Source organism: Cheilinus undulatus, linkage group 9, assembly GCF_018320785.1.
Source record: "Cheilinus undulatus linkage group 9, ASM1832078v1, whole genome shotgun sequence".
Taxonomy (NCBI): Eukaryota; Metazoa; Chordata; class Actinopteri; order Labriformes; family Labridae; genus Cheilinus; species Cheilinus undulatus.
In genome coordinates, this window is record NC_054873.1 from 43,474,157 (window position 1) to 43,754,481 (window position 280,325).

Below are 280,325 nucleotides of genomic sequence, written 5' to 3' on the forward strand. Positions count from 1 at the left end.
AGATTGTGTGGCATTGTTGTATTGGTTGACAGCAAAGATCCATGTAGAGTATAGATGAATTCTTCAGATCTGTTGGCTCTGCAATCTTTCAGGGGCTGCCCTAAGTGGTATCTCAACATCTGCTAATGTTTGTCTACTGTGTAAGTGGCACGGCTGCAACACATCTCATACATCTGTGAACATGAGGTGAAAAGCTGCATAATATTTATAATCTTCTCTCCGTCTGCTCAGTTGTGACACTCTGCTTCATGTGCTACAGGTGCCATAAATAATGGGATTATATCTCTACCTGTTGTATAAAGTATTCAATTACAGTAATTCCACATTAAATCAAGCCATCAAGCCAAGTTTGGGTTTCAGAGAATTCTAAAAATGTAGAAAAAACAGTTTCTAGAAATGAAAAAGGGGCAGGAAAAACAGTTATAGGCTAAAGGTTGAATATGCAGACATACTTGCACTGCCCCTGCACAAGTTTTACTAAAAGCTGAATCATGCGATTACACCTGTTAGTATCAAAAATCCTTAAAACTATCATTCAATGTAGGAAAACAGACTACAAAGACAAGGGGCATGTTTACCGAAATGAATATCACTATGTTTATTATGGTTAAACCTCTGTTTTATAATAGAAATAATATTGAAATGCTCATCAGACCAAAACAAAACATTCAGGGTTTTTTTTTAAATAAAAATAAAACATACAAACTGGAGCTTCCTCCTCCATGCTTGTTAGAAATGAACACTGCTGGACATCAAAAAAAAAAATCCTCCACAGCAAAGTTTTCAGCTATCATCTAATGACAATATCCATATACATAATATAAAAACAAACACACAGAACAGTATTTAAAAATATCAACAAATCAGAGGAAAATGTTCACAAGTTTTCAAGAAAGATTGCTCTCTGCTTCTTTTGAATCATTTTCAGATTTGTAATCTGTGATGACTTCAGCATCTTCTCAGTGTGATATTGAAAATATTCATTTAAACAATCCAAGACCAGAGCAACCAACACAACAACACAGGCTGTGAGGTGTGGAGTTCAGTGGACTGCTGCCTTATTTGTGCAGAACAAATGCCACATTAAGAACTGCAAGTGACAATAAACAACTACACCAGGATATCACACAGCTCTGTCAATAAGTATAAAAAACAAACAACAGCATGTAGCCAGAAAAAGTACAGTGCAGACTCTAAACGATCATTTTATTAGGTACAGTTGTTCATGGTATGGCATGGCAGAAACCAAGGCATTTTTAGTCATGCCAACAATTGCTGATGTTCCACCAAGCATAAGAGGGGAAAAAGGGTATTTACATAAAGTGACTTTTATTGGCCATGGTTGTTGGGTGGTCTTGCAGGCTTTAATGTTATTTACATACCCCTACCATTTAAATGTTGCACTGAGTCTCATTAAACAATGTTTTGCCAGTCTTTTGCTGTCCAATTTTTTTGTGAGTGAGCTGTAGCCTCAGTTTCTTGCTCCTAGGTGACAGGAGCAGCACCCAGTGTGCTCTTCTCCCGCTGTAGCCAATCTGCTTTAATGTTTGATGTGTTGTGCGTTCATAGATGCTCTACTATTGTTGTGTTGTTGTCTTTTTATCAGCTTGAAGCAGTCAGTGTGGGCCTGGTGACAAAACAATGACTAAAAATGTTCAGCAACTACCATTTCCACAAGGAAGACTAGACTATGACTAGCTTAAAAACAGATCTTTGATGGTTAAAACTCTGACAAAAATGTAGTTTTTTCATCAAGGACACTGTAATGAGACTGCAATGCCTGTACTGTTTAACTGTTAGAAAATTCTAAATCCATGACTTTACTCCACTGGAGATAGAGGGGATGTCAGTATTTTCATCAGTTTAAATCAGTTTAAGTGTTGGTGGTTCATTAATGTGACTGTTTTGCATGTATATTATTCTTAATATGACCACTTAGATTAGTTAAAAGAAAAAAATGCAACTTGACTAAATTATAAAGAGTATAAATGACTAAAATGTGACTGAAGCTATGAGGTTTTTTGATCTAAGGACTAATGCCCTATTTGCACTGGATTAGTATTATCTAGGGGCCTTTGGTAATTTATAATAATTGCACAGGACGTCTGTGTTATTCATCCTGTTAATCAACAATGTCTGTAATTTGCAGAGTAAAAATCCATCCATTTTCTATGTGGCTTATCCTGTTCGGGGTCGGGGTCAGGGTCGGGGTGGGGGGGGCTGGAGCCTATCCCAGCTGTCATTGGGTGAGAGGCGGGGTACACCCTAGACTGGTCGCCAGTCAATCCCAGGGTTGACATCTAAAGACAGACTACCAGGCACACTCACACCTACGGCCGATTTTAGAGCCACCAATTAACCTAATGAGCATGTTTTTGGTGGTGGGAGGAAGCTGAAGCATAGTCTTGTATCAGTATTATTTAGCCATACATCTCATGCATAACACAATTGAAATGTGTCGCTCAGCATTCAGTGGTTAGGCTACAACAACGGATCTGTGTGAGGAGGGTTGTAGTGGATGTGCAATGATCCCAAATTTACAGAGCACAGAATAACATCAACACCAACTATATCAAACTGCTAAAAAATGACAGGAGAGATTCAAATTTAACATTAGATGTCTCCCTTTCTCATACATGATTAACAGGAAAGATGCTTGACTTTCGCTTCCTCTTTCTGATCAGCTGCAGATGCACACAGGTGGCTTATGACCTCAATGCAAAAAGGGAAGAGAAAAAAAAAAAAGACTAAAGCGCACGTTGTCTTAAAACTCTGGTTAACAGTCTGTAAAGGACAGGTGCAGGAAACGTCACCTGCAGAACGGGATGTGCACAACACTGTGGGTTTTTTTTTTTGTATGAACTATAGAAATAAAATTTGCTGTGCATTTTCATTGCTGCAGCCATGCAGCACCCTTATGATTTCCTTCAGAGATGTCTGTAAATTTGAGTACATTACATACTCTGCTTATTCAGTGCAAATGCACCACACCATACACTGAGGTCAGGAGGTTATTCATAAATTATCAGAGGTCCAAAGGTAATACTAGTCAAGTGTGATAGGAATTAAGACTACATTTCAAATAGCTGCCAAAATTATAATGGGAACCAGTCTGGTCACCCCCCACTGACCTCTACTGTCAAAAAGCATTTCTGCATAAGACATTTCCTCTTTTTCAAACCTCTCTCTGTAAACTCTGCAGATGGTTATGTGTGAAAAACCCAAATCATAAGCATTCTGAGAATTACTCAGACCAGCTTGTCCAACACCAGCAACTATGGCACATTCAAAGTCACTTAAATCCTCTTTCTTCCCTATTCTGACACTTTGTTTAAACTTCAGCACATTGTGTTCACTATGTCTGCATGTCTAAATGCATTGATTGCTGCCATTTTATTAGCTGAATAGATATTTGTGTTAATGAACAGCTGAAAAGGTGTACCTAATAAAGTGATCAGTGAGTGCATGTAGGGGATTTATGATTTTCTTTCCAGACTCATGGCACCTACTTTTATCAACATGTTGTCTACACTCAATCTAAAGCCTTAGTAACTTCTCATGAAAACTTTAGCACCATCTTGTCAAAATATAGAGGATCGTCGTGTCACGGTCACCACGCCAATTTCCTCGGGGTTAGTATCACTGTAGATTTAGAAAATATGAACAAGTTCGACAGAGGGATACTGGAAAAAGAGAAACTTACTATCAGTCATTCCATTACTCCATAAAATCCTCTACTAATCCATCCACAAAAGACTGATAATAACTAGCTTTTTCTAAAATTGTTTTCATCTGACTGAGAGTGGTTTTGCAACTTAAAAAAAAGGTCCCATCAGCCATTCAACACAGAGGCTTATAGTCGTCTGTTCTTGAGTCAGGTGTTATCTTCCATCAGTACAGGTCTATAGAGCCTGCATGTGTTTCAGCGTGTGCTTAGAGTGTGTGGATGTCTCTGTTTCTCAATGACGGGAGCTCGGCCGTGGAAGAGGGAGAGGGAGAGGAGGACCTGACATGAGGGAGAGAAAACAATGTAACACAGTTAGGTGAAACTGAATCTGTTTTTAGATAATACTTAGCATTAGATTGTAAAACCTCAATTCCAAAAAAGTTGGGGAACTGTGTAAAATGTAAATAAAAACAAAGAAATGATTTGCAAATTTAATAAACTCATTGTATTCACAATAGAACATAAACAACATATCAGATGTTGAAGCTGAGAAGCCACATGGCACTAAAATCCAGAAACACCACCGTCTTCTCTGGTTCAAAACTCCTTTAAAATCAACTGAAACAAAATGAAAAACTGTTCTGTGGTCACATAAATCAAAAATTGAAAACCACGTACGCAATATCCTGTGGGCTCAAAAGGAGACTCCCCATCCTGTTTGTTGCCAGTAGACAGTTCAAAAGCCTGAACCTCTTATGTAATGGGGTTGCATTAGTGCCTTAAGCGTGTGCAGCTTACACATCTGGAAAGGTACTATCAAAGCTGAAAAGTAGATAGAGGGTTTAGAGCATCATATGCTCCATCCAGGGAACGTCCATCAGGGAAGGCCTTGCATATTTCAGCAAGACATCACTAAACCACACACTACATCCATCATAACAGCACGGCTTCACAGTAGAAGAGTCTGGGTCCTGATCCAGCCCCCCCCTGCAGTCCAGGCCTTTCACCCAGAAAACATTTGTCGCATCATAAAACTAAAAATCTGGCAAAGAACACCCAAGACTATTTTTTGCAGCTAGAATCATTAATCAGGCAAGACTGGAATAACATTCCTCTCCTAAGACTCCAGCAACAGGTCCCCTTATTTCCCAGGAGAGGAGATGCTTCACAAGGGTAAACATGGCCCTGTCCCTACTTTTTGATATGTGTAGGTGCCATCAAATTCAAAATTAGTGTATATTTTTTCTGAAATGGTTAAACGTTCCCGTTTCTACAGCTGATATGTTGGTAATGTTCTACTGTGAATTAAATATGGGTTCATGAGATTTGCAAATCATTGAATTCTTTTTTTATTTACATCTATGGAGCAACCAAACTATTTTTAATTTTAGTTGTATATTACTTCAAAAGAGTCTAGGCACCCCACCTGGTGAAGCAAGCAGTGGCGGGCGGGAAGACTTTAAAGTAGGTGGGCCCCCTCTAATCCCATGAGGGCCCCTGATCCCTGGATGAAATGGAGGACCATGGGGGAGTAGAGGGCCACGAGAACAGGGGGGGCCACCAAAGGGACCATGCGAAGGCAGAAGGCCTCGTGAACCTGGGGCACCTAATGGGGGACAGGGTGGTCCATGTAACGACAGCAGAGGAGGAGGTTTAGTTTTGGGATAAGAACCTGAAATGAGAGACAGAAAACAGTCGATGTCAAGACAGCAGAGAAAACGTTGAAAATCTGTGTTTGTGTTTGTTATGTGTACAATCATGTACAGTTGTGTTCAAAATAATAGCAGTCCCACATCACTAGCAAGATAAATCACTGTTTTTGTTAGAATTTCAACTTCTACACTGCAAGTAAGTTTCTAGAAGGTTTAGTAAAGGTATAGAAAACCAACAGACCCAACAGGCATGACGTGCATGCTGCTGATTCTGTGAAACTGAATCATTTACTGAAAGGGGCATGTTCAAAAAAATAGCAGTGCCGAGTTCAATTAGTGAGGTCATTGATATGTGAAAAAAATAGGTGTTAAACAGGTGGCCCTTATTTAAGGATCATGGCAACTGATGCTGCATATGCTGGCTGTGCATTTGTCCTTGAAAAACAGAGTAAAATGGGTCGTTCAAGACACTGTTCAGAAGAAGAGCGTTCTTTGATTAAGAAATTAATAAAAGAGGGGAAAACCTATAAAGAAGTGCAGAAAATGATAGGCTGTTCAGCTAAAATGATATCAAACACTTTAAAATGGCAGCCAAAACCAGAAAGGCGAGGAAGAAAAAGAAAAACGACTACTCGAATGGATCGGAGAATAACCAAAATGGCAAAGGCTCAGCCAATGATCAGCTCCAGGAGGATCAAAGAAGATCTAAGATTGCCTATGAGTACTGTAACAATCAGACGACGTCTATGTGAAGCCAAGCTACCAGCAAGAAGCCCACGCAAAGTCCCATTGTTAAAAAAATACATGTGCTGAAGCGGTTACAATTTGCCAAAGAACACATTGACTGGCCTAAAAAGAAATGGCGTAATATTTTGTGGACTGATGAGAGTAAGATTGTTCTTTTTGGGTCTAAGGGCCACAGACAGTTTGTCAGACGTCCTGCAAACACTGAATTCAAGCCACAGTACACAGTGAAGACGGTGAAGCATGGTGGTGCAAGCATCATGATATGGGGATGTTTCTCGTACTATGGTGTTGGTCCTATTTATCGCATACCAGGGATCATGGATTAGTCTGAGTACATCAGAATACTGGAAGAAGTCATGTTGCCGTATGCTGAAGAGGAAATGCCCTTGAAATGGGTGTTTCAACAAGACAATGACCCCAAACACACCAGCAAGCAAGCAAAACCATGGTTCCAGACAAACAGAATTCAAGTAATGGAGTGGCCAGCACAATCCCCGGACCTTAATCCCATAGAAAACTTGTGGGCTGACATAAAAAATGCTTTTCATGAGGCAAAACCAAGAAATACAGAGGAATTGTGAAACATAGTACAATTGTCCTGAGCTGCAATACCTGTTGACTGGTGCCAGAAGTTGGTCGACTCCATGTAACACAGATGTGAAGCAGTTATCAGAAACCGTGGTTATGCAACTAAATATTAGTTTATGATTCTCAGGAAAGTTGAGTCTTCAAGCATTTCTTAGTTTATACAGTACATTTTTGAGTTTGTAAAGAAAGATGTCAACACTGCTATTTTTTTAACATTATATTTCTTGACTTTCTGTCAAATATTATCAAATTCAATTACTTTTTCCAATTTTCTTGCTTTGAAATAGAATGTGCAGTGTCCCCAATGCATTTGTATTCATTAAAATACAATTTATTTGAAGAATTTTGAGGTTTACTCACCTTTTTAAACACACTGCTTTTATTATGAACATAACTGTAAATTATATTAATGAGACAGAATAGAAGAAGCATTGCAGTCCTTTCAAAATATACAGAGTACATAACTGCTGAATTTAACCAGTTCACAATCAGACATTTTAACCTCTCAATATTTAGTGCGTGACTTTTGTTGTATGCAGTAATACTTCAGTATAGTCAACATATAATGGTAGACTTGACATCTTCATCAAGGTTCTATTGAATGATTGATGCCGATACATTTATTCATAGAATTAACGCATCCATCATTTAGACAAAGTTCATTAGCCTATAATTCATTTTGAGAAAACAGCGCAAGGACAGAAAACTAGCATTTGCAGATTAAACAAATAGACATACCAATTTAATTTGGGTTACTTAGAGAAAAGAGAATGTTTACAACTGTAGTTTAAACAAATGCATTACAATAATTAGAAACTGCTATATGCATGGTTTAGTTGTGTATGACAAAAAATAGGAATACTGGGATCAAATAGTGCATTTTCAGAAATAAAACACTTTATTGTAGCGCATAAAAGTTGAAGTGGCTGCCATTTAAAGACGGCAGGACTGACAGTTGCCCCAAGAAAGTTTGAGTTTGAGTTTGAGATCCTTGTAGGGCTGCAAGAAACAATGATTTCACTCATCGATTAACAGATGATTATTTTCTCCATACATCAAAGAATCGGAAAAATTTTAGAGTTTAAATGTTTTTTTCTTAAAACTAAAAGAAAACTACATTTTTATGAGCTCTGTTATATTAAATAACTTGAATACATCAAGGAATAAACCCCCCAAAAAATGATTTCAAAAAAAGAAAATGATATTTTTTATGTTTTTTACCTTGCCTTCCTCCTTACAAACATACATGAACACTTAAAGATCATACTAATGACAACAGCCTGGGGATATGATTTGAATTAAAGACTCTTAGAGTGGGATTCTGCATTTATTATGTCCTCTTGCAATTATTTTATCCCAGAGGAGCCACAAGTAAGCTTCAAACTCTTAAAGTTATTGATATTATGATAACTTATAAACATTTGTCACTCACTTATTCAACAAGCTAATGTTAGTTCTTTAATGCCTGTTGTCAGACTAACCTGCACTCACGGACGGACACACAAACTCCTCTCCTCTCTGTCACACACACACACACACCCAACTGCTCCTCTCGCCCTGTGACTGCAGCTCATGCTTTTCCTTCTTCTCTCGTGTTTAAATTTAAGTAGACATTTAGAACACAAATTGAGGTAATTATCATGGGTTACATGAACGCCTGACACTCCATATTATTTTTATCCAGTCTGGTATCATAACAGAAACGAAACAAAAGGAGGGAGAGTAGAGAGGGGTTCAAATTATATTCATCACTGACTGCATGTAGGCTGCAATGCATTCATCAGGTGCTCCTGTAACAGCATCACTTTCCTACATCACTGCAACTATAAAATTACACTAAATGTTCTAAGCTTATTACATCTAATTACATCTGAGGACCTTCACAGTGTGGTGAACACTTTCACAAAAACACATGTGACAAGTCAGCGCTGTTTTTTAGCTGAGTTGGGACATTTATCTCCAAACTTTCAACAGATCCCCTTCACCCTAAAAAAACGCTGCACTGTAACTTTTACTTTGATCACTAAAATTTGAAGTCCCCGTGTTTCCCTCATTCCTGAACGCTGGTACATTAGCACGTGCTTAGGCTTTTGTTGTCTGTGAAGAAAAATGAATCGCTGTGAAAGATGTTTCAAAAGAACATTTAAACCTCACGTGAGTCCCAAACCATTGAATTGAGACAAGCACAAGCTTCTATATTACAAAGGCGTGACATTTGTTGATTTAAGAACCCATATGTGAACAATTCAGCAGCTTAAGAACAGCTTCGTGATTTTTTTTTTGATCTTCTTAAGAACAACTTCACCAAAAACGTGGGAAAAAAACAGATGAATGAGGCCCACTGTTTCTTGGAAAAAGGTTTACAGGTCTATGAAAACCACAGTTTTATAGGTAAATCCCATAAACTCTGCAGTCTTACCTGGTGAGGGCAGCAGAGGTGATGGTGAAGGGTGGTCCAACAGTCCCCCTCCTGTTCCTCCTAGTTGGGGTGGAGGTGGTCCTGGTGGGGTAGGGAGCAAAGGTGGTGGTTTTCCCAGTCCTGGAGGTAACATGCTTCCCCTTTGCCCCTCAGTGTCGCTGGCTGGACAGAGATAAAAAAGAAATTTATTTTATAAGTACGATAAAAAAGACAGATGAGGAATTCTTACACAGTCCTTCTTGGTACAACAGTAAGATCAGTGTCCCACCTTGTATGTGCTCCAGTCTGCACCTCACATACTCTGAGATGGTTTCCAGCTCCTCAGGGTAGAGATGCACTCCCTCAGCTAATAGCATGAGGAGAGGACGTGTTTCAGAGGGAACAGTGTGGCGCTCAATCTTTTCTCTTTCAAGATAGTCATCCAGCAGCTGTGACGCCTGTGCTGCAAGGTCTGCAGGATCCTTCTTTGGGCGCTCTTTGGCCAGTCCGCGGTTGTACTCCGACACGACAAAGTCCAAGCCCTGCTCTTTGGGCATGTTACGATGGACTGGGAGAGAAATATGAATGTTAATGCTGAGTAGTCAGGGAATTTGACTAGAGGAGGTGAAAAGAGGACAACTAAAATCCAGGAAATAGGAGCAAATCCATTGCTTTGATACTATTTACTGACTACAGTTTTCTGCCGATGTGACATTAGGGTCTGGCAAATTTGGCTGATAATTTGATTCTTCCATGTGCAGGTCTTTTAAATAGTACTCTTGATAAGTAAGTGGTTTGTTAAATAGGTCATGTAACTTGTGTTGTGAATGCATGTATCAGCCATGTTAATGTGTACTAAATTTCTGAAAATAGTAGAAAGTAGAATTAATAAGTCTTATACACTTGTGCATTTAATTTGGTGGTGTGTAGAAAATGTATTCCTTACATTTACATAACAAGACCTGTAAGTTACAGACTTGCATTTTTATTTTAATCTTTATTGTGTAGAACAGCCTTTAAGAGGCATTAACAGTTCAAAAGTGAAGTTGTTGAGAGGTACACAGAGAAGCACAATTTTTTAAAAGTTTGATTACATTTGCATTTTGTGTTGAACATATTGATTGATGTGCTGTGTACTCAGTCATAGTATCAGTGTTTGTGGGACAATCAAATGGCACGCGATGTGATGTTTTTTTTTCTAAAGAATGTTGTAAACAAATTATAGAGAAGTAATTGTTGTGTCAATGTTTAGTTATCAGTTTATGCAGATGGTTCTACAGATACAACCTGAATTGAATGAAAGTGTCTTTCTAAATTAGCTTTAAAGGAATAGTTTCACATTTGGGAAGTGGCTTTCTCTTCAGCCCACTCTCATATCCATCAGTCACTTTGAGCTATGGCGACCAACAATGAGCCTGGCTTTGTGGGAAGATCAAAAACAAACTTCCCTTCTTCACAAACTCCCAAGATGATGGCGTTATCAGAGGAGACAAATATTATTTTCTTTTCCTTCATTTTGTGCTGATCGTCATTACATTTTTGTTCCAATCATTTCGCTTTTTCTTTAAACATGCACAATTATGACCCGAGATAAAAAAGATGGCAAAAAGTGTCCCCTCCCCCTTAGGTCTGGTAAGTGTTACTGTGTTTCACAGCATGTTGTGAGCAGTGAACTGCTTGCAATACACATTGTATAGAAGCTTGTCGTCAATGTTCTTGTCAGGTTGCCAACAACAATCTCAGCACTTTATACTGGTATACTGGTCACATCAGTATGCAGGACAAATATTTTTTTAAAGGTATAAAAAAGTGTGTCTAATGGGGCAGATGGCTTAGTGGTTATGTCGTGCCCCATGTACGCAGACAGCCTGTGCCAAGTCCGGCCCGTGGCTCCTTTCCCACGTGTCTCTCCTACTCTCTCTCTTCCCTCTTTCTAATTCTATCATGCTCCTCCTCTATCAATATAGGTGCAAAGATTTGTGCTATAGCACCATATTTTGGGGTAATTTAAGTGTCAATAGGTTCTATGCACAGCAGCATGTGAAGTATTCCCGGTGGAAAACAAGGCTGCTATACAACTTCTGCCCAACGATATGTGCTAAGCCAAAACGGAATCTAACCTGTCCTATACTGTGTTTATTCGTCTATTTTTTTGTTTGTTTGTTTTGATTGTTGTTTGTGTGTATTCTTTATCGTAATGGCATCCAAATGTGCTGAAATGATGTTTTAAAAATGGTTACGAGTACTTCTGGACATCATTGCTGAGTGCTACAATGTACATCTTCAGCTAAATTTAACTCGTCATTGACAGTCAGCTTGGGTAACTCACGCAAACCGTGAGTAAACTGCAAGGAATCTGCCATCATAACCCAGTCTCTTCTGCATTCAATCTCCCGACGGGAAGTTTGGAAGCCGCCTAAGGCCCAATGTGGAAGGGATTCGTACATAGAGCCCATTCTTAAGCTTTGATAGTGTCATATTTATCGGGACAAAATGAGAATTTTGTGTGTATTCTTGGCAAACTCTGAGGCTTGAAAACCACAGCAAATGGTGGAACTATTCCTTTTCATATTATTTATTTGCCGCTTTGGGGCTCAGTTAAGTTTGTTAAGGTTATTAGCCTGTATAATGTCAGAGTGTGTTGTGACATCATTCTTTGTGTATTATTAGTAAAATTTAATTTTGGCAAGTTGCTTTAGAAAAAAGAATCAGTAAAAAATTACGTAATATCTGTTGAGTGTTTGCTATCAGATGTGAAGTACAGTATGTGTTAAATTGATATTGTGTACATTTGATGGTTTCTTTCAAAGATTTCCAAATGTTTTAAAGAGCTGAGTGTAGATCTGTAGTGAAAGTGTTTTCATGGAAATGTTTTTCTTAAACATATATGTATATGGCTAAGCACCCAGTTGTTTTGGGTTTAAATTTCATGGATGAGGTTGAATGCTCATGTGTCTATGAATTGCATTAAGCTGTCATGTTGAAAAACTGAAGGTTGTAACTGAGTATGTTGGGCTAAGTTTGAAGGAGTGAGGGGTAGGGACTTACTTTTGAGGGATTCTGAGAATATGATAACAGTGCAGGAGGACAGAGCTATGTTTTTCTGCTCCACAAGAATACATAACGGGGTGCCCTCTGCTCGGACATCCTGCAGGGCCCGGGTCAGGCCTGATTCCGCCTGAAGGTAGAGCATTTCCACTGACAGGCCGCGCTCCTGCAAACACTGGCTTAGCGATTTGGGGTAATCCCTTTGAGAGGAAGAAAAACACTTTGTTAAGTTGGTATTTCTTTATTAAGTGGCTCAGCTGTGGGGACCAGAGGGTTATTTCCTGATTTATAGTGAAAGATACACACAAGTTATCATTCTTTTTGTGTGGTGTATAATGCGCATATGAAAGTTTGAATACTGTATGTGTGGACCATATAGAGATCTACTTTGGGCAGTAAAACTGAATTTGATGCATGAAGTGTTGCAGCACTGTGTTAAAGCAATACTGTGGGTAGAAAAGAGTGTCTATTTCCTATGTGGGATGTTAGTGGATTTATTATATATATCTGCCGTGATGTGGTCAATGTTACAAAGTGCAGTTGCAAGTTTTATCAATAAAACAGGCAGCTTTATAAATGTATTCCCAAGGCAGTGTTGTTTTGCAGACCAGACTGATGTGTTATATGAGTATTGTAATCAGTGTTTTACTTACTGCTCAACTGATTACAATATGCAGTTCAATATAGTTCAATATTCACTCAAGCTTCCTATAGTTGCCAATGGCACATCTTTAACCAACAATGGATGTGTGTTGAAGCAGCATTTTATTGCATTTTTTCTTAACTCCTAAAAAATAGGTTCAAAGGTTTCATTAAAACTTGCAGTTATTAAACTTTTGTGGTAGTGGACAATGTTTCCTAGTCAGCAATTCAATTTGGGGCAGTCATGCCTGAAACAAATATGACCTATAATATATCCATCTGTAGCACTTCTACATTTTGCATTTTAATCACAGGAAGCATTGTTAATGATCCAGTGAGTATAGGTCATGGACATAACTGTATTTATATAAAGCAAATGTTGATCTCTGCACAGCATGCACACACTGTCTCGCTTTAGCAAATACCTCAGATCACTTTGTTTTGGTCTAACAGACCTACATTAGGTCAAACAGGTTATCAGGTCTTTAAGATTGATCAAGCAAAAAGATGAGCTCAAGTGAGACAGTGTGTGGGAGCTTTTTCTTACTGTATATGAGGCAACTTATAACTTTGAACATTTTTCTAATTCAGGCAATCAATGCAGGACAGCCTGCTGATGCCCGCAAATCAGACTTTAATCAATAAATCAAATATTAGCAGAAGAGCTGTGTTTGTTTAGATAGGACTTCCAGGTAAGTTGAATGAGCTAAAACTATCAGTACTATTCATGCAAACAATACTGTAATTTATGACAAACTAAGAGTCATTATTTGTGTTTGGCACCAGTTGTGTGAATCAGTTTTTGTGTTGTATTGTGATATAACTTTAAACAGAATATCAGTTTGATGTTTTTATTTGTGAGCACGGTAAAGTATTTACTGCTAAAGCCTTGTTATGACACATTATTGATCTTTTGTCCCTCTGCATTTGCATGCGTGTTGTAAAGTTCTGCAGAAAACTGAGTGTTTGTTAAATATAGTCTGTTTTATGTCAATTTTGACTGAGTCCTGCAGAGTGTATACATGTCATTTTATGGCATTTAGATCACCTGAACATTTTGGTTGAAGGGTGGTTTTATGTGATACTGATAAACACATCAGTTTGTACAGGTGCACTAAAATGGTAACAGTTGCATCAGCTCACTGAAAAAAGTTAATCTGTTTGTAATGACAAGTCAGTTACTGTTAAAGTATGCATGAAGTGGTTCTGGTATTTGAGGAACTGGTTTTTATCAGTCACCCTTTGTTTACTGCCAAAAGGCTCATGAGGACACCTAAGGAGTATACTGCAAAGCCTGACATACCAAGACTTTCTCTACTGGTTCAACAAAGCGTGGAGCCTCAGTTCCAGATAAGGGGTATGACAAATGTAAACTAAAATCTTTCTCTCTGAACTGGTTCATCTCCTGTTTCAGGCTTATGACGTTTAAACCTGGAAAACCTGGAAAATTAATGACAATTAAGATCGGTGTTACAGTTAAAAAGGTGGCTGAGTTAACTGGTGACTTTCAGCCAAGTGCGCATCCATGACTGAATGTATTCGTTTTGTTTTTCAGTAAGTACATATCTGATGAGGGTATGTTTGATACAATAACCAAAGGACTCTTGTTTTCATCACCTGATGTAACAATATCTACAAACGCAATCGGATGAAAGTCTTCAGTTAACATGGCCAGTAATTAAACCAATAAAACAGATGTGTTATAAGGAAAATGTTTGGAAAACAGTGCAGGTCTGACCACCAATCTTAAGTCTGAACTGATCTTTTGTTGCTATTGATTATTTAGGTTTATAAAGTTAGTTCTGGGCTCAGAACTATCACCAATATCAGCTGTCTCCATGTTTGTAGTTTACATCCTACACATGAGGTAGTTGTATATAGCCTGTTTTCTCCTAAGTATATTTAAAGCAAGAATATTTAAAGGGATGCTCATGAAACAACCAAACACATACAGTACATGAACACAAGGTGAAGCAGCAAGTATGTCACCAGCCTTTGCAGGATGCCTGAGTCATGGGCACTGAAAACTCAGTCTTAAGGTTCAACAGACCTAGCTTATCCTCTAATGTTAGTTTGTGGTACATTCTCCCAGAGAAGAGAGATGTGTGAAGAAAACAAACACATCTGAGGAAAGTGACATAAGTCAGTGGGACCAAAACAAGGAGGTTCCTGTCAGAGATCACACATCAATCTCAATTTAACAGGCATAACCGTTACATACAACAATAGAAAACCTACTGACCATGTTGACCATTTAAAGGAAAATTTAGGATATTTGCTTGTTTTTTTCATGGAAAGTGAGAGGTTTTACGACCTCCCTATAAAAATTAACATACCAAAAGAACACTAGAAGCACTGTTGTAAAATATGCAGACAAAGAGAAACACACATATCGTTAGCAACCTGTTGCTTGTAAGATCTACTTTAAGATAAACTACAATTTCTTCACATAAGTAATAAAAGATCTTGTTAACATACCCAATGCTTATAATTCTTTCATGTTAAACAAACTTAGCACAAAAAGTAAGAATATATATGTTTGGTAGGTTAATTCTTTTTTGTAACAATGCTTCATGGCAATCTTAAGCCTGTTTTTATTTCCATTTTAAATGGAGCCACATAAGGAACATGTATTTGTGGGATGAGCAGCAGAGCTGAGTATGTGGGTTGCGGCCATAAAAAACGTACCAAATCTTCTCTGCTAATGCTAAACAGCTTATTCTACTTTTACTACTATTGATTCTTTTGTTGAGCTTGAGATTGTCGGCACCTGTGAGCATGGGCCCTGCTACAGTGGTCAGTAGGTGTCTGCTCCAAAACTGGCATGCCACTTTTGAATGATCTGGATAGGGCCCTTGCGATAGGGCACTAAAGCTATGTACTGCAAAACCACGTTGTGGCATTGTTTGGAGTGAGCCCTAGTACCATCTCCAAACTGACCAAACTTCATATGATGGGTGATGTCAGACAGAGGCCACAAAGCAGGAGTCCCAACAAGATGACACCCCAAAAAGGCTGTTCCCTCACAATGTCAGCACTTCTGAATCATAGGCTGTCCTCTAAAGATTTGCAGTCACGTTGGCTGACTTGCGACAAATGCTGGTTGAAGAATGAGATGCAATCCTGCAGTAGTGTGTGAACAGGCTGGTGACCAGCATGAGGAGGAGGTGCCAGGCTGTTGTGGCTGTGTATGGTTCTTTGACACGCTAATGAGGCTCCTGTTTGTTAAATGAATAAACTGTTAAATTGCCATTATGTCTGGTTTCTTCAGACTGAAATAATCCAATCCACAAACAAGAGTCGATGGCAGAATCAGCTGTCTGGCACTGGTAGAGAAGATTTGGCACATTCCTCATGGGTGCAACCCACATATTCAGCTCTGCTGCTCATCCCAAAAATGCATGACAGAATGTTTAAAAAAAAAAACTACAATTAAGAATGCTTACATCCTGCTTTAGATATAATGTAGGACATTCAACACAAAAAATAAGTGAACAAATTAAGGATCAGATTTACCTGAAAATATCAGTTGAACACTGGTAACCAGTGAGCAAAGCTAAGTAAACCAGTGAGCAAAGCTAAGTAAATAAAAAGTACTTTGTTGCTAGGTGAGGCAAGATAACTTAGTTTAGCTGGCCACTAACTGGTCTTCCTTGGAGCTGTCAAAACAGGAAGAACCTGTACCAGTAAATGGTGTGACATTTACACAATAGCTTGTTTGATAACATTGAACAGATGCATGCAAAGATGGTTTGATTACACCTGTTCATTGTTATTACTAGAATGGAGGATGGGCCTTAGTGTGTGTAGATGCCATCAACACAAGCCTTATGAGCAGATGACATCTGGCTGTGTTGTAATGGTAGAAACAATAACATATGTTGCACTGCTTAAATCCAGCAATAACAGCAGTAAAATATGAGGATCAGGGTAAGCTAATGCAGACGGCAGACTGCATGTTATAAGAATGGTTATAACCTAATCAGACAGTTGTACGGTTCCACAATCAATCAGATTATCCAACGTAGTGTGTCAAACTGAAAAGACAACCACAGCAACATCTGGGACGCAAGATGCTTTCTGTCTTCTATGTTTTCTTCTGTCACACAAATTGAGAGCACAGCCAGAGTGCAGAGTGCTCTGCGCATGCAAAAGTCAAAAGCATAAACCAACCAAACGGCAAAGAAAAAGTTGAATGATTAAGTTTGTGCTGTGAAATGGAACTATGAGACACAACATCCCCACCTTACTGATGCGTCATGCAGCAGTGGTTCTCAACTGGTCAACACTCAGGACCCACCATCAACTCCTCAATGTGAAACTGCAACCCAAATTTCAATTTTTTGAACAATTGGATTTATTAAATGGAAAATAGTACAGTTTGGACCTCAAAGATGTGACAGACAGAACATTCTTCCAATCACACTCCAAGTTTTTTTCAAAGGCTCTGCCCTTTCCCAAACACTGTGTATGAGTGGTTTAACAGATAGATGTGTGAAACAAATCCATCTGGCGTACCAGGTTAGTGACTATTATGACTGACTGAAAAATTAGAATTTTTGACCAGAAGACCTTTGGATAGACAGGCAAATACAGCCTAGCCCCGCTCATTCCTGTATCATCATGTCAGTCAAGACGATTGGCTGGGAACCACTATGTAGTCAGTCATGTCTTTGTCATGTCACGTCATGAATTTATGGTTCTGTGACTGCTTAGCCTGACACAGTGACTGACCATTGTAACAGACAAAAGAAGGTGTAGTCTGACTTTGAAATTTGTCTTAAAAGAACGGATCCTGGCATAACTGATTGAACCTTATTAATAAGGGGGCTAAATGTTCTTAGCTGGTCTGCAACAAAAATCACATAAAAATGAATTTAACAATCAACTTCCCTCAGGGTTGTCTCACTGAAGGACATGTAAAATGGGCCCAAATAGCTGCTTCAAACTCTTCTGGTTTCATTATTTTAAAACATACAGGCATTTTAATAAAATACTCACAGACACTGGTTGGTCACAGAGAGGACCACGCAATCAGGCGGCTTCCTCTCCTCCTGGACCTGTCTGTAGAACTTCTGATACAACGCTTTACGTCTGTCGGCTGGAGTGCAGCTCTCTGACTTGGCTAAGAGTGTCAGGATGAAAAAAGAGAAGGGGAATGAAGTAAAAGGAGAATGAAGACAGCAGAGTGTAAAGAGAGAAGAATATTTGCAGGAGGGAAAATGAGGACAGATTTTCAATACACAATCCATAGAAAAGTTTTGACCTCAAACATTTGGTGTCAGTTGAATAATAAGCTAACCATAATGTAACTATGTTATTCAAAAGCATACAGCGGTCATACATTAACGATTGCAGTGACAAATGTAAAAAATGTAGATCTTAATACTGAGAATTGTTGCATGAAGCTTAAAAAAATAAATGTTATCTTGGTGTAGAAGGTTTCAGGGTGTCTCATTTTACACATTTAAAAAAAAACATTTTTAATTTTACATCTTTGAGAAGATTAGTGACAAGCTTAAAGCAAAAGCCTTACCAGCTGGCTGATGCTTGTAGCTCTCATACTTCACATTTGCACTGTAGTTTTGTATCTGATCGAGTTCTTCATAGCTGAAAAAAAGAGAAGTAAAACAGAAAATATACCAATTTCGTGAGGGAAGAATACCTTCCAACTGTTAAACTGGATATCAAACATGATAACTTCATGTGACCGATGGTTTTGTAAGGACTGAAAACAAAGATCTGTGATTCTAATTTAAAAGAAGACCTTCAATAGGGATTTCTGGCATATTTGAGTAAGTTATGTTGACCTCATGGAGGTATCACCTGTTACATCATTTGCCCAACAATACCTGTTTGTGTAAGACTGGGCTGAAGCTAGGACTCAAAGAGTAAACATTCTGTTCTTTGACAAGAGCACATGTAGAATATCAATAATGGATCTCAATATTTAGTGCCACAGGATAAAAAAAATCTGAAAAACAGTATGAAATAGTAAGATAAGAATCCTGCAATTACATTAGAATAATATTTTGTTTATATGATGCAGAAATATGACTGATGTGATACAAAACAGAAAATAATTGGCCCTTAGATTATATTTTAAAGTATTATTTTTTTTATAATCAAAATAAGAATACAATTTTGAGCTACAACGAGAACATAAAACTCCAAAATTAAGACAACCAAACAAAAAACTACAGCAAGGTCATGCGACTAACCTTAGAAATACAATAGTTCTGCATTTTATTTGCATTTCTTTTTCACTTTTTGTTTGCAGTTTCAGTTGAGTTGATATTAGTTTTCAAATGCAGCTTTGTCAGTTTAGTTATGTTGCAAAAATGCCTTGTTTTAGTTTAGCTTTTACGTTTAATGTTAGATTTGTCATTAATATGACATATTTGTTAGGGATGAGACCTAAAACAGCCAGAAAAATAATCATTATACCATTCCATAAATGCATTAAAATAAGCTACTTTTCATTTTTTATTTTATTTAGCAAATGTGTTGTTTGTATAAAACTCAAGACCTTAAAATTACCTTTGAGTGAAGTCTTTGCATATAAAATTTGGCCTTTTACACTCCAGGGCTGCAGTGGACATGTCAGTAAGTATTCCGCTGTCAAAGACTAAAACTAAGGATGTTTCATCTCTCTTTTTTTAGTTTGTAAGTTTGTTCTGTAAGTACACAATACAGTTATAAGCTTTAATATAAATCCTCATTTATATTTTACTTTCAGTTAAATAAAAAGATCTATACATTTCAGTTTAAGCTTTTTTGTTTAGTTTTATTTAACAACAGCAAATTGCTGGAAACAAAAACCTAATATCATTCATTGTCCATACTGGGGCGGCACCCAACATAGTTTTTGCCTTGCTCCTTTGAAATGTATAAAAAGTTTAAGTTTTAACAATTCAATTGTGATTGTAGTCTATGCATACTATTAACCTCAGCCAGGTATAACTGGTTATAAGAGCTTTTCCCCTTCTGTGTAAGTAAATGTGCTTTTAATGCTGTCAAAGACAGCACACACAAATACAGATACAAGACAAAATTATTAAAACACATGTACATATACACAGACAACAAATATCAAACTTTAAAAAAGAAGTCTGCATATATAAACATGCACACATAAAAAACAAATCATTCAAATCATCACAAGTGTTTATCAAATTATCTTTCCTTTAAATTTTATTCTGATTATAACTTTAGTCTTTGGTGTAAACCTAATTCTATCTACATCAATACTTATGAAGCAAAGTGAGCAGAATTTGAGATTGTGAATAAAAACATGGGCCTCTAGATTTATGCAGTGATACAGGAATGTTACTTACAATTTGTTGTCCAGTTTTCTGCGCCATATGTATGAAACTAGGTACCAACAAGGCCTTTCTGAGTCACCAGTGAATTTTAATTGTGTGTAATTAAGTCAGACATGGTACCTTTCCAGGGCATCTTTGAGCTCTTCGGTTCTGTCGTCTCTGCTGGGGTAAGGCGCTGCTCTCCGAAACAGGCGCAGTTGTGAAGCACTGCAACATATAAATGAGTTTTTAACTAACTCTGATATCTTTTAAATTCCCTTATGTTATTTGGCAGTGATGGAGCGTTCATATTCAACTCCCACTGTTTGCTTTCTGCTAAACCTAGCTAACATGTTAGCATTTAGATGCTATACTCCATACAGACAACCTAAAGGCTTACCTTCCGTTGGGGTTAGCCGCCTGTCGCCGGGCAGTGACCGCTGATTTAGCCCAAGACGACATGTCATCCGCACCGTCACGTTGCCAGAATACACCGCTGATTGTAACCACGGTAAAGGGAAAAATGTGTGTAAATGCAAGTCCACTTGTGTTTTGAGGATTCAACAACTCCTGCTGAGGAAAGGAAGAGGAGGAGGAATCAGAAGGGTTCTTCTTCTCCCCTCGACTAACCGGTTAACATGTGTTCTACCGCCATCTACTGGACCACAATGGGGGCGGGGGTTAAATCGGAAAGAGTCCTATGAACCGTCCTCACAATATCATACTTTGGTCCTTTCTTTATGATATTTTTTCTAACAGCCCTTATTCTATTACATGACATTATCACCCACCCCAGTCTGTCCTAATAAATACATAGAAATAAAAATGAAAAAAAAAAAAAACTACTTACATAATCTTTGATCCCATTATGTGTTCATGACTAAAGCTGTGATCACACTGCAAACTTTAATGCAATTTAATGACATCTTGGCCTGGACTAGACTCAGCCTTATAACCCCAACAATATCCATATATAGTAGTTTTTACACAGTAAACTTTTCAGGAGCTTTTTTCTGTTCTTTACTGACAATGTGACAGCACAAGCACAGCAACCAACATAACATAAAATTAATTATACAGATCACTTGTGTATATACACTGACAAGTCATATATATATGAACTTAAATACACATGGGGTATCACAATAATTTGTATGTCAGCTTTCACAAATATCCAACTTTTTCTTCTTTTGTCTTTCAGTCCATTAAGACAAATAATATTGAATTTCTATCTTTTGCCATTTTCTTTGCGAGGGTGGGAGAGGGGGCTGAGAAATTCTAAGTAAAATTTGGTTGGAAAATTCACCTGTTAGTGTTTACACATGCAGCTCACCCAGAAAAAAATTTTGTACATGTGTGAATGGGGCCAGGAATAGTGCATACCTGGGACTCTGCATGGGGACACTTGCTGCATACAGAAGGTATATGTCGTTATGATGTGTGGAGGAAATTGGACCATTTTGCTTTGTCTTTAGAATTACTGGTTATAGGCGTACTGAATGCATTCCATGTTATCCTGTACACACAGCAGTGGTGTCTGCTTTATGGAGCCTTTGTGATGCAGCCTGGTAGCTATGTTAGGTGTAAAAACAAAACAGACTGCAGTACCATTCCAAAAAGAAGACAATGGAAATACATTATGGGCCCATTAAACACAGCAGCCTAATTTCTTTAGTTTTAGTTTATCATTACTAAAATATGCAATGTACTTTCAGTATATGAATAGGGTCTGTAATGAAAAGGGATTATTTTTACCACCAACACCACTTTTTGATATCATGGCCACTCAAAAGTAAGCCTATACTTTGCTGTAAGAATACGGATTGTGTATGAATGTTGATTTATTTGTCCTTCTTCCCTAACCTTGTGACATTAAGAATTACCCTTTTCACATTGGAATGTGTAGTGACAAAAAGCTCCTTATTCCATTTTATTCACTGGCTGAACAGCAGCCTGCACAAACCCAGGTGTCTACCAGCGAGCACCTTGCGTTTGTGTCGCGCGGATCAGCTCACGCACTCATCTCGAACCGTGAGCGCGCTGTGGTGGTGACAGTCGCCATTTTATTTTGAAAATCAAACTGAACTGCAGGCATAGCGACTCTTCCATTTCATCAAGTTTGTTGTCAGAAACGAGAAGGGATGAACATCTGAATTACTTTCTTCGGAGCACGGTGAGATTTAAATAGTATTTGTTAAACAGCCATTAACAGGTTAAAGGAAATACCACGAGTAACGATATTTATGGGGGAGCTGGCCGTTAGCTTCCAGCTTGGGGTGGTCTATTTGCTGGAAAGCAGCTGTCATAATATCCATACCATTAAATAACAGTTCATCTATTCCGAAACGTGAGAGTTTAATTCTAACTATGCAATTTAAAGTGTGAATGGACACAGAATTGGCATTAGGTGCAATTTATGTTGACTCGTCTTTACAAAAAGGGTTGCGATTGCAACTAGCTTTCATGTTAGCGGTTCCATAGATTACCCGGACCCCGTAAAATGAGCAAACGTTAACAAGGTTAATGCTAACGTTAGCTGACACGATCGCGAAAATAGTCTGCAACACTTACGGCCTACAAGCTCAAGATCGTTGTATTATTGACAATTCTGAAGCCCCGAGAATAGGCAAGGTACATAGTGTTTATATCCTGGGTACTAAATTACCTTATAAAAACGCAATATGACCTAGCTTGTTGATTAATATACACCAGCTTGAGACGGGCTCATGTTGCTAATGTTAGCTTCGCATACATGCTAATATAATAGCATTAGCTCGTAGCCAACAGTGGGATGGTAAGATTTCAGAAAGTGAATGTTATATGTTTGTTACAGGCAGTTAATGGCAATTTAAAGGGCTCTTTGTGTAACGTAACACTACGAGATGTGGATAAGAATTGTATACGCCGTTTATTACTCGCTTAAAATGATAACCAACGATGTCTAAACTTCACCCGAGCAAGTGTACATCAGCGTCACGGTGATACTTAGCTAACGTGGCTAGATTGTTTCAGTAGTCACACGAGCATGGACACAAAATTGGTGTGAAGTAAAACCTTTCTTTGTTTCACATCGTTACTATTTATGATAACAATATCCCGCTAACATTGAGCTGCACGAAGACAGCTTGCGAAAAACACTCAATAGTTGCTAACTCATATTAGCTTGTCTTTGTTTTACAGGGTGTCTCTAAATATCCCTACCCATTAAATTTAATAATACTCGCCCCCAACACTAGTTTATTTGTTGATAAAGTTGTCTAAATTTATATATTGTTGTAAACGTTGTTGTTGATTATGCCAGTGAACAACACGAAAATGTTAGCTGTTAAACGGTGTGCCACCTATTAGGGTACAGTTGAGGCCTAGTACAAACTACTGGCACGCCAAGTTTATATAACTGTACCATGCCTCTGTTAAGATAGGGCACTACAGTGCGTATCCTAAACTACACTCCTCATATGAAGTGTAGTTTAGGATCTTTTAGCATATACAAGCATCGAATTATGAATATTATTTCGTGGCATCTCTTCAACTGCTATTCTTGTAGGCCATGAGCCTGCAAGAATAACAAACTGAAATCTAAACTGACATAACTCAACCTCTAATACATTTAATGAGATAAAAATGTGGGTTAATTCATTTAAAAATGTTCATTGAAATTGTTACTTTACACAAGTATCTTGTTTTTATTGAAATATGTGCTTGGTGTGTCAATAATAATTCTGAATTTTTTTATTTTTTTCATTACAGATGCTGAACTTAAACTAAAGGACCCTATTTAGTACTGGTAGCCCTTGATTGGAAAACTCATTTGGAAGCCAACATATTTCACACCTTTTGGGGGGGGGGAGCAGAAGTAACCTATCACTGAAGTGACTAAAGGGGAATAATGGTGATTTTGCGCCGTGCTCGGCCGCCTGCTTCCGCCCCAACCAGCAATGAATCTTGACTCGCTCTCGCTGGCTTTGTCTCAAATCAGCTATCTGGTGGACAATTTAACAAAGAAAAATTACCGAGCCAGCCAGCAAGAAATACAGCATGTAAGTGTTTGCATAGGCATCAGAAAATACATGTTTGACACCTTATTTCAAATTATGCTACTAGTTTGAAAAATGTCTCCTTTGGTCCATGTCTTCTGATGGTCTCTGTGTGTTCTCCCAGATTGTAAATCGTCACGGTCCTGAGGCAGACAGGCATCTACTACGCTGTCTCTTCTCCCATGTGGATTTCAGTGGCGATGGTAAAAGCAGTGGCAAGGACTTTCACCAGGTAATTTTTGATCCAAAAGATCTTTTGTCCGACTGATTGTGATATGCGACCGTTCTTTCTCTCATTGGGGAAAGTGTTTTCATGTTTGGGTTTATTTAAATTGGTTGTCATAGTCTGAACAACAGCTGAACCAAATTTAGCCTTTTTGTCCTATGAATCAATTCATTGAGCATTTTACCAGTCTTCATCTTATCAAGGACAGGGCTTAGCCCGGCAGCAGAAAACTCATAATATTCAAGCATATTGAAATAAAAGACCTTTTGCTGGAAAACTGCAGTTTATCTCAGTTTGTATACTGGCATTGGGCGATTTTCTGTACAGTCAACAAACTTTTAATCACATTCCCAGTATTAGCAGACGGTTGCAACTGTAGTTATGAGCTATCCAAGTCCAGAAAGAAAACATTCAATATGGGAAAAATCTGCCAAACTAAGACAGGAAGAGTAGCTATTTTTACACGGACCACTTGTTATCGGAACAAATGCCTGATCTGAATAAAAATGCTTCATATAAACACTTCTTTCACAATAAAATCCTCAGATTTGGCTCATTCGGAGAGAAATTTCATTCCTATCAAGAGGGTTAGTTTATGCTTATAGTTGTTCGAATCAGCGTCCATAAAAACAATCAATCTGATCACAGGGAGAGCCCTGTATGGGTTGATTTGTGTCTTACTGCGGGTATCTGTCCCATGGACAGAAACATGGCAGAAGCAAAACAAAAACTGATCTGTTGCCAAGACAACTTTTCCAACTTAAAACTTTCAAAGAGCTCAGAATTGATGATCAGATAGTATAAGGTACAGACATGGAATAGTAGAACAGTCCACCATTTTGCGTGAGCAGGAGTTAAAATGAAAGAACTAGCAAGTGCCTGTGGCTTATTTAAAACAAAGGCGAAACAGAATTCCCTCTTCGATGGAAATTTCTGGTAAAGTTGACCGGTGGGATGATACTGTGCATGCCAGAGCAGTCACATTCAGATCAAATATATGATGCATGAACATGCATACCTCAATCTGATTGCATCTTTTAGCATCCATGGTAACAGAGAAGTTTAAATGTCCAATCAGAATAAATTCAATCGGACTGTGAAAAAGATGCTTGTGTAACCGCAGCTGGTGAGTCAGTTCTTTTGAGTTATGAGGTGTGCTATCATGTTCCAAATCCAAATGTGGGTAAAATCTTACTTCAAATCAATAGCCCTCGTTAAAAATCTCATCAGTTGGTATGTAAAGATATATATACAAAATGGGCGATCTATTAAAAAAGATCCAGAATATGCTCTGTTTTTAAACTAGATTCTTACAAAGAATTTTAAACTTCAAACTGATGCAGGTGCAGTTCAGAAACCAAACTATAACAAGTATTTGTTCGAAACATGTTAGTCATTTAGTCCATTAAGAACTGTGTTACAGTACATCAGTTGTGGTAGTTTCATGTCTCTGTTCGCAAATGTGATTGTTCACTCGGAAAGCCCAAATTTTTTTCAAACACTTTTGTCAAAGGGGTTTTATGATTTCCTCATCATTATTTCTTTGTTTTTGTTCTTCCAACAATTATGCTGTGAAATATCATTATTTTTGACAAAAATATGTAATTGAATCATATAGTTCTAATTTATTACTAAAATAGTAAGATTATCAAAGACCATGAGCAGCCAAGCACGTACTGTATGTACAAGAAGAGTCCTCCTTCGCTACCGATTCTGGTATTTAGCCAAAGTGCAGTTACGCCAAAGTCAAAAATTTCCTCAATGCTAGTTGATACTGAAAAATTAAGAGTGTAGCAAAAAACATCAACACATGCATTCAAGTAAACTTCAACTTCAAATGATGAGCAGCTTGAAGCTTCTTTCACTGAAAACTTGACTAAAGCCAGGGGCTCAGGGTCCAAAACTAACCTTTTCACTCACCAGCCAGGCAGGCTGGTAAGTGAATTTTTTTTTTTACCAGCCAGGCAGATTTTTTACCAGCCAACCAAATAAAAATTGCTTTTAAGTGTTGTAATTTGCTATCAGTATTATTTAACATGTCATTTGGGTCTTGTATGCGATTCTCAATCAATATTTTAATGGTATGCACTAATACTAGCAATAATGTATGCTAAAAGAGACAAAAAGTGAGTTAAAGACCCTTATTATGTGAAGAACAACAAATGAACTTGCTTCTGTCGATTCTTGTTTTTATAACGTCACAATTCCAACCCTCCTTTTTCTGGGCTAGGTAAAATGACTCAAGAGATACTCTGGCAGAATTACTGTAAATTTTATTTTTGGTTTATTATTTATCATTCTATTTTTCTTAGAAGTTTAGTTTTCTTACGTTTAGTTTTAAACCTTATCTTCCACTTAAGAGCCTACAACAAATACATTTGTTTTTTCTTTTTGTATACAGTCTTCATTAACAATCTAAATGGACCAAAAACAGACAATAGAAAAAACTGTCTAGGCGCCTTCACAGCGCGGTTAATCTGTAGTCTGGACATGGAGCCGTGAGCAGCTCCTGCTCTAACTGCAGCTAAGGGGGACTGCTGCGCGAGGAGTGGGCTGCCTTTCAGTGCTTTGGGACGGGGAGGGGCTACCGCTGCTCAAGAGGCGCTACAACGATAAGTGCTTTCATGTCAGTCTTCAAAAGTCTCCAGCAACACCAGAAAAAGTAGCTAGATTTGTTGCTAGTCGCTTTTTTGAAAAAGAGTCGCTAGAGGGGTCTGAAAACTCGCTAATATAGCGAGTAAGTCACTAAGTTGGCAACACTGCTAGGAGGTACGGCTACAGTAACAACCAGCTATCCACCTCGGCACGCTGTGAATGACGTCATGACTGACGCACTTACGAGACCAAAGATCATCTTGACCTGAAATACACATTACTCTGTCAGGAAACCAGCTGATACCAGTATTGTTCTCGAGTAATCAAAAAAATAGATTTTTTTTGCTGGTAAAAAAAATGACTCGCCAGAGAGGCGAGTGGTCTTAAAAATTTACCAGCCAGGGACAAAATCTACCCATAATTGGCGAGTGGCGAGTGTTAGTTTTGGACCCTGCATGGGCTAAAAAGTGTTTTTCTTCCAGCAGCTGCTTATCTCCATCTTTTAAAGTAAAAAAATGTAATGCAAGGGATGATGTTTTTGTACTAGCTCAGGTATTCATGGTGGATGAAATTTGCCATTAAATTTGTTTATGGAAACTAGGTATATGCCATAGAGTTTCTCTACCAGTGTCTGAATCAAATGTAAAGTTGACTCATTTCTCTATTAATAAACAGGTTAACAGTTTTCCTGCCATTTTTTGTGATATATGGTAACTCTAACCAAGTACAATTAAGTCTTTAGTTTTTAATTAATTTACTATTGTGGCTTGAGGGCTGATTACAGAGCTTTTAGAGTTTCTGCTTTTCTCATTTACATAAATGCAGTTGAGTTTAAAGGAGAAAATAAACATTAGTATAGTTGGGCTGTTGTACAGAAAAACATTACATCCAGGCCAGCTGATTTAATTCTTTGGAGGTTGTCTTGTGTATTGAGCAGCATTTGACAACTTAACAGCTGGGCTTATCAGGCAGGCTTTGCTTTCTGACACAGTGTGTATACTGAATGGAGAGTCTTTCTAAACCAAATGGTGCATTCAGCTATGTCTGTGCTCTGCACTGCATGTACTACTTGGGATATTCATCCATTTGTGTTATCACAATAATATTTGGCACAATTTATTAGATGCCAATTCATCAAGTCTTATCTAAGTTCTCGTTCATACCAACTGTTTGTGCCTCTTGGGAATTTTTCTGAGAATGGAAATCATTAGAAACTTGTATTTTCTAACTGTCCTTCTTAATTTTGTGTACCTACTCAATAAAACATTTTAGTCAAATAATTAAATGAGAAGAGGACAGTTACATTTTTAAAACATTGTTTGACAAAGTAAAAGTTGGGTACAAAAATTTGGGAACCATCTCCAGTTATTACTCTTTAAGTCCTCAGTTGGTAACTTTCAGACTTTGTAAAAGCTTCCTGTGGCCAGCTAATGGTCTTTCAAGTCTTCTTTTAGGATTTCAGTCCTCCTGGCAGAGCAGTCTAGCTTAGAATAAGTCTGGGAAAACAAAGTCCAGGGACTGGTGGCTATTCCAAAACCTTCCCCCATCTTTCGTTGTGGTACTTTGAGGTTGATGTTGAAGTATGAGTGGGTTCATTATTATTCACCCAAAAAGCTCTACTGGTTGAGGTGGTAGAAAACACTTTTCTATCACTCTGCCATATTAGTTTTTATTTTGAATGTTATAATTTTAGTACTGCAGGATATTTTCTCAGAGCTTTCTTCTGCTAATAAAGTGATGTATCTATGTACTTTCATATCCACTTAGATGGATCTGTGGTCATTAACACCTGAAAACGTTTTTGATGACAAATGCAAGAATAATGTATAAGAGGCCAAACTCATGCTCTGAGTTTTCTTCATTTTTTGTTTCAGTATTTGCTTGTGTGTGATATGTAAATTTCCCCGCGTAGAGGTAGTGTTGGCCAATCAATCGAGGTGGAGGGTCATGTAAGCTTCAAAAGCACTATAGGCGTCAAAAGTTTGCGCCATTCCCCCACTTCATAGATAGTGGTTGCAGATGCTCACCATGTGCTTTTCTTGATAATGGTACTGTTTTTATGTAGTAATGGTAGTCATGTTAGAGTATTGACATTGTTTATATTTTCACGTATTACACTTTTTGCACTCTTTGCCTTATTTTGTTCTTCACCTGCCTCTGTTCTCTTGTCTCTTTCTTTTCCTCGGTACGTTTTGCTTGCCAACTTGCCGAAGACACAGTTTCTGATCCAGGAGTGTGTGTCGCTGATATCAAAGCCAAACTTTATCTCTACTCTTTGCTACGCTATTGACAACCCTCTGCATTATCAGAAGGTAAGGAGTAGATGCTACAATTTCTGAATTAGTAGACTGAATGTATGGCAGTCAGTTTGACAGAGGAAGTCATCAGTTGCAATAAGACAAATAAATAATTTTTTTTCTTTGTCCTTTACCTAATATACTGTCAAAATGCAAAGGTTTTCTGTAGGCCTATCAAGCACGACTGACTCGAAGGCCCTAGTTTGTACAGACATTCTGAAGGTTATGTGAACAGAAAAAAATACTTTCTATTTATGAGGGTGGCTCTTTGTCTTTCAGAGTTTGAAGCCATCGGCCCATCTTTTCACTCAACTGAGTAAAGTTCTAAAACTTAGCAAGGTCCAAGAGGTAAGCCTGATATACAATGCATGTAAGGTATGAATAATCACAAAAAGACCATTTACGGGATTTACAAATTGAAGTAAGAAAAAAACTTCAGTCATTACAACTTGCGCTTAACCTAAAGAGTTCTACCCAGTGAATCGAGAAACACTTGAAAATTTATGGTAATTGTTACTGTTTTTAATCTTTTTTTTTACAGGTGATTTTTGGCCTTGCCTTGCTCAATTCCAGTAACACAGACCTTCGGGGTTTTGGTAAGTTCTAGCTCTATGTTGCTGTCAAATATATTTATATGAATCAAAACTTTTTCCTATTTAATTTTATATAAGCACTCATGCCAACAAAATTGCACAGATCATCAAGCACTTTTATGTGATGCGGATTTGAAATCAAATAAGGCTGGCCTTACACCAGGACTTTGCTAAAACTCTTAAAAGACTCTTAAAAGATTAACATCTTAGACCCTCTCACATCTAAAGAAAATTTGTTGGCAAACCGTTGAGTTTTTAGTCTCAGACTAAAGCTACATTCACACTGCAGCCAAAAGTGACCTGAATCTTTTTTTTTTTTTTTCCTGACAGTGTGAACAGCGCAAGTCGCATTTAATCTGACTTTTTCAAATCAGATGTGGGCCACTTTCATATGTGGTTCTAAATCAGATACATATCGGAATCTTTTGGAAGTCGACTGCAGTGTGAACAGCCAGACACAAAAATCACATCTGAGAAAAGATCAAAATTGTGCATTAAGGCCTGCAGTGTGAACGTAGCCTAAGATTTTGCAAAGACTGTGGGTCACTAACTGCAGGACTAGAATATGATTCCTTTTGAGATTATTTCCCATCATCTATCTGGTGGAAATTCACAACAATTTTTTGAGCAGAAAACAAGATGTAGAAGGAGATGGAGATTGCATTTGAGTCTATTTCTTATAATCAGATTTTTAAAAATCATTTACATCGAGTAGAAACAAAAGGAAAGTTAAACACAGAAGCAACTTTGCATGTTACTGCAACAACCAAGGAACTATTCCAGAAACATTTCATAATGGAAGTACCGTATGAAAACGTTAGTTGTCTCACAGAAATGAACTGATCAGGCTTTTACTTTGAAAATCCAGGCTGACATGTCCTGTCATATCAGCCCGGAATGAATTGACAGATAAGGCACACAGACACACAGGTGCAGAGATCTGACTGCAGGTCTGAGCAGAAAAGTTTTCCAATCTCGAGTTATGAGCAAAAACTCAGCGGCTCTGGAATGATTTACGCTAACATTTACATTTTGAAGAATGAGGTGAATTAATGTGCTCAGGCAAAACACCAGCTCCCTTTGGACGGGGACGACGGTCACGTCACTGAGAAACACAATTTGCATATGACCAGATTTATATATATGCCAAGACTACAAAGACTAAAAAAAAAAAAAAAAAACGACCACCTTAAAACTGCTAAAATTGAGCCTTATGACTAGCGTACACCTAATGATTGAGACCACGGAGTGAGCCAAGACTTCCATGATTTTACTCTGACTTTGGAATTTTGTCTGCAACTTTGAAATTAGAGGAAAAGTCGTTAAGTGTAATGCTGCCATAAGGGTGTCCAGGTTATTAGAAGCTGTGTACCAAAGTACAGCATACACAAACAACTGACATACGTTTTTCCCCTTTTCCCTTGAAATGAATATAAGTATCTTGACAAGTGGTCAGTTCTGATATTTCAATCAACTAAGCAAGAATTCAACCGACTTATGTAAAATCAGACATTAAACCAAATGATAACAGGCTGTCATCCTTAACAAATGGAGATGTTTGGGGGTCTGTTTTTTGTTTGTTTTTTGCTGCATTAGTCAGAAATAAAGAGAGCTGGTGTTTTACATAAGGATTAAAAATATGCACTGACATTAAGTCATACCAGAAATAGGTCAAACTATTAAGTACACCATGGTCTGTGGCTAAACTTCTGTTCCTAATGTTGATCAGACTGAATGAAACCACATCAAACGGAGCAGGCAGGAATGCTTCTAAAGTTGCAGGGGATCAGGAGACTGTCAGACTGATTTTGTCATTGTTAGCGTTGCCTTTTGGTTCTGGCAAACTTTCTGCAGCTTCCAATGCCTGCTGAATCAGCACTCTGCCTGGTTATAACCTTTGGCTTGGTCCTAATGCCTGCAGCTATCAGCGTCTGCCGCTTTGTTTTAGTGTCGTTAGGATGATGACTTTTAAGTGACATGTAAGATGTGTTGTGTTAAAATTTGAGAACTGTTTTCCACTCTTCGGGATCTTTGCGGGGTACATTTTGCAAGCACTGTGTTGTTATCCTCCCTGTAAATACGTAATACCTCTGCCAGTACTGCCGTGTTATTAACCTCTATTAGCCTCTTAGCACCAAGGCTGCTTCCTCTTCTTCTCTGGTGCTTAATAGCGGGTCCACGGCGCCACCTACTGATTTAGAATGTGCAGTCTCATGAAAAGGACAACAAACACCTTTATTATTGGTGTATTTTATCGGTTAATTTTTATAATCTGGATAATACAGATATGTAAAATATATGCAATATCGGCCGATAGTTGATCGGTACCAATAATTATCGTGCATCCCTAAATTAAACTATGGAAGTGCTGAACATATGTATGTGGAAAAGCAAAACTATTCAGCTCATGACCATCACAGATTCATCAATACAGACCCCCACAATTCTGTATTTCTGCATTCAAAATTCAAACACCAAATGTGAAACTGTTTGAGGAATAAACTGAAATTTACAGGGCAGATATTTAATTATTGAATGAATGTGTTGTGGACAGAGAGTCTCCTATGTTGCGCCGTGCAAAGCAATATTTGGCTCTTGCATGCTGTCAGGACATGTTGTATATTCCAAAAACAAAAATTCCCTCAAGTAAACCCTTTTGGCTTCCTACCCGATTCTGACACTGAACTAAGGATTTAATATCAACTGCTACCCTCTGCACTTGTTCACATAAGAATCCTGAGCATATATTGGACATGTTTCAACAACTTTTAGAGTCTGTGATTCCTGAGAATTTGTATATAGATTTGATTTAAAATCCACTATATGGAAATAGATTTCCACGGCTCTTTTAACTCCTGGATTTTTGTCAAAGGAAATGAAAAACATTTAAATCAGAAAGTCATGTCTGTATAAATCTTAACACCCCCCTCCCCCTTGTTTAGCGGCACAGTTCATCAAACAGAAACTCCCAGACCTCCTGCGGTCATACGTTGACGCAGATCTTGGAGGAAACCAAGAAGGTGGCTTCCAAGACATTGCCATAGAGGTCTTGCACCTACTGCTCTCCCATCTACTGTTTGGCCAGAAGGGAGCCAGTGGGGTCGGCCAAGAGCAGATTGACGCCTTCCTCAAGACACTTTGCCGAGGTAGGGGATTCAACACAAATCTGCTGAAACCATCTGGCTACTCTCAAAGCATATACCTAAAAAAACAGCAGTAGATAGCTTTGTCGGGCTTAATAAAGATTTAGTATTGTCACCTCAATTATTGTAATGTTTCTTTGCCACAATTTCATAATGTGACTGCATTCTGTTTCAGATTTCCCCCAGGAGCGCTGCCCTGTGGTGCTCGCACCACTGCTGTACCCTGAAAAACGGGACATTCTCATGGACAGGATTCTGCCAGACTCGGGGGAGCTAGCTAAGACCATGATGGAGAGTTCTCTTGCAGAATTCATGCAAGAAGTTGGCTATGGCTTTTGTGCAAAGTGAGTCATTTCTTTAATATTTAAGTTAAAAGCAAAGTATTTCTATTTATTTCATTGTTTGAGCATACTTCTTGTGAGCCACACTTATCTGTTTGTCTTGTTTATCTCTTTAGTCTGGATGAGTGCAGGAACATAATCATCCAGTATGGGGTAAGGGAGGTGACAGCCAGCCAGGTAGCCAGGGTTCTTGGCATGATGGCACGTACACACTCTGGCCTGACTGATGGTATTCCACTACAGGTGAGTTTCTTTCCAATTCTTTAATAGAATAATTAAAATCATTCATGACCAGTTTAAAAAAAAAAAAAAAAAAAACAGTTTTCTTTCTATTCACATGATGTAATCTGTCAAAAAGTTCTGATTTGTTATGTGGTCCAGGTAATACTTGATTTTACAGAAAAAAACATTGTAAAATAATTTGTACTGACTCTTATATCAAACGGATCAGCTGGTTGTTTGTTTTCATTTTTTTCTCACATACCTGGGAGTTTTTGTCAGGGTTCAGTGAGTTAATCAGAGCATTTTTGAATTGGTGTGTCACAATTGTGAGACTGACAGGGGCAGATTAAGCAACACTGTAAATGTGTTGGTTTTAAAATCATGAAAATTGCTAAAAATGGTGATGGTGCTTTGTAAAGTCAGTAAAACAGTAGATGCAAAATTTACAGAGGAAGGCCTCCAAAAAAATTCTCTTTAAAATCAGTGGATGTAGCGTGACTGTTAAAAGCTGTTGGAAAAACTGCGGTTCATCTCCAGGCTGGTGGGTGCATTTACCCTTCATTATTACAACGATTTACAAAACTACTGATTATAAGTATTATACATGCATTGCTTCAAAGTTATATTTGTGATTCCTACCATTTCAAGATTTAACCATTACAGGCACCAAAATTTTCTGCCAGGCCACTGGCAAACAATTTAAGCCATTTAACTTACCATTTAAAGCTCTACTGGCACCTTCTGATCTTAATACTTCCAACAAAGTTGGTCCTGCTGTATCATAAAGGGTCCCCAAGATCTAAATCTAGTGAAAGATTTAACCCAAACATGTTACATCCATTAATATCCACAGATTGCTTTTTATCTACAAACACTAGAAACTTTTTAATATATTGCCAGTCTTCACTCTAGCAGTAACTAAGTATACTTCAAACAGTGTTTCACTATAAAAGTCCCTGGGGCAGAGACAGCATTTTTGGGTGATATTCATTAAGCTCTGTAAAGTATAGGATGTAGTATGCTCTTGTTCTTGTTAGAGCAGTGTTTGGATCCTTCTCTCTGGGGTTAACAAATACTGTTGGTAAGCCCAGTATGTGTTTGTTCAAAAGGACTTAAACTGAAACTGGATTTAACAGAAGTTAAAGTTTTTGATCATCATTTTCAAATTAACACATGAGAAACAGTAATTACAAAATTAAAGCTGATAATCAACAATTAACTGATTAACGAATTAGTTCCCACCTCTGAATTAAAGTTACTTAAAATGTGAATCTTACAAACGATATTTTTATATTAAGCAATGGTCAAGCTTGTTTAAGTTTGCCTGTTTTATATTTCTCTTCTTCTGTGTTTTCTCTTACAGTCCATCTCTGCTCCAGGAAGTGGTATCTGGAGCGATGGTAAGGATAAGAACGATGGTTCACAGGCACACACCTGGAATGTTGAGGTTCTCATCGACGTTGTGAAAGAAGTGGTGAGTGAACCTTTAAAGCTTAAGAGTTAACCCCTCAGCCTCGATACCCATCAATATAAAAATTATAAAGGCCTATATTTTCCGTCTTATACTAGCACTCTGATTTTGTCAGATCCTACATTTGTATGCCGTGTAATAAAGTTCAGAGTATTTTGATAATCTGACAATGAAAGAGGCAGAATATTTTTTATCCTCAAGATTAATTTTTAAAAGCTTTCTTCTTTTTTTAATCGGTGCCCTAGAATCCCAACCTTAACTTTAAAGAGGTGACCTACGAACTTGACCATCCAGGCTTTGTAATCCGGGACAGTAAAGGCCTGCACATAGTGGTGTACGGCATTCAGAGGGGCTTAGGCATGGAGGTTTTCCCTGTCGATCTCATCTATCGGCCATGGAAGCATGCCGAAGGACAGGTAATGACTCACATCCATTTACACGCCATACCTAAAGGCTAAGCCACATATTTCCATTTTAAATACATAAATGTTGAATGTGTTTTTGCTTTCAGTTGTCCTTCATTCAGCACTCCCTGATGAGTCCAGAAGTGTTCTGCTTTGCTGACTACCCTTGCCACACTGTGGCTATTGACATCCTTAAGGCCCCACCAGAGGATGACAATAGGGAGATTGCAACCTGGTATGGATCTTATTTTATCTTGGCAGCTTTGAAAAAGGGGGAATAGCAGTAGCTTTTTTTCCTTTTTCTTGTTAATCCTCAAACATGAACTGGTTAGAAAATCAGGGCAGATGTTGGTGTTAAAATAACAGTTTAGCCAGTGGCTGATACTGATGTTTTGTCATCACTTATTAGAGTGCAAGTCTCCAGTGATAGCAAGATTTTCTCTCACGTTTGACCACAAAAAGAGACGAGCTTGACCAAAAGGTCTCCATTCTGCCTGACAACAACAACAACAGCTGTTTGGTGTGACAGATGCCAACATTAAATTAGATAAACAGCTGCTACTGACATGCCACATATTTTTCAGTGAGCCTGCATCCATCCAAAATGTCATTATATATGGATGTTAAACAGATGCATTGGTGCACCCTTTTTCAATTTTTCTAAATATGATTAAGGACATCTTTTTTAAAGTATACACAACCACTGCTTTTTCTCAGCCTTTCTGGTTTATAATATGGCAGTTCTCTTCTTGGAGGAGTAGGATAGTGGCATTAAGTTTGGTATGAAAAATGTTCTGTTTTGCATTTGTAGTCTTGGAATCATTTCTAGCTTTTCATCCAACCTGTTCTCTCTGATCCCATAGGCCATCCAATTTTTGGCAACAAAATGCAGCAGCAGTGACTTTTAGTCGAGCAATATTTATGCATCAAACCAGTTTTGTTCATGAATTCTGTGGTGTAAAAAAGAGAGTTAAGTCTATATAGCTAAGCCATACATCAGATAGGGAGTTGTTATTTGAAAGTAATAACCATCAAAAGTTAGGGACTAAGAATAAAGCAGTTTCCTACCGCCTATTATAGTCTACTCTGACATACTGGATTTGGTTCATTGAAGATTTACTGAAGAGATTAAAGCTTTACACAGTTTGTCTGAGCGACTGTCCCAAACTCTTACAGGAAAAGTCTGGACCTGGTGGAGAGCCTGCTCAGGCTGTCTGAAGTGGGTCAGTATGAGCAGGTGAAGCAGCTTTTTGGTTTCCCAATCAAGCACTGTCCAGACATGTTGGTGCTAGCGTTGCTGCAGATCTCCACCTCCTGGCACACACTGCGCCATGAACTCATCTCAACCCTAATGCCCATCTTTCTGGGCAACCATCCCAACTCGGCCATCATTCTGCACTATGCCTGGCATGGACAGGTAGGTGTTCCAAACTGGTACTTTAAATGCTGTTGGATTTTTCCCTTGTGCTGATAAAGTTTTGTGTTTTTGTCTTCATGAAATTGAGTTTTTTGAAACAAAATCTTTGGTTTTATTACCAGGGACAGTCTCCTTCCATCCGTCAGTTAATTATGCATTCAATGGCTGAGTGGTACATGAGAGGGGAGCAGTATGACCAGGCAAAACTTTCTCGCATCCTGGATGTGGCCCAGGATCTGAAGGTTTGTCAAAATACTCTTATGATTTTCTCTAAATATTATAGCATCAAGCTTAGCAGCATAATGAAGCCATAGTGTTGATTCACGCAAGAATTAAGTTAACTAGTGTATATTTAAATGTTGTTTTTAAAGAATCATGAAAGAAGATTTGGTTTAATCAAGTAATTTGGAGTATGTAGAACCAGTATCACGTCTATCACAAATGAAGATGTTAATTTCATTACATTAACATGCCAGGATCTCTTTTTTTCTCTCAGTCTCTATCGATGCTGCTGAATGGTACTCCATTTGCCTTTGTTATTGACCTTGCTGCACTTGCCTCTCGCCGTGAATACCTCAAACTTGACAAATGGCTGAATGACAAAATCAGAGAGCATGGAGTAAGTCCTGAATCTGATTTTCATTTGGTAATTTTCTTTCATTTATGATAATTCATCTTAGACATGAAACCATATGCTTAATTTCACCATAATTTTTGTGTTGTGTCAGGAACCTTTTATCCAGGCGTGTGTGACATTCCTGAAGAGGCGCTGCCCATCTATTATGGGGGGTCTGGCCCCAGACAAGGACCAGCCTAAAAGTGCCCAGCTTCCTCCAGAGACCTTAGCCACCATGCTAGTCTGCCTGCAGTCCCATGCTGGGTGAGAAGTTTAACCCTGGTCACTTTATTATTTGTCATGCCCCTCCTCCTTCTCCTCTTTTTCCTCAGCTATCTTACTAATGAAGGCTACAAAAGCCTAAGAAATAGCCCATAAAGACTGTTGGCAGATTTGCTCGTTATGATTCATAGCAGCGTTTTTTACATTGAAGACTGTCATCACTTTCACCATTCTACATTGTTTTGCCTTCTTCTAAACATAAGATTTATTAACTTCCTTTAGGAGTGTATCCCAGGAGGTGTCGGAGACGATCTTGACCATGGTTGCTAACTGCAGCAATGTAATGAATAAAGCCCGGCAGCCACCACCTGGGGTAATGCCAAAAGGTCGTGCCCCCAGCACCAGCAGCCTAGATGCCATCTCTCCTGTACAGGTAATTACACATAAAGGCCATGTCATGTCTTTGCAGACTAACTTTTTAGTTTTTAAATTCATGTCTAGTTTCAAACCAATTCCTGACTTGCTAATGAAATACTTTTGAAAAAAAAAGTCAATTTTGGTTTATATTTTTTTCTTATTTTTCTTACCTCTTCATCAGCATCACTGATGTGTTGCTAGAGTATGTCTGACATTTGTAGCACTGACTCTCTAATGGTTTTTGTTGCTGTCTCTCTCTTGCTCTCCTCTAGATGGACCCTCTTTCAGGCATGGGTTCTTTAAACCTAGGGGGTACTGCCACTTCCCACACCCAAAGCATGCAGGGTTTCCCAACCTCTCTAAGTTCAGCTTTTAGTAATCCCCAGTCCCCAGCAAAGGCTTTCCCACCACTTTCCAACCCTAACCCCAGCACACCATTTGGGGGCATAGGCAGCCTGTCCTCGCAGCTTCCTGGTATGGACTCTGGTACTATGAAATTTCATTATTTTTTTCATTAATTAGATATTACTAGATTAGCAAGTCAGACTTAATAACAAAGTTTTTGCTTGGTCCTTTTGGACTTAGTTTGAAATCAGCTTCAGCATTTTTATGGTGACTTTATTGCGTAAAATAAATGATAAACAAACAGTGAACAGAAGAAAATGTGCATGTCTTCAGTTGGATATTTAGTTGTATATCATGGAGGATTCAGAGTAATGCCCTCAAATTAATATTTTGTCAGAACAAAATTTCCAGCCCAGTTGCTTGTTTGAAGGATATAGTGTCATAGTAATGCAGGCTGATAAAGGCTCAGATTGGAATGACTGAAGTTTTGTTACTTTTCAGGTCCCTTGGGCTCAGGCATCGGTTCTGGTCTGGGGATACCACCAGTGAATACTGATCCTTTTGGCACCAGGAAGATGAGCACACCGGGCCTGAACCCACCTACCTTTCAGCAGAGTAAGATGAAGGCCTGTAAGTGGTGGTGGTATTGGTGTGACTGAGAGCCCCGCCCTGCGCTGCTCAGCACTGTATTTCCTCTGCAAAAGTAGTAATATTGTCATGACTGAGAAATTTATTTAAAATGCACCTTTATTTGCCTCACAAATGCTTTAATTTTCACAAGTTATGCTTGTCCTTAAAGTGTTTGAAATATTTGGTGCCTTTGTTACCATGTGTAAACATGCTGGCATGTTACTCTGTACTTTCTTTGGAACTAAGTGTTGTACAGTTGATTAAAAAATAGTGTATAAAAATAGAGGAAATACAGATCAGTCTTCCATTCCTTGTCTGCTTATGCTGACAGCCCCACTTTAGTGTCATTTGTACTTCTAAGCTTCAAAAAGAGGTCTAAACTGACATGATCAGTTAGAATGCTTTTTGATGTCCTATTGCTTGATAACGCATCAAGTTTCACATTTTTTAAATTAAATTTTGAATTATGATAAAGTTATAGTTACTATTATGTTGTTTTTCTTCTTGTTTTCCAGCTGACCTTTCTCAGGTGTGGCCAGAGGCAAACCAGCACTTTAGTAAGGAGATAGATGATGAAGCAAACAGTTATTTTCAGCGCATCTACAACCACCCACCTCACCCAACCATGTCTGTGGATGAAGTATGTAGTGGCCTTCTTTATTACCTTTGCACGCAAACACAAAATCACAAACTAATCTTATGAAAACTTGTACTTTGCTGTCTATTATTACATTGTTTAAACCCTATTTTGACATACTCCTGCTATGTACTCATGTGTGGTAATGTTGCTCTCTGAATTAAATGGTCTCATACTGATCTGTCCTGCCAGGTACTGGAGATGCTGCAGAGGTTCAAGGATTCAACCATCAAGCGGGAGCGAGAGGTGTTCAACTGCATGCTGCGCAACTTATTTGAGGAGTACAGATTCTTTCCCCAGTACCCAGACAAGGAGCTGCACATCACTGCCTGCCTTTTTGGTGGCATTATAGAGAAGGGTCTTGTGACCTACATGGCACTGGGTTTGGCCCTCCGATATGTTCTTGAAGCCTTAAGAAAACCCTATGGGTCCAAAATGTATTATTTTGGAATCGCCGCCCTTGATAGGTTTAAAAACAGGTATTGAAATGATTTCCTTAGGTAAATGAGTGATTGTTGAACTGGAGTTTGTTTCTGACATGTTGTTTATATCACTAGACTAAAGGACTACCCTCAGTATTGCCAACATCTGGCTTCAATTGCTCACTTCTTGCAATTCCCCCACCATTTACAAGAGGTAACAAGGTTTCCTTAATTTATGATCATTCATTTTTATCTTTTTTTATCTTGATCAACTGTAGAAGAATCCTTTATACGGAGTAAAAAGTTAAATCTCTCGCTCTGTGCCATTCAATATCCTGTGTGTGCAGTATATCGAGTATGGCCAACAGTCACGGGACCCTCCGGTGAAGATGCAAGGCTCCATCACCACCCCTGGCAGTCTGGCACTGGCACATGTACAAGCTCAGTCACAACCTGGTGGACCTAAAGCCCCGCAGCCAGGTCAACCCAGCACCCTCGTCACCACCACCACAACTACAACCACAGTGGCAAAGACCACCACCATCACAAGACCAACACCCAGCAGCTTCAAGAAGGATGTACCTGTGAGTTTGCCTTTTTGATACCCTAACATCCTTGCATGTGCATTGTCAGTGTTGGAATTTGTTCTGTGATGCAGCATGAAAGTGTCTTCAATATTTAAAGGCTGTTTTCAAAGGTCACTGTTGTCGTCCCTACTTGCAGCCCTCCATCAACACAACCAACATCGACACCCTGCTGGTAGCCACTGACCAAACAGAAAGGATTGTAGAGCCTCCAGAGAATGTCCAGGAGAAGATTGCCTTTATCTTCAACAACCTCTCTCAGTCTAACATGACACAGAAGGTAAAGGAAAACAAATTTCTGCATCCTGATTGGTCAACAAGTCTTTGTTGGTGTAATGCCAAATCAAAACAAGTGTTATCTGAGTACACTGAACAAAATGAGCAGGTCCAGTCTGTAGTCTTTGTCATATTATAGTCTGTAGAGAGCAGGTCCAGTGTTATATTATAAAGACCCAACATTAATCTAGCATAGTGTTTCAGCACTTTGCAGCACTGGGCAGACTAGTGTAGAACAGCCATCTTCTAAAGCTGCGTTCAGGGTTTGAGAGGATGCAGAGACAAACTTATCTTTTTCTATATGGTTTCTCTTACACAGTAATAATAGGAACTTTCTGTGTAGTATTAGCAGTAATAACTTGGTATGATGGTAGACCAATGCTAACATCCTAATATTAGCATTAGCAGCTAATATAAAAATGGTCTGGAGAGGGTGGATTCAAACTTGTACTTTGTCTTTTACAGGTTGAGGAGTTGAAAGAGACAGTGAAGGAAGAATTTATGCCATGGGTGTCTCAGTACCTTGTCATGAAGCGTGTCAGCATTGAGCCGAACTTCCACAGTCTCTACTCTAACTTTCTGGATACTCTGAAGAACCCTGAATTTGTCAAAATGGTCCTCAATGAGACATACAGAAATATCAAGGTAAAATAAATCCTCAAACATATCCCGTTCTACATGTTTTTCCCTGCATACAAGTACCTTCCACTGCTGCTGAAAATTAGCTATAGCATGTGTATTTACACAACAGCACCATAACATAACACTGCTGTAGTTGCACCTTAAATGCTGATTCTTCTTAACACTTGTTAATACTGCTAATTCGCATTGTGTTGATGCACACACAGACATGCTTACACACTCCCTCCCTGCTAGCCTCGCTGATTCCATCCCCCATCTGTTACTATCTCTGAAGCAGACACAGAGGGATCACTTCCTTCCTCCCTTGCACATCCATGGCATTAAAACTGAGGGTGAAACAGCACAGGGGTGTGTATGTAATGGCTTGAAATGGTAAACACCTCCCCTTCCATTGTTTTATTCTTTCAGGTTCTGTTGACCTCTGACAAGGCAGCTGCCAATTTCTCTGATCGCTCCCTGCTGAAGAACCTGGGCCACTGGTTGGGGATGATAACACTGGCCAAAAACAAGCCCATTCTTTATACAGTAAGAAACTTTAACACGTTTTTTGGTTATCTTTTTCCACATTATGGCAACTTCATTGTAAACTGGTGTTGCTAACGCTTTTTTTTTTGTTTCCAGGATCTTGAAGTGAAATCTCTACTTTTGGAAGCATATGTGAAAGGTCAGCAGGAGCTGCTGTATGTAGTTCCCTTTGTTGCTAAGGTTTTGGAATCCAGTCTCCGCAGCATGGTGAGAATCATGGGTGTAATATGAGCTCAATATTACAGTTCCTTAAAGTAAACAAAACTATCTTAATATTGCCTGGTTGCATTGTTGGGTGTTCTTTTATAGTTTTTAACTGCGAATTTGATTCATGAATGTGTCTGATGCTGCAGGTTTTCAGGCCCCAGAACCCCTGGACCATGGCCATCATGAATGTTCTTGCTGAACTTCATCAGGAGCATGACCTTAAGGTAAGCCTCAATTATTCATTTATAGCTACTTACACAAGCTCATGGAACTGCAGTCTGATTAAGAGAAATAGAAAAGGTGTAATAAAAACGGAGCAAATTATGATGCAAAAAGGAAATGTTTTTGCATCATAAAAATTTTCAGCCGACGTGCCATATCGTGATGTTTTTTCCCAGGACTCTGTGGCTGTTCCTCATTTCCTCAAATAATGCTCTATGATGACTAACCATTGTTGTAAACTTTTAGCCCCACCTTGATGTTATGACCTCCTGCAATTATACGCAAGCAATATAGAACTTGTTTCCTTGTTTACACAGCTGAACCTAAAGTTTGAGATTGAAGTTCTTTGTAAGAACTTGTCTCTGGACATCAATGACCTCAAGCCAGGAAACTTGCTCAAAGACAAGGACAAGCTGAAGAGTCTGGAAGAGCAGTTGTCTGCACCAAAGAAGGAGACGAAGCCTCCAGAAGAGATGCTGCCAGTTTCTACCACAGGTAAATGCCTCTTTTTGCTTAGTTATCTGCTGCTTTTTTATTTTCTGTTTGTCAAATTGCTGTGAAAAATGAGCTATGTTGGGCTTTTTATCTTTTTTTCTCCCACAATTCATGGTATGAAATACCGTCTGGTGAAAAAAAAAGAGAATTAAGGACTTTTCCTCCAATAACGACTTAAGAAACAAATTATTTGCCATTTTTTGTCAGTTGGGCAAGTCTTAACTATTCAAGCTTGTGTACTTAATTTTATGACTATTGTTGATTTTAAAATCACACCTGAAAAGATTATGCTAACATGACAATATCTGATCATGCTGAAATAATAAAGATATTCACCATCTGCTCTCATGCTTCACATATTCCTTTTTCAGTTTTAATGCTAGGCATAGTTCTACTCATTTTTGTTGTTTGTATGCTTGCTTGAATTTTTAATTCAGGGAAGCTAAGATTTGCTTGCTTTTGTTGCTGTTGTGCATGCTTTTTGTTCATTTTGCTTTTTTCGTGTGATTTTAATCAAATTAGCATTTTGTGACCAACAGGAGACTTTGTTCCATTTGCAGCTCCTCCATCAACCCCTGCTGCCACCACCACAACTTGCACAACCACGGGGCCCCCCACCCCACAGTTCAGCTACCACGACATCAATGTGTATGCCCTGGCAGGTCTCGCTCCACACATCAATATAAATGTCAATGTAAGTTCAAGGGGGCTGAAAATCTCACTGAAATGTGGGTTAAACTCCCAGGACATATGTGCTGTATCTTTAAATTTTTATTTTTTTAATTTTTTTTTTACAAATGTATTTGATTTTTTAGTTTTGTTTTTTCTCTTATGCTTCCCCATCTTCAGATCCCTCTACTGCAGGCCCACCCTCAGTTAAAGCAGTGTGTACGGCAGTCAGTAGAGCGAGCTGTCCAGGAACTGGTGCACCCTGTGGTTGATCGCTCTATCAAAATTGCTATGACAACCTGTGAGCAGATCATCAGGAAGGACTTTGCTCTGGACTCTGAGGAGTCCCGCATGCGTGTGGCTGCCCACCATATGATGAGGAACCTGACTGCAGGCATGGCCATGATCACCTGCCGAGAGCCCCTGCTGATGAGCATTGCCACCAACCTCAAAAACAGCTTTGCTGCTGCACTTAGGGTGAGTTTAACTCTTCTTCTGATCACATCTTGGCTCGGTATTCAGAGATCATGCATCGTGTGACCTTTTCCCCTTTCCACACTTGCACAGTTCCTGCTTCTTTAACTCAAAGCGTTTGTTCCTTTAGGCACCAACGCCCCAGCAGAGGGAAATGATGGAAGAGGCTGCAGCCAGGATTGCCCAAGACAACTGTGAACTGGCGTGCTGCTTTATTCAGAAAACAGCAGTGGAGAAGGCTGGTCCTGAAATGGACAAGAGACTTGCCACGGTAAGACTTTGGGGGAGAACAAAAAACAAAACAGTGTGACCACATATTAAATGCAAGTAATAGCCATCACTAAATGAAACTAAATGAAATTAATTGGTCTTGTGATTATAGATAAGAGTGGCAAACCACTTAGCCAGTAAATATGATTATCACTTTCACTTGCACAGTTCCTTATGTGGTGGTTTTATGAATTTTAACCTGTATTATTTAGAAGCAAAAGTGTCAATTTCTTGATTTTTTTTTTTTTTTTTTTAAGGAGTTTGAGCTGAGGAAGCATGCACGCCAAGAGGGACGGCGTTATTGTGATCCTGTTGTTCTGACTTACCAGGCAGAGCGTATGCCTGAACAGATCAGGCTCAAGGTAAGAACATCACTGTACAACCCAGTTATGTTTAATATTAGAAGAAAAGGTAAAGAGGCTTTTTTCATCTTATGCTATTGGCAGCTTAACATGTGCATTGTCATAATGTGCTGTTCCATTCATCTTTGAATCTAGAACAATGCAATGCTATTTTACTCTTTGTGAAGTAAACAATTGGTTAAGAAAAGGTGTATGTTGATGTGTTTTTGTGATGTAGGTGGGAGGAGTGGACCCCAAACAGCTGGCTGTATATGAGGAGTTTGCAAGGAATGTTCCAGGTTTCTTACCCAGCAATGATCTCTCTCAGCCCACTGGCTTCTTGGCTCAGCCCATGAAGGTAAGGCTTTTTTTAACCATACTTTTAACTTAATGGTTAGAATTACCTGGAAGGCTTGAATGTTTGTGCTTTGTTTTTCAAAAAGTATTTTGTTTTCCTAGTTTTGGCAAGTTTAACCAAAACAAAGAGATTAAAACATTTTGTTGGTCTCATGATTTAGTGCATGAGAAGTTAAAAGAGATCAAACTTTTCCAAGTAACTCGTTAAACTTAGGGAATTGTTAAACTCTGTTTTTCTTTCTCTCCGTTTACAGCAACAGGCCTGGGCCACAGATGACGTAGCTCAGATCTATGATAAGTGCATGGCAGATTTAGAGCAGCATCTTCATGCCATCCCTCCAGCACTTGCCATGAACCCTCTGACTCAGGCTCTGCGCAGTCTGCTGGAAGCTGTGGTCTTGGCTAGAAACTCCAGAGATGGCATTGCTGCTCTTGGCCTTCTGCAGAAGGTAGGGCACTTACTTCTGTAGATGAAGTTAAATCTAAAGAGGAAAAAGATTTATCCGATGCATTGTTGAGAATCACCCTATACTGACCTCAGCTGGTTTCCTTCTATCACAGGCTGTTGAAGGTCTTCTTGATGCTACTAGTGGGGCTGATGCCGACTTGCTGCTTCGCTATAGGGAGTGCCACCTGCTGGTGCTTAAAGCTCTACAGGATGGACGTGCCTATGGACCACAGTGGTGCAATAAGCAGATCACCAGGTGAGGATATGTGGATATCAAACCATTCGTGTGGTGCATAACAGTTCTTCATAAAAACAATGTTTCGTAATGATATGCAAACATGTTTGCAGGTGTCTGATCGAATGCCGTGATGAGTACAAATACAACGTAGAGGCAGTTGAGCTTCTGATTAGGAACCACCTTGTGAATATGCAGCAGTATGACCTGCACCTGGCACAGGTACACTTTCCCTCTTGCAGACATTTGCAATTTTGTTTGTGTTGCATAGTTTGTCGTGCGGTGTGGAAACTTAATGATTCAGTAATATATTTTCCTTCTTAATTTTGATTTTTGTCCTTACATATCTTTACTCTGGCCTTGCAATTGAATGTGCAGTTGAGTTTTTATGTTTGTTAAACCATTTTAAACCTGGGCACAGAAGATATGTTTAAAGATATGGTGGTGTAGAGATGCTAAATATTCAGTGCCGTTAAAAGCTAAAGGATGTTTTTATTTTTTTCTCTCTAGTCGATGGAAAATGGACTGCACTACATGGCAGTTGCTTTTGCCATGCAGTTGGTGAAGCTGCTGCTGGTGGATGAACGAAGTGTGAGCCATGTTACAGAAGCTGACCTCTTCCACACAATTGAGACCTTAATGAGAACCTGTGCACACTCCAGAGCAAACGCACCTGAGGGGTAAACAAATACAACATTGAAACTACCTTTTTTCAATTTTCTTTTTCTTTTTTTCAATAGAACAAAATAACTGCTAGAAACTGCCAAATTATGGGGCGCAGGTGGCCTAGTGGTTTAAGGCGCGCCCAATAAATCTTAAAAAACAAAAAAAAAAACAAAAGAAATTGCCAAATTATTTGAAAGTCATTATGACAAATGAGCTTTCAAGATTAATAGTTGGGCTTGATAACAGAGCAACAACTTGGAAAAAAATTGTGTTGTTAGATTGTCATCATGTACAAACTTGTGTGATTTGGGTGTAGAATTTGCCAACATTCATTAGACTTTTATCCTAAAGACAGTGTTCAAAAGAATTATGATTTTGAGTTGAGATTGGTAAAAGTAACGCTTTGTCCTTCTCCTTAGGCTTCCCCAGCTGATGGATGTTGTTCGCTCCAACTATGAGGCCATGATTGACCGGGCCCACGGTGGACCTAACTTCATGATGCACTCTGGGATTTCCCAGGCTTCAGAGTATGATGATCCTCCAGGCCTGAGGGAGAAAGCAGAGTACCTCCTCAGAGAGTGGGTCAACCTGTATCACTCAGCTGCAGCTGGCAGGGACAGCACTAAAGCTTTCTCAGCATTTGTTGGCCAGGTACATTTACCTCTCAGTCAAATCCAGATGATCCAGAAATCTATTGGAACCCCTGTTTCTAAGTTTTTCTTTTGTCTCTCTTTCTTTGTTCTCTAGATGCACCAGCAGGGAATCCTGAAGACGGATGACCTGATCACAAGGTTCTTCCGGCTGTGCACAGAGATGTGTGTGGAGATCAGCTATCGGGCACAAGCTGAGCAGCAGCACAACCCAGCAGCCAGTGCAGCAATCATCAGAGCCAAGTGTTACCACAACCTGGATGCCTTTGTAAGGCTGATAGCTCTGCTAGTCAAACACTCTGGAGAGGCCACAAACACGGTGACTAAAATCAACCTCCTCAACAAGGTACAGTTACATAACAATGTGGTGCAGTTTTCCTGATGCAGACAGGGAATAAAAACAAAATCTTATTTAAAATGAGTGGATAAACATACTAAAGGATGACTAGTTAACTCAAATTAATGATTTGCTTTGTGGACATTTCAAACCTTTTGACTGTGGCAGACAATAGAAATGCTAATCATCTCAGTTTACATTTAGCTCATAACCTTTGATTGTCTGCTAAACTCAGTTTATTGCCTTTACCTTGTAGGTGCTGGGAATCGTAGTTGGGGTGTTGATCCAGGACCATGACGTCCGTCAGACAGAATTCCAACAGCTACCATACCATCGCATTTTCATCATGCTGCTGCTGGAGCTCAACGCTCCAGAACATGTCCTGGAGACCATCAACTTCCAGACTCTTACAGCTTTCTGGTAAGATCTCAGAGCTCCACCAACTAGAGGAGCATGTTAAATAGAAGCACTTGGTTCTAATGTTATGTTATTTAATTTGTTTAAAATGGTTCTGGTCTGTACTCATTTTCACTTTTTATCTGCAGCAATACTTTCCACATTCTGAGACCCACCAAAGCACCCGGTTTTGTGTACGCCTGGCTGGAGCTCATCTCCCATCGAATCTTCATTGCCAGGATGCTAGCACACACACCCCAGCAGAAGGTATTAGACAGTAAAACAAGACTTTCTCATTTGAATGCAGTAAAATACCTCATCCTGTCATGTTAGTTACAAATTATGCTGTCTTTATTGTACTTTGGGTTTTTGGAGTTCTGTCTGATTGCTGCATATTGTCTTCTTGAAGGGTTGGCCTATGTATGCACAGCTGCTGATTGATCTCTTCAAGTACCTGGCCCCGTTCTTGAGGAATGTAGAGCTCAACAAACCTATGCAAATCCTCTACAAGGTGCTGTCTCATTTTACTAAATTTACTTATGGAAGAATGGATGCCTGTATGATCTGTGTTCTCTCACAGGCTATGGACATTTTGGTTGTCTTCTTCTACAGTCATTAAATTATGCTAATATGTGATTATCCAAATTACAACAGTGTAATAAATCTTGTACTGTGTTTACAGACAGAGCTGCTTGTTCTGCTTCAGATCTTCTCTTGTTAGCTTTGTATGAACTGTCCCTTTACTGGGTGATGTATTTTTTTCCAATTTTTTATTTATGAAATTATTAAAAAAAAAAAACATATTATTCATCTTGGCTGTTTAGGGCACACTGCGAGTGCTCCTGGTCCTGCTGCATGACTTCCCAGAATTCCTGTGCGACTATCATTATGGTTTCTGTGATGTTATCCCACCCAACTGCATCCAGCTCCGCAACCTCATCCTCAGTGCCTTCCCACGCAACATGAGGCTCCCAGACCCCTTCACACCCAATCTAAAGGTAAAAATACATGAAGATTCACAAGCTTGAACACAGTTTGAATGCGAGTGAGACTTGATAAACCACACAGAAGTATTATTTGAACTTTGTCTCTGAGACATCCATTGATGTCATTAACCTATTTTAAACCTCGGCTGCAGGTGGACATGCTGAGTGAGATCAACATTGCTCCCCGTATTCTCACAAACTTCACAGGCGTCATGCCTTCGCAGTTCAAGAAAGACCTGGACTCGTATCTGAAGACCCGTTCACCAGTCACTTTCTTGTCTGAACTGCGCAGCAACCTGCAGGTAGAAGCAAAATCCATTTTTGATCATGAACAAGTGGTTGAGATATGTTGAATATATGACATTTGAATCGGGTTTCCCTCATTTTTCTTCAGGTGTCTAATGAGCCAGGAAACCGTTACAACATCCAGCTGATCAATGCTCTAGTGTTGTATGTAGGCACACAGGCGATCGCTCACATCCACAACAAGGGCAGCACTCCCTCCATGAGCACCATCACCCACTCTGCTCACATGGACATCTTCCAGAACCTGGCTGTGGACCTGGACACTGAAGGTAAGCAGACAACCCAAAGATTTCTCATTTATTTGTGGGGAAGTAATTTCCGGCTGGGAAATTTTAAACTTTCAGCCAAAAATATAAAACTGAATGAATAAAGGGGAAGAAATTAACTTCAATACACCCATTGCATTGGGTATGCACATTAAATTGTAATGTTATTGTTGACGCATGAGGTTCACATCAGTCACATAAATGTAAGTCTGCATTTATCACAATAAATAATTCTGTGCAAAACCAAAATGCGTTCTAACCCAGCATGTGTACATATTTCACACTATAGACCTGTTTCCATGCAGTTAGATTAAGCTCAAGCTAGCTGTCAGCTTACCTCAGAGAAATGGTGTCAAGTTTAGAGACTAAAAAATTCATCATTTATTTTGAATCGAGAGACATGTTGAAGATATCTGTAGATGAAGATAATACTGATTCTTTGATCAGTTTCAGAATCTGCTCTTCACTTCATATCATTATCTCAATATGGAAACTAGTATTTTGTGTCATATTCTGTAGGTCTAACATTAAATACTCTTAAATTCCAAAATGATAGAATTATGATTGTAAGACTCACAAAAATAGATGCTTTTTCCCTCACATTGCAATAAATATTCCGGAGAGAAAAGATAAGGCAGTGTCACTTTTCACCAGCATTGTTCTTCCTAGGTGGAGGTACATTTATAAGAAAAGCTTTTGGAAAACTCTGTTCTATACAATTTGGTGTTTCTCATCTTTAAGTCAGTAATTTACCATATACATAAAACTTGAATGTTTAATGAAAACTTAGTTCTGATCACACTCATGTCCTGTCTCCTCAGGTCGTTACCTCTTCCTGAACGCGATTGCCAATCAGCTGCGCTACCCCAACAGTCACACTCACTACTTCAGCTGCACCATGCTCTATCTGTTCGCTGAGGCCAACACTGAGGCCATCCAGGAGCAGATCACCAGGTGAGACTGAGTCTGGTTTAAGGACATTTATTTCTCAAGGAGTAAGTCTAATCCTTCCCAGATTTGAGGCACTGTTGGTTAAAAGCTTTCTGTTCTTCCTCCAGGGTTCTGCTGGAGAGGCTGATTGTGAACAGGCCTCACCCATGGGGTCTCCTCATCACCTTTATCGAGCTGATTAAAAATCCTGCCTTCAAGTTCTGGAGTCATGACTTTGTGCACTGTGCCCCTGAGATTGAAAAGTAGGTTTGAAAAGCAGCTATTACTTTTAAGTAGGGCTAGGTGGCATAGACCAAAAATTGCATCATAATACTTCTTAGCTGAATGCCGATGCAGTTTTTATCTTTAATATTTCATTTTGTAATGTAATAACAGATGGTTGTCACAGTACCTGAATAATAAACTCTGATATGAGTCAAAATCCAACAATTTTGAAAACACAGCAACAAAATCAAATCCCCATATTGGACATTTTCTGTTTTTCACTATATATTTTCAAAAATAAAAACATTGGCGGTGCTTCGGTACATTTAGATTGTTGGGTTTTTATAATGTACACCTTTAAATACTGCATTTTAAAATAAGATGTCCATTATTGAAATAATGAAAATGTACAGAAACTCCACGATCTCCAGTCTTATTTTTAACTAAGAGAAAGAGAAAGAACTGTGCAATTTACAAAAATGCATCGACAACATTTGGAAATCCCTTCTCTCTGCCAATTTTACTCTGTTTCCAAATGTTGCTAACATACTGGTGAAATTTTGTAGAACACAGAAGTTTTCCTGCAATTTCTAATCCTGTAAAATCTGGAATACAATGCCCCAATTCATACGTTTCTTGGAGTTTCCCAAAGGGAAAAGTTGTTTTAACTGTTGGTACGTGACTAATTCTGTTTCGTTCAGCAAAGTCCACAACATGCAGCTTTCTGTGCTGTTTTGATCTTTCAGCAAAATCTGTTAGGAATTGCACCTCTGCTAGCTACATCATGGTAATGTATCCTTTAGCCTGAGGCGGTTCTGATGCAAACACATATCCCACATCTCTGTGTCTCTGCCCTCTGCCAGTTACTTGTTGTCCCTGACTGAGGAATCTTTCGGTCTAACAGGCACACTACAACGTTTATCTACTTGACCATTTACTTAGAGTTTCCTACAAACATATGACATTTACCTAATTAGGGAGAAAAGCAGTTAAGAAGTGGAGCAACAGTCTGCCACTGTTGTTGGCAGAGTTGTGTATTCCGCTACGGTGACTGGGATGAATTTTCAATTGTGTTGGGTCTCTTGCGGTATGAGACAGTGGCAGCTGCAAATTAGGGCCGGGCAATTAATTGCAAATTAGATTAAATTATTCTTAAAACCCAAGAATAATCCCATATTAAATTGCAATATTTGGGGGGGGGTCGCAATTCGATTATTTTTGCAAATCGTTCAGGCCTACTGCAAATCACGTCTCAGTATTTTATATAAAGGATGCAACCAACTTTTTAGAAGAAAAGTAGGCATTAAAAGTGCATCTTATACACTGGATTTCATGGAAGTTAAAAGCAATAGATTGGCCAAGATTTGGTAGTGGACTTCTTTTTTGTTGCTGTGGTATCAAACAGGTTTCAGTATCATTTGATTTTTACTGATAATATAAATATCACTAAATCACATTTAAAAAACTGTGATTTTTTCCCCAAATAGACTGAATTTTAAATAGGTTATCTTTATGATTAATTTTTTGTTTTGTTTTTTTGCAAATAAATAAAATAGGTTATCTTGTGGTCAGTAAGTATGTTACTGTGTTGTATTTGTATTATCTTATTACTGAGCATTAGGCCTGGCACCTTTTTTTTCACAGAATCTTCAACATAGATTTATTGATAGAAATGATATTGTATAATCCTGTGTCTTTTTATAAAGTATTTTTTTTATCTCTTAAAAACTAATAAATATTTTGCCCAGCCCCAGAGTACTACGGACTACTTTCAGGCAGAATAAAAGTAGCTGTATGCTGTCTTTATCCTGTCTTATCTTGAAATAAACTTCATAGTAACATGTGAATGTGACACCTGTCCTTCCTTCTCCTCAGGCTGTTCCAGTCAGTGGCTCAGTGCTGCATGGGACAGAAGCAGGCCCAGCAGGTGATGGAGGGCACCGGTGCCAGCTAGCCTGTGTACCAGCCAGCTTGTAGCCCTCGGGAGAGATGCCGCGGCCTTGACCCACTCCCCCCACCTCTCACACACATACACACCTCTCCCACTGAACTGTTGGCACTGGATAAACTGGCACCCACAGTCATTTGAGATGTGGATCAAAGGACTACTGCTCACAGATCTGAGGAGTTAGATTTTTGTTGTTCCCTTTGGGACTGAATTGAAATGGAGAGAATGGATTGAGACATGCTGTTTAATATACTTTTTTTGATGCTTTGATGTAAATATTGGAAAAAAGGGAGAACGGGAGCATAGATCAGGGGAGAGCATTGCACATGTCAAATAAAATGTATTATGACATGTACAGACATCGAAACACATTTTCACTCACTACCAAAGTCCTTGGTTTGCTTCCCTCCCACACGAATCCTGTTTTTTTCTGAGTTTATTTTTTGCTTTCAGAGGCTGAATGGTAGATGATTGAAGAAAAAAGCTGCCTGCTACTTTCATTTGATTCCTTTTTATCCCTGAGTGGGACAGGAAGATGGAGTTCAGTCTCCCAGGTGGGGTGGGCGTCTGCTCCTGGCGTGTTGGTGGAGACAGTTTGCTGACAGTTTGTGGATTTTGAAGTTGGCTCTGGAAGTCTCTCCGTGGCACTTGTAAATTGTTCAAAGTGATGGTTACATCGTATCTTGACAATTTGTACAAAGATCCAAATTGAAGAACAACAATAGAAGGACCAATACAGCCCATTTTGTAACATTTTGAATGTTTTGTAAATGTATTGGTCCATGTGTTGTATTTTGTAGTCCTTTCTAGTTTGCCTTTAGTTCTTGCTACTTAACTGCAGTATGCGTACATACAGGAAATAAAGCATTCAAACTGCAACGCATCTGTACTCATTTACACTTACAAAAAAGATTAAATACTGCTGATATCAACACATTTCAATAACAGGTATGCAGGTATAACAATTCAGACACTAAACCACAAAATGTATCTTCCTGAGTTGTGTTACAGTTTTAGTTTTTAAATGTTCATTAGTTTGTATTTGTCTTGTACCGTTAGCTGTCAATTTTTTTTATTACAAACACTGTTTACCTTTGAAACAATTTTATTATTGTCATGTGTTGTATTCAGTTCTACAGATCAGGAAAATGTTAAATGGCATGTTAAATGTCTGACAATCCTACAGTTAGGCAGTTTCAGGTTATCCACTGTGAACAAAATCTCCACAGGGGTGAACTTTTGGTACTGGTTACAAAACAGGTCCTCTCTTCTCTGTGTCTTTCAAATGCAGTTTAATAAGGACATGTGCATCTCAAAAAATCTGAATATAGTGAAAAAGTATGTTCAAACATAATTTAATTCAAGGTAAAGTTTTTGTAGTTACTTAAAAAACCAGGGATGCACCATATTGGATTTAGCAGATATTGAATTTACCAACATTAACGGATTCTTTTGAAATGTACTAATCTTGATACTGATATGTAAATATGATTTTCAGTCTTTAAAATACACTTTGAAGTTCAAGGATGAGTTTAGAAACAAACTTCAGGCATTTGAACACACTTTGAAGTTTAAGGAGTAAGTCAAAACTTCAGCTGACATAGGTTTGTTTGTCCTGCCTAAAATTCAAACTTAATTGTACAAATGGCTAATATTTACAGGCATCATGCTGTCCTCTATAGCCGATATATTGGTTATAAATATTGTCAGAAATTTTCAAATCAGCAGATATAGATTATTCACTTTTTTTTAGCTAATATCTGCTGATCCTGATGTAAGACTGATATTAACGAAAAAGTATAGTTTAATTATCCATGTCATTACAGCTCTTTGCAACACAACACATTACACTGAATAGATACAGTGCAGAACAAATCGATGGCCAGTATCTATCTATCAAATTCTATGACAGGGCATTTCACTGAAATCTAGTTCAGGGTCCAAGTTGATCAACAGCCGGTCACCAAGAGCACAATAAAAAAATAGATTAAAGATAAACCATATCATATGATATCATATGATCAGTGCACTAGGGCTACCATAGCTCTCTACCCTTCTAGAAATGATTAAAAAAAACAGAACACTGGACAGACTAGAAAGCCACACCTGCAAACTTGATCTGATAATAGATCCCATGGATTTGGCTATTGTATATTTCGCTTGTAATTAGGAATATACGGTCATTTTTATCTGCCTAGCTTAGTTGACAGTTTACATTAGGGATGCAGGATATTAGCAACACAACAGATATTAGTTCAAAAAGTTAAATATTGATATTGGCAGATATGAAGATGTCTGCTGACATATCTGCCTTGAGTATCAGTAAAATATACTATATAGTTGTTTGCCTAAGGTGCAACACATACAAAGAGGCTCATCATGTGCCATGAACAAAATGACTTCTCTGCTCCTCTCTCAGCTCTGCTTGACTCATCCTGTTTTTGCACAGGGGACACTCATTGTGTGTATATATTGGTATTGGCTAAAATGAGTTTGGAAATATCACCATGTCTAATATCGGCAAAAATGCAATATCCTGGATCCCTGGTTTGCGTGACAAATCCCTAGGAATCCCTGTGGGCATAATGCTAGCTTACATCTGTGACATGTGAAAGTGTGTCCGAGACTTCCTTCTAGAAAATCTGGATGTTAAGGCAGCCCCAGAGGCAGTGAAACAATTCGTCTTTCACTCCATATTAGGCACAAATATCAGGGATATTGGGGTAAAATGTATTTGATAGGATTGGTGTTATGTATGCCAATTGAATAGTTGTGCAGTAATGGATTATTTGATCTTTCAAGATCTGCCATTCCTAAACTGTGAACACTGTTTAAATCACTGCTCCATTTCCAGTTCATTACTTGCTGAGGAAGCTTAACAGCAGACCATAATTATCCCATAAGAGTGAGCGATAAGGCCGCTCTTAGAGTGGTGCTTTACTGTGAATTCTCCCCAAGAGATCAGAGTATGTAGGGATAAAGACCAGTAAGTCCTACATGTAAAGCTTCTAATCTGTCGCTTCTTTGTACTCAAAATTCATCAAAGTGAATTAATGCAAGCCTCTTTTTTGCTGCAATATTCATGGTTACGGCTAGCAGATCATGAAAATAAAAAATCCAGTATCTTTGAAATTATTAGAATTTGCATGAGACAAATAAATGAAAAAAGAATTTGTTGCAGAAATGTTTCTGAGATACAGGTGTATCTTAAAGTTTGAATACCTTTTCCTCTAAATAAACTTTAGAAAGTTATATTTCCAAATATTTTAGATTAACCTCATACAAAGTGAAATATTCCAAGCCTTTTTATGCTGATAATTACAGCTTATAGCTCATTAAAAATCCACACCTCAAACTATTAGAATATTAAAAAGCAAAAATCAAAAAATGATTTATGATACAGAAATACTGACCTGGAAAATTATGCTAATTTATGTACTTAGTAATTGGTTGCACCCTCCTTTGCACAACAACTGCATCTATGCAGCATTGCATAGAGCCAATCAGTCTGTGGCACTGCTGGTGTGTTATGAATCCCAGGTTGCTCTAATAGCAGCCTTCAGCTCATCTGTATTGTTGAGTTTGATGTCTCTCATCTTACTCTTCACATTTCCACAGAGAGATTCTTTATAGGGTTCAGGTCAGGCCAGTTTGCTGGCCTATTAAACACAGTAATATCATGGTCAGCAAACCAGTTCCCGCTAGTTTTGGCTTCACTGTGGGTAGGTGCCAAGTCCTGTTGGAAAAGGAAACCAGTAACTCCATAAAGCTTCTAAGCAAATGGAAGTATGAAATGCTCTAAACTCGTGCTAGATGGCTGACAGCGTTGACTCTTGACTAGATAAACCGCAGTGGAACAACACCAGCAGATGACATGGCACCTAAAACCATCACTGACTGTGGAAACTGAAAACACTGGACTTAAAGCACCTTGGATTCTGTTCCTCTCTGATCTTCCTCCAGACTCTGGGGCCTTGATTTCTAAATAAAAGTCAAAATTTAAATTCATCTGAAAACAAGACTTTGGACCACTGAACAACAGTCCAGTTCTTCCCCTCCTTAGTCCAGGTGAGACTCTTATGACGTCTGTGGTTCAGGATTGGCTCCATACTAGAAATGCGACACTTATCCATTTCCTGGACACGTCTGTGTGGTGGCTCTTGATCCACTGACTCCAGCCTCAGTCATCTTTCTGTGAAGCTCTCCTAAATTCTTAAATCTGCTTTGTTCAACAATCCTCTGAAGTCTGAGCTCATCCCTGCTGCTTGTGCTCCTTTTTCTACCACACTTCTAGTCAACTTTCCATGAATATGTTTTGAAACAACCCCTGAGAAAAGTGTCCTTTCAGCAGTGACCTTCTGTAGCTTACCCTCCTTGTGAGGAGTGTCAATGATTGTCCTCTGGACATTTGTAAAGTCAGCAGTCTCCCCCATGATTGTGGCTGTGTGTACTGAACCAGAGTGAGAGAATGAAAGCTAAGAAAACCTTTGCATAGACTTTTCCACAATATTCTAATACAAAAGAAGCTCCAGCTATTGATTGTGCATTAATGAGCATAGTTTTCCAGGTCAACATTTCTGTATTATAAATCCTTTTCTTATTTTTGCTTTTTAATTTTCTGATATTTTTAGATAGTGGACTTTTGATTTTCATGAGCTGTAAACCTTAATGATCAAATTAACTTTTAGAAGATATTTATATTTTCTGAGATGCACCTGTATATGTTTGTTTATACACAAAGTATTCGGTCATGGACTCACTAAATTGGTACAAATTGATCTGAGGGTAGCAGATATGTAGTGACAGCTTGATCTGACTTCATAATAGCAGAAAAAAATTGCAAAAAATAATACAAATGCGTGATGATTATACCAAGGCATCATCTAAAGAGGTAAAAAAAATGTGCTGTTGCCTCTTTATGTAAAATTATTTTTCTTATGATAAATTTAGATCTTTTGTTTTGTATGATCATATCACAATAAATTACCACTTATACAGAATGAAGGGTGCAGATCTGTCTTTCACAAAGCTTGTTAGTCATTATTTCATGTGCAGACAAAAGTCAAACACCTGACTTCAACAATGATCGGCTTTGCTGTTTACAGGGATGCACACTAACGGCTGTTGAAATTCAACAGGAAGAAGACGAGCTATATTTTCAGAGACATGTTTTATTTTCCCTCTTAAAATGATAAAACAAGCTTCTGTGGTCTGTGGTCTGGCCTGCCGCTGCAGGACTCAAGACTTGGTGAGCTCCATCAGTCTGTACAGGATGCTCTTTTGCCCCCAGCGTACTTGCAGAGCTCTCTGCTGCCTGCTGCTCAGTCCTGCAAAAGCTGCCTGGTCCTCTATCAGCACCTGGTCTCTGTCGTTGTCTCCAACCATTTTCTCCGTCTCTTCACTGTAGGACCTGACAGTCAGACAGGCTGTTTCATGAATCAAGTGTTTCCATGATGCCTTTAATCCAGGGAGACCGTCGTTTGAGAAAGCAAGGGAAATCTTCTCATCATCCTCTTCATCTTCCTCCCATCCTTCATTGTCTTTGAACTCTGTAAACTCATCCTCTGACATGCACAGGACCTGATGATACAAAGGAAGACAAAATAAATCTCCAACAAAGTGGTCTCCATGTTTCAAGGATTATGCAGTCTACAAGCAAACTGGAGTGGTTTAAAAATCTGCAGTACATTTACATGCACAGTAAAGTACTTTGGTTAACTGGCTGATAAGAAAATGTAACTGGACCACTGGCATCCCAGTTCATGACCACATTGACAGCATTTATTGACATGAGCATGTCTGCCTCCTGCTGTTTGCCCTACATCACAACTGTGTGCCTTAAGAAAAATAGTGGCAAAAAGGTTATGTACCTTAACTAGGGGAAATCAAGCCCATATATCTTAACTCCATTTTGCTGTAACAGTGGATAAATTTAGGTCATTTTCTTATATCTTGAGATGCACTGATCTACACTACTTTTGGCACAAATACAGTACATGCTAACCCTATAGCCTAGAGTGACATCTAAAGGTAGATAATGATGCAACTTCTTCTATGCCTCACATTTATTATGCTTGTTTTAGCATGGCTTCAAAGAACTCAGTTTAGTGACTTGACTTCCTCATCCTGCATGTAAAGATACTGACTTTTGTAAACCCTCTCCTTTACCTTGAGTGCAGTGTGTAGTTCTGTGTCTGTAAGGCAGCCCTGTTTGCCAAAGACGAAGGCTGCTCTTTCCTGCATCATCTGACACAGCAACTCCCACTTCTCATCCACCAGCTGCCTGTCCAAGTCAGACTGAATACCTACAAGAGTGAAAGAAAGTGGAAGATTTTTCACTGTTATCTTTCATTTCATAAAAAGTCAATATTTGAGACCAATAATAACAAACTTTATTCTTTATTTAAAGCACTGTTCAAAACAGATGTTACAAAGTGCTTCACAGAAGACATGCACAACAGAGCAAATTAAAATCAGAAAATTCCATAGGAACAGTTTTGTTTATGCACCAACTAGGTGCATAAACCCAATTAGATACAAAGTGTAGGAAAAGCAGATTCTTAAAAACCCCTACATAAAGTCAGGAAAAGCCCACCAGTAAAAATATGTTTTTAAAAGTGACTTAAAGGAAAGCACAGTCAGCCGACCTGATTTCCTCAGATAGGTTGTTCTAGAGCATTGGTGCCCGGACTGAAAATGCTCTGTCCCCCTTAGTTTTCAGTCAAGCTTCTGGCTCAAATAAAAGACCTTTGCCAGAGGATCTGATCAAATCATTGAAATATTTCTGAGGTGATAAAAGCATGACTGTACGAGTTTGGTGGTATGCTGCTCAAAATTCAAAATGCTGTCAAATCAAATGCCAAGATTCCTTGCAGATATCTTCTCTAAAGACTAAGAGAAGATATCTTAAAATGAGGTGGTACTGATAGCAACTAAAAACAGCTGACTGAAGAAGAGACTATGTCAGAGAGGAATGATTAAGAAAAGATCATGTCTTTCCCACAATCTCAAAAATAGAGCAGAGCGGGACTCTTCCTCTACTGAAGGGTAGAGGTGTTTATGTGCTGTCTGCTATAAGCACTGGAGAACATTATTCTGTCAAAGATTGTTGATTTTTCAGATGCTTTTAACTTGCTGCAGTATGGGTCTTGCAAAAAGTAAGTGCACAATAAATTTAATAGAAACATGAAAAACAAAATAACTATTTTCAGAATGCGTCACAAACATGGTCTGACACATCACTTAGACCAGAGTACAATGTTCAACTTTCACCTGATTCACGTAAGAATTTTCAGTCACACAACTCACTAGGAAGACGTGATGACTTTCAGTCTGACTGAGCATAGTCTAAGTCATACACAACGACTGACCATGACTACCCCAAGATGGCACAAACTCCAACGATGAAAGTAGAGTCCTGGGCAGAATTCTCGACTTGGGGGCATTTTTCCTTTGTAAACTGTTAGACAGTAGGGGTGTAACGGTACAGAAAAATTTTGGTTAGGTACGTAACTCGGTTTTGAAGTCACGGTTTGATACGTTTTCAGTACGGTAATTGAAGCAAATTTTTCTATATATATATATATATATATATAGTTTTTTATTAAACTGTATTAAAATACATAGGCTGTCTAAATTACATTTAAATTATTAACAATGCAGCAACCTCCTTCCAAAAGTTCTTCAATTATTAAAAATATTAATAAATAAATATATTTTTGATTTACTAGGTTTTTAAAATTGACATATTGACATATTTATACCCATTCTTTAAACCCTAAAATTTCCCAGCCAACTTGAACGCATCATTATACAACCGTTCGTTAGCTTGTTAAATATGTATAAATGAGCATCTTTCCTGCCGATTTCAACACAGACTTCAGCACTGGATTACTTTTTAACTAATGGGACCTACTACAAATTTCTGGAGAACTTTTCACAGCCTATCTTGGCGGATAAAGACGTTAGAGCCTTGTGAAATCTGGGGATAACTTTACCTATGACACAGCTGCAGACATGAAGGAGTCTCCTCTCCCCCCTACTCCGAGGCTGATAGCTGAAGGTAAAGTTAATTTGATTCACAGAGCACAACTGTCATAAAAAAACGACCCTAAAGAATAGAAAATTCATAACTGACTGGTGAGACTTTTTGTTGTTCCTCCTCCTAACAGTGGCGTTCTTGAGTGGAGCGTTTTCAAATGCTTTGATTGGTCCGCTGGACGACGTGCTTTTAGCGACACAGCTGCTGAAAAATGTCAGCGCTAATGTTGTATTTGTCCACTGCTGTATTTTACTGGGCAACAAAGTGTTCCTAAACAGGACACTTTTACCTGGGAACACTCAGGCTTCTGCTGGCGTTTGCTGTGGTTGTGTGGTTGCCAGGACAGTGTGAGTTGCCCTCTGCTTTTCTGTCTGTATGTGAGCTTGGCTCCACATGTATTCGTTCGGTACACGCCTGTACCGTACCGAGAGGCCCGTACCGAATCGGTCCAGTACGAATATACGTAACTTTACACCCCTATTAGACAGCGTCTTTAATCACCATGAAAACAGCAGGAATGCCTTTGTAATGCCCATCATCAGAAAGGAAATAAACCAGCTGGAAATAAGCGTACCTGTGGACCTCCAACTGACACAGATGGCAATGCCGTTTGTGTGTGTGTACAGTGTTTGAGCACATAAGTCATACACGATGGTTGTGCATCTTTAGCTGCACAGTGTAAGCCAACGTTCCTGATTTCACAATTACTTGTGCCTTTTTTTTTCTTGAACACCTTTTTTGGACCGTCAATATTCACCTTGTGTGACCACTTTGTAGAGGTTGGTGATGGGAATGTCTGCAGTGTCGCTGCTGTTGCTCTGATATGGCTCTGTGAAGCCATACATGTGAAGGAGCTGCCAGTTAGCCATCTGTCCATAGGTGTTAAAAACCTCCTCGCCTTTGTGGGCGGGGCGCACACAGACCATCTTTAAACTATCCTGAAAAAGAGTGTGCATAGAAGGCTGTGAAGTCATGTTTTCTGTCTGTTTTTTTTTTTTTTAAATACAAGACTTTCCAGGCATATGTTCCACTGATCAGAAGCTTAAGAACATTGTTTTGCATCCAAACATTTGAACTTTGAAATGCAACATGACTACAGAGTAGACATATCCCCTCACTGGTGTAAACTCCAGATTAGCGTTGTGATTGGACACATGGTTAAGCATGTCAGCCATGGGGACCATCATTGGTGGGTTGGGGGCCTTTCCATCCTCCTCCTCCTCCTCATCATCATCGTCATCCTCTTCCTCCTGTGGCTCTTGGAAACTAGAGAGCAGTTGATAAAAAAGGAGGGGTGAATTCAGAGCATAAAAGTGGACAAAAATCTGTTTCTGACAGTGGTGGCTGGTTACAAGAGGGGCCTCCGTTCCACAGAAGGAGAATGACAGACATCCAAGTTAAAAAAAATGTATTGTTAATTTGTTTATCTTGTAAATTGCATTTTCGTTTTTGTGTTAGCAGAGAGCAAACAGTCCATCTATGAGAAATTGCAGCCCCTACGCGCTAACAATGAATCACGCATCAATGGCCATTGGTTTCAGATAATTCAGGAACATATTTTTATCTCGTCTCCAGCTCACTGACCTGTAGGCCATGACAAAAGCCACCAGCTGTGTGTAGAGCTCCAGTGTGTGAGTGTTTGGGCTCCAGAAGTCAGGATGCTTATTAATGAAGGGAAGGACGAAATCTGTGTATTCTTTCTTGATGTTAACCAAATCTCTGTCCACGGCCTCTGGGATACCCGTCCCCCTCAAGAGCCTTTCCCTCTCCTCTTTAGACCTAAACACATGAGTCATGATTTATTGTTGGATTATTTTACAATGAAATCTTCATCTATAAATATTAAAAATAAAGAGCCACTTCAGATTCAAGCACACCAGTAGAAAAGCAGTGGGTGTAGACAGTAATATAAAAAAAGGGACTGTTACCAGAACATGGGATGGTCCAGTGTCTCAAAGTTGGTCCAGAGTGAGAGGTAGGGACTCCAGTGGGACTGTGGAGATGTATACTCATACAGCAGAGACAGCAGGAGGGGAACCCAGCCAGATGAGCTCTCCAGAGACGACCTCTCTGTGAGGGGTTCAATGAGAAACGAGGTTATAGAGACATAAATGATGCAGCCATGGGAATAATATTATATTTATTATCACTGTTACCTTTCTCCAGCAAGACAGAGACTTTGGTTGTTCCCTGATGGAGAAGAGCTGATCTGGGAATTGTGAACAAAACCTCTCCTTCCTCTATGTCATCCGTCGCCAGCATGCCATACTCTGCCACGGTTCCTTCTTTACTCACACAAACCTACCGAGAGTGTAAGATAAATCCAGTCTTAAAAACCTAGATAATACACGGGATCAATTCAACCAAATAAAAAAGGGCTGCACAATAAATCACACCGCTAGTGTTATTACAGTTTAGGGTTCACAGTAAACACATCATATAAATATGCATTAAAAATAATTATTTTATCATTCAATGAAGCAGATCTCTACATTTTACTTGTTGGATAGAGACAGGGGCACAATGGCCATATTTTCTCTCTGTGCTGATGCAGTTGGATAAAGCTGGAGCAAACAATTTGCAACCGTCAGATGAACTGGTTTTGTCGTTTATGGTGAAGTTTTTATAGTTATATTTTGGACACAAAATACAACACTATTATCCCAATCAAATTTATATATTAATAATGCCACATATTATTATAACATATCTAGTTTTATTTTACTAATTTCTTTTCATTTGTTGTTTTTTCATGTTTTCAGAATGTTCAAACAGAAGATCATTAAATGTGTAAAATGCATTTGATGCAAATGAAAAAAAAAATCAATGAGTAACCGTGTTTAGCAATGAAATTTTCAATTAAAAAATGTGATTATTCCCTTTTGCAATTGATGAGCTTACCTAATATTTCACAGAAAGGGAATTTATCCCATTTTGAGATTGCCAAATTGCCAGTCTCATGCAGCCCTTGTTAGCCCTGAGAGAATGTCAATAAACATCTTCGTTACTTACCTTTTTGCTGAGCACCAATCCCACGCTTTGGCACCACTGTAGAAAGTTCTGCAGAGGACTGAGCTCTGAACCATCATCTACCTGTCAGCACAGACATAAACACTAAAAACATCACCAAACACGTGGTTTGCTTTGATTTGCTGTGGCAGTCCCTGCAATTTGGACTTAAGACAGGCACTGCCAAAACAGATGTGCATTACCACTAAAACTATAAAAGAGACACACTTGTCACGCAAAGATCCGACAGCTACAGACCATATTACAGTGAATGGACAAAGTAAATAGCTTGTAAATAACTTTTAAAGTCACACTATGATACACACAGAAAACAGAACCTGAGTACACAACGACAGATTAGACACAAACAGCTGTAATAAAGTCATCTATTTAATGTAAAAACGGACTGATTCGTCACCTTTTGACGTTTCGCCTCTGTTGCCATCCTGTGAGTCCAGATCCACACCTAGGCACTGACAAGGAGGAACTAGCTGAATGCTAACCCGAGCATGCGGACATGCCGACTGAGAATTTCAATGGGTGAAGTTTGTCCCAAGTGAGGACCTGTAGGCAGATCACGATTTTCACATTTTAACGGCTTATAAATCTCCTGGGAAGAAATCAGCCACAAATAGGTCATTTTGGGCACTGTTCACAACGTACCTCCGTCAGGGTTAAATTCAGTACACGTTTGTCTTGTTTGAAATGCCTTACAGGAGCTGCTTTGTCTGGCACTCACGCTCGTTCGATTGTTGGCATGTTGGGCTGTCATTCTCCCGATGACCGCTAGAGGGAGATGTTTAGGCAGCTGTAATGTGAAACTCCATCCTGCCACATCACCAGTTTGACAGGTTTACTACAAAATCAGGAATGTCAAGGATGTAAATCAGTTGGCTCGTTGGTCTAGGGGTATGATTCTCGCTTTGGGTGCGAGAGGTCCCGGGTTCAAATCCCGGACGAGCCCAATGTTTTCACTGTCGCCAGCCTAAAGGTCACCATGATGACATAACACATGATAGTGTCAACACGTTCCCTGTGTAGGTCACTCAGGTGATTATCATGCATGACTGTTCACACCTGATGTTAATGTACCCCTTCGCTCATCCCTGATCCTTCCTTGGGTGAATAACCAAGTAACACCTATTACCTTCATTAGCCTTCACAAACTGACAGAAATCATAAAGAGCTGCACAGATTAGAGCATCTTCATGGAGTGAAAGAGAGAGAGAAAGCTGGTGAGTGCTGCTATCAGTAACAACATGGTCTGAATCTGTCTTTAATCACAAAGCCTCATGCTCCTCAGTAGTTGTTTGGTTTGTCAGTAAAATGTATCAACTCCTCTGCAGACCAAAATTGACAAATTATCCAGTGTTTTGCTTGTTCATCCTTTATTCCAGGTGTTCATCTTATCTTCCAGATGCAGCCTTCTCCACGTTCCACATTTGTACTGTAACCTCTGTAACCTCTTGTATTAAAAATGTTATGCTCTATCCTAAATGACTGAAAACACTAATTTGTGGGCTCTCAAACGGCGCCATTTCCAGCCAATCTAGACACGAATTTTGAATTTCATTGCTCACTTGGATGGCAGGCCAACTTTCATCCTGATTGTGTGGCATTTGTCATACAGGTGGACACAACTGCCCACCATGGCCCAATCAGCTGCTGCTGGTTCGTGGATTTCTGGCATGTCTGATATTATAGTCATACGACTGCACACGCTCCCACGGTGAGAGCTAAAATTCCCAACTTGGGGGAAAGTTTTCTTTTGTAAACTGCTGGACAGCAAGCATCTTAAATCCCCCTGAAGACAGCAGGCATTCCTGATGGAAGTGCTTTCTAAGATTATAATAAAATAAATTAACAAGCAAGAAATGGGCCTATGAGCAGCCCTCCAGCTAACAGTGATGGTGTGTCATTTGTGAATTTAGTGATTCGAAGAGCCAGCTCTGCTATGTGCACTATTAGAGACATTTTCCTTTAATCCACAGTCCATTATTATTGAATAAACCTCAGAATAAAGGGATGATCATTATTCCACTCTGTTCAGCCACAGGTGGCATTGTTAATATACCATACCCTGTGTAAAGCATTCTTGTTCTGGAAGATCTATGGTTTGGTTTGATTATTTTCTGTGAAACCAATGCATTTATGTCAGTCATAGGCCACCCCATTTATACATATATCTTTTAAAAGTGAAAATAGTGGGGCATAAATGGCCTAGTGGTTAGGTCATGCCTTGTCATGCCCCAATTTGCATGTCTCTCATTCCTGTTTCTGACTCTATCTGCTGCCCTCCTCTATATAAAAAGCCCAAATACACTCCTGATCAAAATGTAAGACCAGTTGAAATTGCAGACCTCAGACTGATAGGCCAGTTGTAACAGAAATATGAGATCATCTTGCAAGATGGATTTAACTGTTCCATGGGCCAGATTTGGTGCCCGGGCCTTGAGTTTGACACCCCTGGTCTAAGCCCTTTAAGATGAAACTTGATTGACATTTATCACAGCCTATGGCAAACTCACTCGTACAGTGTGAGAACTCGGATCATAGCTGACCATCGGGCTGTACAGTGTATGAGCTGGCATTCCAGCACAAGTGTTATAGAGGCTGCTTAAAAATCACACAGTGTATGCCTGTTTCTTATTGGTATGAAAGCATTTATGCAGCAGAGGGCGCTCTTTTGCAACATCAGGCATCAGTCTTATAGCTGCCACATCATCAGTGAGGAGTCAAACTGTAGGTCCAGGAGAACCAGGAGACAGTTTCAAACCCTCTTTTTTTCCTTCTGAAATATGGCTCGTTGGTCTAGGGGTATGATTCTCGCTTAGGGTGCGAGAGGTCCCGGGTTCAAATCCCGGACGAGCCCTCCCTTTTCACCCCCAGGATGCACAGGAGCAGCAAAATGTTTCATTGCACAGTTATTATTGGAACTTTCTTTGACAAAAATAGTAAAGATGACAAACTTTTTGTAGAAACTGAACTTTTTCCACCCAGATAAGCAAAGGAAAGAGGCTGATGGGTGTTCAGGACATTAATAGATACTGACCATAATCTGTATCAGTTTCCTTTTAGTGAAATACTTTTTAAATACTGTTTTCCCCTTATGTCATTATCAATGAGGTCAAGGATCAGTGTTGAATATTATGTTCTGTAAGATTTACATATTTTTTTGTTTGACATGACAAAATGTTAGGCCCCTAACTGCCTTCAAATGGTTCAGTTTGAAAAGTTTGATAATGAGCTCAAAAGAAGTAAAGCTGGAAAGAATACAAATAAAATACAAGAAAAACATTGGTGCACTATGTGGCAGGGTATCCAGAACATCACTGACTGTTCAGAAACTCACAGCACCCATACCTCCATCAACACCTAGAACCTCAGACCCACCAAAACACAATTGTCTTGCTTTAAGATGCCTCCAACAAAGGATCAGCCATAATCACCACCTCATCAGAGCGAGACCAGCCACTAATCCTCTGATTAGGCTCTGCCTGTTGAACTTACACTCCCGTATGTACGTATATGTAACTGTTTTTAAAGAAAAATGCAGCAAAACTCAAAAGAACAACTGTTTTTATTTCAGCATGCATTGATATTGCCAAAACAAAGCAACATTTACTATCATCTAAATAGATTTTGGAGGGGATGCAAGCCATTCTCAGTTATGTGCTTAAAAAGATTGACATGAAATCCAACCTTTCTCAAAGAGAAAACAAAGATAATTTAGTCTTTGTCTTTAGGTGACTTTTCATGCTGTTTTCTATCTGAAGCTGGATGATTTTAGTCACATGTTCAATCGCTTCAATTTTTTTCACAACGTAGCATCCACTTTTCTACCTTAAACTCTCTCTTTGACTTTCATATGATTTGCTCCACTAGTCTTATACTTGAGACAAAGCTTGCTTGTCTCTGAGTCTCTTAATGTCAGTGACTGTCTCACAACTGCTTTTCTTGTGAATTTGTGCTTGCAGATGATGGACATGATCCAACAAATACACTCATCCAAAACCAAGATGACAGCTTAACTGTACAGCTGAGCTTGTTGGTTTGCGAGATTTCTGGGGTTTAGCAAAATCTAAACAGCTGCTTGAGGTAATCATGAGGCAAAAGCACAATTCTACAACCAGTGAGTTAAAATTCCCATGAATTCACAGCTATTTCCTGAATAAATGTTCAACAAAAGCAAGAGTTTTCAGAACCTGAAGAGATCATAGGTCCTGTACTTTACTTACCAGCTTTTAGGTGAGCTGTGTTGATCTTCTACGTGTTCTGGCTCATCTTTACTACAAAATCTCAAAAGCTTATCTGAAAGACTAAAAAAAAAAAAAAAAAAAAAAGTTTAATTGCTATGTAAAATAGAGTTAACTGACGTGTTGCTTGAACAGTTTCTGTAACAGACCATCTGAATCAAACTGCTTACGCCTTTGCACTAAAAGTTTTTAAGTCATTCTGCAAGATATGTGATGAGATCTTACTATAATGACAGTCCCTGTAAGTTCTGGATGCAGCTTTTATCCATCCAATTCGTAGTTTATTTCTCTAAATTTAAGTCACATGCATATTAAACTCTGTTTAAAGGTATTACATGTTTACCCCAGCCTGTCTGAGTTGAAAAAGCACAATAATACTAGGTCTTAACAGGCATTAACCCTACAGCATATATTTCAAACCTTGTAAAACCTCACAAATATGCAAAAATAAGCCGAAAATTTCATGTAGCTGAGTCTTGAGCTGCTGTTGATTGATGATTTCATGTGGTGAAATGCATCACCTCACAATTTGATGAGTTATCAAACCAAAGGAGTGTGGACCTACTACAAGTTTCCATAAAATGTGCTGATTTGAAAACACTCAGTTTAAGCTTATGGGAAAGCTTGTGGGAAAAAAATCAGAGGGAGATTAAATGAAATCATTAAATAAGAGTTTTATCACCCTTAAACTTTTCTTTAATCACTTTGAATTAACTCTGATGAACGCTCACTTTACAGCTAACTACAAAAATCTAGATGAAAACAAAGAGACTCAAAGTGATTAAATACATCTAAATAATATTAAAACGTTTAAAGGAAGGCAATGTTCTCTTGTTGTTTAACGTAATGTGTCTACAATCTGATGTTAGCATTTATTAGCCAAATAGTTGACAAAAACTTTTTAAAATCTTACTTTGCTAACTTGAAATATTCAGGAATTTAAAGATACAAGACACAGATCTTGGTCATGCAAAGGAAGGAACGCAAACTTCAATCAATTATGACTTAGGTCTAGTAGAAAATTGACCCAAAACAAATCTCAAAATCATCAGCAAAACTGTAATGTCCACAGATCTAAGGGGAACGTCCCCAGATGCAGTTATAAGGGCAAAAAGTTTGAATAAATTAATGTATTTGTGTCAGTAACTTCAATAATAAAATAAAGATATACCTCTTGTTCGTAGATTTGAATTCGTAGAAGTCGTATGCCACCACCAAGGCTAACGCTACTCACTTTTTCATGTGCACCATCACAACAGTAATTTGTAGCAACCTATGGCTTCAGATTGTTAAACTTAAAGTAAACAGTAAACTGTAAAGTGTAGCCATAGCCTAATGTTGCATTTCATTATTTGGACTGGAGTCTTGCCCCATTTTAAGTTATGCAACAAGTTAACTTACAATAAGGACCTACTGGTACTCTGCTAACTGACCTAGCATAGCCAGCCCAGCTTATTTGCGTAAAACTTTTACGGTCGAGCCGACTTTAGCCAAAGTCATGTAAGAACTATATTAGTTTTCAATGTAGCGGTGCACATAAGTTTAAATACCATTCATTTTTATGGCCCAAATCTCCTATCATAACCGAATCAAATCAAATATGAGAAAACGGTGGGCAGTGACACTTTTTAAAATCACATATGCTCTTCAAAGATTTTCTCTTGTCTTAAAAAAAAAGGCTCCATAGCAAAGGAATTGTCATTTGCTGCTTTGATTTGGTTATTTAAAAGATATCCTACAAGTACCACAACCCCAAATGAACACTACTGAAAGACTGGGTATTTTTCTTGCTTTAGGGGCGTTTTACGTTCAAACTATAATGAAAAAAAAAAGTTAGATAAAATGTGTTTTTAAACCAGCCTCTCCAGGTAATGTGTTGACTGTTTAGTAATGCAAATGTGTAAAAGTGTCATTTTTTCCTTAAAAGAGGAGCCAGAACACATTACACTCTTGAAATTATGAGAGGTCAAAATTTTGAGTCGAAAAGGCAAATTCATTAGATAAAATGTTAAAATCATGAAATTATGAGATAGTAAGCTGAAATTATGAGATAAGTCAAAATGAAATAAAATGTCTTGAATATGCGGTGGAAAACTCAACATATGAGATGGTAAGTCACTAGGAGATAAAAAAAAAAGTCGAAATAATGAGATGAAAAGTCAAAATAATGAGATATTAAGTCAGTAATGAGATCAAAAAGGTGAAATTTTAGATAAAAAGTCGAAACTATACTATGAAATAAAAAAATCTAAATTATTACATGTGTTTCTACTTTTATCATATCATTATGACTTACTATCTCATAATTTAAATTGAGTTTGCCGAAGTACTATTATATCGTATTTTATTTTTTCAAGTGGCGGAAATAGATTTCCACACATAGCACCCTTTCACAGAAAATTTTATTTTGAAAACCGCAGCAGGAAGCGGTTGATGAAAGGTAATCTTCTGTCACATCTTTCGTCTCATCACGTTACCGTGATATGTAGCGAGTTTAGTAGCTGTTTTACTCATTGTTTAGTCAATCCAACAATCGCGCTGAATACGTGATCAGGTAAGAGTACTTGGTACAGTTACTGAAAGTGATTTTATGGATATTATGGTAGTATAGATGTAGTTGTTCCTGCAACTCTTAAAGCAGCAACGTCCACTTTAGCTAGTTATGCTAATACATGGAAATTCTGGCAAATATACGAACATTTCCCATGTTTAGAAGGATGTACGCTGTAAATATACATTGATGCAGTGCTGACGCTAAGAGCGATACATAATGTATTTTTGTTGCAAGTTTGGATTGATGGTAACGGAAACGACTGGGAGATTAGCCAAATGAAAGCTTTAGCTTCCTGCTGTTGTTGCCAGGCAACATGACACGCCACTCTGTGTGTGGTAAAGCCTGTAATGACATTAGTGTTACAAAACCACTCATTGTCACTCGGTTACGGACACGGTAACCTGAATTTGTGACCTAAGGATTTAGTATAAAAAAAGATCGGCACCAATAATGACCTCCCTTTGTCTGTTGTCTTTTTTCTGCCCGTCTTTTCTCGCCTCTTTCTGATCAGGATCAGACAGCAGGCACCATGTTGGTTCCTATATTCACACTGAAGCTGAACCACAAGATCAACCCGCGTATGGTGACTGTTGGGAAATTTGATGGAGTTCATCCTTGTCTAACTGCAGCCACGCAGGCGGGAAAGGTGAGGTGCATCAACAAGTTAACTGCTCTGATATCACTAAAAACTGACAGAACAGCATGGTTGTCAGAACTCCAACACTTGATGTTATTCCTCAATTGTTTTTTTTGTTTTTTTGTTTGTTTGTTTTTTTTACAATTCCCATTAAAAACACAATTTTCCATTTAAGGATAATTTTGTCACTGATGTTTACTTTACCCCAGACTTTAAACATGTTTTTTCATTGCCTATCTTTTGCTCCTATTTCTCGTTTAAAAGGTTTTTATTCACAACCCTCATGCTCGTGATCAGAGACCTGCAGCTCACCGACTGAGTCAGAGCACCCAGGACTCAGACATCTCTCTGCTCAACATCAACCAGGCAGTCACTTGTCTAACAGCAGGAATACTGGGACCAGACACCACTGGGGACACTCTGTTGGTGGGATCTCAGACCAACCTGCTGGCTTATAATGTCCATGATAATGCTGATATATTCTACCGAGAGGTGAGAGGAGCTGAGGAATAAGGGGATGTAGGAATTTGATGTAGAGGAAGCCATTAATTGAAATGCAATATAACACAAATTAATCACAATCTAACTATGCACCATGAAAGTTTTACTTTACAAATTTGGTGTATGAAATTTTTCTTAACCCTATTATGTATACCTTGGGTTTTCAGTGGTGTTGGACTTTAAGAATGGAACAGAATCATGCCACTCTGGCATCTTGGTTTCAGGGTTTATCTTTGACATTGTTTGGTTTTAAATGACTATAGCACCCAAAATAAGTCTAACCAGCTTAATTGAAGAAAATATTGATAATATTTTGTGCCTTTGGATTGTATCTTCTTTTAAATCATTTTTTATTAGTATTCCTTAAACTTCCTGATAATCCAACTTTGTGTCTGCTTCCTCTCTGAATGTGGTTGTAGGTTTCAGATGGGGCCAATGCTATTGTGCTGGGGAAACTTGGGGACATCCTGAATCCTCTTGCCATCATTGGAGGAAACTGTGCCTTACAAGGCTTTGACTACGAGGGCAATGACCATTTCTGGACAGTAAGAACTAAGAAAATGTTATAAGAATACATCAAGTCTCACATTCAAGAGGTGCTTTTTATAAAGTAGCAATTTTTCATGAGAACTAACTAAGGCTGGGCAGTTAATCGAAATTTACCTTACATCGCAATATGTCATACTGCAATTTCAGAACACAGATGCTGTATTGTTTTATCAACATGAAATAAGTGTGAAAATACCAGTTTCATACTATTTTTTTGCAGCAGAGATTTTATGCTAAACACATCATGCAAACACCCAGGCAAGTTTTTTTCTGAAATAGTTTGCAAAAATCCTGCTTTCCCTATGTTTCTATATGTTTATTTCATTAAAGATAAGAATGACATAAAATTCAATTCCATTCAGTACAACAGTTCACATTGCTTTTGCAATATGAGTCAAAAAATTTGCAGCAAGATACTTTTTCAAAATTTTTTTGCCTTAGTTGTGGTGATGATTGCTCACATGGTTGCAAGTAAAACAAATCAGCCAATTGCTTGTGTGACTGAAGTGGATAAATAAGATAGATGAAAGTACGTCATACATTTAGATCCCTGCATCATCTAGTTTCATCTAAACATATAGGCCTGGCCTAAAGGAAAGAACAGTTTATGTTTAGTATATCTAATATTGTGTTGGTTGTAATATAGAAAGATTTATTGCTTGTGTTTGTTGAAAGATACACAAAATAAGGAACTTAAAAAATTAATCACATGTTGAATTGCAATCACAGTATTGAGGTAAAAAAATTACTTTCCCAAAGCCCTAAAACTAACAAGCTGTGACTGTTAGATATACCTCTAAATTCAGTTGGTATCATAGAGAAACATTAGTGAAATGAAACAGTGATCTGTTACACAACAAACCTAAATACAGATCTATTTTCACTTAACAGGGTCTTTAAATATATCAGGATAAACCATTAATATAAATATCTTACCCTTATCTTTTTTTAAGGTAACTGGAGATAATGTCAGATCTCTGGTGCTCTGTGACTTCACTGGGGACGGTAAAAATGAGGTGGGTCCTGATTGCCAGACATGCTTGGACATATTATTTTATTAATAGGCTATGTTTTGTTGTTGATTTGTTCATTATAAGCAGCTACTTATTTTGTGTCTACAGCTTCTTGTCGGATCTGAGGACTTTGACATCCGAGTGTTTAAGGAGGATGAACTTGTGTCTGAGATGACAGAAAATGAGGTACATGTTTTCAGTGTTTTTCACTGTTGACTCTAAATGCAACCCTCAAAACTCCACATTATTTAACCATGTAATTCTACAACAGCAACATTTGAAATTGTCAGTGCATTGTTGCTGCTTAATTCATTTTGTATTTATTATGAATACAGTTGATGTTACATGGATTGAAATTATAATTTCCCACAGCCTGCACTGCTGTGTACGCACAGATTTTAGACCTTGTGACCAGCCTTGTGGAGTTGCCTGGTGTGAGACAATATGACATTTGCTGTAGATAAGATGAATGCAACTTTACATAGTTTCAGTTAATCCAACATTCACTGTACATTCACAGTGTTTGGATAAGGTGAGCATATTGTTTAAGTTAGCTGTAATGGAATGCTGACTACAGGCCTGTTTGGATTTTGGATGACATTGTACAAGCTTGTCGTCCTGCTGGATATCATGCAGCCACAGTGGTCTCCTACTCAGCTCTTTAGTTAGGAAAATAGTTAGGAAAATACAAAACTAAAACATGAAAGATTCAGATTCTAAAGTTTATTTGTGGTGCATAAGGCCAACAGCAGCACCTCAGTGTTGGGGTTAGCGGTTTGATAGTGCATAGTGGATGTGATATTTTCTGTACTTTCTTTTGACACTAACTGTATCTATCTGTTTTGTGCTTTATTTAGTCAGAGCTATATTTATGATGAGACAAGTTTATCCTCTGTACTTCTCTATACAGACAGTAACGTCACTGTGTCACATGCATGGCAGCAGGTTTGGCTACGCTCTGGCCAATGGAACTGTGGGAGTTTATGATCGCACTGCCCGTTACTGGAGGATTAAGGTATTCCAATTATCCATGATAATGCTGTTATGAAAAGAGGAGTTTTCCTTATGATTAAACCATAAGAGTAGGCTTTAAATATTCTGTATTTCTGTATTTTTTTTATCAAACTTAGTTTTGAGGTTATTCTACATTTCTGTAGCCCTCATTTGCATGGCATATAAATCATGTACTCCCTAGTATTCAGCAGATGTAAATGCCACTTTACAAAGATCCATAACTTGAAATCATTCATCTCTCCATATCAATTAGTCCAAGAATCACGCAATGAGTATACATGCCTTTGATCTGAATGCTGATGGTGTGGTGGAGCTTATCACTGGCTGGTCTAATGGAAAGGTCAGCTCACAACATCTCATTCATTAATTTGGTACTTCAAGCTGGTCAGAAAATAGTTTATTCTCATTCTCTTTTTGTTTCAGATTGATGCTCGCAGTGATCGCACAGGCGAGGTTATTTTCAAAGACAACTTCTCCTCGTCTGTAGCTGGAGTGGTGGAGGGCGATTATAGGTTGGATGGACAGAAACAACTTATCTGCACCTCCATAGATGGAGAGGGTAGGTTGTTTGGGTGTACCTGTTGCATGTTTACTGTGAATAAGCTTATAAGAGGCGATTATTGGCTCTGGTTGGGGGTTGCATGGATCAGTAGGTTTATTATTGCTGGAATGCTTTAGCCTTTTTTGTCTTTTTATGTATTGTCCAATTTTTACATTATTAATATTAGGATATCTCATGATTATTAACATGTTTTGAGGTTTAAGGGAAAGAAGTTTGTGGCTATGCACGTGTTTCTGTATATTTCCTCATAAATGCATAAACCTTATACGGTGAATTTGCCAAAAGAAGAGAAAAATATGTAACTAGAAAAGCACTTGGAGAGCGCAGACCTCCGCCATTAGCCCTATCTCCAAATTGTTAAGAATCCTTTAAAAAATTCCTGGATCCAGACGGTGATCCGGCTCACTCCCAAAATCTAATTAGTTCTTCCTTATGCCATTTGTGACATTTCCTGAAAATTTCATCAAAATCTGTCTATAACTTTTTGAGTTATGTTGCTAACAAACAAACAAACAAACAAACCCCGCCGATCACGTAACCTCCTTGGCGGAGGTAACTATACTTGTCCCAGCAGACTCGTTCTAACAGCAGAGCACAATGGAAATTTAATTATTTGATATGATTTGATGTTTATGTGTTATTATCTGATCTTGTACGGGATCCAAATTCTGCTTTCTAAATGATTGCGGTGATGGCACGACAGCATAAAAAAGGGCAGAACTCCTCTTAGCTCAACTGTTACTTGAGCTTACAGGGGACATATTATGCAAAAATCACTTTTTCAATAAGCTGACATGCCAGATAGATTTGTTTCGCACATCCATCTGGAAAACCTTCAATACTAAGGGTTTGGGAAAGGGCAGAGGCTTTGAAAAAAACCTCAGAGGGTGATTGGATGAACGTTCTATCTGTCACATCTTTAAGGGCCAATCCAAGCAACAAAACACGTGACGTTGCCGCTTCTGAGGAGTAAATCCATAGAGAACTGCATAACACGAACCATGGCAACTGTACACATCAGTACATGACTTTTGTTGTTTTTGAAAAGAAAAAGACTCAATGCTGTTCTTTGTTCTTCTTTTAACAAAGAAATGTCATCAAGTTCTGATGAAACTGGCTCTTTAGCAGCATCCACACTAATGTCTTCCGCCATATCTGCACCGGCTTCTTGTTGCTGCTTTCTTACGTCACTACTATGTCGCGCCTGAAAGTACTGCCCCTTGTCGCTGATTGGTATATTCACTTTCTAACCCGGCCTGAATGGTTCAGACAGGAGCTGTAAGATGGATTGTGAGAAACACGGAAACGGTCATATCTGTCTGCTTTTCAAGGATACTTTTTTATGCTTTTCTAACAGAAATGCTAGCCTCTGGCCCCTCAAGTACCACAAAAATCCATTCCCTCACCCCCTCTCTTTCTCCACCTTTCAGAAAATGTGTGCTGAAACAAGCCATTCTCAGATTTTACCCTCATGATGTCACATGGGGAGTAAGCACCGCCCCCAGGTTCAGTTGGCCCTACTGCTTGAAAGAAAGTTCCACTCTCCTTCCCCAATCCTCCTCTCAACTGACAGCAGAGAGCCATGACCATTAAGCCACATCCATTTCCTGAGAGGGGTGGTGTCAGGGGTGGAGTTGACAGCTCAGTGACATGTAAAGCCACAGACACAGAAACAGCTCGTTTTTAGTGGGCCTGAAACAGAGGGGTTTTAGACATGTAAAAATCCAATACCGGAGTGTTTTTTCAGCAACAAACTTCACAGGCATGTTTCTGGGACCTCTGAGAACAATATAAACTTGTCTTAAAGGGGTAAAGTATGTACCCTTTAACCCAGACACAGCTGTTAAACCTACTAAACTTAATTTATTAGAACAGACCCTTTTAGCTCATTTCAGAATGTCATTTATTTTGTAAATGTGTTTATCATGCAGTTCGTGGTTACCTGCCAGCCAGCAAGGATCTTCAAGGGAATCTCATGGACTCCAGTTCTGAACAGGACCTCATTAGGGAACTCAGCCAACGCAGACAAAATCTGTTACTGGAGCTACGCAACTATGATGAGAATGCTAAGGTACGTGTATGTTTATTAAGGCTTTTTTTTATTTATCATATCCACTTTATAAAGTAATTCAGCAAATACAACTGAGGCATTGTACTTGGTTAATTAGATGTGTGGATAATTCAAGAGGGATAGATGTCTTGAGGATCTGTTTAAAAAATTATGACCACATTGACTTCTTTTCCCATATCTTTTGTGCCACATTGAAGCCCAGATTTCTTAAAGAGACACAAAATCATCCTGTTTGCTGAGCCAAATCACCCAAAAGCTATTTTAACATTGCTAAACACTAGTTAAATTTTCTCTACCGCAGGGAAACTACTTTTTAATTGTGTGTCATTTCTTCAGCTGAATTCCTCATGATTGCACATGAAGCAATGTCACATAATTATCCTCAGTTTGATTCTTTGTCTAATGTGTTTTTTTTTTTTTTTTTTGGTTATGTTTGTATGTTTTTGTTGCGCAACTTTTGGCGATTCCTTTGTTTTATAGAATACTGTCTTCTGTATAATCTAGATATGTTTTAATGAGTCTTTTTTCCCTTTCAGTTGGTTATGTATTGTTCATATTTACCATATTGGCATATTTGGCCATGTGTCTGTTTGTTAAGGGGATAGCAAAGTTCTCTTCAGCTTTTGCAATCAAATAAATCACAAAAGAAATAATAAAAACAAAATCCGTCCATGGAAGACAATCCTTAACAACAGGATTCTGACTTGAAATGTTTCTGTATTTAATTCACACACTAAAATTCATAGAAGCTGTACGTTTGTTTCAGGGTGTGTCAGAGACTAACAGTGTCATCCCAGCCAACACTCAGCTCCAGACGACACTGTCAGTGAGACCTGCTACAGAGGACCAAAAGGCTCATGTAGAGCTCAGCATTTCAACACCCAATGGTAGTGTTTTACCACACTAGCTAAGAATTCCACACATGTTACAGACTGAGTAAATATTGTACCAATAAGTCCCTTTATTTCTTTGTTTCCCCTCCAGAAACCATCATTCGTGCAGTGCTCATCTTTGCAGAAGGGATCTTTGAGGGGGAAAGCCACGTTGTCCATCCCAGTGCCCAGAACCTGTCAGGCTGCATCCGAGTCCCCATTGTCCCCCCCAAGGATATACCAGTAGATCTGCACATTAAAGCCTTTGTTGGAGGGAAAACTAGGTAAGATGTGTGCAATAAGGCAAGTATGTGTTATGTCATATGATTAGTTCTTTCCTGAAACACTCCACTTTTGATTTTCTGTCACCTTCAGCACCCAGTTCCACGTGTTTGAAATCACACGTCAGCTGCCTCGATTCTCCATGTATGACGTCACAGACTCCTCAGATACTCCAGCCACCGGCAGGGTCACCTTCAGCATCAATGACCGACCGCAGAGGGTAGGCTGTCAGAGGCTTTTACACACTGCAGTACCCAAACAGCATCAAAACCCAGCTCTGCTGTCTTTATTTAGTCTTTGTACTGATATGTTAAAATTGAAAGGGTGTAATATTGATGTCCCAGTGTGTGATATCCCATTTTCCTTGGTAGGTACGCAATTGTGAAATGCGGAGGCACAGCGTGTGAAAAATCAACAGGGGCTCCACACTCTGAGATATGCATACACGCACACAGCACTGTTCTGCTCTGCCAGCACTGATGTTAGACATTTAAACTTTTTTGGCCCTGTTATATCTCTGTTACTACTTCTGATGTCAGGTCAGGCAGGGAAATGGCTTTGCTCTGACATTTTACCTTTGTGTGTTACACATAACAGACAAGGTGAAAGAAAGGCACACCTTCAGCTGCCTATTGTTAAGGAGGTAGCCAGCATATAGTGTGTGATTAACTGTGATTCTTACAAGTCTTGTCATAAATTCAAGGCTATAACATGAACATACTATATCTCTTTTAGTTTTAACTTGATCTTTAGGGGTCCATTTATTCATCATTTGCATGTACATTTGTGTCTACAGGTGGTGATGTGGCTGAATCAGAACTTCTTGCTCCCAGAAGGAGTGGACAGTCCCGACATCACTTTTAATTCACTAAGAGGAGGGGGACTGCTTTCTATCAGCATGGCCAGCAATGGACAGGTACCAGCACGAAAGTACAAAGGCATCAGCATTGTTTGTCTACAACCCTGATAAAGCCTTGTGGATTACACACAGTTTTAACATTAAATTTTATTTCATTTCATTTTTATTAATTCTAGTTATGGTAAGTTCACAATTTTTCACAAAGAAATGTTCAACTTCATTACATTCCATGGCAAGAAAGGAGCAGGGAAAAGGAAAAAAAATTCTCATTCTTAAATTTACAACAGAAGCAATTTAATTTAGCCGTTTATCTCAAAACAAGAACATTTAGAAGGGAGGCAGTTTTCACAGACAAAATACAATGAAATCAATAGACTTCTCTTTAAGTCCCTTTATCATCTCATTAGTGTAGCAGAATGTGCATAACAGGGATTGTCTATGATCATCAGGATTATTTCATGAGTATTTAATAAAATGTTTATTCCAGTTATGAGTGCAATCCATCCGGGTACTTTTCCCAAATGATGCCAGCCTTGCTCCTTTCTTTGGGAAAACATTCCATCTAATTGACTCACAATAAACAGGAAAGACTGGATCGTTAGGGATTTAAATGGTTAAAATAAGACAACTGTACAGTTTAATGGTTAAAAAGAGCTCAAATCATATGGTAAGAAAAAAACATAAACATAATGACTTTTCTGAACATTATAACATGATAAAATAAAGAGAGTAATGGGCTTATACTCCTACAAAGTGGGCAAACAACCCCATCTTGTTACCAGAGATGTCAAAAACTGGCATCTTATAATTATGTGTATGTTAAACATGTTACCTGAGTTGAATCTTAACTTGAACATATTATTGGGCATGGCAGTATGTATTCAAAGAATCTTTTGACATGCAGGTAGATTGAAGCTCCTGCGGTCACAGGGTGACTGCTGGCTGAATGCCATCTGAATCCAAGTAGAGGAGCAAACACAAGCAACAGGTTACTTCTTTGCACTGCGTTGTCCTGTGACAACAGAAAATATATTTTAAATGTAATCTTTGAATAGGTTGGAGCATAACATGCTATGCAATGATTTGAAATTGTGTTTCTCTCACTGCTTGTGAATTTACCGATAATACATTCTCAGGGTCCGTTTTCATCCAAATGGGGGAGTTGTCACACTGGAGAGCAGGAATTTACGTTTTATAGCTCTCATCAATTAAAAGTCCTTGAACAATGGAAAATGTGATGAAATCAGTGGACTGGTTAGTTAAGATTGATATAGTTTTATTTTTGCCCAATTAGAGAAAGAACACAATTTAGATAGAAATTATAGAATCAATAGGGGGTGTGGTCAACCAAAGAAGAACTTTGCTGTCTGAGATAACACCCTCTTATCAACCAGTTAATTGAATGCTGGAAAAATAATACATTTTAAACAAACAGTTTAGTCATTGCACCCTAGTTGCTTGTCTAATTGAACTTTAAAATCAACGGAAATGCTACAGTTATGCTAATATTATGCTACAAAAACTTTTTGTAGCATAATACATTATTTTTAACCTTATTATGTTGGACTGAAATAACAACTGACTCAGAGCTAACTAGTGTCCAACTGCCTACATTCATACGGTTTCTGAAAATAAAACTATAAACTGGTTATCATAGCACAATAACTAATAAGAATCATATACAAAACAACTCCAGATAAACTGTTTCGTAACAATGATATTTGACAGGACCCACTCGTTCACACTGTGAGGTTTCTGAACACAGAGCTGTCTTTCTCCTTAATCTAACTCCCACAGACATTAACATTAACATGTTTTTTTTAATGAGATGATAAAGGGACTTAAAGAGAAGTCTTTGCTGACTTCTGAGTAAAACAGGTGGAGGCTTTGACAGGGTGGAGCTGAGACAAACAGCATGCAGAAAGGAGTGTGACTGACTTCAGCAGCACACAAATAAAAACCTGCACAAAAACATTTTATATCAGTTTCATTTTAACTACCAGAACGTACTCTATCTACTTGATTACCTATCTCTGCTTCCTCCCTCTCTCCAACCCTCTCTGTGATTGAGAGATTTTGGTTGGTACCAAATCTTGTAGACCAAATAGCTTGGGGGTGTCCTAAAAATGACATTTTTCAAAGACTTCAGAGTAATTCTTTTGGTTTCTAATATGTTATTATTTTTTACCCATAACGGAAAATTGGATTGTGATATCAAGGGCTATATTTACTTAACCTTACCAAGAGCAAAACATAACATTTTTGTAAGATGCAATGACTGCTGGCATTTCCAATGTAATAGAAAAAAAAGCTGGTGAATTAATGTCCTATTTTTCCTTCTAGATCACTCTGAGAACAGATGACATCGACCTGGCAGGAGATCTGGTCCAGTCACTGGCATCCTTCCTGGGCATAGAGGACTTGTCAGCAGAAGCAGACTTCCCAGGATACTTCGAAGAGCTACGTACAACTCTTACCGAGGTTCATATGTTTATAGAAGAAAACTTCTGCTGCTCTTTATGCTTTGAAAGACCAACACAAAATACCTTCTGTCAGTTGTTATGCATTCCTTTTTGTGTCAGGAGAGGAAATGTTGTGACTCCAGTTTTTTATTATTAAAACATAATCATGGAGTAGTTACAATTACAATTACAGTTCAAACTCTAACATCATTTTACAGAATAATAGACGTTACCACATGCTGGTTTAATTTAAATTCTTAAACATCTGTGTGCCAGGTGGATGAGTTCCACTCCGTCCATCAGAAACTGACTGCAGCAATGGCTGACCACTCCAACTACATCAGGAACATGCTGGTGCAGGCAGAGGATGCTCGCCTTTTGGGTGACATGTGAGTAACAATTAAAATTAATAGAAATTGATAATAGTCTATGGTAGACGATGGCAAAAAATAATATTTTAATAGTATCTATCATAGGCTATTTTCAGCAGACATATTTCACATGTTAGTTTAATTATTAACAGTTTTGTTGGCTCTGTGCCCTCACTGTCTGCTACTTAAATAGCCATAATATCACATGTGCTTGTTTTGAAGGCGTGAAAATAATAAGAGCCACGTTTTCCTTCTGCTTTGCCAAATCTCTTGTTAAGAGCGTCTGTTATATTTACTTTTGAAACAAAGAACAGTTGCACTTGTTTGTCATTTAATTTGACTCATTGGCTTAAACTAATAAATACTGCAGCAGCAATGCTGTTCATATGATGTCTGTTGTAATGGTTGTTGAGCATATATTTCAGAGTAAAGGTAAAGACCAGATTAAAGGTATTTTCTACCACAGGACCAAGCTCACTGTATGTCTTTCTTTCCTTTTTTTTCTCTTATTTCTCTCTTTTCCTCTTTAGGACAACTATGAAGAAACGTTACAGGGAGCTGTACGATCTAAACAGGGATCTGATCAACGAGTATAAAATCCGTTCTAACAACCATAATGCACTACTGGCCTGCCTAAAGTCTGTCAACCAGGCCATTCAGCGGGCTGGAAGACTCCGAGGTAGGCTTTTTTTGGTTGTACAATGTGTGTGACAAACAGAATTTCTTAATAGAAGTGTTGTTTGTGGGTTTATTGGCTTGGAGTCAAGCCTTTGTGTAGCAGAATGCACATAGCAGGGATTGTCTGTGACCATCTGGATTATTTCACAAGAGTATTTCATAAAATGTTGTCCAGTAGTGAGTGCAATCTAACCTTGCAAAGCAGATGGATACACCCATTTCCTTGTTTCTCACTGGTGAGTCCATCTTGCAAAGTTACCGTCTGTTTAGAAAGTGACAGGACCAATCAGCGACGGGGGGGCAGTACTTTCAGCGTAAGACATTAGCGTGGATGCTGCTCAAGCACCAGTTTTATCAGAACTTGATGACATTTCTTCATTAAAAGAAGAACAGAGGACAGCAGTGAGTTGTTTTCTTTTCAAAAATGACAAAAGTCATGTACTGACATGTCTACAGTTGCCATGGTTTGTGTTATGCAGATCTATATGGAGTTTATTCCTTGGTAGGTACGCACCTGCACCTCGATAGCGAAGACGTCACACATTTTGTTGCTCTGATTGGCACGTAAAGATGTGACAAACAGAACGTTCATCCAATCAACCTATGAGTTTTTTTTTCAAAGGCTCTGCCCTTTCCCAAACGCTGTATATTGAAGATTTTCCAGATGGATGTGTGAAACAAATCCACAACAAAGGGAAAGTTAAACAAACTGGTTGACAGTAAAAAAGGAAAGATGGGGTCTTTGGGGATTTAAATGATTAGAATAAGACAACCGTATAGTTTAATGGTTATAAGGAGCTCTAATCATATGGCAAGAAAGAAAACATAAAAAAATGACTTCTCTAAACATCATAAAATAAAAAAAGATGCAGGTTTATATGAGTGTGTGTTCAGATTCTCCTACAAAATGGAAAAACAACCCCATCTTGTGACCAGAGATGTTGGAAATTGGCATATTAGAGTTATGTGTGTAACTTGAGTTGAATCTTAACTTTTAAAATGTTACCATATGAATGTGTGAGGACTCTGTTGACAGGCAAGCAGACTGAAGCTCCTGCTGACACAGGGTGACTTTTGTTGTGAACTGTCAAAGTTTTGCCATTATGGACTATGAATCCAGTTTTAAAGGCAGCACTATTAAATGCTTTGTGTTCATGTCAGTTTAAAGCATTGACTTCAAGAATGACTGAGCTAACCAATAAAGCAGCCTCTTCATCTGTCTCATCAGCTTATTTTGATGCCATACATAATTTAATGAAGACAAATTTGAGAAGACAAGCTTAGCAGAGACTTGAGGCTCTCCACAGCTTGCTTTGAACTGTAGCTGCCAGAATTATGATTAAAATTATTTGCTTTTCAAACATTAATGCCATCCATTGTCGCTCAAATGTCTGCATTTACACAAAACAAATTTAGCATTTTAGACACATTCAGTTATATATTTTCTCCAGAGCAGCAATATGCGTAATCACAAAGGCACCCTTATTTAGGTGGCTCCTACAATGGGAGAAACAGTTCTAACACATTTCAGTACTATTTAAGCCTTCTGCAGTAATTTGTCCAACTTGTATGTGTATCAACATATAGCCATCTTGTCTCCTGAATTTCTCTGTTGCTCTCACTCTCCTCAGTGGGTAAGCCAAAGAACCAAGTCATCTCTGCCTGTCGAGACGCCATCAAGAACAACAATGTCAACGCGCTCTTCAGGATCATGAGAGCTGGTACTGCTTCCTCCTGAGGCTGGAAGAAGGAGGGAATCTGGTAATGGACTAAAAGATTTTTAAAAAAGGGATGGACATAATCACAGCCAACCGGCACTGTACTGTATGGAATGAGAGTGGACGTTTCAGCGCAATGATGGGACCATAACCAAACATGGACGCGGGGTTCACTTAGGCAGTTGGACTGGGTCAGGGTAGTAGCATTTAGTCATCCTATTTCATTGTTTCAGTCTAAACAGGCCAGGCAGCAAAATTTAGCCCCAGGTTTCTTGTGTGGCCTCTTGCACCAGCTGTGTTTATTTTCTGTCTGGACTTTGGGTGTAAAATTCACATTAAACCCTATGGTAAAACTAGGTATATGACCATTGTTTGGTTGCACCACAGAGATATAACTTTATCTTAAGTAGCAGAGCATCATTTCACAACTAGCCATAATACTGCTACAGAAATAACATTTTAAACTCCTGCTACTCCCTGCTAATCAGTAAAAAGCTTTTGTCTCAGTGCAGATCACTTAAGCCTACACCCTAATCCTAGGGCTAGTGTGATAAAACCATGGAGACACTAAGTAATGACATTGTCAACACTATGAGGTCACTTAATGGTGCTCTGTTTTTGGATGGATGAGAATACTTACTCTCCCAAAACAAGATCTAGAGTACAAATATAAGTCATGATACATATATCTCAATGGATTCTTTCTCACAGGGCTGAAGCATAAGTGAGTCCTGCTGTAAAAGTCATGATTCCTTCTGAGGGATGTAATCTATCACATAGAACGCACTGCAGACACCAAACAACTGATAAAACACCCTGTTCCTCATCATCCAACAAGTTATCCCCCTCTCAAAAAGATACCATATGACAGACATTTGTAATAGAGCACTTGACATCCACTAGGAGCTAGGTGTTATGTTTAAGTTGTAACTTCTGCATAGATTGGAACTATCTCAGCTGATGCAACCACTGAAATATTACTAGTGTGTAAACTGTCCTAAATTAGAACTCACATTCTAACTAATCTATGTTTGAACTGATTCATAGCTGGTACAACCAAGTACTGTACATTAAAATCTGAATCCTGCAAGCTCGTTCTTTTAAAATGCTTACAACCACATACTGCTATCCATCTCAGTCTCAGTCAGTAGCTGTGTGGAAGTGTGTGATTTAGTTACATTACAGTTTAGCTAAATGACTGTTAGGGCATGTGTAGGAGTCATTTGGCAGATGCGACTGTTAAAAGAGTTCAGCTGGACCAGAATTGTGTTGGACAGCTTCCCTTAACTCTTTCTGAAAAGCAAGGGAAGAAAAAGACAGTCTGAGTACAATGATACTTTAGAGAAAATTGTTTAATAGCGTTAATCTGAGTGGTTATAGAGTTTGCTGCAGTCTTAAAATCAGAAAGACAACATTTTTAAGTACCTTGCATTGGGGTTGGAGAATGTATTGAGTTTTTAAGATATCTCAATATATTTTCAATTATACACAGGGCAAGAAGATATTGTTCATATTGATACAGCTCAGGTTGATTTGAAAGAGAAGTAATGCCAGGGCTAACGCTCAGTAAAAAGATTGTTTACAGGACGACCAACGAACAGTTACAGTAGGGCTGGGCACTTTTGAAGCGTAACATGTACATACAATACAATCAATCAATCGGTCATATACTTACTGGCCACAAGATAATCTGTTCTAAAGTTTTAGTCTGAATAGGCATCATCATTTAATTAATTTGACTTAATTTAGGAGTTTTTTTGGTTAAAATCAAATGATATTGTCATATGTTGAATATCTTTGCATCAAATGTAGAAGACCTTAGTATTTTAATGTTTTTAGATAACAACATTTGCAGGAAAATTCCTGCACATTGTCTAAACCAGTGATTTTCAACAGGTCTGGCATCAAGACTCAACACCACCTTCTTAACAAAAAACTGGGGCACAAATTTGGTATATTTTTCACTCATGACCGAATGTCTTCAGTAAAATTTGGGACAGTTTGGGCTTGAGAAAGAGCAAAAAATGTGGCGAACCAAAGGGATGGTGACATGTCCACAATGGCTTTGTGATCTTCTTTTGGGGCCCAACCCACCAGTTGAGAAACAAGGGTCTAAACTAGTGGTTTCCAACCTTTTTTCCTTAGGATTCTCCCTATTCATATCTTTAAAAAAGCTAAGCACCCCCAGGACACACTCCTTACAAGTTGCCAACATATTTGTACATTTATCTAACTCTCTTCTGGATATAGATATGACTGAAGATCATCACTATTAATTCCACCCATGATAAAATAATATCACTTTTTCAGTCCGAAACACTTGGTGTTTTAAGAGTAAAGAACATTTGAATAACTTCAATTTAAGGAACTGTTGCCATAACCTTTGTGCAATTTAGACAGTGTGTAGGAGTGTCTGCAATTTTTGATCATAAAAACAGAGCATAACCTAATTAAACAACTTTTAATATCATTTGATTTTTGCTAGAATCATATCAACACTTATAATTTCAATATTGTGACAACCATTTGTTATTTCTTTATAGAAAAAATATCAAGTTGTATATCTTGTATTGCTGCTCGGCTAAAATATGCTGAGATATGATTTTTGGTCCATGTCACTCAGCCCTACCTTGCATAAACTGTTTATTGTCAGTAGGTAAGAGTTAAGCCAAATGTCCTTTGAATGTTCTAGAAATGTTCCAGATAACATTGCAAACTTGTCAGAAACTTTTCAAACTTTGCAGAACTGATCCAGTCTTTCTGTTTTCCACAAAGACATGAAAGTTAGGGAAAATCTTGGTCTTCTGCATGAGCACTCTGAATGTTTAAATCAGCAGTGATGTTTAGAGAAACTACAGCTGGAGCAGGACTGAGAGCAGCTTTTTCTCCAAAAGAGAGCCATGCCATTGAAATCAAGGGTGGTCCCGATACGTCGCTGCCCCTGGCTGTTGTGTGTTTGTGTGGTGTTTTTAGCCAAAGAGAACTATTTTAATTAACCAATGCCACAGAGGACCAATGCTGTTTCACTTGTTTACCTTTTTGTAGACTGTATGTGGATATTGTGAATGTATATTTGTGTTTGTGGCAGAAATGTATAATAAATTAACTTATGTTTTAAAGAAGATTGATTTTGTTGCAGTATCACACAGGAGTGATATTCTCAGAAATCTAAGCATTCCTCTGTTTGGATTTAAATATAGAGGTAAATAAGCAGTGAATACAAGCAGTGAGGCAGCAGTCCGTTCAGTTTTCTTTTTTCATACTGCATATCTGTGTTGTCTGCTGGTCTGAATGCATCTGTCAGTCTGTAGAACAGATGTTTAGCACACTCACAGCCAAGTCTCCCCAAGGCCAACAAGTCATGTATGCTAATATTTGATCCGTGTGTTTATTAGGGGATCTAACTCACCACTCACAGCTGCTTTTTATCAGCTGCCACTAAGCACCTGAGCTGCAGCAGTTGGGTTTTAGGAGACTGCATGGAAATAACTCTTTGAAAGACTATGTTTTATAAGGAATGACACAACAGATAGTTCCTATTGGACGAAGGCATTTCATGATTGCTTGTAAAGAGAACAACATTACGGGAACTATTTACAATGTGTATCACTCCACCTCAGTCAGGAGTTCTGATTGCTTTTAATTAATATTTACAGCTGCTAACAATTTAATACCTCAGAATGCCACAATACATTACACACTAGCTTTAGTAATTTTATGATAAGATTAACTCCTTTTAACATACAAATACAGGTGCATCTCAAAAAATTAGAATATCATCAAAACATTGATTTATTGCAGTACTTCAAAAAAGTGAAACTCATAAAGATTCATTACACACAGGCTGATATATTTCAAGTGTTTTATTTCTTTTAATTTTGATGATTATGGCTTACAGCTAATGAAAACTCAAAATTCAGTATCTTAGAAGTTTAGAATATTACTTAACCTATAAAAAGGGATTTTTAACACAGAAATGTTGGACTACTAAAAGTCTGAGCATGTAAAGTACTCAATACTTGGTTAGGGATCCTTTTTCATGAATTACTGCAGCAATGTGATATGGCATGGAGGCAATCCGTCTGGGGCACTGCTGAGGTGTTATGAAGCCCAGGTTGCTCTGATAATGGTTTTCATCTCTTCTGCATAGTGGAGTCTGGTATCTCCCTCTTCACAATCCACCATAGACTCTCTGTGGGGTTTAGATCAGGCCAGTTTACTGGCCAATCAAGCTCAGGGATACCATTATCTTTAAACCAGGTGTTGGTAGCTTTGGCAGTGTGGGCAGGTGCCAAGTCCTGCTTGAAATAAAATTGGAAAAATGAAATCTCCATAAAGCTTGTAAACAGAAGGAAGCATGAAGTGCTCTAAAACTTCCTGGTAGATGGCTGCGTTGACCCTGGACCTGATAAAACATAGTGAACTAACACCAGCAGATGACATGGCTCCCCAAACCATCACTGTGGAAACTTTACACTGGACCTCAAGCAACTTGGATTCTGTACCTCTCCTGTCTTCCTCCAGACTCTGGGACCTTGATTTACAAATAAAATGAAAATTTACTTTCATCTGAAAGAGGACTTTGGACCACTGAGCAACAGTCCTGTCCTTTATTTCCTTCACCCAGGTAAGATACCTCTGATGTTGTCTCTGGTTCAAGAGTGGCTTGACACCAGGAATGTCCTGGATCCGTCTGTGCGTGGTGGCTCTTGGAAGCGCTGACTCAAGCTGCAGTCCACGCCTTGTGAAGCTCCCCTAGATTCTTGAACAGGCTTCATTTCATAATTCTCCCATGGCTGCAGTTACTACTTTTGCTTGTACACCTTTTTTTAACCACATTTGTCCTCCATTCAACTTTTGTGTAGGCTACTGATCCAGACTGAGAGACAATTTAAAGGCTCAGGAAACCTTTTCAGGTGCTTCGAGTTAATTTGCTGATTAGAGTGAGACATCTAGAGTTTTCAATATTGAACTTTTTCACAATATTCTAATTTTCTGAGAAACTGAATTTTGGATTTTCGTTAGCTCTAAGCCATAATCATCAATATTAAAAGAAATAAACACTTGAATATATCAGTCTATGCTCAATGAATCTATACAATATATTAGCTTCACTTTTTTAACTGATCTACTGAAATAAATAAAGTTTTTCACAATATACTAATCTATCAGGATGTACCTGTAAATACTCACAATACCAAGCTTGGACCCTGGACACAAAGTAGAAGGCCGGCATAATAATACTCACATTTGCCCATATTGCATTATGAGCTTATAAAATAATGGCGTTTCTTATGTCTGAATTTATTGCATTTTATGCAAATGAGCAATGCTCTCTCTCTCAACGTGTAGATTTTACACACATATTTTTCATGCAAAACAAAAGCTTAAGCTTGTGATTAGCTGTTGTCAGAGTAATCATTGCAAATTAACCCTTTTATCGTATGAATTTTCTATTTTGAGAAAAAAAAATTTGATATGGTTTGTCTACTGAGCCTGCAGCTTTGTGCCAATGACTCAATTATAGCAGTGCTGATATTCAGTACAACATCACTCCCTCTTGTGTGATATTGCTCACTTATAGTTAGTTCTGACTGAGGAACAGGCTTCCCATGAGTGCTGATATAGAGTAATAGAATCACACTGATATACCTCAGAACACGCAGTAGAACCATTTTAACTCACTGCATTATAAATCTAAGCATACAAGAAAAATAAAAAAGGACAAGGTCAAAAGTAATAACAGACCAAACAGTAGTAGAGTGCACAAGAATGTTAATGTTGTTTTGCAACAGGTAAGTTTCTGTGAAGATGTGGAACTAGTTGAAGTGATCAATATTATCTGTTTATTAAACTGTTCATTTATTTGGTCAGTGAAGTGTAGTCCAGTATAACATCCCTCCCTTGTGTGATATTGCTAAATAAGGGAAGATCTCAAAAGTATCTGGTGCTCTCAGGGTTAAATTTCCACCACAGTGAAAGGCACTTTAACAAAGATAGCAGCAAATGAAAGTCAAAAGGCATTTGATTCCAGTTTGCATTTTAAATGTTTCTTTTTACAGTTAAGGTAGGGGAAAAGCAAAAAGCATTTTTGTGCACCATTTTATAAATATTTCAGACTGCAAAAGGGTGAGGACATTTTTTGGTATAGTTTGGAAACTCTTTTTTAAATTTCATATAAAAACAATTATACAAAAATAATAGTTGAGAAAAGTTAAGGTGATCACAACATGTGACTTCCAATTTTGAACATATTTGCCATCCAGGCCAAGGATATTATAGTTAACTCAGACTAACTTAAAAACCCAAAGGAATGAAATCATTTTAGTTATTGTTAAGTTTAGTTATTGAAAAATATGAAAACTTAAGAGCCATTTTGGTTCTAATCCTGTGTTTCACATTGCCAAAAAAGCTCAAACTCAAACTATTAACAACTAAATTAATACAAAGCATTTTTCCAAAATAAAAAGTAACAAACCAGCAATAAAAATTAATTAAAACTAAAACTGAGAAGTTAAACAAAAATTAACTGGGTAACTGAATAAAAATTAAAACTGATGCAAAATCTAAAACTATTATAAACTTAGTCCAGACAAACGTCTATCATCTGTGTGTTTTGTCAGTTCAGCAGCTCTACACCCAATAACCCGGCAGGATGAAAGAAAAGAAATGTTCCTTATAGTTGTGATTGGAAACACACATGTTGGTCCGTTCTATAGCTGCAGCTACATATGGTTCAGTAAAGACTCTGTGATCATAAATCAACATTACTGCTGCTGCTCTGTGTCAGCGTCTGTGCGCTCACGTGCGGCTGGTTTTCCCAATCTGGAGAAAAAAAACAATTCAACAGAAAGATCTTTTTAAATGAGGTTTAATTCTGAAAGTATCTGAGCTCTTGATTTTTTTCTTTCTACAGCTCAAACAGCACAGGAAACATGCTCCAGAGACTGTCAGCGGTACTCTTAGTCTTAATCTCTCGCTCTTTTGTAGAGACAGACATTCAAAGAAATAAATCATAATTAAAACTTGAACTTTTTACCCTGACACTGTATTTATGCCCCTCATTCTTCTTTTTCTTCCTCCCTCCTCTGTTGCTGTGTTGGCGTCTGGACTGGAGTAGCTCCACTTTATGTCACGTGCTCGATTTTAGGCTGTAGATGGTGCGTTTAGGTGCTCATGGTGACTATTTTCATTGGCTACATTTGTAGGCTGTAAAATTTTCTGTTTGAGTCACTTTATTATGAATATGCTTTTAAATTAATGGAAAAATACGTAGTCGAAGATTCTGTTGTGCCACTGACCCTTCTACACCACCGTGTTAGGCCTATTTATTTAAAATATGCTCAGTTATATGAGACATTTTTAACGCTGGTCCTAGTATTAAAGATATCAAGCTAACCCATTTCCTTATAAAGAGATACTCATACAAGGTCAGTATTTTTGCAAAGATTGAAGCTCTTGTACTCAAGAAAAGTGTTGTTACTTTGGTTAAATATTAAGTAGAAGTGAAAGCAGTCTATAAATCTACTCAAGCAAAATAAAAACTTTCCTCAGTGTGCAATAACAGGAGAATATGAATCTCCAACCGGGTTGTTTATTATTATGAACTGTGACTTAACCTAAAGTAAAATGCAGCTGCTATTTAGGGATGAAATGTGGGGACAATATGTGCTATTGAACGCCACGTGTTTTGAAAGTCAATCTACTTACCATTTTCTTTTGGCTGAAAGCTCGGACCTCATAGTTTTGGCTTTCAGATGAAATTCTTTCACTCTGTAGGCTACTTGATACTTTTTAAAATGTAGTGAAGCATAATAGCCTACTCCCCCCACAATATAATTAAGTAACAGTTATCACAGCTACACAGTGAAAACAGGACTGTTGATATTTTAGGGTTAAACATTTCTTAATCGAGTTTATCTCCAAAACTGCAATTTCAACCCCATTCTAAGAGAAATGTAGTGATGGGTTGTTCGTGAACGAACCGGCTCTTTTCTGTGAGCAAGGAGAGCTGGCTCCCGTTTGAGAGCCGTTTCATGTGATTGATTAGCAGGAATGATATTTTCTACAGACACATTCACAGGCATATCTGCCTTTAGGGACACAAGCTTGATGGTATAACAGTAATGTTTTATATCAGGTGTTTCATACAGCCCAACCAGTGAGCAGGAAAAGCATACCAGCACACATATTAATCATAGGTCATGACATTGCCAAATCTGGCAGGTCAAATGAACAGAACTGAAACCCTAATAAAGAGTCGTTTGGGAGCTTCTTGCTGAGCTGAACCAAATGATCTGGATCACCGAAAAGAGACAAAATTCCCATCACTAGTGAAATGGTCTTCAGAGTTGGAGGTTGTTTTTTTAAGCAGTGTTGATCTGACAGTGTTAACTCTGTAAAGAATCAACTGATTTAAGCTCCGCCCACTGCTTTTATAAATCTGGGGGATGTGTGGGTGGCGTCTCCTGTCATGCCCTTTGGCAGAGTATTTAGTTGTGTTTAGATGTTGCCTGTTGTACAGTAATCCCTGCAGGGGTTCTTTTGCTCATGTTTCCAGTGGATTGTTATTGTTTTTAATGTGAGACACATTTGCACCATGGCCGAAGTTAAGCACTGAGTTAGGGTTCCTGTGACTTTAGGTGTTTAAAAGTCAAACGTTTTGTTTAATTATAAGTAGTGTGGAACAATATAAACATTTAAAGGGTTGTATTCAACTCTTCATGAGTTTAATTAACACTGTCAGTTTTGCTGTGTATTTAACTTTGTTAGAGGCTTGACTCTACCTGAACAAAGTGGTTGGCGATCTATTTGCTTGTTTTGCTTGCCAATAAGGAAAGATCATATAAACTGTGCGACTCCTTAGTAGCGACTCTGTACTTAAAGTAACTTCAAATTTTAAAGTTGAGTAGATTTTAGACCAGTACTTTTTTTGCCAGTGATTGTCTTTTGTCACTTTTATTTTCGCTGTCTTCCCACTCTTGAACAGACTTCAAACTTAAGATAAGACAAGCAGTGTGTCTCACTGCTGAATAGCTGTTTGTTCAAGTCAAATAATCATCCATGTTCAACTTTTCTTCGTCCTTTCAAGACAACAGACAGTGAACGCAACACTTGGGCTTAGCGCCAGGTAACGGAAACCTACAGAGAGGCTGTTGTATGTATTTTTTTTTTCTTTTGTCCATTCTCGCCGTCACACCCCCATGAATACAGCATGCTCTCTCCTCTGCTCTCATTGGGTATTTTCACTGCAAACTTGGGAAGTAACTTTGCTCAGACTGAAGCCTGCGTTGCGGTTGAAGACATCCACGACGCAGATGTTTCCAGTCTGACCTCCTCCTCCATCCCGTCTGGTGAGTTTGAATGGCATTTAGCTGTAAAGACATTTCATAGGTTCTGAACTGCATTATGTCGTGCATTAGGCCTGATAGTTTGTTTAAACGGAGAAATATTCCTAGTTTGTTCTTAGAGAACAAAAGTCTTTCCGTGTAAGCTGTGGAAGAAGTTTGCGACACTGTGAAGTCACGCTTTGGGTTATTTCAGAGATAGTCCTTTCATGTATTTAAAGAATATGGTTAGCTTTTACACTATGTCATTGTTTTTAGAGTTTTCATCTAATGACATGAATGTTAGGACACAGTGTTCTTTGAAATTGTTGGTACCCTCATGCTCACTTACATAAGAGACAGACACTCCCCCTTCTTGATTCGGGGTACAAATCGATGGGACATTTAGCACACGGAACGAGGGAAAAGCAGTTTGCTTCACTTTAAATTGATTTTATTGTCCGTTCTGGCAATGTGCTTTAACATAATGTTCGGTAAGTCTTAACTGTGCTTAATATCCCTCTGAATTTTGCAGCTTTTTTTTTTTTTTTTTAAATTGAGGACCCAAAGCATACTACAAATCATGGAGTCAAATGAAGATGATTCTCTGTGATGATTTGGTGTCTTCTGCCTCAAACGGATTTTATTTCTGAAGGACCATATTTCACTAAGAATTTGCTGACTTGCTTTATGACTCACTGGGTCATCATTTTGTTGCAGCTGGCATGGTAAGAATGGTTTAAGTTTGTGCCTCTTCCTTGGGAAGCAAAATAACCAGGGAATGTCTTGTGGCTTTGATTCGCACGCCAATTTCTTTCTCTTTTGTGCTAGTCAAGTTGACCTGTTCGGATTTTTTTTAATGATTTCAGGATGTTACAAAGCCTAAAAAGATGATGAGGATGGAGACAGACATTGTGGATATGCATCTAGAGAAATTACCAAATCACACGAAGGGCTTCACTCCCTGAGCAACTATTCCCTATGCCTGATCAGCTGGTTTGAGTATCTTGTGCCATGCAGCAGAGAGGAAGGACATCTCTGCAGCTCTCCCTACATTTGCAGAAAAACCTGCAAACCCCAACATCTCCAACCTCACATTTGAAGTCTGGACTTTTGCCTGAAAGCAATTCAAACTGCAGCGTCCTCTCACCGATGTGTTCCTGTTCAACCATTAATTGACGGCATTGTCTTCAGAAGATGCTGAGGAAGATGGTGTTAGTAAGGAGGCTCTTCCATGTAAAGGGGGATGTGATGTGCACCCTTCTGCTGCTCGTGCTATTCTGCCTGCTGCTCTACACCCGCCAGGTAAGGATGGGATCAATCACAGCATAGAAGAAATTAGAGATGCATGCTACAGGATATCTAACACATAGGTGGAGCCAGGGGGTAGGTTACGGGGCTTAAGCCTTCAAATGTTTTCTCAAAAGCCCCAAAACTTTCAGGCTGCCAAAAGTGTTTTTTCTGCTATGTTATGCTAGTGTTATGACCGAGAAATGTAAAAAGAAATTATCTGTACAAATGGACATGGAATTGTAATTTCTGTTGCCAAACTGAATAGAATACTTCATTTATCTTTTAAGAGCTGAGGCTACAGTATAAATTATACATTTAACATTGTAAGATAGTAACATTTTCTGTGTTTTTGAAAATGTATCTAAATCTAGAACCCCAAATTCAGCGTTTTATGCTTTTTTTTTAATGAGAAGTGCCAATTGTAAAGTTTTACACTAAATGCCCTATCTATGTTATGTTTGCAAAAAAAAAAAAAAAAAAACGAAAAATCAGACAGTTTCTGCAAATTTTTAGATAGACAAAGTTAAAATGATTGATCTTAAATACAGGGCATCATGGTTTTACAATGATTGGCACACTTTCAGAACCATAGCATTTAAAATAAATGCTGTTGGCTGTATAGGATGCCTTTTAAGATGGAATTGCATTACATCAGATGATGTAGAAATTTGTGTTTTTTTCATCTAAATTTGTAAAATGTATAATTTCTATGTTCGTAACTGCCTGATGAGCAAAATTTTATTGGGAAAGCATGCCCCTGGGCCCTTCTAAGTTTGGGCTAAGCCCTGGATGTCAAACACTTTTGCCTTCACCCCTGAACAAATATATAGATATGTGATATGCCGATATTTGCAAACCCATTTCAGCCATTATCAATACTGATATAAAGTATATATTAAAAAATAATAACATAAAGAACTTAAGGTCTGCCCTGGTTTTACCTGCTACTTTTAAGGCTCTTTTATGCATTACGTTTAAAATGAATTAAAAAAAATATACATACAGACATGTGTGTCTATTTTTCTGCACAGTCTGTCTTTTTCAGATACAGATGAATCAATGCAACACCACCAGTATTCTGGGGTCAGTGTTGCACAAAGTAGCCAACAGTTCATACCAGAGCAGCAAACCACAAAAATAAGAATAATAGAAAGATGGCAAAACTTTACTCAAACTCTATAAAGGAAATAGTGCAGAATATTTTCTCCCTTGTTAGAAACTGCAAACATATACATGATGTTAATTTTCATAACACCTTTCATAACACATGTTGATCATAAAGTTTAAAAGCTGTTACTTGCTGTTACCGCTGCCATGCTGATAACATCGTGCAAAATCCCTTCCCATAAACCATCAAATCCCACTCATATTTCCAGGTCATACTTTCCTCTGAGTGGGACAGACCTGAGTTGAAGCTGGAAATCCATGGCTCTACAAGCTCCAGCAGGACACTGCTGGGTGCCAGTAGGGCCAGAGTTAGTCAGGAGTCTCCAGAGGTATGATGTAATGTTTTATGCTATTAATGCCAGTGCATGCTTGCATTCCATTACTGACATTATCATACAGGGTGATAAAAATCAAGACTGCTTAGAAGTACAATAGCATGGTTGGAAAGATCACTTTTTATTACTCTGGTGGCAGCTCAGCTGCATGTGTGCAGCAGGACACATTTTCTGAAGAGAAAGTCCTATCCCATCCTATCCTATACTATCCCATCCCATCCTATCCTATCCTATCCTATCCTATACTATCCCATCCTATCCTATCCTAGCCTATCCTATACTATCCCATCCCATCCTATCCTATCCTATCCTATCCTATCCTATCCTATCCTATCCCATCATATCCTATCCTATCCTATCCTATCCCATCCTATCCTTAACTATCCCATCCTATCCTATCCTATCCTACCCCATCATATCCTATCCTATCCTATCCCATCCTATCCTATACTATCCCATCCTATTCTTTCCTATCCTATCCTATCCTATCCTATCCTATACTGTACTAACCCAATCCTATCCTATCCTATCCCATCCTCTCATATCCTATCCTATCCTATCCTATCCTATCCTATCCTATGCCATCCTATCCTATACTGTACTAACCCAATCCTATCCTATCCTATCCTATCCTATCCTATTCTATCCTATCCTATCCCATCCCATCCTATCCTATCCTATCCTATCCTATCCTATCCTATCCTATCCCATCCTATTCTATCATATCCTATATTGTACTAACCCAATCCTATCCTATCCTATCCCATCCTATCCTATCCTATCCTATCCCATCATATCCTATTCTATTCTATACTATCTCATCCTATCCTATACTATCCCATCCCATCCTATCCTTTCCTATCCCATCCCATTCCATCCCATCCCATCTCATCCCATCCCATCCCATCCCATCCTATCCTATCCTATCCTATCCTATCCTATCCTATCCTATCGTGTCCCTCATGTTAAAAAATTAAAAGAGACAATCCCCACTGCAGTACCAAATGATTTACAAAACATTTTGGTACCTTTCTGTGTTTGCAACTTTAATGTTATGTGTGATTCAAAGTCATAGCATTTTGCTGTTTTTGGGAAACCGCTTTGAAAAAATAGCAGTACTCCAGTAGTTTCTTTGTAATCGTTATCTGTAGTCCCCCCAACAAGCAGAAGATAAAAATTACCTTTATGTAAAAGAGAGCATTTGATAGCTAAAATGAAGGATTTTGCCTAAATTGTGTCAAGGCTAGGGAATTGAATAAATGGTTCAGGAAGCAAAGTATGTTTTGATGAATTCATTCTGAAGTCAAAAGCACCTTATGGTGGTGAAAAAGTAAGACAATTTTAAGAGCTCATGAAGGTGGGGACTAAAAATATGATTATGTTTGAGGAATCCCACATCCTTACGAAATTAATGAAAAAAAACCTTTTAAAAACCACAGATGTGGATTGACAAAAGCTGTGGACAATATATATGAGAAATTAGATATTTAAAGCAAACAGTACTTTCAATTTACAGCAGCTGTAAGGATACATCCCCATGACATAATGTTTTTGCAAGTGGATCATCTAATCTTGATCTGGTCCCAATTTAAATGATACTTTTCAGATCTGCAGTAAATGTTGGATTTTCTTTGAGCTTATTGAGAGACTGCATTAACAGGAAGTAACAAGCAGTACAGTATGTGTTGTAAATATATTCATGCTGCATATGCAGAGTTCATAAATGCATGGGCACACAGTATGTCTTGTTTATGCTCACATATTTTCCGTCGGCTGATTCACAGATGGTACATCATATTGTATAATGAACCATGAAGAGAAAAATGAGAAGCAGCATCAACGGAAAGGATGATGCTATTTCAGTGTCACTGAGCTAGTAGCTCCATATTAATGCCATGTTCTGAGAATTGTCTTCTGACTTTTGTGTCATTAAATTTCTCCTAATCAGCAGTTCCCATCCAGGCCATCAGAGCCAGCCCTTCCTGCCTGTAAGCCCCAAGTGAAGTCCAAACCTCCGCAGCCAAAGCCCAAACCTCAGGTCAAATCCAAGGGGAAATCCAAGTCTCGACGGAAAAATGTTGCTCCAACTAAGGCGGCCAAAAAGCCCCTGCCCACGTTGCCACCATTTGACTTTGAGAGATATCTGAGAGAAAAGGACAACAGAGACTTCAATCTGCTCATCGACCAGCCAGAGAAATGTCACGTCAGAGGAGAAAAGCAGGACGAAGGAAGAGCGAAAGATGAGTTTACTGCTCCATACATGCTGATCGCAGTGAAATCTGTGGCTGCAGATTTTGATAAACGTCAGGTAAATGGGTCAAGATGTTGGTTTAGTTTGTTGGCATTTTAGATTAAAAAAATCTGTCCTTCTGCTCTATTATTTAAGGTTGACATCAGATTTACCAGCTGTAGCCAGCGGCTGTGTATTATGGAAAAAGCTCAAATTAACCCAGTAGACTCAACTTGCCAGGTATAGGGGCAAAGTTAGCGGACAGCTTGTGAAACTAGTGAACCAGTTAGTAGCTGGCATAGACATAGTCCATAAAACATGGATGTAGTTTGAAGTGATGCCAACCATTGGTTTCTGAGTGGATGTATGAAATATTAGAAATGCTGTTTTAAACTTTTGGTCAAGCTTGTAACAGGGATAAATATGAGACACGTTTCACATATCCATGGCATGGGATATATTTCACATTCATCAGTGCAACGTTCAATAGATGGTGTCTGGAATTGCAGAACCATTAAAAAAATGTATAAGGTGATTAGATGAACGACTCGTCAGTCACATTCATTGAGCCAATCATAGCATCAAGTAATATGATGTAGTAGAAATGTGGGGAGTAAACTGTGTAACTTGCTTCACAGGCAAGCACTGTCATTGTTACTGTAAGTGGGGTCAGTAAATTAGGCCCTGTCCACATGGAAACCAATACAGGAGTATACACAAAAGTTTTTTGTCGTATCGGCGTTTCATCCGAACAGAATCGGCGTTTTGGGAGGCCGTAAATGCTACTTTTTGAAACCGGGTCCCAGAGTGAATGAATTTGTAAACTCTTACCATTTTGTCTCCATGTGGACAGCCAGCTGCATCTTTCTGGAAACGTTTACATCATACATAGTATAGCCCACTTACGCCACATGCGGGAATCACACCAAAACAACAATGGCGGATACAGGGTTGTGTTGGTGAAGCTACTGAGCTTATTATGGCTTTTACAGCAAAATCTGATGCTCTTTTACCACCACAATGAGCAACATACACCAGATGTTCTTAAATCCACTGCGGAGAACAACCAGAAGGGCAACCTGGAGAACGTTTGTGGCAGTTTTCAGTGATCTTCTCTCTTTTGTTGCATTTCCATGGCAGCAATACAGCGCCACGTCCAGGCTTGGCATATATACTACAGAATTTCCAGTCATTTTCAGTGGCTCTGTGCTTACGCTGAAAATGCCTGAAACAATCCCGTATTTTTGGGAAAGTTTTTCAAAACAAAACTGAAATATAACATTTTCGTCTCCATGTAGACAAGGCCTTAAACTCTTGCCAAAGCTTGTTGGGAGGAGAGTGAAAAAAAAAATCCACCAAGGAAAACTCTAGTTCTGATAAAACAGCTGTTCTCTTCATCAGCCATTGCCCACACAGGATTGCAGTTATTTCAACTAAAGCAGGCCTGTAGCTACTGCCTCTTTCTCTGACCAAATTGGCCTGGTCATTCTCTTACTAGGCACAAATATTTCAGACTGAAGCTTTGTGAGATGGATATGTCTAAAGACAGACGGGATTTGCCAATCCATCTGCTTTGAAAGGCTGTAAATTATCAGGCAACGTCCTTGTTTGAAAAATCAAGCCAATAGAAAGGTGCAAAAAAAACTGCCGTTCCTAGAGTGTCTATGCAATGCTGGCTGCAGAAGTGTTAAAAATTATATTCAAGGTGGAAATAAACATTTATCGCCTGCTTCAAAAAAATTACATGATAATGCAGAATTAGTGTCATGGCGGATTTGACTACAAGCCAGTGTGTAATTTGTCAGGAGGCCTAAGGCGTGACCCAGCTCTTCATTTTTTTCTGTATCTTGGTTGAACAAAATTGAAATGGTAAATAGACTTGAGCTTGTATAGCGCTTTTCTTGTTGTCTGACTACTCAAAGCACTTTTACACCTACCCATTTCATTCCACATTCATCCTGATGACAGAGGCTGCTATTGGCCATCAGTATTAGCTAATCCCATTCATATGCATTCATACCCATTTATATGCAGCCATATTAGCTGACATCTCTCAGACTTTTCAAAGCATTTTACAGTCAATGAGAAAACCCAAACCAGAGCATAGGACAGTAAAAAAAATGGACCTGCTGCCCCCTATTGACAAGAAGTTAGTTGAGCATTGTTTAATGTAATGAACAGTGTTTGTTTTTTTAACACAATAAATCTCATCTTTGCTCTAAATTATTTTTAGGTGGTACGTCGAACCTGGGGCAAAGAGGGTATTTTTCAAAATGGAGTGTCTATCCGTACTGTTTTCCTGCTGGGGGTTCCCAGGAACCGGACTGCTCTGCCTCTGTGGGACCGGCTCTTAACCTACGAGAGTCAAACCTTCAGGGACATCCTGCTCTGGGACTTTGACGACACCTTCTTTAACCTGACGCTGAAAGAAACGCATTTTCTGAAATGGATTAACAGCAGCTGTCCTCATGTCAAGTCAGTGTTTTTAAACGAAATCCCGACATTTTATAATTCTTAGGCTTTTTTCTCACCTGATGCTTATACTTTGTCTTTTGTTGTGTAGGTTCATCTTCAAAGGTGATGCTGATGTGTATGTAAACATTGAGAATATACTGGAGATGCTACATGGTCAAAAGCCTGATGAAGATCTGTTTGTTGGAGACATCATTATCAATGCTAAACCCATTCGCCGGCGGAGTTCCAAATACTATGTACCAGAGTTTGTTTATGGAGGCGGTTTGTACCCGAACTACGCTGGTGGAGGAGGGTTTGTCATGTCAGGACTCACAGCTCTGAAACTAAGCTCCTCTTGTCAAAAGGTACATCAAAGTTTGGATGCTTTAGCTACTTGACTATGTGCTTAAGGTTCTTTTTTTCAGGATCTTTCTCTTTCACTCATAGGTGGAGCTGTTCCCCATTGATGATGTCTTTCTGGGGATGTGCCTCCAGCTGATTGGTGTCAAACCATCACGCCACCAAGGCTTTAGGACCTTTGGGATTCCTAGACCATCTGCAGCGCCCCACCTCCAAACATTTGACCCCTGTTTTTATAGGGAGCTCATGGTTGTCCACAGCCTCAGCGTCCCACAAATCTGGCTCATGTGGAACCTCCTGCACGACCCCAATCTGAGCTGCCACAACAGGACCAGCCCAACATCCTGGCCTTTTAAGTGGAGAGACAAGATTGGAGAAACAGAGGTACAAGAGACGGATTACGGTGAGAAGCAGGTGTTTGTCACGCATTAGGAACTCTCTGCAGGGATCTGCATGAGCTCCAGTGAGTACAAAGTCATTTTAAACAGGATCTACGGCTAAATTGAAAAGCTTGAGATGTGTTCAAAAGCCCAGCTGAGTCATATGAGACTTTATCCAAGCTGGCAGATTGTATTTGGGGAAATGAACTGGCAAGGCCAAATGTGCACCAGATTTCAGGGAGGAAACCCGAAGAGAATTTAGGATTTAGCCATCTGTGTGATCAGATGGTTTTTGTGAATAACATGCAGCAGGTCTTTGATTTGTGAAGATTATTGAATAATGATTTGACTGTCACTGGGATCTTGAATGTGTGATCTTAAGAATGTATTTTGGACTTTGTTTACACAGACAGAAAAAAACGCTGAAGGAAGTAATAAAACACTGTTAACTGGTTTAACTCCGTCCATACATGAATGTAACTGTGTTTAAGACCACATCCTTGGCAATAATCAGACTTACAATGGACTGTGTGGACACAACAACCTTGTGTAATGATGAGTGGAAAGACTGTATGGACATTCTGTCCTCATTGTGAATCACTTGCAGATTTACCTCCCGCTGTTGTGTTGGGTAAAGGCACAAATGGACTGTTGTATTATCCATTCCCTGGAGGAATAGTGATAGAAGTCTGAATGGAAACCAGCCGCACAGTGGGAACCAGCTGGGACCACAACACACAGATACTCACAAACAAAACATCTGCTGAATGTTTGTGGAAAAGCCTGGAATATGAGGTGTCAGGCATGTGTGCTTTCATGTGAGCAATTCAGCTTGACTTCAACTTTAGTAACATGACTTGTTTTAAATAACGTCTAAAACTTTTACTTTTGTTCAGATGTTCATTGTAAAAAATGTTACAGGTTTGACCTGTGCTGATGAAATATTTATATCCAGCTGCTTTTTATGGTGTCACAGTTGTCGACGGATGTAGACCACCGTGCCTACATGAAGCCACACAAAGTATTAAAGAAGGCCTCCAGTTATAACCCATACAGTTAGTTTGATTACACTAGATCAGGGGTGTCCAAACTATGGCCCGGGGGCCAAATGTGGCCCGTGGTCCAATTTTGATGGGCCAGCAGCAGGCTCTAGAAATAACATGAAACATGGCCCACATTTGAACATGAAGCTTGTGCAAACTGTGCTGTTCTTGAGTCTTAGCACAAGGAGGCACAACCATGCTAATTCTGTAAACAAACATCTGGACAAGAAGAATTTATTGATGTGTTTGTGATTAAATTGAAACAACACTGTGGTAAACATATTGGCAACCAAAAAATACCAATATCTTGCCAGTAGCAGCAGTAACATTCCAGAGGCGGAGCCAGTGGTAGCTAGAGCCAAACAGGGCCCCCTGAGATCTGACTGGCATACCCACAAGCCTGGAAATGATCGTCTAGTTGCCAGTTGGTTTGCTCTGAGCATGTTATTTGCTCTCATGCTGCCTTATTTAAACTGCTTCAGCCTGGCCACTCTTTGTCGCTCCCTGTGCTACCCTCCTAAACCCCAGCTCCTCCTTTATTCTGCTTGTGACTTAATCAGTGCTGTTTAGTTGTCATTGTACCTTCTCTGGGGTTTCTAATGCTGCTCTCCCTACATTAGGCTTTCGTTATCGGCATAGGAGGAACAGGATGCTTGATGCTTTCCATGTAGGTAATTAGAGCTATAATAAATGCTGTTAAAGAAATATTTATAGCTGCAAATCATGTGTTTCCTAACTGACCTAACCATTTAGGCATAATCAGTCACGAAGCGTATCTTAACCTACATTGTATTAGTTTTACGTACTTTCATATACTGCACCTCGTGGATATTAAAGTGGCCCCAAAATCCTTATATATTTCTGTATGTGGCCCTCAGTAGGAAAAGTTTGGACACCCCTGCACTAGATCGATCTGTGCTGAGGGAATTTTAAATACATTGTCTCAGCTTTGGCTACAAGTTTGGACTTCCACATCACCCTAAGGTATTTATTGGTATGTTAGCCATCTAGTTAACACGATGTCTGAGATGCTTCATTAAGCAAAGGAAGATGTTACACTCTCAGTGTGAGCCTGAGGCTTGCATGTGAGAGTCTGTTGTATAAATGCACAGTGAAGTTCGTGAATGTGTGTAATTAAGAGTTTCAGCTCCAGGGCACAGGATCTATTAATTGAAAAATTTATCTTTGTTTGAAAGTCCTCCCTAAAAGCCACATTTAAACATGAAACATTTCCTTGAATAAAAAGAGGTCTGGATTTACTGATTGTTATTACTCTATACACGACTTGTTTCTGAAGCTGTTCTCACACAAACATTCATGAAACTTTTGTTCACATTGGTCCCACAAAGCAGGAAGTTCCCCTGTTAAAATCTGGGATATTTTTAAACCTTCTCAATATGTGGGAAACACATAAAAGTTGGTGGGAGTTGTGGATGTAAAAGCTTGAAACTGATGTTTTGTTCTCCCATGTTTGGTTATTATTTAACAGGATATCAGTAAAATGAACTGAACAGAGCTGATAGACTGTTTATATATCCATGAAATGCAATACAGTCATGGACCAAAGTATTGGCACCCTGGGAATTTTTTCAGAAAACACACCATTTCTCTCAGAACTTGTTGCAATTACACATGTTTATGGTATACACATGTTTATTTCATTTATGTGCATTGGAACAACACACAAAAAAAAAAAACAGGAGAAAAAAGCTAAATTTTTGGCACCCTTTTAAAACTGTGGGTAAATCATTTTATTTCAAGCATGTGATGCTCATTTAAACTCACCTGTGGTAAGTAACAAGTGCTGGCAATCTAGAAATCACACCTGAAGCCAGTTAGAATGTCTAAAAGTTGACTCAACCTTTGTGTTGTGTGCCTGTGTGTGTCACACCAAGCTTGGAGAAGAGAAAGAAGAGCCCAGAACTGTCTGAAGACTTAAAAAGCAAAATTGTGGAAAAATATGAACAATCTCAAGGTTACAAGACCATCTCCAGAGATCTTGAGATTCCTTTGTCCACTGTGCGTAATATAATCAAGAAGTTTATAACCCATGAAAATGTGGCTAATCTCCCTAGACGTGGATGGAAGAGAAAAATTAACAGAAGAACGCAACGCAGGATAGTTTGAATAGTGGATAAGCATCCTCAGTCAACTTCCACACACATTTAGGCTGTCCTGCAGACTCAGGGTGCAAAAGTGTCAGCTCAGCCATCTCAATGAGATGAAGCGCTATGGCAGGAGACCGAGGAGAACCCCACTGCTGACAAAGAGACATAAAAAAGCCAACCTGGAGTCTGCAAAAATGTACTTGAGTAAGCTTCAATCCTTCTGGGAGAATATTTTGTGGACAGGTGAGACTAAGGTAGAGCTTTTTGGAAAAGCGCATCATTCTACTGTTTAGAGAAAACAGAATGAGGCCTACAAAGAAAAGAACACAGTACCTACAGTCAAACATGATGGAGGTTCACAGATTTTTTGGGGTTGTTTTGCTGCCTCTGGCCCTGGGTGCTGACTGTGTGCAAGGAATCATGAAATCTGGAGACTATCAAAAGATTTTGGGCTGCAATGTAGGGCCTAGTGTCAGAAAGCTGGGTCTGCGTCAGAGGTCATGGGTGTTCCAGCAGGACAATGACCCCAAACATGACCTCAAAAAGCACCAAGAATTGGTTGGAGACAAAGCGCTGGAGAGTTCTGAAATGGCCAGCAATGAGTCCGGATCTAAATCCCATTGAACACCAGTGGAGAGATCTCAAAATTGCGATTGCAAGAAGGCACCCTTCAAATCTGAGAGACCAGTTTACAAAAGAAGAGTGGTCCAGAATTCCAGTTGAGAGGTGTAAGAAGCTTTTTGATGTTTAAAGGAACCATTGGTTTCAGTTATTTTTTCCCCAACGGTGTGCAACCAAATACTAAGTTTTGTCAGGCCCATTTTTTGAGTTTTGTGTAAAATGATGTTAATTTTGGCTTTGTTCATCTGCTTTTTTTGTGTTGTTCCAGTGCACCTAAAGAAAATAAACGTGTATAACCAAAACATTTGTAATTGCAACAATTTCTGGGAGAAATGGTGTATTTTCTGGAAAATCAGGGGTGCCAATGCCAATGACTGTACACACTGTAAGGACAAAAGTATTTGGCCAAACCTTTATTATTGAATTCAGGTGTTTCAATCTAACCCGCTGCCACAGGTGAATAAAATCAAACACCTTGTCATGCAGTCTCCATTTGTAAACCTTTGTGATACAAAATGGGCTGTTCTGAAAAGCTTAGTGACTTCAAGTGTAATGCAGTGATGGATGCCACCTTTGCAATAAGACTATTCTTGAAATTTCATCCCTGCTGGATATTCCACAGCCATGAAGCAGAAGACCATGTAAAATCACAGAGTGAGGTCAACGACTGCCAAGGTGCATGGTGTGTAAAAGTTGCCAATGTTCTGCTGATTCCATCGCTGAAGAGTTCTGAACTTCCTCTAGCATTAATGTAAATAGAAAAACTGTAGCAGGAGCTTCATGGAATGAGTTTCCATGTTTGAGCAGCTGCATGCAAACCCCACACAACCAAGTCCAATGCCAAGAGTTGGAACACTGACACTGGACTGTGGAGCAGTTGAAATGTGTTCTGTGGATTGACAAATCAAGCCTCTTTGTTTGGCAGTCAGGCGGCATGTCTGGGTTTTGGGGAATACCGGGAGAACGTTGCATTGTGACTGCATTGTGCCAGCTGTAAAGTTTGGTGGAGGAGGGATAATGGGGCTGTTTTTCAGGGTTCTGGCTAGGCCCCTTATCTCTAGTAAAGACCACTTGCTACAACAAACCAAGACATTTTGGACAATGCTATACTTCCAACTTTGTGGCAACAGTTAGAGGAAAGTCCTTTTCTATTCCAACATGACTGTACCCCAGTGCACAAAACAAGGACTGCAAAGACATGGTTTGATGACTTAGGTGTGGAAGAACTTGACTAGCCCACAAAGAGCCCTGACCTGAACCCCACTGGGCAGCTTTGGGGTTGAACAGGAATGGAGAGTGCAAGCTAGGCCATGTCTAACACCAGTGCCTGGTCCAAAAAAAGCTGTACAGAATGAACCCTGAAATGACAAACTTCCACAAAAATGCATCCCACTTTTGTGGAAAGTAAAAGTATTTGAATGCAATGCCATTACAGTCCCTATTGGTGTCATGGTCAGGTAGCCAAATACTTTTATAGTGTATATCATATCTATCTGAGCAGCTGTCCAGAGATTGTTTGGGAAGGAAGAACTTTTAAAAAACATTAATTACAGGTCAAAAAGTTATAGAAAAACAGAAACAAATTAGAAGTAATTGTAGGTGTGTGCTGAACAGGCAGCAATTATCTTTGTTCACTATCAGTGGAGCCAGTAGTTTTTTAAAATAAAAGATATATTTTTTGGCTTTTTATGCCTTTATTGATAGAGGAGAACACAGTGGACAGAGTTGGAAATATGGATGAGAGAGTGGGAGAGCCATGTGGGAAAGAGGTCGCTGAACACGGGTCGACTGCATACATGGGGCGCGTCCTAACTGCCTGGCCATCTGCAATCCGTGAAGTCAGTTGTTAAATTAAACAGTGTCATTCTTTGCTCTTCTTTGAATAACAAAATGTCCAGGTCAGTTAAAAGCTGCCACTATCACTACATCTGAGCTGATCTCTTCATCGCTATCTTTACAGGCTTATAGTACAACTAACCACGCCTGTTGCTACCACCTCAGTCTGTTAAAATGACACTGATGGGTCTGATCAGCTTGAACCCCTGCAAAAGGATCCACCTGATGATAGACATGGAACATGGCCAGTACATTGGCTTTGTAGGTTAAAGTCAAACTGTTGTTACCGATTAGTAAATGTTACAATGAGCCAAAGGTCAGCTGCACTTTGTTTTAAAATGACCCATGAATCAGAAAACATTTGATTTTACTCGAATTAAAGTCAGGATCACTAAGGATAGAATACATTCAGGGGCAGATTTCCTACGTTCTAAGTCTAAGTCTGTCTGTGTTTTTGTGACTAATGAAAGAACAATTCTGCCAGGCTTAAACACAAAACAGATGCTGAGGTTTAGCTCAAGTCAAAAGTCAGAATTGCAACATTGTGTCTGAGTTTTGAGGTCAAGTAAACTAAGAAATAAAATGTCCCAATCTTTTTCACATCCACATTTTTATTGTTTTTTTTTTATATCCTGGTTGCACACACAAAAAATGGACTGTCAATGAACAGTGAGCACTTGATGTCATGAACGTCCAAATGTTGCATTGGAGTTGTTAGAGATTGCACAGCAGAAGCTCATCGCATCTCCCCTCATCAAACACAGTTAAAAATATGATTTTCTGGAGCAAAGCTTTCAGTCATCCTTCTCTTTGCACTACATGGTATTGTTATTGCCTGTTTTTTCCGTGGACATGCTGAATAAATCTACTTTTTTTGTCATACACAAAGTTACAGTATTCAAAATATAAAACGCCACATTCCAATGAAGTTCACAAGTTTTAATTAAGTTTAACTGTCCCATTTCCAGAAATGGGCTTCAAATGTCCACAAAAAAAAATATTTGAAGGAGAAGAAGCGAGATGGGCAACAGAACATATGATACCAATAACAGACAATACAAAGCCTTAATATGAGATTATCAATACACTGAACTGAAGCTGTCCATTATAAATTACAACAATCAGCTTATGACAATCATTCATTCCTGCATTCAACAAAATAATACAAAAATGAAAAAGTGGAAGTTAAAAGCCACTCAGACCTCCTGGTTTCGCTCATTCTTCTCACTTAAATTTTTTTAGAAAAACAAGTATGTGATATGTCCACCTGAGTTTGGGTGAGATTAACTACCCAAGCACCCTAAAGCTCCTCTCTCTGTCTCTCAGTAACAAAGCATCCTCACAGCTCTGACCGTCTATGGCGGCAGGTCGGGTTTACCAAAACAGGGGTCATGGGTACCATGTTTCTTATTCTGCACATCAATTAATTTATTTATGGTTTCATTATGTTGCTGAGGGGTCATGGCCAGGTTGGTTTTTATGTTTATATTGACCAACTGACATCCACTAAAGCACAGCCCAACTTGGCTTTTGACCTTGAGGACTTTCACTGTTTTTAAACGTAGTTTGAAAGGGGACAAGCAATCATCTCTCTTCAGTCTTTAATGACAACTCAGCAGTATCCCTCTATTTTTATTGTGCTTTCGACACTAAGTGTAAGTTTTTAAGGGAAGTTAACACTTGCAAACTCTTCTTGGTGTTTGTTATGGCTCTGTAAACACAAAGCACATTACTGAAGAATCTTGCAGTTACATGAGAAAAATCCCATTTTGCCATGTTTTTCTGAGATTATGACACAATTACAAAAATATTTTCATGTTTTCTCTGTTTTTCCTAAGTTAATCCTTTTCTCTTTTTTAGCTCCTGCAGCATTTACATTTTTGGATTCTGAAATCTTGCAGTGATATGCATTATGCCAGGGCCTACAGAAAACCCTCTTGGATCCAAATTGCCAAACAAACAGGAAGTGTTTGGAATTTTTGTTAAATAAGATCGGTTAAAATTGGACATTTTCAGGCCTCGTTCTGGGATTAACTACTCCTCCAAAAAGCACCTAAATCCATGTTAAATGTGCAGAGCTCAGAAAGACCTTTTAGAAAAAAAGTAATGCAACAAAACTTAAGGGGTGCGACTTTGGCAGCTTAAAGTTTGACGTCTCGCCATGTAACAGGAAGTTCCTGTTATTCAAACATAGATGGTGAAAACTGCCTCAAACTGTATGTGTGGTCAAAGACCACTTTTTAACTTAACATGCCAGCAATTAGTGCCACAGCACCACATATTGTTAAGATCCATCAGGAATTGCATTACACAATTCAGTTTGTTACTGATGTTTATACTGTGCTCCGACTGTTTAAACTTTGTCTGTTGGCACCACTGCATCAGCACATTTTGTGGCTATAACATGACCCAGACATGCAGTGCTGCATGCAGCCATAGTTTTTCTTACCTAGTCTTTCAGTTTTCTTAGTTAATGACAGGCTTATGTAAGTATCTCAGAAAAATTACACTCAGAAAAATGGCGAAATAAATTTTTAATGATGCTTTGTTGTAATTTTGAGATAATGATGTCTCAGAAAACTGAAAGAAGGGAAAATATGATCCTCTCATGTGAATGCAATATGCTCCTGTACCAGATGAAAGAAAACAGGAACATAAAAAAAAAATAATAATGTTGGTGCGAATTCATCCTTGTTTTAGGAAACCCGGACCCAACCTACCATTCTCTACAACAGTGGTTCCCAACTGGTCCAGCCTCAGGACCCACCAGCACCTCCTTAGAGATATATCCAGGACCAATCAAATTATATTATACAAATGTTAAAGTTTGGACTGAAGATGGGGTGAAGCATATGGCCCACCAAAAAGACAGGACAAAACAAACATGTTTAGAAGCGCATCATTACAGAAGCCCTATAAGGACATGCATACATACATTTTATTTGACTCATATCCTACGATAACAGGTAAATTTAAGTTTTTTTCAGAGATCTTGAGAAATTAAATCACTACCATTGCAAAACAGGCTGTTATCTTGAGAACAAGAGTTAAGTCCAGATGTTGAGAAAACCTTCAAAATTTACCCATTATCATGGGGAAATGGTGTAAAATAAAATGTAAGGGATGTATATTCAAAACTCATTTTCCAGACATACATTTGCAATCAGCAAAAAGCTCCACAATACATTTTTGGGTCCAGATACACCAGTTGAGAACCACAGCTCTACAGCTAACAGAAAAACTAAAACAGCTGAGACGGCCAAATTCATGTTAGCTTGTTTCTAATGCTCAGTGACACGCACACATACTGTATGTACTGTACAGCGATGCAGTTCAAATGCAATCTCAAATCGTATTTACAAGGAGATTCCTTTTTACAGAGGAGATAGAGACAGAAGTCAAAGACAGGCTCGGTGGGAGATGAGGCACAATGTTCAACAGTTTTGTGTATTTTTTTCATCTTTGCAGAGAAGCATGTTTCAGGAAAAAAATTTTAATATAGCTTTCACGTTTTATTACATACATTTCCCCTTCAAACACAAAGCAGATAGAGCAGAGGAATAGGGAACTTTGAAGTTTCAAATTCATTAGACATGCTGGACAGCCATCGCATTTCAACATCTTAAAGCTGGAAGCCTGGTGAGAAAATTAGTTCACTGAAATTCATCTTTCATAGTTATTTTACTCGACCTCTCCTGCTTCTACAAAACAGCAATTTACTTTGTTTGACTGCTAAAAATGCTGCCAAATATTTATTTTTCTTGTGCAAACAAGAGGCATAAAATCCAGCAACATGCCAGCACTGGACTCCCAGTCGGATTCCGGCCAATCTGCATCACAGCCATCTGTCAGAAGAAACATCAAGACAGACCATCTTCTCTGTCTGCTTCTATAGAGCTTTTTTATTTTATGGCATTTCTGGGTTTTAAAAAAATGAACAGGTCAAGCAGAGCTGAAGCAGGGCTAACTACTGGCACCCAACACTTTTGTGTACTATCAGCCTTAGCATTGCAGGAGAGTATATTTCAATAGAGTGGTCCAGAGTTTAAGGGAGAAAAACTTCCAGTGATTGTTTTTGAGTCATGTGTGAGCTGATGCCTCCTCCTGAGTTGTAGGTGTGATCAGAACCATGGAGGACTATAAAGATACTCAGCCATCGCCTGAGTCAGTTGTGTCTGTGCCGTTAAAGATCATGTTAATAAAAGGACACTAGAATATCAGCGCACAACTATTTACAGCATGTACATCAACATCAACTCCAAGCATCAGGGCTGCACATATTGGATGTCATCTGCCTGGAACTTTCTTGTAAAATAAATTTATCTGAACAGTTCTGCAAAGAGCCGAGTTGTGATAGAGAATGGTACTGAGAAAAAAACTAATTTGAGTAAAACTAATAAGTATTCCTGTCACAGGTTTTTAGTAAATCAAAGTGTGAACATTAATATAAACACTCACTGATCACATTATTAGGGACACCTAAACAACTGGCTCAATAACATGAATTTCTAATCCGCCAATCACATGGCAGCAACCAGTGCATTAAGGCATGTAGACATAAAATCAGTGCGAAGTTTCAAACAAAGCCTCACAACTAGGAAGAAAAAGTGACTTTGAGCATGCCATGGTTGTTGGTGCCAGACGAGCTAATCTGAGTATTTCAAAAAAATGCCGATCCACTGGTTCACATACTCAACCACTTCTGGAGTGTAAAGAGCACAGTCCAGAAAAGATAACATATCCTGTGAGTGGCAATATTCTGGACCAATATGCCTTGTTGAAGTCAGAGCTGACTGTACTGGTAAAAGCTGATAGAAAGGCTTGTTAAAACAAAGCTATACAGTATTTACACCACAGGTCACACTTTCACCCATTCACTCCACATCCAGCAAAGGCTGCTATGTAGAGAACACATTCATATGAGTCCATACACATTCATACACCAGTGGTGCAGCAGTTGGAGGAAATTGGGGTTAAATGTCTCACCAGGACACATCAACATGTGACAGTAGGAGCAAGGAATTGAACCCATTACCCTCTGGTTTTGAGGTCTACCTTCTAATCCATGATGGGCTACAACAGCAGGTAACCGCATCGGGTGTCACTCCTGTCAGCTAAGGACAGGAAACTGAGGCTACAGTTCACATGGTCTCACCAAAATGGGGCAACAGAAGATTGGAAAATGTTGCCTGGCCTGATGAGTCTCAGTTTCTGTTGGAATAACTGACAGGTAAGGTCAGAATTTGGGTAAATAAAATGAATACCAACAAAGGCACATTCAAAGTCACTTCATTCATCTTTCCTCCACCTTCTGGAGCTCGGTCATCTTCACCATGTTCATCCATCCATCCATTTTCTTCAGCTTATCCGGGGCTGGGTTGTGGTGGCAGCAGGCTAAGCACGTCCACCCAGACATCCCTCTCCCCAACAACATTTTCCAACTCTTTCTGGGGGATTTCCAAGGTGGTCCCAGGCCAGATGAGACATATAATCCCTCCAGCAAGTCCTGGGTCTACCCCAGCGTCTCCCTCCCTTATTTTGACTGCTTGACCTGCAATCTTATTTTTTTGGTCATTACCCAGACTTCATGACCATAGATGAGGGTTAAATTGAAGGTTTTTGCCTTTTGGCTAAGCTCCCTCTTCACCATGATGGTACAGTACAATATCCGCAATGCTGCACCAATCCGCCTGTCATCCTCACGGTCCATTCTACCCTCACTTGTGAACAAGACCCCAAGATACCTGAATCCCTTCACTTGGGACAAAGACACCCTCCCCACCTGGAGGGTGCAATCCACAATTTTCCAGCAGCCTCAAAATTGGAGGTGCATGGTCAAGACTAGATCATAAACATGCCTGCATTCTTAATTGCACTGATGCTACCATGTGGCTGCTTAGCACTTGCATAAACAAGCAGCTGAACAGATTTATCCAATGAAGTGATTGGTGGGTGTGTCTTCTGAAAATGTGATGGAGTAAAGCTTCTATATTGTTTTTGACACTGAGCAACAGTCTGTTGACTGGTGATTGTAGAAGCTGATGGTGCGAGCTAATCATTACCTGGTGGCATTTTGTATAGGTCAAGCTCAAAAATGAGTCAATTTTAGTCTGTTAAGAATTGTTAGACAATGCACAAAGAGAAAAGAAACATGTAGAAAGTAGGGAATTTGTAAATAGCTTTGCTTGAAAAAGTACAGGGGAGAAAATCTCTGATGATGAAAAAAATATATATATATATTTTCGCAGATTACCTGTAGCGGCCTAACAAGTGTTTCATTTTCTTCATTTAGCCCTGTTTATTTTCAGCATTTTGTCATGTTAACATACCCTTACTTTAACCCTGATGCCTTCACACATGATGATAAAAACAATCAAAATTCAGCAATACACAAACATAAAAAATAGCATTTGCATCCCAGGACAATAAAGAGAAAATGTGTATTAAAATTAATACACAATTTATTCAAATGCTTATGATTTTAAAAAAGCAAGGATTAGGAGAAGGATTCAAACAAATGTTATGATGATGGAATGCCTGATGTTCTGTCCCATTTAATAAATGGGTTCATATGTACCAATTCCTCAGAAAAAGGTAGTAAAATCTTTAAATTAAAGCACTCTGGCAACAGTAACCACTGAACAAGAGACAACCAGAGGAGAGAAGACAGAGGATGGTACTTTTGTTCACGTCTGAAGCAGAAACCAGATGAAAAACATGCAGATTGTTTTCAAACCTCTCATATTAGTCAGCTTTTGTCATCTTGTGCAATTATCGTCAGCAGTTACAGAAACCGGGAGCTGGATTTGAAGGCTTTACCAAGATAATGACTCTTTGACATGTAGGCGGGAATCAAAATGTGCAAATGAAAGGAGCCACTCTCTCCACGGGGCAGGTTTAGACAGAAGATTACTGATAATATCAGCAGATCAAATGAAATCATCCTGAAACGTCTTTGGCTATAGCATTTGGCAATTCAACAAAGAAATAAATGCAAACATTGCAGAGGGATGAATAGTATCAGTCAGATGTGGAGATGAAGAAAGCATAGAGGGAAACAAGAGTAACACAGAGGACATCAGCAAAGGTGCATCCAATATGCACCTTTGCTGTGTAAATACTCGTGGATAAAAACAAACACGCATTCACTCACACCACTACATCTCCAAACGTCTCCACAAATTCAACTCAGAGGACCGAACATAAGAACCAATCAAGTAAAAAGGTGTGTTTTAGTGCAAATGTTAAAATGGTTGTTTTCAAAAAGAATACAATAAAAATGGTCATGGTGTGCGTGAGTGAAGGAGGGCAGCGAAATCAAAACAAATTGTATGCCAGGACAATGCCCCTCACAGCATGCAGCATCAAATAAAGCCAACAGGTTGCCAGTTTGTGCTTGTAATTATTCTCACCTTTTCAAAATGTCGGCCAAGTTCATGCAAATTCTTGTGTCATGCCTGCACGTCTCCAGCGTCTCAAAGGCTAAAAAGACAAACCAGCTCTCATGTATTAGAAATACATGCGAGTATAGAGGGGAAGGGACTGAAATGCTGTGTGTGCTTGAATTAAAGTCTGTCAAAGTGTCCGTTTGAAAACCAGCGGCTAATCACATGCAGATGCTCATTTATGAGAGTACGCAAAGACATAGACACAAACGTCTGGAGCGTCAAACAGCTGTGAGATAAAGTTCTTACTGCTGTGTGCTTGAGTGTGTGTGTGTGTGTGTGGGCACCACTGGAGAAAGTTGTAAGGGAGTAAAGAGGAAGGTGGAGGAGGGAGACGATCTTCGACAGAGATCATATTTGGGTTGTTTGGCTTTGTTGGGCTTCTGATCGAATTACTCTGCCTCTCAGATTGCATTATGGGTCACTTGTTGCTCCAAACCCTGAGTGTGTTTGGTTCCCCTCTTGTCCGACAATATCTGGATACTCATGTTTCTCTGCTTTTCGGAAACAATCCTCTGCAGCTCCTTCATGGCTCTAGTTTGGTTCCTCTGGTTTGGATGTGTCTGGGTTTTGAAGACAGTTGGGTCTGGTTCTGAGGTTGTGGCAGGAAGACAGGCAGTACTGCCTGGTTGGGCTGGCAGTGTGATTGGTTGATGTGTAATCAGTGGGTCAAGCCAGAATGTGATTCAAGACTTTGGCTGCAGCAGTTTTCGTACACGGTGATAGAACTCCACAACTCTATGTTTTATGTTTAACACTTAGATTGTTGCAGATGATTTTTTAAATGCTGATCAGACTCCACCACAATGTTATGGAGATTATTGTCATACACAGACTGCTATCACATCTTATTGGATCAACCGTGCCATCCAACAACAGACTGGACTAACTCTTCTTCTCTGGTTCTGGATACGTGCAGTCACTGCATGGCAACTGGAACACAGACTTCTTCACCATGTCAGCGTGCAGCATCACCATGATATCCATCATTTCATTTCATAGCATCATGCCAGATCCTGGGTCCTGGGATTGTCCAGGTTGGGTTTATTGTGCAGACTGAAGGAATAGGTCTCAGGAACCATCAAGAACAGTTGATAAATTCCAGGTCTGATTTGGTTGTTTGTGAATTCTTGTTTTGTGTTCGGTTTTATGAGAAGCATCCGAGCTTAGCATGTTGTTCTGGTTTAGATCTGCTTGGTTAAGAATCTGGCTCTGGGTTAGAGGTTCAGTCAGTAGAGGTACTAGATTCAGGACAGGCCAAATGAGATATGGTTCTGGTTACTTGTTCAGTGGGAACTACTACTGGACCCGGGTCTGGCTTGACTGGTGGTCCGTGGAGCTCCATAGAGGGTCACTGATGCTATGTGGTTATTCTGCATCACCTGCAGAAGGCACAAACATACAGTCTGAGTTAGAATGCATTAGAGAACATATAACTAGTGCTGACAAAATCACAACAACTGATCTAAAGCAAAATTTCTCAAGGCTTTTCAAGGCTGTCGATGTCTAAATGTCTAGTGTGAACTGAGGTTGAAACATCTTATTTAAGACAGAAACAGGTTTAGGTGACAAGTTCAATCTTACTTTCATCTTAAACAGGCATGACAGTAGTAATCATGAGGTAACAAAGTACAAATACAAAGTAAACGAAAAGCACCAAAAATATGAGGGTGCACTCATACCAGGCAATTGGTACCATGCTCAAGCACTAGGGATGCATGATATTGTATTTTTGCCAATTACAGATATTCTGATATTTCAAATTAATTTTAGCCAATACCAAATACATATATTTACAGATCCATCCATCCATTTTCCAAAAGACATTCTTCCATTGTCCAGAAAACAATTACTGACACACTTCACATGGAGGGTAAGCCACAGAGGATCACTGAAAGTAGGGGTGGGCGATATATCGAGTATACTCGCTGTATCGTGGCTTTTGCTATGCATGGTGTATATAATGACTATATTGCGAACATCCAAGTATAAATCATGTAGAGGTTTTGAGTCGTCAGCATGCATTTCTCGCTGGAGTTTCGCTTCTTCCATTGTCTTTGAACATATCTCTCACAGCAGAGAGCTCACTCCCCCGCCCATCCAGAAAACCCTCCTACACACATGCGCGTTTTTGTATCAGTGCAAGAGAGAGGAGGTAAACACTACGGGTTAACAGAGCAGCGGGCTGAGTTAGCGGCTAGTTATCTGCATTCAGAGACGGACAATGAGAAACAGCACTGGGTCTGTCATCTGCCAGGGGTTAAGCTTTAAAAAGGAAGAGGTCAAACTCATGCGGCAATTGTTAAAATACTCCGCAAGATGACTCAGAGATAACGGCAGCAGTAACTCAACACATCGCTAAAGACATGAGCCCAGTGTTGATGAAAAGCCAGGGTTGGGTTAAAATTTCATAAAGACACTTAACCCAGACTATAAGCTCTGCCTGGGCATGAGCATTGTGCTGAAAACTCCCTGCCAGAGTCGAACATGTCAGAGAGAAGACGGCAAATGTGATCTACTTCTCTACATCTACAGAGCCTAATCTCAGCCTAACAGCTCAAAACACCGACAACGGGGAGTTAAAATGTTCCTGCCTCCAAACAAGCCTTTCTCCCCATGATCACACAGGAGAGCTTCTTAAATAAGCTCTAAAGATGCTTCCATGTTATGAACTTGTCACAAAATGGTCCAGCCTTCATCAGCACAGATAACAGAACTAATATAATCACAGGTGTGAGCCTGAATGTGGAGGAGACTGCAGGGTTTTAGCCATCGGCTGCATGCAGGATTGATAAGCTTTGTGAAGGTTTGCTTCACCCTTAATGAGGAAAATAATCATTTTATAATCAGCAATGGCAAACATAACACAGAAAACATTTCAGGACTGTCCATACACTATAAAAGACAGAATATTTCATGATTTAAGTATGTTTGATTTATTGGTAAAAGTTTGAATGAAGTCCTTTTCAAAATAAAACAGTGTTAAATTTGACTTTATATTGATTTTTACCCTTTCTGCATACAATTTTATTAAAAATCCAACAGAACAGTCTATTTTTATCACCAAACTAGTGTCATTTGGAGCTGAATTAAACATTATACAGCCACTTATAGGAAATTTCAAAGTATCACAATATATATATCATGTACCTGGATATAGCAAAAATATATCGGGATATCAATTTTAGACCGTATTGCCCCACTAGTTTAGAAAGCTGCGTTGAGTTGCCTAAGAACATGTTGGCTCATTTAAGATCTTAAGATTCATTCAGTGTATACACCACATAATTTAGGAAACTCAATATAATGTGTTGTATCAACTGGCTCATATATCAATAGTGTACCCAATACTTTAAAATGTGTTCACTCAAAATTAATTGGGTTCAATTTTTTACAGTGCATTTACAGAAAAAGTAGTTTCTGCAATTTAATGACTGAAAGGTTTCTATATTTAATAAAAGACACAATTTATTTTAACAGAAAGAACAAAGACAAGCATTTCACTACAGTACTTATTTGTTTTTTTAAATTGTCTAATTACTAAAAGATTAGGGGCCCTGATTATCTTTAAAGTAGGAAAATAATATGAATATTAGTAGTAAAACATGCTGAATTTATAACAGCAAACAGTTAAAATACCAAACATTTTTATTTCCTTATGCCCTCAGATCTGGGGGGATTTCAAAATAAAAGCATAGCTTCAAGGTGACTGTGTAGATCAAAGTTTTGACTTTCTATCCATCTAATTGGATAAATGGATAGTTACACCCCTATCCAGAAGGCCTGCAGGACTGAAAAAAATTGTGATATTGATTGCCTCAATGCCAGGCAAGTCTGTTATGCTTTGGGAAAAAGTCAGTTTTGTTAAGTGCAGGGATCATATTCAGTGTATGCAGACAAAGATTACATTAGTTAACTAAAACTAACTAAATAACTAAAACTATATGATAAAAATCATTTTAGTAAACTGAAACTTCATAAAAGTTAAGCTTAAAAAACAAGCAAAAACTAACTAAAACTAAATTTGGTGGAAAAAAAATAAAAATAAAATAAGATTAAAGACAAAGCATCCTTAGTTTAAGTCTTTGACAGCAGCAGACTGACTGACATACATGCCCAAGCCTGGAAAGAGTAAAATGCCCTGATTTGATTGGAGAAGACTTTACACAATGGTCACTTTTGGTCTTAAGTTGTACACAAACATCAAAACTGAATAAATGAAATAAAAAGTGATGAGTTTGTTTGGGTCTCCCCGCCTCTGACAGGTTTCTGAAGGAAGCATTTTTGCAAAAATAAGAAGGAAACTAAACCAGAAACCCAGTTGGAAAAACTCATTATAACTCCAAAGGTAAACACAAAACATTATCTGATGATAATTGTAGAGTACAGCTCCTGCTAACTTTACTACGTTCCTATTCATTCCTAAGGCTGTCCGTGACTCCCTGTCTCCCAGTGGACATCCAGGATTGCACATAACCTATCTGAACATTTTTGCTATTTTCTGCATTTTAATTTGAAATAAACATGGATACTTCTTGTCTTCCTGTATTTTCTGCATTTTACTTTGATACTTCCTGTCTGGCGGAATGTTGGGCACATCTTCTGTTTTTGGAATGTTGGGGAAATTCCCTGTTCTTCGATTCCATTGATGACTGATTGCTTATGACATCATCCTCAGAACCCCTTAAATAGGCTGCCAAACAGCAGTCCTGGTTAGTTCTGTTAGTGACGCTAGTCTGACAGCACGTGTTCTTATCCAGCTATCACAGCTAGATATTCAACCATTTCAACGGTTTTTTGGAGTGAATTTATAACAATGCATAGAAGGGCACAAACAACTGAAAATTTGGACGGATCAGACGTGGTGAAAAACGCCAAACAGACTTTTTCAGCAGCAAAGATGCCTGCAACCGTGGTGTCACAGACACCTGCAGAAAACCATGAGGAATCGTGGTCCAATGATGAAAACGAGTCATTTGTTTTGAGTATTAACAACCCAGAGCCCAAGAAAAAGAAGAAGAAGAAAAAGAAGAAGAAGAACAACTATGGGGAGGAGGAAGACAACCCCTTCAATCAGATCCAGTGCAGCTTTGGGTATCCTGCAGGCCTGGAAACTGAAGTCGATTGTGAAGACCCCCAAGATCCGGGATTCAAGTTTTCACTAAGACGTACAGTAATGCTGCAGCTCGGGGAGTCTGTGCCGGCTCAGCAAGTTACCAGAGAAGAACCTGTAGAGAAACCAGCGACTGAAGAGACTCCTGAGGAGATTCAGTCTGCGGCTGCGGTCCACAGGTTTCAGGAGACCGACCAGGCCCCAGTTCAACTCCCTGAGCGCGAGCAGCAGCCAGAGGGTCAGGCAACCAAAGTCTCCTCGGACACGCTTCTGCTCCATGCTGAGGTCCCCACTAAACAGGCCAAATCATGGGCAGCAGTGGTGAAGGAGGGGACAGAGGACTGCTTTGCCAAGCTCAGAAAGGAGAAGCTTGAACTGCAGGGTGCACTGTCCCGGGCTAACATGGCCCTACAGAGCCAAAGGCAGAGGTCGGAGCGCAACAAGACGAGGCTGGTGGGAAAAATAGAAGCACTGAAGGCTGAAAACCACCAGGCAAACGCCGAGCACGAGGACCTGAAGAGACAGTGGGCGGAGGAAAAGTCCCGACTTCTGGCTGGGTCCATCGTATCCCCTCCAAAACAGGACGACCAGGTGAAGAATGCAAATTTGGAAAATGAGAGGTTGAGCAACGAAAACTGCGTCCTGAAGAATCAGCTAAAGCAGGCCCTTGGTGACCTGGAGAAAATGAGGAGAGAATTAGAGGAGGAGAGGTCCTGTCGGATGGAGAAATCTGTGGAAAACTCCAAACTGAAGGTGGAGCTCAGCCAGGCCAAAGAAGACCTGGCACAACAGGAAAAATTGCATCTCCTGGCAGACATCAACACGGCTGCTCCAAAGCAAGAACGCCTGAGGGAGGAAGAGGTCTCCAAAGAAACCAACACACTAAAGGCGGCCCTCAGCCAGGCCAAAGAAGACCTGGTGAAGAAGAGCCGCCAATGGGAGGAGGAGACCTCCAGGATTAAGGCCTCCATGGAGCAGGCCAAAGCAGACCAGAGGAAGCAACGTCAGGTGTGGAAGGAAGAACGATCCCGCCTCATCACGAGCCACCAGGAAGCTACCTCCAGGTTGGAGAGGGAACTCAAAGATGCCCGAAATGAGCTCAAGAACAGCGAGAGCTCATGGGAGAAAGAACGCTTTGAGCTCCTTGTCTCTCAGATGGACGAAAGGGCCAAAGCTAAAGCAGCCATGAACCTGGTCCAAGAAGAGTTAGAGATCCTAAGAAGCCAGTATGACGAGGAACAATCCCGTCTCCTGGCAGAACATGAGGAGGACTCTTTAAGGATGAAGGCTGCTCTGTGTAAGGCCAAGGAGGACCAGGCAAGAGTGGGACGACAGTGGGAGGAAGAAACGCCAAGGCTCCTGGACGAACAGAGAAAGAAAACAACAAAGTTGGAGGAGGAATTGGCAAAAGCCACGAAGGACCTGGTCAACCAGAAATCCAAGTGGGAGGAGGAAAGATCAGGACTCCTCAGAGAAAGTGCCTGCCTGAAAGACTCTCTGCAGCAGATGGAGACAGAGAAACTGGACTGGCTGAGAGAAAAAGCCTCTCTTCTGGAGTCTGTGACCTTCCTCACGCAGACTCTGGAGGAGAAGGAAGATGAGAGAGCCAGGATGTCAGAAAGTCTGCAGCAGAGGATGGACCGACTGGAGCTCCAGCTGGAGGAGGAGAAGAAGAAAAAAGAGAGGAAGAGGGGGGGGTTTCTGAGTTGTTTTAGAAGACGCTCTGGAGCCTCAACCTCTGACTCCTGACCCCAAACCCTCCTTCCTGTCACCTGTTAACTGTCATGATACTAGAACAAAAGAAGGGCTGCATGGTGGGATGGTGGTGAACGCCTCATAGGGGGAAGGTTTCTGGTTCGACTCCCTGTTGGACAGGAGCCTTTCTCTGTGGAGTTACCATCGTCTACCGTGCATGTGTGGGTTCTCTCCGGGTGCTCCGGCTTCCTCCCACAGACCAAAAACATGACAGCAGCTTAACAGGTGACTAAATATGATTCAAAAATAAAAAATAAAAAATAAAAATCAGCTTCAAAGCATGATTCTTCAAACATCATAGTGAGAAAAAAAATGACATTTAGTTATTGATGCTATGCAAACTCATTTTATTGATTTATCTTCACATGTTGATAGATTTGTTGTAGAAGTGCACACAGATGTCTGTGCCATGTGTTTAGTTGCTCAATAATGACTTCTCTAAACATAAATCTGAGTTTAAATTTGCATACAAATATTGAGAAGAGTGTGCTGTTTTCAGAAATGTTGGGATAAAAATGTCAGACATCTTTTATTAAGAATGGTCCATTTTAAAATGCAGCACTGTGCAGAACTTTTGGGCATGTTTGGGTCAAAAACCTGAGGCTGGAGTAGGGCGTAGATGTGGCAGGTAAACCCACCTGAGAGTATCATCAGGCAAGACCAGCACATCAGGAGGGATAAAGGGGAGAGCTTTCTGGAGCCCTGCTAAACGGGGGGCCCATGGAGGTCATAAAAATCATGTTATAAAGTCAAGCTATGTTAACCTCAGTTTATTTTAAATAACAATCACTCAGAGCAACAAAATTATTAGTACAGTGTAGTGTAATGAAACCATTTTAAAATGTAAACCCCTTACTTAAAGAGGATGACCCTTTTTATACAAATTGAACTAAATTAAACCATTTTGGAAGGAATGCAAAAAAAAAAAAAAACAAAGTAGAAGAAACTGTAACATCTTTAGTGGAAAAATAATCAAATATTTGCAAAATGATGCAAAAATGGGTGACAAGTGACGATAATGAGTTCAAGTGGTAAAAAAGAAGGGAAACTTGGTTTGGAGTAGCAAAAGAAGTTGTGAAATTACTTAAATGGGTTAAAAGTTGCAGCAAAAAGAAGACAAATGTAACAAAAAGATGTTTATAGTCACCAAAAAATGGCAAAAAGGGGCATTTAGTGGCATAACTGCAGAAAAAAGGGGTGTCAAATTGCAAAATTGGTGAAAAATATATTCAAAGTGGCAGAGTAACAAAAACAGGTAAAAAAAAAAAGTGGCAACAAGTGGTAAAAACTGATTCAAAATGGCAGAAAATGGGGAAAAAGTTTTAAAGATGCAGTGCCACATAAAATATGTATCAAAAAGTGTTCAAAAAAGTGTCAGAGAGGGGTCAAAATGGATTTGAGAGTGGCAAAATTGGTGGTGGTTAGAAAAGTGTGAAAGGATTGAGTTTAGTCACTACAAATGTCAAGATGGGATAATAGTGTCAGGAAAAAAGTAGTAAAAATGGGTTTAGATGTATATAATGACTATATCGCGAACATCTGAGTATAAATTATGTAGAGGTTTTGAGCCATCAGCGTGCATTTCTCGCTGGAGTTTCACTTCTTCCATTGTCCCTGAACACATCTCTCACAGCAGAGAGCCCCCCCCCCACACACACACATGCGCGTTTTTGTATCAGCGTAAGAGAGAGGAGGTAAACACTATGGGTTAACAGAGCAGCGGGCTGAGTTAGCGGCTAGTTATCTGCATCTGCATTCAGAGATGGACAATGAGAAACAGCACTGGGTCTGTCATCTGCCAGGGGTTCAGCTTTAAAAAGGAAGAGGTCAAACTCACGTGGTAATCGTTAAAATACTCAGCAAGATGACTCAGAGATAACGGCAGCAGTAACTCAACACACTGCTAAAGACATGAGCCCAGTGTTGTTGAAAAGCCAGGGTTGGGTTAAAATTTCATAAAGACACTTAACCAAGAATACAAGATTTGTCTGGGCATGAGCTTTGTGCTGAAAACTCCCTCCCAGAGTCGAACATGTCAGAAAAAAGACGGCAAATATGATCCACTTCTCCACATCTACGGAGCCTTATCTCAGCCTAACAGCTCAAAACACCGACAATGGGGAGTTAAAATGTTCCTGCCTCCAATCAAGCCTTTCTCCCCATGATCACACAGGAGAGCTTCTTAAATAAGCTCTAAAGATGCTCCCATGTTATGAACTTGTCACAAAATGGTCCAGCCTTCATCAGCACAGATAACAGAACTAATATAATCACAGCTGTGAGCCTGAATGGTGGACAAGACTGCAGGGTTTTAGCCATCGGCTGCATGCAGGATTGATAAGCTTTGTGAAGATTTGCTTCACCCTTAATGAGGAAAATAAGCATTTTATAATCAGCAATGGCAAACATAACACAGAAAACATTTCAGGACTGTCCATACACTATAAAAGACAGAGTATTTCACAATTTAAGTATGTTTGATTTATTAGTAAAAGTTTGAATGAAGTCTTTTTCAAAATAAAACAGTGGGTTAAATATGACTTTAAATTGATTTTGGACTGACAATTTGTGATATTTTAATATTTTTGATTTCCATGAGCTGTAAGCTGTAATCATCAACTTTAAGACAAAAAAGTCTTGAAATGTTTCCCTTTGTACGAGATGAGTCTAGACTATATGGAATTTCATTTCTTGAAGTAAATTACAGGAAGAAAAAAAAAACTTTGGACCTGTAAATATTGTACAGACCTAATGTACACCTAATTGGATGGATATTTGTATCTCTCATATTTATATTAAACTAAAAACTCACCAGATTTCTGCGTTTTGATCAAATTTGAGCTTATTAACTCAACGGGAGACTGCCATGTTTTGGTCCGTGCTGGTAGTGATAGTGTACAATACAATACAATACAATACAATACAATGCAAGAACTTTATTTATCCCCGAAGGGAAATTCAATCGTCTGGGAGTCTCATCTGCTTACTTTAGAATTATACAGTCTAATTGCCGATGGTTAAGATTCAAGCTCAGATTTACACAAAATGCAGATATCTAGTGAGTTTTCCTGTTTAGTATACATATGAGAAATACAAATGTTTATGTAATTAGGTGAAATTGTCTGATCATGTAGAGGATCATTTAACATAAAACACTTTAAAGTGTAAGGATTCAGGACTACCTAGAAAAGTCTACAAAAGGTCCATTGGTCCAGCTTAAAACTCCTTAAAATATTTACAGTCGATAAATACAATATCAGCAGAAATTTACTTCTCAATACAAATATTTAACTTTTTCACTAATACCTGCCAACACCAATATCATGCAGATATTCTAAATTAAGATTTTGATGAAACCTATGCTATCCACAGACATGGACACTTTACATTCTAGCAGATTTCACCTCCTTTTTGGAAAAAAATGGATTTTCCACTGATTGGCCAACAGTGTGCATTCGTGTTGCAATAACAAGGCTAAAATTACAGCTGAAGAAAACCTCCTGACAAGTGTAGCATGGTTGCACTGAACAAATAAACACTGATGTGGCTTTTGTAAGAGATCTCTTACATTAGCCCATTCCACAACCAAGGCTCTCACGTCTACAGTTATACACACACTTAACAAATACTATTGCTAGACTTAGCTGCAGAAATGTGTGGTCTTACCTCAAAGATCATCCTCTGCAGTCCAAAGCAGAAGGTTGAGCCAAAAGGGTTGGTGTTATTGGCCGAAGAGGACCTGTCAAGGAAAAATACATGTGATAATGTCAGGGAGGGCACCAATGACAGAAATTCTGCATGAGTAAAGAACATAAAACAACTATATAACAATATAACTGTTTATTATGAAATGCTTTGCTAAAAGATATGGACCAAAACTTTTATCTTAATACTTTAAAACTAAATGGTGATGCACATTATAAAACTTAATAATCTCTCCCCCAAAACAGTGACTCCTGAGCCACAAGGGCCAAATGTTACACAAATTTTCATTACCAGCCAGCTGCACAATGTCAACATGTGCATGGAAAAAGTTCATAAAAATAAACTACCTGTTTGTGAAACATATAACTAAATAAAAAAATGTTCCTTCTAGATTATTGAATTAATTAAATGATAATTTCCTATTTAGACAAAATATTTCTTAACACATTATCTTGTGGCTAATAAACACATTGCTGTTAATTGATTTTACTGTAAACAATATGATCCTGAGAATTAAGCCTGGCATTTAAAAAAAAAAAAATCAGTATCAACATTAACTTTATGGATATAAATTATATTGTGTCAGCCTAAATCTCACTCGCAAGCACATCAATATATTTTAAAACTTTATCCAGCCGTGGATTGCAGAATTCATCGTCATTATGTCTGTGAAAAGCATGCATCTATACCTGTGAAGCACAACAGGTTTTTCCATAGGATGACCTAGCAGCTCCTGAATCTGATCCCACTGACAAAGAGACAAAAAGTAATCAATAAATAACAGTAATTATATCACATATCAGCACTGATTTGATAGTAATGAGATCTGCAAAAATATTGATCAATATCAAGGTCATGATTTTAACCCTTCAGGTTGTACAGCTCTGTAATGATCAAATTTTGCATCCTGTTTTAGTAAAACTGAGTCAAACTGTTGGATATTTTTAGGGGATAAAAGTGATATCCCAAGATATTTATCTCCTCTGGTAAAATCAGAGGACAACTGTAGTATAATACAGATGTCATATCATCCTATTTTGGCTTCAAGCAAAAGGTTTACAAATTATGTGGAATCCAAATATGAGAAGAAGTAAAGGCAGAGAGAGAGCACAGTGAGAAGTGAACTAAGACTTGCAGAGTCAGAAATTAAAATCCTGAACTCATGAACAAAGACATGCCCTTCTGAAGTGTCCCCATTCAATTTCAGCAAGAGGAGAGCTGCAATTACCAATCAAAGACTGATTAAAACACTCACAGCTCTGCACAACCATGAGGTAGTTGGCATAATTAGTCTGAGGTCAATTCAAGCTAATACTCACACTGCCTCTCTCACCTCTGATTTATGTGTTAGTGAGTAGCACAGCTCTGCTCTTGGTGTATCAAGACAAAGATGCACAGCTCATACACTGAAGGCTACTTCAATGACACCAACAAAATAACAAACTGTTCCTTTAGTGTAAAATGACAAGTTTCAGAATGCTCTGGCAGTAAATTGACAGTAGTTGCACGTTCTAACTCGTCTCAATCAGTGATCTGAACTGGCCATCACAGTCCAATATTCATTTTCTCTAACTGACCTTGCTGTAGGTGGTTAAGATGCAGTCCTCTGTCTGAGAATCAGCTCCTTCTAAAAGGCAGGGACACAAAAAGGACAAAGAACAGACATTGGATGAATTCATGAATGCTGAGAGGCAGTTGTCTTACCTTGAACGAAACATGACTGAAAGTTGCCTTACCTTTCTTGATGACCAGTGGAATCTTAAAGTCACATCGATGGTATCTGAAGAGAGCAAAAGCAATCACTCACATTAACAAAACTAAAGGCATAAGTTTATTACAAGTTTAATAGCATGATAGCTCTTGATGTGGATAATTAAACATGTAAAAAAAAAAAGATTAATAAAGTGGTGCAAAAGAATCATAAGCCAAGCAAGAATGCTAATAAAAAAGTATTTACATATTGAAGTTATAATGTCCAGGGAAATTGGTATGAAGGACAAACTTCTTTACAAGGTGTGTTGTTGAGTCAAACAGGATATCCTGAAAAATAAGAGATCACAATTTTTGTTGTTATAATTTTTTAGCAAAATATCCGAACAGAGCAGCCCACTTCTACTGCCAGCAGAGGAGTGAGTTCATATAGATATGAGCAGAACTGAACCCAACTTCATTTGTTACCAGCCAGAAACAGCAGCTGGCCAATAAGATGAGATACAGAGTCCTATAACGAGGTCTAAGAGACTGACATAGGGACCCAAAAAAGCTGTTTACATAAAAAGAATCAGCTGGTTGAATCTGGAAAAGGTCTGGGGTAAAACAAACAAACACACAAAAAAAACATAGTTAAAGATCTGCCTGAGCAATATAATCGTGACTGCACAGACAGCAGACTCTACAGCTGCATGTATGCTTTTTAGCATTGGTTGCTAACTGGTTGCATAATGCAAACATCACTAGCAGCTCCAACTTGCCAACAGTGAACTTTCCTGAATGTTCCTGATACATGCACACTTGGCTCCCCCCAGTTTCATGTGGAAAGTTTACCAGGGCAGTGGTCCCAACCCTTTTTGCTTTGAGCCCCCCATTTGTACCTTAAAACATTTGAGACCCCCAGGACCGACACTCAAAAAGGTGATACATTGCATTTAAACTGACATCAATTTAAATTCTTTTTATTGTTTAAATCCAAACAAAACAGCCCAAAAAACAAATGTTCTTATCCAAAGACCTTTGTATGAACTATTCATTAGCGTTTTAGCATGGTTTTAGTTAGTCTGTGCTTTTAGAACTTAAGACTTAAGAGCAGGCAGAGCGTTGCCCCCCAAATAATTGGGTCCCAGACCCCAGGTTGTGTTTTCAACCACATACAAACATCACATATTTGTTTTGTAATATTGACTTTACCAAACCCTACTTTTGCTTAAGTACACAATGCTACAACATTCACATCCTTTGCTAATACAAACTTACCATATCACTAATTTCAGAAAGTCAAAAAAGAAAAGTACACTTGCACCCTGTAGAGACGTTTTTGGAGAAATATTTCTCACTAGCTAGCAGGCTTTCTGAAGTTGGCTCTCTGGCTTCACCTAAACTATCAGTCGTAAAATTTTATTTTCTACAACCCTTTTTACCATCAGAATTCCCCAAAACTACAATACAATGAAAAGTTGTCTGTTCAGTGACAAATGCAGTTATGAAGTATTACAAGTGAGTCTAAATTTCCCCCAAATTACTTCAAAAAAGCAAAACACCAAGTGCATTAAGTCTCAGTGTTTTAAATGTACCATCAAGATTTCACAAACTAAAACTAGAACGGCTGTATGAGGTGGCAGACCCACGCCTAAGCAGCGCCACCGAGGAACTCATGCTCCCATTGATTACTATGGTGTAATTTCAAAGCCCGAGAAAAAAACGAACGGGTGCGTGGATCATCACCAAAATCTAATCGATTCGTCCCTGTCACTATTCCAATATTCCCTGAAAGTTTGGTGAAGATCCGACGGAGTTATCTTGTACATATACAAACAAACAAGCGAACAAACAAAGAAACAAAGAAAGATACAGAACCCTTTACATAACCCCCTGCCGATTTAATCGGCGTGGGTAATAACTAATTAGCATACAAACTTACAGACTGAATCTTACGTCTAAGCTGGGTTACATACCACTCCGAGGGTGAAGTAGTTGAAGAAGTAGTCGTTACATTTAGAAGGGACCTGCTTATGAGGCGATGGAGAGTGGATCTTCATCTAGAAATAAAACAAAAGAAGACAAAAATGACAATAAACATCTCAGTTTTAATTCTAAATGAACTGTTTTCAGGTTCTGTAGCCATGGAGGTACTTCCTCGTTTATTTGAAGACACATTTTTGGCCACACAATAAGCTAAATAAATTACTTACTCTCCTTCTGCTCTTTTAAAGCTTCCTGTGAAGAAAACTTTCCTTTCATCTTTATATAATAACGTTTTGTCTGTGTCTTGTGCTGGCAACGTGGGGTAGGTTTATCAGAGCTGTTTTGCCAATTGTTTCTGGAAAGGGTTACATTAACCAAAAGAACATGCAGGCTTATATGAGATCTTAGAAAGCTTTGCAGGGAATTAGAGTTTTGACAGTTAGAAATTTGATATTATGTTGTAAAACATGACTTGAAAAAGCAGAGAGAAACATTGCAGCCCAACTTGTAAGCACCTGTAGCTTAATAATTCATATGGCTACCAGTTTAATTTAAAAGAATCTCTTCTGATCCTAGGTGGAAAATAGAGCCACGGCACCACACAAGAGATTTCAAGAACAAAAGCAGCATCAACAAGTACACTCTGAAGCTGACATTTTCCTACCTTGTCCTCAGACTTGTAAAAGACTTTGTGTGGCGAGCCCAGAGCTCCCAAAACATCCTGACAGGAGTCTCCAAAGTAAATGTTTCTTTCTATGGACCTCACTTTAGCATCAGCCATCACACCGGGCCCACAACCTGCAATCACATATTTGAAAAAGAAAGAAAATGCTGATTACACAAGAATATCCACTATAAAAATTGATGAGCTCTGTTATGGGGCTGATACAGAATCTGTAAACTAAGGACAAATATGGATCCATGCTTGGTGATATGACTGTCTGACTTAAAAAATGAGACATAAATTTATTGCATTCTTTATGACATATATTTATATAAATATCCAGAAGAGTAAGAGAAATGAAGAAAAGAAAATACTAGTGAAAAATGCTAAAAATCAGGCATTAAAAAAAAAATCTCCAATTCATCTGACAGAATTTTAGAGGCAATGTAAGAGAAACACTTCCGTAACATGCTGTCTTGTAAATTCTGAGTTCTCAGGCCTCAGGGAGAATGTTACCTGCAGTGAGAAGGCGAAGTTTAAGTCCAAGAGGTCCTGCCTGGTCTCTCAGGACATCCACGCTGTCTGCGTATATGTTACCCAGGAAACAAGCCAATGGCATCACTGGAGCTCTGAAGAAAGGGGGGAACAAAGTGCATTTGTCTGAGCGTTTCCCCTGTTTATCATTTTTAAATGCAGTCAGAAAAACTGTAATTATTGTGTCATCCTGAATAAAACTGGACTTCTGTAGTGCATAAAATGTTAGTCCAAATGGAGTTATTTTTTTATCAAATTTCTGGAAGTCAGACAAACACACCTACATAATGCATTTGGAGGTTGATTGATTTTCTCTTGCATGTATACGCCTTAATCAAACCCAAACTGGACTAGGTGTTTTGCACATTCTCCACAGCTTCTGCACCAGGCTTCGACTCCGAAACCCAACAACATAAATGTTATCACAGAAGTCACACTGGCGTCTGTATTTGGAGAATACCATCAGCTATAGACATACAGTATTCTGCATTTTTACCAAAAGTAAAGCTCAGGGCATGTATGAGGTATGGCTCTCTAATAATGAGACAGTTCTTATGAGGATAAAACCACGTGGTTCACAGTCACAGCGAGTGTTATATATTAAAGGTTGGGTATTCATGCACAACTGCTGTACGTTTCCAATAAGTGCTGTTTTTAGTTCACTGCTACCTGCTGACTGAAGTGCACGTGTTTTTGCTAAGGCCTCGGAAACTGATTACCTTTTAAGTTAAGCAATGCATTAACTTGGAATTTTTGTTGAGATTGAACTAAACAGCAGCTGAATCATTTGTACGTGTATGAGGAACACTGCATGTCACATTCACGTGTGTTTGAAGATTTAGTGAAGGCAGAGACCATGAACGTTGTGGGCACCCAGCACATCAAAAACTTCAACAATTTCAGCAAATCATTCTAAATAATTGATGAACCAGCATAAGAATGACAGCAGAAATGTTCTAAAGATGAAGAGACAGTTTCAATTTTGCTTGAAAATTTGAAAATGAAAAGTGTGTCAAAAGCAAAAATGCAAGCTAATTTGTGATGTTTTGGAACTTAAAATTTTAGATCATGTTGAATAATAGAAAACAAACATTTTGCCCCCTTGGGTAGAGGTAGTGTTTCTGTATCTTCATGTGAGTGGGTGCATATGTTACCTGGTTTCTTGCAGGTTGTTGCCAGTGTAGATGTGCATCCTCTTGACCATTGCCCCATGTGGAATCTGCAGGGAGGCCAAACCCATGGCAAAGTTAGGCTGCCAAGGCAAAACAACTGGGAGTAGTACAAGATTGGGATAAGCCGTGTCTGTATGAGCACATTCATAACTTTATACCATAAGAGTTCACTGCAATGATTCTCAAGCACTGAAAGATGTGGTCAACTGTGATCAAGTGCTGTAAAGTAAAACACCTCTCAACACGGACTGACCTAAATACCTCTGCTCCAGAGGGGAAAACTCAAACACTGTGTTTCCATTTATTGGTAATGCTACATTTTAATCCAAGTTGGATCTCTGTTCGGTAAAAAATTTAATCTGATAGAGGTCCAGTACCCAAACACAATCCACTATGACTCAGCAGAGTTTTCCTCTGTATTTATTTTTCAAGTTTTTCCAAATTTACTCATCAGCCCAGACAACAGAAAAGCAAGATGGCTGCAGACGAGTCATTGTGACAATAAATATACTTTAAGTAAACAGTGCAGTCTCAGTGTTTCTGTCTTTTCTCATTTTACCTTTAAACCTTTATCATTATTTTACATTATGCATAAAACCTTCAGATGCAGCTCAGTATTAAGTTTTAGACAAGAAATAAACATCTAAAAACAAAAGGTAATTAACCTCATCAACCTGAAAAGCTGCAGATAACCAGCTAAATCAATTTTTTTTCCCTTCGTACAAAGCCATTTATGAGACTAAACATGCAGCTCAGAGTGGATTTAAAAGTTTGAAGCTTAATCAATGCCAAAGCAGACAAATAGCCTAACCAAAAAGAAGTCATCAGCTGCCAAACTCTAATCAGTGGGCTCAGAAATCAGCTGTTGGAGCAGTACAAACATCAGCATGTGATATGTGCACTAACAGTAGCAAGAAGCAGAAGGCAGAGCAGCTGGTTACTCACATGCATCAGCCTCGATATTTAAAACTGTATATAACAAAGAGTAAAACCAAGCCACAAAGGCAAAAATGCAGCGCTATTTATACTGATATTGTATGTAGAAACAAACAGATTGCTGTTTGTATGTTGGATAATACTGTGTTTTGTTGCCCTGAAAATCTGCAGTGTATTGTGCTGGAGTCTGTTTTGTTTAGGAGAATTTAATCATGAACTCATGCCGCCTGTGCTAACAAAAGTCCCTCAACTCCCTGCTGCAGTCTGATTTTTACTGCTTACATAACACTGCAATGAGTCTTAGACATCCCAATAGAAAAACAAATGTAATTTTGACTCGAAACATTTAAAGATTTGTCAGAAATATGAGAAAGGCGTCTTTTGTTTCCAGGATTAAAGAAGCAGGAGCATAATCTCATTCTCAGCATGCATTCGGTTTCTTTATTCGGTCACTGATGATTTATTATTAGGATGCACAAACACTTAGAGGGATTTAAGAACATGCTTTAAGGGCTCGACCTCAGACTGTCCACATGAAGGGTAATCACTTTGTTCACAAGGCTGCCCCGATTCCCTCAGGATGTGAAGAAACAACCACTCAGCTCTCCTTTAAACAGCTGACAAGCCAAACCGGAGGAAACATTCTCACCTCGTATTTCGGAGCTTCGTTCCATGAGTCCAGTTGGAAGGAGAAGGACAGGCCTCGAAAGTTGAGATGGAACAGCTGCTCTGCAGCATTGTAAACTGGACAGAAGGAGAGAGGAGGAAAATGTTTATGATATATGATGCTAGTGAGATTGAATGTTGGCTTAAATGAGACACCAAATGTTTTGTGTTTGTGAGTTGTTAAGTACCTCCAGGGTGCGTAGCTCCAAATGACTGATCTATTTGCTCTATTGTGGGTGCAATGGCCTGAGAGTTGAAATGGACTCCACTGAAACATAACAAACATTTAGGAGTCAGTGATACATCGATCAACATTCATAGAGATTTTTGTATTAGATGAGGAACTATTTCCCGTGGTGTGGAATGAATTTCACTGATGATCAGTAACACTAAAGTTTAAGGAATGCTTCAAAACATGCAGATCCCATTACTTAGACATCTATCAATAAACAGCTAACCAAAGGTGTTTTCATAGTGCAATTCCATGACAGCACTGGAATGAAGCTCCAATGTCTTCATGCTTTGAGACATTCATACTGATACCAAAACGTGATATTACATGTTCCTGTCTGTCAATTTACAATGCCTCTAAGCACTGTGGGAAAGTGGGTAAGCAAAGCATAGTGCAGTGGTTCCCAAAGTGCACCGTGTGGCCCGCAGTGTCATTGGGGGGGGCAGGCTAAGCATCACCAGCTGATGACTTCAACACTGGAGAAGCAGTTCATTGATGTCCTCTCAGATTCAGTGATGTGGTTGCAGTTCAAGTCCAAGACACTGTCTGCATTTTGGACGGGAGTGGAAAAGGAGTACCAGGTGCTAGGTAGAAAAGCACTGGCCACACTACTCCATTTTGCAATGTCATACTAGTGTAAGAAAGGTTGTTCTAATGTTGCCTCAATCAGGACAAAATACTGCACAAAACCAGACTGAGAGTGACAGTCTCACAAACTGCACCAAGGACCCGAGAAGATCCGTAGCACTAAACAAGCAGACAGTTGTCATTGAAAGTACTGCAGGACTGGAAGCATAAATGTTTGAAAATGTTCCCTAAGGTTTTATTTTCAGGGAACTGATCATCTTCAGAAAGTCAGATTTTTAAAACTTGTTGTTACCTCAAAATTTTGGGGTTTGATGATGAGGTTTGTTGCAGTATTGCAATATTAAATTAGAAATTTTCAGCAAGTGGCAAGCAGCAGATTTTTGCATGTTGACATGTACAGGAGGGGTAGGGGAGGCCTGAAACTATATTGTGTGTAAAAGGGGGGGCCGAAAGAAAGTCTGGGAACCACTGGCATAGCAGGAACTTCACATACACACAGTCATGCACACACACAGTGCAGCACTTCTCTGCTGGCTCCACTGATCCTGTTTTCGACTCTGTAATATTTCCTTTCCTACCTATGAAGCAAGCACATTTGTAGTGAAGGAAAAAGCTAAGGGGGCATAACTATCACAGTTGTAAACTGCACTGTGAATTGAGCTAATCTATGGCAGAGACAGTATCTGTGGTAACATAAAATGTTTAGTATACACAGTGGCCATTGAAGAGATCTGTTGTAGATAAAGGCACATCACAGCTGAAAGTCCTATATGGTCTTCTTTCACCGTACATCAGCAGGTACATATTTGTACTCACCAGTATTTCAACTTTACTTTGCTCAGGTCATACACTTCAATAACCTGTTATTCAGAGAAATGACAAAAGTCAGGGTGCAAACAGTGAGTCAAATGTCAGAAACAAGGAAGGAGTTGCTCAATATCTTTGCCACAACAAACACACAAACATATAGTAATACAAATAAACAGTTCACCTTGAGTCTCTGATTTGTGGCATCGAACAGCAGTTTAATTCCATCCTGAGTCAAATTCAGTATGAGGTCATGGCTGAGTGGCGTCTGCAGGGGAAACAAAAAAACTGTAAACAAAAGTGCAGGTACAGGATGATGTGACCTCATGAACAGATATATCTTCTGCTTAAGCAAACACACCTTTTGTAAAGTTAAGATAAGCAAGGTGCAAACATCTAAAACATCCCACAAGCTGTTTCATGTGACAGTTTAATTTAATGTCATTCATTTGAATGAATCTTAAATCCAGGATTCAAAGCATTAAAAAGCTCACTGACTTTATTTTTGGTATCAAACATTTGGGAAGAGTCTAAAAATAACTTTACTGATATCAGATATTTCAGGCTATTTTTTTTGTACTAACATCTATAATCACGCTTATCAACATATAATACCTGTTTATATTGCAGTGAGATAAATAAGATATTTTATTTTATACTTTTTTTAAGAGTTTAGCTAAGAACTGAGGTAAGAGGGAGGTTTTGTCCACAAAAATAAAGCCTTCAGTGCTCTCTGCTGGACACAGTATGTAATGGTAACAGTATGGCTTCATATGTTTTATGGTGAGATTTTCTTTGTCTTCCCACCCTCCACATACAGCAACATCACATGTGTAGCATATGCACCACATGGACTTAAAAGTTACATAAAAATAAACAAATAAGAGGGACTTAAAAGGACTTGCTTTACTGCTACCCAATAAGGAGGCCTTTTACAAATGCAAAATTGTAATAAAGCCTAGAAATAGATTTTTGTTCATGAGAGAGTCTACTTTGCACACGGACCTTCAGCCCAGAGATGCACTGATTGTAAAAATCAGGGCCATTTGAATGTTCAAAATAACATTTTAGCTGATTGCTGCTGTTTTTAGCACTACCTCTTTTGGTGAAGCATTACCATAATGCCAATTCATCTCATGCTTGTCCACAAAAAAGATGAGATAATGTCCCTTCTATCTGATAATAAACCTCCTCTCTAAATCTGCAGTCTGGTGTACTAGATTACAGCATCAAACTGATACTACAAGAGATCAAAATCTGCTCCTGACATCTATTCATTCTTTGCCCATGTCTGTTAACAGGGCCAATACCAACAATAATGATGCTAAACCAGTGCACTTGTGAATCCCTACTCAGGCCATCTTACCTGTTCACTGTATAGCACCTGGACATTTTTGATGATGCGGCAGTGTTTTTGAAGAATAGAGATGGCCTGGGCCAATGGCATCCCTGAAAATATGGTACATATACATCAAAAACTCAGAAATGAATAAATGCACAATGATTTCTTATAAAGCTATTAATAGTTTACAAGCATGTGTACACATGCTTAAATGTTGCCCCAGGGTTTAATAAATAGATTTTAGTCTCTTCCTCTTCAATGTCAGCGTTAGCTGTGGTTTCTTTAAAACTCACCTAAGGCGAATTCCCATTGCTCATTTCCTAGTGATCTCTCAGGCACCACCTCCAGATCCAGCATTGGCAAGTAGTAGGGGGCAGCTCAGCTCACCTCAATACACAATGGGACCCTCTGAGGGACCCTTTCTTTTTGTCCGTCTCTCCCTGATCTCAACACTGTCTAACAAAAGCTTCAGACAGCTGCTTTAATACAGAAATCCATCTACCTACTTTTACAGATCTACCAAATTCATCAGTGTGAACATGAAATAGCTTCTGACTATAGATTACAGTAAAAAATCGCCACTTTATCACATGTCATATGTCACTGAAATTAACAATGTATGTGAGGAGAATGATTAAATATGGTAAATCTTTAAAATGACATCTGAGTGGAGAAATGACAGCTGGGTACCAAAGGCCAACACAGATGAATGCGTTTTAAATAACAGATCAACTGTTACACTGCAAAGACTGACAGCTTGCTCACAAACAAATTACGCAACCTGTCAGCCCGACACGTACAAGGCCAGCTATTAGCTACTTAAAATCGATACGGATTTAAAAACACACGAACTCTCTCGATTCGACGTCAGAAATGACAGAGAAACCCCACTTATTTAACGGACTACAACGTCTCAAACGTCAAAGAGGAAAGGACCAGTTGTTCAGCTGTAGTATTCAATATCACAACAGTTCAACAAAACACTTTATCAACTGACAGAGCGAGAAAAAACACATAGGCACGAAAATAGCGTCTTCAGCCTGACTTCTCCTACTGTTAGCTCCTGTTATCTGTCTTTGTCGGGCGGTTACGAAAGCATCAGAGCTTGACAACAACACTGTTTCTTTGCGCTATTGGCTAACGTTAGCTCACGAGCTAGCTGCTCTCCGTGTTATGATAATAAAGTATAAATATAAATAATGTATGCGCAGAAAAAAATACAAATCCGGGATAAAGAAAATCAATCCCGCGGTTGAGACTGGCACGACATAAACAAAGAAAACACGTCAAGCCGTCGGCTGTTTTTGCTGTCTTTCTTCTTTTCACCGAAGGTCCAAGCTTAGAGGCTAGCTCTCCTGTCGATACTGCGTTAATTTGAAGTCTTCGCTGAGAAACCTTTCCCTTGTTACTCATTAGCGGTTCAGTCAGTAAATGCCCACAGTGTCTCTCTCTCGGGTTTAATGTCTCTTCAATGTCAGGAGAAGATAAGAGAGCAACACAGTGTCCAAACAACAGCAACTTCGGGCATCAACAACAGCCAGCAGGATCAGCTGATAATTCAACTTCCTGTGTTCAACAAACGTTCTCGCTGTACGTCACGACGTCACGGCCAGCTGACTCACTGGCGCTTCCAGCGGGATCTCTTGAAATTCATGGGGCAGGAATGTCCAAACTTTTTCCACTGAGGGCCACTAACAGAAATATGTAAGAATGGTGGGGCCACTTTATAAATCTACCTTGAGGATATTAACGTTATTAAATCCAGTCTTAATAGGTTAAGATATTCTTAGTAGTTGAGTGTGATCACACGGCTAGTTGGATTTTCGTCAGATTTCAGGGGACCCTGATGAAGGCTACCAGCGGAAACACGTCGGTCTAATAAAGTTGTTCTCTAAACCAGTGGTTCTCAACCTTGGGGTCGGGACACCCTTGGGGGTCACGAGACACTGAGAGGGTCTCCAGATCCCTAAAAACCTAAGAATATCTTTTAAATGACACCGTTGCCACTTTACACCAGTTTTGTCAAATTTTGACCCGTGTTCATGATTTTTTTCCCCACCAATTTTAAGAAATGTTTATCACTTCACATCTTTTTTTGTCATGTTTAAATTCTTTCCACCACTTTTTTCTGCCTGATTTTGCCCCTTCTAAACCAGTTATTTTCATTTAATCTGAATGTTGCCTCTGTTGACCCATGATTGCTACCATTAACCCCTTTTCACTGCTTTTTATGCCCATTTTCCCATTTTAACCACATTTGACCATTTGATATGCCCATTTTTGTTAGTTCAACCAATTTCTGCCAATATCTGCCTATTTTTTCTTTCTCAGTTAAACTTTTTTTGCCAGTTTTTAAAATCAATTTTCATCCCATTTCACCACATTTCCAACCATATTTGCCAATTTAAAGCCATTCAGCCACTATTTAACTCCCTCTAGCCTCTTTTTATGCCCATTTTTGCCACTTCAACCCATTTTGATAGCTTTTTGCAAAAACAAAAAAGGGATTTACATTTTTGGCTGACTGCTGAGGTCAGCCCTACACATGGCTCTGTCCGTATGCTGACTGACTGACTCACTGACTGAGTCACTGACTGAGTAAGTGATGCTTGGTATGAGCCATAAAATACAGAGTTGTGTTTGCTTATACTGAATGCTCACACTAATGGCTGCCTTCACTTTGGTATCTAGAGCCATACATACAGAGTTGCTCTATGGGCGGGGTTTACTTGTGCTGAAAGCCCTCCAATATCTGCCTCCACTGCTCTAAATACAGTTGAAACCAGAAGTTTACATACACTATATAAAAAGGCACAAACTTTTTTTGCTCACCATCTACCATTAAATCAGATTAAACTTTTCCTGTTTTTGGTCAGTTAGGATTACCAAAATTATTTCTATTTGCTAAATGCCAGAATAATGAGAAAAGGATTTTTTTAGACAATTTTTATTACTTTCTTCAAAGTCAGAAGTTTACATACACTAAGATTACTATGCCTTTAAAGAATTTGGGAAGGCCCAGATGATGATGTCATGTCTTTGGAAGCCTCTGATAGGTTTATTGACAACATTTGAGTTAGAGGCACACATGTGGATGTATTTGAAGGCACACCTGAAACACACTGCTTCTTTGTGTAACATCATGGGAAAATCAAAAGAAATCAGCCAAGATATCAGGAAGAGAATTGTGGACTTGCACAAGTCTGGTTCATCCTTGGGTGCTATTTCCAGATGCCTGAAGGTGCAACATTCATCTGTTCAAACAATTATACCTAAGTATAAACACCATGGGAATGTCCAGCCATCATACCGCTCAGGAAGGAGACGGGTTCTGTGTCCCAGAGATGAACTTGCTTTGGTCCGAAAAGTGCATCTCAACCCAAGAACAAAAGCAAAAGACCTTGTGAAGATGCTGGCTGAAGCTAGTAAGAGTGTGTCATTATCAACAGTCAAACGAGTCCTGTACCGACATGGGCTGAAAGGCCACTCTCCCAGGAAGAAGCCATTACTCCAAAAGAAACATAAAAAAGCCAGATTACAGTTTGTAAATGCACACAGGGACAAAGACCTTAATTTTTGGAGACATGTTCTGTGGTCTGATGAAACTAAAATTGAACTTTTTGGCCATAATGACCATCGTTACGTTTGGAGAAAAAAGGGGGAAGCTTGCAAGCCTGAGAACACCATCCCAACTGTGAAACATGGGGGTGGCAGCATCATGTTGTAGGGTTGTTTTGCTGCAGGAGGGACTGGTGCACTTCACAAAATAGATGGCATCATGAGGAAAGAACATTATGTGGAAATACACATCTCAAGACATCAGCCAGGAAGTTAAAGCTTGGGCGCAAATGGGTTTTCCAAATGGACAATGACCCTAAGCATACTGCCAAACTGGTTACAAAGTGGCTTAAGGATAATAAAGTCATTGTTTTGGAGTGGCCATCACAAAGCCCTGATCTCAATCCCATTAAAAATTTATGGGCAGAGCTGAAAAGGCATGTGCGAGCAAGGCGGCCTACAAACTTGGCTGAGTTACATCAGTTCTGCCAGGAGGAATGGGCCAAAATTCCTGCAAACTATTGTGAGAAGCTTGTAGAAGCATATCCAAAACGTTTGACCCAAGTCATACAGTTTAAAAGCAATGCTACCAAATACTAATGAAATGTATGTAAACTTCTGACTCTCAAGAAAATAATAAAAAAATGTCTAAAAAAAGATCTCCCTCATTATTCTGGCATTTAGCAAATAGAAATAATTTTGGTAATCCTAATTGACCAAAAACAGGAAAAGTTTAATCTGATTTAATGTTACACGGTGAGAAAAAAAAGTTCTGGTTTCAACTGTACCTCAGATATAGCTTGATAAAGATGTTTTTTACTCCTCTATTGACCTGCTTTGGTATGACTATATAATTGTTGAGGTGGAAAAGGTAACGTCTTGTGTCAATACTTGTGTACAACGGCTGCTCGTGTAGTGATTAGCTCTGACTAAGTCACAGCAGCACATAGTCAAAACTGGACATTTCTTTATTAAAATTACTGAAGACAGCAACACTAAAACCTTTCTGTAACAGAAAAGGTGTTTTTGCTCATCTGCCAGTGTGAGCCTGAGTGTGTGATAGTTAAAAGTGGAAAGGCTTACTTGTACTTGTATACAACGGCCGAACGTTAGCACGGCCTTAGCCAGACTAACACATTTCTTCATCACAGTTAGTGCTGAGAGCAACACAGAAAGCGACAGAATAAACAGTTCATTAACAGTTGGTGTTTTATTGTTAGTATAAACTTACTACCATTAAAGACTTATATCGGACAAAAAATTAATCTCCAGTGACACTGTCTGTCTCTATCAGTGAAGTATGACACATGTCTCTGTAGAGTTTCATATGTACACAGAGAAGAGTTTTATTAAGAGGAGAGACAGAGAGAGAGAGGACAGCATGTAGCTACTGTATGTACATTTAAGAAGCCACAGTAAATTTGGCTCAAAAAATAACAATGATGACAAAATCATTCTGCCAGTCAGGCATTTCAACAGGCATCCCAGATAGTTGCGGTCAACCGCAACTATCTGGGTTTTTACCCAGTCTTGTTTAAATCATTAATGCCATTACAATTACTGAGAGATCAAATCACACGTTTCTCGTTACTTTTTACAGCTGACAACTTGTTGATGAAGGTTAGAAAACATCCGGTTCGATTGACGGTGTGATGGGACTGTAAGCACATCAGCATCCTGTGACAGAGAATAGCCTCTGCAGAAACACACAAACAAACACAGGCACTGAAGCGCGCACACACATCATAGTTGAGCACTTGAGTGTGAGCTTTCTGTCTTGGAAACACAAACATTACTTTTCCCTCCTTGGGATAAAGGACGAGAAAGAACAGGGAAGTAAACTTGTCCACCACCAGGAACAGTTAACCCATTTAAGCCATTTCACAACTTTTTTGCTACTGCAAACCAAGTTTCCCTCCTTTTTTTTTTTTTTTTTTTTTTTTTACCACTTTAGCTCATTATCGCCACTTGTCACCCATTTTTGCATCATTTTGCAAATATTCTACTATCCTTCCACTAAGCATGTCATAGTTTCTTTTACTTTGTTTTCTTGCATCCTGATGTCTGCATTACTTCCCAAATGGTTTAATGATTTAGTTCAATGTATGTAAAAAAGGGTCATTCTCTTTTAAGTAAGGGGTTTACTTTTACAAACTAAAGCATTGATATAAATTAATTTTGTTGCTCTGAGTGATTATTATTTAAAATAAACTAAGGTTAACATAGCTTGACTTTATAACATGATTTTTATGACCTCCATGGGCCCCCCCGTTTAGCAGGGCTCCAGAAAGCTCTCCCCTTTATCCCTCCTGATGTGCTGGTCTTGCCTGATGATACTCTCAGGTGGGTTTACCTGCCACATCTACGCCCTACTCCAGCCTCAGTTTTTGACCCAAACATGCCCAAAAGATCTGCACAGTGCTGCATTTTAAAATGGACCATTCTTAATAAAAGATGTCTGAAATTTTTTTCACCCCACATTTCTGAAAACAGCACACTCTTCTCAATATTTGTATGCAAATTTAAACTCAGATTTATGTTTAGAGAAGTCATTATTGAGCAACTAAACACATGGCACAGACATCTGTGTGCACTTCTACAACAAATCTATCAACATGTGAAGATAAATCAATAAAATGAGTTTGCGTAGCATCAATAACTAAATGTAATTTTTTTTCTCACTATGATGTTTGAAGAATCATGCTTTGAAGCTGATTTTTATTTTTTATTTTTTATTTTTGAATCATATTTAGTCACCTGTTAAGCTGCTGTCATGTTTTTGGTCTGTGGGAGGAAGCCGGAGCACCCGGAGAGAACCCACACATGCACGGTAGACGATGGTAACTCCACAGAGAAAGGCTCCTGTCCAACAGGGAGTCGAACCAGAAACCTTCCCCCTATGAGGCGTTCACCACCATCCCACCATGCAGCCCTTCTTTTGTTCTAGTATCATGACAGTTAACAGGTGACAGGAAGGAGGGTTTGGGGTCAGGAGTCAGAGGTTGAGGCTCCAGAGCGTCTTCTAAAACAACTCAGAAACCCCCCCCTCTTCCTCTCTTTTTTCTTCTTCTCCTCCTCCAGCTGGAGCTCCAGTCGGTCCATCCTCTGCTGCAGACTTTCTGACATCCTGGCTCTCTCATCTTCCTTCTCCTCCAGAGTCTGCGTGAGGAAGGTCACAGACTCCAGAAGAGAGGCTTTTTCTCTCAGCCAGTCCAGTTTCTCTGTCTCCATCTGCTGCAGAGAGTCTTTCAGGCAGGCACTTTCTCTGAGGAGTCCTGATCTTTCCTCCTCCCACTTGGATTTCTGGTTGACCAGGTCCTTCGTGGCTTTTGCCAATTCCTCCTCCAACTTTGTTGTTTTCTTTCTCTGTTCGTCCAGGAGCCTTGGCGTTTCTTCCTCCCACTGTCGTCCCACTCTTGCCTGGTCCTCCTTGGCCTTACACAGAGCAGCCTTCATCCTTAAAGAGTCCTCCTCATGTTCTGCCAGGAGACGGGATTGTTCCTCGTCATACTGGCTTCTTAGGATCTCTAACTCTTCTTGGACCAGGTTCATGGCTGCTTTAGCTTTGGCCCTTTCGTCCATCTGAGAGACAAGGAGCTCAAAGCGTTCTTTCTCCCATGAGCTCTCGCTGTTCTTGAGCTCATTTCGGGCATCTTTGAGTTCCCTCTCCAACCTGGAGGTAGCTTCCTGGTGGCTCGTGATGAGGCGGGATCGTTCTTCCTTCCACACCTGACGTTGCTTCCTCTGGTCTGCTTTGGCCTGCTCCATGGAGGCCTTAATCCTGGAGGTCTCCTCCTCCCATTGGCGGCTCTTCTTCACCAGGTCTTCTTTGGCCTGGCTGAGGGCCGCCTTTAGTGTGTTGGTTTCTTTGGAGACCTCTTCCTCCCTCAGGCGTTCTTGCTTTGGAGCAGCCGTGTTGATGTCTGCCAGGAGATGCAATTTTTCCTGTTGTGCCAGGTCTTCTTTGGCCTGGCTGAGCTCCACCTTCAGTTTGGAGTTTTCCACAGATTTCTTCAGTTTTGATGTTTGTGTACAACTTAAGACCAAAAGTGACCATTGTGTGAAGTCTTCTCCAATCAAATCAGGGCATTTTACTCATGTTTTTGTGTTTTGTCTTTAATCTTATTTAAGTTTTCTAAGCACCAAATTTAATTTTTGTTAGTTTTAAAAAGCTTAATTTTTACTTAGTTTCAGTTAACTAAAATGATTTTTAAATTTTAGTTATTTAGTTAGTTTTAGTTAACTATAATAACCTTGGTCTAAATACACTGAATACGATCCTGCACTTTACAAAACTGTAATTTTTTTTCAAAGCATAACAGATTTATCTGGCATTGAGGCAATCAATATCACAATTTATTCAGTCCTGCAGACCTCCTGGTTAAGGGTGTAACTATCCAGTTATCCATTAGATCGATAGAAAGTCAAAACATTGATCAGCGATACTCAACGCGTGGCTCTAGGGCCACATGGGGCTTTTTTGTGATGATTTGTGGCTTTTTATGTCTAATTTGAATATTATCCCCCAGAAAACAAAAAAATGGAAACTTTGGCCTCAGAAATGAGCCATTCAAAGTCACATTAATCAGTTTTTTTCCCCACAAACATACAGTAAGCTTTTATTGTCAAACTTAATTGTCAGCCTTTACTTCTTTGTTTTTGTCTGTATAATTCCAGTGCCCTTATTTGCAATTTTGCCACTTTTAAACAATTTTTGCTGCTTTTTGTCCATTTTGGCACATATACCACTTAGACTGTGGCTCTTTCAAAGGTACTTTTTCATCCATTTGGCTCTTTGGTTGAGCGAGGTTGAGCAACACTGTATTAAACAGTGTAAAAATGCTTTGACACTGTCAAAAGTTGAGAAACATTTCTACCGAGTTCTATTATTTCACCACTTTCCAACATAATAATAGTGGCTACAATGTTATATGACAATAGTTATTTCCTCTCAAACTGCCACAATAACACAAATGAATGTGATGTGTACAATAATGAGAACTGAAGCAAAAAAAGTAATGCCTGAGTTACTTTTCAAAGTAACTAGTTACTTTGACAAAGCAGTAATTCAGTTACTAACTCAGTTACTTTTTGCAGGAGTAACTAGTAACTGTAACTAGTTACTATTTTCAGTAACTTTCCCAACACTGCTCATGATCCCTAATGGGATAAGCAGTATAGAAAATGGATGGATGGAATATGCAAAACAGAAAGAAAGAAAAAAAGAAATTGGGGGCACATACTTTTTCACAGTAATGTATGTGTTAATATAAAATACGCTAGGACTTAAAATAATTCTTTAAACCAATAAAATTGCTTCCATGTCTAAACAAAACATTTCAAATACCCTAGGTTAGGCTACCTTGTGGTCAATAGGCTTATTACTTGGTGCTTGAGAGCTTCCTGTTTGTTTTTTCCTTTTAAATCAATTAATTTAACATTGCACTCACTAATGGCCACATGAAGTTGCATGCAGTTAGGCTGTTATTTTAAAAAAGCTTGGATGTAAGAGATACTGTCTTACCCCTTATCTCATTTGTAAATACAGTGCTAAACATTTTTATTAGACCACCACCCAAAGTAAGGTTCATGCCACAGCTGCCCTAAATTAACAGCATTGGTAAAAATTGGTAAAACCAAAATCATTTTTTATGTTTCTGCAATGGTTAATACACCAATGTGTAGAAGCTCTTTAACCAAAATATTTTAATGCTAAAATACAATTATTATTGTTATCCATGAATTTTCAAATTTAGCCCACTGATTTACTAAAAAACCTGAAAAAATAGTAAGGCACATTTTTATTTCTTGATTAATATGTCAAATTATAGTTATTTACTTGCATTCCTGAAGAGAAAAATGAGTTTTAGTGGTTGAATGTTATGCTTGTGCACCTCTAACACATATATAGGATGAGACCAGTAAAAAGATGAGGCACTTCACCAGACCCAACACCTCAATGCCAGGCCTGTCCTGTACACTTCAGGACACGATTTCATGACTTCTCTCTGTACCTGGCACTATACATTCTGGTTTTCTTGTCCTTTTTTAAGAAAATAACACCAATTAGTACTTCTACACTAGTTTCTTACCTAAATGTCGCAAAACTTAAGAAAATAAACTTCAGACAGTTTCTGGCTTATTTTAAGAGGCAGACATATCCATTGTTCATTAGTTTCCTTTATGGTTAATTAAAATGACTTAAAAACTCATATTCAGGTCAGGTATGGGAGTATAATCCAGTTCAACACTTCCCCACATCAACCTTAGTCCTGTACTGCTCTGGCCTCCTGATGGCCAGACGGTCGCCAACAATGATGGCAAATTTAAAATCGCTCTTGGGAAATGTTTCTTTAGGGAAAACTATCATTTTTCCTCGTGTACTGTAGTTTGGAGTTTTAAATCTTTGGGAAATTTTTGCAAATGCTGTTGAAACACTGCATATCACTGCCTTGGATAAAATTGCAAGGGGAGCATGCTCCCAGATCCTCTTTGGTTTGGGCTCAGCCCCAGAAATTTGCCCTTTTCTGGCCATGCTGCTGTAAAACGAGTGCATCTGCACACACAAGGAATCTGGAAAAGGATTGTACCCCTCATACTGTACTTCAGATTTTCAGTCGAGACTGCTTTTTCAGTTTACTTTCACTGTAGTTTCATAGCTGAGAAATAAATACAAATAATACCTATGTTAGGATTAATAATGAGTTGAATTTGCTTTAGTTCTTAGTCATGGTGTTGTGCTATGCATCTTTGCTTTCATTATGCGTTGTGAAAACAGGCTCCAATATTTTTACTCTGTTGTGTTTGGCACATTACAAATGGTTTGACTGCTACTGATTAAAAAAAGAGGGAAGTGTTGTTCTCAGAACATTGTGATACCAGCAAAATACCAGTAAGGAGAAAGAAACACATTTAAAGGAAGATTGTATTTGTCTGACTGGTTTGAGATGTGAAGGGATTTATTTAAGTGGAGTGCCAGTTTGAGCACAAAGAACAGAAGCAAATACAAGAATTCATACATGTTTATTATGAAAAACATCCAACATTTTGAAATGAAGATCGTAAATGTCAGAATACTCCAAGAGGTGAAGCTCAGACCTAAAGCAGAGGGAAAGATGGACCAAACATGGTGGAAGGAGAAACCTGGGGGAGTGTGTACAAGCTACTAAATATCACAAAGTTTCATCTTTGGATCTTAAAATCAAACCAAAGTATAAATAACTTAAAACAAAAAAAAGAAAGATAACAGTTAAGGTTACAAAAAGAAAATGTATATGGTTGATTGTTTTGCCTTAATGCCTGCATTAAGAAACCAAAGGATGGAGAGCTGAAGGTGTGCTCATGGGGGTGGCACTGTGGTCATGTGACATGTTTTCTTTTACTATTCAGGCCACGCTTCTACTTCAATTAAACATTTGATAAACAGAGAGATGGATTTGGGGTTTGCACAGAGGATTTGGCATATAGAATTTGTTTTATTAGGGAAACGACTAGATATGCTGTATTACAGTTATAGGACATTACATTTCAGACTTACAAGCCTGGCTTCATCTTAAAACTTCTACTTCCCCTCACATTCATCTACTTCTCATCTCTTACTGGATAGGCTCATACCCAATGCTCTGTCAGCTTTCTGAACTACTCTCATCTTAACTTGCACTCGTAGCTCACATTCCCATCTACACTGCAGGAGTCAAAGATTACTTTCTCACGTATAAATCCATCTTTTGTCAACATGGCTCAAGACTTTCCTTGGATTAATCCCAGTTTTTCTTCAACAGTTTAATGCCTTTCTTACTCATTCAAAGACTTTAGTCCTACTTCCCCGCTTTGCCCCATCTTCTGGGATTCTTTTAAACATGGCATTATCAAACTTTCTCATTAAAATCCACCACTGACCACACTGGAGGCTCCCACAGACAGGAAGTATGTTTCCAAATTCTGGATCTGACTAAGTTTTGTAGCACATTTATAAAAATGTGAAAAGTTAAACTTAATCTTCTATTCATCTTTGGTTACCCATACCAAGTCCACTTTAAATTGAAAGGTGCATTTCAAGTACCAGGGACCTTTTAGTTCCAGGAACTTCTCCTCAAGAAACTACATGGTTCCTGTGGGCCATTGTGGTCTGTGTTTCCACTGTAGCCTTAGGCCAGTGGCATACAGTGAAAAACAAACAGCTGATTCGCAGCTACAGTTTTTTAAACATGGCAGATAAAATAAATCAATGCACGTACTCGACCAATCAGAAACATTCAGAGCTGCAGGGTCTGCCCCAAAAATTCCTGTTTTTTTTTTTTTGGAAAGTACTATGTCTGAGCAGGGACTTTTCAAAGGTTAGATCAGTCAACCAAGTGACTACATTTAGACCCTGGTTCCTGCGATCCAAGCACAGAGTTCCTAAAAAGGTTCCTGGTTCTTTCTTACTGTCAAGAAGCCTGGACTTTTGCATTTATGACATTTCAAAAACCAAATTATTACCATGCCATCATGACTGAACAGCTTCTTAAGGTTTTTGATATTTTATCTGTCAAACTCGGGGGGCCTGTAATCATTTTTAGAGCAACATTTTTTACTCCCAAACTTCCTGTAAATGAAGCAAAGAAAATGACAAAAGAACCCCAAAACATTAAAATATCACCACTCCTCTTAGCTTGTATAAAGCTCAATTAACTTTTAATTGTTGGACTGAGGAAAAAATAACAAGAATAAACAAAAGAGATTTCTTGAATAAAACAAAAATAATAATATTAGAACCGTTGAGTGCAGCAAACTTAAAACACACTGGAAAATGAAATGAGCTACTCGTTGCGCAATACAAAAACATTTCTATTGCGTAATAACAGGACTTAAGTCAATCCACATTCAATGCTTTAACCCAGGAAGTGGATTTCCTTTCAAAACAAAACAAATAATAAGAATAACATTAATAAAAGAAAGACAGGAAACAATGAAAAACAAATCCAACAAAAAAGTTCTTAAAACTCCCAAAGATCTGGAGACATTTTCATCTAAACTATACAGAAATAGCCTACACTAGTTCATAATAAAGCTGATAGATGAACAAAATAGATACAAATACAGAGGTGAGAAGGAATATAAAAAGTAAACATCCTGACTTTCACACAAACAAAACAATAAGAAAAATAACATTTGATTTCACTAGTGCTGTAACAGGACAGGGAATAGTTTCAGACTGCTTGAAGGCTTTCACAGTCCTTTAATGATGAGGAATATCAGAGTGATTGGTCTTTTGATGGATCTTTAATTGAACTGGTACCTTGGGCTAAACAGTCTCATATCTGAGCTGGTCAATTATTCATGTACATTGCAAAGCAATGACTCTACAGCAGAAGTAACAGTGGAGAGATATGTGTCTGTGGATGGATGTTATGTGTTTTAGAACAGTGTGGAGCTTGTGTTTCACCTGATGCTTGGAACAAGCTATGGCAGCATGCTTTCCATCATTGCTGGCCACTTAAATCCATGAAAACCTGAATAATGTGATCATGTATTAACAGATCTTAATTCTAATTATAAACCTAAAATGTGAAATTTGGAGATGCATGGTTTTCATTCCAGTTGGGATGACTCCAAAGCTCTGATGGAGCATTATGTTTAATTCTAATTTCAGTGGTGTGCATGAATGGAGGCCAAAAACAGAGTGGTACATCCACATGGTTCATCTGTGTTTGATGGTAACACCAAAGTAAATATGAGTGGATTGTTCCTTTAAATGCCTCATTAGAAAACAAGCATACCCTGGTTAAAAAAGATTGCTTTGCACTTTATTACATGTGCTATAGTTGCTGCATCATAGAATGTATGAAGAGTGGACAGCGGGATACCTCACCTCAAGTGAAGCCAAGGGTGAAGTTACAGACCCTGCCCTCTAAATGCTTAACAAAAAGATAGGTCATAAACTCTGCCTTCTCCATGTTGACATGAGCGACGTGGGTCTAAAATCAAAATAATCATCAAAAATCTATCATCAAACTGTATCCTGTCTTTATAGTTAGCTTTATCATGTTGATTTGTGTTGAGGATATCTTAATAGAAAAAGCACAACTTTCCTCAGTTATTTGTTGCCACTAAAGGCATTAAATGTCATGATTGGCAGCCCTGCAGACAGAGTGACTCCTGTAAGGCTTTAATCTGTAAACTCAATGTGTGTTTTGGTTTCCAGAAAATGTGTGACATCAAAACTGTGATACTGCACAACTCTTGCCCCAAATGATGACTCGGGCTAATGTCGGCTCCTGTGACAGCAGGCTTCATTTTTGTACTACAGAGAACGGTGAAGCCACATTGTCCATTCTTTTTACAGCCTATGCTCCACTGTATGAGCACACTTGATTCTCCATCACAAAGGCTTAATCACTGAGTTATTCCTCATAAAAGCACTGAAAGAAAGTGCTCTCTTGATAAACAGGCTGCACAGGGCACGATAAAAATACATAGGTAGGCCTGTGTTTGGTTTCATGCAGAGAAAAAATCCATGTGGGGAACAAGACTGATTTTATCACATAGTGCATAACCCCTCAGAACACAAACGACATTTGTATTTACCCTCATCTCCCTCCTAAAGCCAAAGTTAGCAGAGCTTGTAACAGTTTTCTTAGAAAATGTCCTGACTTTGAGGCTGTTGCTTCATAACCTGTGATTCTGGTCAGGGCATGTCATCATAGCGATGTTTTAAAGAGATCACAAATATCATATTACAGCAAATACCTGGCACAATTCTCTCTGGTTGCTCTCCAACCTGCCCATGTTTTAATGCAACCCAGTTTCCCCCCCTTTTTAAGCCTCCCCTCCCCCCTCCCACCCCTTTTCCAGCATAGTGAACTTTGGTCTAAGAAAACAGCAGGTTTCAGGAAGTGGGCTAGGCATAGTGGGGTTAACGTGCTCACATGCTCACAAATGTGAAGTGTTGCAAAACACTGAACAATGCAGAACCTTTTCTTTCCTTCACAACAGTCAACGCCTCACTTTTGATACATGCTCCACTGGTAATCCTGACCAATAAACCCCAACTATGACCCTGAGCCAAACTAATTCCTCTTTTTCTTCCTCCTCCTTCCTGCTACAGCTCCGTAAAACACCTCATTTATTAATAGAAAATATACTTTGGTAGATGAAGATACATCCACACATGTAATTTTTGAAGACCTGGACAAAAAGTATCAACACTCTGATTAAACTGACCTACAATTCAAATCTTTATAACACTTAATTTCACTTGAGAAACAACTTCAACTCTGGATCTGTCACATTCACAATTTCAGGTACCTTTTGTCCAGGTCTGTTTTGTCTGTCTTCCTTAAAAAAATCTTGTTTTACAGGCTTGTTTCACTTTCAATTCAATCAATTCCTTGGGTGTATTGTGATGTACATTTAAATATCTTAAACATGTAAAATAGCAAATTGATGGTGTCAAACCTTACAAGAAGAAAAGCAGTTTTAGTTGATTTTTTTTTTTGTCAGTTGATTGTATTGAAAGTAAATGAACAGCCAGCCCTGGTTTCCTCCTCTTCCTCCCTCCTCTTCCTCCTCAGCGCATCTTGTGTTCCACGTCAGCGTTGGCCATGTTTGAGCCAGGGCTGGGGTCCTGCTGTCGTCTGGACTGGGGAGAGAGAGGGATTGAAGGAGGAAAGAGGTGAGGAGACAGGAGGAAGGAAAATTGAGAGACAGTAGGAAAGGGATGAGAGAAAAAGAGAAAATAAATTAAGTATAATTTTCAGTTTAAGCAGGTTATGTGTTCACTCCACTTTCACACACTGATAACATAGGCTACTAAGTAAAAAAGCCATCAAAATGAACTAATCCCATTCATACACATGCATGCACAATCATACAGCGCTTTCATACACTTCACCAATCTGAGGTTAGGTGTTTTTCCCAAGGACACATCAACGTGTGACTGCAGGAGCCGGGGTTCAAACCCCTTATGACTGACTGTCCCGCTGATCCACAGTCACTCCAATATACTGAAACACATGGTTGTAACAAATGCATAACAAACTTTGATGTGATCCTAGTACAAATCAACTAACTGAAAAATGTTTTATACCATTGCAACAAAAATAGACATCAAAGGCACTAAATAATCAGCTTTTTTTGTTTTTAATCATCAAAAACGCAGACAAATGCCTATCTTCTGTCTAAATTGTACAAAATCATCGGTTACACTTCCATGCATTTATGTTTTCAAAAGTTTGATTTTCCTTGACTACTTTCAAAATGGTAAAAATCTCAGTTATTTTATTGATCACCGTCACAAAGAACAGAAACTTGATGATCTATGAGTGGCGATCTCGACTACTCTGGTTTTATTTTGGTGATTTCCAGTCCCGGTGTGCTAGCTGTTGGGCCAACTTTACCACGCTGCTGCGAGGCTCTCTCCCTTCCCCCAGAGGCGCGGAGGCTGATGTGTCACACCTGAGACGCATCTCTAATCAAGCTCACCGCTGAAGTAGGCTGCAGACTTTCTCCTCTGCGCCAACGTATTATCCACCTCTCACAGTGGTACATCGGCTCCTCTAAAGTTATCTCCAGTGATTAACTCAAGAGTAATTTCTTGTGAACTTCTGAATTGTTACTAACCGTGCCTCTCCTCCCTCTTTTCCAGTGCCTGACTCCTGCCTCTCTTCAGTCCCAACCCCAGCAGGATTCCCTCACTCTCTGGACTCACGGACCCCCCCCTTCCTGCACTATTTAATCTAGAATAAACCTGTTAAACTGTTTTCCTTGTCTGCTTCTGGGTTCAAACCACACTCCACACATCACACTATGGTGATCTTTTCAACCATAGAGAGAGAGAACACTGTCTAAACTTATCCTTGTCTAAACAATTGAAGAACAATGTTATCATAGTAAACTAAGACTAACTCAATAACTGAACCTAAAATGTATAAATTATCTTAGCTAACTGAAACTAAAATAAAGACAAGGCTTTATAAAAAGACAAAAACTCATCACAAATATTATTGTGCTTACAAAACTGAAATGAAAAAAAAAAAACAACAACCCTAAAACAAAACCAAATAGGAACAAATTATCCTAAGTTTTACTGTTTGAATCAAGCATACTGACTGACATCTACACCCAAGCCTGGACAGAGAAAAATGCTTTAATTTGATTGGTTAAGACTTTACACAATGAGAATTTTATGTCTTGAGTTGAATTCAAATATCAAACTTAAACAAACAAAATTATAAGTATGGAGTAGCCTATATTTCAGTGTCTTTATATTATATCTTTTGCATGGCCCTTTTGTGTCTATCCCCTAATAAGTACCCATATTACTGAGAACGCTAAAGCTAACACTAAAACGTATAAGGACTGAACCAAAATGAAGCATTTTTGCAAATCATAAACTAAACTAACAAACAAGCAGGAAACATTAAACTCAATTGAAAACAAAGAATGATAAAAGTGGAATAAAATTCAAACCTGATGAAAAATCTAAAACTATCATAACCTTAAATAGGGGAGTGCCAGTTCAACTTAATTTTCCAGATGATGCCAATAAATATGTGCGATTTTTATTTATGCAATTTTTGTTTGATACATTAAGCCAATTTTGAGTGAATAGGACTTCTTTATTTTGTGTTTGCAACAGGTGTTATTATATATTTGATTTTTACAACTCATGTACGTAAATGCTCTTAGATCATTGGTTACCAACCTGTAGTAATTAATAAGCATATTAAAATGAGCAGTTCTTACTTTAAACAAGCTTTTTACTGAGCATGAGTCCTGGTGTTGGTTTTCTCCCAAATCAACTTCAACATAAGTTATACTGATGTCAACAGTATTGGACATCATTCACCACCATTTACAAACATTTTTATTAAATTTGTTCTTTAGAAAATTTTCACTAAAATTGTACTAAAATTGATGAAGCCTAAGTGCTTGTAAAATCCTAATAAGAATAGAGAAACGCCCCTTTTTACAACCATATAAGGACATATAAGGGCTGTGTGCAAAAAGAAATTTATCAGTAATATCAAGTTAAATAAATCATAAAACAACTGCAATACTTTCATAGTTTGCAAGCTCCAAATGAGGGAGGGAGAGTTAATGAAATTTTTTAGCACCAGTCGTGGATATTGAATACATGCTTCAGACATACTTGTTGGATGAAAACACAGGCATTATGCTGTTAACTGGGGGGTTAAGGGGCTTTTTAAATAAGTTAAGTTTTTCACAGTGAGTATGAATTGATTAAAATGTACACTTAATCTAAAAACAGACACTTTAAATTGGTTAAACATCCTCATGTGAAATCATTTAAATGAAGCTCAGCGAAAGTTCAAGCAGGAAGACTATTCTTACCCTATATTCATTAAATCACTTTCACTCCCACCTAGTGATCAGCTGATAATGGGCGTCTACTCACTCGAACAGTTGTCCAATCAAAAAATTTTCGTGTGTCTAATCATCATGTCGCTGTCTCGTTTTAAATTTGTTTGTCCTGATCTGATGGCCTGTACTCCTTTTTGACATACAGGTTTCACAACGGAGTCTTACGCCATAGACACTCAATTCTTCATAGAATTTGTATAACACATTTCTGTAAATAAAAGAATGATCACGCTTAATGTCTCTTCTGATTGAAATGTCAGTGTGAAGAAGCTGTCGTGCATATTTTGTAATAACATCACTATATTACATTGATAAAATGCAAAAAAAAAATCAAAAATCAAAAATCATATTTTATTGTGTCATTCTTGATCATTTATATTTCAGCTCTCATGAGTGCAAAACGAAACATTTTATCCTCTCAAATCAGAACTCAAATGTTCATCAGAGTTCTTCGCTAAACTTTGTTGAGGCTTCAAATCTGCATAAGAGGGTTTAAAATACAAATTTCTTCTTTAGAACGGTTGGTGAATGAGGCCCATAGTCTTTGAAAATAAATCAATAAATATGAAAGGCTCAATAAATTGCCTAGCCTCAAAAGATACACTTTTAAATTTCTTAACTGTTCTCAACAACTGTCAGCATCATTTTAACAAAAAGAAGAGACAAAATAAGAGATGACACTAGTATGCTGCACATAGAGCATCTTCAGTTTATAAAGTAAATATAATGTGGCTTTGGCGCAGCCCAATAAATACAGCCTTCTTCTCTTTAAAACACTTTAGGTGTAAAAAAACACAAACAAAATTTTCCAAGAAATAATAGTGTGCATCTACAGGCTGATGTTTGGCACTAAAATGAGGCTGCAGTACCATAAATGACCACTAGAGGGAGCCAGAAAACCATATAACGGCGTGTTTAGTGCTGCTGTTTATGTACTTTACTGATGTTGATATTTTAGTCAAGGTAGCTGGCAGACAGACAGGCAGGGAGACAGAAAGACGGACAGACAGACGGACCCACTGGCAGACAAACAGGCTGTCTGACACAGATTAACACACTCACAGACCCAGTGGATCATCAGGTCATCATTAGAAGCCACCAGCGTGACAAGACTTTTAAATATATTTCATGACTGAGTGTAGTGTTAGAGTGTGTGCTTGGAAGGCCTCAGCTTGACCTGCTGCTGCTGTAAAAATACTTGTGGTTATATATTTACACTTAAGTGATAGCTGAGGAAAATGAGGGACAGGGTGGGGGTTACAAAGTGTGCCCAGAGGTGAGACGCGGAGCAGACTAAACAGAAATGCAGACAGAGATAGTAAAGGGGTTGCTTAGTTCAACTGGAATGTAGCTTGTGTCATCTCAATGACTCACCATAATAGCAACGCACACACAAACACACGGTCACATGCAGACACACATACAGTATGTCATACTACCATTTTGACTCCTCACAGCCAGACTGACTCCAGTTTCTGTCTGTCCCCTCTGCAAAGCTTTCTGCTGCTTTATCAAAACTGCTGCGCTCATCTCGACTCTATTTTAATGAGAAGGACTTGATATCAAACTTTAGTGGTGATTAATTCACCTTTAACTAATTAATCTTTGCTTATTTCTGAGTCAGGCCTGCATCATGTAAGCCTAGGTGCAAATTCATGATGTATAGGGATGTCTACGCAGTGATGTGATCACATAATAATGTAAAAGGGAATGCGTGAAAGCACAAAAACGATTAATAAAACCTGCAGTTTCTTTTACATTAGATAAAAGATTTGGTCTTACTACTTCAGGAATTCATAGCTTGCAGTCACATGACCTGGGGGAGACCTGGGGGGCAAAAAGACCTCTAGAAGGTGGCAGCTACCACTGAATATTATGTGGAGCATCAACACCACTTATCTCATTTATCCATCTCTGCAAAAGGATGTATGTTAACATCACCTGACAAAAGCAAAATAACAGGACATAACTTTAAAGTGTACATTTTTGTCACTTGGGACCCTTGCAAAGTCAAAGCCAGAGCTTAGCTTTGGTTATGTTTACGTACAGTGATGGGAATCCTTTTTTTGATCATTTTATGTGTTTTTTTTTATGTGTTTTGGGCATGTACAGTAGGGGTGGCAATCATCTGTACAAAGTATTTTAACAATAGCTGGATCACAATTCGATATTGTGATTTTTAACATTTTGCAATACATATATTGTGTTTTATTGCTATCTATACCACTTTTCCAGCTGTTTAGCTGATTTAGCATTAGCCTTGTCCTCATGTTTGTCACATTTCTGCAGTATTTTATTTTCATGTGGCACTCCTTGCAAACCTATGGAAGTCCATTTCCGCCAAATAAAAAAGAAAAAAATGTGAAAGTAAGACAATCCTTGAAAAAAAACCCCTAAGTCATAATAACGAGATAAAAAGTCATAATTGTGAGTTAAAAAGTTGAAATTATGAGATAAAAAGTCATAACTGTGAGGTAAAAGTTGAAATTATGAGATAAAAAGTCATAATTGTGAGGTAAAAGTCAAAATTCTGAGATAAAAAGTCATAAATATCAGACAAAAAGCCATAATTATGAGATAAAGAGTTGAAATTATGAGATAAAAGGTTGAAATTATGAGATAAAAACTCAATAATGTCAATAATGTCAATAATGCTGCTGTTTGGGAATAAGGGGCTAATTAGCTAACTTTAATAAGTTTGTGTTACTCAACGATAGTATCAGGATCACTGACAGATGTCACTTTCAGTCAGTGTTCTGAGGCTGTAATGCTAGTTAAAACAGTCATATTTAGATCAAAATAACACGTTTTTTAATGGTAGAACTGGGAGAAGTGTTTTTGGCGTGAGTGTTGACAGCATTAATCTGGTATTTGCTCATCTAGGAGTTCTCTTTCTCTGATTTCTTAAATGTACCACTGAAGCTTGTCTCCTCATTGATATCTATCTATCATCCAATAGAAAAACAACGTACTTCAATGTAAAAAAGAAAAATTAAACTGGTTAATTCTAGGAATGCACTGATACCTAATTTTTCCAGACCAAGTACAAGCACTTACATTTGGGTATTCACCATTTTCAAGTATAAATATGAGCACTTAATAACACCACGAATGTTCCTAAAATATTTGAATCTGATATTCTTCGTCTCTCCTCTTGACAATTTATCAGTGCAGTGTCTTACTATCCCTACACTGTTGTCATCTTCATTTTTGTTCAAATTTCACCAAACTGCAGACATGAATCCAACTTTGATGACGTACTCACATAATGAGAGGCTAACATCATGCTTTAAGCGGAAACCCAGTACAGTATCTGTAACGTTTTATAAGCACAAGTATGAGTATTAGTAATTTAATACATCTACACTTGATACTGGCATTGGTATCCGTGCATCCCTTGTTCAAACACAGAGGTGGCAGCTGATACTATCTGTTTTTCCAGTGTACAGCAGTAGGAGAAATCACCAGAAAGTCCTTTCTTTCACAGGAAATTTGAGTAAAACTGTACAGATTCAGGGCATCTTACGCACTTTTCATTTATATTTGTGTAGCACTGCTTTATTCCCACTGGTTTGGTAGTGGGACACTCTTACGTCCTGGGCAGCATGAGGGACTGCTCCTTTGACTGGAGGAGCACTGCTGCCTCCCTGAAGGGTGTTCATGATGACGACTTCAGTCTTTTTAAATCTGCTGGCTTCTATTTGTGTGTGAGGCAGGGAATTGAATTCTGATTCCAAGAACTCAATAGAAATGAATTTTAATGCAATGTATAACAGATTGCTGTCTAAAACCTGGGCTGGATAATGTAAGCTGTAAACGGGGATTGGGAATGCATTGCAGAAAGTGTGCCAAATTTTTCAACTGTTTTTCCTCAGCACTGTTGCTGCTCAATCATGACTGCTGGTTGTGTCGTGCTGCCTTTGTGGTAGGGAGTGGTCGTTGCTAATCCTACAGGCAGAGGAGCTTTTTGTATTGATCTACACACAGATGGAAGCTTACTGGGCCACTATAGGCTGCTTAACCACAACTCAATACTCAAGAAGAGTGTGTATTTGTGTGTAAGTTTGTGAGTGTGATGGTGGGGGGTGGGGTGAACTTATTTGCTGTATCTGTGAGTTTGTGCTAATGTGATGTTCAGCATGGAGTGATTTTGTCTCTGGATGTGTGTGTGTAAGTCCAAGTAGGAGGTCTGATTGCGATCAATACTAATGATATATTAATGCTTTCAGTGCCAGCTCATCATTCACCACCAAATCTCCTCTGTGTGTGTGAGTTAAAATAACATCTCTTCTGCATCTCTCTCCACCATCCATCATCCTGACAGGCGCCTTATGACCTTGAATGACTGAAATATCTCGACATTTGGATGAAAAATGAGAAATGTTAGGGCTTCAGGAATGTAAGAGGAAAGATTTACATTCAGAGCAGCAACTAAAACAAAAACATCCCTGAATTTCTGCTGAAGAACTGTAATCTAACCGGCTCATATAGTAAAAGACAGTGTTTTTCAAAGTGGAGGACCTAGGGAGTCAAAAGAATATGAGGAAATAGAACAAGAGTAAAAAATTTACTAATTCTGACGTAACATTTTTAGTATTTGTTTCTTGTTTAGTATTTCTATGCTGCTGCAGTGGGTCCTTTGGTTCTTCTTTGCTGCTCTAAAAACGGTAGCCTGTGCATGCAGGGTTTTCCAGCAGCAAAGTAGAATTGATTTTCGGTTTATAGTGCTAACATTTAGGATGGCTAAATGAAGCAAAATATAAAGCTAAACCAAACAGTATCGGATCGGTGCATAAACTTGTGTACTTGCCGATACCAACACCTGCATTTTAAGTAGTAGTGGACGTATTTCTGATACTGGTATCGGAATATGAACAACCCTATTGTACACTCTATAGCTGTTTTAGTCTAGATTTAGCCAGCGACCAATAAAAACATTTGAGCCTAGTTTAAGTCCATAAAAAGTCCCCACATTTTTAACTTTACTTTTTTTTTTTTTTTGTAAACTCCTTTTTTGTAAACTCCTTGCCTAAATCTGGTACTAAATCATGGTAGTGTGTTCTCTGCACCCTGCCAGACCTGGGGTCCCTGCTTCGAACAGCTGAGAGGCAGATTAGATACAGATGCATTGTATTTTGAGAGATTTACCCACAGTGGAGAATCATGAATTTTGAATGTCAAGCAAAAACTGAATCTCATTTAATTCTAGTTTTTAATTCTAGTTTAATTCAATTCAATTTTAATTCTAGTTTCAAAAATTCTAGTTCTAAAATTAAATTGACCTTTTTAGTTTTTAGCCATCTATTCTATCTATTTTAGTAAGTTTTAGTTGATGAAACTAACTCTGCTCAGATTAGAGACTTCCACATAGTTACAGTTGGACGGTCATCATTAATCCATTTCACCACTATCGCTTTCCTTATTAGCATCAAAAGAGATTGGAGAGCTTGTCCTCATTTTTTTTAAGAGGACAAAGAAGTGGATTTACTGACATCTGCCATCAATGTTGATTCTTAAAGCCTCTGATGTAAGAGACTGTTAACAAAGAAGACCCTGAATAAATGGATGAAGTACAGAAGAATGAAGCATATTGAGAAGTTCTACCTCTTATTTGTTTTGTTTGCAAGAAATTTTGCAGTTAGGAGTCCAAGAAATACACAATGATCCTTGTCATGGCAAAGTTTGAAAACCCTGAGAAGATTAAGTGGTTTAACTTTTCAGAAATAGTTGAATCAATCAATCAGTTTACATGGCTATTGATAAGCCATAATATTAGCTCTAATCATTTTTTATTTCATTTTTTATTTGACCCCAGATAGATTTAACTTTCCGCTCAGTTACTGTGACACACATTGAGGCCCAAAGGCACAAACAGGACCACTAGACCTTGTTCAGGAAGTGAACCAGCACCTCTAAAGCAACTTGTTCTAATTCCACACTTGGTTCCTATCAGAACTTAGACCAGTCACATCCAGGCTCTCAACTAAGACCTTATGGTCTGAGCTACTGCTGCCCAATAATGTGTGAGTAAAAACAGAAAGGTTTTCATGTTTGGAGATGGTGTCTGGGATGAGGATTTAGAGCCTTATGGTGAATCTGGTCATAATAAACTTAATTCCATTATACTGACTATTGCCATGTGGACCAAAACTGATATCTTAAGATTTTTCAGCTGAAGGGTAATGTACAAAAACATCTTTTTATCTATTTATTTCTCATTTATCTTTAGAATCTATTTTTTTCTATATAGAAATTAGAAGAAAAAAGTCAGTTCTGAGTCAAATCCTTATAGATCAAATGCCAAATATCACACAGGCATTCTTTTAACACAGGGCTTTCTAAGGAGTAGTCTTCATGTGAGAGAAAGAAACCAGCTTGGGGGTGTCAGAGAGCCAGATTAACCCCTTAAAGCCTGACAACTTAAATAATAGCCAGAAAATTCCCATTTTCTTGGAATTGAAATTTTTATTCAACCTTCTACCGAAACCCTAAAAAAGAAAAATTGCCATAAAATTTTACATATATACTTTTTTGTATCAAATTTGGTACATTAGGTGTTTTTTGGCAACTGATAACCCACTGGAGGGCAATTTTATCATTTATCAGACTGTATTCAAAAGTTTTTTTAGGAATTCATTGATCATATTGACTAGATAAAGATGTCATAAAAGGGTGTCTCAAATATGATGCAATAGGCTTAAAAGGGTTAATGTCAGGGCTGAAAAATATGATTTAAAATGTATGCTGATTAACTGCGCTCTGATGCAATCACACAACTGTCTAAAGTAGCTTTACAACTTTGACTGGAGCATGTATTTAAGTTCTCTGTGCTCTTAATTTTATGGATAAAATCCATATTCTTCAGAGTAACACCAAACTAGGTGGACAAGTAAGTGGACAATCTGCCCTCAGTCTCTACCTCTCCTGTTTCAAAAGCTAGGGGAATTTTTAATGCTGTTCAGAAGCATCCACTCTGACTGCTTTGTTACTATTATATTTAAATCTACCAGCGGTGCAACATCTCTCAAACTACAGATCAATCGCTATTAAAGCCTTTAATTCATTAAATGATTTCTTGAATCGACTGACAGGACTAATTTAGGTGAAAAACTTTGGTTCAATTATGCCAAGGAAGAAATCAAATTTAACTAATTACAACAAAAAAAACAAATCGGCCACTTCATACATGAGCTCACATTATTGCAAGATTTGATCTGTTATTTTCTCTTTGGTCTTCTTAAAATAAGTGATAGAGAGTAAAAACATAAACTCATACAGGAATTGTGCTTAACACTTTAAAAGAAAGTTTTTAGAATTTAAAAACTTCTGTCGCAAACCTTAACAACTAAACTCAAAATACACAAGTGTTTTCACCACAATAAGATTAGATACATGTTTATGTTGCAAAGAAACATTTTTAAAATCTTAAATCACTTTGTTTCAAGTTGATTCATTGTTGAACTCAATAGAAACCGTACAGGAAAAGCAAGTTGCAGATTGTTAGTCAGACAACAACAGGAAAACAGTAGCAGTAAAATATACCAAATGATACTTTATAATTTAGACTTTGTATCTTAAATAGATGATCTTGTGTTCATGCATGTTACTGTAAGTGGTTCTTACTGTCAACAGTCTTTTTTACCAAGCATTGGGCTTAACATTTTTTTTTTTTCTCCCAAATCAGTATCAACATAAATTAGATCATTGTAAATGTATTGACATAACATTTAAATATATAATAAAAAAAACTGACAAGGCCAGCTCTAATATCAAGCATCACCCAAAGGTATGTAATTTACACTTAAATAAAGCTGAATTAAATCAAGTGGTCCTTTTAAGCTTTTAATTTTGCCAGCATATTTAAGACATTTGACTGTCTTTAATTAAAATTGTATGATTCATCTAGACTAAAGAAGTCCTCCCGTTTTCAGTTTGCTGCCTAAAACATCTTCACATCTCTAACTTTTCTCTAACTGTTGACCTCTCGGATACCCACTCCTAGTCTTTTCTGAATAAAAAATACCCTCAAACCTTGTCTATTGGCATCATCTGTTAAGTTTCTGTTCATTCATAATAACTGAACTTAACTCAACTTTAAAATATGTCACAGATTTACTGACATCTCTGTTTTTTGTGTCTAAAAGATGCTGGATGTTAACTTTGGTTTTAAATCAAACTCAATAGAGAGAGTTGAGAGATAACCAGATTAACAGCGGGAGAGAAAAACAGGCTGAATGAGAGGTGGAGTTCTGACCACAGAAATGCGGAGGCTTAATTTGTGCAGCTATTGAGAAATACTCGACAGTCACACCCACAGTGACAGCTCGTATTGGATCTCCAGGATCCCACCAAGAATTGTCTCTTTCACTATCTTTACTCTTAAGATTCAGTAAGTATGAACATTATGTAATGCATGCTGTTTACAAGCATGTCTAATCATGCTAATAAATCACAGCTTGTGGCTTATTTAGGAATAAATATCAAGTTCTTCATACTTTTAATGCAGCTATGAAAAGAATTCACACTTTTAATCAACTCTACTTTAATTCAGTGCTTCCCAGAGTGTGGTGGGCTATCAGTAACTCAAAGTTTTTTATTATTGTTTTGTCTGATCTATACAATCGGTGTCATGGTTTGACTGGTGTTGGGTTAACCAGTGACACTTTATTTAACATTTTCTATGCCGCTCGTTTCAGATTTTTTTGTTATTTATCAGTGTCCCTGAGGACATAAATGCTTCTTGGGAAGAGTTTGTCGGGCCATAAAGAATATAACAAAGACATACACTTGCACTGAAATTCCCTGTTTAGAGACAAAAACAAATAAAAGATAAAGATATGATTCTCGTGTTATAGATATACAAGGGCTGTTTGGTGGGCCCTGGAAGATGTTAAGTTCTTAAATTAGGCCACAGCATACTAAAGTTTGGGAAAGGCTGCTTCAATCAGTCAACAACTAATGTAATTCATGGATGCACTGCATCTGTATAAAATCTTGAATTTGTGTTCTGTCCACTATTTTCATTTTATTTGCAATATTTTGATCAGGTGGGTCCAGCAGATCTTGAAATGGCACATTAAATGACTACAAAATGCTGTTTTTTGTTGTTGTAGAGATTGTGGCTGCTGTCTCGGTTTCAGGGTTGGATTTTAACTTTTTCATCTACCTGCTACTGTGGCTGGTGGATTCAAATATCTAACATTTTTACCAGCCACTCTGTTTTAACAAGCAGCAGTATTTAATGAGGTATAATAAAAAAGCAAGGCTTAAGCCCAAAACACACCGGCACCAGTCTGTCGCATCATTTGACGCGCTTTAACTTTAACACACAGACAGCAGCGCATCAATGGTTAAACTCCCCACCAGCCACTATATGGCCTGGTTCCTGATTCCAGAGCTGAAAGTCTCCCTGCCTCACTGGGAAAGTGAAAAACACAACAGGAGCAGTAGTATTTCCCCAGCAGCGGAGGCCTCCTGTCTATTCTACTCCTTAAACAATAGATGGCGCTAAATTTATTTTCAGAGCTGCTCCTATGGCAGGTGAGATGGACAAAACAGCTGCTCTCTCAGGGAAACACTCCGCTAGCCGTGGCGGGCGGCATCAGGAATAGAGCAGTGGCCTAAAGTGCTGCGCCGCTGTCGGTGTGGGTTTGCTCATAGAAAATGATCGAGGTGATCGTTCCAGTGTGCGTCAGATGGAGCCAGTGAGTTTTGGGCTTTATAGTATTCAAGTTATAGACTATGGCACAAGAGGGAATTGTTTCACAACTAATCCGCACTGTCGCTCATTCCAAACTGTGTTGTTCAACCAGTTTGTACTGTACTGTAATGAAACATCTGCTGTACGTCCTACAGGGGAACAGTGAATTCATTAGCAAGAAGGCTAAAATGTCATTTTTTGTGCATTTTCATAACCTTGCAAAGCAGATGGATTCACCTGTTTCGGTGTTTATAAATGGCGAATCAATCTTGCAAAACCCCCATCTGAACTGTTTGGGCCCAGTTAGAAAGTGACATGACAAATCAGCGTCAAGGGCAGTACTTTTGGGTGCAGCGGGGTCGTGACGTAAGCAAGCAGCGACAAGAGGCCGGTGCAATTATGGCAGAAGAAGTGAGCGTGGATGGTGCTAAAGTGCCAGTTTTATCAGGACTTGAAAACAATTCTTTTTTAAAAGAAGAACAAAGAACAGCAGTGAGTTGTTTTCTCTTCAAAAACAACAAAAGTCATGTAATGCCATGTCTACAGTCGCCATGGTTCATGTTATACAGCTCTATATGGAGTTTACTCATCAGTAGCGGCTCACCTTGGTTTGGGGCTACGACGTCACGTGTTTTGTTGCTCTGATTGGCCTGTAAAGATGTGACAGACAGAACGTTCATCCAGTCATCGCTGAGGTTTTTTCAAAGGCTCTGTCCTTTCCCAAACACATCTTCAGCAGATATGCTAGTTGCCATTGAGAACTATTCTCATGTGATACCAAGTAAAACCATCCAACATGTCTCTGACACAGGGAGGAGGAGGCAGGTGTTTTTTTGGTCAGAGAGTGTGTCGGTCCGCTCAGCTTTGCTCACAAAGTCAGAGGGAACAGGAAGAAAAAACTGTTTAATTTATGCCATTTACCCTAAAAAATTACTGTTAGGTTAGGCCACTTTCATTGAGCAACTTCGCCAGACAGTGATCTGAAATACCCGTATTTGGCTGGTGGTGGGTGTTAATTTCCCAGCCTGCTTGGCTGGATCTTAAAAGGGTTGTAATCAAAAGAACTTTCTAGCGATGTATGGCATGATTCTTCTTCACATTAGTTTTAAGAGAAAGTGCACTGATGCCCTGATGTACACCTTTGTGTACTAAACACATCTGTATGGTGAGACATGACATGGAAAACAGCATAATGCAAAGGACCAGAGTAATCTAGAGAGGGATGTCAAGTCTGAATTTGAATCATTCAGAGGCTTAAACTAGAGTGTCTGGATTTTTCCAGGAGATAGTGATGGTACTCAAACTGTTTCAGAAAGAGAAACAAAGTTTTATTTTTCTTTGGGAGCCTCAGGGAACAAACATGAGATCAGTCAGATGAAAGGCGACCTTCAATAAAAGCCTCTTTCTTTTCAATGTCTGCCTTTCTGTTCCCCTCATCTGTGTTCCTCACACCCCTCTGTCCTATTTATGAGCTGAGTTCCTGCTTTTCCATTCTGCGTAATTTCTACAAGACCCATGTGGTTTAAAGATGTGGTAGGTCTTGGCAAGAAGAGTCTGTGCGTGAATGTCACTGTGCAAACTAGCCATGAAATTGTCATGTATCATATACATTTCCGTCTCTGATGCCACACGGCATCCAACACACTGCAGCATTGTAGTCGTGAAATTCACATGCATTTCATGGAGACACAAAAACACACTTGCACACATTTAAATACAGGAACAACACAAAGGGACGGCTGGTTTTTGACACAAACACGCACAGGAAATAATGAACAAACACAAAACATAAATGAAACACATGCACACAAGCAGCGTCACACTCATGCACACAGGCACACACAAGGTGGTTTAGTGCATGACAGTGTGATAGATGGTGAGAAATGAAGGACACAGACCCTGTTCTTTCTGCTGGCTGTCTGTCTGTGTGTCATCAGTCCCAGATTTTAGAAACCACAGGGTCCTAAAAAATAAACAATTTGGGGTTCATTGGTAGGGCGTCAACTCAGGAGGGATGACAGTGATCTCCCTAAAGCCTTGCTGGGAAAGTGAGTTTGTGTCAAACATCAATTTCAGACTCAGATTTGGTGTACATATAAGACATTCTGGCATTTTTATCAATAAGGTTTAAACAAACTAAAAGCAATTCAACAACAATTTTTTAAACGTAAATATCAGAATGATTTTATCATATAGTTGTGGGTAATCAAGTTCAATTTGGATTTTTTTGTTATTCATGCTACAAATAAATACACAACTTTCCCTTCGGAGGCTTTTAGGGACATCTGACAAAGCTGGTTCAGTCATTCAATACTTCAGTCAAATCAAATCATTTATCAGATTAGATTTACCTTCAAACTGATCATGCACTAAACCTACAATTGAAAATCTATACATACTTATTGAATTAGCGATAATAATAAAAGCACACAAGCACACATCACACAACTCTAAGCCATGCCGAATGCTACACAAAGAAAAACCAGCTGGAAATTTGACTTTTGACCTATCTAGAATGCTTTAAGTCCTAAATGCACATATGAATTTGACCTAATGAGTAATTATGAAATACTTATACATCATATGGACAAAAGTTTTCGGACACCTGACAATTACACCAACAGGGACTGCAATAACACTGTATTTAAATAAATGTAATTTAATATGGAGTTGGCCCCCCTTTTGCAGCTATAACAGCCTCCACTCTTCTTGGAAGGCTTTCCACAAGATTTTGGAGTGTTTTTGTGGGAACTTGTGCCCATTCATTCTGTAGAGCATTTATGAGGTCAGGCACTGATGTTGGATGAGATAGCCTTGCTTGCAATCCCTGTTCAAGTTCATCCCAAAGGTGCTCAGTGGGGTTGAGGCCGGGGCTCTGTGTGGGCCAGTCAAGTTCTTCCACTCCTAACTCATCAAACCATGTCTTAGTGGTCCTTACTTTTTGCACTGGGGCACAGTCATGTTGGAATAGAAAATGGCCTTCCCTGCACTGTTGCCACAAAATTGGAAGCATAGCATTGTCCAAAATGTCTTGGTGTGCTGACGCATTAAGACCGGCCTTCATTGGAGATAAGGAAACTAGCACCAGCCCTGGAAAACAGCCCCATACCATTATCCCTCCTCCACCAAACTTCCCAGTTGGCACAGTGCAGTAAGGAAGGAAATGTTCTCCTGGCATCTGCCAAACCCAGACTTGCCTGACTGACTGCCAAACGGGGAACAGTGATTCGTTACTCCACAGAACGTTTCCACTGCTCCACAGTCTAGTGTCTGTGTGCTTTACATTACTACAGCTAGTGCTTGGCAGTGGACTTGGTGATGTGAGGCTTGCAAACAGCTGCTTGGCCATGGAAAACCATGTAGGTCCCAATGCACAGTGTTTGTGCTTAAGTTTAAGTTCAGAAATCTTCAGCGATGGAAACTGCAGTTGTTGATCCTGATCTGTATTTCTATGCTGAGTTGCTGTTGTTCCTGAATGCTTCCACTTTCTCATAATATCACTTAGAGTTGATTGTGGAATATCCAGCAGGGAAGTGTCTTGTTGAACAGGTGGCATCCATCACAGTACCACACTCAAAGTCTTGTGTATCACAAATTTTTGCAAATGAAGATGTGCCTGATTTTATACACCTGTGGCAACAGGTCTGACTGAAACACCTGAATTCAATAATAAACAGGTGTGGCCAAATACTTTTGTCCATATAGTGTGTGTTCAAAACTTATGGCAAAAATCTTAATGGTATAACATGAATCATAATAATAAAGTATCTTCAAATTTGCCATCATATACATATATATTAAACCAATTTAAATTCTTTAGCTTAAATAATTTTCTAACTTTATTCTGAAAATACTTTCTGCAAATTTCCAGTTGGTTAAGTTTAGCCTTGCAAAGCCAGCCCAGAGCTTGTTTGAAGAAGCATTTTTAAATAAAATTCCTATGACAGGATGCTCTACCTGCTTATACGTGCTTTTAAATTGATATATCTGGGGTAGGTCAAGTCAACTCGTTGGGATCTTTACCACTTAAACTCAGACACTGTTTGTTTGCCAGCCAATCCAGTCACAAATTTTGAGACCCACAGCTACCCTTGAAGTCGTGCAGACTTTCAGCCTGATCGTACATTGTTTGCTGTGCACTGCCTGACCAGCTGCTCCTGAATAGTCATATGGGTTTCTGACATCTTTGATATTTTGGTGGTATGACTGAACATGCTCACACAGTGAGAGCTGAATGCGTAATGCTGGTGCAAAAACGAACAGACTCTGTAGGCAGATTCTGAAAACAATTTTAGATTTATATGCATTTATTCAACTAAAGTTATTTTACAAAGTTTGGAACACCTCATGCTGCCTTACTGGTGTAGGTTATTAATCTAACTCCATGAACAGATTAGATCAGACTTGATTAGATTGGATCTGAATTAGTATTAGCAGATACCTAAAGCCCAGGTATCAGATCTTAAAAGGTTGGATTGGTACATAGTTGGTAGCTCATGCATGTTTAGATCACTGCATGCATGACACCCTACAAGGATGACAGATTTTCTACAGAAAACTTTCATTAATGCCTTTAATGGGTTAAGATTAAGTGGTTGACTCCAAGAGCCAGAAGAGCCGATATATGACTGTTTCTCTGCTGTTCATGAAAATGTTAGGGTTCACAGATTGCTAGCAGGACCTTGTTGCAAAATGAGAATTTATGACACTGAGGCTGACTTGGCAAGGCTAATTCAGGACTACATTTAGGACTAATTTATCCACTTCTCTTTAAGATGGCAGAGCAGCATCAGCAGCATATGAACAACAACCTTCACTGCCCTCTCACCTCCAACTCCTCCCTGTGTGACCGGTCTCTGTCTTCAAAGTCTCTGGTTCTGCGTCGAGCCTCTTCAAACGCTGCCTGTGCTAAAGCATCCTCATGCTGTACACAAACACACAGAGAGAAATATACAACGCATGTTGAGAGATAGGAGTAACAGCGAGTTTAGTCTCTTATGTGAAAAAAATGTTAAAACTGCAGAGCAAGAACAATATTTATTCTGTTGGTAACAGTATTATTCTGGTGTTAAGTTTAGAAACAAATCCAGTTTCATGCAGCTGAACCTGACAACTACCTCTTAAATTCCTCACACTCTGGTTTCTTGTTAAAATATTCAGTCCTAACAAAGCAACTCGACTACCATCTGTTCAGTTGGTAGTTTGGGTGGGTCAAGCTAGAAGCAAATATCTTGCACCAAAACCACCAAGTGAGGTTGAGAACTGGGCTGCAAGCCTGTACTTCCCTTTTCTCATAACCAGCACACCAAGATACTTTCAGTTTCAGACTAGTAGACTTGACTCAGGTGACATAGCCTGAGGCCCACTGTTGTGCCTAAATGTGCTTAAAAAGCAGGTTGATTGAAGGCACTTATATACAGTGAACAGGTCAGTTGCATACATTTTTTGCAACTGCATTATCGTTTAGCACACATTTTTATTATAAATAAGATTGCTTTCTAAGTGCCAAACTTCTGAATCCCATGCAACTACTGAAGCCAACGTCTGCACAGATATGCAGCCTTTAAAATGAAGAGACATAAATGTGTTGGTGTGCGATCATTGAAGTTAAATTAAGCCCACTGCTCCTCAACCTTTCCTGTATGGAACTGATCCTAATGATATATACCAATAAATATTGAACAGTTTTCTAACCTCTGGCCTTAACTTGGGTCAAAATTGCACTAAAAATGCAAGACAGTACTCATTTGAGAGAAAAGAGATGCTTGTTTAAAGGTAAACTTGTGCTACAAGTAGTAACAGGACTTGAGTTACCTGCGCCCTTTCCTCGTCATACTCCAGGTATCCCATCCCATCCAGCCTCTGAAGATCGATCCAGCCTCTCCAGATCACACACACACCGTTCAGGATCATTGGAGCCTTTAAATAGACCTGGGAGGAGAAAGAGAGATGGAAGAGTCAGTGACCATTTTTACTCAGATTCTAGCAACACCACTGCAGCTTTGTTATCGATTCTCATTCTGCCAACAAAACTGAAAATGTGCTTTGATGCAATATTTGGTAATTAGTTGAAGATATATCCCGTGTCACACTTATTTTTTTATGTAAAGTCAATCTTCAAGAATAGTTTAACTCCCTGGTGTTGGACTAACACAGCAGTACTCAAACGAATAACAACTAACAAACAATACCATCTAGATCCGACTCTCATCCAGGACCAAACCAGATCTATCATCTCTTTCTCATGATGCTGGAAGACCTGCAGTTCCATTAAAAATTTCAGATCTTGAATGAGAAACCATCAGCTGTTTCCCAGGAACAATAACACCCCTGTGTGTGAGACGGAGGCCTCTCCCCATCTGCCCCATTTTTACTGCTGTGAAATAAGACAAAACCACCAAGTACGTCAAAACCTCACAGCTAGAATAGTTAATCACACATGAACACTGGCACACATTTATACTTGCATGCATGTATGCCAGGGTTGTCACGCAACCAGAATATTAAATTTACATTATAAACAAGTATAAATCAAACAATACAGATAGCTGTTTGTTAACTCAGCAACAAAAACACGAGTCCGAACTCTTTCACACTAACTTAATTGAACATATTCATTGGCCACACTTTGATTGCGAATACACTTGTGTTATTTAGACTGCTCTGCTTTCTATTTGAAGGAGATATACATAAATGTAGCTTTAATACCAAATGAACTGAAATATTTTGATGACCTCAACCAGCATGCTAAATGCAGTTAGACAAAGTTGAATTTTTATGTTAGTTTGACTAAAACTGTTCTTTTAACATGCATGTTAAAACACTCGTTTGATTACAGTCATACTAAATCAAATTTCTCTGGGTTGGATTAACACATCAAAATGATACGATTGGAGATCAATTTTTTTCTTGCATGTGTTCACCTCAATCAGACCCAAACTATATTCTGTGAATGCTCCAGTTTCACGGACTTTGGCCTAGAAGTAAATGAGAGGAAATGCTTAGCAGAAGCTGCATTGTCAACTAATATCACTGTGAGGCTGAGCAGGGGTTCCCAAACTTTTCAGTCCAACACCCCCAAAATAAGAGCGGCATAGATTGGGGACATCCACTAACCCTGGAGATGGTTAAAACATGTAAATTTGCACACAGCCACATGCACTTACACTTTCCCAACATAGTCATAAAAACAACACTAACAGAGCATAACTTAAAAACATAACTTTAGGGCCCGAGCACATAATAGACATTTTCCTCTCCCTTCAACCTATATTTGGGTCATTGGGCATGCATGAAAATTCACACAAACTAGAAAAAACAAAGTTTACAACAGATTTCAGACATAGATGTGGTGAATTTGCTGTGATTTTGCCACTTTTAATCATTTTGCTTAAACACTGACAAAAGCCGGTTGTACCTAGATTTATTAAATTTGGTGTGTAGACGTGGCTTTGGGAGAGATTTACAACAAACGTGTTGGGACCATGTCTGTAACACCAACAAAAAGTCAACTATTTCTAATAAATTACCCAAAATTGGTGAGTTTTGTGCCATTTCAAGTGAGGCCATACTTGGATGAACTAGTATTTATTTCTTGTAAGAAAGGTTTGTAAACTGATGTGATATATCTAATAAACGACTGTGGATGCCAGTGTGCATCTTTAAAGAGCAGCACACTTCCACATTGTTGCTTACATGTGCAAACTTGACAGCAATAAGACTACTCTCACCTTATGGCAATAGTTTTATTTTAAATTCAACCTTGATTTATGTATGCATTAATACAATTATGGGTATAAGACATCTTTTACTATAACTTCAAATTAGGGCTGAACGATTTGCAAAAATAATCTAGTTGCCATTCTTTTACCAAATATTGTGATTTAATATGCTGCTATTATTGGGTTAATCTTGTGTATTTTTTTGACAAATTCAAGCAGTAAATAATTCCATAAGTAAGACCATGTGTATTGAAAACAATGAAATTATTCCCAAAGCAATTAATCCATAGTAGCAGGAATCTGAATATGGGGGCTGAACAAGCTTTAGGCATTTAAGGAGGTGGCTGGGGTGGGGGAGGTGAGGCTGGCTAACCGGCTTATCGCAGCTTGGGTATGACTTCCGTAACACTAAGCTTCATCAGTTTTAGATAGAATGAGCGTACTATTTTTGATTGTATTGCAAATGTGATGTCAAGGGCGTTATCATTTTTATGTTACTCATTTTGATTAAGAAAAACATACATAAAACACAAAAAGGAGGATTTTTGTAAACCCTTATAAAAAAAATTGACACTTACATGTTTGCATAATGTGCATAAAAACTGATTTATTAAACTGGTATTTTGACACATCTCAAGTTAAATAAATATAGCATCTTCTGCGATTTGAAAATTGCAGCAGGCCGTTTTGTGATTTAATCTAATATGTGATTAATTTCCCAGCCCTATTTCAAATTGTTCTTTGATTTTTGGAAGGCAGCCACCCTTTGGTGTCTCGTGACCGCTCCGGGGTATCCTGACCTCTACTTTGGGAACCACTGAGCTAGAGTAAAAGCATGCCTTGATTGCATTTGTGCCAGGGTGAAGCGTAGTGCCTGCACAAAGTGTTTAGAGCGTTTTTCATGGTTTCATCTCGTTTACGACTTGCTGACTTACTTGCAAGGTCACCAGGAAGAAGGTTCATAGTAACTAGCTGAAAACAGGCAAATCTACCTCTACCTGTCAGTAAACCGATTCTCTTGTGTACTGCAACAAGGACAGTAGTCCAATTAAAAATGGCCTAACCGAGCTTTTACCATAGCTATGCTGAACTGCCTGTTGTCAGGTATAATGTCAGTTGTCAAAGTGAGTTTATGAGTCTGATTGTTTCTATTGACAAGGTGGAGATGAAGTCATCCAACATAATGTTATGCTTGTTCCTTTAATTTGGTGTGGTGGTGTGAGTGTTCTTTTTCATAGTCATTGCCCGGGGTCCACAACTTGCTCAGAGTGGCAGCTAAAATATGAGTCAGATTGTAACCTCAGTCTTTATCGTTTCACAGTTGCCTATTTTTCATATCCAAATGTTCCTTCATTCCTCATGTGTTTTCAGTTAAGCCTGATAGTGAGCAATAACAGACAAAACAATGTCAGTAGGTGAAAACACAAACCCAAAATCATCCTTGACCTGAAACAGAATTTACTTTTCTGTTGAATGATAGTGAAAGAATAAGCAGTGATACTAGAAGAAGCTTATTTTCATACTTATTAACCCTTCACTCTGCCTCATGAAGACTGTGCTGCTCAGAGAGTCTACAGCATCAGATGCACATTCATAAACTCTGCTTATATTACATGTCAATGGCTCAGCGCCAAGAGGGCAGCAATGTTACCACCAAATATGTGAGTGTGAGTGCACATGTGTGTTTGTGTGTAATTTCATTAGGCAAGGGAATGTGGACATGTGTAGAGTCACAGAGCAATTTCTCTGTTTAGATTTGGCGGGCTGTCTTATTCTGATGGAGGCTGTCGGAGCTGAATCCCACTGAACTTAGCTTCTTCTCAACATGTGGCAATATGGTACATGGGATTAAAATGACCTTGATTGGTTTATGATCAAGTCATACCAAACTACAAGTTTAACCAGATTAGCTCCATTCCAAACAAACCTTATGGTTATTCCTCAGTCTGTGGAGTAACATGGTTTCTGAGGTAGTCTGATTGGTTGAAATCTTGTTTCTCTGAAAGTGCAGGTGCATTTTCTCACAGAAGCTTGAAATCACAGAGTATTAATGCATCATTTGGGAATAATGAGCAATTGCAATTAAGATATAAATAAAAAAAATGCACGAGTCCTTACTTATTAAGGAAAATGTAGTGAATGATGACAGTTTTGAAGCGTGTATTTCTCAATTCAAAACAGACAAATATTAAGAAGCATGTAAAAACCCTAAAACCTGAACTTTAACAGTGCTGCTTCACATTTTTACCAAAAAAAGTTTCTCCTTTCTGTAAAAACAAAGGTAAGTCTACACAGTGCAAAAGTGGTACCAATGCAGACTTAAAGGCCTTTCTGCCGACATTTTTCTATTACAAAACTAGTTAAGTATATGGTGATCAAACTGATGCTTTAAATAATGACCTGTGACTCCAGATCTGATCAATTCATTTTCAGCTGTTCAAGTGTAGGTTTGTGCCAAATTAAACAAAACCAACTAAATGAATTATTGACATATTGTGCCCTTTAGATTAAAGTAGGAATCAGTATCGAAATCTGGTACCAACATTGTACCAGTACCAACACATGCAATACCTTCTGTAACAAATAACAAGGCAGATTTCTGTCCTTATTTTGATGCCTTACCACCCCAACACAATCCCCACCACTCCAAAGGAAAGGTACAAAATATGTTATGTGAAGAAGTTACACCTGTTTACTTTCCTACTATGCTCTATTGACATCTTATTTCAGACTTATTTATGATACCAAGGCAGTGTTTATTCAGCTGTTGACTTCCAAAACACTTTTTTTGTCTTAAAAGTATCCATTCAGGCACTGTTTAGGCACCGGCACTTTTTAAAAACTTCTGAAGTCGCACTGGTTTTGGAAACAACCCTAACCATATCCAACCCTAGATTTAAGGTCACACTCACCATAAACATGTCCCTTCATTTTTCAGATTCAGTTCATCCTTTAGTCAGAGTGACTTTGTACAAAGTTAGAAGAGAATCTTCTTGAGATATCACATTCACAAATACAGGATGAACATGAGGCCCAATGAGTTTAACCTAACAAATCTGATAATAATAATAATAATAATAATGCATTTTATTTATAGGTGCCTTTCAAAGCACTCAAGGTCACCTTACAAGAAAAGTTCATCAGTTCATTCTTGAGTCAGAGTGGACATTAGTTAACCTTACATGAAGATAGACTGTTTCACATATTCATGGCATAGGATACAATTTCCATCTATGTGGGCAACACCCCATAGATGGTGTCTGAAGGGCAGAAGCTTTGGAGGATGACTGGATGAATGATCCGTCTCTCATGGTCATTACAGACCAAACAGAGCATTAAAATGTATGGCATAGTAGGATGCTTTGAGGAGCAAACTTCATAATGCAAGCTCCAAAGGTAGTCATTTTCATGTCAACGCACAAATTTTCAGTCAGTGGAACTAGTTGGTAAAAAAAACCTCTTTAAGAAATGAAATCCATTTCTGATCCAGTGACCACTGTAGCTGCATACATGCTAGCTAATCTCTTACAGGCTGACATTGTTTACAGACCTGGAATCACTGCAACTAAACCACACCTGCAGCTCTGCCTCTTTCTCATTAAATAATGCTGATTGCCCCTGCTGAAGGCTTTGCAAGGTGGATCTGCCTGATGACATGAAAACCATTAGTTTTTGCAAGGTTAGACATTTGTGCAAAGTTTGAAGAAAATCCTTTAAAGCTTTCTTGAGATATGAAGAATTGCCTGGACATATGCATATACTGCATATACAGACGGACAGACAGATAGACCAAATACATAATGCCTCCAGGCAATCGCAGACACAGAGGCATAAAAGATGTTTGTTTGCATTCAGGAAAAGTTCAACCAGAATATGTGGGAAATTTTCAGAAGTTTTCTGAAAAAAATAAAAAAATACAGTTCAGCTTGTGATCATAACGAAGGCAACTATCGTTTACTTTGGACCTGCTACCAACCAGCACCTGATAACCTGAACTGTGCACGGGGATCTTGACTAAAGATTCAGGTGTAAATGGAGAGAAAACATCTTCAAAACTTGTAATGAAAAATCACTCTACTACATTTTGTCCTGTTAACTTTGAAGAATCAGAACCAGCTTTGCTGGAAAAGAATGCTTACTCAACAAGGAATTTGACTCCGGTTACCTTTGCTCTCAGTGTACAGGAATTAAACATCAAATTCAATAAGTGTATTTAGAATTAAGATTAAAATATATCATAGATTAAATACATAGTATGGTTGTAAGACCTGCAAAAGGTGCAAGACTGCTGACTAGACATAATCAGAGTATAAGACAAGCATGGATGTGGGCAGATTTACATGAGGTAGATAAGGTGATCTACACTAGTGGATAAGTGTAATGTGCATATGAGGTTAAGCATTTTACAGCAGAGAGTCTTTAACAGCATTTGAGTTACAGGGAATAGATGAATTACTTGCAGCATTAGAGTACAGTAAATAGATTAGATTAGTTATTAGTGAGGCATTTAACCACAGTGATTTAAGTTACAGTGAACAGATTAGTGACCAACATTATGTTAACTGCTTGTTGCTTGCCCTAAGTTGAGTAAAAACAAAAGACTTGGTTCAGATGCCCTATTTCACTATTTCCTTAAATGACTAATTGAGTCTCACTGATTATGTAGACCAGTGGGTCCCAAACTTTTTCTGTCTGGCCCCCCTTTGGCACATGAAAATATTTTCAGGCCCCCCCTACCCCTCACCATACATATCGATATGTAAAAACATGTAAATGCACGACTAACACACCATCATTCACAATTTTTACAAATTCCTTTTGTCTAGAATTTACCACAACATAAAAACAAAAAAAATGGGGTTTTAAAAATCTAACTCTCTGAAGATGAACAATTTCCTGCAAATGAAAACCTAATGAAGATATTTTAGATTTATACTCCCAGTCCTGCAATAATTTCAGTCACGACTGTGGGCTTATTTAGTGCTTTAGATCTTAAGTCCTGGGTGCCACTCTCTGTTCATTTTCAATGTCCAGCTCTGATTTGTTTTTGTCTTAATTGAGGCAACAGCAGAAAAACCTATCTCACACTGGTAGGAATATGCAGAGTGTGGCCAAGGCTCTGGAGCCTAGCAGTGAATACTGTACTACTTTTCCACTACGATCCAAAATGCAGGAAATGTCTTAAACTGCAATAACATTGTTGAATCTGAGGTGCCGTTGAGGAACTCCTCTTCTTCTACAGTGCTGAAGTCACCAGCTGGTGTTGCTTAGCCTTGCCGCGCCGCGCACCCCCTGCCATGACCGCACGCCCCTCTGGGGGGGCCCACGGCCCACTTTGGGAACCATTGATGTAGACCTTCATGATTAAATTTGTCTTCTAAGTAATATTAACACCACTTAGAACTTTCTTCCTGCTAGGGACTGAAACTGTAAATTTGGTTAAATAAGCTAAAATCTAATTTTCTCTTTCGTTTTCTTCTCTGTCTCGATGTCTTCCTCTTTCCCACGACACTAATTTCCATGAGGAAGAGACGGCGGGCAGAATGTAGAACACAGAAAGTCTCTTTTTCTCAGGGTAGAGAGTTTTAAGGTTGTATTTTTATCAGAGTAAACAAGTATTTAGGAATAAATTAGTTAAATCAAACCCTCCCCTCCACCTCAGCACACACCCAAACACCCAGTAGACTGGATTTTCTGTGAGACACTGGGCAAGCTCCACGTTCCTGCAGTTTTACTCAGGCTATTTTTGGACAGCCTCGCACAGGGACCTCTTTTACCACAACTACCCACACTGCACCGGGGTTTCAGGGGAGACTGCACTCCAAGAGACTGTGGGTTTTTTGTGTTTATTTTCAAGTCAATGCCCCCCCCCCCTTCTGCATGTATGTATCTGTGTCCCGTGTTTGTGTGAGTTAGAGGAGAGAGATGGCGTCTACATCTGTGGGGATGTATGGTGCTTTCAAAAGAAAGCTTCATTTGGCTTGACAGGCAAAATGTGCGTACGTATTGGTGTGTGTTTTCATGTTTTTGTGTGTGTTCCTATGTGTGTGCGTGAGGGGAAAATATGTAGAAACGGCCTAACCACAGACTTCCTCTGAGAGAGAGCCATGTCAACCCCCACATCCATTTACTCTCTCACACACACACACACACACACCCCCACACACACACACAGAAACACTCTCTCACACTGCAGCATAAGAAAAGGAAGCTGAGTGAAATGAAGTGAAAATTCAGACTCGCTCTATATTTGTGAGCAACTTTAAGAAAGACGCGCCAAACTTTCCATCACAGAGACACACATCTGTCCTGTTTTACATTTATCTGCCTCTGCTATCAGTGTTACGCACTACATAACCGATTATTGGTTCAAATATATTTCCTTATTTTGGAACATACTCCAGATGCATTCAATTTTTCCACCCCTAAATTATATTTGAATTTTACATACAAAACATATAAATACAAACATGTAAAGAGTTTTTAATGTTAAAAACAAAAGTTTTGTTTATTTGTTAATTTGGTGAGGATCCTCGTTAGCTGTAGCCCAGAGCACGGCTAGTCTTTCTGGGATCCACCTTAAAAGAGAAACATATTCATAGGCATACAAACACTTACAAGCATAATAAAGCACTACAGTCTGTATGACTTATCGCATTTTGGAGAGAAAATGAAAAGTTCACTTCACACAAATCAAGAAACTTGCAATAATTTGTCAAACAGAATAATGTCAACTACAAAATGTACTGAAAGCAAAACGTTAAAGACCCTGGAAAGTCAAAATAAATGTGTGTGTAGGTTTGTTGTACGACAGGTCACTGTGTTATCAACCCCCAGGTCAAATTTCAATCAGATAAAACATCTATAAGTTTATAAAATTAAGCTTCAAAATCACGAAAAATGAGGCAGTAAAATCTGCTCCAGGATGGTGTGGGTGTGCCTGTCCAATAAGCTGAAGCCACGCCCACTCAGGAGAAATATGATCCTACTAAATACTACTATCTAAATGGAGGAAAGCACTCACGCCATTAGCCGGCCTCTTGACCTTTTGTTGACCTTAGACGAAGAGACAAAGTCTGTTTTCTCGCACAAATCTCTGTTATGATGCTTTAAATGATCCATAGCCCACTGTGGCTGATAGATTTGCCAAATTCACCTCACAATGAACAAAAGAACAGCAATTTACTGACTGTTCACTTTCAATAAAGATGGTGACATCAACAACAGACTGTACTGAGATGAACTGCTCTGTGATTTTAAAATGTAGTGTTAGAGGGGCGGGGTCATTCCCTACTGTGGGCTGGTGATGTCACAAGGCCACATATTAGCCCGCCCACATAAAACCCAGCCAGGAAAGAGGTGAAAAACTTCCTAACAGTCTAAATCCAAAATTCAGTCACATGTAGATCTCAGTGTTTTCACATGTTTACAGCAACCATATTCCAACATATCTAGTGTGTTAAGACAAAAACTTTGGATTTCACTTCACAGGATCTTTAATGAAACGGCACAAACAAAAGCGGTTAATTGGGACCCGGTGATTATTTGGTATTTTACGTTAGGCCCATCCAAAGTTGTAATCCTGGCAATGTGCCGGGTACGCACTACTGAAAACATTTCAAGCTTTTTATCTCTTACCCAGCAAGTGCCCGTGTTTTTGTTTTTGTTTGTATTTTGCAGTGCGGGCTTTGGCTACCAGTTATGTGCTCTTGCATTGCAAAGTAGTGACAAAAACACAGAGGCATTCTGGGTAGGAAGAATAGCCTTCAAAATTTCTTGATAGTGTGCACATTTGAGCCAACATTGTTTTGAGGCCCATGTTTTACCAAAAACGTATTTAATTCTGGGGAGAATCTGTACCTGTCTGTTACACTGTACAGCTTAGCTTCCTGGCCGGCACAACCAAAAAGCTCTTCTTAAAGGACCAACGCTCACTGCAAAGCTGTTTAACCTGATTCTTAGAAATAAGAGCTTCATCAGTGCTGAGGACTTTTTATGACCAGCTGCGGCCTTCTGAATCACCGTGTGTCATTTCTACAGTCATTCATGGGTGAATGTTTTCATCTGTGTGCATTTCAAGCACAGTTTAGTTTGTGATTGACTCCCTAATTTTGTTATCCTCCTTTTAACTCCACAGCATGGCCGAGCACAGAGCTGAACACACAACGCTACAGCCCGTCCTCAGCTGGACTCTCACGTCTCTGTGTTTGATCTGAATCTCTCTGAGCTTCTGTAAGAGCTTCCTACGCGCTGGTCGACTGTGTGTGTGTGTGTGTGTGTCAGAGAGTGTTGGCAGACAGTGTGTGACGCAGATGTAGAGGTCTCTGTTGGCATCGTGCCCCTCATTCAGCATCGTGCCAACCATTTAGTCAGCACAACTGCCCACTGCTGAACAGAGCCCACGAGGGGCACAATGGCTGTCTGTGTTTGTAGTCCCGTGAATTGTGGCACTCTGTCGCTCCTACACGTGAACAGACACATGTAAAGACCCATGTAAACAAATTGAAATAAACAATGCGTGCACAGATATACATAAAAATCTGAAATAACTCACATTCTAGCCTTAAATCTTCAGTTCTGTAATTATTGAACATATAAATCAGTTTCACCTCCTTGCTTCTCTCTGCATCAATGCGTGTTTGTGTGTGAACTGTCTAGTCTGGAGGCTCCAGCTGATTTAGTGCAGTAATTATGTTATTATCTAGAAGAATGTACATCAATGACGATCAGAGCGTCTGGGAGGCTGAGTGTGACATTCAAATGTGTGTACGTGTGCATTTTTGTGTATGTGTAGATCATTTAGATTAAAGATGGGATCCAGTGACTGTCTGGAAATTTGTGTGTCTTCACACTGTAAGTGAGTGAGCGTTTCTGAGTCAGCAGCCAATCACAGTCGACTCACTCTTTATTTCTGCTTTCTTTTTCACTTTACATTCTCTTTATTTCATTGATCCCTTACCTCTTCTTTGTATTAACCCAATTTTAACAACCAGACCATCCCGTCACCGACCATAAATTAGGTAGAAGAAGTTAATTCTAACTGATCAGTATCAGGATCACTGCCAGAACAAAACAACACTTGAGTTGGTATCACATGAATCATTCCTGATTCACACTCTCTCTCCTCAGCATGCTGACACACAGCCGCTCTTTCACAGCCAGCAACAAAGAGTTTATAAGACGACTCCTGCACAGATGTCTTGTTGTCATTTGGATGGAAAAGATGGCTGAATAGAGGAAAGGTCCTGCAAAAAAAAAATCTGCAAATAAAGAGACCTCTTTGTTATAAATGCTCACTTCAAAAGCAGAACAAAAGTACAGATGAACTCCATTTCAAACTGCATAAAAAATTCTCTCTTCTGCATAGTGACTACAGGTTGCAATCAAAATTATTCAACCCCCACTGAAAATCAGGATTACTGTGAAAATTCACAGACTTTCAGCTGTTTTAATGAACAAATCAAACATAAGAAATTAAAATATCTCAACACCATGAACGCTTTTCCAGAAGTCCAATAGAAAATGCCACTTAGGACTTCTCCTGTCTCAAAATGATTCAAACCCTGAACAGAATCCCTCACAGCAGCTCAAATATGCAAAACCAGAGTTGTTTCAAGCACACCTGATGTAACTAATCAAGGGCTTCATTAGTGTCACCAGGTTTGCTTGGGGTGGAAAAACAGGAAAACTATCCACGGCTGCAACCTGAGAAGGCAGGTTGTGAAAAAACCCTGGAGTGACTGCAAAAGACTTTCAGCAAAACTTGGTGGCAGCAGGGACTGAGGTTTCAGTGAGTGCAGAAAGGCGCGGATTGAACGTGGATGGCCAGAACTCCAAGATGTACACTACTACTCACCCAAAGGCACAAGAAAAGTTGGCTCAAATATGCTCAAAATCATATTAAATAACTTGTAGGTGTGTTAGAAAATATTGATACACTATAATATTGTGATATTTCACGGCGCCATACTGTATCGATATTTTAAAAAGCAGTATCAATATTTTATCATTTAAAATTGTACTTTTCGGTGTGACAGTTTGTGGTGTAACCTCACCTCCTGTGACCACTAGATGGCATCAGGCATTACAATCTTCCCTCTTCTCCTCTGTTTAGACAACGAGATCACGCTAGCCTTCTGGTCTGGGCGAGCCGGTCTCTTGCGCCTACCCAGCAGAGCAGCTTCTGCTGCATACATAGTGGAAATGTGGACTTATTTTGACCTCCAAACATCAGAGACAGTACAAACTTAGACAGGAGTAAGTCGTTTGCAAGATAGGCCACGCCAGAGCAGGGTTGCCAGGTCAGCGGTTTTCCCGCGAAATAGGGCTACTTTTAACGTACTGCCACAGGTGGATTTTTTGTCATTATTTGAGCAGACCCATTTTTTATGTCTTGTGTATGGGTATTTAATTTCTGTAGCAGAACAAACTACTCTATTTAAACTCAAGTACAACTAAAACAACCAGCAGAGAGGCAGGAAAACATGGAAAATGGCACACAGACATATATGCCACCCACAGAGAAGCAGAATGTCTGCAGGCAATCAAACAATATATGCACACATATATACATATATATATATATATATATATACAGTACTGTGCAAAAGTTTTAGGCGTGAAGAGCGCTGACAGATCTTCACAGGTCCTGATGTTCCACAACCCCGGGCTGAAGAGAGGAGGGAGGGCGGCCAGAGTCACTGTCGACACATTTGATATGTACGTGTGTCGCTCAGCAGCCAAGGTCGAACTTAACAGCATTTCTTTTGTCCGGACCTTTGCACCCCTTGTAATACTTCCAACAACCACCAACAGTTTTCAGGTGCTTAGAATAAACTTACACATACACACGACAACCAGGGGGTTGTGGCAGCCCTCCTACCCGCCCTAACAGTACCCTAAGCTATGTTTAAGCGCCACATCTACCCATAACTCTGCCCTAAAGCTGTGGTTTTTGTTTTGTTTTCATCAGATTATTTTCCCATGCCCTTGGTAATGTACAAAGACATTCAGAGCATGACCTGGGTTGTGTCAATCCTCCTTCTCGCCCAATGGGACCCTCAGGTGGGCGTACTCGCCATTACATGCCTTACTTCAGCCTCAAATTGTGGCCCAAACATGCCTAAAACTTCTGCAGAGTACTGTATACACACACACACACACACACACACAAATTACAAAAATATTGCAATATACCGCCTTGCTCATAGTATTGCAATATATAGATATCGCGATACTTATCATATTACTAGATTCTTGCCAATACACAGCCCTAAAAACCAGAGAGGTGTTGGAATTCTGTTCTGTGGAACGATAAAACAAAACTGGAACTTTAAAGGCATAGTAATCTTAGTATATGCAAACTTCTGACTTTGAAAATATTAATAAGAAATTTCCAAAAAACTTATCTCTCTCATTTTTCTGGTATTTAGCTAGTAGAAATAATTTTAGTAATCCTAACTGACCTAAAACAGGAAAAGTTTAGTCCGATTTAACGACAGTGTGAAAAAAAAATCATGTACAGTGTATTCAATATACATGTAAATATGAATTCAAAAAGACACATGAAGAGCAAACATATTTACCAACAAAGTACTACCAATGTGTGGGAAACACTGTACTGGGTTGACATAAATTACTAAACATTTGTGGCAGTGAGAAAGACGTGACACTGATCGCTTTTCCAAAAGACAAACTTTTTAAAACTGGGAGCGCTGGGACAAAAAGCAGCTGACACTGAGGGTGTTTTGAAAATTGGTGTCTCCAGTGCAAAAACTGCCATGAAGGGACAAAGGCCCTAACCAAGACTATAAACAGAGTGAAAAATAGACAAGCGCCAGAAATAGGAGGGAAAAGAAGCAACAAGAGTGTGGAGCCGAAGAAATAATGTGTGTGTACGCATGTGTGTGTGTTTCAGGTGTGACAGCAGCAGGTGGAGATAAAGCACGTTACCGCCGTCTGTTCCTAATCCCTCTCTGAATACAACGTCTACTGACCATTTGTCTGAAACACACACACACACACACACATAAACACACACCACCTGCCAAACCAGCAGCAGTATAATAGTACGGTACTCTCCGTATGCAGGATCACTCTCTCTCACTCTCTGCTCTCCCACCCTGTAATTAGAAAGAGTGAGAAACAACATGGAAGTCACACAAACATCACATGATACAGCCAGAAGATCATGGTCAAGTGTTGTTGTTCAGCCTTTGTGTTTCTAAGGAGCCAGATGTGATGAAGCACAAAAACTTCCTCTTCTCCCAGATCTGTAGGCTGGGTTTTTCTGAGAGGCCCTGATTTACAGCAATGTTTATTTAAGGTCCAAATGCCTATGATAATGGATGATCCGGAGCTAAAATCAATAATATATACTTACTGGTCAGTGTGAAATGTGTTTAAACAGGTTATCTAGAATAATCATGATAAACAGCAAACTTTTGTCATCTAGTATACTTTTCTATTAATAATATCTGTCATATGTTTTACTTTACAATCTAAGGGAATGATTGAATTTTGTTTCTTGTAAATTCATGACTTTTTACTTTTTAAAGTTTTGAAATTTTTCTGCAAATTGACAACTTTGCAACCTCAAAAAGATTCTCATTTTCAAGGAAAACTAGGGCGTTTCCCCCTTCTTTTCAAAAACCTAATATACTGCCATTTGTCTGATCCTCATTGCCTGCAGAGATATAATGTGCATCATTGCTATGCAAAGTCCTCTTTGTGCACAAGTGAGCCAAAAAACAGAGTTTGTCCCTATGGCTTGCATAGGCATGGAAATATCATGCAAATCCACACACAGGCTGACAGATCGAGTTACAAAACCAGTAGAGAGAGAGAGAGAGGGGGGAAAGGAGAGACTACTGCAAATGATCAAATAACTCAACAAAACTGTGAATTAAAATTGCAAAGCAGCGAACGATCACATCATCTGTTTTACTTGATTAAGGACGATGAGGCTTTTTTTAGACATAATGATTTGCTAAAATTACACTGGGGTATGAGCAACAGTTGCTGGTATTCTTTTTGGTCTTTGCCAGCACTGGGCCTACACTCACCAATGATTACAACAAAAAGGCCAGGGGAAATTAGGTTAAAACAATGAAATGAAAGACTGTAAAAGTGTCTCTTCAGCATTAGTCACTCTTTTTCTAGTACCCACTGATTTAAAAAAGAGTTGCCCTAATATTTTTCATTTCATGTTTTTGAATGAAACATGATACCTGAGGCATTGTTGGACAATCTGCTGGAGGGCATTTTTATCATTTATCAGATTGTATACAAAGTTTTTTTTAAATTACTGATCATGCTGATTAGATAGAGGTCTCAGAAAGTTGCATATCAATGGCCTTAAAGGGTTAAAGAGGTAGTGAACACTTTAACAATTTTTTTTTCATCTGTACACTGAGGTATCTGACTGAACTATAATAAAACACATCAGAGTTGGTTTTATAGCTAAAATTTGCACCAAACTGATAAAAATATGGATTTTATGGCTTTTAATTAGCTCAAACAGACATCTGCCTTAAAAAATCTTTTCTGAAAAGGTGGGGCTTATGTCGGTTTCTACGTCACAAACTCTATATAAAAGGTAGAGCGTTACTGCCTCTAACTGACTTTATCATTCAGAGACCACTCCCATCCTCTCCTGCCTGCACCTGCACTGTCTCAGCTCCGAGAGCTCTGGCTATTGTAACGCCGCTGCTGGGGCCAATGGACCGAACAGGTAGTGCTCAGAACCACCACGGTCCACTTCAACACTATAGCCTGCGCCAGGGGGACTCTAGAGGGGAAAACTCCTCCACTTTAAAAGATTGCTATGAGGCAGCAGTGCTGTGGGACTCTGTCTGTGTCTCTCTTTGACAAGGGGACATCACTGTCACTCCCGCCTCATCTGAAAAACCCCGTCCTTTCCTCCCTCCCTCCTCTCAGAACCAAACTGTTCACTTTCTGTGCATTTTTTAAATTGTGGAGGTGGGCGGAGTTAGCTCTGAGTCGGGGGTTCACTTACACTTTAATGACCTTAATGCTACAAAATGCAGAATTCACATTGAAATGTCTGTGTAAATTAAAGTGTAAGTAAACCCTCAGGTCAGAGCTAACTCCGCCCACAGTCCTGCAGCACTGCACTCAGAGCGATCTCTAGAGGTGGAGGATTTTTCCCCTCCAGAGTCCCCTGAAGCAGGCTGTAGTGTGGTGGCGGACCATGGAGGTCCTGAGCGCTACCTGTTTGGGCCATTGGCTCCAAAACTTGCGTTACTAAAGCCGGAGCTCTCGGAGCCGAAGCACTGCAGGTGCAGGCAGGAGAGGTGGGAGTGGTCTCTGAATGGCAAAGATGGTTAGAGGCGGTAACATTCTACCTTTTCTACAGAGTTTGTGACGTAGAAACCAACCAATGGTAGGTAAGTTCTATTACTTTTTGGTAGGAAAGGAACTATATTTTTACAAGAATATATTAATTAGACCAACATACTAATTTTGTTTTTGTTTATTTCAATGTATGGCCCCTACAGCATCTGTCCTTATTTCAGACCTGGCCAGGTCGGGCCTGATTTCATGTTCGTCATCAGACATATCTTCATCTTACAAAGCTCTTCTCTAAAATGATTGGTCCAGGTCTGAGATTTTGCGTTTGGGCAAACACACTTTGCATTAACTTAATTATGCGATGGTTTGTGTGATTGGAAAAATCCAAACTGTTTCTGAAAGTTGAAAGTTGTGCTTCATAGCCAACATGTTATTATGGTAATTTCAGCTTTTCTCATTTAAACTCTAACATGAAATTGCCTCTTTTGTTAAACACTCTTTTAACACGCCGTAAATTGTAAATAACTGCCAGATATTGAAGGTCCTAAGTGTTCTAGAAAAATGAGCAAAAGCACTTACTCACAGGACATTTTCTGGGCCTTTTATGGTTAAAATAAGAAAAGAGTCCAGAGGCTCAGATGTTAAAGGGTTAAATAAAAAGCAAAGAACAGCACTGAAAGCTTCTCTTGGTGGAGTAGATGTTTTTGCACTTCTGCAACTTGCCTCGGCATGAATTTTATCCACCAAGTAGCTCCCCTGTCATAAACCACGGTTCGAGCTCAGGTTAATACTGGAGCTAGGCTTGTGTTTGACCTCATTTTGTCTGGTTTGTCTTGCTCTGATTGGCCTGTACTGAATGTAACAGAACATTCGTCCAGTAGTTCAGTTGAAGGGGATACATGTACTATTAGGTCTACTCATGCTTGAAAAGACATTCCGGCCCTATCAGCCCAGGCAAACAGGCTTCCACACAGGTAAATATTCAGGTGAGTGATGCATACTTCAGCCCTGCTCAGCAGACTGTTACTGGGAGAGAAGGACTAAGAATAGAGAGACGGAGCTGACACACACATGCCGGATTTCACACCAGACTGACCTCTGTCTGCAGTTTTCTATCCAAACCATATGTCTCTCTCTTTTCGCTCAAATCCACACAAACACACGCTTCCTCTGTATGTACCTTGTACAGCTGCAGCAAAATGCCACCATTAAAACACTGGAGCGCACACAAAGGGCATTTTAAACAAAGGACACTGTCTGTGCATGTGCTGCAAAGCATCATGGTAAGAGGTGTGGTCATTGATCTAAGGCCTGGAGCAGGAAATATGAAACCACGTAGGAGGAGACGGCAATGATACCATGTGTGTTTTAAGGGAAGAGTTTTTGTCTTGCATTAATGTCGCTGAACATGAAGACTCTTAACTGTCTGAGGATGAAAACAATACTGACTTTTTAAATTTAAACTCTTCAAGCTTCATTAGATTCACTAAACAGTCACTCAGAACACATGCGATGTAAAACTCAAATGCACTCACACAACGAAAGAGCTGGATGCAGAGCAGCAGTAGCAGAGGGAACCAATTAGTGGTCTCGCTTTGATGATGTCACTGACAAGTCACGCACTGGTGGCACAGCTTCCGTTCAGAGGGAAACATAACACCGCACACTGCACATGCAGCCCACACACAACACACATGATGTTGATGTGAGTGTGGCAGAGGAGTGTCCCACAGGTTTAAGCTGATGACTAAATTAAAGGGCAGCAGGGATGTCAGATGAGACATGATTTTTCAGGGTTTTGCCTGAGTGTGGTTGGGACTGGGGGGGGGGTTGTCACTGACATCAGCAAGAACTTTGAAATTTCCTCATTAATGTAAACTTTGAGTACAGCCAGGAAGAAAATACTGGGACATGCCTGGAAGACAAAATGAGAAAGTTTAATTCTGCACTTTCTTTTCCGACCTTAATGACCAAACTTAAAGGGAAATTGTGGTATTATTGAAGTTGGGTCTTATGAGGTACTTGGCAGTCATAGTGGCTTTAGCCTCCAGTGGTTCAGTGAGGGTTGGCCCTTTAAGAAGGACTTGCTGGAACCATTGGCAAGGAAGCTAGGCTATATAGTACAACAAATGGGTACGGTTGTTCTAAGTTATATAGCTAGTTTAACCCCCTGAGGTCAGTGCACTTGCAGGCGTGTTTTTGCTTTGTTCTTAATCATTATTTTTATCTTTGCAGACATAATTGGCTGAATCTTTCGTTTGCCAGCCGACACTCTTGAATCCCTAATGCCCTCTCTATCACCGTTTTTGCAGGAGAGGTAAGGTTAGAGACAGGAGCGAGAGAAGAGAATTAGTCCTGCTGCTCTTAGATGATGGCAAAGTTTTAGAGTGTTGCAGAAGCCTTGGAACAATTACGGAAAGGAAAGTGAAAAAGACAATATGGCTTCATTTTAGTAAAAATGATATGACTAACAACATTTATGATCAAAAATCAATATGACATAATTTAATTTTAGACATGTTTTCTGCGCTAACCTATTATTTTAGTCATATATTCCACTACTTCTGTGAAGCTAAGACTTTGGTAAGCCTATTTCAAGTGCCAAAACAATTCATTCATGAGTGAAGGTGTGTTTTCACAAGAGATTAAAACATTTTATAACATTGGAATTAAAAATTCAGCATGTGGGCTAAAATTACTCTTTACACAGTCCTCTAGGACAAAAATGGGCCTCAGTAGGCATGCTGGGATTGTCTTGAAAATCGTGATATAAAACACTTAAGTATTGTGTTGTTTGCAAGTACCTTAGAAATAAAATATGGCCAAAAAGCAACGTTGGCTCCACTGTACGCCATATTGAAAATGTTTAAGCATTTTATTTTTTCACCCATAAACCCTCTTAGTTTGACACTATTTTGCTTCGGCTACGTGCTCTTCTGCAGCCTTCAGCATACCTGAGCAAACGACAAAATCAACTCAAACAGAACTAAAATGAACAACTTCCACTCAAGTGACCAAAATATGCCATTTACTGTGGTTTTGAGAGGATATTTTTATCACCATAGGTGTGAAAACTGTGAGCCCATGCCCAAAGAGCTACTGCTGTCAAAAGAGAGACTTCACAGCACTTCTTCAGGACATTTCTGATCCAGAATAGCGGCTCACATATGTCAGCGGGCTGCATCACTCCCCATCCAGAGTTCCCTGCCTTACCGAACACCTTTTTTAATTGACTTCAACTTTCTGTAGATAAATTGAAGAAACCAACCCCAACCAGAAGAGTCGAATGGATTTTTGACATGCAAGTAAATTTGTGGCTGTTACTTTATTCTTCTAATGGCCAATGATAAGACAAGCTACAGCCAGCACAATATAATACTTTATGTAAACATTGTATCAGCTGTTGAAGTGGAAAAGAGAGCTGAAATGACTAGTTTTAGGTAAGTTTGTCATCCTTGATGAAGCCCGCAGACTCAAACAGCTATCCAGATACACCGAGGTAGAGGAACACTAACCGGTAGCCAGTGTTCACGTAAAACACTAAATAGTGCCAAACACAGAGGCTTTCTGGGTGAAAAACACATGTTTTGAACATTTTGGATAAAACATACAATTGAGCTTGCATTGTCTTTGGTCAATATCAACCTAAAACTCACTAAATTAGGCAGAGTAACCTTACTGTAGCACTGAATAGCCTAGCTTCACCAAGCATGTCATGTATAAAGAGGCTGGAATCTCTGGAAGCTAATACCACTACTTTTGCAAATTACCTTACAAAACCCAGCTTAAAAATACCAAAATCTCCCTTTGAACAGAGCAGGATAAATCCACAGACTTGAATACACAGCTCAACTGTTCTGCTGACATCTTTTTTCGTGGTTATAGTTTATATCATTAACCTTGACTGATTTTGATGTTTCTATAAGAATTAGACCGATGTTTCAGCTGTGAGAGGATCTGCACAGTCGGCACATCTTAATCTCCTACTGTCTGTAAACCAGAACATCTTGCACCTATTATACTGCACTCTCTGGCTCCAGCATTGATTGTCTTGGAAGTGCTAACCTTCTACAAACAGACGTACTGTGCAGCTTCTGTGCAACCCGTTGTACCAGATAAGGGCAAATAACGTCATGTGTAGTTTTATAAAGAAAAAAAACCCACGGGTTTCCAGGTGATTTGGTCACACTTTTTTTGAACACATCTAAAAACTTTGTTAAAGACCTTCCCATTTTGCATCGGTTTTCAAAAGCTTCAGTTGTATTACTCTAGGTGTGGAGCTGCGGGGCTGCAGGTACAATAAAATATTTGTACAGTTACTGACAGCTGTGTCCATATTTGCCTACATTTTATTGACTTTTATTAATCTACATTCACAAATCAACCCATCTTTCTTTGTGTAGCACTACAATTCATAACAAAAACAATCTCAAGGGCCTTAAAAAAGAGCAGGCCTAGACTGTGCCCTTTGTTGTATTATGACAAAGACCCAACATTAATCCAAAAACTTTCTTTTAACAGGAAGAAAGCAGACTTATGGTGAATGGATTTGTGCTGTGTTGGTCTTTAGAGAGGGGACAGAAGGACAGACAGAAAGAAAAAGATGGATGGAGCAAGAACAATAAGTGTGATGTCTGGCTGATGATTCAGCGATTCTACAGCTTTATTAAGCAATGGTGTCAGAAGTGGAAAGGAGTTTGCATGAACAGAGCAGAAGTTCAGATTCTCAGGTGAACCCAAACACTAATGGAGTGTCAATGTCCTTGACTCTCCAGCTCTCAGATTGTACTCAGGCACAGCATCAGTGTAAGCTGTTAGCTACAGCATGCCAACATGCTTTAAGACAGCACCGCACACTTAGCTGATGTTTAGCAGGCAAACATATTTTAAAGATTTATTTAGAAGGTTTTATGCTTTTTTTGTAGAGATAGGAAAGAAGTCAGAAACTAGACAGAGAGAGGAGATTGATATGCAGGAAAGGAGCCACAGGCCAAACACTATCCTGGGACGCCTGCCACAAGTACCACAGCCACATGAGGCAAGCAGACATAACCACTAGGCTACAGGGACCCCAGCAGGCATTATGTTAATCCTGTTCACCACATCGTTAAGTGTGTAAAATGCTGTAATATCACGGTAAAGTTTACATAGAGACCAACCGGTTCAGTGCCATTTAATGGTAAATGGACTTGAGCTTGTATAGCATTTTTCTAGTCATTCAACTGCTCAAAACACCTTTACACTGCAGGTCACACCTTCCCATTCACAACCATTCACTCACCAATAGCAGAGGTTAGTATGGAGAAAGTATTAGCTAATCCCATTCATTCGCTTCCATACCATATATTCCATATATTTCCACGCCACTGACACAGCAGTGGGAGCAAATTGGGGTTAAGTGTCCTGCCCAAGGATACATCGACATGTGACTGCAGGAGCTGGGGATCGAACCCGACAACCAACTGAGCCACAGCCACCCCATGTACAAGCCACAATGGCAGTATGATGTTCACATTGGAGCTGATAAATACTGAGCAGAAAAGATGGAAAGAACGACCACTGAATCAGCCGAGAAGAGGACAGGGGACCTGTTCAGATATTAAGAGACAGAGGTCAGAAAATACACGTAAATGCAGAGATTTGTTAATTTTAGATTTAAAAAATATAATATTTTAAAAACATTTCAAAACACTCATAGACTGGCAAGTTACAAGTACTAACCAGCACACTAATTCATGACTTGTGGCATTTGTCATTTGGATGTGTAGTTACTAGGCCTGGAGTCAACCAAAGAAAAACTTGATCGACCAAAATCACACCCAGGCACCGACTAAACGATTGGTCGTTCAGGTACAAAAATAAAAAAATCACCTTGTTGGGGACCAGTTTAATCCATACAGGTTCCTTACTGCGCCTGCTTGGTAGTCTAAATCCTTGGCTCCCCTCTGGGACCCCCTTAGGGGGGCACCAGAGATCTTAGGGGGGGGCGTGAGGTTGTGAAAATTAGATTTGCACATATGAACAGAAGTAATGGTACCATGGTAACACTTAAAAATAATTCATGAAATGGTTGTTGGGTAAAATAATTTGTGTTTAGGGCTACTTAAACACTCAAAAAATGTTTAAAATTTATGTTAATTTGGCCAGAAAGTATCACTGTTTTTCTTTTGTGTTGGCCCTGGGGGGCTCAAAAGAAAAAAAGGTTGGGAATCACTGGTCTAAATGATCCTAAAATGAACATAACAAGCCTTTTGAAGCATTAATACATTTTTTAGGTTCATCACATTGGACAAAAGCTTTTATACCAAACAATCGACCAATTGAATGGAAGCTGTTAGCCCTACAAGTTACACTTTTGACAGTATGGCCCCACTGAACAGTACACCAACTGTAGCTGTTAAGGCATAAATGATGTCGTCGTTAGCATAGCAGAGAGATATAAGACAGACAACAGCTCGGTCTGAGTCCAGTCAGCAACGTGCATGCTTGGATGCTAAAGAGCAGGCAGGTAACAGTCCAACATCTCCCCTTTGTATCTGTGTGATAAATATGAAGCACTGTAATAGGGTAACAGGTGTGTTCTCTACTCCTGAGGTTTGACGTTTGTACTAAAAGCAACATGAAGTGAGTTTGCTCACTTTGCACAGCATCTTTATAGGCCTGTTAGTGGCTTTAACATAATCTGGGCTAAAGACAAATCATTTTTAGATCAGTGCTTTTAATATGAGCAGCTGCTCATATTAAAATGGCCTAAACAACTGTTTAAAGGTGTGTTTAAACTGGTGACTTTCTTTAATTTTAAGTCCATGATGTTTCAGAGAAGCCAGCTGTGGTGTTAAACAAGGTTGGAGTGCTGCTAAGGCTAAGTTAAATCAATAATAAACATGCTACCTCAAAAAAATCCTTCAAAGTAAAAGTCCATTGTTGTGGTTTTTCCCTGAGTGCCATTATTGTGGATACCTGCATCAGGAAATGTGGTTTAAGTAGCAGCTCGACACACCTCAGCAGGAGAGAAATTAACATTATATTACATTTTATTTATTAAAAAACAGGACTATGTGATCAATGGGCTTGTCAATACAAAGAAATTTGCTCCGTTTAATTTTTAGAGGAACATAAACTTCACAAAGTAAAAGCCTCAGCATAAGGCCAGGCCATGTTTTTGAATGAATGAAACCTCACGTGTCTTTTAGTCCAGACTTTTGTGTATGAGCTCCTCCCTGACAGTCCACCCTCCTCCATCATGTAGCTGACACTTAGTCGTCTGCTTTTCATTTAGTCCCTTACCCTCCCTGTCCCACAACCACTAATGTCTGTCTGCTTCTTTGTGCTCTTTTTAAATCTTTCCTCTCTGTTTTAGGTTTTGTTTACCCCTTATATGTTTGTGTGTACGTACAAGCATGTGTGTGAGAAGCTCAGTCTGGCGCCACTGTCTCATCAGTATGCAGGGGTGCTGTGCAATTACACTTTACTTTTGTGCACCAACACTCACACTTTTATACAAATAAACACACAGAGAAAAAAAACCTCCAACAGAGTGAAACTTGCAGAGTAATTCCTGTGGTTCAGTCTGGTCTAAAGTCACATCTTCAGACTCCTTCACCAGCAATCATTCGGTGCTGAATACAGTTTCCTGTTTCAAATTTCGAGGTTAGGAACTAAAATTTGAAACTGTCCAAAGAATTCAAGACCAAAAAGTTTGGGACAGGAAAAAAAAAACTACAGTAGTACTTCAGTCCTTTTTTTATTTTTACCTGAATTTCAAACCTATGTCCACATCTATGGAGATTCTTTCTGATGATGATAACATTCGATGCATATCCAGACACAAACACACACCTACGGACTGTGGAGGTAGACAGGCAAGCTGGATAAATGGAGCACAGCAAGAAGAAAGAAAGACCAGTATCTATTTTACCTAAAGGTCAAAAGAGGCACGGCTGTTTCCTCACACAAAAGAAACCTCAAACAAAACTCTTTGGTGGACAAAAAACAGGATGGATGAATAGAGGGAAGGAGTGTTTGACAATATGGAAACATCTAAATCGATCAGAGCTGAAAGAGTGAATGAAAATGTGTTTTCAAAACCTTTTAAAGAGAGAAATGTACAACAAAAAACACCAAAAAAAGGTTAGGCTGTGTGTAGTTAACTCCTCAGCTGCTGTAAGAAAGATGGCATTGTGCACTGTTTTGAGGTCGTGACAGGTACAAAATTCTCGCCTATTCTACAACTCCAATTCCATAAAAGTTGGGTCGCTGTGTAAAATGTAAATAAGAACAGAATGCAATGATTTGCACATCTCAAAAATCCATTTTTTTCACAGCAGAACATTTCAGATGTTAAAACTGAGACATTTTACCATTTCATGAAAAACACTAGCTCTCTTTGAATTTTATGGCAGAATTGCATCTCAAAAAAAGTGGGAACAGAGCAACAAAAGGCTCGAAAATTAATTGATACAAATGAAAAACAGCTGCAGCTAATAGGTTAATTGGCAACAGATGAGTAACATGACTGGGTATAAAAGAAGCATGTTGGAGAGACAGGGTCTTAGATTTATTTGTTGTGTGGCTACTTGCATTGAACTGTGACTCTGTGAAGGTTCAGATGAATACAAATACTGTTTCACCCCAGCCCTTTCAATGATAAACAATCATTGAAATACCTGAGATTGTATTGTTTGAATAAATTTAGTATCGAGGGATGGCTGGTATAAATTAGCTAGCAGGCAGAGGCCCTAGCTTTCTTATTCAATGACAATAAGAAAATTTACTTTTAAAATAACTAATCACTTGGGCTGTCAAAAGATTCAAATTTTTAATAGAAATAAATCACAGAAATTCTGTAGTTAATTGCAATTAATCTAACCCTTTTAATTGCATTTTAAAATTCCACTATTTTGCATTCAGAAATGTTTTTGTGTCACTTTGGATTTTTCTACAGCCTTAAACTAAGGGTAATTGACTTGTTTGGACACAGATCTGCTTTATAGGTAGATTCAAGATTTTAACATGAATTTTATCACAGAAAAAGGAGATAACACAAAGGAAATAAGGAAAAATGGCTGTTAGCACAATGGTCCGATGACTTTTGACTTGTCCACTGAACTGTCTGAGACATTTTTTTAAGTGAAATGAGAAAGTAAGGGGCAGGTGGTGGAGTTATTTTGCATCACTGTGGACGCATGGAGATGCCTCAGTGGCCTAACTGAAGTGTGTTGAAAGACATAATAAAGCATGACATTAAAGAAAATAGTTCACTAATTGTGGACCTTGAATAATCAGGATTAGCTCCATTATTCTCAACAGCCCTACTTACAGCATCTTGTTTTAAATTTTGGTGGATCCAAACTAATCCAAACAATTCCAAGAATATAAAAGATAATTTGATCGAGGCTAATTTTAAAAGCCCACACAGTCACAACACTCCCAGACAGCTTCATGATTAACTGACACACCCCAGGATTTATTGATCATTTAGGCAAAATCCATTTAGCCCAAAGGCTACTGACCTTTGATCATTGATATGACTGCGTTATTACAGAACGAGACGATGAAGGATGTTCCAAAGCATCTATTTCCCTATTTCCCTATCAAACGCTCATTTACATTTTGTTTCACTGACTAGTCTTAAGAAGAGAAAATCCCTAGAAAACAGTCAAATTCCTTACAGGGTCATTGTGTCAGCGGGTGTGGTGTTAGCCTGATACACTCTCTACAGCATGGCTAACATTAAAAGCTAGTGCTGCCTGCCTTCGTTCCTCTTTGAAGGTTAATATCCTGCTCTGATGTGTGGCCTCTTCTCACATGGGGTGAGTAGTTATACGTGAGTTCAACCCTCGACAGCCTACATACTACTTTATTTCCATTTATTACTTTAGAAAACTGTCGTACCGCAGTGCTCCTACTACACGCTAACCACTAAGCCACCACTGAAGAGCCAGACAGGAAGGCAGCGGCTACTAACTGAAGCTACTGCAGCCTCTAGTGGTGGGAGGTTCATTACAGTGTAAAAGAGCATTATAGACCAGGATTTCAAGCACGTGTTCATTAAAAATGATAGGCGATTAGTTTAACCTACTAGTACATTTTGCGCCGGCTAATTTGATGAACGAATTTAACCGCTTAACCGCGTGCATCCCTAGTGGTGATGCAGAGAAACTAACTTTGCGTCTCTTGACTTAAGACATGATCAATGCTGTTGACTAAAGCACATCTTTTTTCTTTGATTTCATGGTCATTGCTTATTCTGTTAGCCTGCTGGTGCAAATTCCATCGCACTGTACATCCCAATCCATCAGAGAAATCCCTCTACATTTCTAGAGCTTTCACACCGATGGGTAAAGTTAGCCTCTTTTCTTGCAAATCTGACAGACTTAGCAAAACTACTGCCCAACAGGCTACGCCCCTGTAGCTGCTCTGCTCAGAGTTACTCCATCCAGCTATCAAAGTTAACACCCTGAATGAACAAACTACATCAGTCTTTGCTATCAAGGCTACTGCTTAACCAGCTGCTGATGCTAAGAGTAATCTCTGGGGCTGGGTTAATGCTTGCTAGCACGTTAGCTGCTGACGCTAAAATTAACCTCGTCCACAGCTGGCTCCCATTAGCCCTGCAACGAAAGCCTGTACTTTTACTCCTTCGCTCTCCCTCATTCAAAACGTCTTTCTCTCTCTCTCACACACACAAGCACACACATATGCACACACATTATATTCAGCTGCCAAGTTTAACATGGCTGTACTACCCTTTTGGTTTGGCACCGTCTGTGTTTGGAAATGAAGAAGGCGGGAGAGAAGGGGGAACAGAGGGGGAGAGCGGATGGAGGAAGGACAGGAGTGGGTGAGTGAGGGATGGAGTGGGGGATGTACAGTGGGAATGAGGATGTAAGCAAAAATATAAGGAATAGAAAGAGGAAAGGCTGCAGTGATGGAGGAGAGGAATGGATGTTCTGACATAATGCTGAAAAAAAGCAAGCACAGGAAAAAGATGAAAGATGGAAAATATACATTTAAAGAAAGAAACACAATGAAGAGAGACAAAAAAAGCATTTTAAGCAAGAGCCAGAAACATGAGCTAGTGTCTCATCCTTCCCTTCTTCTCTTTAATAGTTTACAGCAGCATGTTTGACCTTTATTCATTATTGACAGTGGCACTAAGGGCACACTCAAACTAGGCCCAGTTTCCTGGTACGTCCCAAAGCACTTAGTCCCAACCAGGCCTTGAGCATAGTTACCTTTAGTATTCTTCAGTATGTTTGTAATGCAACACAATGGGAAAAAAATGGTGTCTGCCTAAATCTCAAGTTAATACTGATCTTCTGCATTGGACAACTTTCAAAAGTAACAGTTTATAAGATTTCCATTTTACCTTATATCCACATTGCGCACTATTGCCTGTGTGTGCATGTGCAACCATATCCAAGCCTCTTCCAATTTCAGCAAAGGAAGTGTAACTGGTACGGAGCCTCAAACTAGACTGGACTTAAGAGTTTAATATGCTGACCTGACATGACAGACTTCCCATTGCATGGATATATTTCACATTCATCTGAAACCTCCCATAGAAAGCGTTGGGGAAGGGCAGGACTTCAGAAAAAAAATCTCAAAAGGTAATTGGACAAACATCCTGTCTGTAACATTGATGACAAGACAAAATGAGCTAGTAGACATGCACAGCTCCAATACCTGAGCTGTAAAGGGTAGCACTAGTGTCTGAACAGTGGAGCTTGTCTGTGGCTAAAATTCATGCTGAAGCATATCAGTAGACATGCAAAAACATTTTCTCTGCCAAGAGAAGCTTTCAGTTCGGCTGTCTTGTTGTAATAAACAAATGTGGTCAAGGTCTGATTAAACTGCCACTTTTCCACAGCTACCTCTGAACCAACCGCTATGCCACTGTAGACACCGACTTGCAGTGCAACTAAACCCTACCTGTTACGACTGCAAACTCATAACAAAGCAGGTCAGGAGAGGAGTGCAAACATCAAGCCATCGCTATCGGCTTCCAGTAAACATAACCCTGCCATCGTGCTCCTCAAATGACGCTGATTGGTCAGAACTGTTTTTGGGACTGGCACAAGCTTTGTAGATTGGAGCTTTGCAAGATAGCTATACCTGATGACACGCATGGAATCTGGCCAATCCATCCTCAGGCACAGTATGCATTATACCTTTTTTGGATCTGTTGCAACGGTTACTACATCAGATTAGGTGATCAGAGAGCCATAAATTCATGTAGTGACCCTCCATCACAGCAACAACTTCATCACTATTGTTTTGCTTTGCTTCGTTTACATTTATGACTGTGACGCATGCAGAGCATCCTATGCTGTCATCGGTGAACGTCACTGACATTATGAACAGATTACAGGAGGCAGAACAAAAATCAGAGATACTAGATTGTTGATCACTATGACACTACAAGAGAAGTGCAGGAATTTGGGGGACAGCGGGTTCCAAACCCCAACAACTGTCAGGTCTGGCTGTAGTAGTACAAAAATTGTGGAATACAAGCCAACCTTTAGATTTTGATTTACCTCTTGAGCTGTTAGGGAGCTCTCACACCAGGGTTAATTTCATTCACTAAAACTATGACTGAAAATGTTCATTGACAGTCTTTTTTTCCATGACAAAAACTAGCCAAAGATAGCTCTGTGATGACTTAAACTCACTAAAAGTAGTTTTGTTTTTGTCAAGATGACTAAAACTGGGTTTAAATGTCATTTAGATTTCGTTAGACATTAAAGATCCATGATATTTCTCCACTGTGGGTACATCTGTCAAAAATGTCTCCTACTTTTTAGCAACAGAAAGCAGGGATCCCAGGTTTGGCAGAGTGCAGAGAACACACAGCCATGACTTGGTACCATATTGAGTCAAGAGAATAAATGATTGGACTAAAAGTTAAGACAAAAATGTGAAGACTTTTTATCGACTAAAACTAGACTAAAATGTCTTGGAGTTTTTGTCGACTAAAACTAGAGTAAAACTAAAAAAGGTAGAAATGACTAAAATGTGACTAAAACTCGAAGACATGTAATAAAAAGACTAAGACTAAAATTAAAAATGGCTGTCAAAATGAACACTGTCCAACACTGCAGGCCCAGGTGCCCAGCACCTATCTGAACACCCCCCTTGCCCCCCTTGTTCCCTGATGGCCAGCACTTACATTTTATTAAGCCCTACCAGGCCTGGGAACAGAAATGTCCTCATGTTGTAATAGGACATGCGCGGTTTACAAGAAGCATTCTCCCACAGAGTCAGCACAATGGAGAAATACACGACTACAGGACAGAAACTTTCGAGTCGTTTTTTTTCAGATACCGTTTGCTAACACTGCGCCACAGTTGATAGAATGGTTACATCGATTATATGTCACTTGCACGTTAGCATAGCAATTGTACTGTACCAAAGCTCACCTCCTTCATTAGTGCTAGAGCCAAGAAAGTGTGCCGTGCTTAAGTGTGGTTTGGAGCCCTTGCACTGGTTAAACAAACTGGACTTTGGGGCCAAAGTGGGCTTTGGCACGGTACAAATAGTCTGGTCTGATCATGCCCTTAGAAAATTATCTGACACTGTAAGAGAGACCAGTAAATATCACCAAGCACTGGTTGTTTTAATGTGTTTGTGTTTGTGTGTAGTTCAGCACTGACAGTAATTAGGAGAAAAAAGTTGCAACGTACACAACATCCCTGCCTCTGCCTGACAGTTGTATTCTTCAGGGAGGTCCGGCAGGATCAGAGGGCGGGGTGAGTGTTTGTTGTTTAGTGTGTGTGTTTTTTTCTTTGTGGGTGTGTGTATGAAATGAAAGCTGGAGTTGTGGTAGAGCAACACTGCTGAAAATGCACACTTCTTACACAATTGCAGTCTCTGCATTGGAACAACTGAGTGAGTTTGTGCACTTTACTCTAAACAATATTTCTTTTTACAGTAAATTTTACTCCCCAAACCGCGTTCTGACTCATCTGTCTAACCTTATACACATGGAATATAAATTAATGTAACATTAAAGCAGAGGCTGAAAGCTTATACTTCTGTTATGTTGGAGCTTTACAGTGTTTCGCTGATTTGAAGTGACTTTTTATGAGACGTACTGTGAATGTGGATGAAAAGAGCAGCCTGTCAGCAACTATATATTTGGATTATCACAAGTGTGTATTTGTCTGTGTGAGTGTTTGGCTTTAATTCTGTAAAACTGCTTTATGTTGACGACTTCTAGCCTCATTAAAACTTCATAGACCTGTGAGCACTGTTGAGGTGACAAAGGAAAGGGTATCATCTTACACAGAGTTCCCAGCCATCAGGACACTTGTGCTAAATAATTAACAGGGTGAGATTAGTCCGTCAGCCTTGGGCCATGGAGGTCCATCGATTCTCCAGAATGCATTTTTAATGAGCCGCCAGTCGGCATTCATTTCAGCTGGCCAGTGTCCGTGGAGGGCCTTTTGACACACATGCACACAGTAAGTCCTGGCTCAGTGCCAGGGGAGACAATTAACATACACATAAACACAACAGCAGCAGCACCACTGGACTGTACAGCACATATCTCCATGACAACAGGAGCAAACTTACATCTTTTGGGTTTTTTACGATCTGACAATGTTCTTTCATTTCAAAAGTGCTCGGTTTAAAAAATTACGTCTTTGATGATTTGGATGCACACTTTTCAGGATGGTTCTGTTGGATGGCACACAACCAGAGATATACTTCCACTACAGTACTGAGAGTAATGCATTACTTCTAGCATGCTACTGTGACTCCAACCCTGTTTTAGTAACCAACACTGGGCTTCATTCACAAAACATTCTTGGGAAGAAATTTGTTCTTAAAACTCTCTTAGTTTTTAAGAAGATTCTGACATTTACCCAAATCTTTGTATCTTTGATTTGTTCTCAGCTAAAAAAACAAAATCTACAAACACTTCAGAGCAAACACACCAACATCTGAGTTCTGAAATAAGAGGAGAAAATGTTTAATTTTGCACTCATCAGCGATCAAATGTGCTATTAAGAATATGATAAAATATATATATTTTTATTCTGCTTTACTGTGTTTTTGTCCACTTAACATGTTTGAATAATTACATATGTGAAAAACATGACTTATGACATTGTTTTGAATGTTTGTTGAGTGAAATGGCTGCATGGATTATACGCCGCTTGCATGCTGCACAACCTTGCTGGCCTGCACAGTAATCATACTGTACCAAAGCTCACCTCTCCCATCACTGCTAGAGCCAAGAAAGTGTACTGTGCCTGAGCATGGATTGCAGCACTCGCATTGGTCACACAAACTGGACTTAAGGGCCAAAGTGGGCTTTTGTATGGCACAAACTGAGTGTGCCTTTAGAAAATTATCTGACATTGTGAAAGAGACCAATAAAAATCATCAAGCATTGTTTCTTAATGTGTTTGTGTTTCAGTAATTCAGCACTGACAGTAAATAGGAGAAAAAATTGCAATAAATTCTGCTTTACTGCTTTAATCTATTAAACACATTTTAACAAATAAATGATGTGCAAAAAACATGACTTAAATACAGTTGGATATTAATTTGAACCTGCAGTGTTTGATTTTGGCTGTGGATTGTTAAATTATGAATTTAGCATTTAGCATGTGTAAGACTTTCATCTTTAGACACTTAAATAAAACAATGAAAACTTATCTCCACACATGGGGATGTGAGCATCAGCAGGTAAAAATGTGATTAAATGATGTTCCGTTATTTAAGGCATCAGGTTTTATAAGAATCTTAAAAATGACAGCACCCCCTCTCTTAAAATCACCTATTCTATCTAATCTGGAATCAATAATTTTCTTATTACAACATGATTCCTGCCATTTCTGATTAAAGCAACATCTAAACAAGATATATCATCCAGTATGTGGTGTAGCATGTATTTAATAGCCACAACTAGCAGTGGGCTGGTATGTATTTCAAAGTATTGTGATTGTTTTAACAGTTGATGTTTATGTGGACATTACTGATATCTTCCTTCTTCTCTTGTCACTGCGTTGATTTGGTGCTTCCATGCAGCCCCCACTGAAAAAGAACTAACTTTAAATATTACTTCAATTTTTTTACAGCAATTGATTAAGTTTTTTTCATTTCAAACTAACAAGTTGCATGAAGTTAACTTCAGTTGCAATTAATTTACTCACTTTAAATCAGTTGCTTGTGACAAACTGAATTGAAGTAGGTGGATATTTTTTTTTCAGTGACTCTCACACCTCTTAAACACCCTTATATGGTCATAAGGAGGCGCTACTCTCTAATAATTAGGAGAAACGTGTTTGCTTTTAGCTTACTGAAGAACACAGTTGTGAACAATTCAGCACTTTAAGAACGTGTCATGAACCCGCTTAGGTTTGCAGAAACTTTAAGAACTAATTGAAGAAAAATCTTTGGTAGATATTGGTAAATTAGGCCTATTGTTTCTAGTTTTTAAATTCAAAAACACTGTTACAGGAAATCAAAAACACTTGACATGACATTTGGGCTTATGGGCATTGATTCAACACACCTAGATACAGCTTATGTTAGCTCGACAGATGGAAAAGGATCCACTCCATCCAAACAGACAAGACTTGATTTTACATCACTGCCAGCTTCACTGTCGCCAAGTCAGGGCCAGACAGACTGTAAGGTATGCTGACAACAACATGCATTTCATGTCAGATGCTGATTCTGCAGAATTACTTTACAAAGAGGCTTCTTCAAAAAGACAGAAACCCAGTGAACTGAACTACTGTGAAGTAAATACTTACTAATTCTGAGTAACTTTCCCATCGCTGGCAATAAATATCCTGGATCTAATACAGTTTCACAACTTAACTTTGTTCCACAGACAACTGATCATAAACTGATCCTTTGCTGTTTTCATCTTTAGTGTAGAAATCTCAATTAATCTGTCAAAGCATTTAAATGTCTAAATAAACTCTAAATATTGAGAACAAAGAATAAAATACCAAGCCTTTAAAATAAACAGTTGTAAATAAAAGTCCTGTATTAAAAATGTTCTCTAGTGAAAATATTCAATTATTATCAAGCCATTAACTCAAGATATGATTTTCTTGCTACTGATGGAACAAAGCTCAAAGCTATTTGAAGTTTAAAGGAAAAAAATGTTTTGAAAACTCAAAAATTTAAAAACTCAACCAGCAAATTCTGGTCTCAGTGAAGCTAGCAACAATGAATGCAGTAAATTCCCTTCACATTTTCTTTTCAGAACATGGAAAAGGAACTGAAAGCAGACAGGGATTGATATTTTTCTCCAAAAGCTCTTATCATGTGTGACAACAAAGCTGATGAGTCAATCACACATGACTTAAGGATGGGAGAAATAGCAAATATGTTGTCAGGTCCAGATGATGTTGTCATGTGAGATTCTGAGAATCATTGTTTGTGTTCAGTTCTTACTGGTCATAACAGCACGCTGACCCACATAATATCACAGCAGGAGAGTTTGTGTGTGTGTGTGTGTATTCATGATAGAGTTACTGCACAGCTCTTGTACTTGTCCTACCTTTCCCGTCTCCCTCTCAAAGTCGACATAATCCCTCGTAGGAACCTGCCTCTGATCTCCGTGATGGCTGGCTGGAAAGAACTGCAGTGAGAGGTTGGTACCTGTAGCTACAAAGGCCTGAAGAGAGAGAGACAGGAAGAGAGAGAGAGAGAAAAGTAAGTTACACAGAAGTATTTTAACCTGTAGGGGTGAGTATTTAAAAATAACTTCATTACTAGAGCCACCAACTGGCAGTTCTATGCCTCTATGTGATATACAGACAGTGAGAGTACAGAGGTGGGTTGTGGTAGTGTAACAGGTAGAAATCTTGTTTTTTCAATGTTGTACATGCATGCTTTGTACTTGCACTTTGGATTGCAGAGCTAGTGTGGAGGTCAATTGGCCACTTTAGTACAGTAGTTCTCAACTGGTTGGCTCACGGGACTCACCATCAACTCCTCAAGGAGAATTGCAACCCAAATTTTGGAGATTCTTTTGGTCATTTAGATGTATTAAACAAAAAAAATAATAGAACTTTGGCCTAAGGCAGTACAAAAGGTGTAACAAAACAATGAAACAGGACAAAAAACACATTTTATAACCTGACATGCCAGATGGATTTGTTTCACACATCCATCTGAAAAACCTTCCATAGACTGTGTTTGGGAAAGGGCAAAGCCTTTGAAAAAAACTGAGAGTGTAACTGGACAAACATTCTGTCTGTCACATCTTTATGGGCCAATCAGAGCAACAAAACAAGTGACGTAGCTGCTACCGAGGAGTAAACTCCATATAGAGCTGCATAATGCGAACCATGGTGACTGCAGACATGTCAGTACATGATTTTTGTCATTTTTGACATTTTTGAAGAAAACAACTCACTGCTGTTCTTTGTTCTTTAACGAAGAAATGTCATCAAGTTCTGATAAAACTGACGCTTTAGCAGCATCCACACAAATCTCTTCCTTTTTCCCAGGCAAACATTTGCGACCCACTGAAAAGGGATTCGCGACCCACTTTTGGGTCCGAACCCACCAGTTGAGAACCACTGCTTCAGAGGACATAGCTCCTAACAAGCTACAGTATGGCAAAAGGTCACCGCTACCTCATGATACACAAGGCTGCAGTGACCTTTAATCTTCAAAATCAAATAATTTCACCCTCAAGTCCAAGTGTAAGTTTGTACAACATTTGAGAAAAAATCCTCCAAAGCGTTCTTGAAATATTGGGCTACATCATCTTTTAATCAGAGTGGACTATTGAGCAAACTTCAAAGAAAATCCCTCAAAGCTTTCTTAGGCCCCGTCCACACAGAGATGAATTCAGGAGTATACGCAAAAGGATTTTGTCGTATCAGCATTTCATCCACACGGAAACAGCACTAAATACTACTTTTTGATACCAGGTCCCAGAGTGAACAAATCTGTAAACGCTTATCGTTTCATCTCCGTGTGGACAGCCAACTGCATCTTTCTTGAAACAATACGGCATACATAGCGTAGTCCACTTAAGTCGCATGATCCACCACAGAGAACGACTAGAAGGGCAACCAGGAGAAAGTTTTGGGCAGTTTTTGTAATCTTCTTCTCCATTTTGGTGCATTTCCGTGGCAGCGTTACAGCGCAACTTACAGGATTGGCATATATTCTACAGCGTTTTCATTTTTTTTCAGTGGTTCCCTGTTTACGCGGACATTTTCTGAAACAATCCCGTGTTTACGCTTTCAAAACGAAACGGAAATATATCATTTTTTATGTCTGTATGGGCCTTAAAAGGCCTTAAAATAGCATGTTCTTAAGAAGACCCGGACTGAAGGACAGACATCCTGGAAACATAATGCCTTTGTCATTGGCTATCGCTGACATGGAGGCTTAATTAGAGCCCTGGTTGGACATCACAGTTGTCAAGACTAGTGTTAGTAAGAATCACACTAAACACTGATCTCCGCCAGCTCCTAAAATAACTTCATCTTCATCTAAACTTCATCCTCTCTTGCCACTTGCCACTTTATGACTATGATTTTGCAGTAAGTAGGCGGTTGCTTATTTGTCGTTTGTATAAAATGCTCACAGATTTACACAGCAGAATGGTTGTGGATAAGAGACTCAACCACAGTTGCTAAAGTGTTGAACTAAAAGAGGCTGAAAGGACTTGTGCAGCTGCAGAGAGTGGTGTAATTTCTGAGGTTCAGCACAATTAATAACCCTGTCACATGATACTTCATTCATGATAAATCAGCATTCCATTGATTTTACCTGTCAAAGTCACTTCACTTTAACAGGGAATATTAAGTAGCTAGTAGAAACAGCTGTGATATATCTCCTGTGGTTCTTTAAGACTTTTGACACGTCTGAGAAAATTCTGAAAACTCCCCCAGTTCATTTGTAGTGAGGCCAAAGGAGGGTACATTTATTTGTGACTGTGCAGCAGAAAGGTTTGGAACGTGGAAGCGTGGCTTTGGAAAACATTTATCACTGACTTTTATTTTTGTAGTATGTTAAAATGCTTTGGTTTGAATATTGTAGGAATAACAACCTGTCCAATGCTGTCAGAGTCCAAAAGCCAAAGCAGATGTTTCAAAACAGGACAAGAAAGAAAATCTCAACTAAAGTCATGTTATGGTATCCCAGCACCTCCTCATGTTGAGGACTAAAGTATTGTTTTTATTCTTAAAATGGTGGATCCTTAACAATTAATCCAAAGCAGATAATTTCGTGTCAACTGACCCATGAGCATAAGGTCTTTAATGAAGATTATGATCATGAAGTGCTTTAATGCGGACTCTTTCATTTTCAGTGAGCTCTCCACGTTTTGACATTTTGAACAGGAATGAGGAATTTCAAACTGAGTTCACCTTTTTATACCCAAATTTGGGCCGGCTCACTGGGCTTCTCTGAGAAGTCAGAAATTAATCAAGCATAACATTCAATCACTAAAACTCATTTTTCTGTTCAGGAATGCAAGTAAACAACTATAATTTGACATATTAATCAAGAAATAATTATGTGCTTTTCTATTTTTTCAGTTTTTTTGTAAATCGGTAAATTTGAAAATTCATGGATAACAATAATAATTATATTTTAGCATTAAAAATATCATTTGGGTTCAAGAGCTTCTACATTTGGTGTATTAACCATTGCAGAAACATAAAAAATGATTTTGGTAATTACCAATGCTGTTAATTTAGGGCAGCTGTGGCATAAACCTTACTTTGGTTGGGGTTAGGGTGGTCTAATAAATTTGTTAGGCACTGACTGTATATATACTGTATATATTCTGATATTGCAATAACAATCATAACTTTTATTTAAAAAAATAAAGACTCCTTATTAGCTTAAGCAATAGCTTTTTGCAACATGAAAATAGTGAAAAAATGCAGGCTGTCAATGCCATCAACACTTGTCCCAGATGTATGTCACTTTGGACAAAAGCGTCCCCTTACACTGTAAAACGTTCATATGCTGCAATTTTCTTAATCTTATGTTTTGCAATAAATTCAGAGCTGTGTGTACTGTGAAAGCTCAGTTTTAATTTTTTGTGCAGCCCTACTGAAAAAATATTTGAAGTGCCGCCTTATGCAATCAAAAAAAAAAGCAATTGTATTTTACAAGTATCAATGGTATTACTGTAAAGAAAATAATATGATGATGCTGCATATAAATGGTTCCAACCTTGGGTCTTGGCCCCCTTAGGGGGATTCTAAAGATCTTATTGGGGGAGGAACTCAGGGGTCGTTAAAACAGTTGGTTTTAACTGCCTGAGATTTCCCTGCCTCTTACTCAAACAACTCTTCAAGCATAATTTCTCTGCCATGGTATCTCCATATGCTGTGTGCACTGAAGCTACTAGAAATACAAATAAATGGAGGCAAATACCACGAGCTAAGAGGCTAGGGGTAGCAGTTTAACAGCTTTTCTCCCCCATTTTGTCATAAACATGTGTTTAAAAGAAATACAATATTAAACAAATATACCTTGTGGGTTATTAGTTCTATTGAAACAATGATGAGTGAGCAGGGATGTGTCGCTCATCAGCAAGCCAGTTGTAAAAGCTGTCTCTTTAATGTGGACAATAAGTTGTTCCCTTTTTAAATTTTTGTTGTAATGCATTAACTTGATACTTTTGGTAAAACTGAACAAAGAAGTGGTTAAATTTTTCTGTACATTAAGGTGTTTGGGGAACACTGCATGTCATGTTCACGTGGTTTTGAACGGAACAGAAGATTTAGTGAAGGCAGAGAGGAAGTCCAAGAGAATGAATGTTGTGGGCGCCCATGACCATCATAAACTTCTGAAAACATTCAACAAATTGATCAAATTGTTTCAAACGATCAACAACTCAGTATAAGAATGACAGCAGAAATGACTTCCATTGATAAAGACATGGTTCAAATTAAGCATGTAAATTTGAACATGATGAAAAGGTGTGCCAAAGTTGTCCCAGGACCTTTAACTCCTGATCAGCAGGAAAAATGCACGCACATTTGTGGAGATATTTAAGTTCAAATTGGAGGAAACTCATTTTCTTTTTAGAAGGAGTGTTTACATGCGATCAAATTTGGATCTTCTGGTATGATCCTGGGACAAAACAGCAGTCAATGCATGGAAAACACCATCGTCACCAAGGATGAAGAAAGCACAAGGCAAGTCCACACTGAAGGCCACGCTGATTGTTGTCTTTGACATTAAGGGGATCATTTTGGAGGAGTGGGTTCCAGAAGGGAATATGTGATGTAATTTGCTTTGTTTGAGGACATTATCATTTTTATGTCACTCTTTTAGATTAAGAAAAACATACATAAAACACAAAAAGGAGGATTTTTGTAAACCATTGTAAAAAAATTGACACTTGAATGTTTGCATAATGCGCATAAAATCTCTGCTGCTGCAAAAACTGATTTATTAAACTGATATTTTGACACATTTCAAGTTAAAGAACATTTGCAACTTCTGCAATTTGAAAATTGCAGCAGGCCATTTGTGGTTTAATCTAATTTGCGATTAATTTCCAGCCCTAATTCTGATTCTGAAAGGTTTTGAGTCTGTGTCAAAGCTAAGAAAAGAACGACAGAAATTATCAGACAACTGTCGAAGAAGAGCAACTACGCTGTTCTGATCAGACCTGAATGCAGAGGTGTGTTGATGCAGAAGGAGAGGAGATTGAAGGAGAAAAACAATGACAATTTTTTGTTGCATTAGTCTCGCTTTCAATAGCCATGCTTCATACATGATAGAGTTTTTGTAGATTTCTGAAACATATTCAGATGTGCAGATATGAACTCTGCAGACTATGTGAAGGTCTGTGCTCTCTGAGAGCCGTGCAGACTCGTTGTTATTCTGCTGCAAAGGTCCACCTTATGCATAAAATTAAATGTTTATATAACCCATTTCATATCAAAAAGTTAAAGAAATGCAGATTTGAATCCAAGATTAACATTTTAGTGAACTGTTTTTCTTTTGCACACAAGGTTATTAGATTTTCATAAAATGTTTCCAGAGGCTTCTTTGAAAAGCTTGAAGAGCAGAATGTTTGAATAAGTAGAAATGTGTTATTTGGGTCTAAGCCTGGTAAAGTTTAAATTTAATAGAGTCTGTCAGAGTTTTTCTTCCTCTTCTCTTTTAACCCGTCTGCCCTCCTCTCTTTCTCTGGTTCTTCTTATTCTAACCGCTCTCTTTCAGAACAAAAGCACAAAGTGAACCACCAGCCCGCTCTCCTCACACAAACATATAATCACATCTTACTGTAGCTGTCCTCCTTTCTTGATTTCTGTAAAATGGCTTCTTGCTTTTATGGGCGACATTCCTATCAAGAAAAGTGCTCACACATTTATGCAGAAAAAAGTCAATAGGAGGAATTTCTCTGATGTAAAATCAAGTTAGAAATGTCTGCTTTTATGCGGATCCGTGTGTGCGTTTGAGCGTCTTTGTCTTTGTGTGTGATATGTTGTGTTTGCTGAGACAGATCAATACTAAGGGCATTAAGGGCTGCCACTGAGCTGGAAGCATATAAATTATGCACCCTGTCAAATGTGTCCCTCATCAGAGCGAGCGAACGGGAAAACTGACTGAAAGACAAGAAGGAGAGACAAACAGTGAGAGGAAAAACAGGAAATAACAGGAGGAGAAAATGAAAATTATTGAGTGTGTATATGGGCACAAAAAGAGAGAAAAATATCTCACACACACTCACAGAAATGAGAGCTTAAAAAACACCAGAGTCATCATTTCTGCTGTATTTCAAGTATTGGATTACGACCATCTGATACTCATTTGCTGCCTACTACTGCGGGGAGAAAAAAAAACAGAAGGAGAGGCAGAGAGAGGAGAGAGATGGAGGGAAACAGAGGGACAAAGGAGGAAAAGGAAAAAGAGAGAGTGGCAGAGAGAATGAGGGGAAACCGGACGGCAGTCGTAAAGATCGCATGAACTAAATGTAAAGAAAGACAAATGAGAAAAGGGAGTGGAAGTGAGATTACAAGCCAAAAAAATTGAGACAATGAAAAGGGAGTGTAAATCAATTAAAGGAAATGAAAAGCACAGACAGAGATGTCAGAGGAGCATGGAGGGAGCAGTGCAGCATGGAAATCAATAATAGTTGAGAAAGAGACTCATCTCTAATGAGCTGAGCCGAACATAATTTACTTTGAATTATTATCCCATTTATCAGATCAATTCTAAACATTTTAGAGCCACAACATGATCAGAGCTGCACCTCTGTGTCTGTGCATGTGTGGGTCTGAATTCTTAGGGATAAAGGAGCATTTCAGTAGAAAGTAAACATGACAAAAACGTAAAAATATGAGCTTGTATTTAGTGCTGCTAAATGTTGTTGATGCCTTGTTTATATGCTTTGCTAAAATTCTGTTTATTTGAGGTTATAAAAAAAGAAAATATCACAAGCTAAATAAAGAAGGCACATAGACATGTTTTATTTTTACAACATATCTATTTCCACTAATCAAAAATAAACCATTAATATTAGAAGCCAAGGATTTAAATACATAGACTGCAGTTCAGCTCTTAGTAACTTATTTCTGCAATATCATATATGTGTTTCTTATATAATCCCCCTGGATACCAATACCTAAATATGTTTATCAGACCTAAAACTTCAGTCCTTTGAACACATTTTAAGGTTTGAGGATGAACAAAGACACAAACTTTAGTACTTAGAGCACACTTTAAGTTTAAAGAATGAGGATTAATACAGAAAAAGACCTTAACTAACATAGGTCTGTTGGTCCAGCCTAAACTCCACTAGTTTATAAGCAAATATGACACAAATTTACAGTCAGTATACACTGATATTCACAACCGTAATATCAGACATAAATATCAGCAGAAATTTGTATCTCTGCTGATATACCGGCATCAGGCCGGTAATATCGGGGCATCCCTGTTGAAGTACAACCTTTTAACCTACAACACAACAGAAGCTTTACTCTGGTTCTGTTTAAAAGCTGTTAGAGTCTTATCTTTTCACCAATAACAGAAAGGTAACAACAGTGTCACCATTTAGGGCTCCGATTGTTAAAGGTCAAGTGTGTAAAATTTAGTCCACTAAGATTTAGCATTTTAAATTACACTGGTTGCAAAAGTGAGCATAGCAATCTAGAATCTGACTGTTGCTCCTCAATTTTACACACTGCACAATTATTTATCAAAGACCTCTTTGTAAGAAGGCTGCAGCATTATTCAATTTATGAACTTCATTTATTTTCATACAAGCATTTTTCATAGAGATAAAAAATGACACCATAGCAGGACTAAGAACCTGAACTATTGATTCTGCACTTTAGACAATGTGCAATAGAGAAGTTTTTAAGTTCAAAATAGAAAAAAAAATAAATGTTATGTGGTGTGTTCTTTCCCTTTGCTGTACCAAAAATGAATTGAACTGTGACTTTAAAACGGAGGTAAGTACTGACCAATATTTTTCTGTACTGTTACACAACTTTTATGGACCAAAAATATATCTCAGTATGTCTTAGATAGATATGTGTGCATAATATACAGTGCTTAATAAGTTTATTAGACCCCCCCAACCCTAACCAAAGTAAGGGTTATGCCACAGCTGCCCTAAATTAACAGCATTGTTAATTACCAAAATCATTTTTTATGTTTCTGCAATGGTTAATACACCAATATGTAGAAGCTCTTGAACCCAAATGATATTCTTAATGCTAAAATATAATTATTATTGTTATCCATGAATTTTCAAATTTACCGATTTACAAAAAAAAATGAAAAAATAGAAAAGCACATAATTATTTCTTGATTAATATGTCAAATTATAGTTGTTTACTTGCATTCCTGAAAAGAAAAGTGAGTTTTAGTGGTTGAATGTTATGCTTGATTAATTTCTGACTTCTCAGAGAAGCCCAGTGAGCCGGCTCAAATTTGGGTAATTCAGTTTGAAATTCCTCATTCCTGTTCAAAATGGTAAAACGTGGAGACCTCACTGAAAACGAAAGAGTCTGCATTAAAGCACTTCATGATGCTAGATGGTCTTTGAGACAAATACGACATGTGGTCTAATAAATTTGTTAAGCACTGTACGTGTCAATATTTTTCCATAAAGATAAAACATGACTGCTACAACACCAGAAGTATAAACTTTTTAATATAACATACTATAACATACTATAATATGATATAATATAATATAATATAATATACCACAGCAATATAAATAGAAATTTTAAATAGACATTTAATTTGGGTTTATTTTTAATTTTGATAATCTAAAATTGCAAATAAATTCCTACATACTGTCTTAATTGTTCAAAAACTATCTGAAAGATTTCTGAATATTGGACATTGTCAAAATTTTGTAAACTTTTAAATACATTTTTTCTCGCTCTGATAAAATCTCCATCATTTTAGTGATCAGTGGTTTCTAAAAGTACAGAAACTAAATGATCTTTACACATATTATAAGAGAGAGGGGAGTGTCTTAAATGCCTAAATACTACGGCAACATTTGAAAAAGTTGCTCCAACTTTTTATAGTTGCACCAATAGTTTAATAAGTCTGGTTTCAATTTATGGAACAAAATTGAATTCATTTATCATACAAAAGCAGTATATATGTAGATAATTAAGTAACTGGTTTGTATAATACTAAATCGTCATTTTGTCTGTCTCAAAGTATAGAGTGATCCTAGAGAGCCAGTTGTTGGATTGTTGTTATAAACTGATGATGAAAATAGCAGGAGCACTTCAGCAGCTGATAGATTGATGAGCACCATGTCGTCACAGCTGCTATCAAACCGTTAAAACTCTGTCTATTAATTTAGACAGCAAAAGACGCTTAAAAATACAGTGAGGACAGACGTAGAGACAGACAGACAGACAGACAGACAGACGCATCATGTCCCATTAAAAGATGGTAAAACGAGATCTGCCCTGTCTCTGCCCCACCTCCTGCCATGATGGCAGCATGTTTGTGAAAAATACCTGGAGGATGAGTAAGACAGCACAAGTTTGTCTGCGTTAGTGTTCGTGTTTACACCAGCAGCCTCAGGTTATTTCACCTGACTTCACCTTTATTTAGAACATGATTAATAGAAAGTTTAAACGGACTTCATGAACTCTAATTACATAATGAGTAAATGTATGTGTTTGTGCTTGTTTTCACACTATAAACCACCCATCACAAAGGCTGCGTATTGATAATGAAAATATGCAGCCTCTATGGAGTTCAGTTTGGAGAAGAACCCCTGCAGAGATGTGAAGACAGCTCAACATGCACTTGTTCAAAGCTGACATGATTTTTTTTTGCTGATTTATATGTTAAAATTATGAGTGTACAAATTGTAGTGCATTTTCATATCATTAATTCAATTAAACAACACGTTTTATCTGTTTTCACCTGCACATCTCATGTCAGCGTAGACAGAGCTCCGAGTGAGACAGTTCTTCATGTGCAGTGCATAGTTAGACTATTATAATTAAAGTCAGTTATGGTGATGGCAGGTTTCATTTTCAATGCAGGACTTTTGCTTGAAATGATCAGATTTTACAGGGTTTTAAGAGGCATCCACCCCAAGATCTGTCATCCGATCAGAGGCATTTCTAGACGCGGCTGGAGAGAAGTGTGGTTTGGAAATGGAGGAAGACCGATACAGCGAACACACACTGCGACACACACCCTCTCTCACTGCAACTACTACTCATCAGATACACTCCCACAGATGAAAATAAGGACAAAAACCCCTTACAATGCTGCCCAGACATAAGACACAAAATACCCAAGTCTTAACCACAATAGAGCTCTGACAATAAGAAACAGAAAGGATATTTTCTCAGAGAATCAGTTCAGCCTTTGAAGCAAAAACCCCTTTTACAAAAACCCTCAAACTGCTTTTTTAATCAACCTACACTTCAGGGCTGGGAAATATAACACATTTTTAAGGTTTTCAACTGTCATACAGGGGTGCACGTGCTGATTTGAAAGAAATATGCCTTGAATAAAAGAACTGAGAAAAAAGAAAGATCACATTGGGTTCCACTAACATTAATATGCTTATTAAGCACAACATAAACAGTTTGAAATGTTAAATCTTAAGAGGAACAATCAATTTATTCTATTTAGGTGCATTTATAGGTAAAAATTAATAGATTCTGATAAATGTTTGACCCCAAGTCCTAGACACCCAATATTAACAAGGAGGGAAAGAAATCATCACGCCAGGCCACTTACACCCACTTTTCCAAATGTTGCCAACATTTTTGCGCAATTTAAACAGCACTCTCTCTTACAGTTATAATATGACAAATGATTTTTACATTTCTGTACTTTTTGAAACCACTGATCATTAAAATAATGTAGACTTAATCATTTTGAAACACCTGGTATTTAAGGTTAAATACATTTTTGAGAACTTCAAAATAAAGGAATATTGCATTACAACATTTTTGCATAAAATTTAGACAGTGTACATGAGTTTGTTGTCAATTTTTTATCATGAAAAATCTAAAATTGCCCAGAATTGGGTGTTCAGGAGTTCTATTTTTTGCTGCCACAGAATAAAACATGTTTCAGTATCATATATTCCCACAAGAATCTCATCAAAGTTTATATTTCTGGTACTCTAACAACCATTTTATTATTCATTTACATAAAAATATCAAAATATATCAGGTATTGTTAGTCAGCAATTAAAAAATACTGAGATACTCTTCTTATATTGGGTGAAGTTTTCCCCAGAAAATGATGAAAAAGATTTATCAACCCCTTAAAAAAGCTGAATCTTTATACTGTGTGATATCTGCAGCTCTTTACACTGCATTTCAGATGTTAAGTTTGGTTGTTGAGGCAGTTTACCGAGTGTTCTTTCTGCTTGCTCTGAGTCTTCTTCCACTACATGTTTACTGTTTGTACCAGAATAAAACATGACAGCTGATGTTTACTTGAAGAGACCAATTTTAGGCTCCAAATTGCAGCCCTGCCGCTGTTTGTTGTGACCTTTAAGAGCACAACATGAACCAAAGTGTGTTGAGACAATGATGACTGCAGCTGCAGAGTATAGACAGCAGAAGTCATGGGCCTATAAGTGAAGCAAAGACATGACTGATAACACGTCTACTTCCTTGTGCAGGAACAGATCAAATCAGAACGCGCTCGCGTCTATCTACACTGCGCTACAGCACAAACTGAACTGGCCCCTCTGTTCTCATAATGACAGCTCAGTTTTGTCCTAGCATTGACATTCATGATCACTACTGTTTCGAATCATCCTTAATGAGCGAGAGCTGACTTTATAGGCCGAAAAATTAATTTCTGTAGCATCATATCCTCATAAACACGCAAATGAACACTTTATCCATTCTTCTCTTTAAATCAGAGATTGAGCATTGATTAGAAATGCATTCCTCTAAATGTTTCCATAGAGGAAACAAAGAAAAGGAGAATTTATTTAGTTGTGGACTCACCACTTCTGACCGTCCATCCCTGCAGGCGTTCTGAAAGCGAGCTTGTCTCTCCTCATGGGGCCGGTCCCTGAAGCCAGTATATTTAATCTGCAGAGACAAACAACATGCAAACACATTTATTCTAATCTGAGTCTGAATATTCATCTCTTAATTTGGGATTGAAAAAATCACACAGGGCTGTTTGACTTTAATGCCATACTCTTTGCCAACAGAAGGTCAGAATTTGATGATAAGCCACAGGAATGCTGATAAAAGTGTGCACATCTGTCATAGCCTCCATGAAAACATAATGATAGATAGATAGATAGATAGATAGATAGATAGATAGATAGATAGATAGATTATCCCAAAGGAAATTCAAGTTTCAATTGTTCAATTTTCACATAAAGCCAAGGCAAGAAATATAGCAATAAAGATGACAATAAGGAACAAATGTGGCAACAGAGCAAAAATATATAAGGAATATATAAGGGAAAAATCCCTTTTGTGAGGAAAATTTTAGGAGACATTAATAAGAACAAACATAATGTATGAAAAACTAAATATTGTGGTTTTTTACACTGCTTAAAGTACTTGGAAAGCTGTGTGTCAGAGCAGAAACATCATAAATAGACATAAGGAAGCAAAGTATTACCATGGGACATCTATGGAATATATATGGGATAGTAGGGGCGTTATTCGGATCAGACTTTTAGGGGTGCTCAGCCCCCTAAAAATAATTTTTAAGTCTTCATGCTGTACATTTAATTTCATTCAACAGCAAATATTTACAGATGATTTCCATAATAATGTGAATTCTAGACCAAAAAATATTTTGAAGACATTTAATTAAAGCTCTTATAGACTGTTTCTGCAAATGAATTACTACACTGTCGCTATTATTTATGATTATGTATCATGTGTAGATTGCTTTGTCAGCCATTCAGAATAGGGAGCTTTATTATTGAGCCATATTTTAACACTATACCCTTGTACTAATATATCAATTAAGTTTTGACTGGTAGTAATGCCTCCATGTACAACTACTTTTTCAAAAGAAAGCTTTTAAGAGTCTTTTTCTCATCACTTAAATGAAATTAATCCAAATAAACAGTCTAAACATAATATTAACACTAAAAATCTAAGCCACCATATTTGGAAATTTCTGTTAAATATAAAATTCAGATATCTGAAAGTTTCAGTCAAATTTCCTCTATTATGTCAGGGGTGCTGAAGTGAAAGTGTGCTTGAGCAGCCTTAAAAGAGGTCTAAATCACCTATGTGGGAAAGTAACTTCAATTTGTTCATTAAATACGTTCAACAAAAAGATAAGAGACAAATCGTTAAAAGAAATAAAATAAATTGGCTGAAAGTCCATCGTTGTTATTTTAATTGGCTTTACTCCAGATAACTTTCATTTTTTGGGTAGTTTTTTAGTGTTTTTATCCTCCTGTTTCAAACGTGTATTACATGGATGAAGTTTGAGAGGACTGGAGCCTCCAGCATGCTTCTCAGTCTTTATTTCCGCTGTCTAACAGAATGGATCCAGCACACTCACCTCACACTCCCTGCTCAACTTGCGGAAAAACTCCTCATTGTCAAACTTGCTCCTCTGGTCCGGGACTACCCGCGGCATCTTCACCTTCACAGTTCAGCCTCTTCTCTCTCACTTTTTCACCTTTTGTTTAGTAAGATCCCACTGAGGAGCCTAAAAGTTCAATCTCGCCTTCCGTCCCTCACTCTTCTTTCTTTCTTTCACTCACTTCTCTTCCGTGTCTGTGTATTTCTTTCCCCTCTTCCCTGTGTGGAGCAATGTGCTTTCTGTTGCTCCTCTTGTTGTGATGGTCTGCGTCTGGCTGCGGCTCCTGGTCGCCTCTGACTCCAAATAGCTCTTATTAAGTGACCCGCCGCGGTAGATAAAGCTTACTTTGACCGTGTGGCGCTCCCTCCCTCCCTCTCTCGCTCTCTCACTGTGTGTCAGCGTCTCTCTACTTCCCTCTCTCTCCCTTGACGAGCGTGTGATCTCCAGTAAGTGGCAACAAACGAGCGCTCTCTGTCTGTGTGTCTCTGCTCTACCTGCAACTTTCAAAGTGCTCCTCCCTCATGGGCCCGCCGACTGCTGCGCATTCAGGAGACTTCGGACACAAATAAAGCAGAAATGATTATGTAAGTATAACCTGCAATTTAGGGCTTTAGGTGAAAGCCAGAGCTTCTATGACACAGTGTGTTTCATGCTTTTATAGCACAGGACAAAATATCTTCCTTACACTTCATGCGGCCTAGTTTAAGTTTCATGTAAATATTGCTGATCTTGCTAGCGCTGTTGAACAAAATGCCACTTCTAGAAGTTAGTTTAATACTCGAGGAGCTTTTACGGGTTATATTTGATTGATTTTAAGTGAGGCTTGGGTAAAATAACCCGCAAAAACAATCATTACAACAAAACAAAACGTCCTTAAGTTTAAATCTCATTCTTTCGTCAGTTGTTGTTAAAACTTTAAAGCTCTTGCTCCTTTTTTCCTCTTCGTGAACAGACCGGTCAAGCACAGAAGTCAAATATCAAAATTACGAGTGGCCCCTGAACGCATCCACAGTCTACTTCCTGGCTCCGTCGAGTCGCTCTTGTGACTGTACACCCAAAATACCCCCTCCTCAAGCCCCCACACCTCCACCCACCCCCCATTCACAATAATAATACTACTACACACGCTACTCCGAGGTGCCCCTGCGCATGCGTGTGGTCTGGACCGCAGGAACTTTATAGGATCCTTATGTGAGGAGGAAAGGAGGGAGGGGACGGACAGACAGTACTTAAATGTTTCACCTAATCCCACATTTATGCTAAAATCCACCAGAAATGTTGGGAAAAATAAAATATATGTAACGTCATTTATTGATAGGGATTGCAAACTGATGGAAAAGTTAAACATTGTGTTTCCTTGTCAGGACGAGGATGCAAAGAAGAATCATCTGTTAATACCTCAGTGGAAAAGTTTGCCCCAGGACAGTGAACCCTTTTAATGCCGTAAATCAGTCAAATCTCAGCAGCACTCCATCAGCAATCTTTTTATAGGCCAGCTGACGTCTAAGGAATGTGCTCGGTTATACAAATGTGGTACAATCCATTATTACACAAGAAACAGTGGAATTTGATTTGACTGTGTTCAGAAATGCACCTCACCCTGTGCAGCTTTCATGACATGTTTTCATGAGTTTTCTTAATGTGTGAAAACAGCTTTAACGGGGCATGAGGATCTAAATATTTAATGAAGAAGCAAATAGAGCTAAAGCAGAGCAAAGACAGAGGAAATGTTTGACTTACTATCTATCCATCAGTGTTAATTTTGGCAGCTATTTTTAATTTTTGTCTCAGTCTTAGTCTTCAAATGAAACGTCTCTTAGTTTTAGTCACATTTTAGTCATTTCTACCCCTTCTAGTTTTAGTCTAGTTTTCGTCAACAAAAACCCAATAACATTCTGGTCTAGTTTTAGTCCATAAAAGTCCTCACATTTAAGTCTTTACTTTTAGTCCAAGTATTTATTCTCTTGCCTAAATCTGGTACCAAATCATGGTAGTGTGTTCTCTGCACTCTGCTAAACCTGGGGTCCCTGCTTTCTAATGCTGAGAGGCAGAATAGCTATTAGATGCACTGTTTCTTGACAAATTTACCCACAGCGGAGAAATATCATAGATTTTGAATGTCCGACAAAAACTAAATAACATTTTAGTCTAATTTTAGTCAACCTGACGAAAGCTAAACTTAGTTTTTGTCAGTTTTAGCCATCACATATCTATTTTCGTTAGTCTTAGTCTGTTTTTTTGTCATCGAGAAAGGCTGTCGATGAACATTTTAGTCATAGTTTTAGTCGACAAAATTAACACTGCTATCCATGCATTTGAATGGAAGCACAACTCACAGGGAATGGTAATGTTTCCCCATAGCTAATGTCTGTGTTAATAAAAAAGTCACTTCAATTTAATTTATAGTCATGTTCAGTTGTCAAAAGAAGCAGAAGTTTACTTTCACCTTTAAAAGAGCAATGATACTCGTCACATGGCTATTTTGTGGCGACTTGTGGCTCTTTTAAACTTGAAAATCTGCTTTTAGGTAGTTTTATTTAGGCAAGGCACAACGGACGCGTTCACCAGTCGAAACGCGTCCGTTGTGCTTTGCCTAAATAAAACAACCTAAAAGGACATTTTTGAGTGCTGACGTCTCCTTTTCTAGTAAGTCTTTTTTGTCGTGTACTTTAAGGAGTTTATTGTTTGGAGGGTTCTCCTTTTTCCACTTTCTCTTTTAAATTGGAAAAATAATCCCTCAGAGAAACCTTAAGAAAGGAAATATGGATATCAGAAATGAGCCATTGCAGGCTTGAAATGTCAGATTTCAATTGGCAACCTTTAATTTTTTGGTATATTTCCATCAAATGTGTGCAAGAGAGAATATGCAAGATATATATCTCTGGTTCTTGAGAAAGGTGCAAACCAGGTTCCAAACTTAACCTTACACTGTTGTTTTACAATGGCGTGAAGTGAATATTTTTGTTGGTCTCATCTAGCAGTTGTGTGAAAGGACGGATTTTTAATTAAGCATTTTTTCAAATTATTTCTTTGCTCATCATAGCTTGATTTTTGTCAACTCCTTCAGACACTCTAAAATGTATTTTTTATTTTATTTTATTTTATTTTATTTTATTTTATTTTATTTTATTTTATTTTATTTTTATTTTTATTTTATTGATTCAAGATAGATGTCAAGTTCTACGTTTTCTAATACCTGTATTCAGTAATGGGATTTAAAAATAAAATGCATTATTTTCTGGAATGGAAATTATGTCTTGTTGCCTTGTATTTGCCCATCCTAAACCTTTTACCTTGTCTTGTGCAGTGTTAATTTTGGCAGCTATTTTCGATTTTAGTCTCAGTCTTAGTCTTCAAATGAAATGCCTCTTAGTTTTAGTCACATTTTAGTCATTTCTACCCTTCATAGTTTTAGTCGACAAAAACTAAAAAAAAACACTTTAGTCTAGTTTTAGTCCATAAAAAGTCCTCACATTTTAGTCTTTAATTGTAGTCCAAGCATTTATTTTTATTGCCCCAGGGTGTTCTCTGCACCCTGCAAAACCTGGGGTTCTGCTTTCTGCTGCTGAGAGGCAGAATGCATTGTTTATTGACAAATTTACCCACAGCGGAGAAATATTATAAATTTTGAATGGTCAATAAACTTCATTATATTTTAGTCTAGTTTTAGTCATCTTGACGAAAACTAAACCTACGTTTAGTCAGTTTTAGTCATCAAAAATCTACTTTTGTTGGTCTTAGTCTAGTTTTCGTCATGGAAAAAAAGGCAGTCGATGAACATTTTTAGTCAAAGTTTTAGTGGATGAAATGAAAACTGCTTGAAGGTAATAAAAACTACGCCTGACCCGGTCTTCACCTCTGAGGAAGTTTAACTAAAGGGTCATCAGAGCGGTCAACAACCTCACCAACATGTTTTGTGTTTCTATGTCTTATCTTGAGGCTATAAAGTACCCTCAACCTGGAGTTAGAGGGTTAATTGTGGGGACAAGAACTTGTTTTACGATCTATTTTATGATCTGTGTTGTAGCCATGCTGTTCTCCTGCTGATTGTTGTCACAGTGTTACTTTTCCTGTCTTTTTAGAAAATCCCACCACATTTTCACTTATTTTTTTCATCCATTTGAAGAATCTCATGTGAGAATTTTATGATTTTCTAACTTTGTCTTAAATATTAGCCAGCTGATAACAGAGGATAGTGTTTTTTTGTAAAAAAAAGAAACAAAACAAAACAAAACAATTATCTGACTAAGCTGAAAAATAGGATAAAAAAGTGATGGCTTAAACTAGCCTTTAATTTGGATGAAATTCACCAACACCAGTGCAAACAGGTGAAAGAAAACTGCAGGTCACTGCAACACAACCACAACCACTAAAGACAAAAACACAAGCCATTCATCCAAATGGACTCATTTAACACTTAATAAATACATAATAACAGGCTTACACCAAGAAATTAATAAATAAAAAAGATAAATCTACATAGATAGATATGTTTCACTAACTTTTCAACTTCACCTTTCCATGGACACAACAGTCTGTGCTTGTCAAGTTTGGCAGATTCAGGTTATCCACAAAAGAGCGAGTGTTAAAAGAATGAAGCAGCTTCATTATGTGCACAGGGATCACACTGGTCATTGGCTGGTTGCAGCTGGATATAATAAACGTCATCATCCCGTCCTACACATGGAGCACTTCCCTGAATTTTACCTACTTCATCCTCACTCTGACTTCACACCAGCTTGACTCAGGGACTGGCAGAAAAGTTCTGCACAAAGTCAGAGTGAAAAAGCGGTTTGTTTGCATTCACACATGCTGCACACCCTGAAAATTTCATGAATATTTTAGGAGTTCTGTGCATGAGCAATACACTAAAGAGTCAGCGTTTTTAAAAATACTTTTTAATAAGTTTGACAGTTACAACAGGATGAGATTTCAGTAAAAAGTAAATGGCGTTTCTCCATCACTATGAATGTTGCAGAGGTGTAAAGCCTGAGGTGGTCTCCTTTTCACACCGTGCTGTCTTTGAGGTCTTAACCGTGGCATCACTGAGACAAAATGTTATCAGTGGAGTCAGCGGGGGGTGCTACCTGATCACAAATCCCAGTGTGTGTGTAAGTGGAGCTCCTGCTGTGCCATGCTATCCTGTCACCCTAAAAACAGGGGAAGGGGACAGGTTTTTTCACAGGGGTTCTCAAACTTTTCAGCCTGCGATCCCCCAGATAATGGTGATGAAGACCAGGGGACCCCACCGTCCCTAAGATTGGTTGTGGCATTGTGGCCATGCACATTCAAGATTTCAGCATAAATCTACTCTTTGTTTCTTCGAAGGCATCTCGTGACCCCCACTCAGTGTCTCACGACCCCCCAGGGGGTCCTGACCCCCACTTTTGAGAACCACTGTTTTATCACAAAGTATCAGTAGCAATGTCTGGAGGTGGAGAAAGCATGCTCCATCACAGCACTGTCATGGAAATGCACTGTGAAAACACCTTACAGAAAAACTTGTAGGCCGACTTTGAAGGAGAAAAATCTAAGAAAACAAGATGCAAATCACCATTTCACGAGATTCAAGTTTGAATTCTAGTTTGTGGTTAGATGTTAGTTTAGAAAACAGATAACCTGAGCTGAGGCATGTGGAGCATCTTGTGACTTTAGTATCTTTCTACCAGAATTCTAACTGTAGCAAACACAAATATTTATAATAACTGAGTTTTAAATGGGGCTCAAAATATTAATTGTTTTAGTTTATCTGCCAGAATGATAATAACTTGTTAAGCACATGAACAATGGACATTTAAAGAAATCCATCTATTGAAAAGGAACTTGTACGATTGTCTTTTAAAATACTCTTAACATTGTGCTGGATCCCCCTGCTTTAAAACATTGACATTTAACACTTTGATTTTAAGAGCTGACTCAACTTTATACAGGAAGTTATAACTTGAATCACAGATTGTGAAAAAATAGTGACAGCCTTAGTTTAGACCAAACAAATTTGTTGTTTGGAATAGGCTTTATTGTCACAAGGTCAAAATTCAACATTCTGGCCTGTGACATATCTACTCAAATCTAAAAAAAAAAAAAAAATCTAGGACTTTAAAGGTGGTATATTATCATGCAAAATACACTTTTTCAGGCTTTTCTTGAAAAATGATAAGCCCTGGTATATGCCTCATTGAAACAAGCTGTTCTCAGATTTTCCCCTCATGATGTCATGTGGGGAGTTAGCCCCGCCCCAGGTTCAGTTGGCCCTCCCCACTTTGAAGAAAGTTCCGCCCTCCACATCCATTAAGCCAAAGATATATATAGAAGAGTAAATACGACACGCCCCTTTGAGCTGCGTGCCTACGGCGAGGCTAAGCTACTGGGGGCAAAAGTGTCGGGGCATTCCATGGTTGTAGATGGCACGAAAACTTAAACAACAAGGATGCCTGCACATTGTGCTGCATACGGTTGCACACTACACCGTACGTTTGAGAGCTTCAGTAAGTGGCTACTAGCAAAACACTAACGCGAGCTAGCAGCTTGACAGCCAAATACCAGACGTTGAATAGTAGCTGTAGTATAGTTGTACATCAGCAGTAGTAGTATAAATAGCCTTTAGAGTCGTAGAAGTAGTACCAGCATTTGTAATAGTATTACCGGTTGTAGTAGCAGTGCCAGTATCAGCAGTAGTAGTTGGTGTACTACCACTACTACTAGTAGTAGTTATATACGTTATAGTTATATGTATAGTTATATATTTAAGTCCAAGGTGAAGTGAAGTGTTACTAATTACTCAGTGACACGCACATCAATTTCAGTGTACCTGTTTCTACCTTGTACAAATGGCAATAAACTATTCTATTCTATTCTATCTCCATAGAGTGTGTTTTTTTCTATAAACATATATATATAGAGACAGAGAGAGAGAGAAGGATAAGGAGGGGGAGAAAGACAAATAAATTTATATAAATGATTATTTGATTACCTTTACAATTAAATCTTTCGATCTAAAAACATAATTTCTATATATGTATATCTTTATCTTTCTATTTTTATACATACAACTATATGTCTATGTATATATATTTATAAATATTTAATGGCTGAACATAAAAGATTCCCAGACCTCTGGACTTAAAGAGTAAAATAACTAAAATTGTAGACTACACTGGTAGAAAGCTCTTTCTGTTTTTTTTTTTTTTTGATCAAATGTTCTGTATTAATAGTACATGTTTTGATGTTGACCATAAAGCAAACTGCATGAAAATCGGTTGAGAAATGAGCAAGTTATGATTTATTTTCAAAGTACATGCATTGCCTTTAATGAGAATGTCGCCCCCGCCAAGATGGTCGCCATGTAGGCATGTTGCTTAGCAGGCTGCTACGGTGCACTGGCGTATCTAGTGTTCTATAGATATCTATGCATTAAGCCACATCCATTTCCTGACAGGAGTGAAGTCAGAGGTGGAATCAGACAGCTCATTAAAGTTTAAAGCCACAGACACAAAAATTTAATACTGGAGTGTTTTTCATCAAAAACTTCATAGACATTTTTTTGGGACCTCTGAGACCAATATAAACTTAGGGTAAAATATATCACCTTTAATCTCTCTTTAATTTATGACACTGATCATGTAAAAGTATGGATTTTTTCTTGTTATTTATGAATTCAATTGTCTTTAATTTACAACTCTAATCTAGTCAATCAATGCCTTCAATAAGACACATTTAGAAATTTAACACTGAACCCTAACTGTGTAACACAATCCTAATCTATTTTTTCCACAGATCAAAAAAGGTCAATAAATGTATTTTCAATATGCAAACAAATGTTTCCTGTTTTTTTCATCCTAATGTAATTGATATTCAAAATATATTCATACGTTATTTTGGATTTACTTATCTGAATGTTGTGACATGTATATACATATGTATATACTCATTTACCTTGCATTTACAAAATGTATGTGGTTTATAGGCTTCATTGTATTTGTTTTTTAAAGACTCCTTCCGTATCTCAGTTCGCAAATGGACTTTTTCAACTGGGAATCATCTTTACACAATCATATTTCTTTAAAGGAAAAAAAAACGTACGTGGAACATTTTTAGAGAGCCCCATTTCAATGAAAATCCCAATATATATTTGTGAAGTATCCTGTGATTATGAATTCTTTGTAAGACTGATCTAGCGCCATAGTATTCTCCTTCCATCCCTGTTGTTCTAATGCTTCAGACCTATTTCACAGCAGACACTGTGACCTGTCAGAGGAGGAGAAGCCCACATGTACCTGTCCATCAACAGTGACAATTGCTCTGCTCAGTAGTTATCACTACTGCAGTGATAACCGATCTTTTTGACAGCACACGCTTGTCCTGTCATAGCAGGTGATCTCGATCCAAGTCCGCGCTGTTTTCACAGTGTCACAGAGGAATGACTCATAACGGCACTAAATGGAACTGGCACTGTGATTAAATTGGTTTCATTTGCACTCTTCCTGCTATGACAAGATCAACGTCTGCTGTGAGAAAACTGCTATGGCTTCACAGATTAACATGAATAAATTCACCCACTTACAGTCACTGTATGGACAAAACTATCTGGACGCCTGACCATTACACCAACAGGGACTGTAATGATATTCAAAAACATGAACTTTGATATGGAGTTTTCCCCCTTTGCAGCTGTAATAGCCTCCACTCTGTTTGGGAGGCTTTCTGCAAGATTTTGGATTGTTTCTGTGGAAGTTTGTGCCATTCTGCAGAGCATTTATGAGGTAAAGTGCTGATGTTGGACGAGAAGGCCAAGGCAAGAAGAATCTCTGTTACAGTTTATCCCAAAGGTGCTTGACAGGGTTGAAGTCAAGCCTCTGAGCATGCCAGTCAAGTTCTTCCAAATCTTGATAATAGAATAAAAAATAGAAAAGGGCCTTCCCCAAACTGTTGCCACAAAGTTAGAAGCATTTGGACATGTCTTGGTCTGCTGAAGCATTAAGACTGGCCTTCACTTGAGATAAGGGGCCTAGCCCAAACCCTGAAGAGCAGCCCCATACTATTATCCCTCCTCCACTAAACATCACAGTTGGCACAGTGCAGTCAGGCTGGAAATGTTTGCCCAGCACCCACAAAACCCAGACTCACCCATCTGACTGCCAAACAAAGAAGCTTGATTTGTCAGTCCACACGTTTCCACTGCTCCGCAGTCCAGAGTTGGTGTGCTTTACCGCACTCAATCCAGTGCTTGCAGGCAGCTGCTCAGCCATGGAAACACATTCCATGAAGCGCCTGCTGACATTAATGCAAATGGAAGTTCAGAACTCTTCTGCTTTGGAATCAGCAGTGTTGGTGAATTTTACATACCATACGCCTCAGCAGTTGTTGACTCTGCTCTGTGATTTTACATGGTCTTCAGCTCTGTGGCTGAGTTGCTGTTATTCCTAAATGCTACTACTTTCTAAAAATATCACTTACAGTTGACTGTGGAATATATAGTAGGGATCCATCACAGTACCACGCTTGAGGTCACTGAGCTCTTGAAAACGACCCATTTTGAATCACAAATGATTGCAAATAGAGACTGCACAGGTGCTTGATTTTATACCCCTGTGGCAACAGGTCTTATTGAAACACCTGAACTCATAACCAACAGGCCAAATACTTTTGTCCATACACTGTAAATTGAAAGCAGCGTTTGGAATTTTCTTTTCAAATGAACACAAACACACATGCACAAAAGAAAAACACACACTCAGAGGCAGACAATTAAAATTTACAGCTGAGTCTTATTGACACTTGTGGCATAACGAGCGATGACTGTTTGATTATGCAATAAACAGGCAGATAAAAACATGCCCCTCTCCACAACACCACACACCTACCTTTACACATAGACACACAGATACATACACAGTAAGTAAATATGACTATTAAAGTCCTAGGGGGTTTCATAATCAGACACACTGTTTAATAAAGCTTGCAACAAGAGCCTGCAGGTGAATTATGTGGGTGTATATGGTAGTGTACCTTCTCATGCAGGGGGTTTATTTGTGTGTTTAGTAGCTGTTCTGTGTGTGTTTCCATGTGTATGCTGAAGAAACGTGTGAGCTTGAACCTCTAAGACAAAGTGAGAAATATCAAACACAGTTCCTCTTTTATAACTCACACGTAGACACACGTTATCAATGGAGAGCTGATGAGCTTAGTCACAAGCAAGATTAGAGAGTAAAATACCTCCATGTTTTTAAGTGTTTAATGTAAATTGTCCTAAAAAACTGTCCTACTTCTGATGTGTCTGGAAGGCTGAAAGACTAAATGTTTTAATCATTACTTTTCAAAGAAGGTATTAAAGTAGGAAACAAGGCCTGAGGGTATGGCATATGCTCTGAACTCTTTGTGAAAAGAAATACCCCTTTTATGACTCCCGTGTCATTGGTTTCTTCCAAACCAGTTAGCCCCAGGATCTCTCTCTCTCTCTCTCTCTCTCCCTCTCTCTCTCTCTTTCACTAACAGTAAAGTTCTTTACTGCCTCCAATGGGCCAAACAACATGTGGGTGATTATCAACAGAAGCTGGCGATGCAGTAAAAGTTCATTAATTAATCAGTTACTCTGTGGTTACCATTGTGACTAGTTCTGACATGCAGTCTGGTCTCATCATTACACAACACACTGAGCACAGCTCACTCTACATCATTTAGGTCATTTTGTTTTAAAGGTATAATATGGAGAAATTGTCACCAAAATGTCAACATTTATAAAGAAAAAAAAAACAAAGAATAAAACTATTATACTGTACAAATCATTAGATTAAACTGTTCACATTTTCATGCAAAACTCCTCTGAAAAAAAATTCCAAAGCTTTCAGGGTAAGCTGCTTTCCTGAGACTTGTTTCAGGACTACATTTTGAATCTCTTGGTCTTATCTCAGACTCTAGAGCATTTTTACTTGATCTTGTCTCTGTCTCTGACTGGCCAGACTCTGGATTTTCCATCAAGACTGGTTGAGACCTAACCTGGTACACCTGATTGGTTTCACACATCCATCTGGAAAGCCACTCATACACCGCGTTTGGGAAAGGGCAGAGCCTTTGAAAAAAATGATGGATGATGGTGATCGGATGAACATTCAGTCTGTCAAACCTTACGGGTCAATCAGAGCAAAAAAACCTGTGACATAGCTGTTACTGATGTTCGCCACTATGGAGGACTAAATGCGAACCATGGCAACTATATACATGTCAGGCCACGACTTTTGTCTTTTTTTAAAAGAAAACAACTCAGTGCTGTTCTTTGTTCTTCGTGTCATCAAATTCTGATAAAATGTAGGCTTTGGCAGCATCCACGCTCATCTCTTCCGACACAATTGCACTGGCCTAGATTGATTGGTCCTGTCACTTTCTAACCAGGCCCAAATGGTTCAGAAGGGAGATTTGCAAGACAGATTTGCCAGTGAGAAACATAGAAATGGACGTATCCATCTGCTTTGCAAGGTTAGTCAAGACCAATCTGCTATATTTTAACTTCATTATTGTGATAATTAGAAGCAGCACTTGCTAAAACAACAAATATCTACACTTGCAAAAACTTGGACATCAGTCCACCTTATAACACTTACTTTAGGCTTCATTCACCTGACAAATCTAGATAAACATCTCATTTTTAGATATTTAAAATAGTTTTGGACTTTTCAGTGGCATCACCGATGGCTGATGATGAGCTCTGTGGGAATATTTTTCTTTGTGGATCTTTTATTTCCCCCCAAATAAATTTTCTGACATATCAATGGGCATTAAAAGTTATTAAATAAGATTTACACCCCTGTACAGTGTGCTCCCATGAACAATTCTGACCAAAATCGTTTTATTGACCAGGCTGTAAACATGTTTATTTCTATATTTTAAAATAGGGTGTTTATGTGACCTATGGTACTTCTGCAGCTAGCCTCAAATGGACACTTGAGGAACTGCAGCTTTCATTTCTGCACTAGCTTCACTTTTCAACAGCAAAGGTTGGTGTGAATATGGCATCCAATATTTAGTCACATCTACCACAGGAAGGTTATCATGTGATAGCCTTAGACTGTATACTAAACAGAACAACCTTGAAATGATTTTTATCACTATTTCTTAATTTTACATGGGAATCTACTCCTAAATGTGTTGGCCTGGCAACTACTTTCCTCTTTGAATTTACTCCAAGTGGAGTCCATCCACCCACCTGAGGGGATCCCAGACTAGATGGAATATAATCCCTCCAGCAAATTCTGGATCAGGAACTCCAAGTAGAGTGAAAAGAGCAAATGAACCTCCTCACTGAAGTGAAGAAGTGTGGTGTGTGTGCGTTTGTGTCAGTGAAATGACATTAATGATAGATTGCTGCATAGAAAGCTTGCTGGATTTCCTCTGCTAATGGTTTCCAGGACCTACACTGTGTGGCTGAGTGGGCCTTTATCTACAGTCCATTAGTTTTAGTGAAAATTCACTTAGCCAAACAACTCCACCTCCATACTAACACCAGGGCTCTCCTAATGATACATAAGAAAATGTTTTTGATAAACATTTTGGCCTCATCATCCGGCTCAGTCTCTGTGTTTGTCAAGCCTTCGCTCAATTGCTTTTTTGGATTTTCACAGGGTCATGTTTCCTGCTGGATGAATCTCGAGCTAGGTAGGCATGAAGACAAATGCAAGTAATCCAAATAAAAGCAGTGACTAAGTAACAAGTGCAGCCTTATACAGCTTGTAAAAGGACGTAATATCATGTCTTAAACAGCTAAACTAATACTCCCTATTGGGACTGTGTTTTTGTTTGGAAACACCCTTGATTTATGCAGCCAGGTTAGTAACACTTTGTTTTGGTGGTCCTTAATCACCTAGTTATTTAATAGTATTAAGTGATAATTATCTACTTATTTAGGAAGAATAGGGTGGTAACTACCTCATAATTTTATCCAGTAATAACTTGGACATGTGGTTATATTAAGGAAGTATTTAACAAGTAATAGTGTATTATTTATCAAGTAATTCCTTATAATATTGTGGCAATTCTGTGGTGATTAGATGATATTTTACTCTTTTCCAACCCTCACTCCCTAACACACTAACCCTTACACCCTAACTCTTACTCTCTAACCCACTAACCCTTACACCCTTACCCACTAACCCTTACGACCTTACCCACTAACCCTTACACCCTAACCCTTACACTCTAACCCACTAACTCTTACTCCCTCACCCACTAACCCCTACACCCTAACCTTTACTCTTAACCCTTACACTCTAACCCACTAACCCTTAAACCCTTACCCACTAACCCTTACACCCTAAACCTCGCTCCCTAACATACTAACCCTTACACCCTAACCCTTTCTCTCTAATTCGCTAACCCTAACCCACTAACCCCTACACCCTAACCCTTACTCTTAACCCTTACTCCCTTACCCACTAACCCTTACACCCTAACCCTTACTCCCTTACCCACTAACCCTTACTCCCTACCCCTTAAGCCTCATTTATGCTTGTGCGTCGAGTCGACGGCATAGCTACGCATAGCCCTCTACGTCTATGCAGACCCCTACGCTGTAGCCTGATGCGCACCTCCAAAAAATCCTGACCACGTGTAGCGGCGACTTGGACCGCAAAGGCTGTGATTGGTCAGCTCAAAAGGTCATTTCTTCATCCAGGTCCCTCAGTGGGACCCTTACACCCTAACCCTAACCTTTACTCTCTAACCCTTACTCCCTAACTCCCTTATCCTTACACCCTAACCCTGTAAACCTAACGCTAAATATTACTTGAAAATTATTCAGGAAGGAATCACTTTAATTCAGTGGCAAATGAAGAAGTGACCTGGGAATTATCAAGCAACGTGTACAGAAAATTATTATCTTATTTCCAAGAAATAACTTGGTAAAATACTAGATAGTTACCAGAGAACTGCCACAACATTAGGAGGGTTAGGCTTAGGCTTAAGGAAGGGGTTAGGGTAAAATACAACCTAATCTCCAGAGAATTGCCACCACTGTATGAGGAATTACATGATAATTTATAGATTATAACTTGGTTGCTTTCTTAATATCACTTATTCTTATTCTCCAGGAATTACTTGATAATTACCACTTATGACCATAAAGTTAGTAGATAACTGGAGCCTACTAAAATGAAGTGCTACACAAAGTTTGAGATGATCTTATATGTTGTTTCCCTTGTCCCTTTTCCTGCGGTCTAACATGAGTCAACGTTCCTGCCATTAAAGGGAAGGTTTTCCTCTTCACTGTAATATTGCTGAATGCTGCTTATTGCTGAGCTTATGGTGGCTAATGTTGGGACTTTATAATATTATATCAAACAGTACAGTCTAACTTTGCCTGGTCTGTGAGATATATTTGGTTATAAATTGGCACTGCACAAGTAAAGACTGATTGACTGATTAATTGACCTATACAGACAACAGCTTGTTTGGTTTGGTTATTGGTTGAGCAGGGATGAGCAAAGGCTGCACTGGTCGAAGGTTCGACTTCCTGTCCTGATTTGGTGCACACCATCCCCCCACTCTCTTTCCCTGTGTTTCTTGTCTCTCAAGCTATCTGATGATGTCCTAAAATACCAGAAATCATGTAGAAAAAAGAAAAATAAAAGCTGCCCTATATCCTATACTGCGTCTGTTTTCCTCTCCTATTGTTATCCAAGGACTCATACAGAAATATTTCAGCTTTGTTTGCTGGTTTAGATGCTGCTGCCGCTGAAGTGGCCTGATAAATATTTAAAATGCATCAATAACACAGGAGCACAGAAAAGCTAATGATGCTACAGTGACACACAGCTGACTCGAGATAATCGCTGTGTGAGTGGATGTGTGCACAGCTTCTCTCGGCTCGTCCTCTATACGCGCAAAAAAAAGGAGATGGAGCAAAATATGAACAAAGTGACTCCTCTGTCTTTCTTTGTGTGGCTACCTGATTGTTGTCTCCTCCTCTTCAATAATGTTCAAACACTCTGAAGTGTTAAAATGAAGTGTTTGCAAGTTTATCGACACAGAGAAACCAAGGCTTGAAACTGCCACCTGACTCGTCTACACATCTGTTTCTGCCCAAGAGCAAATACATCATGCATGAGGGTAGAAAACATTGTCAATACATCTTATTCTTCCTGTCATACATTTTGTTTTTCTCAACCTACTTTTCTACACAAAGAATTTTTTATTCCCCATCATTTCAGCATGGAGATTTGCTTTCCTGTGCTGTTGGGAAAGATGCAAACAAGAAAATGGAACTCTAATTATTGTCTGATTAATTGTTTGCAGTAGAATCATCTGGGGTCAGTCAGAGTTCAGCAGGGTCAGCAGTGCCCATGGACCCAAAGACTGCAGCTACAGATAACTCTATTTTGGATTAAATGACCATTAGCAACAGACGGGATTACCAGGCGGCTCCATAAAGAGAGCTGCACGTGGGGCCCACTGTGACCCGACTCTGCCCCTTACATCAGCGACTGAGAATCAACGCCCTTCTTTACTCAGACATCCCTGCATCCCTATCTGTGATACTCAACACTCACTCACAGGGGGGTACAGTACAGAGCAGGGGAGACGCCATGATGTGTGTGTTTATTCTTGGTCAGACGGTGGGATCCCGTGGCTGACGGACAAATTTGGAATGGCACATGGTCCAGTATTTTAATATATTGGTTACAGTGTTACGGTCAGCCAGTCTGTCTGTCTGTCTGTCCGTCTGTTTGTCTGTGTGGCTGTCTGTCTCAATGTCTGCCAACTGAAGAGACGAGGACGTGGTCAGTGGGCAGGGCAGGGGGGATATCCTTCTACTGGGCAAAAAATACACAGCACTCAACTACGAGGATACAAAAATGTTGCCCTGAAAAGTATATGGAAACCACTATTATTTTTGTTCTTTTAAATCCAACTTGTAAATATTTTAATAACTATTTTTATTGTTAGATTTATTTTTTGTACATCTGGTTTCACAGGACAGGGAAGTTGCTTTTGTTGCAAGTAGACATTTGACCTCATTCACTGATATCTTCCTCAGATCCTTTAAGTGCTGAATTGTTTGCACCCATGTTCTTAAATTGATGAAGGCTATGTGCCCAAAAGCTGGAAATGTGTGCTCATTTCTCTTGATTAGAACAGAAAAATGCCTCTTTTATATCCATGTAATGGCATGAGACTGCAGGGCTGTGTGCAAACACAGAAGGCACACAGGAGTGAGAACAGAAGCTGGAAGTTGTTATTAATATACTGTTTAAAATAAAGCGTAAAAAATTGTGCACTTGACTCCAAGTGTAAGAAAAAATTTGATGCAAAGCAGATGCAGTGCTGCTAAAAAAAACAAACAAACAAAAAAAAAAGAAAAAACAAACAAAAAAAAACACACATTTTGAAATTCTACTTTATGCATTTAAAACACTTTTTTGTTTTATTTTGGACTTTGCACAGTCTCAAACTTAAGGTAATTGTCTTCCTGTTGAGGTACAGACCTGCTTTTATCTTGAAAGAAAGTAAGCACTTCAAATACATCAAGGATTTTTACCTGAACCTAACCAGGGAAAAAGGAATTTGTTACAAACTGAAAAGGAAATAAGGGAACTGCAAAAGGTCAGTATTTATAAAAGTAAACTGCAGATGATTTCTTACTTGTCCACTGGGCTGTATGGGACTTTTTAAAGTGAAATAACACATTAAAGAGAAGTAGTGGACTTATTTTACATCAGTGTGACTGCAGGGAGACACTGCAGTGTGCTAAAATTAACAATAAATCATACAGTTAATGCAATTAAAAATAATAAGGCTCTGACTAAGGACCGTGTGATTAATGCATTAATGCTGATAGCCCTAAGTTTTATTAAGGCTGTCTAAATTTGCATTTTTAGAATGGATGTTAACGGGGCTTGGAAGGCTTTTGCAGCCAGCCTCAAGTGGACACTCAGAGAACTGCAGGAACTTGCACTTCTGTACTGGCTTATTTTTTCAACATTGGATGTAAAAGAGTAAACTTTTTAAAATGCCTTATTTGGAACCTCCTCTGACAGGAAACATCTATGATAAACAATGTGGTGGACAGCAATGCATGTGACTCAGTGCATGAAGATGCTGCACAGACTTCCACAACTATTTAGTCAACAATTCTTTAAACAGATTTTATTTTTTATTGTTGGGTGAGTTGTTGAAGAACACTGAATTAGAAGTAAGTACTGCAACATTCTTCCTTCAGAGATCCCTGGATAAATGGCATATTTCTTGAAAAAAATGCCTGACCATCAAGTTAGGCATTCTGTAGCTCTGCAGCCTGTCAATGCATTATCTACACCACAAAAAAGGTCACACAAGTGGCTCTGATAAAAATTCAACATATCTAAAATATACAGATTTTACTTCATGCAGGTAGTAGCATATTTTAGTCCCAATGCATTTTGCATCACAAAGTGTTGTGCTTTTATTTTCTGCCTCAATTTGTGGCGTTAAAATGTGATTATTATCATAAGTAGGAGACTTTTAACAAATGATTTTTTGCTTTGACATACAAGGGAGAATTGATTTGACTGCAGTGGTCAGGTTTCCAAATACTTCTGTCCATTTAGTGTCTTTTCCTCCTTGCTGAGTCACTAATGAACAGCAGAGGGCGACATACCAGCATGGACCCCACAGGAGTCTCTGGTTCTCCCATGGTCACCTTCCTCCTGTACTGAGGGGATGCTGCTGAGAAGCCAGGACAGTTGCTGTGGCAACGGGGGACAGTCAGACCGTGAAATAAACACAGTCAGCATTTTCTCTCCTCTCTTTGAGTCTCTCACCAGAACTGTCAGCTCAGTGTGAGCGGTCAGAGCACCTCATTTTCACTGAAGTGTGTGTATATGTGACTCAGCCAAACCAGACTGAACCAGCACTTTTTTCTAAATTATTGCATCATTTCGGTAAACAAAGATAAACAGCATGGATTCTGAACTGGCTGGTATCCTAGCAACAGACAGACTGCTGCTGGAGCTCTATAAATATCCTTTTGGCATGTGTGTGCGTCTCTGTGCGTCTGTGTGCGTGCATGCTTCTGTATGTGCACGAATCATCTATCTATCTATCTATCTATGAATCATGGATGAAGGCAGTAATCTGTAAATACAGTGAATGAATGCTCTACAGTCAGTTTGTCTTCTCATCCTACATTCAGCAGCGTGATCACTGGGCGTGGTGTTGCAGTTCCTATCTCTCACCACAAGGTGGGTCACCTGTTCCACCTCAGAGAGAGTGCAAGAGAGCAGAAGGGGAGATCTAGAGGGAAATAGAGAGAGAGAGAGAGAGAGAGAGAGAGAAAGAAGGGCAGACACCGGAGACCAAAAAGAATTTTTTGATTTATAGCCGGGGGCAGTCCTTTTTATGTTCTTGTACTTGGAAGGGGGAAGTATAAATGAGAGAGACAGGAAGACACAGAGAGAAAGAAGAATCTTTTAATCTTTGTGTAACTCCCACATCACAATCTCACTACCTTCTAAAAATGTCAGACTTTTCACAGTTTGCACTTCACTTAATTAAAAGAAAAAAACATTGAAATGCAACCCAAGGTTACAGAGTTTTATGAGAACAAATTACATTTCTGGTCATCTTTACATAAAGGCAAGGAGACACTTCCTTTTATCATACCTTCCAAAGATAAAAAAGCTGTAACCCAATTTCTAGAAGCAAGACTGTTGCTTAACTTCCTCTTTTGATATCCTGTCAGTTTATTGTGGCTGCAGAACAGGAAGGGTTTCCCAAGAGCCAATCATTCCATCAGAAGCGATAACGCAGCTAGAAGCTGGTTTCAGTTGAATCAGATAGCCTACGTTATGATGCAAAATAATCAGTATGTTGCTGTGTGTTTGTGGATTATATGAGTTCTTAACAATAATAGGTCAGAATAAGGTCAACCAATACAGGATATGTGACAGCCTAAACTCTGGGTATTAGATGCAGACAAAATATTAGCCAAAGTCAACTTTTATTAACTTTTATGCAGTGTACATCTGGGCTAGTATGAGAAGTTGCAGATAACAAAAAACACATAACAACCACTTCATTAGGTACACCTGATAAACTGCTCATTGACTTAAATATTGTCAGCCAATCACACAGGCTACCTATGCATTGAGGCAGTGGCTTTAAAACTGTTTTTCAGTGAGGTACGCCCTGTGAAATATGTTTTCAGCCCCTAAACAGCACAAACCACTTTTGGCTGACAAAAAAAGACGTGTGCTGGGACATTAGGGTCTGATTTTTTAAGCTTTGTAATTGATCAACACTTTCAAACATTTGAAAAAAAAAAAATCAAACATTTTATCACTTAAACGTCGATATTCCACTAATGTAGTGAAAAAAGGGACTGGACAGGCACAAAACCATTTAAAACTCCACTGCTCATTTGTAAAGGTCTCTTGAAATATTTGGAGATACAAACAGAGCAACAACTTGTTTAAAAAAAAAAAGAATTTTTTTTTTAGATTATAAATAAAGATTATAGTTAACATAGTTAGCAGTTAATAGTCCACAGCTCAGTGACCTCTTCTGGGAGCATAATAAAACTTAAAGGGATATTTCAGTGTTTTTGAAGTCGAGTCATATGAGGTACGTGGCAGCATGGCATTTGCCTCCAGTGTGGCCTTCTGGGTAAAAGTCAAATGCTTCAAAAAATGTTCGATTCTGCATATATTTGAGAAAACATTATGTTGTTGACCATTTTTACCAAAAACTTGCAAAATGCCACCAAGAAACTGTACCCATCTGTTATGCTGTATAGCCTTTAAATCATGAACTTAGTATTGATAAACATTTACTGACAAAAAAGAAATCATTAACATATTAAGAGAGTGACTGAGAATATAGTGGTTGACAGGTAGAGATGTGACGGTCATGAACGATCTGTATCTTTTGAGGGCCTTTTAACACGAACGACGGGAACAGATTCACAGTTGTGAGCCATTCGTTTTTTTACCACTATGTTTCACACACAAGCTCCTCCTTTGTTACTCCACAGAGTGAGAAGACTATACTAGTACACCCAAGGACAGTTCAGGAGTCCTCTGCAGGGTTTAACTTTTTTTTTACAAGGCCGCTATATGCACTCCAACAGGTCACCAGTCCATTGCAGTGTAAATACTAGTAGTACTAGTAAGCTGTATGTACATTTTTCTTTCATTTATCTTAGTTTTATCTATTTTTCTGATACTTAAAATATTATTTTTTAAAAGTTTTGAGTTTTTCTATCAAAATATTCTTGTGTGAAATGTTTTCTCTAAAATTTGCACTGAAATCACTCAGGAGTACTGCACTCATCTACGCAATACTAACAGTACAGAACTACACAGTATGTGGTATCTATATTTTTCTTGTTTACTAAATTTCTTAAAGACATTTTCAGTGATTTTATCAACAATAGAATATATATTTTTGGGATGTCTTTGTTTGAATGATTCTGACCCAAATCGTCCCCTATCATTCCTTCCTGGGGTTATTTCCTGGATAAAATAAGTTACTCCATGGCTAGCTTCTTAAATGATAACATATAAAATGAGCCAGTTTTTTGAATGGCTCTTTGAAAGGAACGGATCCACAAGCTCCGGCTCCCTTCAAAGAGCCATAAATCCCATCTCTATTGACAGGTGATATTGTGGCATGTGCCAATTTGGGTCAAACCATCCTGCTATGGGGGGGACAGTTTTATTAAGGATAATAAAAATGAATAGCTGACCAAATATAGAATTCAGTTTATGAACTTACACTTATATTTTATTGAAATATTTATGAGTTACATGAAAGGATTTTTGCATGGATGCTATTTTTCAAACATAGATATTTTAAAATCACATGTACCCCCTGGAGTGCCTCCACGTACCCCTATTTGAGAACCACTGCATTAAGGCATGTAGACATGGTCAAGATGATGTGCTGAAGTTCAAACTGTGCATCAGGATGGGGAAGAGAGGTGATTTAAGTGACTGAGTGTGGTTACTGGTGGTCTGGCAGCCTTTCATGATGATTATGTCAAAATGCTACCATACTATTTGGATGTCATAGCAGAAACTGAGAGCAATCACACTAATGGCCTTGTTTTGCCGATAATGGTGAGTGTAGTGAAAACCCACATATCAGTTCTTGTTGACTCTCTTTGGTTGACACCTCTGATTAAAAGCAGGCCCCTAGAAACAATCACACCTTAAGACTGGTGACATCTCATTGGCTGGCTCTAATCAAGGATTCTCACCTCCCCAATGAGTTGTTTGTCCAAAGGGCTAAGACCAACACTACCACTCACACCTCAGAACTCTCGGATCATAAAACTCTTCTGGTAATCCTTTGAACTGTTAATGCCTTCTCTCTCTGAACACACACGGCAAGAAACAGATGTTGGCCATAAATTCTTTACATACATGTCTTGCTTGATTGGAAGAGTTTGGACTAAGATCAGAACTGCTGTAAAAATTAAGTTGTTCAATAAGGTTAACACATTACGCGTGTGCAGGTCAAGTAGCTATATCAACAAAGTCACGTGAGACACCTGCTGACCCAGACAGCCTATATCTTCCAGTGTCATCAGAGAATCAGTTTCTTTACATCTTCTTGCTCGCAGGTGTTGGACTACATAGTAGCAATTTGAAGCAGCTGTCGCTGGGAGCCCTGTGACCATCGTGGTCAGAGCTGCGTCTTCAGTCATCCTCCAAGGGCTGCGACAGCTTAGCCTTTTGGCTATCTTTCAAATTGCCAAAACTACGGTTTGTCACTTCCGACTCGTGAGTATTGGCTTTTGTTTCCCCTTGCTGGTGGTGTGCTTTCGTCCACAGCAGCAGGATAATAGTGTTTTATGTTTATCAAAAAAAAATGACACAAGTCATGTACTGACATGCCAGTCGGGGTTCTAGGTCGGGCTTTGGCTGCTGGCGTGTAGTGTGTGGAGAGGTATTGGCTATCGTGATAAAGTTACAGCTGTTGAGGAGTGAATGGAGGAGGGATCCAGGTTCTCTATGGTGGATTTGTTGAGGTCGCAAGGGATTGAGCAGCTGTTTACAGATGGAAAGATGGAGTTGATGACCTCACTTCATTTTGTTACCCGCAACAAGCTCCGAACTGCAAACCTGTGCTCTGCGCACCTCTCCACTTGGCTCAGACTGGGGAATATACAGGTGGAGAATTGAATGGTGGCGCAAATGATGACCAAATGAGTGGGTAGACGGAAGGGAATGGGTGTAAATGTGGGTGGTGTAGGGCTGTAGTAGCAGTGACAGCAGAGCTTCTGCTCATCACAGTTTTTTTCAGTGACCTAAAAAAAACTGTTTGCATGTGTATGGAAGGTCAAATACACAGAAAAACACCCTCCTTTGTGTGGACAGGGCCTTATTTCAGCTGCTATCACCCGGGGACAGTCACGGCTACAGCTAATTAGCTGTCCGACCTGCAGCTAATCCTTGGCAATCAAGATCTGCTCACCTGGTGATGAATTTTCAGACACCAGTGTACTACAGTTTCTAGTCAGGTAACCTGGCTCCTCATCAACATTTGAATCTAGTGATTTTCAGTGAGTTTTTTGCCTTGTTTTACCCTCTGCCAACCACCAGCAAGTACACTCACTATTGTTTGTACTATTGCTGTTCTCAATAAGCTCCTCTAACCATACTCCCTCGTCTCATGTTCTAGTCCTGGACATATGTTCATCCCAGTTGTTTCTGTATTATTAGAACATTAAATCAAAAACCTATATAAAGGCAAAAAACATTTTGTTGTTCCTCCCTTAGGTGGAAAGGCAGCAGAATGATCTATTTACAGTAAAATATAGCTCTGCATAAAGCATTACTGGTTTCTGTAAGGAGAAGAAATTTAATAATAAGTAGGAAACATTTCTGTGAGGAATGAAAAGCAGCTCTTAAGAGAATGGAAAACAGCTCTGAAAGGATAAAGTACAACACTGTACTGATTAAAACACATGTAAATGATTCTGTGTTACCCCTACAATACACCAGATACGTGTTCGATCCGTCTCCGCTTCAGCTTGGTAACAGAGCAGATAGGATAGGTTTTAGTTTTAGTCAATGAGAGTGCTTCCACCAGCTCTGCTGCTCTGCATCTCTTCTTTGGCAGAGCTCTGGCAGTCCAGAGCCCTCTGCATAAATTCAGCACGGAGCAGATCGAACAGGCAGGAAGTGCCGCTGAGACCAAATCAAAATATCTGGTTAAATTTCAGAATGAAATACTCTGAGTTGATGCCAGACTGAATTTCCTTTTACTACATAGACAAAACATCTTAATGGGGTGTAGCAGAGCCTGTAGTCAACAGGTCAGAGGAGCAAAAAGAAGCGCATATATTTATAAAGCGTTACTGACACAGAGTAGAAGCAGAAATATCTACATGAAAGGACAAAACAGAGACAAATCAAAGCAATTTCATTCTACTCCTTCAGTTCAGAACAATTGCTTCACATGTATTTGTTATATTTTATAGCACTTTAGTTTCTACTTGCACGACCAGGTTAATTTTGTAAGTACTAGACACCCTCAGTGTCGCGAGTCTAGCAGTCCAGTGGTGCTGCTCTGTGCTGCACTGCAAACACAGTCAGTGGGAGTTGATGGACAGCGGGGCACGCAGTCAAACTGCAGCGCAGCTGTGATGGAGCGGAGACGTATCTGGTGTCTTTTAGGGGTTACTCTGCACTGAGTACAATTGCTCTGGAGTTGTTTTTATTTTGTCCATCATGGAGTACATAATCATCATTTAGAGTGAAATAAAAACACTTTGTAGGGAAAAGACTGGGACCAAATGTTTCGATTTTTCAGATAAGATTTTATTAACCTGACACTAGATCGACTGTTTCAGATATCAGTTGCATGATTATATTTCACATTCATCTGGCACAGCTCCCATAGAAAGGGTTTGTGATGGGGGATTGGAGGAACATTCTGTCGCATTCATGACTAGCCAATCAGAGCAACAAGAAAAAATGATGTTCTGCGCATGGGTTTCTCTAGAGCTGACAGGTTACCGCTAACCTGGAAAACCACTCATAGACAGCGATTGGGAAAGAGCAAGTCAAAAAAACTTGGAGAGTGACTGGATGAACGTTCTGTCTGTCACATCTTTACGGGCCAATGAGGGCAACAAAACACGTGACGTAGCCGCTTCCACAGCTGCACCTGTACCAAAGGAGTAAACTCCATACAGAACTGCATAACGCAAACCATGGAGACTGTAGACATGTCAGTACCAGAGAAAGAAAACAGCTCACTGCTGTTCTTTGTTCTTCTTTTAGGGTGTACGCACACTTGGCCATTTGTACCATGCCGTATTCTAACCTTGCTGAAGCCCATTTGACCCCCTCCCCTGTCCCCCTTTGGCCCGCACTCACACTGCTCAACGCATCCAGGCCTGGGCACGGATACGTCACGCATCGATGTCATTACACAAAGCATCCACCGTTGATGACTCAGTATGCATACGCGTTGTTTTTTAGGCTGTAAAATAGTTACAGATTTATAGGATATCTGATTTGACACCAGAATTATTTCCCCTGACCTGGAATCAGCTACATTAACTATACAGAGCCCAGTAAGGAGAGAGAGAGAAAAAGCGGTTCATAGCGGAAAGTTATCACTTACAGCATATAATCTGGAGCCTGCTCAGAGTTCCAAGCACTTCTGCTGAATGAAACCCGGACTTCTTACCTCGTATGAGCCCATACAGTCATTCCTCTGCGTGTCCTTATACTATCTGAATCCAGTGTTGTACCTGTACGAGTTCAGTGAATGATCGTTCATGAACTATTTCATATTTTGGGCAAACGTGAACTGAACGTACTGTATTTCTGCCTGATGAACGTTATTGTGAGCATGCTCATTCTGGCGTTTGTGAACGGTGCTCTCTCACAGTTTAACTTTGTTAAAGAGGTGCCAGATTCCATAAAGCCTTTCAGGCGAAAACCCGGCTAAAACACACAGTAAATGGGCCTTAATATGTAGGGGGAAAACACCCAATCTGGCAACACCAGCCACCACAGAGTGGCACCTCTCTCTCTCTCTCTCTGCACGTCAGTCCGGTGTTTGTATGTTAAATTTGATCGAGGTAATGTTTATACAATGTTGACCAAACAGAAACTTTACCTGGTCATTACGTTAGTAAATCAACCCTCACGATATCTATTTTTTGGAAATCAGTGCCATCCGTGATCAATGAGGTGCGCACCGTGCGCGCTCTCTCTCCTGATGCTTTCAGCACAGAAACTCTAATCATGCATGTCCTGTATATCCACCTGTTATTCTGCAACCTCTCATGTCAAAAGTCAGCTCATACTATCCTTTAGTTTGTGAATTTATGGTAAAACTCCATAAAGCTCCCGCGCTGGTTCTGATTGACATCGTAGAACTTCCTCTCGCTGATTAGCTGTTTTGAAATCAGATCACTGGTGAAAACAAATAAAGAAAAGTATATTTTAAGGTGATATAAGAAAATAAAGCCTACTGATAATGACACAGGAACAGAAACGTTAGTGAGGGAGGTACAGAAGCAAAACGGATGAGCTGTGCTGTGTGAGGGAAGGTGAGGGTGCAGGGGTGTATTTGAGGGGGGTGAGGGGGGCAAGATCACTGGTTTATGCTAGTTTAATTCTAAAACCCCAATAAAACAGAGCTAAAAATGTGGGATTAATGTTATGATGAAAATAACTCTTAAAAAAATTCAGATAAACATTAACAATTATTATCTTTATTATTGCAACAAGGAATATGATCATTGAAAGCAATGATCAAAGCAATGATCTTTTATCAGATAAAAGTTAGTTTTGCTGAAAGACACATTGACAATAACACTGTATGTGTTATTGTAATACCAAGATGGTGTGTGTGTGGGGGGGGGGTGGGGGGGGGGGGTGTGTGGCCTCACTTTGGCCAGGGGCGGCCCTGTGTTCAAGTGACTGAATGGGTGCAAGTGTGGACTGAATGGGTGGCTACAATGGGGAAATGCCAATATTTTAAGGGCAATAGCTCACAGCAACATATTAAAAAAAAAAAAAAGAACTATGAACTAGTTCATTTTTGGAACTGTGAACTTAGTTCAAAATTATGAATAATGAACTATGAACTGAACTAGTTCAATTTAAAATCTGTGAACTGAACTTTGAACTAGTTCATGTAGAAAATGAACTTTACGAACACTGTCTGAATCCCCTTGGCATTCCTTTATGCACCATGAACTGTGCCTTTTCTCAGCGTATTCCTGGATGCCTGATGCACCAAACAAGCTCTCATGTGTCCAGAGCAGGATTAAATGTTCAGTAAAAAGGTTTTTTTTACCGTGACGAGAGCAATTTTAACCATCTGATGAGAGCTGGAGGTGAAAACGCCTCAGGATTAATGAACGATGCTCTGTTCAAACGTCAGCGATCAAGATCCCACTTTCACTTCTTGGTGACATGAAATAGAATTAGAGGTAAGTTATTTCAGTGGATGATAGTTTGGCATTAGAATTTTTTAATAAGAGTGGTTGAATCAGCCGTGTGATTAACCCCGGCACACACTTGTCCGCGTATTTGACACTCTCCTTTATGCACGGAGTATGAAAGGTGTTTGTTATCCTGTGAGCTACTGTTTGTGGCTAAAACAAGGGAAGAAGCTTTATTTTACAAACCAAAAATCCTCTTACAGTCATTAAAGCCTGGCTTTGCCAGAAACTGGTCAGAAATGTGGACTGGACTGGGATCCTGCTGTCTCTAGCATGCAGCTGCTGCCTGGTGGGCTCTCTGAGGCAGGTCCTCTTGTTGTTACTTCATGCATCATCACATTCCTACGCTTGTGCTCCTTCATTTGTATCCGTGCCATGCCTAGGCCCACCTTGTCCATCCGTGTCAGGGCCGCAAAGTGTGCGGTGCCGAAGCACAGAACAATTGCACTCACACTGGCCAAACGTACCGGACTTTAGGCTGAAACGGACCCAGGCACGGTATGGATGGCCTAGTGTGAGTACACCCTTACTGAAGAAATGTCATCAAGTTCTAATAAAGCTGGCGCTTTAGCAGCATCCATGCTCATGTCTTCTGCCATAATTGCACCGGCCTCTTGTTGCTGCTCGCTTATGTAACGACTCTGCCTCGCCTGAAAGTACTACCCCTCAACGCTGATTGGTCCTGTCACTTTCTAACTGGGCCCAAACAGTTCAGACGGGAGCTTTGCAAGATGGATTTGTCAGTGAGAAACATGGAAACGGGTGTATCCATCTACTTTGCAAGGTCAGGGTAGTTAAGTTTAATTAGATAATGCATTCTAAATGAAATCAGAAAGGGTAAATAAATGTTACTCATTCCTGTAACTTCAGCCACCCCCTGCATTAGTGATTACTGTAGTTTGGCCACTGTAGTCAGAATAGTCTGGACAGGACTTCTCTACCACTGATCCACGGCCAACACATTATTCTTAGGAATTACCGGTTAGTTCCTTATTCATTCCCTGGTTAATTAGCTGTTCTTTACTCATTCTTGACCAGGTAACTATGTCCACTTTTGTGTATTTTATTGTGAAGTGTTATCAAATTATTTGTTTGTATTTAAGAAAAACAGTCACCAAGCGAAGTTAGACAACTGGAGCTTTGTAAAGAAACCCTGTCTTTGTACAGGTAACACAGGAGCCATTCATTCAATAATCCAAACATCAGTTAATTTATCATGACGGGAACTTTGTTGAACCACAGTGAACAGAACTGTGTGGCTGTACTTAGCAGCTGATGAATCAGAGGAACTGCTGAATGATTTTTAATGGTTTTGTGAATGTAGTACAGACTCACTACAGGGCTCCATAAATAGGCAGTCACACTGACAGACTCTATTATTATATTAAATGTCATAATGAGGAGGTTAATGTGTGCAGCAGAGTTTAATGAGCTCTAATACAGACATTATTAGGGGGATGTCATGACACCAGTCCTCACCATATGAGTTGATGTTGGATGTCAATGAGACACAGGTAAATCAGGTGGGAGAGATAATGAAGATGGTTCAAACCTGTGACAGACAGCTCACACAATTTATCCATGGTTCCCAGTTAAAAAAGGACATTTAATGAGCTGATAGGGAACATCTTTGAAGGCCAGAAGCAGCTTTCTCTGGGCAGCAAGGTGATGTTTGGAGGCTGGGAGGCTTCAGAGGACCAGATGTGGATCCAGTGAACCTGGGACAGAAAACACACCCACAGAGAGCTGGAGGCAGGAGAGGAGAGGAGGATAGAGATGGTGCCAGTGTTGTTTGTGTTTGTTTCCTGAAGGCATGCAGATGGTGGATGGAAGCTGATGACATTCAGGTGCACAGACATGATAAATCAACTCCATTTTGCATAATCTGATGACATGAGCGGGACAGACATGCTGTTATGATAAAACCTGTTTTTATGGATGTTATGATACTGCTGCATTTAGAGGAGCCACAATTCTCCTAAAATCTCAGGTTCTTCAAGTAAAAAAAATGCTTTTGACTTTTGTGCTAACCCATTAAGTCAGTATGAATTCACAGGTACCGTCCTTGATGATAAAGGGTCCATCTCAAGTCATTTATATGTTTCCTTGCATGGTTTCCTTGTGTCTAGTTCCTCCCAGTGAGAGATACAAAGAAAGAGGAAGTGGCATGGGTGCATAGGAATCAAATTTAGCAAATAAAAAAAAAATCCTTCTGTGTACAGCATCAGTCTGATGTTACAGTGTCCCAAACCACAGTCAGCTGAGGAACCCACTGAGCTATCCGACCCCTGGATGTGATACCAGGTAACATACTGAGCGGCAGAGCTGATTCTGACAAACTCCACTGGACAAACAGCCAGGGAACCTTCATTTGAACATCATCTTTAAAGATTTTAGATCATTTCAGAATAATGCGGTATGTTTTATTTAGTCAGAAAAAATGCTACAGTATAGTATACATTATGTAGAATTCGTGGTGGGGTTGTGGAGGGGGGCATTCACAGGCAATGCTCCCCTTAATGATCCCTGATCAACTCCTTCCACTCTGCAGAACTCCAGAGACTGTATTTCAGCACTATTGATGCAGTGCTAGTAGAGATGGACTTATGTTTCAGTGATTGAACTCACAGCTGGCTGGTGCGTTTGTTGCATTGAATCCTGAAAGTGACACTTTTCTTGATATGAAGGCTGTAACCCTAGACTTCCGCCGGGCCCGTCTCTGGTCCATCATGGCTGCGCTGCAGTTTGACTGTGTGCCCCACCGTCCATCAACACCCACCAACTCTGCTTTCAATATGCAGCACCGCCAGACTGCTGGACCTGCAGGACTGAGGAGTCTATGTGGTAGTTATAGAGTCATGTCTGACCGTGCGTGAAAGATGCTAATGAAGTGCTGTAAAAACATAACAAAAACTTCCTGCCCCACTTGATCTGCTCCATGCTGAGTTAATGCGCAGGGCTCTGGCATGTGGCAGACATAGAAGAACCGTGTGTCTGTAGCAGAGGGCTCTGGACTGCTGGAGCTCTGACAGAGCAGAGGTGTATGGAAGCAGAGTTGGTGGAAGCACTCTCATTGACAAAAATTGACACCTATCTGCTCACTTTTTGTGACAGAGCGGAGAGGGACTGGACATGTAGAGTTCATCATGGGCCTTACAGGCTGGCCCATGATTGAGACAAAATGTGAGAGTCACTGAAAAAGTTTTTCATCACAACAAAATGAGGGAAACTGGACAATAAAGCAAATCATGTCTAAGTACCGCACACAGCTGAACGCATTTCCCTATGATGACTGCTTTCAAACATGCCTGAAGACATGAAGCCTCCTCTACAATGTGTGAAAATTAACCATCTACTCTGAGAAACAGACCTGAGGCATGCAATGCTCCTCAAGAGAAAGGTCAAGCTGGTTCAGCTCATGTTTGAAAGAGACTTGACCCAAAGTGCACAACTGAGTAGGACACTGTTCTTTTGGATGTTAAACACCAACGCTCAGTATCTCCAGCTATTATATAGGTAAAATGATGAAATAACTTGGTTGTTTGTGTTTCATTATTAACTAAAATTATGTTTGAAGCTACTTTAAAATGACAAATCACTAATGTGCATGTGAGAGGGTGTGAGAAAAGGAAGAAAGGACAACATAGAGCAAGAATTGGCTTGCACATAGGCTGTGACACAGGGCCTTGTGTGTGTGAAATGTGAACTATGGTGCATGTTTTTGAAGATGCTTGCTGTGCTGTAAATAAACTTATGAATCTTGATAGGCTCCAATCCACATTGTTTGTGTTGTACTGAACACAGTTCAGACCAATCACTGTCATTTGAGGAGAAAGAGGCAGTAGCTGCAGGTGAGGTTTAGCTGTACTGGAAGCCAATAATAATGACTGCTGCTAATGTGCAGCAATTACCTCGGATGTAGCAGCATGTTTATCAGAATTGCCCCATTTCTTTATTAATTAATAAGCAAAGAATCACACTGAATGCTTTTTATGACAGAAAAGATGTTTTCGCTCTTCTGCTGACCTGCTTCGGCATGGGTTTGAAAGAGCTGGGGGGGTTTTCAGCATAAAGCTCCACCAAAAGCTTTACGAGACAGAAAAGATGTTTTTGTGCTTCTCCCAACTTGCTTCAGCTTGGGTTTTGCAATCTTTACAAGGAAGGTTGAGTTCTTGAGTTCCAGTACCTACCAAACCAAATTACAACACAGATTTTGATGCTTCATTTCAATACGCTGCCACCCTTACTTGACTCCCTGCCACTCCAAGTGAAATGCACAAACAACGTTTTGGATGAGACAATATGCACTCATTTTTTTTGTAAAATGAGTGCTCGCTTTTTCTAGCAGGAGCCACTCAGAAGGCAATGGCCATCCTTAAAGACCCCCAGCTGTGGTGTTTTGCTTTGTATATATCGTCTTATTTTGTTAACTCCCGGTTTCCTGAGTCTGTTGCTGTCTGCTAACTTTCCTCTGCTCTTCCTGAGGCATCCACCCCGCCCCCCTGGTGCTGTGGAGAGATCACACCTGCAGCGAATCACTCGTTTGACGTGCACTATTTAAGACCAGCTGCAGCTCTCTACTGTGCCTGAGTTTTGCCTACCTTACCTCATGGTAAACGTCAGCTCCAGGCTCACTCTCTCTCACGAGAACCTACGGAGAAGTTTCCAGTGTTCATTTGATGAATTATCTGAGTAATTACCAGTGCTTGTTTCTTTGTGAACTTACCTCTAACGTGCCCTCTCCTCTTCTTCCAGTGCCTCCTGCCCAGATCACCGCAGCCAGCTCCAGCACGCTCTCTCACTCCCTTGGACTCTTGGAATCCCCTTTCCCCTCCCCCCTACCTGCACAATAAAACTGTTAAAACTGCTTCTTAGCCTCCGCATTCTTGGTCCTACCACACCAATTACACTACACCAGCACCTTTTTTATGCAGAGTTTAGACTTCTACCAACAGAGAGGAAGCTCACTCACACTAGGAAAGTCAAATAAAAAAAATACCTTAAGTCCTAAGCTGTAAGAGCTGCCAATGCACATAAACTGTTGGACTTCAGTCTCAGGTCCTGCATGTTTACCATGATGACATTCAAGGGGGATGTCATACGCATGTCTGTCTTTTGCATTTTTCTTTATGGTGTGTTGAGCCTGTGTGACCCTCTGTTATTGATACTGAAGATAAAGCTCTTCAGTTGACAGTATTTTTCTAGAGATAAGCTTTTTATGATCTTGTTTATAGACATGCCAAGCCTGTGCAAATGAGTGCAAAACACACTGTCTCATTCATGGCAACACATGCAAATGTTAAAATTGATCTCTATATGCAATGAAACAGTAAACAGTAAATGCATAACAGTGTCTCTGTGCTCTTGCTGTTCAGGTATATATCTCAGTGAGGCATCAGTAATTTGTGGATAGACTGGTCCCTGTTTATGCAAATCAACCTATGTTATAGAACATGTCTTATTCAAAAAATATAAATAAAAGCCCTTCTAGGGAATGGTGTTGCAAATTAGCATTCACTATAAACCCTATGATACTTGCATGGGATGGCTGTTCACAGTTGTCTGTGTATACTGTATCTGCCCTAACAACAAACTATAAACAAATAAATAAAAACACCTGCTCTAGCAGCAATGACCAGTCAATGTAAAAGAGATAGATACCATCTGTTTTACATTGCTGCAGTCTTTATAAGTCCAACACAAACTTTCAGCAATCAGGAAAACAATGCCACCTCTAGATAAAACATACATTTATTATGTTATTAAATAATATTAAAATATCGACTATGATTATTAGAATCAGGCCCAAAACCTTCCACTTCTTGCTCCTGATGAACTCCTTTGTTGTTTTAGTAACACTCCACTAACACTCCATAGATGAGCTCGTATGTTTGGGATCATGAGAGGATCCTTTCTTTCTTCAAACTTCAGCCTTTCCATTACTTTGGTAAAGTTTCATCGTCTCTCCTCAGCCCATAAAACTTTGTTCCACAATTTTTGAGGCTTGGACTTTTTTTTTTTTTTTTTTTTTGGCGAATTCCAGCCTGGTCTTACTGTTCTTCTTGCTAAAGAGTGGTTTGCATATTCTGGTGTAGCCTCAGTACTTTTGTTCATGAAGTCTTCTGTGAACTGCAGTAGTTGGTGATACCTTCACTCCTGTCCTCTGGAGGTTGTTGATGATGTCGCTAACAGTAGATGGTTATACCTTCACTCATGTCCTCTGGAGGTTGTTGCTGATGTCACTAACAGTAGATGGGGATACCTTCACTCATGTCCTCTGGAGGTTGTTGATGATGTCACTAACAGTAGTTGGGGATACCTTCACTCATGTCCTTTGGAGGTTGTTGATGATGTCACTAACAGTAGATGGTTATACCTTCACTCATGTCCTCTGGAGGTTGTTGCTGATGTCACTAACAGTAGATGGTGATACCTTCACTCATGTCCTCTGGAGGTTGTTGATGATGTCACTAACAGTACATGGTGATACCTTCACTCCTATCCTCTGGAGGTTGTTGATGATGTCGCTTACAGTTGATGGTGATACCTTCACTCATGTCCTCTGGAGGTTGCTGCTGATGTCACTAACAGTAGATGGTGATACCTTCACTCCTATCCTCTGGAGGTTGTTGATGATGTCACTAACAGTAGATGGTGATACCTTCACTCATGTCCTCTGAAGGTTGTTGCTGATGTCACTAACAGTAGATGGTGATACCTTCACTCCTGTCCACAGGAGGGTGTTGCTGATGTCGCTAACAGTAGATTGTGATACCTTCACTCCTATCCTCTGGAGGTTGTTGATGATGTCGCTTACAGATGTCGCTTCACTCATGTCCTCTGGAGGTTGTTGCTGATGTCGCTAACAGTAGATGGTGATACCTTCACTCATGTCCTCTGGAGGTTGTTGCTGATGTCACAGTAGATGGCGATACCTTCACTCATGTCCTCTGGAGGTTGTTGCTGATGTCACAGTAGATGGCGATACCTTCACTCATGTCCTCTGGAAGTTGTTGCTGATGTCGCTAACAGTAGATGGTGATACCTTCACTCATGTCCTCTGGAGGTTGTTGCTGATGTCACAGTAGATGGTGATACCTTCACTCCTGCCCTTTGGAGCTTGTTGCTGATGTCACAAAGAGTTTTTTGGGTCTTTCTTTACAGCTCTCACATTTTTTTGGTGTCAACTGCTGCTTTTTTCATTGATCTACCCATTCAACATCTGCTACTTAGTACACCAGTGGTCTCTTTCTTCTTCAGGATTTTCCAAATGGTTTTGCTGGCTATGGCCAAAGCTTCACAGTTGCTTGTTTTTCACTCATAGACAGGTCTGTTGTTTTCACATTGGTTATACCCTTTACTATAAATGCATTCTGCACAGGAAAACCCGAATCTGAAACTGAGTGTAGACATTCAGTGCTGTTTATTGTTTGAATAATTAATGTAAAAGGGCACACCTGGGCAACAAAACACACCTGTCAGTCTCTGAGTTTAAAGGGATACTTCAACATTTTGGCAAATTTGCCCATTGCCATAATTCCTATAGTCTTAGTAATAGGTTCATTTACTTTAGTTGTCAGTGCAAACTGTAGATACTGTAAAACAGAAGATACTGACTTGGTTATGAATTTTCTTACAGCTAATATAAGTTTTAGGCTGATTCAGCTCCACCGTGTAGCTGTGTGAGCATATGTGTTCTACAGGGGAAGTGATGTAATGAGGGATGGGAAGGGGGGCAAACTGAAACAAAATACTTTGGATCTATAGAAAATCTGGACATATTTATCATATTTTTAAGGCACCGTATTTGAACCAGTACATCCAAGAAGTCTTCTGAGAGGTATCAAGGGCAATTGGAGAAACGGTGTGGCATGCAAATCAAGACAGACATGCTGCCAATTACAGTAGTGAGATGAACTGTGGTGGTGTGGTGGATTAGCATTGGCAGTGGTCCAGGATCATTTCATTGACAGGCTCCAGGCGGAACATCTCAAGGTGACTGATGATTGCTAATTCTGCTTGATCTCAGTGTGTCAGTGCAGACCTCTTAAAAATGATTGCAAAGCCCTGGCAGGCAAGAGCGTCCTCCTGCTGTCATCATCGGCCCCATGTCTCGTTTAACTCCCTCCCATCTCTCTCCTCCTCCCCCTCTAAATCTTTATACATTTTCAGACTTACCTACACAGCCTTTTTAGTGGCTAAAAAGCAATGCTGGCAAAAAAAGAGCCAACTTTTAGATTAGGATGCAGCAAAGTGTCAGCTCGGATAAAATGTTCTGTGATGATTTGCTTATGCAGAGTAACTTCCTTGAGGAAAATTAGACCTATTACAACTAGAGGCTGGCCTGATGAGGAAATCTGAGCGGCTGTAAATTATCATGTCATTGATACTGAAAGAAAATTAACATAAATCAAAGTTTATGCACAAAAATGCATTTGCTTTGACACAAATGGAGCAACAATATCAATGAGAAGGCTTTAATGTGTCACAATGAGGTGAGGGAAGGGGATGAGATGAATGAGATACTATCACATCACTCCTTACATGTAAAATAAATCTGCAAGGAGTGACACAGTCAGAGTCGAGATACCAAACACAAGTATGTAATGCTGCTTTAATATTTAAATGATTACTAAGTCATTTTTACCTTGTCTCTGTGCCATTTCTGTGTATCTTCTTGGCTTCTTGGATTGATGCATTTTATCGGCTTGCATGAAGGTAAGTACTGCAGCTGTAAAGTCAATGAACTTTCTCTAACAATAAGAAAAACAGCTTGTCTCAAGGTCCAGTCAGCTTTTTATTCAAAATGTAGAAAGCACCACAGTGCACTAAGTCCAGTCAGTTAAATGGTGTGTGACTGGATGAAGTTTCAAGAGGGACCCCTTTCTCTGTGTTTTAATCAGACTGTTGGACATTTGGATTTCTTATTTGTTTCATATTTTATATAAAGCCTAAATAAATCATGTAAGAACATAGATAACAGACAGTGACATGATTGAATGAGATTCAGTACTAAACACTGACTATGAGGTTAACCCTTAGAGCTCCAGCGGCATGGATCCGTGCCGGGGGCACACCCCTTTGTAAATTGCTTGGTTACTTTTGTACCTTAAGTTATAGGCACTAACATTTTTTCCCTGTGAAAGCTCTGTGTTGTGCCTTTCTGTATATGTACTTCATGCATTCTTAGCTCTTACAGAACATTTTCTAGTGAGCCCAGAACTTGGCCGACTTCCCGGGGTCTCTGAAGACAGGGTTGTCATATACAACAAGAAGCGACACAGTTTAGAAAACATTAATAACTTTTGAACCATACGTCGTAGACACTCTTTTATTCCTCTGAAAGCTGACCATTTTGTTTGCTACCCTCGATGTGTCCGTAGCCCTTAAGGAAGCTGTTCTAGTGAGCCTGGAACTTCGGTGACTTTTCGGGGTCTTTAAAAATTTAAATCCACGGCGTTAGACCTGATAATAAGAGTCTTTTTGTCCATTTTTAATTCCTTTTTGATCATGTACTTTGGCTTTCTTCGGTGGGCAGCGCCATGTTTGTTGACGGTAAAGCAGATGCAAAGCAATGTGGGAGTTGTAGTCGACCAGTTGCTTCTCTACTGCTTAAAGAAAAGGCACAAATGAATCTAACTGTAAAAAAGCACATGGACTTTCTCTTGTATTCATTTAGATATTTTGAAAACCATTAGTCACAGAATGTTTATTTTTTTCACTATTTTGTCCCCAAGAGATGGGAGAACAAGTCTATGCAAAGAAAATGCTTTGTCACTGTTGTTTACTGTGTGTTATGAATGAAAATCTTTGAGTTTTAAGTTCCGATTTGTTTTTTTATTTTGTCTTTAGAGTCTCATTACTTTTTCATAATTCAAGTGACATTGGTGACACAGTGGTGACTGTGCACCACAGGGTTGATGTTTTACAAGCTTTTTAAGCAAAAGTCCTGGCGAGACATGATGGTGAAAAAAATAGCTGTGAGCTCCAAGGGTTAAAGTGCTCACCATTTACCATGAAAAGCAGATGGATTGGCCAGATTCCATGTCTATCATCATTTAGATCCATCCTGAAAGTTCCAATCAGAAATGATTGTACCAGGTCTGAGCATGGTCTTGACCAATCAGTGTCATTTGAGGAGAATGAGGCGGTAGCTACAGGCATGGTGATGTTGGTAGCAATGGCTGCCAACACTGTAGCAATTAAGCTAAGCTGTAGCTTACTATAGCGACAGTTTTATCAGAACTGGACTACATTTCATTATTACAAGAAGAGCAAAGAACAGCCCTAAAAACTTTCAGTGATGGAAAAGATGTTTCCACTTTCTCCCATTCTGCTTTGGTGTGAGTTTGTGATAGTTACAGGCGGGGTTTAGCGGTTTAGCTGTACTGTGAGGCAGTATGTACAATGGGTGCTGGTGGAGCTGGTGGATGTAGACACTGCTGCAGCTTTATGAATTAATGAAAGTGTGTTTTAATTTTGATACATACATGCAAACAAAAACAAGCATTAAACAAGATAATTTTACATAAAAGTCGGTCAGTGACCAACACAAAGTCTAGGTGCAGCTGCTGTTCCTGTATCAAGCCGCCGAACCTTCCCATTCTCGCTCTCCTGAGCATGTCTGCATTAGACACACACTCCTGCCAGTGATACCCAAAGATGTGCCAAACAGAAGTCATCACAAGGAGTCCAGCCTTTGTCCACCGGTCAACGTCCAGGCCTCAAAAAAGATATAGTAAGACCAGTAGGCCCAAGGGCTGAAAGACTGACTTTCGTCCACATGTTCAGGTACTGGGCACTATTTTGCTCAGTGAACCCAAGTCTGGTTGAGCTCAACCTCGCGGTCAGCAGATCAGTGGATTACACTGCCAATGTAGCTGAACTGCTCTACAACTTCCATGCTCTGAACATTCACAGACGCAGATTTGAGCATCCAGGGCGTCCTCAAATGCCTGATTTCTGTTTTGGCCCAGAAGTGTGCATTTCCTGGCTTCGGCCTCCTCACTCAGCAAGTAAAGAGCCACCACAAGGACATCTACAGTTTCTGTAAGAATCACAGCATCATTAGCAAAATCCAAATCAGTGATCTGAACATCGCCATTCAACACTCCACAGTTAGCCGCCCCAGTTACCCGCCAGTCCAGACTGAAGTACTGAAGAGCATAGGGGCACCTACATAGCGTAGGGAATAGTGCGGAAGTATGAAAATCTTCTAAGCTTAACTCTTTAAAGACTTGTGATGCTCATTTGAGTGAAATGTGAACAGACATTCGGAAACTTTCTGAAGAATGACTGATTTCATGAGTTTGAGTTGATTTGACTTTATCTTTTAGCACCAGATTGAAGATTACTGTTGAAGCAGCAGATAAAGGCATGCTACCAAGGTTGACCTGAAATGATTCTTCTGTGTAGAATACTAGTTCTTAAATCTATGCTGTTCATGGGGGCTTTATTGTCGACGTATAATCAGCTCTACAGGCAGCAATCTCAGTATGCCATCACAGGCAATCTCAGAACCCACAAGCAATCATCCTTCATCATTGTCTGTAAATGTTTGGTACCTCTGGGGACGGAGGTGAATTTTTCTCTAATCTTCACAAAGCCAGAGGTTAGAGTCTAATGACTTCAAGGTAAGATTTCCTCTTCCATTCACGTCTATAATGTAAAGGCTGTCTTTTCTTTTCCCCCCTGAGTAGCACAGTTCATCTGATGAGTCCACAGTAGACTGCATATAATATGCTGCAGCTTGACTCACGCTAACTTCAGTATAAGCATGTAAAGAAACAAGACACATGTTTAAAAATCTACTCTTTAGTTGTTTAGTTGTTTTTCACGTATATTTGGTCAGCAGTGGACTCAGAATGTTTTAGAGGTAGGGGTGATAATATTAAAAAGGACATCTGCAACAGTGCACAAAAGTTGTTTTTTTTCTATGTGATTATACCTAATACATCTCTGTAGTAGAGCAGATGAGGAATTATGAACTAGTTAAATCTTCACTTCACAAAGAAACACAAGGGAGGATGTCAGTGAAAATGAACTCAACAATGAGGAGCTTTGTCAGGGTAGAAGAAGTTGAGGTCCTGGAATCAGAGTAGAAGTCTTCTTGTGGCTGTAGTGAGCAGAGGTCACCAACTTTCTGCAGAGTCAATCGCTACAGACCTCCAAACTTCATGTGGCCTTCAGGTTAGCTCAAGAACAGTGCGTAGAGAGCTTCATGGAATGGGTTTCCATGGCCGAGCAGCTGCATCCAAGCCATACATCACCAAGTGCAATGCAAAGCATTGAATGCGGTGGTGTAAAGCACGCCGCCACTGGACTCCAGAGCAGTGGAGACGCGTTCTCTGGAGTGACGAATTACGCTTCTCCATCTGGCAATCTGATGGATGAGTGTGGGTTTGGCGGTTGCTTGTCTGACTGCACTGTGTCAAATGTAAAGTTTGGTGGAGGGGGGACTATGGTGTGGGGTTGTTTTTCAGGACTTGGGCTTGGCCCCTCAGTTCCAGTGAAAGGAACTCTGAATGCTTCAGCATACCAAGAGATTTTGGACTATTCCATGCTCCCAACTTTGTGGGAACAGTTTGGGGATAACCCCTTCCTGTTCCAACATGACTGTGCACCAGTGCACAAAGCAAGGTCCATAAAGACATGGATGAGAGAGTTTGGTGTGGATGAACTTGACTGGCCTGCACAGAGTCCTGACCTCAACCCGACAGAACACCTTTGGGATTAATCAGAGCGGAGACTGAGAGCCAGGCCTTCTTGTCCAACATCAGTGTGTGACCTCACAAATGCGCTTCTGGAAGAATGTACAAAAAATCCCATAAACACACTCCTAAACCTTGTGGAAAGCCTTCCCAGAAGAGTTGAAGCTGTTATAGCTGCAAAGGGTGGACCAACGTCATATTAAACCCTATGGATTAAGAACGGGATATCAAATGCAAATGCAATTCAAGGCAGATTAATGAATACTTTTGGCAATAAAGTGTATGTTTGTCTCCATGTAGTGACAATAACACATGATAAAGATGTGGATAATTGTGGGCTTGGTTTATCAGTTAGTCCTCATTGTGTTTTCATTCATAATGTCTGGATTTGTGCACAGTCAACGCACCAAACTAATTCAGGGGATATGTGGCAGCGGTCATACATTTGTACAGCAAGCATACCCTCGGCCGAAGTTCAAATTTGGCCCGTGGCTCATTTCTCTCTCCTAAGTTTCGCTCTCTGTCCATTGTCCTATCCCAGGCTTATCTGGCATACCAGACATTTTCCTGGTGGTGTTACGCACCCGTCTAGGGGGAAGGTACATAACATAATTTTCAGAGAAGAATGCTTCTTCCCAGTCCCCAAACTAACAATCGGGTCAGAATAAGAATTTAAGATAATGTATTTACAATAACTCAAATTAAACAGATTACTCTCAACAAACTGAAACAAAAGGCTGGATACAAACTAAAGAGGTGATTTGCACTCAGAAATAAAAATATTCCAAGAACATGATTCCCAACAAAATACTAATTATTACTACCAAAACAAGATCTGAGAGGTTTCATGTTTACCAGATCACTGACAAAAACACAGTTATCAATAATACGCCGATTTGGAGGGTGGGAACAAACAAAGATGCTGCTGTCAGTGGTGCCGCGTTTCAACTGCAGGCCTCCGTATTTAAAAGACTGGACCAACAATCAGCCTCTCATCTCACTGCTGCCAGCCCCGACCCTATCAGCCAATCGCCTAGCACCACCAAATGTATTTATCCCCGAAGGGAAATTAATTTGTCTGGAGTTTCATCTGTTTATGGTAGAATTATATCGTCTTATTGCTGATGGTATGAAAGATCTTCTACATCTTTATGTCCTGCAGTGAAGAGAGAGGAGCCGTCCACCACCATTGTTTTTTTTTTTTTTTTGGTCATTTAGGGAGATATGAAGTGAATGATCCATGTTCCTCAGAATGGCCTCCACCTTCTTCATTGTGCATCTCTCTACCACATCTTCCAATGAGTTTAACTTGATTCCAACCACAGAGCCAGCTTTTTTCACCAGTTTGTTCAGACGCCTTGCATCCTTGTGTTTTACACTGCCTCCCCAGCAGACTGTAGCATAAAACAGAACACTTGCCACCACAGACTGATAAAACATCTGCAGCATCTTACTGCAGATGTCTATTGATCGGAGTCTTCTCAGGCAAAAGAGGTGACTCTGCCCCTTTTTGTAGCTGAAGTCTATGTTTTTAGACCAGTCCAGATCCAAACAACAACAGAGCACTCACTCGGACACAAAAGAAGAATACAAAATACAAAACACCACAGCAATACACTACACAATACAATATGGCCACAGCCATAACAGCTGACGTACTTTAGGTTTATCTAGCCTATGCCCTCTCTCTTGCTCTCTTTTGCTCCCTCTCTCTCTCCCACTAAGCACTGGTTCATAGAGCAGGGGCAGGAGCCCATTGGTTTTTGTCTTTATTATTGGCTGAATCACATCTAAAGGTCCATTTACACCCCTCCCCTCCCCTCCACCTGCCTGATGTTTCAAATAGGATACAAAAGAGTATATATGTGAAAATTTAAAGGAATTTTTGCCTTTGGTTTTGGATTTCAGTAGAAGGGTAAATAAACATCTCAGTCCCCAAAAAATCAGGATTTTCTGGCTATTATTTGAGGTATTAGGTTTACAGGGCTAACAGTGGAAGAGTCAGGATGCTGTACTGGCCTGCCTCCAGTCAGGACCTTTCACTGATGGGAAAATATTAGAGCATCATAGAACAAAAATCAGCTCTATGTTAAAACAGGACAAAGGAGTGGTGCATACAGTTATATTTGAGCCAAAAATGCCACATTTTTGTCCCAGCCCAGCCCTGGTCTTATCTAAAAACAGTATTAAAGCCCATAAATGGACCTACAGTATTGTTTACCACATTTGTATGTGATCTCATACTCCAGCCTCGTCTGCAGAAAGAAAAGGAATGCTGGAGAGAAGAAGTTAACCAGTAAAGACATTAAGCCCTGGTAATGTTCCTGGCAAGTGCAGTTATGACTTCACGTGTCGAGAAAACTCATGATGTCACTGTTTTTTATCACTAAATTTAATCCAATTCAAACAGGCACACTGACCTTTAATGATCACTGCAAAATCAATAAGTTGCAGAAGAGCAGATCAAACATGAGCAGAAATGAGTCCTTATGCATCTGTTAATGAAAGGATCCTCTCACTTTGCTTTTCTTTGTTGTCAGCAGGATCTGAAAAGTCGTCTTAACTCGGTTGAGGCTCGACACTTGCAGACTAAGTGGGATATTAAACCATCATAAAGTAACTAAATTAAATCTGAAGGGGGTAATGTTTCCATATAAAACCATCTTCCTTTATTAATGATAATGGGCTGCTGGCTGGCAATGAGCATCATATTTCAGGTATTACTTTGTACTCATGGCTATCAGAACGACTGCTCCAGTCAAGATCAAGCACATTAACACAATTAGATGTTTGCTTCCCTAACCCATTATATGCGACAAATATTTTGCATTGGAAATTAAAACAATTTGTCGCTGAGTGCATGCAAGTTGGCATAACAAGCTCTGTGTGATATTGCATGTTATTTTCCATTGGGGAGTCTGTTCACTGTGCATGTTTTTATTTGATGACACAACATCACAAAGTTGCAGAGTGGCTTTTAATCAAGTGAAAACTGATGTGAGAACAGAGATGAAAGTCTTCCCCACTCAGACTGTGATTAAATACGACTTCCATGAGAGTAGAAGCAGCGTGTCAGTTTCAGTTAGGCAGAGAGCTGATGTGTCTGCTGTTATCTTCTGTTTCCCTTGATGATGATGATTCATTGATGTTTTTCTCTGGATTTAAAAATATCTCACTTGAAGCAGAGCGGGAAGGTCACTCAGGGAAGGATTTAAGCTTCTTGACACTCGTCTGTCTGATGCAGCTGTCAGTCACTACATACTAGTCAATTTCTCTCTGTCAGTCTTTGCACTGCTAAATCACAAATCAATATCTGCACATCTTCTCTGTCCTGCTTTTGATCTCTCTGGGTGTGATTTTTATCCCTTTTTCCTGCCCTCCCTTCTTTTTGCACCCCTTATCCTTTATATTTGTCTTCATAAAACCATTTCATGTATAGACTGATACCACTTAAAGGCTTGTTCCTTTAATTAAAAGCTTGAGCCAAAGACAGTAAGCCTAGCCTAGCATGAAACTAGTGAGGGTAAAGGTGAAAGGTGGACTGGCTCTGCTGTCTTAAAGGTCCTCTAAACCAGGGATTCTCAACGTTGGGGTCAGGGCCCCATTAGGGGTCGTGGGATGCTGAGAGGGGGTCTCCAGAAGCCTTAAAAAACTAAGAACATTTTTGAATAACACTGTTGCCACTTTACACCAATTTTGCCTAACTTTAACCTGTTTTTATCACTTTTTTCCCCCAATTTTGCCCATTTTAAACCATTTTGCAACTTTTAACCCATTTTTGTCATTGTAAACCCTTTCCACCACTTTTTATCTCCCTGTTTTTTCCAATTCTAAAACAAATGTTTCAACTCTCTGCCTGGCTCTGTTGACACATTATTGCCACTATTAATCCCTTTTACCTTTATTTTTACCTTTACCTTTACTTTTTAAGCCACATTTTACAATTTGATATGCCAATTTTTGCCAGTTTCTGACTTTTTCTGCCTCAGCGAACCCTTTTTTGCCAGTTTATATCAATTTTCATCACATTTCACAAAATTTCCACCTATTTTTGCCACTTTAACACCATTTCAGCCACTTTTGAATCCCCTTTTACTTCTCAATATGCCCATTTTTGCCACTTTAATTATTTCTTGGTCATTTTTACCACTTTTTTCCATTTTTTGGTATTGCTAAACCATTTCTGCTACTTTTAAAATCTAATTTCACCATCTTTCCCACCATTTTTTTTTGTCATTATTAACCCATTTTAGCTATTTATAGCATTTTTTTAAGAGGGCTACTTACTACACAAATGAAATATAAAATGTGTTTCTTTGATAAGAGTGGTTATTATTCAGGTAAAATCTAAAAAACTACAGCTTAACTTTACAATGGACCATGATTTTGCTGGCCCCCAGTTTGGCTCAGCCCCAGAAAGCACTCCCATTTATCCCCCCTAATGGATGGCCTTGTCTGCACATCACTATTCTTGAATGTGCATGGCTGTATTCAGCCACCTTCAGGTACAGTGGGGGTCCCCGGTCTCTGGCACCTTTATTTTGGGGGTTGCAGGCTGAAAAGGTTGAAGCTCTAAACTGCACAAATTGCACACAGGCTTGTTTGCAGCCAGGCTAAGCAGTCGCATTGTTTGCTGAACGTGACATCAGTGCAAACCTCTATTTAAGGTCCGAGGACCCCTTCTAGCAGGAGCTAGTGGTGTGTAGCTCCATCTTTTTTGGATGGATAGGTAAGTTTGGTATCCTTCCAGAAGGGTGCCAAAAAAGTGGGACAGGAAGAGTCAGTTTTCTGGGACCCTTTTCCAACTTTGAATATAACGAAATGCAAAAAAAAATATGTGTGCCATGCCACCGAACTGGACCAGACTGCTTGGTGGAAGCAACCGATTTGGTTTACCAGTGAATTGACAGAGGACAATGACAAGCAGACAAGATGAAAGTAGCGTGTGGACTTCTTCATCTGGGATTGGATGCCTTTTTAAGCAACCTTTCACTAATTTGGGGGGGGGGGGGGGGGTCAAAAATGATGGAAACAATGCCACTGATGTTTTAAGAAAGGCTGATTTTAAAACATATTTAGAGTAAGTGAGCAGCATAGAGTTCCTTTTCATCTGCATTTCAGTAAAAAAGTTAAACCTGCCCTCTTTGAACTTGCATGCTACGCCATTTTAACCCATCACAAACATTCATCTTATCTTCTAAAGGAGGAAATAAGCTTGAGGCACATCAGCACTAACCCGACACGCCAGATGGATTTGTTTCACACATCCATCTGGAAAAGCTTAAATAGGAAACGTTTGAGAAAAGGCAGAGGCTTTGAAAAAAACTTTGAGTGTGATTGGGTGAACGTTCTGTCTGTCACATCTCTACAGGCCAATCAGAGCAACAAAACACGTGATGTAGCCACTATCGAGCTGCGCATGCGCAGCTACTGAATAACACAAAACACAGCGACTACAGACATGTAAGTACTCAACTTTTGTTGTTTTTGAAAACAACTCACTGCTGTTCTTTGTTCTTCTTTTAACGAAGAAATGTTGTCAAGTTCTGATAAAACTGGCGGTTTAGCAGCATCCACGCTATAATCACTTCCTCCATAACTGCACCAGGTCTTGCTGCTGCTTGTTTACATCACGACTCTCCTGCGCCTGAAAGTACTGGCCCTCGTTGCTGATTGGTCCTGTCCCTTTCTAAACGGTTCAAATGGGAGCTTTGCAAGATGGATTTGCCAGTGAAAAACAAGGTAACGGGCAGATCCATCTGCTTTGCAAGGTTACATCAGCACTGCAAATGAATTTAAAGACATTTTTATTGTCAACATGAGTGCATATTGGTTCTAAATATCTGTTATCAGTTCTATGAACTACTAATGATGGTGTTGGTATCAGCAGTGGTGTAGGTAGAATTTTTAGGCCCAAAGAAAGAATATTACACCGGGCTCCCCTTAACTGGCTAGCCAAGCATCAAATGTTGCATCATTTTCAAAAATATTTTTGCATTTTAATGTATTTTTGATCAATAAAGTTTCCAATTTATGAGCAGTATTTTTACTGTGGTAAAATCATATTTATTTGCATTATTTTGCCTGAATAGCTTATTATGGAGAGAAAATGAGTCAGAGCCTGGGATGTGGCCCTCTGTGTCATTGCAGACAGGAAATGCATTAAATAAAGGCACAAAAACAGCCAATTCAAAGAAGCGCACAGAGGATTTTTGAACATATGTCCATATTGTGAAGACTTCTTGTCACACAATTATTATTTCTATTATCTTTTTGGTCCCCAAGAGATTGTGCAAAAAACATCTTAGTCGTTATTGTTTATGTGTGTCAGACTTGATCAATTTTGAGTTTTGATTGATTAATTTCCAGATATATAGAGCTTGACTGTGCACCACAGAGTTGCTGTTTTACAAGCTTTAATAGACGATAAGTCCTGGTGAGACAACATGGTTAAAAACAGCTTGGGGCTCAGAGAGTTAAATTGATGACCAATTAAACTACACCCTTTTTAACCTATTTTCAACACAAACTTTACCTGGCTTAGCTTTTACAATTTCATTTTAAAGATAAAATAGATAAAAAAATATATTTTGTCATGTTTGTCTCTATTTTTTTTTCAACCCACTTGTACTGAAAGTGACACCATGGTCTGTGCACAGGATCAGACATTATTGTAAATGTACTGCTGATATTAAAGACAATGATTTTATCATCTATTGACAATGGTTAAACTCATATTCATTAAGTATTCTCACTATCACCATGTAAATGTAACCTGTGTTTATTCATGGTGCCATTGTGCATGTCATTACTCAGACTCTAGGGACAGTCACTACTGGGATTCAAAGCTAATATGTATCTGATTAACAAACTAAGATAAGGGTTTAATTAATGGCACCAAAGAGGTAGAAAGAAGGCAACAGAAGATAAGTGGAGTTGCTGAATGATTTTTTTGGGAGTAATTAGGGAGGGTTGAGTTGATAAGATTCAAAGCTTTCTCTCTTTACATCCCCTCCATCCCTTTCTCCATGTTCACCTCCCTCCCACTCTGCCAGCGTGTGATGGCTCTCTCCATGTTCCCAGCCTCTCTCCTTTTCTCTGTTTGAACCCGGTGAACCAGCCTCCTCCTTACAGCACTGCCACAGCAGTGAGGATGAAAGCCTCTCTTCATGTATGAACGAGTACTGTCTGACACCACCTCCCTCTGTGCCTCGTATCACTCCAGCTCACATTTACTATTCTATCTGCCATGACAGAGCTCTTTCTGATCTGTGTGATGTTTCATGTCAGACCTACAGGACACATGAATATGCTTCTATAATAGTCCACGGTGTGTCTTACCTTGTAAAATCTGTGTAAGGTCTACATTACAGTACATGGATCATGTGTCTGCTTAACTGAGAGACACTGTGCAGTCTGCAACATGATATGGGCAAAAGTATTTGGCCACCTGACCATTTCACCAACAGGGACTGTATATATATATATATATGTACTTTAATATGGAATTTGCACTGTTTAGCAGCTATAACAGCCTCAAATCTTCTTGGAAGGCTGTGCACTAGACGTTGCACAAGAAGTGTTTCTGTGGGAATTTGTGCCCATTCATTCTGTAGAGCATTTATGAAGTCAGCCCCAAAGATGTTGGACGAGAAGGCCTGGCTCGCAATCTTCACCTCAGTTCATCTCAAACATGATAGGGTTGAGATCAGAAACTCCTCAAACCATGTCTTTATAGTCCTTGCTTTGTGCACTGAGGCACAGTCATGTTTGAATAGAAAAGGGCCTTCCCTAAAATGTTGCCACAGAGTTGGAAGCGTTGCATTGTCCAAAATGTCTTGGGGTGCTGAAGCATTAAGGCTGGCCTTCAATGGAGATAAGAGGCCTCGCCCAAACCCTGAAAAAAAGCCCTGTACCATTATCCCTCCTCCCCCAAACTTCACAGCTGGCATAGTGTAGACAGGAAGGCAACATCCTGACTCACCTATCTGACTTGCAAACAGAGAAGCACACGTTTCCACTGCTCCACAGTCCGGTGCTGGTGGCTTTACAGCACTCCATCCAACACTTGACATTGCATGTGCTTAGATTGATATCAGCTATGGAATCAGCAGAGCTTTGGGAACTTTTGCACACCATGTGACTTGGCAGTCTTTGACCTTGCTTTGTTATTTTACTTGGTCTTCCGTTTCGTGGCTGAGTCACTGAACTCTTTATAACGATCACAAATGTCTGTAAATGTAAAATTGATAAAACAACATGATTGTGAATTGCATGACAGGCTGTAGATTTCTGTCTGCTGATAACAACAACAACAACAATAATATTAAAAACAACAATAATAGTAAAAACACTAACATTTAATAGTAGTTACCATCTACAAATTGTGTCTCATTCTTTAGCCAAATAAAATTGCAGTTTTTTTTACCTATCCTCTTGACTTCCTTGGGGTGGAGGAATCAGCCATTGTTGAGAAACACAGATAACAAGAAATAACAACAAATAAACATGTTTCCAGTCATACACAGACAGGACAGACCTTTTATGATGAAGCCGGATGGATGCTGGAGAACCTTGCTGTCTATAGTTAAACTATTTATCTATTTTCTGTCACTGTGCACCAGCCCTCAAACCAGCATGATTCACTGTGAATCTCCTTACTTCTTCAGATTAGCTACCCCAGGCCTTGCACTCTAAAATTTCGAAAAGCATTTAAAAAAACCTGTTGAAGCAAAATCCTATCTGGAAACACTGTTGTTGATGAGAGTGTGATTTAAGTGCCTGTCCTTCTCAGATATGTTGGCTCAGTTTAGAACTTCCTCCCAAAGGAGGGTCAGCTGAGGGGAGGACAGGAAGTAGCATGTTTGTATCTCTCTGCTATCACATATGCATATGTATGTATGTATGAGGGACAGATATCAGAGCCATGACAACCCTTTCCAGGTCTTCATTTTCTATCCTCTTAAATTACTTCACTTTATGACGTTAGTCGTCACACTGCTCATGGAGTCTCATGGCTCATACTGCAGCTTTGTCTCTATGCTGACAGTTTACAGAGCAGAAAGGACAAATGAGGACGGAGTCATGTGGAGGTAAACCAAAGAGGCTCATGTTTTAAATAGTTACCTTTAAACCAAACTGTGCGTTTTCATTGTACGATTAAATCTATTAAAGTGCTACAATCTTTCACAGAGTACAGAGACAAGTTTCAGATGGGAATAAACTCAAACAACTGACACCTCTGATGTTGAAGTATGAAATCAGTGCGGAAGTGTTAAAAATTGCAATTCCTTGAGTGTCTGCTTGAGCCTGACTGCAGAAGTCCCAATAGTCCCACCCACATACACCAATGTTGAAATACCTTAATAAATAATCCTGTTTACAGAGTTGGGTCGCTGTTGTCAAACCCATATTTTATTCACAATCGAGCATAAACAACATATCAGTTGTTAAAACTGAGATATTTCAAAATTTGATGAAAAATATGAGCTCATTTTGAATTTCATGGCAGCAACACATCTCAAAAAAGTTGGGACAGCGCCATGTTTACCATTGTGTTGTATCCCCTATTCTTCTATTAACAGTATACATTTCTGGGAAGTGAGGAGTCCAGTCAGTGGAGTTTTGGGAGAGGAATGTTGTCCCATTCTTGTCTAATGTAGGATTCCAGCTGCTCAACAGTCCTGGGTCTTCTTTGATGTGTTTGCCGTTTTATGATGCACCAAATGTTTTCTATTGGTGAGAGTTCTGGACTGCATATAGGCCAGTTCAGCACCTGGACTCTTGTGAGAAGCCATGCTGTTGTGACAGAAAGGGTATGTAGCTTAACATTGTCTTGCTGAAATATTCAAGGCCTTCCCTGAAAGAGATGGTGTCTGGATGGGAGCATATGTTGATGTAAAACCTCGATATACTTTTCAGCATTGATAGTGCCTTTCCAGATTTGTAAGCTGCCCACACCATAGACACTAATGCAACCCCATACCATCAAAGAAGCGGGCTTTTGAACAGTGCACTGATAACAATCTAGATGGTGCCATTCCTCTCTAGTCCACAGGACACAGTGTCCATGTATTCCATAAAGAATTTCAAATTTTGATTCATCTGACCACAGAACAGTTTTCCTTTTTGCCTCAGTCCATTTTTACTGGCCCAGAGAAGACAGAAGCCTTTCTGTATCGTGTTCACATATGGCTTCTTCTTTGCATGATACACCTTTTATCTTGTGTCTGTAGATGGAACTGTGATCTGTGTTTGCAGACAATAATTTCTGGAGGCGTTCATGAGCCCATACAGTGATTTCTACAGACACTACAGACTGGGTCATTTTTCAAAATTAGAATATTTTAACTTTACAATCAGTTAGAAAATCTGAATTGTTGTCTTAGCCTCACTACAACATGACTTTAAAATTTATGCATGCATCTGTGATATTAGACTCAACTGTGAATTGGGCAGACTTCTCCTTCTATAAACTGAGTTTCTCCTGAGGAAATAACTGTTAAAATGACATGGAAGTAGCATGCTAAGCTAGAGTCAAATTTATGACACTATAATTAGAATTTTTTTTTTTTTTTTTTCCAGTGTTATGAGTAGTTTGACAGAATCACAATATCAGTAAAAGAGCTGAGAGGAACAGTCAGGACTTCATTTTAGGAGTTTTGTGCAAGTGTTAAATCAAAATAATACACTTTTTAAGTAGGTAGTTTACCTCTATTACTAACCTAGTGTAGGATAACAGCAGTCTAAGAGCTGCTACCTTGTCTCATTCATTAGGCTCAGCTTGGCAAATGGGAATGTAATAATTTTTTCAGGTTTTTATCATTAATGCATGATAGGATGTTGCTGTTAATCATTTGATAAAGAGATCTTCATTAGTTTTGTTAAAAGTTTGTGTTTGTGCTGTGCAGAAACTTCTCTGCTCCCCCTCCCAATGCCGCTCATTTCTTTAGCTCCACAGTTCTCTCATAACCAACACGTCTTGTAACTTTTCTTTAACTAAGTTGTCATTTCAATCCAACCACTATCCCACATGACTGATTTCCTAAATAGTAGACCACTGTATCCTTTGAAGACATGCTTGTGCCAAAATGAGGGAGAAAAGCTGTTAAAGATGTACCACTAATTTCTTTGCGTAAACACGAAACCACTAAAACGACTGAAAACGCTGTAGTACATATGCCAAGCCTATGCATGGCGCTGTAACGCTGCCACAGAAATGCACCAAAGTAGAAGAAGAATATCACAGAAGACTAACACAAACTTCCTTTTAGTTTCCCTTCTGGTTGTTCTCCGCGTTGGATTTAAGAACATATGGTGTATGCGTTTCGCGGTGGTGGTATAGGAGCATCAGATTTTTCTGTAAAAGCCATAACAAGCTCAGTTTCTTCTGCAGCATGAACACTACCGTGTAGTCCACTATTATTGTTTTGGCCGAACCTGCGCAGGTGCCTTAAGGGAGCTACGCTGTGTGTGATGTAAACATTTCAAGAAAGATGCGGATAGTCGTCCACATGGAGATGGAATTGTATTCGTTATGGATTTATATACTTTGGGACTTTCAAAAAGTGTCATTTACAGTCACCCGAAACGCCGTTTCTGTGTGGATGAAACGCCGATCTGACAAAAAATCTTTTGTGTATACACCTGAATTCGTTTCCGTGTGGCACAGCCTTATCAGACAGCTATGTAAATGATGCATGGCTGTTGTTTTCATAAGAGGCAAACAGAGTTCTAATATTAGGACATCACTGAGGACGTATTGTTAATGTATTGTGAGGACTTTTTTTCAGAATGGCAGTCATTTGGTGTCTGAATACCCAAATTATTGCCAAATCCTGAAAATGTACTGTCTACACAACCCCCATGAGTTTCTTTTTGGAGTGTGACAGTCCATCCAACAGCTTATACTCATACTTAAGAGCACAAACAGACTGACCTTGTTTACCCCTGATTTACATCAGCTACAGAGGTAAATCTCCTGTTACAGAGAGCTTATTTTACTCCTATGAAAGCTGCAGTGAACGCTTTTTTCCCCTGTAGCTCCATTCAGCAATTAAAGTGTGCCGAGAATGTTGCCACAGTTGATGTCCTTGCATCCTGCTAATTCACTGTCGATTGTTTTGTGAAGGGAAACCTCCTAGGGTAGTTGAGATTCACTACTTTACAAATGGCATGGAAACAGCACTTGGCTTTTCATGCACTGATCAGAAAGTTAAAGCAATCGGTCTCTGTAATGAAAAAGCTGATATACCCTCTTTAGAAGGCCCCAGTGCACATTCAGGATTGTGCAAAAGTGGAAATGAAACAATGGGTTTTGTTATCTTGTCAAGTTCTCTGGAGGTGAAAGTTTTCCACATGGGCTAGTCTGATATACTCCATAAACTCATTTATTAGCGTTTCCCCTGAGATAATCTGTTGCTCCTCCTCTGCCTATTGGAAGAGCTGCTGTATACAGCTAAAGCCTCAAAAAGAAGGATAATAGTGCCTCAGGAGAGGTCACGGTGTGAAAAAACAGTAAACCTGAAGCTGTTTTGTATCAGCTGAAATATTGAAATACGTTACAAACGTACAAAAAGTTTCAAATTTCTGATAACAAACTCTTTTCTCAGTGAGTCACATTGATTTTAATGTCAGTGAGTTTTCCTGTTACGCTCTTCACTGGGTGTTAGCATGTGGGACTCAATTATCTAATGTGCAAACACAAGCAGCAACCTTCAGTTCTGAAAAATGAAGCCAATGCAGGAGTGCAAAAAAACTGCTATACCGCGAGTGTCCACTTGAGGCTGGCTACAGGAACACAGGAAGTCCCATCTGCACACATGTTTAACAGCCGGTTTTGACATACAAAATAAACTGGTTTACAGCCTGGTTCAAAACACCAAACATGTCTCTATAGCTAGTATCTTATTGTGCTCCCACTGTACGGGTGGTGAATTTTTTTGTACCACGATCGTTGGATTATATTTAGGATGAAAGCTGATTGGTGCGTCTCATTTGATTGACAGATAGCTAGGCAGGCTGACAGGAAGTCATGCTTAGTGGGCGGGCGTTAAGTTCAGTTGAGACCGTGATTTCAATATGGAAGCCTCCACGGATTGGCTTCAAAAGCCGTTTGAGTCCGCCTATTGTAAGCAGACGACTGACATCACACAGGGTTGGTCCAATTCTTTCTACAGTCTATGTGCAAACAATACCAGAAAAAATCTAAGCCCCACTCCCTTAGCTCACCCAGATGAACCATCAGCATGCTGCCCAAGTTAGATTCATGGTTTTCAGGTGGGTGGTCTTTATCTAGAACCTTTAGCCTCTCTCTGATAGGTAGGTCAGTGGACCAATCAGAGAGACGATTGTGACCTTAATTTCTCAATTCCACAGTTGAAAGAGTGCTGCAAAAGTGACTTAAGATTTCCACATCAACATCTTGAGTCGTTTTCATCCTCTTTCTTAAACTGAAGTTTAGCTATGAAAAATGCCTTTCTTGAATTTAACTCTTAACAAACATGATGGAAATTTAATCCAATGAAAATCACAAAGAATGCTTACATGTACTTGAAGGAAGACGAAAACATTTTTAGAAAAGCACAGAGAGCACAGACCTCCACCATTAGCCCCATCTCCCAATAGTAAAGAATCCTTCAAAAAAATTCATGGATCCAGACGGTGATCTGGATCACTCCCAAAATCGAATCAGTTCTTCCTTATGCCATTTCTGAAATTTCCTGAAAATTTCATCAAAATCTGTCCATAACTTTTTGAGTTCTGTTGCTAACAAACTAACAAACAAACCCTGCTGATCACATAACCTCCTTGGCGGAGGTCCCCAGTCCCCAGCCCTCTACCTCTCAAGTCTATGACAACAGCCCACTGGAGATTCATGGCTGTACATCGGAGGAGTATAAGCTGCTCTTTCACTCCATTGTAGACAACATGAGCAGCTACCCCAATGGCTGAAAACGCCCCTACAACCGAGATCTGGGGCTTCGGATCAAGCAAAAGCTTTGGGAGAGATTGGGCTGCTTGACATTTACAGAGACCACAGATGAAACGGGTCTTGTGTGTATGGATGTGACATATGGGGTTGGTGTTTATCCACCCCTATATGATGTGGATGTTTCTGGGCAGCCTCAGGCTGAAGAACCCCCAAAAAAGAGAAGGAAGGACAACTCCCAGCACCACCACTATGTTCCAGGAGCTGGACATCCAAAGAAGAGGAAGCGGAACTCTGTCATCCATTCAGCCACCTCCTCTGCCCCTCAGCACCATTTCATGGATGCTGATCCTTACTAACTTAAGGTCTCTGTGCTCCCCAATCCCAAGACCTCCACCTCTCCAATCCTCTAGTCCACTGAAGATCCATGGGTACTCAGTGGAGGAGTAGAAGTTGACTATCACGCTGTGGTAGACGACTTCGCAGCTACCAGAATGGCTGAAACGATCCCTACAGCCAGGATCTGGGGCTTCAAATGAAGTTAAAGCTGTGGGAGAGAATGGGTCAACCGGCATTCACAAAGACCACCACCGAGACAGGGCTCATTCATGTGAATGTGTCAGATGGGGCTGGTGTTCACACACCCTTATGTGACGTGGATGTTTCTGGGGAGCCGCAGCCAAGAGAACCCTCCAAAAAGAGACAATAGTATTTGTAAATAGTTTTATGTAAATATTGTAAATGTAGTAGTTTTGAGGTTAAAGTGGGGGCATTATGCCTTTTTTCAAGGCTTTACCCCATCTCTCTGATACCCACGTAGTAGCTTTACATGATTTACAGCTCAAAAAACTCCTCATGTTTCTCACACTGGCATCCTGAAAAACCCCTTATTTTAACTTCCGTCTGAAATGCTTCATTTTCGTTGCTGTGTCTTTAACAACCCCCGTTCCATGGACCTGCTTTCCTCCGATTAGCCGATTTTCCGGAGGCTGGCAGGCGGCAGGACTCGATGTTTTGTGCCCGCCCCCACTAATGTGGCTAATTTTGTTATGCTAGTAGTTGAAAACTTTGAATGAACCAGTCCGACTGAGTAAAATATGGCGAATTTTGATATACGTCCGTACGTGTTAGACCCGGAGTCTGATCCTGATAGTCTGGAGAGAGAGGGGGAAGAAAACCAGCAGCACCGAAGGACAGAGCAGGACGTATCTGTTTGGTGTTTAATTACTGTGTTTTAATGGCTAAATGGCTAAGAGGCCTTGTGGGGACGGTCTGTTCCGCTTTGCTGGCTGCACGGATGAACCACAAACCAGTCAGGAGATAATATTGTGATGACCTCATCAGTTTGCTCCCTGTTCGCTCTATCGAAATCTTGTCTCGGGACAATCTCAGAGAGATTTTCAACGAACCGTTTTAATCAGTTTACACGCTAATTCAAATACTGCCACACGTTTATCTTGCGGTTTGAAAATTTGCATACGTGGAGTATGGACACCCAACATTGTGACTTTATATTTATGTTTTAAAAATTGGGGGGAGCAGGTGGCCTAGTGGTCAAAGGCACTCCCCATGTACGCGGGCGGCCTGGGTTCGATTACGGCCTGAGGCCCCTCACTGCATGTCTCTCCCCCACTCTTGACCCTGTTTCCGACTCTATCCACTGTTCTCCTCTATCTAATAAAGGCACAAAAATGTCCAAAAATAAATTAAAAAAAAAAAAAAATCGGAAAAGTATAATACCCCCTCTTCAAGATTTACAGGATTAAGTTTTATTCATGACAACACATCACATTTTGGCTTAAAGTACAAGGGACAGTCTTCCTCCATCAACTGCCAGGACAAAACAATGCTCTTCCAAACAACCTTGCTCAATCAGCAAGCCACCTAACAGCTAACCTTCCTCCATCCTGGAATGCAGGAAAACATCTTCAACCTCCACCTGTGGCAGAAGCTTTACCACCACATAGCTGCTAATGGGCACAACATCTCCCCAACCTTCATGGCCTCCAAAAAAGTAAGAAGCCTCTGCCTCTGCTTGTTTCATAGGAGGGAATGCAGCCTCCGGGGTAAAGTGTCTATTTACAAAATACAGCCTCCTCCACCTTCAGCTTGTGACTTCAAGAACCAACAAAAAAGTCTAACTCCAGACTCAGACAAGAGACTGGAAAAAACCCTTGGACATCTCAATTGTGGCAACAGTTTTCTGGGGAAGTGAAAAACTCCAACAATCAACAAAAAGCTCAAGAAAAGGAAGTCTCCAGCGACAACATGCCTCATTCAGGACAAGTACTCTGCAGAAAAGGTAGGACACAATTGTGCAACACAACCTGCAAGGGCAGGGGGATGCAGACTTTTGGCAGATGATTTGGTCCCAGTTTCTCTATGGAGCCTTGTGCCAATGAGACGGGGTAAGACTGGCAGCAGGAGAATGTGAAGATGGGCTGGACCTGGACGGAGCCCTCAATCCACAAGCAGATCAGCCCCTTGCAGCTATCTTCAACCTGTGCCAGCACCAAGAGTTTATGGCCATTCAGCTGTGGAGATCACGCTATTCCTGCAATGGATATACAGCCTCTGACTCCAACAGCAGCACCTTTCAATTGTGGCAACAATTTTCTGGGGATGCGAAAACCTCAGAAAAAAAAAAATAATTTTTTTTTTAAAAAGGCAGTAAGCATGCGTAGAATAGAATAAAGTGCATAGAATGAAATTATTTGACCTCCGATGGGGGGGGGGGGGTGCCAGGTAAAAATAGTTACAGATATATATTAATATTTTTAAAAAATAAAATTACAACAGTTATAATATCTTAAAAATTTTCCGGCATGGGAAAATCTCAGGAAAATAAATAAATAAATAGCAGCAAATTGTTTGGCGCATACTTTGAATTTGCTCATCAGAAAGGTCCATATTGTCTGATATTTGAGCAAACTCAAGAAAGATAGTAGGCAGCACCACTGCAAAGGTAAGCTCCTTTATTTCGCTGGAATATTTTAAATAACCCTGTTTTGTTTAAGCTACTGCTGCAGTGACAATCACTTGCTGTCTGCTAATGTTATAGGAGAGGCTGCCACAGTTGCAGGAGCAAATGGGCACCTAAAGGGATATTTTGGGATATTTGAAGTTGGGTCATATGAGGTGCTTGGCTATAGTAGTGGCATTAGCCTCCTGTGATTTCCATGTAATTTGATCCTGTTGTTATTACGAGCTCAGAGAGAGCCGGCGCATAGCGGCTGTAGATGGGAATGTTTTGTCTGCGTAAATTAGCGAGTTTTATGAAAAAATGGGCAAAGAAAATATCTTGGCTCGCCTGTGCGTTGTGTCGAAAACATACAAAGCACTTCATTTCTCCCAAAAAACCCCTCTGTGTCAGGCACTAATTTACGATGCAGCTTGTGCCATTTTGTATCCTTCTGTCTACACACACTGTTCACTGTGTACACATTCGCCGGTCAGCTGTGTGGGTCGCAGTTTAGTGGGGTCAAGCATCGGTTACTACAATGCATTGTGAGTTTTTTATTTATTCAGTTATTTTTTTATTTTTTCAGATTCAGAAGATGCCGCATATTTGCGTTTATCCAGGCTGTTCAAACAAGCACACCTCCTGGACACCATACAGATTTCACAGTATTCGGCTACATGACATCGGTCTTCACCAACTTTGGCTTGAATATGGATCTAAACACCCCACCTTCTGCACTGAAAAGGTTTATTGCAGTGCCACCAAGCAGGACTACTTAAAAGGACAACCAAAACACGCAAAAGTTGAAGAGCTCTGCTGTACCTATACATCAGGTAAGCACTATTTACCGATATAAACATTTAAAACACACAGCCAAATGCTCCTACATTTACAGGCAATTCCATTGCAAAGCCCAAGTCACGAAGCACAACTTACTCATGCCCTACAGTCAACTCCAAAGATGTGGTATTTCACAGCAATGGGTGGGCTTGTATGATATATAATTTCATTGCATTTTTCCACTCCAATAGCTGACACATTGTTTAACAAGATAAGCATATTGTGCTGACTGCAGCTTGTACAGTTACCAGCCATTAGAGGAAAAAGGCAACAATCACAAGCTTACCTGGCTGACAAATTTCCATTCGGCCCTTCTGGTCGGGGTCTGTTTTACCAATTTATCTTCAGAAAGTTGAAGAAGGTCTGCATAACACCGGCATTTAGTAAGGCAGGGGACTCTGGACGGGGTGTGATGCAGACTGCAGGTGTCTGTGAGCTGCTATACTCTGATTCAGTTATGTCCGGAAGAAGTGTCGCAACTCAATCCCACTCACACAACAGAAGCTCTCTGAGTGGGTTAGCATGGGTTCGCATTTTTCAAACCTACACCACCAGGTAACTTGGGATCTCTCCTGATCTAAACTTTAAAATGAAGTTGGTCTAGTCTCTCTTTCAGTCCACTGACTCCATCTGTAAAAGTTCTTCTTCAGTGTACTCCAGTTCATTCAAATATCCTCTTGTATCCACAGTAAATGGCATATCATCATCACTCGTGTTGAAATCGCTCATGTTATCTTTGTTTTAGCTTGATGAGGTGTTTTTATTCCTGTAGAACGCCGCAGACCCACACAGCTGACCGGCGGATGTGTAAACAGTGAACAGTGTGTGGAGGCGGAAGGATACAAAATGGCGAAAGCTGCATCGTAAACTAGTGCCTGACACAGAGGGGTTTTTCGGGAGAAATGAAGTGCTGTGTACGTTTTCGACACAGCACACAGTCAAGCCAATATAATTTCTTGGCCCATTTTGTCGGAAAACTTGTTAATTTACCTGGACAAAACGTTCCCATCTACAGCCGATATGTGCCGGCTCTCTCCGAACTCGTAATAACAACAGGATCAAATTACACGGAAATCACTGGAGGCTAATGCCACTACTATAGCCGAGCATCTCATATGACCCAACTTCAAAAATCCCGAAATATCCCTTTAAGCTAATACAAGAGGTTGAAATGAGATGGAACAGCACATACCATATGCTTCAATGGCTTTTTGACGGTGGAGTAGTGGAGAGAAAAGGGTTCGGGAGGAATGAGACTGTTTATATTGGGAATGGGCCCGTTGTGAGGAGCAGAGAGAGCTCGAATATTAATCTCTTTTTTCCGGAGTATTTTCTTATTGTGATGCCCAAGGGGCTAGTGCAGTACACAGGAAAGGAGAAGAATCAAAAGGACCTATTAACCCTTTGCTCCCTTGTAATTTTTATCTACATCTGTCCTTGTTTGTCCTGAAAACGGACATGTAGAAAGGTGTTGATAAAATAGTCATTTTCCAACATTTTTTGTACTTTCACTGCTTCAAATCTCTTCAACAATTCAATGTTACACCCTTTTTATGCCAGTTATGTACACCATGTCACTGGTATTTTTTATGGTAAAAAATCACAAAAATACCATAATTCCCATATAAAATGATCTAGAAAAAAAAAAAAAAATTTTTTTTCAATATATAGTCTGGGCCATGTCAATGATGAATAGTAAAATTGATTTTGATGCATTGAAATTTTTTCTGTAGTGCCAATTTCCATATTTTAGTTACATCTGTCCTTGTTTGTCCAGAAAACGGACATGCAGAAAGGTGTTAATAAAATACTAATTTTTCATTTTTTTTTTTAACTTTCACTGCTGCAGATCTCTTCAACAACCTAAACCATGACTACTAAAAAAAAAAAGAAAATTCGATGTTACACCCTTTTTATGCCACTTATTGTACACTATACCTATGACTTGGATTCAGTGAGCTTAGTGTCCATGCTGAGCAGATGAGTCCATCTGTGCGTAAAACACACCAGTTTTACCATCCTTTTCTCTAGCCTTGTTCTCTTTCAAATCATATGCGAGCGAATGCATTTGTTCATGTTTATTTTATTTACAGGCATAAAGAATCAGAGGATATATGTAGGATATGAATCACAAACACGCACATTTTCACCTCTAACCAAAATGTGACCACAAAAATGCCAATTACACACATATACAAATTTACTGCATCTTTGAGATATGATATATTCTTACCTATTGATCGAAAGGACCCATGCATCTTCATGCATGTCCACCCACTTGCTATGAAGTGAGGGCAACATTGAAATTGTCCAAATGTCACTCTTTCTTAGTCCCAGACTGCAGAACTCAGAGGTAACATTTTCGCCTGTTAATACTCCGCTCATAGCATGTCCGACTGTAAACACAGACGCAGATTCGCACCCGAGCACACACGTAGGAGCACACAAACTTTTCCTTACACATGTAGCCCACTCTCAGACATCCATATCTAGTGGTATGAATCGTTTCATTTAATTCTGATGATGTTTAGTGGGTGAAATAGCACTTCAAAGACTCTGTGTCCATGGAAGGTAAACAATGTCTGCGTTACCTCTCGTGATCTGCTGGATCACTGTGGAATGGTGAAATTTAGATCCCTGGTAAAATAAGTTGTTTTGGTGCCATAGACACAGTCAAAAAACGTGTTTCTAATGGAAGTCTATGTGTCCAATTTCGGACGCACGAGGGTGGATGGAGCTATTTCACGTCAATTGAGTTCTATGAGCGACATTTTTTTTTTTGTTTTATTTTTTTTTCAATATGAAGAAAAATAATAACTTTGGCCAAATTTGATGCCTCAATCTATAAAAATGTGACTATCAACTCAAAAAAATGATGATAAAAAAGATGAATGTCCTCAAAACAGACATAGTAGGATCTGAGGGTTAAATAGTTTTTATCAAGCTCCTTTTTTAAGAGCTGGGAAACAACCTCTGGGTCATTAAGGGAGGATTGAAGATTTATATATTCATATGAGAAAGCTACAGATGACACAACTCCTACTCTAAACCCTTCTGACAGACCAGTTAACAAATGATCCACAAATACAGAATCGGGATGAGAAGATAGTTCAGATGCAAGAGCCGGGACATTTATTGGAATGGATGGATGATTTTTTAAAAAGTTTTTGAACCACAATTTTTCAGTGGGCGCTACCTGCGAGGGCACACTGACTTCAGATGGGCATCTTTGCAGTAGCTGCAGACATGAGGGAAAATGCAGTTGGGGTAAGAGCGCACAATTTCATTGAAATTGTTGCATATAGGCTTGTTGTTAAAAAGAAGCACCTTGTGGCCTTTACTGTCTCTTTTTTCATTTTGTGGAGGAGGTTGGTCTTTCTGGCTTTTTAGAGAGGAGCCGGACTCAAGGGAGAAGGGAACTAAAGGGCAAAGAAAGGCTGCATGTCTCGTGTTCTTGAACACGCATCTTGAACATGAAATGGCATGTGCATCTCCCGTCAGCATAACTAACAGTTCAGTGTCCAAGATAGACCAGTTTAGGTGGATATTTGATTGAGAGATATATAGAGCAGACTTGCTGGAGAAACATTTGTGATATTGATTGAATAAATTCCTGCCGTATCTCAGGTTGAGATCACCAATCAGTGCTAAGTATGTGTCCACTTTTTGTCTGCGCTCTGGAAAAACTGAGCAGATTACAGCCAAAAGGTACAACGAACTCTCCTATAGACAAATCTCTTGCCAATCTGGGGTCTGCAGACTTGCAGACTGCAGACTGTGTTGAAGTTTTCTCCTATAGCTACTTTGTTTTCACATTCAGGAGATGGCAGAATAAGGCTAATGAGATTGATGTCCTGGCCTTGCAGAATTTTTGACTGGAGACGAGGAGAGATATTTGCATGAAATGAAACATATGGCCTACCTGACATTGGAGCACAGGTAGAAGAAGCCAGGTTGTGCTGAAGCAAAGCTGAGGTGCTTGTGTAAAAGGTTGAAGCTATGGGAGTGGAGAGCGATGCATCGAGAGGTTGATGAGTTGCGAGAACTGCTGAAAGTGGGCTTGCAGCTTGAGATTGTTCCAAAGATTGAGGGCGATGGTTGATTGACTGCACAGAGTTTGCTAGAGACTTCAGTGTGGCGGTGAGGACGTCATCTGGACCCTGGAATGTTGAGCTTGAGAGGTTGAGGTGAGCTGAGCCAGAGGAGACTTGTTTGCGCTTGCTTGGAGGTTTTGAGTGTTTTCGTTTCCTTGAGTGCTTTTTACCAGTGGTAATGGGAGGGTCAGGAACGGGTAGGGGCATCACTTGGACTGGCGATTCACACAATATGTTGTGGGCAAGGGCTTGCAGTTGTGAGAGCTTCAAACCTGGAGCTGGATTGATACCTTGCATTCTTAACATTTGCAGAATCTCTGCTTCAGATTCTTGGCACCAGAAAGCAATCCGGACGCTGCGCCGGGCTGCCGGTGTCCAGAACGGGGATTCGTGAATGCCCGAATTAAATCATTCAGGCTCTGAGTCTGACATCGTATAAAGTGATGACAGAACAACTAACAGCGAGATGAGCTTTATACTTGCCATGAACAGTGACTTGTGTCACGTGAAACGTCAGCATGAGAGAACTAGGGGAGAGAGAGAAGCATTTTTAAAAAGGAGAGCAGAGCGATGATTGGCTAATGATGAGGGAGAGGTGTCATGCAATTGGCTAGATAAGGCCGTGTCACGAGACAGCTGATTTCCTGGTGACATTCATTTTATCATGAAGACGCACACAATATTAACCAGAAAAGCACTCGGAGAGCGCAGACCTCCGCCATTAGCCCCATCTCCCAATAGTAAAGAATCTTTTCAAAAATTCCTGGATCCAGACGGTGACCCGGATCACTCCCAAAATCTAATCGGTTCTTCCTTATACCATTTCTGAAATTTCCTGAAAATTTTGATCAAAATCTGTCCATAACTTTTTGAGTTCTGTTGCTAACAAACAAACTAACAAACCTGGCCGATCACATAACCTCCTTGGCGGAGGTAATAACAATATATGGTGTTCTAGGAATGTTTCACAGATATAGCATTACTTTATAGCAAATTTACTAACATTATATTGCTTGAAACATTAGCTTGACATGATTTTTTTAATTGGTTTTCCATAACATTAGCTAACTACCATTAAGGTGCAACCTATTTGTGCTGGTCTATGGCAGATCTGAATGTATAAAACTTCTCATTTATCTCTTTTTCCAAAGCAAGCACTTGGCTGTTGTGCAATGCCAAGCGACACATGGAGCGGTGCAAAGCACACCGACACTGGACTGTGGAGCAGTGGTTCTGTGGAGTTTTAAATCATTCTTCTCTGTCAGTTAGATGGGTGAGTCTGGGATTGGTGGATACCTGGAGAGTGTCACCTGCCTGTCTGCTCTGAGGCTGCCACAATTAGATTTGCAAATATTGACAAAAAAATAAAGCAGTTATTAAGTAGTTTATACAAAGGCCTTTTGATAAGAAAAGCATGCAGAGGCCCTTTTTTAGGATTTTATCAGTGAAACAATTCAAATATCTGTTGATCTTTGACAGCAGTGTGTCACAGTTTCATCTCTCTTGGGTCCGGGGGGGGGGGGGTCTCTGCTTTTCTTAGGTACATGCAGGGGTTCCAAGGAAAAAATGCTATAAAGACATGGTTGGATGACTTTGATGTGCCTGACATCATAAATGCTCTAAAGCAGGGGTTTTCAAAGTGTGGGAGCATGAGCCTCCCCTAAGAGAAAATTATTCATTCAGTGGACCCCCACCCCCATATAGATTCAGATTGAAAAAAATAAGAACAAACATAATATCAAACATGTGTATCTAAACTTTCACAGTTTTGTAACATTAATATATTTTTGATATTTTGGTCTGCAAATGTTCTGTATCATCTGTGTTTCTAAGGCAATCAGTTATTTGGTTTTAGTAATAAATCTACCCGATTATTATGCCCTACACTCTTATTTAGTGGGAACTAAATATGTTTCTATCTGTACAGTTGATGCAGGATTGCATAACAGCAGACCATCCTCCACCTTCAGCTTTTCTTGGTACTTGCTTTTGACCAGTGCTGGTGCACTTTCACTTCCTGTTAAAAATTCCCCTAGTTTGGTCACTAGGCTTATTGCTTAGTCTTAAGATGACCCCACTGTTTACAAAGCCTTATGCTGTCATTAGCTCATATATCTTTTTAAACATCATCAACATCAATGCAGGAGAATCCTAACTTGAATAGTCGACTTTATAGCATAGTCCATATAGAAGTGATCATCAACTGGAGGCCCGGGGGCCACATGCGGCCCTTGGAAGATTATTAAAAATTGAGAAGAACAAAATTTTGCATGCAGTTTTTTTTAAAGATATACTTTTGGGCTTTTCATGCCTTCATTGATAGAGGAGAACTGTAGATAGAATAAGAAACAGGAATGGGGAACACTGATCTCTAGACCAGGTCCCACAATGGCATGCCATTGTTTAACTCTTTTTTTACAGTTCAAATAAACCCTTCAACCCAAAAACTTGTCAACCAACAAGCATGCATGTATAGTATTTTTTTTTTATTTTGCATGGTAAACATATACTTGGCAGTCATATCTTGATTAAAGCTGTGGTTTTTCCACATCATTTTTCCTCGCAAGTCTCTTCAAGGGTAAAATTTCCCTTTCTGAGTCTTTGCTGAAGATTTCTCTCCTCTGCGTCTTTTCAGCCAATCTCATAATAGCATATTAGTATCAAACTCAGTAACAGACATCATTGGGCTCCAGAAATATGTAGCCAGTACCTTTCAATTGCCCCCTTGTGGCTGGCTTCAGTATAGGTGATAGGGGCTGATCTGAAAAGGCTAAAAGTTTCATTGATTTTTGAAGGAAATACCAATATTTTTACAAGAATATGATAATCAGACCAAAAGATTGATTTCAATGTAATTTATTTCAATGTTTGCCCCTCCCCCACAGCATCTGTTAAGAAAAATCAATCACCTTT

The 280,325-nt window shown here is 39.2% G+C and overlaps 7 protein-coding genes and 2 non-coding genes across 28 annotated transcripts; 5 read left to right on the forward strand and 4 right to left on the reverse strand.

The window, feature by feature from the left end:
• Positions 1-611: 611 nt before the first annotated feature.
• si:ch211-216l23.2 (uncharacterized protein LOC565061 homolog) lies at positions 612-20,619 on the reverse strand. Its single transcript, XM_041796170.1, has 9 exons — positions 20,447-20,619; positions 20,188-20,274; positions 18,279-18,352; positions 17,744-17,867; positions 12,101-12,300; positions 9,342-9,620; positions 9,074-9,235; positions 5,094-5,339; positions 612-4,006 (listed from the first exon to the last, which is right to left on the reverse strand). Exons 1-9 carry the CDS (start codon positions 20,506-20,508, stop codon positions 3,960-3,962), a joined length of 1,281 nt encoding a protein of 426 aa, XP_041652104.1. The 5' UTR covers positions 20,509-20,619; the 3' UTR covers positions 612-3,959.
• Positions 20,620-22,083: 1,464 nt separating this feature from the next.
• cnot1 (CCR4-NOT transcription complex, subunit 1) lies at positions 22,084-53,415 on the forward strand. 13 transcript variants are annotated; one of them, XM_041794977.1, is made up of 49 exons: positions 22,084-22,219; positions 23,797-24,086; positions 24,208-24,315; positions 29,118-29,216; positions 29,481-29,549; positions 29,743-29,797; positions 32,737-32,940; positions 33,113-33,281; positions 33,395-33,521; positions 34,864-34,974; positions 35,217-35,387; positions 35,483-35,610; positions 36,552-36,792; positions 36,915-37,034; positions 37,289-37,438; positions 37,521-37,672; positions 37,913-38,063; positions 38,320-38,533; positions 38,894-39,007; positions 39,538-39,662; positions 39,852-40,138; positions 40,217-40,295; positions 40,420-40,665; positions 40,805-40,945; positions 41,407-41,586; positions 41,992-42,108; positions 42,205-42,315; positions 42,462-42,539; positions 42,855-43,032; positions 43,572-43,726; positions 43,882-44,178; positions 44,306-44,446; positions 44,703-44,807; positions 45,025-45,144; positions 45,398-45,592; positions 45,705-45,847; positions 45,940-46,048; positions 46,337-46,506; positions 46,912-47,143; positions 47,240-47,488; positions 47,736-47,899; positions 48,025-48,142; positions 48,285-48,386; positions 48,700-48,873; positions 49,014-49,163; positions 49,256-49,436; positions 50,255-50,387; positions 50,492-50,626; positions 52,464-53,415. In XM_041794977.1, exons 2-49 carry the CDS (start codon positions 23,985-23,987, stop codon positions 52,540-52,542), a joined length of 7,179 nt encoding a protein of 2,392 aa, XP_041650911.1. In that variant the 5' UTR covers positions 22,084-22,219; positions 23,797-23,984; the 3' UTR covers positions 52,543-53,415. The 13 variants fall into 13 exon arrangements, with proteins under 13 accessions (XP_041650911.1, XP_041650916.1, XP_041650914.1 ...); XM_041794982.1 differs by having other exon boundaries at positions 43,593-43,726; XM_041794980.1 differs by having other exon boundaries at positions 40,429-40,665.
• Positions 53,416-57,697: 4,282 nt separating this feature from the next.
• Positions 57,698-64,364, reverse strand: setd6 (SET domain containing 6, protein lysine methyltransferase). Its single transcript, XM_041795818.1, has 10 exons — positions 64,250-64,364; positions 64,005-64,150; positions 63,590-63,670; positions 62,734-62,878; positions 62,506-62,647; positions 62,162-62,356; positions 61,696-61,843; positions 61,335-61,515; positions 58,705-58,841; positions 57,698-58,116 (listed from the first exon to the last, which is right to left on the reverse strand). The coding sequence occupies exons 2-10, from the start codon at positions 64,029-64,031 to the stop codon at positions 57,775-57,777; spliced, it is 1,398 nt and encodes a 465-aa protein (XP_041651752.1). The 5' UTR covers positions 64,032-64,150; positions 64,250-64,364; the 3' UTR covers positions 57,698-57,774.
• Positions 64,365-64,478: 114 nt separating this feature from the next.
• On the forward strand, positions 64,479-64,550 carry trnap-ugg. Its single transcript has one exon. It is a non-coding gene; the product is annotated as a tRNA-Pro (tRNA).
• A 1,836-nt stretch (positions 64,551-66,386) lies between these two features.
• On the forward strand, positions 66,387-66,458 carry trnap-agg. The gene has a single exon. It is a non-coding gene; the product is annotated as a tRNA-Pro (tRNA).
• A 3,813-nt stretch (positions 66,459-70,271) lies between these two features.
• bbs2 (Bardet-Biedl syndrome 2) lies at positions 70,272-87,083 on the forward strand. Its single transcript, XM_041796767.1, has 18 exons — positions 70,272-70,396; positions 70,908-71,042; positions 71,298-71,525; positions 71,954-72,079; positions 73,037-73,099; positions 73,205-73,282; positions 74,007-74,111; positions 74,364-74,450; positions 74,534-74,669; positions 76,604-76,743; positions 77,510-77,630; positions 77,728-77,899; positions 77,991-78,117; positions 78,694-78,813; positions 81,100-81,237; positions 81,495-81,607; positions 82,120-82,268; positions 83,899-87,083. Exons 2-18 carry the CDS (start codon positions 70,926-70,928, stop codon positions 84,003-84,005), a joined length of 2,127 nt encoding a protein of 708 aa, XP_041652701.1. The 5' UTR covers positions 70,272-70,396; positions 70,908-70,925; the 3' UTR covers positions 84,006-87,083.
• A 4,550-nt stretch (positions 87,084-91,633) lies between these two features.
• Positions 91,634-104,184, forward strand: b3gnt9 (UDP-GlcNAc:betaGal beta-1,3-N-acetylglucosaminyltransferase 9). Of its 4 annotated transcripts, none has more exons than XM_041796337.1 (7): positions 91,634-93,338; positions 94,181-94,616; positions 95,981-96,100; positions 98,058-98,414; positions 100,570-100,811; positions 100,900-101,155; positions 101,238-104,184. In XM_041796337.1, the coding sequence occupies exons 2-7, from the start codon at positions 94,509-94,511 to the stop codon at positions 101,580-101,582; spliced, it is 1,428 nt and encodes a 475-aa protein (XP_041652271.1). In that variant the 5' UTR covers positions 91,634-93,338; positions 94,181-94,508; the 3' UTR covers positions 101,583-104,184. The 4 variants fall into 4 exon arrangements, with proteins under 4 accessions (XP_041652271.1, XP_041652268.1, XP_041652270.1 ...); XM_041796334.1 differs by having other exon boundaries at positions 91,635-93,338; positions 98,055-98,414; XM_041796336.1 differs by lacking the exon at positions 91,634-93,338 and adding an exon at positions 93,361-93,805 and having other exon boundaries at positions 98,055-98,414.
• A 3,878-nt stretch (positions 104,185-108,062) lies between these two features.
• Positions 108,063-137,311, reverse strand: phaf1 (phagosome assembly factor 1). 2 transcript variants are annotated; one of them, XM_041794761.1, is made up of 16 exons: positions 136,069-137,311; positions 135,800-135,882; positions 134,618-134,701; positions 134,443-134,486; positions 132,995-133,074; positions 132,790-132,884; positions 131,187-131,251; positions 130,015-130,127; positions 129,499-129,632; positions 128,825-128,908; positions 127,114-127,196; positions 126,893-126,936; positions 126,734-126,783; positions 125,846-125,904; positions 125,118-125,190; positions 108,063-115,965 (listed from the first exon to the last, which is right to left on the reverse strand). In XM_041794761.1, exons 1-16 carry the CDS (start codon positions 136,130-136,132, stop codon positions 115,870-115,872), a joined length of 1,251 nt encoding a protein of 416 aa, XP_041650695.1. In that variant the 5' UTR covers positions 136,133-137,311; the 3' UTR covers positions 108,063-115,869. The 2 variants fall into 2 exon arrangements, with proteins under 2 accessions (XP_041650695.1, XP_041650694.1); XM_041794760.1 differs by having other exon boundaries at positions 131,187-131,284.
• A 12,859-nt stretch (positions 137,312-150,170) lies between these two features.
• On the reverse strand, positions 150,171-216,962 carry cbfb (core-binding factor subunit beta). Of its 4 annotated transcripts, none has more exons than XM_041796274.1 (7): positions 216,416-216,962; positions 214,879-214,965; positions 202,965-203,081; positions 169,215-169,331; positions 168,229-168,324; positions 165,299-165,363; positions 150,171-150,951 (listed from the first exon to the last, which is right to left on the reverse strand). In XM_041796274.1, the coding sequence occupies exons 1-6, from the start codon at positions 216,491-216,493 to the stop codon at positions 165,334-165,336; spliced, it is 525 nt and encodes a 174-aa protein (XP_041652208.1). In that variant the 5' UTR covers positions 216,494-216,962; the 3' UTR covers positions 150,171-150,951; positions 165,299-165,333. The 4 variants fall into 4 exon arrangements, with proteins under 4 accessions (XP_041652208.1, XP_041652206.1, XP_041652205.1 ...); XM_041796272.1 differs by having other exon boundaries at positions 150,171-150,956; XM_041796271.1 differs by lacking the exon at positions 165,299-165,363.
• Between the last annotated feature and the right edge of the window lie 63,363 nt (positions 216,963-280,325).

What these genes read in the sequence shown, in the direction of transcription:
- cnot1 (XM_041794977.1), top strand. Translation starts at nt 23,985, where the DNA reads ATGAATCTTGACTCGCTCTCGCTGGCTTTGTCTCAAATCAGCTATCTG. An exon ending in GGCTATGGCTTTTGTGCAAA is followed by an intron (nt 33,282 to 33,394) that starts GTGAGTCATTTC and finishes TTATCTCTTTAG; the next exon opens with TCTGGATGAGTGCAGGAACA. An exon ending in AATCCAGTCTCCGCAGCATG is followed by an intron (nt 42,316 to 42,461) that starts GTGAGAATCATG and finishes CTGATGCTGCAG; the next exon opens with GTTTTCAGGCCCCAGAACCC.
- cbfb (XM_041796270.1), bottom strand. Translation starts at nt 216,493, where the DNA reads ATGCCGCGGGTAGTCCCGGACCAGAGGAGCAAGTTTGACAATGAGGAG. An exon ending in GGGATGGACGGTCAGAAGTG is followed by an intron (nt 203,082 to 214,878) that starts GTGAGTCCACAA and finishes CTCTCTCTTCAG; the next exon opens with GCCTTTGTAGCTACAGGTAC. An exon ending in CACACAGGGAGGAGTTGGAG is followed by an intron (nt 150,957 to 168,228) that starts GTGAGAGGGCAG and finishes CTCTCTCCCCAG; the next exon opens with TCCAGACGACAGCAGGACCC.
- b3gnt9 (XM_041796334.1), top strand. Translation starts at nt 94,509, where the DNA reads ATGCTGAGGAAGATGGTGTTAGTAAGGAGGCTCTTCCATGTAAAGGGG. An exon ending in TGCTGCTCTACACCCGCCAG is followed by an intron (nt 94,617 to 95,980) that starts GTAAGGATGGGA and finishes TCATATTTCCAG; the next exon opens with GTCATACTTTCCTCTGAGTG. An exon ending in TAAGCTCCTCTTGTCAAAAG is followed by an intron (nt 101,156 to 101,237) that starts GTACATCAAAGT and finishes TTTCACTCATAG; the next exon opens with GTGGAGCTGTTCCCCATTGA.
- bbs2 (XM_041796767.1), top strand. Translation starts at nt 70,926, where the DNA reads ATGTTGGTTCCTATATTCACACTGAAGCTGAACCACAAGATCAACCCG. An exon ending in GCATGGCCAGCAATGGACAG is followed by an intron (nt 78,814 to 81,099) that starts GTACCAGCACGA and finishes TTTTCCTTCTAG; the next exon opens with ATCACTCTGAGAACAGATGA. An exon ending in GCTCGCCTTTTGGGTGACAT is followed by an intron (nt 81,608 to 82,119) that starts GTGAGTAACAAT and finishes TTTCCTCTTTAG; the next exon opens with GACAACTATGAAGAAACGTT.
- si:ch211-216l23.2 (XM_041796170.1), bottom strand. Translation starts at nt 20,508, where the DNA reads ATGTCGTCTTGGGCTAAATCAGCGGTCACTGCCCGGCGACAGGCGGCT. An exon ending in CTCAAAGATGCCCTGGAAAG is followed by an intron (nt 18,353 to 20,187) that starts GTACCATGTCTG and finishes TCTTTTTTTCAG; the next exon opens with CTATGAAGAACTCGATCAGA. An exon ending in ACCTCTGCTGCCCTCACCAG is followed by an intron (nt 5,340 to 9,073) that starts GTAAGACTGCAG and finishes CTCTCATTTCAG; the next exon opens with GTTCTTATCCCAAAACTAAA.
- setd6 (XM_041795818.1), bottom strand. Translation starts at nt 64,031, where the DNA reads ATGGCAACAGAGGCGAAACGTCAAAAG. An exon ending in CTCTGTCTTGCTGGAGAAAG is followed by an intron (nt 62,648 to 62,733) that starts GTAACAGTGATA and finishes AACCCCTCACAG; the next exon opens with AGAGGTCGTCTCTGGAGAGC. An exon ending in AACTACACACTGCACTCAAG is followed by an intron (nt 58,117 to 58,704) that starts GTAAAGGAGAGG and finishes TTGTATCATCAG; the next exon opens with GTCCTGTGCATGTCAGAGGA.
- phaf1 (XM_041794760.1), bottom strand. Translation starts at nt 136,132, where the DNA reads ATGCTGGATCTGGAGGTGGTGCCTGAGAGATCACTAGGAAATGAGCAA. An exon ending in ACTTCGCCTTCTCACTGCAG is followed by an intron (nt 129,633 to 130,014) that starts GTAACATTCTCC and finishes ATGTGATTGCAG; the next exon opens with GTTGTGGGCCCGGTGTGATG. An exon ending in GGACATTATAACTTCAATAT is followed by an intron (nt 126,937 to 127,113) that starts GTAAATACTTTT and finishes TGCTCTCTTCAG; the next exon opens with ATACCATCGATGTGACTTTA.